This window comes from Colius striatus, chromosome 1 (genome assembly GCF_028858725.1).
Source record: "Colius striatus isolate bColStr4 chromosome 1, bColStr4.1.hap1, whole genome shotgun sequence".
NCBI classification, from domain to species: Eukaryota; Metazoa; Chordata; class Aves; order Coliiformes; family Coliidae; genus Colius; species Colius striatus.
In genome coordinates, this window is record NC_084759.1 from 25,848,264 (window position 1) to 26,089,426 (window position 241,163).

A 241,163-nucleotide genomic window follows, 5' to 3' on the forward strand; every position below is an offset into this window, starting at 1 on the left:
GTAACCATTGCTTAACAGGTTGTCAGAGTCTTGCCATGTGTTGTCATTTAGGTTCTGTATCTTTCACAACATTTTAAGGTAAGATCTAAAGTTAGTTACAATTCCTTGGGCAGGTTGCTGGCCTCCCTGATTATGACTCTACAATGATCAAAGACATCAGTATGTGGATGTGAGTTAGAAGACATTTGTAAATTGTGATTTTAAGTGCTTACTGTGAAGTACTGAAGAAGATTTTTAATCTTCCACAGAAATTATCTTCGAGGAAAAGTTTGGTCAAGTAATTAAATTTTTGGTTTGAGGTGTAAGAGACCCAAGTTCAAGGTTGTTTTGTCCTTAAGGATGCCTGCTTGATTTGTTCAAGTCACATTTTACAAATGTACTACTTCATTACTGTGAAGTGTTTTGACTCCAAAGTATGGAAGCTGACAAGGAATTCAGTGTTTCTTACAAATAACTGCTCACATGTACTGCAAAGAGAGACTTGAGGTATTTGGAATGAGTTCTTTAGTGAGTATACTTCTATGTGCAGTAAATTCAATATGAATCATGTAATCTTTTGGGTTGGAAGGGACCTTTAAAAGTCATCTAGTCCAACCCCCTGAAATGAGCAGGGACATCTTCAACTAGACCAGGTTGCTCAGAGCCCTATCCAACCTGACTCTGAGTGTTTCTAGGGCTGGGGCATCTACCATCTCTCTGGGCTACTTGCTCCAGTGTTTCACCAACATCACTGTAAAAAATTTTTTCCTTATCTAGGCTAAATCTACCCTCTTTTAGTTTAAAACCATTACCCCTTATCCTATCACAACAGGCCCTGCTAAAATATCTGTCCACATCTTTCTTATGAGCCATCTTTAAGTGTTGGAAGCACACCAGGAGGTCTCTCTGGAACCTTCTCTTCTCCAAACTAAAACCTAACTCTCTCAGCCTTTCCTCATGGGAGAAGTGCTCCAGCCCTCCAGTTATATCTGTAGCCTTCCTCTGGACTTGTTTGAACAGGTCCATTTCCTTTTCATGTTTGAGGCCCCAGATCTGGATGCAGTACTACAGGTGAGGGTCTTATCACAGCATAGTAAAGTGGTCTCCCTCAACCTGATAGCCACGCTGCTTTTGATACAGCCCAGGATACAGTCAGCTTTCTGGGCTGCAAGTGCACATTGCTGCCTCATGTCCAGCTTTTGAGCCACCAGTATCCCCAAGTCCTTCTCTGCAGAGCTGGTCTCAACTTCTTCATCCCCTAGCCTGAATTGATACAAGTGGTTGCCCCAATGCAGGTGCAGAGTTTTACACTTGACTTTATTGAACCTTAATGAGGTTCATGTGGGCTCACCCTGGGCTTCATTGGGATCTTTGGGCTTCATTGGCTTCAAGTGTTCTTTATCAGAGAATCAATACCCAACTTTACTTCTAGAGATTGGCCCAATCTACCTGTAGGAACAAAAAAAGTGTTTTATTTTAAGTCACGTTAGAACTCACTGTTCTGTAAACAGAACATTACCGAGGTATTCTTTTACGAAGTGCCACGAAGATACTCTCCCTGCATTTTACAAGCCATATTATCTTTATTTCCATAGGTCTGTGAAGTAAAGAAGTGTTTTCTTCACTATTTTTGGAGGTGTATGCAGTGCTGCTATGTAACACAGCAGAGCTTAGGTATTGTTTATGTGTCCTTGCCAGCTGTCTTCAAGACACTCAATGTTCTTACACTCTTCAGTCAACTCCTGCCCTAAATGACATATTTACAACCCTAATGGCTTCAGGGACTGAAGCCATTCAGGGACTGACTCATGGCTGAAACCCTCCTTGCCACTTTTCAAAGAAGTTGCTTTAACCTCCACCTTGGAATTTCAGGCACTTGTACTCCATCCATCAGTTTTAGAAAAAACACTCATCTCTTTTCAAAACATCATCCTTTCCTCAGTGGTTTGGACTAACAGTTACCAGAAGCCAGGGAAACAGAGTGCTTAAAAAAAAATAAGTTGGTAGTTCCCCAAATTGCACTTCTCATTATACTTAAGAAATTAGAACTCCATTACCATGCTAAATATCACAACCACTGAGGTTTCCTAGGGCTGTGCAGAAGAATCAGGAGTTAGGGGAAAGTAGGAGACATTCCTGCCCATTGATGTTTTGCAGGACATTGCCTGCTGTGCCACACAGACTAAGCAACAGGTCAGAGAGAGTAGGTTTTACTCAGAAGATATGGTGTGTCCTCTTTTGAGGAAGATCATAGTAGGTTTAGGAAAAAAAATGTGCAAAAGCAAGGACATTGAGTACGTGTGTAAGAACTGAATAATTGTGATCCCTACAATCATCCCTGTGAAGCATCCATCCTTCCCTTTCCTTTCTCTTGCCTGTCTTTCCACAGGGACTTTACTGATATTTGCCTAAGGCAAGGTTTAGCAGGAGCTGTAATCCTTTAAATATAACACAAAAGGAAAAAAAAGATAAGCTCCCAGGTATGCAAACCCTTCCTTTACTATGTGTGCAAAAGCCTCTGTGTTCTTGTGCTAACTAGAAGGTTTTGTTTAAAGATGTTTCTCCAGCTTGGCAGGGAAAAGATGTGGATCATTAGCAGAAGCAGATGAAAAAGCAGCAGATTTTTACAACCTTGTTTGAGTCTCATTTACATCTTTGTTGTTAATACACATCAGATTTACTAAAATTCTTAGTTAATAGAGGTTTATACCAAGCTGCTAAATAAGAGATACCTGAAGGCCTTGGCAGTGGTTTTGGGGATGTTATTGGCCTGGAATTCATCCGGGCTTTGGGAAATTTTGCTTGAAGTTTGTGAATTTCTATATACCCCCAATTCTTATTTTTTAATGCAACAATTACTTTGGCTAAGATTTGCCAGAAAACCCACAGGACTTGAACCTTCCCATCAACAGTAAGCCTTCTGTGTCCTTTCATGTCATATCCTGAGGTCGCAGTCTCAGACTGCATCTCTCCCTGCTCCTCTTCATTTATCTTATACAATATACAAATAGAGTGTGCCTAAATAACATACTGCTTCCTGCTCCAATGGAAGAAGAACAGAATTTAACTGAAAGGGAGTGTAGATTTTTTAATTAGCTCTCAATCTTAAAATTGAGTCTAAAGAAAAAAACCCATAAAAATTGAACACTGAAGAAAATGATACTTCTCTGCATCATCATACACTGAAGCAAACTTAAAGGCTCATCAGGGAATATTTGGCCTCACTTACTGATTTGTTCCAAGTCCTCTTGTATGGGCTCTTGTACTGGCTTCAGAGCAATTTAATGGTATGCTGTTGCTTTACCAGGTACTTAAACATTCTGTAGAAGCAAGACTCAAGGCCTCAACTTCAGTTGCAGCATCTGCATTTAGTGATGACAAAGCCAGATTCCTTCCTAAATTATACATGTAGGCTCTATATAGATATGCAGTTTTAGCAGTAGAAAGAAAAGAGGATTGGGGGGTGATGGGAAATGTGTTTGTTAAAATAGGACAGAAGTGATCTGTCTAATTCTCATCCCTAAACAAGAAATATGTATTTGACATGTTTAGACAGGAAATTTCAAGTTAAAACATGTTTGGCAAAACCAGTATTTCCCAGACTTCATGGGTATATGAAGCAAGTTCTGCCTTTTACACTATGCTTTACTCTCTGTATTAAAGATGTGTATCAACAGAAAGGAAAAGGTAAGATCTGATTGTTACTAGGTGATGAGGTTGAATTGCTATTATGGGTCTATACAGCAAGCTTTAACAAATTATTACCAAACATCTAAATAAATAAAACTAATAACAAATAACCCACCACTTTAGTGTACTTTTTATTTAACACTTTTGAAAATGATACACTTTCCATTTTTTTTTTTCCAGAATGCTATTTCAGTGCATTGTTCAATTCCTCACACATTTTCCTAAGAGCAACACTTAGCACTACCATAACAGCTTATACTTTCCTGCATGCAAGCAATTACTGATGTGCATCCATATTGACACAAATTAGGACCACATGTAGCTTTATCACACTTATATGATTTTTTCATCAGTTAATCTCAGTCATAAATGATAACTTTGGAATTCTCTGCCTCTCTAAATCTGCATTTCTCATTGAATTTAAATGGATCTCAAATCTATAAATAACTATATCAAGCCTGTATTCAATTACTTTGAATTTGCTGCTGTTCACATGCCATTCATGCTGGTCTTTCATGCTGTCTGCATTAGCAAACCTCTTCCTTCAAAAACAACCTCTTGTATTCACGATTAACAATTCAATCCGAGGCTGAATTATTCAAGCTTTGTCCCTGACTTTCTATAAAGGTATGACTGGTTATCTGTGGCCACAGCTCAACCATTGCTCTTTTAAACAAGACTCGATTTAGTATCACAGAGCTGCATTTGAACGAAAATGGTCTGTTTTGCAGGATACAAACTGAAATGTAGTGCAGAATTATAGCGAGAATGATGGCATCTTATTACAAGCAGACAATATATGTAGGTGCCTAGTAAAAGAACGTCAGGCTGTGAAATGCTCAGTTCAGACAGCTGCTACTCCCCACTGACAGGAAAAATGGAATCACTAACTGTGCTGTTAGAGAGTGGGCTCTGACTAGGGGTGAATTTTATGCTACCTCTGGCTGTAGCAGCAGCCTCAGGACTGGCTCTGGGTAAACACTGCAAGGAAACCTCCAACACAGCACACAGGAAGAGGTGCATCTCATCACCACCACCATAGCCTATTATACATGGCTGTTGGACAAGCAGCTTTTGTCTAGCCCCTGTGGGCTAACAAAATGTCTTGACACTACGGTCCTCACTTTTAACAGTTACAGGAGCAACTGGTATTTAGTCTTGTAAAGAGTTTAGGCTGCTCATAGGGTAGTATAATTGTGCAGAGCTTAGTCTTCCCTGTGGCCTGTGTTTCAGGTCATTAAGGACAGCCTGAGCATCTCTTTTGGGAAAAAATTAAATGCCCCTTAATATGAATATTAGATTTACAGTTCAGATCTTGATAGGCAGTGGAGGAAGACAAGATAAAGAGCAGACAAACTCAGAGGCTAATATGAGTTCACATGAGCATAAACAATTCTATTAAGGAACATAGACATGCTGGAAAGGACCATGAAGACCAGTCCGGATGTACTATCTGATAAAAGCCTGCAACGTTAATTCAGAGCTGACCAACTCTACATAATAAGAGCCTCTGTGCAATACAGGAGTTAATAATATGTGGTTTGCCTGGATATTCAACACATTGCAACTACCTGCAAAGAATATTGATATTTTATTTCAAAATCATATTGAAATTAGGAAAGAGTGAGATATTTGCACTCACTGGAAGATATTATAAAAAGCAAAGGTACAGCTAGAGTGAAATAGAGATTTTAAATAGCTTTGTTTGTTTGCTTTCTTTCTTTACCTGCCAATGCCTCATTTTTGCACAGATTCCCTTCTTGTTAGAGGTGTATGTGTCCACGGTGATCCCTGGTAGCCCATTATGGTTAATGCAAAAAAGCCTACTTTTACTTCAGAGTAGGGGAAATAATAAACTAAAAGCCTATTGTGACTGAGGGAGAAGGCACGAGAGATCTTTGAGCTCTGTTCACTATACAGTGCCTGGTTTGTCTGGGAAGGATTTCACAGTTGTTACTAGATGGCATACCTTGGTTTATTGATGGGGAGAGATATGCACAGACCCATGTATTATCTACGTTCCACTTCAGATTTTTCCCAAGAGCATCAGTGTGAGCCTAGATCTGCCGCTGGCTCACCTTCATTTCAGTGAAACTCATCTCTGTGAAAAGATGGGCAAACATGCCCAACTTTAAAAATTTCCTTTTACTCTAAACCAAAGCCAAAATCAAATAAACGTGCTGTGAGGAAAATGCTTCACAAGGCGCCGTTCCCATAATGATTTATAAACAACTGTCCAATTTAAGCCGTGTGCTATGTGTCTGCTAAAAATATTTAAAAGATACCCTTGCTGTTACAGTAATTAAATATGCATGAGATGGAAATAACAAACACACAAAAATAGCCTTAGTTGCCCAAGATGACTTATAAATATAGTAATGGAAGAGTTACATTTAATAAGTAAACTGGAATAGTGTGGTGACAGTGGGGCGAGGGCATAAGCCCCACAGATCATATTAGGCTACTCTAAAGTGTAACAAACAGCTTTAAGTCTAAAAGGCAGAAAATAATGATGAGTAATAATGAAAGAGAAGATAAAATGTTGGTGAGTGAGAGACTTCAAATGTTCAAGGCTGCATAAGCAGCATGATTATCCATACTGATTACTGAATTCTGTTATAAATCTTCACAATGCCAGCAGCATTTCATTTCTTCTTAAGACCAGCAGAACACTACACAGGAAGAGTGATCAGCCAACTCTTGAGCCAGAGTAAAGGGGAGGAGGAGTTCTGTACCACTTTCAGATACTTCCTCTGCAGGAAATGCATCATATGTATAATTAAGCTGTGCAGGATTTTGTCTCCAGTACAGCCTTTAAAGGATAATAGGAAGGAATCTCTAAAACACTCTCAAAAATCATGTCTTTCCACAACATTAGATTTGTTTTTAAAAGTCTCTTTACAGATTCTTTTATGAAGTGCTATTTCTTGATAAATATTTAATTTTTTTTACTAGGAAAAAAACCCCACCTACATCCTGTTCCCAAATGCAATGTAATTGTTTCCTTCCTCTTAGCATGCAGTATGAAAAACCAGAGAATGTTTTTTTTACGCAGAATGTTTTATGTGACCCGTGGATCAGCAGGCCAAACTTCTGATGAACTGAGATAGTTAAATACTGAGGAAAAGGAAACTTGGTAAGGTCTCATGGAGTTTTCCACTTATGCTACATAGTTGTAAATAATATTATGTATTCTTCTTATACTGATGGACTTGTTCCAATTTACACAATCACAATCTAAAATGACTGGTGCAAGAAGCATTTGTACCTCACAATGGATTCCACCTGCTTTATTTCTTTTTGTTACTCTCCCTTTAACAAGTGTGTGTAAGATCTTTTAGGTCAGAGAAATAATGTCAGAGAAAAGACAAACAATTGGTTCTCATATTGTTTCACTATCTTTCCTTGAGCGTTCTAAATGTTTCTACTGACACAGCTTTTAACGAGTACTCCAGGGACAGAGCTACATAGATTATGTGTAAACTGTTGTAACATTCTGAATATCACCAATATCTATTTACATCATGGGAGAGGTTTTTTTTCCATATTTCAAGTCTTTAGTTCCTTAATTTCACCAGTGCTTGTAGGTAAATTAGGACTGGGATCCATCCAGCTTTCAAGTTGGAAGCACACAAAAAAAAAATTCATGAAATTTCTCAGCTTCCAGACTGAGAATAACCTCTCATTTCTGTCTTTGTGCATGTGCGTGTGCCCAGTACTGTGCCTTGGTTTAGCAAAAGTGAATACCTGTCCAAATACCCTATTCAATTTTACATAGCAGAAAGTTTATGGAAAAGAAAATCCATTGAAAATGTGAAAACTTTGGTTCTCCAGAGATTGATGCTGCTGAATGCCTGGAGTTAGATGTGACAGTTCTGCATTTCACTGTCAATTGGAACAAACCCAAAACTTAAGTGGAGTTCATTCCTCTCATCTTCCTACTGACTTCATTTCAAATAGCTTTGGCATTTCTTTTTGCTTCAGAGAGGGAGAGGCTTTTGATCTGCTGATGGTTAGAGAACTATTTTCCAACCTATGGGTCACATTCTGATAAGGAGTCACGCCTGTAATAAGGAGCAAAGCTGAGCTTTTCCCACTTTATCAGGCTCCTTAATTCTGCTTACAACTAAAGCTAAGGTTCCTGAGAGAAGGCAGTACTGGTGGCCCACAGTGTGGCCCAGGGAGAAGTAAAAGCGGCAGAGGTCAGAGGAGTGTGAGGAGGCAGCACTGAGGGGAAACAGCTTGAGATTTGGGGATGTCAGCCCAAGAAGGCAGTGCCACAGCTTGAGCAAGGCATGGCATCAGGCTTGCCAGAGAGGACAGAGAGCTCAGCATAGGACAAATGAGTTTGACAGGTGCTAGAAAAAAGTAGGAGCACTGAGACCTCTCTAACTGTGGTTGTTGACTACTAAGACCTCTTATTCATATGGAATATGGAAGTGAAAAGGTTAAACCTTACTCCAAATTCAAGTAAGGGGAGATTTTACCTTGGATCTGTAACTTCCTGTCACAGTGTCCCACTAGACCAATCTAGTGCAGAATAGTTATCCTCCACTGTGATGGTTACATCCCTGGGACAAATTGTCTTTTCCACAGTTTTGCATTTCAAGTTTCCCAGCCAGCTCCAGTATATGGTTGCAGAGTCGGTTTCAGTAAATAAGCACCATCTGCTCAGGTTTTCCTAGGACTGGTTCCAGCTTTGTATGAAATTTTATAAGCTTTTTTTAACTGGCCTGGTTCAAATACAGATTCTGTAAGTTTTGTTCTGTGCTGCTTATGCCAGAGTTGGATGGTCATGTTATTTTATTAGTTCAGTAAGTGTTGTATAAAATAAAAAGAAAACATAAATAAGAAAAAAAGATATGATGTTTCAAACACTATCCCATGGATTTAAAACAATCGTATGAAAAGCCACAGCTTATCAGCAAAGTTAGCTTCCCCAAAAGACTGACCCCTGAAAGACACAGGATTGCCCCGGTCCCAAGTCAGCTTGTACATGAAGTGGAAAGAATCCAGATATGGCAAAATAGGTTGATTTAACAAACTGAAATAAATACGATATTTTAAGACAGATAATAGGTGCAGTGTTACAAAGAAACTCTCCAGATAACCGTATTTCATCAAATTTTGAAAAGAGTGCATTAAAATTATGCAGTATATTCCATGTATATGTTACGCACCAACTCAAACTACATATATGCAATTGTGTTTTAACTTACCCCAACTGAGTGAGGAAGAATGAGATAGATGCTTTAGATAGATGCTTTTTTCTTCTAGAAAACGGTTAGGAAAAAAAAAAAAATCCTTTTCTTGCATTCAGTAAACAGAATAAACTTGGAATATTCAGATTTCACTCAAAACTTGCAAAAGTAAAATTAACGAGTCATTGTAATTTACAATCTAACATTGAATTAAAATGTAGGTCCTGACACCAATGCTCATTTATAAGACAAAAGATCTAATAAAATACTTTTGAGTTCAGACCAGTTCTATAGGAACACTCAGACTCTGTTTGTGTTCTCTGAGCATCAGGACCCTCATTTTCACAGAATCACGGAATCTTAAGGGTTGGAAGGGACCTCAAAAGATCATCCAGTCCAACTCCCCTGCCAGAGCAGGGCCACTTAGAGTAGGTCACACAGGAACTCATCCAGGTGGGTTTTGAATGTCTCCAGAGAAGGAGACTCAACAACTCATCTGGGCAGCCTGTTCCAGTACTCCCTCACCCCCACAGTGAAGAAATTTTTCCCTGTATTTCTTTGGAACTTCTTATGTTCCAGCTTGTACCCACTGCCCCTTGTCCTATCATTGAACGTCATTGAGAAGAGCCTGGCTCCATCCTCCTGACCTAGAATCACAGAATCATAGAATGGTAGGGGTTGGAAGGGACCTTTAGAGATCATCTAGTCCAACCCGCTTGCAGAAGCAGGGTCACCTAGATCAGGTCGCCCTTTACATATTTGTAAATATTACTGAGGTCACCCCTCAGTCACCTCCATGCTAAAGAGCCCCAGCTCCCTCAGCCTTTCATCATAAGAGAGATGCTCCACTCCCTTTATCATCTTGATAGTCATTTTCTCAGTTTCTAGGACTAATTAAAAGCAGATATGTCTGTGTGTGTTGTGTATGTGTGTGTGTATGAAAGTTGAGCTGAGAGATGAAGTCAGAACTGTAAAGTGTTATTTGGACTACATCTTATGTGTATCTATCATCCATAGCCTTTACACGTGCTCCTGTAGTGTTCACAATATTAAACAAAGTCCAAAAGAGGAGCAACTGGCCTAGAAGGCAAAAATAGCCAAATCAGTGAAATGAATTGACAAAGATCATGTCATAGAGGTTTCGATCTGGTATAAAGCAACATGTAAAAATAACACTCTGACTTCAGAGCTGGGAGGCAAGACAGAAACTGTGAGAGCGTTGGCAAGGAGAACCTTAGGAAGGCTGAATTTATAATCAGTGCTTCAAAGGGGGGAAAGTGGGAATCAAGGGAGATTTGGACTCTACTTTTCAAAATGCAAAGTGTGATGAAGACAAAGACTGAGCTGGAATAAAAAAAAATAATCCCTTCATAAGCCTAGGAAAAAGATAAGGACCAGAAGAGAGGTTACTGTATCTAAATGTCCCAAAACACACCTGGTCTGTAATACATGGGCTGCACTGTAAACCTTCCTACCCTTGGGGAAATATTGATTGACACAATTACTAATTTTGACAAGTCTTGCATTTGCTGCGAAGCTGAGAGAAAAGGTAGAAATCAATTAATTTCCAAGCAATATTTTTTCAATGTTTTTAAACTGAAAAAAACCCAAAACCTGCAAAATTAGAACATTACAAAAGAAGAAAAAAATGTTCCCATGTAAAAATATTTTTGTTAATTGCAGTACTTCTGACTAACTACAGATGTCAATCAACTGCAGTAAAAAAATAGTCCTGAAAATTCAAAGCTCTTTGTTTGAGGATAAAGTGAGTCCCAAAACTGCACATGAGATATTTGGAGCCTCATGCAACAGGCTTCAATGAATGAGTTTCTTCTCATTATTGTGATTTTTCCTTGTTTTATAAGCTGGTTATATTCTTACTTTTGTTGCATTAAACAGCTGGCTTCAGCCTGGCTTGACATTTTGCTGCCCTTATCATCTTTTCTCTGAAACTTCTGATCTACTGTATTTTTTTTTCTTCTTCCTCTGTCTTGCTTGCATCATTCTTCTCTGTTTCCAGTACAGGATATTTATTATTGCCCTTTTACTTTTGAGCAATCCCATATTAGATGCTTTCTGATCCTCACATTTTCTTTCTGCAGAGAGATCATTTTCTCTTCAGGCACTTGCCACTGTCAGACAGATCCTTAGCAGATATAAATCTGCAGAAATCCACTGCCTTCACTGGTATCATTCTGCTTTATATCAGCAAAGGATCTGCTTTAAAATCTAAAGATGCTTCTTGCCTTATACCTCAAGAGCAGCATCGGTACTTTCTTCAGTTTAAAATCTTGTCTTTAATGAAAAGGAGCCACTGACTCCCTGCATTAATATAATATCTTTTAACAAGCTATTTGTAATTTTTAAATGAAAATTGGATGTTACAAAGTCTTTTTGGTTACACTTACTTAGGTTGGCACATTTATATTTGGGAAGTTCTGTGTTGACTTTTGGTAGAAGATGAAAACGTACTATAACTGAAACAGTCCTTGTAGCTTGTTAAATAGATTGAAAGATTTGTCAGATCACAGGAATATAGTTCAGGAGACAGTCAAATTTCTGCTGCTCTCTACCTTCACACTGTTAATATTACTGTAAGAATATAAAACATAGACTAGAACACGCAGAAAAAGCTCATTACAAGTGAGCTGAAATGTACTTTTGAGCCTTGTGTAAAGGGTGACATTTGAGAGTATTGCTGTAATACAGATCAGGGTTTCAATGACTGCACTAGCACTTCCTAACTTATCTTGGGGTGGAAAACCACTTTCAGGAACTATATTCACTGTTGCTTCAAACATAAAAGCTTCTCTAGTGAATATAATAACTCTTTCCAAAGCACAAACAGATCTGTGTAGCTTTGTATCATGCCATGACAAGACTAAGGTTCTCATTTGCTGTCATTCGGTGGACATGAGCACTAGTATTGAAAAAAAAAGTCTTTGAAAATCTGTCTAACCTTTTCCCATTAGAAGAGAGAGGACAGAAAATGTTAGATCAGCTCTGAACTAGAGGAGTAAAGTGATTTCAAACATGCCAGAGAAAGGAGGAGGAAGGATTGCAGTATTCTGCTGATAAATAAGAGAGTAGTTCACTGTGACCAAAATCTCCCTGCCCTCTTGGAAGATATCTTCATGGCATCTCTGTTGAGGAAAGCATCTGAGCCTCACATTTGGCTTTCCCAAAGATGATGTGAAGCTTTGCTGTCTCGTGTTTTTGTAAGACAAAAGGGACCAGGGTTATTTTTCTCTCTAGGCCTTGACCCAGTAAGACTCTCATTGCTCAAATTAGCTGTAGGTAAGCCCTTACCCACTATCATTGGAAACGATATCACCCCAATGTAGCCTTCTGTAAACCATAGCTCTTGTTTCTGGTGGACTGGCCAATGCTCAGTTCCTTGGTGAGCCTGGAAACACTCCTATAGAGACCACAAAGAGTTCTCTCACTTTTCATCATTAAGTTTTAAGTAATTCGTGTTTATAAAATTCTGATGATGATGATCAAAGACAGTATAAATCTGAATTAATAAATATTTTCCTGAATATCTATTTTTTTCTGTCCTGAAGCTGAGAAAATATAATTAAAAAATACATGTTTCCTGTTTCTCACAGGGCTGCCTATTTTGAGTACCTTCATTTGCCAGCCAAGCTAAATTGTGTTTGCTTGTGTTCCTTCATCAGCACTGTGTACCAGCAAGGGTCACCTGAAAAGCTTTGTGATACTATAATTCAGATGTTAGTTGCACTCAAAGTCCTCATTTTTAGTTTTGCCTGTAGTACTAGCAGGGTTGCTTTTCACCTTTCCAGGAGACTAGCATAGCACTCTCATGATAGCACACACTGCTTCTGATAGCACATACTGCTTCTGCAGGGGGGTTGGACTACATGATCTCTAAAAGTCCCTTCCAACCCCTACCATTCTATGATTCTATGATCACAAGAATAATTTTTTTCTTTGCTAGTTGTTACATTTGCATCAACAGCAATATACACAATATGATATTAGCAAATCAAAACTGGATTTGACCAACATCATATTACAATCACACAGAATCACAGAATGGTAGGGGTTGGAAGGGACCTTTAGAAGGTCAGCATCTAGTCCAACTCCCTGCTAAAGAAGGTCCACCTATATCAGGTTGCACAGGAACATGTCCAGGCGGGTCTTGAAGACCTTCAAGGAAGGAGACTCCACAACCCCCCTGGGCAGCCTGTGCCAGGGCTCCCTCACCTGAACAGTCAAATAGTTTTTTCTTATGTTTAAATGGAACTTTTTGTGTTCCAGCTTCATCCCATTACCCCTTGTCCCAGGTTCTAGATACAACTGAACAAAGGGATGCCCTAACTTCCTGACACCCACCATTTAGATATTTGCAAATATTAATGAGATCTCCCCTCAGTCTCCTCTTCTCCAGACTAAACAGCCCCAGTTCCCACAGCCTTTCCTCGTATGAAAGATGTTCCAGTCCCTTGATCATCTTGGTGGCCCTGTGCTGGACTGTCTCCACAAGTTCTCTGTCCCACTTGAGCTGAAGAGCCCAAAACTGGACACAATAGTCCAGATGAGGCCTCACCAGGGCAGAGTAGAGGTGGCAATAGTAATGGAATACAGCAGTGGCTCCATCTAACCTTCGACAGGAACTGTTTACATCATAATTCTTTGAAAAATCTATTTCATGAGCATATCACCAAAACCTGATTTCTCACTTCACAATTCCTCCATTAGGTATTTTATGCAGGCTGAGGAACAAATTGAAAAAAAGAACAACACACATTTTATTCAACATATCTTAATGTGCATGACCATTCTGTGACACTTCAGTTGTCTGTCACAGATAAAACTTTTAATCTCCTGGACATCCTTAGTACCATGTCTAGCAACTGGACAATGACAGCAGTGCAGTATAGTACAGTAGCAAAAACACTGATCACGGGACTTAGCAATGAAAGCTGGTGAGCACCTAGATCTTTTCATAATGTAATCATATCCATCTTAGGTTTTAAAAAATATTTTAGTAGTAGCATAGTTTTTTAGTAATAGGTCTATACCTTGTACTGATGGTTAATAAATTTGTTTCCTTAAACCAGTGCTCTTGGAAAATATTTTATACATATTTCCTATGTCACGGCACAGAAAATGCACGAGATACTTGGGGCAGCTGCATCATTTCAGATAACAGTAAAAGACTGAATTCTGCAAAACTGATAGAATTTTTCCTGAATGTGCTGTGAACAAAGACTTTCAGTTCCATCTGTTTGGCATTCTTTGTGGTTTCCATAAAGGTTTAAGAACCCTTTTATTACTTAATTCAAACAAGTATAGGCTTTTGCCCAAACTGAAATACATCATGACTGGTCTGTGGACATGTGTTTGGGCATATATTATGCATTATATAATCTCACACCAATAAAGTTTCTTTCATGCCAAAGGGCATTAGTATCTGTTAGCCATAATGGGTTTTGGCCTATCTGGGTGGTATTTGCTGGGAATGAACTCCTTCCAGATTTTGCAGCTGCATTCCTCGAGTGCCAGATTGGAGGCTGGCTGGGTAGCAATCTAATCAGTGCTTTGTCAGCAAAAGGACAGTGGCCAGATAAATTACAAAAAGGCAAGACCTCATCTGCCACTATCTCATGTCATGTCATAACTGTTAGGTCTGATGTAGGCTCTTTCATCTTGGAAGCAAAAGTATTACACTGTCTTTCTATATAGGGAAAATCATCTGTATCCTGTCATCTCTTTCCTGTGGACTGCCATAACCAGGACAAATCAAACACATTAATACACACACATGTTCCTCACAGACCACTGTTTTCCACTGGCAACGTAAATGTTCAGTGTGTTCTCTGATGCTCTGATCTTATATGTGTCAAGTTTTGTTTAAGTGGGAGAACCACAGCAAATAAAACTACACTAACTTATTTTCTAATCTGAGGAAAAAACAACAAAATGTTCTGTACTATAGAGTCCATGAAAAAAAGGAAGACAAAATTTGAGACTTTGAGGGAGAAGAGGAGAGTACTTACACTTTGGGATAAGGCTGGAAAAAGCTGCCCATTCTCACAACCTTTCCTAGCACATCAAAAAAAAAGGTATGAGATGAGTGTCTATCTGTCTTCTATCACTCACACCTTGGGGATAGCACATTCACCTTTGTCTTCAGTGCTAAGGTTGTAGCATCCCAGCACAAACACTATCCACTCACCAGATGGCTGTCTGACATCAAGACTGTTGATCTAAAAGCCAAATCGTCTGGAACCATGCAAGAAACAGTCTGGGCTCTGTCACACACAGTGCTACTCCAGTACTACTCACAAACCTGGTCATTTTGTTGCAGCTTTTGCTCCAAATAAGTGAAGAACCAAGACAATCTATATGGATATGGATCTATTTGCATTTGATAAAGCCAGTGACATTTTAGTTGAAGCCTTTTTTTTTAAGATAAGAGTCTTACATATGGCCCATATAGCTGAGTTGCCTAAGAATACATATACAATCTGTTAGACTAAATTCATCAAGCTTTTGAAAGAAAACATGTTAAAGTGTGTGTGGAAGTGCATTGAAATAAAACAGTAGGATTTCAATTATGAGAGTCAGTTTTCATAAAGACAAAGAGATTTAGTTATCATAGATATTTTTCTATATCAAGTTAAGAGATTTCACAAGTAGATTTTCTTTCTAACAGCTCTATAGACGAGTGTTTTAAATTGTTGGCATATGGGATGAGTTCTTGACCTCAGTATGTGGTTTGCCCTTGACTTCATGGGAGATAGGACAGCATTCACAGAACCTGGAAGAACAAGGAATCTCTTAAGTAAAATGTGCCTTGTAGCATCAATATTTTCTTAATAGTAGACTTTCTAATATCATTAGATATTAGATATTAGATATTAGATATTAGACATTAGATATTAGATATATCATGTTCCTATGCGACCTGATCTAGGTGACCTTGCTTCTGCAGGGGGTTGGACTAGATGATCTCTAAAGGTGCCTTCCAACCCCTACCATTCTATGATTCTATGATTATTTATCAAATTAATTTTAAAACCATGAGGTGAAAAGATATCATAGAATCATAGAATGGTAGGGGTTGGAAGGCACCTTTAGAGATCATCTAGTCCAACCCCCATATCTATTGACTGTTTTCCATATCCTTCAAGATCTGACAGGTTATTTTTCCTATATTTTTTTAAACTGTATTTCAGGATTTTTCTTTTTTCTCTTGGTTGCAGCAGCATGCAAGGAAGGCACTTCTTTTCCTTTTCATAAATGCACTTCAAATATTTATTCTGTAGCTACTGTTTATCCTAGCTATCTGTACTTGACACTTTGTTTTCTCCATCACTGCTTGAAATCCCAGTACCTTGTCAATACTGTGAATGAAAACAACTGCTCAGAACTCCAATTGACATTAATTAACTTTTTTCCCAGGACAAATATATGCTTTTTTTAATGCTGATGAATCATAATGTCTCAGTTTTCAACAAACTTACAAATTACAATTACATCCCAAAATAAATTAGGGACAAAACTCTTGCATATTTCACTTAAAATTGTATTGGGGTGGGAGAATACTTTGAAGTGAAACGTTATGTTATATTATATTATATGCATTAAAAAAATATTTGGAAATGAGTATCATTTGTGATCATATATAAAGTCATGTCTGATCTACTGGACCTCCAGATCCTTTTTCTTATTACAGATATTTACATTTGTTTTGTTTTATTTTTTTTAATTAAAATGATGTTTATTTTAAAACTGAACTAGAATTACATTATTGTCTTTACAAAAATACTGCTGATTTTAAAAAACACAAAAACATTTACCCTGTCTCTCTTGGCAAATATTTAATATCTTCTAGTTGAAATTCCACATTATGTGTGATTCCAGTGAAAATCACCATGGGAACATTTCATTATTTATGTCTGTGATGGGTTGGGGAAAAGGGGTTTAGCCGTCAAAGTATAACAACGTACTACTAAATCTTAAGCAACGTAAAATTTTCTTCTATTATCTTAGAATATAAAGGTCAAATCTAACTTTGAAATACATGAGAACTTTATTCGTTATTGTAATTTCATGTAAAAAGAAATGTGGTATGGGGACGATAAAAAGAAAACTCATTGAAGATAAGCAAAGTACTTCTAATGTATAAGAACTGTTAGAACAGATTTTATAGAAGTTCCACATATGGATGATTTTTTTCTGACATGCTGTACACCTGTAACATCTAAAGCTATGAAATGCAATCTAATATTTTTATATTCAATATGTTCTGTTAAATTAATGTATACAACAAATGATAATATTCCAAGATGTTATGATGATGCTAAAATGTAGGGGATTTTTTCGTGCCAGATTATTTAATGTTATCAGGTGGATCGAGAGCTGACTGAATGACAGAGCCCAGAGAGTGATGATCAGTGGCACAAGATTGAGTTGGAGGTCTGTGGCCAGTGGAGTTCCACAGGGATGGGTTTTGGGACCAGTCTTGTTCAACATCTTCATCAACGATCTGGATGAGGGGACAGAGTGTACTCTCAGCAGGTTCCCTGATGACACCAAACTGGGAGGACTGGCTGATTCCCCAGAAGGCTGTGCTGCCATTCAGCAGGATCTCAACCAGCTTGAGAGTTGGGCAGAGAGGAACCTCATGAGGTTCAACAAGGACAAGTGCAGAGTCCTGCATCTGGGGAGGAACAGTCCCATGCACCAGTACAGGGTGAGAATTGACCTGCTGCAGAGCAGCTCTGCAGAGCAGCAGACCTGGGAGTCCTGATTGATAATAAACTAACCATGAGCCAGCAATGTGCCCTCGTGGCCAAGAAGGCCAATGGCATCCTGGAATGCATCAGGAAGAGTGTGGCCAGCAGGTCAAAGGAGGTTCTTCTCCCCTTCTACTCTGCCCTGGTGAGGCCTCATCTGGTGTCCTGTGTCCAGTTCTGGGCTCCCCAGCTCAAGAGGGACAAACAACTTTTTTAGAGTCCAGCACAGGGCCACCAAGATGATCAGGGAACTAGAGCATCTTCCTTATGAGGAAAGGCTGCTGGATCTGAGGCTGTGTAGTCTGAAGAAGAGGAGATTGAGGGGGAATCTCATTAATACTAACAAATATCTAAATAGTGGGTGTCAGGAAGTTGGGGCATCCATTTGTCCTATTGTATTTAGCAATGGGACAAGAGGTAATGGGATGAAGCTGGAAAACAAAAAGTTCCAAAGAAAAAACTATTTCACTGTGAGGGTGAAGGAGCCTTCGCACAGGCTGCCCAGGGAGGGTGTGAAGTCCCCTTCCTTGAAGGTCTTCAAGACCTGCCTGGACATGTTCCTATGTGACATGATCTAGATTGACCTGCTTTTGCAAGGGGTTGGACTAGATGATCTCTAAAGTTCCCTTCAACCCCTCCCATTCTGTGATTCTATGATTCTTTCTGATAGATGTTCCATCTATCACACAAATGGAGCTAATTTCTACTTTAACAGGTAACAAAAAGCCCCATGGCTACAGTAAAGTTACAAGAATGTAGAAATTAATCTGACCCATTAGATTTATAAAACACAATCTAGGCCTATTTCTCTTTCAGCTTGCAGCTGCAATAGTAATTTATATATGTTTGAAGTGGCTGTAAAATATTAATAAATTGAGATTATTATTTCCAGTTCCACACATTGGTCTGTACAGTTTACACGCACGTAATTGAGAGCCTGTGATACTAGGCAGTGATGAAGCTGGCATACATATGAAGAGCTGCCTTCTAACAGATATTTTTTCCTAATGCCATACAGAATCTTTAAACAGACTAGTTCAGCATTGCATTTGCTAGGTCTCTTAACATACTTTTTTACATTTTATGTGACTGTGGTTAAAAGCAATTAGAAACTGTTCAAAGAAATATCTTTACAGTATTCCTGTTCTGGATTCAGATAGATTATATCTGAAAACCAATTGCTGACTACAATTGACACTTGCATTACTCAACATTATCTACTTGTCTGTATATCTATTTTCCTATGTGTTGTTTATGGCCAAAGAAATGTAATTGTCAGTTCACTGTACAAAATGTTTCTATATTCCTGCTAGTGAATACAAACATTACAATGAAAACATTTCAGAAATTTGTGAGTTGTTTGCCTGTCCGACAACACCCCAGTGTAACCTGTCCTGGTCATTTGTTACCATTACTGCTATTTACACGTAAGTGTTGCCTGAGATTTCGATCTGCATTGAACACAATCTGAGTAGACTGATATGTAAGCATAGAATCAAGGAACTGTAGAAGCATAGAACAGTTTGGGTTGGAAAGAACCTTTAAAAGTCACTGGTTATATGTTTGATTGGTTTGTTTATTCCTTCTTGGCTTTTTTGTAGAACTGTTTTTTTCCCCCATTTCTCTGAAATGGCTATGTTTAAATTAGACTCTTATATCATCCCATTTTTTATTTTTGTTTTGTTCTTCATTACCAAAAAGTGCACCTGTTCTACTGTGCACCTAGGAGCATCTTCTTCCTATAAGTTAATTGGTTTCTCTGGTCTTGTATCCTGTTCTTCTAAATGCTTTACAATAAAAACCAACATTGGTCTTGACATCTATCCCCTGTGTGGGTAATGATTCACAGTCTCAGGAAATGGGATTCTGACTACATAAGGGGGAAAAAAAGGCTGTCTTTTTTCCCCTCAAGGAACAGTTTTGAAGTAAAATGTTTAGTCTGTAAAGAAATGAGGTTTGAGCACAATAAATGTTGTTTTATGGATTGAAAAAAAACTGCTGGGCTCTAATATTTAATAGGATTAAATGATTGGAAAGCTCATCTGTTGACTATTAGACCCAAACAGTTTTTCAGAGTGTCCAGCTGTGCATAGAAATGGGCTTTAATGTCATTATTGATTAGACTGTGGGCAGAACAATGCTGCTAAACAAAAGGAAGGCCTTTGAATGTGTTGCTGATGCCTGAGTTTCTCTGCAGTGTAGCAGGATTTAATGTTATTAGAGATTTGTGCCTGGCATTGAGCTTGACCACAAAACCACAGGCACAGGTTCAGAGTTCAGAAACTATCAGCACTTAGGGGCGTAGAAAATAGCTATCAGGTCTGGGCTGCAGAATTGAATAATAGCAGAGGAAAGTGACACATCTATTTGGACCACTGCCTGTGTATTGCTCTGGCATAGCTTGTTACAGACCAGCTGAAAAATTATGCCTGACAACAAAATGCAGAGCAGAGTTTCTAAGAAGTATTTAAATCTCAGTTGGGATTTTATTCCTTGTCTGGTGAAGTGCAGCTTGGGCCATGTATCTCCATCTCACATGTTCTTTTTTGCTTTAGGGAGATAAGTTTCTGCAGGCACTGCAGATGAGCTCCTGCCATTTTACCTCCCTCTGACAAATACTTATGGTGGCCAGGGACAGTGATCTCAGTGTGTGCCAGACGACTGCTTGCATAGGAGAGGAGGGCTGTGGTCTGCCCACCTGCTCAATGCAATATCCAAAGCCAAGGGAAGGAGTAAGACACCAGACTTGATGGCTGCATCCATGATGCATTAACTTCATTAATCCACTGTAATCAGTGATTACCAAGCATAAGTGCTGGGGAAGGCTGTGCCACTTCTGGAATAGACAGGCTATGTGCTGGGAGCCTCACTTGGCTTTTACTGTGGGCTAAACCAGCCATCATGGCTACAGGCTGTGCTGCCTCACAGGAGCTGTTCATTATTTTTTTGCTCCTGTAGTTCAGTTTCCTCAGTGTAGCTAGAATGCATTCTGTATACTTTTATGAACTTCTGCTAAAATATTTTGATACAGTTAAAATTTGCTGCGCTGTTGGCCAGGCTATTTTTGCTCACTGTCATCAGAGAGACCTGTACTGAGAGAGGCTGTACTGAAAGAGGGCTGGGCTCACAGGTCTTGCTGTGATTTTGTACTTTCTGTGAACATTTAAAGTCATCTATCAGCCAACTGTGGAAGTCTATCTCAAAGGCTAGTACATCAGTGTTGTATGGCTGAGACTTTAGAGGACAGGGTGGTTGGTGCTTAGTGAAGACCCTAATATGACTTTTTTTCAAGGGCTAGTGGTGAATAAGTGATCCATATCTGGTGGGGACAATTTTTCAGTATCCCTTAAAACTGATGAGGCACATTTCTGTATTCATTATCATAAATAAAGACACATCTGAGTAACTCTGGTAAATTTCCATCATGGACAGAAAGGTTAAGAGTTCTGGCAAGACCTGTTATTAGTCACCTCCTCAAATAGTTGACTTTGCAGGCAGTGATATTAATGACGAGAGCAGCAGTAGCTTATGGTATTTATGCATGCTGAGTCCTAGATACTGAAACTGTGAAATAGGAGGATATATCTTCAATGTATCTTCTATTTATGCAGACCCACAAGTGCATGATACAATCAGAGGGAAGATATGGGCAACAATACTGGGAAAGGTTGTCTTTCATCTGCTTCTTCTAATGCATTTGCCCATCCCGAACATGTGGGTTCTTCTGTGCCTCATTGAACCAAAAGGAAGTGTTTCTTGCTATATTTTTTCTCCCAGTTTTTTTTTTTTTTCCCCACAGAAATGGGGAAGATTTAAAACTGACTGGGGAACAGCTGGCATGAAGATTCCCTCCACAGAAGACAGAAGAGCTTGAAATAAATTGGCCACCAATGACTGAGCAATAGTGAGTAGAGGTTTTTGGCAAGCAGCCTTTACGAAAAGTAAATTGAAATTAAAAAGCTTTTCAGCTTGTCTCATTTTGAGTAGAACTTGCCTGTACAATCCGTGCAGATGAGAACTTCTGCGGTGCTCGGAGAATTGGATAGAATAATTTTTAGTGCAATTAGATAAAAGAAGATACTGTACTTTTACGATTTCCAAAGTCTTGCCGATTACTGACGAGTAACACTGAGATTCTTAATCGATAATTACTACCAATTCAGATGCCCATCTCTCTCAGGGAGTAATTGCTGCCTTTTGATATATTTTGCATGATCTTACAGGCACAAAGATTCTTCCTGCATGTTTGCCACGCTCTCTGCAGACATCATTTCTCTTAGTTCAGTTCAGTTTTATGTGACCTTCAGTGGCAAAATAAGTCTCTCTTGTACTTTTCTGTATCCCGTGTCTTTCAAGAGTCCATTCCTTTTAGCTACAATGTCTTGTAATTATCCTAAAGCTTCATATCACATTTTTCTTTTGATTTGCCTGAAAATTAATTCTGAACATATTTTGGCAGTAATAACATTGGAATATTTTAGTGATAACTGAATTTTCTCACCATTTGAACTAAGAATATCAGAAATGCTGCCAGTATTGAATGAAATATTGAAGAAAGAGCTGATTTTAGACAAAGAAGCACTATTGTGAGTGTCTTAATTTTGGAAACAATTGTCACACATGTCTAAATACGAGCTATCATTTGTGAGACAAATGAAAGCAAATAGCCTCTCCTTCCCTCACATTATTATCATTTCTGATGGGAAACTAGAGAGCTTCATACTTGATTGTTGGTCTAAAGGGCATAATCTGCTCTTTATTTTTCACAATATGGTCAGATTAATATGTCTGACAGGATCCACTCCTGGAGATAGCATCTGCCTCACAAATTAAACAGGTTTGCAGCCTGAATTACAAATTGATCCCTGAGACATAACCTATTGCAGCTGAAGCTGTTCCAGGTTCAGTGGTAGCAGTGACAACAATGTTAACACTCCTACTCACTCCCTGTCTAGTTACAGAACTAAAGATGCTTCCATGTACAAAAAGCTTATGTTTGAATGTTACTGCTACACAGTTGTTTCCTCTCTGCTGCATCTACACAAGCTTAAATATAGAAGCCATAAAGAAGAAAAAAAGACAAGTGAGGAACTGAAACATCAGACCACATGAATGTGGCACTTGCTGAGCTCCTGTTGTTAAGGGAGCCACATGGTAATGCAACCTTAAGATGTGAATCCCAGGAATTTTGTGCTTCATGTGATTTGGTTCTTTTTCTTTCATCCCTAAATATGTGCATAGATATAGGAGACCATTAATTCTTCCAGTAAATCTGTTCCTATGCAGTTTTTAACCCTTCTTTCAAAATATGAAAGGATTTCCTTATCTCAGAGAATGAGACTTCAATGAAAAGCTTGTATCCTCAAAAGCCATAGGGATTCTGCAACGCTTTCATTTTTTGAACTCCTTTGTCCTAGGGGAAACAACAGACAGTTTATAAGTGGCCTGCTTTTCAAAAACCAACTGCTCAGATTCCAAGACCTATTAAATCACTGTTTATTTTAAGCTGAATTTTAATATGTCCCATCCACATTCTTACAATCATACTACAATGGGAAAAATGAGGGATTATCAAAAAAAATTTGATGAAATCTTTTCAGCAATGACAGACTTTTTTTTTAAAGGACGGTTAGGCTGGTGCAGCACCAGATGAGTCTTCTCTGATTTATAGCAAAGAATGTCTAAGAATATTTTATTATAATTCATGAAGAATGACAACATTTACAGCAGGAATTTGGGTTTAGTGCTAATGGATTCCAAAATTAACCATATCAGGTACCAAGATCTTGAGTATCATTTTCAGTTGTCGTAACTTGCTCATTTCTACCAAATAGAAAGGCAGTAAAGTGCCCTAAAGCCTAGAGCTGTGAAGAAAGATTATCACAGGAGAGGCCCTAGTATGCTACAAGCAATTTGCCAGAGAAGTACCCACCTGTAGGGAGGTAGCACGGTATAATCGTATTGCAAGAGAACATTGGCAGAAGTTTGGCACACAACATGCTTTTGCAGGAGCACTTAGATCTAGGTCTTTCAGGATTCTTCAGGTGCAACTGAATGGGTTAAGTGGAGACCTACCAAGATAATGAGGGGACTGGAACATCTTTCCTACGAGGAAAGGCTGTGAGACCTGGGCCTGTTTAACCTGGAGAAGACTGAAACGGGACCTCATCAACACATATAAATACCTATAAAGGGTGTCCAGAAGATGGGGCAACACTTTTTTCTGTAGGGCACAGTGCCAGAACAAGGGGTAATGGACACAAGCTGGAATACAAAAGTTCCACTGGACCATGTGGAGAAACTTTCCTGTGAGGGTAAGGGAGCCCTGGAACAGGCTGCCCAGGGAGGGTGTGGAGTCTCCTTCTCCAGTGGTTTTCCAAGCTGGCCTGGACACATTCCTGTGTGACCTAATCAAGATGAACCTGCTTGAGCAAGGGGCTTGGACTAGATGTTCTCTAGAGATTCTTTCAAATTCCTACCATTCTGTGATTCCATGAGTCTGTCTGTGTTTCAGGCAGAACTGGGCAGCTGCCACCTAATGAGATTTTGGGATTACCTTTTCAAATCTAGATACTGAAATCCTCTCAAATGCGATCTTATTAAACAGTAATGCTGTGGTACTATGAAGCAGATGGCATTCATTTAGGTGACTAAGTAGGTATCATTACAATATTAATGACGAGTAATGACATGACCGACAGTTTTAATCAGTAATTAATTTTACCTATTGACAATCTTCAAGGCAACTGTAATACTCTTATTTTACAGTAAGTGTTTTACTTTGAAACATAGAATAAATTACTTCCCTGAGGTAGCAACAACCCTTCACAACATCATCCCTTTGAGCTCTTTCATTCACTTTGGATTCATATAAGCCCTTTAGCTGCAGGCTAAAGCATCCTACTTTAAAAATATTAACTAACTTGCCATCCAGTTATGTTCTATTTGTTGGTCTGAGTTATCATTTCACACCAGATAACTGCGATAGTGAATACTGTCCAAATTCTGTGACTTCAACATTACAGCATCCCTCTTTTCTGCTGTATAACACTGGCTTTCAAATACCTGTGTCTGCATTTTCCTGTATAAAATATTCAGGCCTTAAGGATCTAGGTGTGTGATGTATCACATCAAAGCATGCCTTATTCCTGCCTATATTGAGCAGGTCTTTATTTTATGATTTTTATTCACAGAACCATTTCAGTGCAAGGATTTTGAAGTGTTTCTGCAAACTGAATGGGATTTTCTAATGATGTGAAACAGCTCAAATTTTGTCAGAAGATTTCTTATGAGGAAGTCTTTACATTTGCACACAGTTCTTGTGCAGTCCTTGATGCTGAATATTGTCTATGGTCTCCAGCCTCATGCCAAATTGCTCTTCTACAAATACAATTCCACACACAAGCTAGCTGTGGGTTTAAACATCAGGGCATAGTTCAATATGTTCATTAACACAGAAAAAGCTTGGTGGGTCCCTGTGTTAGATCCTAGCTGTCTTTATGAATGTTTTATTCCCAGCCTTGTCATTTAGAATTCCCTCTCTTCCTCTGCTTAATTATATAAGATGATGCTTGTTTCTTCTGGGGATATCATTATGGATATGTCATTATAAAACTTGACAAGGAATGGAGCTTTTACAGTTAATTATTTTTAAAGAGGAAGGACAACTTCAGACAAAAAAGGATTTTTTAGCTCTACATAGCTTCAGCTCTCACAGTACGTGAGCACACTCTGTTGGACTGTTCTGATAATAACTGTGCACTGGAAATAGTCATATTGTTTAAAAGACTTGAAACTTCTGTTCACAAAAAAAAGCCAAGCAATCTTCTTCAGACCAGTCTAGACTAGTTCTCAAATTAAATATATAGAACCATTCTATGATTGCATATCCTGAGAGATAAGTTTCTGAATCTAAATGCTTAAAGTATTAAATGCAAGAATTATACATGGATTACTATTTGCAGCAAAGACGTAAAAAATAAGGAGCACTTTCAATGGTAACCAAAAGTCATATTGCCATCAATGTCAAAAGAATAAAAAATATAGTATGAATTAATTGGTTTGTTTCAAATTCTCTGTTAGCTCCTATATAACAACAAATGGTTTTCACAATAGATGCCCTAAGATGATGAAAGAGAAGGTTTGCTGTAACACATATTTCTTTTTTCTGGAAGGCCAAGACTTGTGGAAATATGTATGCTACAGAGGCAGACCACTAATCAAATTCATCCTGGTACCTTCATTATCTTTCCCCAACAGAGGGAAATGGGAACAGGGAATATTCAGATACAAAAGGACAGGCTATGAAATCCCAGGTTGTCGTGGTGAATTTACAAGTGGTCCCAGTGAGCTCATGCCTCACTTTCAGGTTTCACTTGATTTACTTGGATGTATTTCAAGATTGCTTCTGTGGTACTATTCAGACTTCAGAGAGAAGCCCTTCTCAGTCAGCATCTAAAACATTCCAGATACAAATGTTTTGCCAAATAACAGTATGACTAATGTTAACATGTGTACTTACACATTTACAGAGTCTTAATGGAATGATAAGCAACCAGTAACACTTGGAATTGTACTCAATTAGACATTGAAATTGCAATACATGTAGTTTTGGATGTGCATCACACACTATAATTGCAGTTTCTTTGATGATCACAATGTTTACTTGAATCAAGCATAATCTAGTTTCCAACATGCATTTTTCTTAAGCACTTTTGCCTCTGTAATTAACACAGTGAGAAATATTTTTTTCTCTTTTTTTCTTCAAATATTTAGATTAGGATTATTTAACTAATTTAAGGTGAAATCCAATGTATCTTATTAAATTTGGATACTGTATTGATTGTGATATTCTACTGTCAGCTGGGACTGTAATCAACATGCCCCACATCCGCCTTGCTGCAACAGAGCTGTTTATCTCTGCTGAGTTAATTCTTAAATATTTTCAGTATTAGTGGCCAGCTCATATGTTTTTGCAGACCTGGAGTGAGACAATCAAATCCAGCCTGTGTGGGCCAGCTACTCCCTGGTTTTCTTACAGAGGGTAAGAATAAATGTTTACTGCAGTTCATTTCAAACTTCATTTATTCTCTCTTGGTTTATTTGAACTCTCAAACAATATTTTATTTCATACAATTGCCAAGCTATTTGGTATCACATAGAAAGGTCATCCACAGCTTCAAGTACCCCGACCTTGTTCAGCCTTCAGATGATAAACATTTAATGTGATATACCGTGCTCTGTCAAAGAGGGAGTGAACTGTGAGATTTGACCCATAATGAGAGATGGTGTGAGACCCTGCATCTCAAGTGAGTGCATACTTGTGCTCTAGTCAGGACACTAGGGAGGAACCTATCACCCCTCAGGCATCCAAACCTCTTCATTTTCCAGGAAAATCAAATCAGCACAGAAAGCACAGAAAGAAAACTCAAAAGGGCATTTTTGTGTTTTGGTGCATAGATATAGAGGTCAACATGATTCTCAGTAGAGACAGCACATAGCAGAGGGACATCATCCTCTTCTCCCCAAGGTTCAGACAGGATGGTTTTTGCAGAAGAGCGTCCATAGCTTTAAAATAAGAAAGAAAGAGAGAGAGATCAAAAAAAAACCCAAAAACAATAAGAAGATGCAGAAGGAGATACAGAAGAGCACGGTGAAAGATGTGATGACTGGTTAGATTGTGATGTACTTTTAGGCTGGATGAAAGTTATTTAATCTAGTCTAGATATGCTTATTCCTATTCTAGCAGATATTAATGGGAACAATTGCTATGATCACCACTTAAATGTTTTAAACCAGTACTGAATGTACTGTTAATCTAGCTTATCCTTTGCCACTTTTAAAATCCCAACCCTTGAGACATGAACTAGAGCTATCTCTGTGAAATGTGTCTTGACAGAGACCCATAGTATCATTTCTACAAACAGACACTTTTACAAAGTGAGAAATTAGTCTGCCATTCAGGTCTCTTTGCTTTTTCTGAGACTAAGACTTGTTACACAGAGTGGCTGGCAAATTTTACTGTGGGTTCACTTAATTTTGAAACTTTTGCAGAGTCTGTCTCCCTATGATGCTGCTACTCAGAATTAAAAAGATGGGATATACTGTTGTTGCTCTGCCATGGAAGCTTTTGGTTTGTTTTCTTAATCTACAAAAATAGTAAGTTTACCTGAAGAGAAACAGTTCTAGGGAAAAACATGAGAAGGCTGTTTCATTCTGGTTTTATTTTCTATTCAGTTCAAAGAGAAATTAATTTCAATAGATTTTTACTTGAAATGTATTACTGTTGTTCAAAGTCCTAACATATTGCTTGAGAATTATCATTTTCTTTGGAAAATTAATATTTTAATTCATTTTTAATGTGGATTATACATGCACATTCATAATGCTGGTCATTTTCTCATAAATAAAAAAGGAAAAGGTTCATAATTTTCTTCTGAAATTGTTCTGAAAATGACTGTGCTAATTCTGGTAACTTAGGAGAGATGTACAACAGTTCAAACTGTTCCTTAAAAGGCATGGATTAATCTCTCAGCTCAGTAAATGTCTTTACTTTGGTAGAAATTGGACTCAATCCTAAGAGGAAAACACAGAAATCTGAACTCTTATTGTTTTGTGAAGTTTTTTAAAATTTTAAAGAACAAATAACTACATAAATAACTATGTGATTATAACATAAAAGCAATGTTTAAGATATCTGTAATTCCTAATTATGTGCAGCAGCCTCACAATATGTCATTTGACTTCCTTTCTGCAATGATGGTGAATATATCAGCAGTTCTGACAGACTATTTTACTGTGAGGGTGATGGAGCAGTGGCACAGGCTGCCCAGAGGGGTTGTGGAGTCTCCTTCCTTGGAGGTCTTCAAGACCGGCCTGGACACGTTCCTGTGCAACCTGAGCTAGATGACCCTGCTTCTGCAGGAGTTTGGACTAGACAATCTCTAAAGCTCCCTTCCAACCCTACCATTCTGTGATTCTGTGATATCAGTTGTTTCAATCTCAATTGACATTAGTGGAATTAAATTCAGTCATTGTTTTAATGATAAGTACTTCATTATGAGTGCATTTTCTTTTACTAGTCTTTACAAAGCTGTTTTAATTATGCATATTGTTTACTTAATATCCACTACCACAGGCTGATCTTTAATACATATATGTTATATACCAAGGAAGAAGTTTGACTAATCTGTCTTTTTAACAAGTAGACAGGTAAAACTATTGACAAGTATGATTTTCATGACCTTTTTTAAAATAAAAACAATTTGCACCTGAGAGATGGATTAAATACAGTCCATTTTGGAAAAAGAAAGATCAGTAACTTGCATTCTTTTCTCAGCAATGGGAAATATTAATCTGCCAGTAAAAACAGGAAATGATCTTTGGATGTGTCTGATGATAAATTATCAGCAACTTTCAAAAGACCAAAGGAGCAAATTATTTGTTTTAAAGTCAATTGATGTTTTTAGGACAAGAGGGGAATACCCTCAGCATATGGTTACTTTTCATCACATATAGAGGGATTATCAGAAAAACATGGTGTTTTACTAGAACATAAAAACTCAGTGCTCATATTCTGTGGAAAAAAAAGGTATGTTTCCTTAACAAACTGCTTGTCTAGTTTTATCCCCTATCTAAAGTAATTTCTGTCAGTTTGTTATTATATACAGATACTTTGACTTTGTATTTACCAGTGAAGTGCCTTGAAACTTGTCATGTGTAATTAATAGTATAGAAAAAGTGCAGTTCATCATAATTCAATCATGGGTAATCTTCACAAGGGTACCTCCTTTCCCTCATAAGAATGTAATGAAATCCTTGAATTTGTCTCACTTCAAAGCTAACAGATAAGCCTAGGATGGAACTAAGTGGATGTTTGCATGTAAGGATGAAGTCAGATCCTTAATCTTTTTGCTGTTAAAAAACTGACCAACTGCAAGTCATTTCAACTCAAGGAGCAACTTCTATAACAGATAAATTAAATACATTTGCTCAAGTTTCAATTCACACCTGTAAAACTGAGAAATTTCCAGTTTCCTCCAGCAGGAGAAAGCAGGAAGATGTGTTTTTGTTTTCATCCAGCCATGCACGCTCACTTTTATATTTTGTATTACTTATCATCTTCATTTTATATACTTCAGACATCTCAAGTGTATATACCTGTGTCTGAGGAGGTCATCTAAACTCTGCCTATATCAGTGGACAGAAATAAGCATCTCCAGAGCTCCATTCCTTTGCACTGGATCTTATCTAGCACCAGTACCTTAAAGTGACATGTATCTCATTCTTTGACTATAAAGGGATGCTGAGATACCAAGTTAAGATGCATGTATTTAACTGTCAGTGTCTAAAGCTAGATGGCTGAATTATATTCTTAATCCTTGAACCAAGAAGATTTTGTGTTAGATATCTCAGATAGAGAGAAAGTTTGGTGTACTGAGAGAGGCTAGTCCCTCCGTTGGGATCAGAAACATCAGCACACTGAGCAGACAGCTGCCTGTAACTAACCAATAGGAAAGTGATGATGACAAACGTCTTTAAACCTCTTTAAAAAGAGGTATTGTCTCTACTCAGTGGCAAGATTCATATTGTAAAATACTTTGAGGTTTGTAAAAATGATTGAATGACCATAGGCTACATGAAAGCACAGTGACGTGAACATTTTTTAATTCATTTTTATTTATGCAGTATGCTGCTTTGGAAATTCTTAACACACAGGAGAATGTATATCAACTTGGAAATACCTCAAAACACTTTAAAAAAGATATTTTTGAGAACAAAATAGAAGGGTGGGTTAGAAGCAAAAATGTTAGTTAAGGGAAAGGAGCCTTTCCTGGTCATTGGAAACTGTGAGAGTAATGTCACCTTCAAATGAGGCTAAATTTTTGCCTCATAGAGCCTCCTATGCATACAAATACAGAAGTGCCAAGAGGATACTGTTGTGGGCAATGCTTGAAAATCTTTTCTAGGCAATCACCATGACAAGGTATTAATTTAAAGTGTCTATATGCCCATGCACACAGGTCTTCTTTACCTGCACCACTGACAAAAACTTTGCGACTTTGTTCAATGCAGCAAATGTCATTGTGAGAATTCTTCTCATTTTAATAACAGATGCTTTTGTACACCACTTATAACAGTAAGGGCTCTTGCCCAATGCTGTAATAAAATACAATTAATCTAACACATAAACTTGTTCAGGTGGTGTATGGTAAGATGATAAAAGACCATGAAATAAACAAAACTTGATACAGCAAAGAATGGGCAAATTACTGTGGTTTGAAAGCTGACTTAAATTACAGTAGTATGTTAAAAAAATGTCTAATATTCAACTGTAGCACAGTCCAGAGTTTTGAGACTTTGTGGATGAGAGACTTAAGCCTTGGAGGGATGGGCCCCTTAAGAATGTGTGCAGAGTGGAAACAGTTATGTACAGCTTCAGGAAAGGAATAAATAATAAGCAGGATAATTCTGGGAAGCATTTTAAAATTCAGAATAAAACTGGGTGGCTGAGTATTTCTGAATATTAATGAATATATTTGATACAAGTAGAAAGCATATCTGGGACCCAGAAAAGATAATGTGAGAAAATACATTCAGCAGTCAATGATGCGGAAAATCCTGAATTCTGTGGGACTAATCTTTAAAGATATTTTGTTAATATGGAAAGTACAGAGATACTTGATAGTCCCTTTTCAATTCTTTCACAAACTCTCAGACTATGTTTAAGTGATTTTTATTTATTTTCTTAATTTTTAGAAAGCAGTTTTTAAAACGTGCCTACGGTAGCATTCACCTAATGATAAACATTTTATTCTGTTTGTATTTAGAGTCATTCCCATCTGATTCTAGGTTAAATTTACTATGCTAGTACAAGTAAATTTTCATAGTAAGAAAAATTAGAGATAGTCACTGACTGCTGATGCATTTGTCTGTTCAGTTTTAACAAGTCCTCCCTTTTACTTCTCATGTTTACAAGTCTGCCAAGGTTTCTGAAGAATTCTTTCAAAAGGATTTCAGCAGTCTTCCCTCCTCTCCTTTGAAAATCAACTCCCTTTTGATAAACTTTGAATAAAGTCTCTTAAGAAGTAGATTATAAAATTATGATTCATCCTAGAAAATCTTGGCCCTTATAGCTATTTCCTTAATGAAACTGTTGCTGTGTCTTGCTTTAGTAGTACATCATCACCAAGTCTCTATATCCACAGATTAGGAATCTGCATCTGGAATTAACATTAAGTTGAACCCCAAATACAATTTTTTTTTGCTTCTGGGATGAAAACAAGGCTGCTTCCATTCCCAAAGCATTATGCACATTCACACACCATAGAATATATGCATGAATTAATGACTTCTCTAATCAGCAATGCTGTGAAAATGCAACTACATGGGGAGCATGTATCTGCAGATACAATTAGCAGAGGCTGGGTTTGCAGACAGAATGAAGCCTCAAGGGATCAAACATTTCATTTCTGAAGGATACTGCCTACACAGCTATCCAAATTTAGGAGTTCACCTACGTCTTCACAAATGTTTAAAAAATTATGTTGATACTCAACAGGAAGATATTTCCTGTCATGAAATAGTATTAAATCAGTGGAAGATAGAGATTGCCATTCAAAACCAGAATAACTAGAATTGATAAACTGGAAGATAAATCCACAAAGACAATTCTTGTAAGAGCACTAACAGATGAATGCAAAAACTTCTCCCCCAGCTTTTGATGGATGCATTGATGCCAAGTCAGATACTGTTTGGACACTAAGCCAACTTCTTGACCCTACATTCCCTATTTCACTATTTGCTCAGGAGACCTGATTACAGGATTCACAAAAATGGTTTTGTCCAGAGACATACTTTTAACTGGCCTCTGTGAAACACTGAAAGGGATCCCTAGCCCTTAGATAGAGGAAGGCACTAGTTTTTCTTGAGATTCTCAGCCACTCTTAACATTGGACCCTCACCTAGATAGATAGATGATGATGGGATCCGTCTCTTCCAAAAAATGAAGAAGAGGAATATGCCCAGGTTCACCCCCTGATTTAGGACAAGAACTTACGCCTATAGTGCACTATGAGAGAACACTAAGAATAGGACTGTCTTCAGCTGAGAATGTTACTTGAACACATTTGTGGAAGTTCTATTAAATCTGCACCAGCTCAGGGCCTGAGAGTCACTTTTATTCCTTCTGTTATGAAAAGTGCAAACAAGTAGTGTCCTATTGAGACAGAGCTTGATTCTGAGCTATGAAAGTGAATTCAGCCCCTTTTATAAATGGTTAAAATGTGCTTGTGATATGAGGATTTAGGACACTTTTCAGAGCAGCCCCTCAACTGCAGCTTCCTAACAAGGGAATTCAGGACTACTTCTTCAATATTGAGAAATAAAATTCTTTAAAAGCTCTCCTCCATCCACAGTTATTGCTCAGTAGTATTTTTGAAGTGTGAAGTTCCAAATTAATAACAAAATAGAAATTTTAATAATATGAATATTCAATACAAACTTCCAAGCTTCTTACTGTTAACAGCTTAAACCAGAAGAAAAGCAACTACAATTTCTTTTTCATTTGGACTTGTTTAAAGGCACTTTGACCTCTATCATGTTATCAGAGCTCAAATGTTTCCATTACAAAACAGAATCTATGTGGAAATGTACAACATGCTTTAATGATGTGTGACAGGATGTGCTAGTTAATTTGCAAATTTACTTTCCAGAGTTGTTCTTGTCATATGCAATCTTTTTATTTTGAACACTTCCTTTTGTTGACCTGTGATGCTTTTTTCTTCCCTTAACCAAAAAAAAGTTCCTGAAACTGAAATGTCAGAACATTTTTTTAAAGATGGATGTACAAATTTCTTTATTGTGCATTTTAAAGAATTACAAGTAAAACTACTTTCTAGGGAATCACAGACATCAACCTTTTATCCAAAAGATTACAAACAACATGTAAAGTATGAACTTAAGCCTTTTCAAAGGCCAGATTTTATTCTATATGTTAACAATTGATGTAATCTTGAATAACAGGTGGTAAATTACTTTCACTTGCCTTCTGAGATCAAGTAGTTGACAGAGATCATATTAGTCTACTCAGTTTGAATCCAGTGTTATTTTAAAAAATGAAACAAGTTATTATTCAGTGTGTAGAAAAAAAAAGCAATCAATATATATGTGTCTGCTGGGGGATTATTTTTGTTTACTAGTCAAATACAGAGATATTTTTCTTCTCCTGTATCAGAGTTAGAGATATTTTCAGCACAACAGAATTAATTTGAAAAACCTCAGAAAAAATGAACTTTCTACAAGACCTGCAATGTATGTATGTAGTTCTAAGGTGTGGATTTAATTAATTACTGGTGTGAAATCCTGTGAACTTCTGTAGTCACAATTCCTTATTCCTTAATCTGCAGCAGTTTTTCATTTAACACTTATTCCAAACATTACTCCACAAGCTTCTTCTTTCACCTGTTGTGAAGATGCTTTGTGTGAATGGATCTCCTCTTCTAACTAGGCATGTGCTCAGGGGCCACAATTCTCTCCAATAGTTAAAGTATCATATAGCTTTACTCTTCTGATATTCATATCAGAAGATATATGAAGAACATGCAAGAACTGACAAAACAATTTAACTATTCACTCAAGTAGCATTCCAGTAAATAAGACTACTAGTCATCTTATTACTATCTGATGTTCTCATATAACAAGTAAATAAGAATGATTAAGAGTTTATAAACTGAAATAAATTCATAAAGTTATGTCACTTTGATTGTGATTATAAAGAACCAAAGATGGGAAACTCTACTGTTGTTAATAGACAGACACAAAAGAACAAAGTGAATGTTTCAGTGCCCAAAAAAAAGAGGGAACCTGTTTCTTAATGTGACTATGTTAAAGAATTGATATTCATGGACTGAAGCAGTCTGTGGGGAAGAAAACCAACAATGATCTAGCAGAATTGCCGTTCCATCTTTTTAGGAAACTGAGAACCAGTGGTAATATTGAAATGAGCAATAGCTTTCTAAAGAAAGTGAAGATGATGCTTTTTCTGCTTATAGCATGAAACTAAGCCTGAGTTGCAGGCATAACACAAATAAAAGCATATTTTTTTCCTTGGCATTCCTGGATGATATTGTAATAAATGCAAAAAGAATAGAGGTGATAAACAAAGCTGTGCTAGTTTAGGATAGTGCTTTCGTTTTTAAAGCAATGATCATAAATTAATTACCTGGACACAGCAGGAGGATGTTGGGGCATACAACTATCTGGATAATCAGCATCAAATGGGAAGCCTGATTCCCTTCCATTTCCTGAATATTTATTCCATCTGTGAACCATAATATAAATTACTGAAGCATACCATAAACTCAGCTTCTCTACAAAATGTTTAGTATTCATAAAAATATGGATATACCAAAGTCCCTAGTCAGCCTACATAATACAACCTTTAGGAAACAAAACTGACAACATGAAAAAAAAAAGGTAAAAGATATGCATTGACTACAGAGAAGTATAGTGAATCCTAGCCACAAAACTGTTAGACCATCTAAACTATTTGTATATGAACAGCGATGCAAAGTATTCTACTGAAAAATATGCAAAAAATATACACCAGTCTGAAAATTCTTTCAGTTTTTAAGTATTTGCTTGCCTGTCTCTTTGTCTTTCTTCACTGTTTTCCCTTAGCATGGGAATAACTGCCTTTCAAAAAAACTTTCCATATGTAACACCTAACTAAAATGCTGATCTAAGCCTTCTTAACCTACCTGTGAAATGATTGCCTACTGAATATACTGGAGGTCCAGAGAGAACACGTTGGTATAGAGAACACTTGGGTATAGTTACCCAAAAAGGAATTGCAAATAGACCAAAATACAGCCTACCTTATAACCTGATGAAATGTCCCATGGCTCAGTTTCCTAGTACTTCCTTCAATATAATAATATTGAGCACAGAGGATTATGTTTCCAAGTTAAACTTAATATTCCCCCTACCTTTGCAAAGAACAATGTAAGCCAATAAAATTTTTCAGTGATATTTATATGGGCCTGAAACACCTGATGATGCTGAGTACCAGCTGAAGTGTTTGGGAGCTACAAGACAGCTCTTGCACTACTTACATGAAGCAACAAACTACAACAGCTGATGCTAGGGAGTCTGGTTCTTTATACAGCCATTGGAGAAAGGCAGCTGCTTCCAGAGGCACATTGGAACTTCTAATTGTTGACGCACAAAGCTAAATGCTGACACCGTTTTATAAACATGACCGGTAGATGGAAGTATCTCTCTCTGTTTTAAACTCGTTGCCTCATACCAGGCAGGAGTAGCCTGAGCTCACGCAGCTGAAAATAGGAACTGTAATGCTGAAGTGAAATTAACTCTAGAAAACAAGCTGAAAAATCTTCAGTAGTGTATGCCTATGCTCTGCAATGAGCCATTGTGGAGACAAGACATTGTTTATATCATCTTTGGACCACATATGCCATCTTTAAAATGCCACAAAATAGCATAATGAAAATACTTTCTAGAGGGAAAAAAAAGAAGGTTATAAAGTCAAATAATAAAACTGATGGCTCTGTTGTGTTTTGAGCAGCTCACTCAAACAGCTGCATGACACACAGAGAAAAAAAACTAAATGCATCTTGCTTGTGCAGCAGCACATTTCTTTGGACGGGGGAGATGTTGGAAGAAAGTAGCAGAGGGGAAAGCAAAGCTGTTCCCCAGGCTGGGTTGATAAATATTCATGTGTTCGTGTCTTCTCAGCCTGTACGTGACTTTTGCCTTCCTCAGGTGAGTCGGGCATGAGCTTCATGTTGCAGAGTTCACTTAGAAGGAGTGAAAATTTCACCGTGGCCTGGGTTCAGAGGTGCCAAGGCCTTTATTCCTCTCATCACGAGCTTTTCTTGGAACTGCTGCTCCCATACTGGGAACCAGTTAGTTTTCACACTGCAGGGGCATAACAACATCAGTTCTATCAGACAGCTTTCTGTCTTGTCTGTCTTGTGGAGACAGCTCCTTAATAGGCAGATGGGAGTCTACAAACCAGTGCTGATGACAGGAGGTGGTGGAGGCAATCCTTCAGCCTGTTTTCAACATTTCCAGGAGGATCAGAGCGAAAGCAAATTTCAGCAACTGAGATAAAGGAAGGCATTGAAGTATCACTACAGATATAAAGAGCTCCTCCCACTCAAAGTTTGTCATGCCAGCATTTGTATGGTCTTAAGAAAGATGTATGTTGACTTTAATTGGAGCTTTTATCTACCTCTTCTCCCAGCTCTCTGTTCTTGCACCTCCAAACAAAAGGAGAAGTAGCTGGAATTTGGCCAGAGTATTATCTTTAACTTGACTAATGTTTTTCAAGACTCCCAATTGCTATTTTGAATTAACAGCCAAAAAAACTATTAACCACAACTCCAGTTTTACTTTTAATAGTGACTCAGAAGGGATGGTACTGCTTATTGAACATCTATTGAAACCTGCTCTCAAGACTCAGCTATGCTTACTCTGGCTTAGTTCTAGCGTGGCATGTGATTTTAGGCTAGAAAACATTTTAATGACTGGAGTTTACAGAGGAATACTCCTTGTTTGGATACATATAGCAAAATTCCATGATTGGCAGTGAGTTTCCAAAGGCAAACACTAATCACCGAGAAGGAATGGTGAAGAATTTTGGATTCTTCCTATACCTTGACTATAAATTAATCCTTTCTCTGTTTCTGAAGACATAACAAAGAGCACTATTACAGTGCTGCAGCTGCAACCCATAGCCAATGTTTTTTTCAGGGTCAAAATATTTATTTCCAGGAAAGATTCCTACACATTACACAGAGTTTGCACTGGTGACCTTTCCTTATTGCCATGTAATTGCAACGTTATCTTTCTCTATGAGTCACACACTTTCTTGCATCAAAGGAATGGAACCATTTTTTCTGCACTTAACTTGAAGGGGAGTGATATTTTAAAATCTATTCCTACAGGAACAATTAATTAGCAGCTTTTAGGATATGGTCAAGTTATGAACTATGTTTTTGGAGCTTCAGTCCTTCAAAAGGGACCAGAAGCAAACTGAGGCTTAAATTGTCACTCATCAAATAGATAATGACACTTTTTCAAGGCTCTGTCATTTGATCACTATTCCTTGTATTAGTTCTGTTAAGTACTTCTTTGGCCAAGTGTCAGGTTTAGCAAACACTGTAATTTAAGTCTTCCAAGTAGATTGTATGGGAATGCACACCAACTAAGCAGTGCTGGGGAGAATAAGGAGAAAACACCCTTGATAGTGTTGGATTTCAGCTGCATATTACTATCACTAATGCTATCTTTGTTCTGTAGATGAGGGATATTTACACACACTGTATCTGAAAACTGGGTTGTGATGGTTTATCACAGGTAGATCTAACTGTTCCATTTCTTTGGATCAAATGTACACTTTTCCAACCTAAGAGCTGGTTTGCAGCAATTTCAAATGCTTTCCTACATCTCTGATTTATGGAGAGATTTACTAGGTCACAAAGGAAGTAATGTCTCAGGGAAAAGGACCATCAGAGAAGAGGAGATACAAAGATAGGAGATCAGCTGATAAGAGCTTCTGAAGTGGTCCTATCTATGTTAGGTTGGGGTGTCTACCTTGGAGTAACTCCATTCTTCTGCTTGTGACTCAAACAAAGCCTTTTCACAAAACGTGGGCAGATCTACAGGGGTACAAGCACTGCACATACGGGAGGAACAGCAAAATTAGCACGTGTATCTGCACAAAGAGGAATGCCATTGTTCAGGCCACCATAGAAAAAAGTGTAGAACATTTAAGCAGTTAGGGATAATTGGCAGCAAAAGTGTTCTGAGCCACTGGCATTTGTTTGCCTCTGTACAGTCATGGTCCAAAATTTTATTGCCAGTGCAAATAGGAGCACTATACAAAATGATCTCTCCCTGCTGTGTACCTGCACAGCGTGCACACCTTTGTCCTGGACAAAGATTTTAGTCATCAAACTTCAAACAGCCTGCAGTCTTCCTGCCCTTAAGAAACCTCTCTCCTAGGAAGAAAAAGCCATCATCCAATCTCCCCATCAAATTCAGCCAGATACATTAATATAGCACAGATTTCTCCAATGTCTGTAACAAAAAATATTTTACTATTAAAAAACTTTAGCAAATCTTCCATTCATGCTTGAGATTCTACATAATATATTCTGTATTGTCTAGAAGGAGCATATTTGGTAAAGCAAAGTACAGAGTCTGGACAATAACTTTTGTTCTTTTAGTCCATGACAAATGTGAAGCCATAAGTCATATCCCAGCTGGTTGCTGCAAAGATGAAATGTCAGAAATTTTCTTCATGAGAACCCCTGTGACAGTGCAGCTGGTGTGTGTCATCACCAAGAAGCTTAACTTTACACGAGTTATTGGACCTTATCAGAAGAGAAGGAAGAGAAATGTCTTTCATCTGAAGCCAACTTCATGCTAAGAAAAAGCTTACTGATTCTGAAGACACTGTATTGAACATTATTATTTTCTCTTGAGTTCTTTTAAAATTTCCCTGCTGTGAGGGTTACTGGGCAATTACTTGATGGCTCAGTATTATTAAACATATTGCCTAAAGATTGCTTCCTAAGTGCAATTTTTTTTTCCTGAGACCCATAGCTTATCCTTCATTGAACTACTTTGGAGAAGTACATTGTTCCAAAATTGCATTTCAGTTTTGAATTGGAAGTAGTGAATCTGCTCTTTTCAGGGAGAATTGGGGCATTCACATGCAGGAAGAAAGAGACAGTTGAGCTGGTCTGCAGCCCTTGACACTGTGTTATCTGGGACAGGTTTCCACAGCAAGGAAACAGATCAGTCTAATTCTGGAAGTTGAATCAGACAGTCAGACAGCAGCATGACCAGCGTAAAGCACAACGTTACATCCCTTACTGCAGTAGTTAGAGACTGCTACAAGGTGCAATAACTTAGTGTTTTCTGCATCTTACACATTCTGGACTAAAAAAAACCCAAAAACCAAACCAAACCAAACCAAACCAAACCCCAAAAAACCAAAAAAAAACCCAGGAGAATACAAGAAGCCATGTTTCAGATCTTTTCCAGGGTCTAGGAATCAGTCTAGGTACATGAGCCTTAAAATCTGCTCTGTCACATCATATAACAAGGAGAAAGAACTTATTTCATATTAGACTTTCATTCAGTAATCCAGAATATTTCTACTATGGGTGCCTATGCTATAAGTAACTGCTCATCTTTGAAATGAAAGATAATGTTTGTGCTTTACCTTTGTTATAAGTGTATATGTAACTTCTTTCACCGACACTTGTAACAGAAGAGGACAAGTGCCTTTGCAGACTTGGATTTAGTTCTACCTTTGCAAACACTGTACTGAAGATGAGCTCATAGGGTTTGGCTAGGCCACTGGAAGCTGATACGGTATTTTTCAGTCTCAGTCACGCTGGAATACTTGTGTCCATGACAGGCACTGACAGCCAGCAGGGTGGAGAAAGTTCAGCCTAAGTTACATTTTATGCTCTTTCTCTGACATGTAGCCCTCCCCTCTCTGGCATTTCGTGCATGCCTATTCATTGCTATCTGAGTCTTCAGTGGTTTCCTAAGCCTAGATTTTAAGAATTCATTTAAGTTGGGAAATGTCAGACTACGTAAGTTCATTTGTATATCTGAAGATGGAAACAATGCTTTTGTGGCAAGAAGCTGTCCTGCCCTAGACCACACATTCCTGTTGACTTCTTTGTGTTAGCATTAATGATGGTGCTGCCATGTGGTGAGCTGGACTAGATCACTGATCTGGTTAAAAGGACCCAGAGAGGAGAGCGAGGTGATTCACAAGCTTTTCAGCCAGGCACTGCTACGGTTTGGGTGAAGAGGTGCAGAAACACAAAACAGAAGAGGGAGACAATAGATAATCCTTTCAGTTGCCTTGGGCACTTTGACTTGCTTAGATTGGTCATGAACCTGCATCCTAAAGTCTCAACATGTGTGTCTCTAGCCCAGCTCTGAACTGAGTTAGTCTTTTCTCTGAAAACTCCTGCAAAATTATAACACAAGATGGTTCCAGTGAATAAAAGGAAGATCTGCCCTTATTCACCACAATAGACCTATTTGCAAAGAAGATACTGTAAGGCTTTGACAGTTTCTTTACCTCAATATAGGCAGAGCATTGACAATGATGTCTTAATGTCAATTGCAGCAACAAGAAAACCTTCCAAAACCCTGCAGTTATTTTCATAAATGACCACATCATTATCTCCTTCTTAATGCTAGGACACCCACTGACTAAGTCCAAACGTGACATGGGGATTAGAAGTAAGGTCATAATTTTGATGCCAAGAGGATAAAGCTATTGCTGAATAGCCAGATACAACAATTCCTCTTAATCATACATAGGTTCCTTATACTCAGCCTTTTTCAGGACTTGAAGAAAAGCATGGCCTTTTTCAAAAGCACCTTGTTTAATTTAGCATGGCAGTACCAACTCCTCTGAAATAGTTGAGGTGAGATCAGTTCATTCCACTGCAAGGCATACTTAGTCTTTGAATCAGTTCAGCATAATAGCATGTATTGAATTGCTAGTAAAAGCCACTTACAGCGTTTAATGCTTTTCATCTAAATTCACTAAAATGTTTTTTAAAAGGTAGAATTACATAAAGAGATATGTCAAAGATTTCATTGTAAAATGAACAAAACTGTAAAATTAATGCTTTACACAAGTCTGTGTGTCACTTGGAATAAATTAATGTCTTGCCAAGGTGCTGAGATTCTATTTTGGTTTCAGCCTACATTTATTTCAAGGTATACATTGCCTTACACTACATGTGTGCCTTTGTTGCAATTATTCATACTTTACATACACAGTATTGTCAAAGCCATTTACAGTTTCAGAGTTATTGTCAAAATGCATTACTCTTTAATTACTGATGTTTCTAGCGGAATTATTCAGTTACCACATTAACTTGAAAAAAAAGTTCATCATTTGGCAGAAAACAGGAGAGATCCTTTGGCAGAGCTGTCGAGCTCTGCCATAAGCCTTCACTGTAATCCACTCTATTTTTGGGCAAAGACTGTTAGGAGAAAGGGACAATAGTTGCCAGGCTTTCCAGTGTCGTAGAATCCCTTTTCTCTATGTTTAAATTCCTTTTTCTGCCAAAGCATATCCCAGTTTTTAAAAAGTTAGTGCTTCCTTCGAGAAGAATGTAACTTCTGAGACATCATTGCACATTCCTCAGATTTATTGGATGCAGAGAAAGTGTTCCCTTTGTCACCACTGGGTTTGTAGATTGAAATGGGTCTTGCCATGACTCATTGTTAATCTACTAATCCCATATTGAAGCACAAAGTAAAGCCTGTTTGATCCCTGGTAAACCCAGTGAGGAAAAGTCTGTTCCTCTGTAATCATGACTTGCTTCACTTGTTCTAACATTCCACTTCATGTTTGATGTTTCAGAGATGTGGGAGCAGTTCTGACTGGGATCTGAGACTGGGTTTAGGGTTTAGAGTGACTTGTTCTATTTGGCTTGTAAAACTAGTAACTATTCTTGAGATGCCCCCCCACTCTATGCTACCAATATCCACCCCTACAGTGTTATTTCCTCCCTAGTTTATCAGTATGAGCAATACTTTTTCATGGGTTTCAAGGTACTTTCTCATCCATTTGCAATACAGTCATATCTAGAGATGTGCCAAATCAGACTGTAATCCAATGACTTGGGGTTGTCTACGCAGATGAGCAGAGAAGGGAGTTTGTTCTGCCCATGCTCTTAGCTGACTAAACAAAATCCAGTTCTTCTCTCAAAGCCACACATTGTCTTCATTCAGCCCTGGGCCTTCTCTAGTTATCTTAGCAACTCTGCAAGGTTCACTAGCTGGGCACAGCTGTGGCCTTCTCAAAGCTTCAAGTAACATAGGGGAAACACAAATTTTTATTCCTCAAGAATAAAAGTCTGTGGTTTTCCATGGAAAGGAAGAATTAAGGGAAAGGGGAAAGAAGATTTGCAGGAGGAGAAAGGTGGAAGATAGACTGGGGAAAGCTGAGTTTGCTGCTCCTTAGGAGAATAAGGGGAAACAGTAACAGCAGTACCTGAGAGAGCACCTTCCACACTAAACAATATTTGTCCTACAAGTAGAATTTCACTTGTCCCACATATTACAGCTACACACTTAGCAGCATCAGCCCTCAACCCCAGGGCTCTGGCACTTTCAGATGAATCTGGAAAGTGATGACCATAGTTTACTCATAGCAATCAATTGTCTCAGACAGCTTACTTAGTGCTCTTTCTGGGGATCCTACTGCTTCCTAATGTGGACATCAGTATCAAAACTGCCATCCATCTATTATGGAGGATAGAACACAGAATCATAGCATGGTAGGGCTTGGAAGGGACCTTTAGAGATTGTCTAGTCCAACCCCCCTGTCAAAGTAGTTCCACCTAGATCAGATCACACAGGAACACATCCAGGTGGGTTTTGAAAACCTCCACAGAAGGAAACTCCACACCCTCTCTGGGCAGTCTGTGTCAGGGCTCTCTTACCTGAACAGTAAAATAGTTTTTTCTTATGTTTAAATGGAACTTTTTGTGTTCTTGCTTTTGTCCGTTACCCCTTGTCCTGTCACTGGACACTACAGAAAAAAGTGATGCCCCAACCTCCTGACCTCCACCATTTAGATATTTGTAAATATTACTGATCCCCCCTCGGTCTCCTCTCCTCTAGGCTAAACTGATGATAGAGTCATCATGATGATCTACCCACGCCACAGCCTCCAAGCTTCACAGCCAAACTTGAGATTTTTACTACAGTGGTAGAAGGGTTAAAGTGTTGAGGTTTAATCTTGCAAAGACACTTTTAAAATGCAAAGTAAACTGCAGTTTCATATACTACTGTGACAGGAGACCAACTAGATCATGTTCAATCTGTGTTGTGCCATAATCTGGTACAAGCCCTGTGCTGAGTGATGATTCTGAAGCAGAGCAGCAGCAGCAGCTACGGCAGGGAGTTAAAGCACTACCAACAGCATCTTACTTCCTGTATCCACATTGCTGCTCTTTAACAAATCTGATGGATCTCTCTCGTATCTCTCTAGCTGACTGGAGAAATGCTACCCAGTTATTAATGCTGAAAGATGGTCAAACCCCACTGGTTCCAAGAGTGTTTTTGACTCTTCAAAAGTACAGAACTTAGATCATGAAATTAGTATTCAAATTTTGTCTCATAGGTTTTTGTCAAGGTATCCTTATTCTTACTAACCCCTTAAGGAAGCTGGTGTGCATAGTGCAGGTATTTTTAAAATAACTGTATACAAAATAAAGCAATTTAAACAGATATACATTTCATGGTAGGCCTGTCTCAAAAATTGAGTAAAGCAATATAAACAAAAATTTCAGCTAATGGCACTGCTGTGAGATTAAAGAAATAATTTTTTATATGAGTTACCATGTGGTTTTTTGAAGTAACATGTTAAGTCCTTCTGTAAACTGTTAGATTCTTTGATCTCTGTTTTATTTTGCTGGGTAAGAGTATATTATATTTTATCTCTAGATTTTAAAACCCCAAAACTTTTTTGGTGCAAATTAATGAAAAACTGACACTAACAATTCACATTTCTATTATCATGGTCTGACTTCTCTTCACCCACATTCAGCCAAGAATTCAGCCTTCTGGACATACTCCCCTGCTCTCCCACAGCATGCCAGGAGAAATCAAAGTGTCTGAGAGCCAGATATGTAGCTAGTGACTCCCATAACATCGCAGTGTCTTTGGTATTTGGTTATTAAGCAGGTGCTTTTGAAGAAGGATATAGCACCAGCTGTGAAATTCTGGTTTGGGTTGGGTTGGGTTGGGTTTTTTTAGCTTTATTTCTTACAATTCCTCCTGTGTCTTATGCTCAGGAATGTCAGAAAATATATTCTCAGGCAAATACCTTTGAGGAACATCACAAGATTTAAAATGAGAAAAAGTCTCCCATGTAAAGACATCTCATATTACTCTGCACACTTCTACATGATGTATAGCACTAAATGAATTGTACATTTCATTTTGTAGATGTCAGCAGTACACCTCTGCATGTCTGCTCTTTAGGACAACATTTCCAGAACCTGTTTCTCTGGCCACCTGGTTCTTGCATTTGCTTAGGGAAAACTATTTACCGTCAAGTAGCCTTTTACACTCTCTCTTTTCTTCAAAAGGTGAGAAACACGCTAGAACGATACCCTTAAGGATATATGTTTTCCAAAAATCATGTAGCATTGCTTTGTTCCTTTTGAACAAGTTAGAAACTGACTTATCTAGGATATCACAGAGAATGGATAAGCAATTTGCTTAAACTGGAGTAATTATTTAATTAGAAAGTCGGAGAAAAAATTATGGGGAAAAAAGTTTTCTTTTCAAACAGAGAAATGTTTTTACAGCTTTTCATTTCAACCTTCTTATCTCCAAATAATGGACATAAAGTCATGTCTTGCTAACAAAAATACCAATGCTAGCAAATAATTTCAAAGTCTTAGGCCACATTCCATATCTGCTATGGCAAGATTGCAAAAGTTCATCTCATTCTTTCTTTGCTCCAACCACAAACACATTGACTTACTTCCCTTCACCCAAAAGACTGACATGGAAACTTATTTGTGCTCCAAAGGAGAGCGAAAAAACAGTTCTGCAACCAAACCAGATTGTCAGCCTCTGTCTGTGTTAATGAAAATTCTCCAGCTGTGGAAATTCTCCATCTGAAACATACTTTTAGGAGAGTCTCAAGAAGTCAGCTGAATGGTGCGTCTGGCTAGTGAAACAATGAGCCATCTATTTCCTCTTTACCATCCTTATTTCTTTTCTTTTAATCACTCTCCTCGTAGGTAGAGGTGCTCGTATTCATGGCCACTCACAATGAGTTTCTTCCAGTTCAGTGTACTCAGATATTAAGTTCCCAGACAAGAATTTCCTGAGATGCTGCTGTCTGGATTTCCAGCTCTCATTTCTCTTGAGGGTAATCAGCATCATCGGTCATAACGCAAGTCATCTAACAACAGCACACATATAAAGTATTATACTGCATGACAGCTGTGTGGCTTTGTTTTTTGACTCATGATGTTAGAAAAAGGGCATTCTGTAATCAAGAAAGAACAACATAAGCCCTAGACAGCTCTCAAAGTGCTCTCCTCTCAAGGGTTAGGGTGTGGTATACAAAAAAGATAAACTCAGTTTGACAGTCCTGCAAAAAGTATGCAGAAACAATCACAAGGAGGTCTCTGTTACTTGAAGCTTCTTAGTAATGTGATAGGTGTTTTTAATAGGACATGACTGAACATAAAGAAGGGCAATTTAAGCACAGTTGCTGTACAGATTTCTCTGATGACTTTGGAAAGTTACATAGTGCCTTTTTTCTTCTGAAACAGAAATATCTGATGCAGACAGAGGATCAAATAAACTATAGCTTTCCAAATGTAAGTTTTGGAAAGCCATGGAATGCAAGGAACTATTTGCAGAAGTAGTGTGTTATAAGTTTCTTTCCTTCGTCTAGTTCTGTACTCTAGTGAATACCACAGACCAAGTCTGGGCAGAATTAAGAGTCAGTGCGTGGCTTCTTCAGTGACACTTTTTCTTCCCCATCTGGATGATATTTGAGGACTTTTTCTTAGTCTTCCTTTCAAACTGCAAGCCAGTCAAAATTTCAGTTCAGACCGGTCAGGCAGTCAGCCTGATGTTCTGGACACATCTGCGATTCACAGTCACATTATCTCCATGAGGCTTGTGTAGTGAAAACTAAATTGTCTGGAAGTAACACAGGGATGTTCTGTCCATGAGCGATAAAACCAACGGCAATATGAATATCCTGCAGCCAGGTACCCCATCAATGGAACCACAACCCAACAATACAAATATTGGAGTTACTGCTTGTACAGGACACAGGACAGCACGGTGATATTTGGGAGATCGGAGATGTTGGGTAGAAATATGGCTATATCAGTAATGAAGGAAGGCAAAAAACCCCTCCTATAGGACTGGAGTAATAAAACAGAGGCCCCTTACTGCAGGATAGCACTACTTGGCAGGAAAGCTGTGGCCATGTTACTTTTTCTGTGACTGCCTGTCTTCATGTTTATGACTGATGCACTGTACCTGAGCGTAGCTTCTAACATGAAAGAGAGGAAATTAATTACATGATTTTTCTTTTCTAAATTATGAATAAAAAGTGCTGTGTGGGAACAAAATCATTTAAAATTTCTAATCTAATCCTCAAGATATTAGGAATGAATGTCTTTATTAGGAATACAAAGAGATCAAGGACTGAGGCTGAAGCAGAGGCAGACACACATCTGATGGGTGTAGGACTATGGCTTTATTCTGACTTGCCTAGAGTGTGTTTTCTCACAACATGTAAGGAAACTGAAAATATAAATAAATACACCGACCTGTAGCAACAATATAAGGTATAGTCTTGAGAGAGAAAGTAAGGTATATTCTCCATCAAAACTTAAAGTTTTTATAGTTAAACGGTACCTAGTAAAGAAATCTTTATTTATAAAGAAGTAATATCAGCCCTTAAATGAAAAATAGAATAAATTGCAACATATGTTCTATATCCTCTTCCTCTAGCCATAGAAAAGCTGTATGTCTAGTGTAGGCTTGCTTTATAGGCTTCTGCACCAGCTTGTTGACATAAACATGTGGGATACCTTGTTCTCTGAACATGTATTTTAGGATGAAGTAAACTGCCTTCTGGAGACATCTATCTCACACTGAACTAAAGACTGGTCATTCAACCTTGACCAGATAACTAACTTTAAGATGGTTGTGGCTAGATGAGATAAACTCCATTCTAAGTATACATAAATTCCAGGGAAATGTAAGAATTTTAAAACTCTGATCTATCTTGTTTTGTAGTTCCATATTATGTTTGTTGAATCCCACACCCTTATCTCTAAGAAATAGATACTTTCATTCATACTGTGCGAGACATGGAGAATTTGTTCTGTATTTATACTGTTCTGAAAAGCATAAAAACCAGCAAAAAAACCCCCAATTGTTTAAAGGTAATGTACTGTAGTGTATTAACACTGAAGACTTCATATCATTTCTAATACTTGAAAGCGTTAGCTGTACTGTTCAGAGAAAGCCCAGGTCTACAACAGCAGCAGCAGCTTGCTTTGTAGTCTGCCTGGTGAATTTTACAGCAGCCCTTCTCTGGACTGTGGAAACACTCTAGTGACTAACTGGCAGAACAGTTACAACCAACAACAATACACCATTCAAGGATTCAAGCCTGGGTTGTGTTGTAGCAATTGATAGATTTGGCATAACGTCACATCCACATAGTGCAGGGCTGCTTCCAGTCCTCCAGAAGCACACCATCAGCCGGAGAATCAGGATCAGGAGCCTAGGTTTCAAATACTTGGTTGGAGGACATGTATTTCTGCAGAAATCAGGGACAATTTCAATTAGGAAACACATCATTTGTTAGTGCAAAAATATATTCTTCAGCTAGGAACAGAAGAACCAGGGTTTTTTACTAGAAATTAGTATTTTGTCATACAGCAAAGAAAGAGCAGTTGAAACAAATAAACAAAACTTTAAAATCCATGTGCTACATACTACATTTATATGCTACATGCCAGATTTATTCATGTATGAGGAATTACAGATGTAGTAACTGACTAATGTCCAGATCAGTGAATTGCAGATTTCTGATATGCCCCTGTAGTATATTCTTTCCCACCTTCATGTTACAGTTAGAGGTGACTATCTCTGGGAGTTACAGCTGATTAAATGCATTTTTAGCTTATCTGTTTAAACATTATCTTCAAAATAAACCCCATATTAAGAAAACCTTGCTTACATACAGATATGCCAAAGGAGCACATTTTTTTTTGTTTTAATACGTGCAGATTCTTGTCTGCAAGAACACCTCCATTTTTGTCATGCAAATGTATTTCAGAGCTTAGTTGGTAAAGATTAAACTCCTCATCTATTCTGTTTTGAGTTGACTGCTAAGATTTAAAATCATGGAGGTTTTTTTTCTCTAGTTATCTGTGTTTGCTATGTGAAAAATACACTTTCTATCCTGGTGACAAGTGATGACAAAAACAAAGGCAACAGTTAGAAACCTACTGCTGCATTATGCACACAAAAACACGGAAATTTGGTAAGATTTGTGTAGATGTCAGCTTGATGCCTACAGTGTGTAGATCAGCTCATGTGGAGCTACACATATTTATTAAAACCAGAAGGTGGCGTCAAAGACTGTCAAATATTTGAAAGAAAAACGCCTGCAAGCACACAATTGAAAACCTTTATTTTTTGCTAACAGATAAAAAAACCCGTAAGCGTGGGGAGTCACTGCCCTTTTTTGGTTTTAGGAATTTGGGTTAGGCAGCTTTCTAGAAATCTCTCCAGACACAGGACGTAAAGTATTATATGACTCACACATCCCAGACAAATTATTTTTTAACAAATCATTAGGAATAAATCAGCTTTTTTGGGTTTAGTAAATGCATAATCCTGTCCTAATATCAGTAAACGTAAATCCAGAAGAGTTCAGTTAGTCATTTTGGCAAACATAACAATGTATACGTTATCTCTGCACATTATGTTGAACTGGTGCTGTCCATCTTTGTTCTCAGTCACCTAATCTGGGTTTTATCACTCCTCAGCTGGATTTTCTTCTCTGTCTCACTCCTCCGTAGTACTGAAGGGCAAAGTGCTTTCTCTGTAGTAGCACCTAGTCAACCTAACCTTGCTTATGATGGGCCATAGTAGAAGCAAAATTAATGGACTGGGTTTGTGGAAAGCAGTGATGATCTTTCTCATGCTGCCAAAGTTCAGAGAACTGAGAAGGAAAAGAAAAGCACATGGGGTGATGAGTACTTTTGGAATGAATTTCTTACACATGCCACAGAGTGAGGACAGAGGTGAAGGGGCAGCTTTGTGAGTGTGCTGTCAGAAGGTATAGTTAACACAGTTGCATATTATCAACATATCTACTAAAATTCATACAATGATTGGGGCTTAAAACACTTTTTATATAAAAAATTTACATTCCCAAATGGTCTACATAGTAAACTGATTTATGTTCTTTTTTTAATAAGAAATTAGCAGTTTGAAGTTTTAATATTCATTTGTCTTCTACATTCAGATGTTTTATTCATGTCAAGTAGTGAAATAGTGTTTTTGACCAGAATTCTTTAGTGCAGTGCTGGCAAAAGGTGATGCTTTGTTCAAAGTATTTATACTGCCAGCTTTTCTTCTCTAGCAGACCAGATGATTTTCTACTAGCCAGCAGAGGTACTCAAATATGTTCAGCAAAATTAGTTAAACTACTGTTTAAACTCTTTCTCTGATTCTTCTTTGAGGTACAGTAGTCTATTCATTTCCTCAGCACCATGACACTCGTCTTAATGAATCCTAAATCTGCCTTTCTGGATGAAACTTCCCTCTCATCTTCATAATCTTATGCATACTTGTGTTGTCATCTCACTAAAATAAAACGTAGATTACTTTTAACCTACATCAGGTGTATCACCTTAAATAATCCAGTTTTAGTTTCTTATTTCATAGAATCACAGAATCATAGAATGGTAGGGGTTGGAAGGGACTTTTAGAGATCATCTAGTCCAACTCCCCTGCAGAAGCAGGTTCACCTAGATCAGGTTGCATAGGAACACGTCCAGGCGGGTCTTGAAGACCTCCAAGGAAGGAGACTCCACAACCCCTCTGGGCAGCCTGTGCCAGGGCTCCCTCACCTGAACAGTGAAATAGTTTTTTCTTATGTTTAAGTGGAACTTTTTGTGTTCCAGCTTCATCCCATTACCCCTTGTCCTGTTGCTAGCTACAATAGAAAAAAGGGATGTCCCAACCTCCTGACACCCACCCTTCAGATATTTATAAATGTTAATAAGATCTCCCCTCAATCTCCTCCAGACTAAACAGCCCCAGTTCCTGCAGCCTTTCCTCATATGAAAGATCTACTTCCTCTTTTGGCCACGGTGGACTTCAAAAATACAGAGTTTGCTTCTTCCGTCTTTACACAAACTCAGAAGATAAATAACATAATTAATCTATGACAATTCTGAAGCATTATCCATCTCATTATATGTTCTCTGAAGTTCAAATCTTATTTCCTGCCCTCATATCTATCCCATGTCTCCATCCTGTGTTCATCTGCTGCCTAACTTACGATCTTGGATTTTTAGGATTATAATAACGTCACTTCGTAAAACATAAATGGAAAGTTGGGTGGTAATAATTTGTAAAGTGTATATTTAAGTTTTAGAGTTTTCAAATGTATTTTATTTTCATTCTCAGGGGAATCTTAGCAGGTAAAGAATTGACAAACAAAACAATTTTCTGAAGTGTGTTTTTCACTCTGTTTTGTGGCTTTTGAAGATTGAGTCACGCTGGAGGGAAACTTCCTGACAGAAATACTGGCTGCCTACCTGCTCCTTTCTCTAAGTTTATCCTTTTACTCTCAGCTATTGTTCCATGCTAGTTCTTCTACCTTTTTTTGTATTAGCAACATGTAGATATTTTGAGTTGTCGTGTCCTTCTCTAGCTCATTCCTTAGTCAAACTATTCAGATTTCTTCTAGTGTTCCACCATAAAACAGCTCTCTTCCTCATATAATTCTAGGATTTTCTGGCATTAAGTGCATAGTTACTCAGAGTAGTGTATTTTGCCTGCTCTGACACATGTGCATCCACGTTAAGAGCTGAAATGCAAGGATTAGAGAGAGCTGCAGCCTGTCACAGAGGAAGAAAAGGGCCATCTGCATTCCATTCTTCATCAGGCACGTGGAGGAAGCTCGTTCAGGCAAGTACCTGCTTACCCTGCATTAGGCACCACACTTGCGTGTCAGTTATTAAGTATATCATCAGATAATAATATATGGTAAAGCATGCTTTCTTGCAAGTATTTCAGAACAAGCATGAAATGATGAGATAGTGAAACATAATATTGGCTATGAAGTAATTATTTGGAAGCCTTTCAAGAAAAACTGAAGGAGCAGTATTGTCAATTTTAATGGTAAAAGTCTAAGTTTGCTGATATGGTCTAGAAGAAACATTCAGTTCAGCTCTTTTATAACAGATCTCTTGGATTAACAGCTTTCTCCAACTGTATTGTAATTTTCTGAAATCACTTGTCAGCAAAAATGCAACTCATTGACTTTACTGGATGTTTTTGAGTTCCCCCTAGATTTCACAAATTCTTTAGAAGTATCATCTATAAAGAACAAATATTTTCCTCATTTGCACTCTACATCAGACTATCTAAAAGCACATTTCTTTGCATACATGAAGTTGTCCCTCTGAGATCAGATACAAATGTGTGGATATGAAAAATGAATCATTTATGATGGCCAATGTCAAGGGAAGGAGCTGAGATACTATGGCTCTTGGCCTTCGCTAGTCACCAGTTGCCCATGAAACTCCTCTATCACTCCCCCTCCATCAACAGTGCAGGAGAGAAAATATGATGAAAAACTTGTGGGTTGAAATAAGGTCAGGAAGATTACAGGGCAATTACTGTCATGGTCAAAACAGACCATTAATTTAGTTTAATGCCAATTAGTAAGAGTCGGATAGTGAGAAATAGGAAGAAGTCTAAAAGCCACCTTCCCAGCAGCCTCTCCTTCTTCCCAGGCTCAATTTCAGTCCTGCAAGTGGCACAGGGAGACAGAGAAAGGAGATTGTGATTAGTGTGTCACACTGTCTCTGATGCTTCTTTCTCCCTTTGCTCTTGTCCTGCTCCAGTGTGAGGTCCCTCCTAGGGGCTACACTCCTTCACAAACTGCTCCAGTGTAGATCTTTTCCACAGAGTACTGTCCTTCAAGAACAAACTACTCCAGCATGGCAATCTCATGGAGTCACAAGTCCTGACAGCAAAACTGCTCCAGCATGGGCTTCTGTCTCCGTGGGTTCTCAGGTCCTGCCAGGAACTTGCTCCAGCACAGACTTCCCACAAAGTCACAGCCTCCTTAGGGCATCCACCTGCTGTGGTGTGGGATCCTCCCTGGGCTGCAGGTGGGTCTCTGCTCCCCAATGGCCTCCATGGCTGCAGGAGCAGTGCCTCACCATGGGCTGCACCACAGACTGCAAGGGAACTTCTGCTCTGGGCCTGAAGCACCTCCTCCCCTCCTTTTCTGCTGACCTTGGTGTCTGAGGGGATGTTGCTCTCATGTATTCTCACTCCTCTCTTCTGGCTGCTGTTGCGTAGCAGTTTTTTCTCCTTAGACGTATTATCCCAGAGGGGCTACCACTATTGCTGTTTGGCTCGGCCTTGCCCAGTAACAAATCCATCTTGGAGATAGTCAGAATTGTCTCTATCAGACATAGGAGAATCTTCTGATGTCGTCTCACAGAAGCCATCCCTGCAAAGCCCAGGCTTACCAAAACTTTGTTGTGTAAAGCCAATACAGCTTTGCAAAAGTTTTTTTTCTCTGAAAATACCATGGTGAATTCTAACAATGCAGTCAAGTGTGCAGGGGGCAGGAGACAGGGAGATGTGCAGGGAGATATTCTGTTATTTCTCTGAACTTCAACAGATGAAATTAGCCATTTAGTCTAAACTACTCATTAAGTTAGCGTCTGCAGTTAACAGAAGCTTATATCTCTATAGAGCCATTTATCCTAAGATAAACATCTAAGATTAGTAGGATAACTCTTTGCAGCTGGTCTATATCTCTGTTGACTTTTGGACACTTAGTTTAGACTAAGAACTTGACCTCTAGACAGACAAATTCAAGTAATTTGAATTCCATCTGTAAATATTTGAGTCTTTTTAACTTTAAAAGAGTAGAAAAAGAAAATATCTTTTAATTCTATTACAAAGAACAGAAACAGAGTAAAGGTGGAGGCCCTCGAATTGCTGATAGTCTAGGAAGTAACCATCACTTAATTCTTCAGAAAAGTAAAATCATCTTCTTTGAGGTTGATTAACTCATTAAAGTAGATTACTTTTATCAGTATTATTGAAACAAGTAGGAGCTCCAGTTATGTGCTAGAAACATGTACTGTTGAGACCCATGCAAAAAAAACCCTGACATCCCTGCAAACAAACCAAGAGCCATGGGAAATAAGTGGAGAGAAGGAGGAATTAGCAGAGCAAGAAAAAAAAAAAAGATAAACAAGAAGACTAAGAAATTAATGTTGCATTCTGAGCATGACGTTATGAATCAGTGTATATCTTGCAGAAACAGGTCTACATTTCTTTTGCAGTGTTTATGCTTTGAAACAACCACATTAAACATTACAGGAACCTTTTACTAGATGAATCACTTCTGTTCAGTGTTTGTTGATGTGATAATTTTATCTTGAAAGTGAAGAGATGGCACCCTATTACAAGATGAACTGAGACATCAAGAGCCATGCTCAGAGAAGAAAGGTTGAAACATGGATCATACAGCAATCCTGGTTTCTACTGAGATAGAGTTAATTTTCTTCCTAGTAGTTGGTACAGGTCTGTGTCTTGGATTTAGGTTAATAATGCACTGATGTTTGAGCTGTTGCTAAGTAGTGTTTATCATAAGTCAAGGATTTTTCAGTTTCCCAGACTCTGACAGCAAGCAGATGCACAAGAAGCTGGGAGGGAGCTTGGCCAGGACAGCTGACACCAGCTAGCCAAAGGGCTATTCCATACCATAGGAAGTCATGCCCAGTATAGAAACTGGGAGAAGGTGGTGGAGACCAGTGGATCACTGCTCAAGTCCTGGCTGGGCATTGGTGAACAACTGGTGAGCAATTGCATTGTGCGTTACTTGTTTTTTCTTGGGTTTCATTTCTTTCTCTTTTCTGTTTATCTTCCTTTTTATTACAGTTCTTGTTGTGATTATGATAATAATCATATTTTAAAAATTTAAATTATGAAACTTTCTTATCTCAACCCATGAGTTTTACTTTTCTTAATTCTCCCTCCCATCTGACTGTGATGGGAGTGGAGGAATGAGCAAGTGGCTGTGTGGTGCTTAACTGCCAACTGGTGTTAAACCACAACAACAGCACGTTAATTTCTAGGGGTGAAAAACTGTGATGGAGTTGGAAGTGCAAATAATTGATTGTAACAACGCTGTTGATATACATCCACTTGCTTTCTTCCAGGCCTTGATATTCCATTCTTTCAAATTTGCACATCCCAAGGGAAAAGAACACTTTTTCTTGGAACTAGGGGACTTTTTTCAAACATTTCAAGGATGCTGAGATGAACCCTCTTGGCATCTGTGAATCATGATGGTATTTTTCTGAGCCATATATAAATGCAGGGGTCTAATTCTGGAGTAATGATGAATAGCTGATATCATCTGGCATTTTTAGGACAGTTATATCAGCAACTTGGTCTGCTAAGATATACAAAATAATCTCATATTTTTGGAAAGTCCTTTAAATAAAGCCCCAAACCCTACAGTAGCATTAAATCAAGCTTTGCATTGGGTTGACAAATTCAGTAGAATTGGTGTGATTTTATCTGTTAATCAATCCTTCAATCCTGCAACAAATATTGCTGTTCTCCCTTCATCTGTCTGTCATGAAAGGTTTTAGAAGAGATATCCATCTGCTAGTCACCTGTATGTCTGCTCCCTTTGAGCAAACATGCAGAACATTACTGCTGAAGGATCAGGCAAAGGAACTTTTGTCTTTATAACACAGTCCTAGGAAAGATGCCTTTAAACCGGCCTTTTTAGTTGTTAAAAATATCTAAGTTAGTATCAATATTTTCTTCCTGGTACTCTACTGTGACAAGCATTCTTTTGAATAAAAAATGTCATTCATGTATCACTTTACCGATTGCATATTTTGGCTATCAAACATTCAATAGTTCCTGTAAGTACATGTAAGAAGAAATTGCAGATACTTGCATACTCTGAGATTGGTTATCTGGAGTTCAGGCAAGATCAAAACATACATATCCCATGGGATGATTTTCCTTGGCCAAAAGAACAAAGGCTCCTCATTTCACATGGGCTCCACAGATTAATTTTGTGAGTGAAATACCATTGTGTTTTCAAGACGAATAAGGAGAAAAACAATACACATTTCTAAGCATTTGTGTAAGAGTTTATAACCATATCATGTAAGTCTCCTATTTTGCATTATACAAGATCACAGAAACTGTTTCTTTGGGAAGTAGGGCATCCTTCTGTCTGCTCACATGCCAGAGGTGTTTTGGGAGTTGGGAGAAGCATGGCAAACTCTGGTGGCATCTTCATCTGTGTGTGGAGTGAGAGGAGATTGTGCAACTGTGCCTGCTCACAGCCCTGGTCCCTTGGGTGTCCAGACCAGATATCCGGACAAAACATTCTGCCATTTGTCCAGAGAGCCCTGTTTTTAGGGGTTTTTTTGAGACTGTGTTTATACAAAGACTTGTATCTGATGCTATTCAGATGTGGCAGAATTACATGTCAAATAAATATATTTCTTTAAAGCCTTAAAAAATTTATATAGACAAGAGTAGTATCAAACAATAATTACTTCTGCAATGTCTTGGGGTTTGATTTTTACAGAACTGAGAAAAAATCATAAACAATATGGTAAAAATCCTTAAAAACCAAGAATTAAGCTCACTTTTCCCTAGAAACTTCCTGAGAAATAAGAAAATACAAAATTAGGATACCATTACATTCCATAAATTGATGAAAGTGTAAATTAACCAAGTTTCAACTGGAAAATAAAATCAATTATGTGAAGATCTGAAGTGATGCACTGATGTAATGAGTGCATCTTAATTTGCACAGGAATGAATGATTTTCATTTCTTTTCAACTGCTTCTTTCTCCAGGCACTTCAGCGAATGTTAGCTGGTGCTCTGTTTTACAGGCGTTGCTTGTGCTCTAGCATAAAAATCTTGGGCTATGACGCTCAGCTGTCATCCTAAAGAAATGTAAAAATTTTTAGTAGCCACAGATTTTTCCATATTACAAGGGACTTGTCCATTTCTTTAGTGTTTGAGACAATGGAACATACAAGACTGCTTCTTCCTACCTATATGCCTGGCACAAGTGGAGTGAGACATAGACTGAGCATGTTATTTCTTAGAGGACTGTCCATTTGATAACTGATATAAAAGAGCATCTAAATTTGAGCCTGTTACTTTTTTGCCTTGCTCCACCAGAATTAAGCATATTTAACATGAAATATTGTCTTAAAATCTCTATTAAAAACTAAGGCAGCAAGAATCAGAGGAAGAAATAGTTGCAACACTCTAATGAGGAAGACAAATAAGTATTTGTTAGGAAATTTCCTTATTTCAACAAATCATAAACTTTGTTTCATGTGCTCAGAATATTTTTGCATTGCTAAATAAATTCTGCTTTGTTTCTAGGTGATGTAAATAAATAATTGTTGTGGTTACCTAGTGCATTAATATACTTGCAGATTCAAAGACAGTAAGATTCAGAGATAAAGCACAGCACAAGGATGGTGGACTCCAGAAGTATTGATAACATTTCTATTAGCAGAAATGTGCTAAATAAAAAAGGCATTAACTTTATGGGAGGAAGGAGTTGTGGCAACATTTGAGGTTGATCAGCAAGGAAATTCTATGCAGTTCTATTCTTTCCCAGTGTATGGTAACTGTAACCCAGATATGGTCTCAGTTTGAGAAAATGTTTCTATATGTATATTCATTTCTATGCTAGCCTCTACTGTTACAAGGTGGTAGTAGCCACTGATGCTCACCATACATGGGAGAGGTGGGAGAGGATGAGGGGCAAGACCTGTGTGAATAATAGACTCAGTACTGAAAGTCTGCTTTCAAAAGTTTTCACAAGTCTAAAGAGCTAATATGTAAAATATGCTGCATTTGATTCAGGGGAATGCAGCAGTGGAAAGCGTGACAACCAGACCTGGGTTTGCAGCACACACAGACATTCTTCAGGTTGCTTTCCTTCAGCTCCTCTGCTAAATTAATGAAAATCTGGAATCACATAGATTTCAACTTTGACTAAGCATATGAGGGAGGATCCAGGACACTGAGTTGGATTTTTACAAACTATGCCACTGTGCATGTTAGCTTGAAGTAAATCTCTTATGGTTACGATGCACTCCGACCATCGGCAGTATAGTGTATTTGATGATTCCCTGAGAGTTTTTACTTATGTAAGGCTATTACATTTATCTTGCTCGAGTGTTTCTAGTAATAGAGACCAAGAGGTACCTAAGCCACACAGAACCTGGTATGTACAGCTCTTGCCTACAGTACCCACAAGTACAGTACCATACGCCATCCTGTTTCCCACAGCTCAGTGCACAATCTATGCCATTAGATTCTGTTTTTCAATAATACAGCTCAATGATCTCTGTTCAAAACACACTCTGATAACTGACAGTTTGTGAAGCAGAAAAAAATATTTTTCTAAAATTTAATCTTCAAATAAAGTGTCTGAAAATAGCCCTAATCCAGTGTTTACCACCTTCCTCGTCTCAGTGGCTCTGTGAAGTCATAGCCAAATACAAAGTTTTGCCAGAACCAGAAGGATTGTATCATGTGTACTTCAGAGACTGTGATGCCTGCATAATCATAGACAGCTTGAATGGACAAGGGAAAAAATAAGTGTGTGAATAGATTTCTAGAGACAGGGAAACTTTTCTTTCTTTCTGTGGATGCTGGAAAAGTAATATTTCTTAAAATCCTCTTTTTTTTAATGAAACACTAAAATTTTACTTGAGAAAAAAACATGCAAAAGTCTGTCAACAAATAAATGCATCAGTGAATGTGCTTCAACATATATCTTCTCATTTATTGTCTCCACTTTAAACATGCTCTTTTCTTGCAGAATAATTTTCTTCAGGAGAGATTTATCTGCAGACACAGCCCAGATACATGAAGGATGTGATTAAAACTACTGATAGGTTTTGTTTGTGACTTTGTCTGTGATTCTACGGTATTTTACTGAATAAGGCTAATTGTAATGTTTAGGTGCCAACTCTCTGTAATGCAATGAAAAGCTTTTCAATGGCAAACTGTAACTGAGCTGTCAGATGATAATAAAAGTGTGAAAGTATGTTGAAAATTGGGGAGGAAATGTCTCTCTCACTTGACATGTTCTGAAATGTGGTTGTGGAAGTCATTCAGGTCTGAGCATTCATGCATGCACACTGAGCTCAAGATTCACTATTAATTCCCATTTCCACCTCCCCCACAGCCTGGGCTATCCGTTGTGTTTGTGCAGCTCGACATTAGTTTGTAGTCACAATATTGCTTCGTGCCTCCAGGCTGCAGCTCCAGCAGCGTGGCAGATTACTTGATTTACTCAGCAGTCCTGTCTGACACGGTGAAGGGGAAAGGAGTTTCAGTGCTATACTAGAGACAGCAGCTCTGAGATGTTTTTTAGCCCTGTGTTCAGAGGACTCCACCACTTAAGGGTCTTTTGCTTTTCAAAAATGGCTCCCAACTCACAGGCATGAATGACAACCACAAACACAGAATGAAGCTGATTGAAAGGCCTTAATGAGAGATTTGTGTCTTTCTCTAGTCAAATCTTGTTTCACAGCAACTCTAAACAATCTATTTTATCTTTATTTTCTGCAGCCTGTTGCTATCTCTACTCAATCAGGAAAAATCCCTGAAGTGCCCTGTGTATTCTTGACCCACAAATTTGTTGTTGCTTATCAGAAAGAATCTGACTCAGCATCTGACTCATATGCTCTGGCTGCTTAGGTCTTTGGGAACCAATAAATGTGTTGAAACACATTGGCACAATCCATACAATGTTAAAGACAATAAAACTATAGCAAACATTTTAAACCAGTTTAGAGATACAAAATACACATTTACTTTAGCCCTTAGCAATTTAAAGAAGTATACATTGACTTCAAATCATAAGTTTTTTCAGTAAAAACAGATCTTAATTTCCTGTGATAGTAGATCTCTCCGGGGAGAGCCAACCATGGAACAGAGAAGTATGTGCAAAGAGGCCATAAATAAAGCAACTTTATTTCCACTCTGAGATGAGGAAAGTGCTCAGAGCTATGTTATACATGCTCAGAATGCCCAAAGACAGAGATGAAGTTAACATAGCTGCACCCATACCCTACGCTGTAGAATTCCACCTTCAAGATATGCACAGAAATATCAGTAAAAACTGCCCCCACAAATAAGTCCCTAGCTTTGTGGTAGATGGGAAACTGCCTGATTGTGGTAATTACAGTGGTAATTGTAGCATGTCTTCATTCCCTTTAAAGAGAGAGATTCATCAAGAAAGCAATCATGTTTCATGAAAGACAGAAAAAATCCTTTTCATGTTTTATGTCCTTCTTGTTGTTTTATGGCCAAAGGTCCACTGGGACAGGGATTTTTCATCCAGAAAAATAAAGCTGATGCAAGATAATTTGTCCTTCAGATAGACACCCTCCTTCAGTTCTCTCAGAAACTTATCTGAGTTGCTGAGGTGACAAGCACTTTGGTTTGCCATAGGTCAGATGTACAAACTGGGAATTTCATCCACAGTTGTTTGAAGTCAATAGGATTTCTTCTCCATTGGATGTTTGCTCAGGCCATGTTATAGACAACACAGGGTTTCCATGAGGGGAAGTTATTTCAGACTAGGGAAAGCTAACTGGCCTTGCTGTTTCTCATTCTGAGTATCAAGAACACCATCCTCTGACCAGGCAAGCATGGCACACTCCCAAGCATGTAATGACAGAAAAACTTCATAACTTATTAATTCCACTTGAATGAATCAGAGTAATTTCACTCAAAGCAATGAATGTGTATGAGGAGATGGAAAATTTCTGTATTTCTCTTCATATCCTTTGATTTGTACAACATAAATATCTGAGATTCATGTTATATGACTTGGATCATCCGCAAGTTAAAGCCGCTATGCTGGTCATGAGCTCACAGAATAGGCTAGCTAAGTGCCTGCAAGACGTTAGTGTGTTCTAGATCCCCTTACAGGTACCAGAGACCTACTTGTTTCCAATCTAGAGAGTGACTCAGCTGAGCAGTCACTACTTCAAGGTGAATTTACACGTTTCCAAAGCTTCAATGACTGTATTGACTATAATGTCCTTGATTATGACGGAACCTTAGCTTCCTGGCACAAGAGGGCAATGATATATAGACAGTAAAACACACACATTTTGGCCTGTGAGCTGGTCCCACTTATAAGTTCTCTTCTCGGCTTTTTCTCTAGTAAATAGAGAAGTTTCTCTTGATGTTAACTTATTTTTTTCTTAAAACCAGAGGGTTTAAAAACAAAACAAAGCATAAAACAAAATAAGAGATACATCTACTGTTTACAAAAGAAACATATGCATGCCTTATCCTGGACAACAGATTTTTGAAAAGCTACTTTTAGGTGAACCAAATCCTAACCCCAAATATCTGTGTAAGTTTTTAAAATCAGATGCTTGGGAGCATGTAGAACTACGAAAGCAGTGCCCTAATGACAGCAGCTCAATAACTCTATGGGACAGCATAACATCCACTGTCAACTTGTCTGCTCATATGAAGCCAAGTTTACTACAGCTCTGATCCCTCCTGTCAGCAATGTCACAGAGCAACAGCAAATGCTCTGGTGTGAGTCTGGCCAGTATGCGAGACAGCTGCCACACTGCCTCACCCCACAGCCCAGCAAGGCACTTCTAAGATTTTCTCACTTTGAAAGGGCCTGGTCTCTGTTGCCTCCCACATATCCCCTGCCAGCCGTCTTCTTCCGTGCTGCTTTTAGCAGCAGCTGTGATGAGTGTTGTGTGGTCAGCCAAATACAGCACAGATGAGTAGGGATCACCCAGGCAAAGCTGGCAGCCTGTGGCATACAGGAGGTGCCACGTGGTTTTTGTCACCGATTTCTTTGCTTTCTCTCTCTCAGAGCCTTTATCTAACGTTTATCTGGAGTTTTTATCATGTAACACAGGAAAAAAAAATAAATGCATTTGCAATTATAGTGAAGCTTTCCTCTCTTCTGCTGCATGCTATAAAATAATGCACCTGATTCACAACATTGCTATGCTGTGCTATTTCCGGTACTTTAGGCTAAGTTTGGACTAAGTTACACGTGATCTACAAGCAATAAAGGCAAGAAATAACTTCTGGTTTATATTTGGTTTCATCACTAAATAATATAGCAAAGATTTTATGGGAATATATGAACAACATGTTAATATTTTTGATGGCAAAGGATTGTCTGGGATTTTAAGCACTGACAGCAGCACAGGTGAATGTTAGGAATGAGTGTTATGCTTGCTCTCAAAGTCATTTTGCAGATTGTTAAAAACAGTAAAGTGACTTTGAAGGCAAGTACAAAAGCCAGTCCTGATAGTCATCTGCTAGATATCCTTGTTATGCCAACATTGTTTAAAAACATAGTTCTCAAACTGTGCCCATCAAAAGTGGTGAAGAGAAAACAGGATTTTGGCTTGCTAAATGTCACTTATCTTGGGGAGATTCTCAGTCTTTCTTATGATAAAAAGATTTACTCATTTCCTTTGATAACCCATGTCAAAGGATGCCTAATAACAAATATCTAAAAACCTTTCCTTTTCACAGCATGATGGGACATTACTAAACTTACTTTTCATAGCTGCATGTGAAAGGGCTGACATTACACTGGTGAAAATGAAAAACTTGAGCAAAGGAATTTCATTGTCTCTTAAGATTACTTGAGCAATGGTTCATCTGTTTAAAAGATAATCTTTTGTCATGAAATGTAAAAATCTTTCTTTTTGTCTTCTGAGTCACCCATAACTTGCAAGCTATCCACAGTTCTTTTGTGTGGATCTTGTTAGATGCTGCTTTTTGAATATTAATAATGGGACAACTTTAAATAAGAAAACAAATTCATACTATTCCCTCTCTGTACAGTCAGGTTTGGATACTTCTGTCTGTTTCATGCCTTTACTTTCACGCCTTCCTCTCCATATCTGATAGTAACAGTAGGAGGACAATCATGGTCTGGGCTCCCTCAGACATGTACTATTGTGTCTGAGCAGGGGATAAGAAGCTCCTATTGCCTTGTCTTTGCAAATTATTTTACCTTTGCTGCCACCTGTGGAGCATGAACTGTCCTCTTGGGTAAATACCAAAACTAAGCATTAGCTGAACATGGAAGGCCTGGTGACTAGCAGGACTGGTGATAGTCACCACACACTACAATGGGTATTGTACTTGAGCACACCAATACATACCATGGCATACAGAAATACAAACAGTGAAGTGAATCACTTTTAAATGATGGTTTGGAAACATCCAGACAAGTAGTAAATGGAGTTTATCCCTTTCCCCAAGATAGGCTTAATGTTATGCTTCTGCACCTTCTGTCTCTCTAGGTGGAGGATAGTTGTCCAGATTTACCAGTATGTCTTCTGCCCTTCCTGTGATCTGCCATGCCTACTTCTGCTCCAGTAACAGGAATAAAAAACCCCATGGAAGTGGGTTTTGTGATGTGTGGCCAGGTCATGCTCTGTTGGTAAGCCCAAAGATCCTCACCCTTCCTAGCCTCAATAATACTCTTTTTCTCCTGGTACTTCCAAGAGCACAAGTATGATCCAACACATCCTACTCTGAGTACAGAAGAGCCTGTGGAATATTCCTTGGTGTTGTATTCCAGGGGGATATAATGCAGATGTGAACAAATGTCATCTCACTGCTGTGTGAAAACTACTCTTCCAGGACTTGCCAGGAATTTACCTCTTATTGCCAAGTTCTTGTTTACACTTTTCAGGGGCAGAATATATAAATGCTACTACCCTTCACTAGGCAACTTGCAGTTGAGCTGTTAGTAGGAGAATTTAGTGAAAGCTTGTATTTTTCTTCATCTCTTTTAAACAGGATGAAGGCCTGGAGTACAGGGAAAAGCAGCTTCCTATTGATGATGGTAATGATGAAGCTGTTATTGCTGATGAGCTCAGTGTGGAGCTGGAGCAAAAGGGCCTGGCTGCTCATCAGACTGAAGGGGCAAGGCATTAAAGGGGATTAAACCAGCACAGTCTCTGCCAGCCTAATCCACTTGGCACCAATGAGCTGTAGGGAGGCCTGGGTGCTTTGTGCTTCTGGCATTTATAAGCAGGATTAAAAGAAAAGAAATAGTCAGTTTAGTTGCTATGGAGGCTTTTGGTGGCAATTGACTTTTGTGATCCTTCCTTTCCCCATCCCCCTGCTCTTTTTGTAATTGTTGATTAGAAACTGTGCTCCACTCCACTTTAGTGGCAATGAAATGCTGGAAACCTTTATTTCCTAGTGAAAAATCGGAGCTTTAGGGAAGTACAGAGCTTTTGGATATGTTGTGTATAGTCAGAGCACTGCTGCAACACTAGCTTTGTCCTGAGTCTTGCTAAAGCAAGTCCGGGTTTGTTAGGAAATGGAAACAGTCCATGAAACTACCTGAGATTGGATGTGTAACTTTTTCCAGTATCCTGAATGCAGGATACTATAACTCTGGAAGGCAGCTTTCAGTGGTGGTACATGTCCTATAAAGGAGGAGGGAAAGCAAGAGAAAACCACGTCTTCTACAGTGAACTAGTTACTGATGGAGACAATTTCTATTCTGAATGTGGCTGATACACTTCATGTGTCTCCTGATCCCAGTCACATGCTGCAGATAATAACGAAAATCTGCTTGAATCTGAAAAGAAAAAGAAAACATTATTCTTTATAATCTATGGATGGAGACAATCTCCTCCCACAAAAGGTCAGAGGAAGAGGCTAACTTTAAGTGTTCTTACTTACCCTGGGAAGGACTATCCCTGTCCACTGACTGTGAAATGAGTGTGGGCAATTTACCTTGCAGCCACCAGTAAGGATAAATCCAGCACTGGCTCCAGGGGCAAATGTAAAAGCAGATTTTTTTTTTTAAATCTGCAATCAGCAGTGAAAAATATGTAACGCTCTATCTGTTGAACAACACTTTTCTGTAATCAAAAAGGTTTGGTTTTTTTTTCTTGGGTGGTTGGGGGGTTTTTGGGCACTGGATATTTGATTGGCCATTTTCTTCTGTATTGCTTCAGTGCATAAACCCAAAGGGTAACATCATTCAGACCGACTCCAGCACATGCAACATGTGTGTTATTCCCTTGATTAAGCTGTTTCAAATAACTGAAATTGCAGTGTCAGTAGGGTCGGGCCTGGAGCAGAGCAGTATTTGCTAAAAGGTAACTTTTAGGGATTAATGTAACAATGATACTGAAAACCTTTCCTCTTTTCATTTTTACTTCTGACCTTTTCTGACTGAATAGAGTTTTCTGCTTAAGTTTTTGAAGGGTGTAACACAAAACCAGTGCATTATTCCCTTGGAACAAGAAACCTGTTAAAATAAAGCACTGGACATATTTGTTTGTAAGCTGAAGAGAAAAGAGACTAAGAGAAAACCCACTAAGCAAACAAAAACCTAAAGTTGTTTTTTTTTAGAAGCAAAGCTGTTTGAAAGGCTTTCATTTTTCTTTGCTTTGGAGTAACCACTGTGGATGTGAAGATAAGAGATCATTAGACCTACATCAGTACGTGGCATAAGGACTGCTCTTCTGTAGCACATCAAGCATGCAATAACCTAACTGAAATTCCCACAGAGGTAAAACAATAGACTCCTGTTTGTAGCTGCCTCCGGTTCATTAGTAGAAAATGTATAACCTAAGTTTTATCAGATTCAGCTATACTCAGCTATAAAGACGAGGTGCTCAATATTTCCTGTGCTAAGTGGAGTTCTTTGATCCATTATCCTGCTAATTACCAATGGGGTTGACCTCTTCCTGGATTTAACTACTCTTGCCCATTTTTTTTCTGTCTCCCTGTATTTGCTTAATTAGACACAGCCATGAATGCTCCCATAGTTCAAGCCATCATGAAGCACTTTGGCTTGTTTGTGTGAATCCTGCACCCTCTGAGTAGAGAGTCAGATTTGTTGAAGGACTGGATTCAAAGGCTAGGGAAGTAAAGGGGAAACTCCAAGTCAAATGGACAGACCCTAATACAGTAAACAAAACCTAGCATGAGTCCATGGATTGTAACTGAAGCCAGGCCAATTTGTACAAGCAAAGAATTGGTCTCAAAAGTTTACTTTCTAATATTCAGTTAAGAGTAGTACAATTTACGCAATGGACATGAGAAAGAGTGAATAAAGTCTTGTGTGAGCACTGTACGGATGACATGCCAAAGCACAAAATGTTTCATTGGCTTTGAAAATGTGTGAGACTTTGTAAGAGAGATTATTTTCCAGAATATTTATTGCTGGTTTTTAATTATTTGTTGACTTGTGGACAGATGATCTAGAAGAGACACTGAAAAGTGTTTTAGTCCCAGCCCCCATCCCAAGGAACACACCTTTGCATTTCTGACATATATTTATCTACCCTATACTTATAACTATAATAGAGGCCCCCTTCTCCTTCAAAATCTATTTCTGTGCTTCCCTGTGTTAACAGTTAGGGGTCTTTTTTTCCCCTTATGTCCATGTCTGCACACAAGTCCACTAACTGTTATCTTCCCATTGGATGAAGGGAATGATTTATTCCTTTCCCTTTTTTTGTGATATCCTGTTATATGTTTGAAAATAGTTATCATGTCTTCCTATATTCTTCTCTTCCTAGACTAAACAAACCTCACAAAGTCATCTTTGTTTTTATCTGTCCTGGCAGTGTGGAGAATGAATTTATAGGATCTTAGTGGAACTTGGGTTAGACTTTAAGCTAATGTGAAGTCCTTGTCATCAATGGGAAGCAGAAGGAGCTGCTCCTCATCTTGAATGTCAGCGAAAACCTGTAGCTTGTCTGAACAGGCCACTGCCTGGCCAGATGAATTTGCTTGTAGTTCATGAAGGAGCCACACTACTTTCCCTTCCTAATTTCATTAGGATCTTGAGGATCCCAAGGGGTGTAGAAAGGCAGAATCTCTTGTAGAAACACTGTCAGTTTGCATATTTTTAAACAAGAGGCATTAATGGGGTGAGTTATACAGGCAGTGACCCTTTTAATGCTCCCCTTAATAAGAATCAGACAGAGATACAATCAGGATCTTTCTTCCATGAAGAATGCACCCATGAAGGTCAGTCCTGTGATCAGGAATTGGACAGATTGTGTCATGTTTCACTTTAAAGACAGACCATGAGAAATTCTTCCTTAATTACATTCTGGAAAACAAAGATCAGAGATAAACTTGTTATGGCTAAATCTAAATTTTACAGGTGAAGAGGAGGGAAGCAGGAGGCACAGAATGGGAAAGGAGGGTAGAAAATGCAGAATGCCTCTTATGAAATTTTATTTTCTGCATGGTTATGTCCTGTGCATTTGAACACAGTTTAGTATTTTCCTTTGGGAATCACAGAATCATTATGGTTGGAAAAGACCTTTAAGATCATTGAATCCAACCACTAGTCTCACACTGACAAGTCCATTACTAAACTATACCATGTCCCTCAACACCTCGTCTATGTATCTTTTAAATATCTCCAGGATGGCATCTCTGCCACCTCCCTGGGCAGCCTGTTTCAATGCTTAATAACCTGCTTCGTAAAAAAGTTCTTCTGAATGTCCAATCTAAACCTCCCCTGGTACAACTTGAGCTCATTTCCTTGTGTCCTATCATTCATTACTAGAGAGAAGAGACCGACCCTCGTCTTGCTACAACCTCCCTTCAGGTAGCTGTAGAGAGTGATCACGTCTTCTCTCAGCCTCTTCTTCCTCAGGCTAAACATCCCCCATCAGCCACTCCTCATAAGATTTGTTCTCTAGAATCTTCACTATCTTTATTGCCTGTCTCTGTGCACACTCCAGTACCTCAATGTTCTTCTTGTAGTCAGAGGCCCAGAACTGGACATAGTATTCTAGGTGCAGCCTCACCACTGCTGAGTACAGCAAGCACTTCCCTGGTCCTGCTGGTCACACTATTTGTGATACAAGCCAGGATGCCACTGGCCTTCTTGGCCACCTAGGCACATTGCTGGATGGGACACAGATTACATGTGGTCTTTCTTTCATTCGGGATGTTATTGTTTCATTATCAGACTTTCTCGGTCCTTGTAAAATTAGGTGTTACTTAGTCCACTTACAGTTTTGTATGCAAGCTTATTCTGGAGCAGAACTTTTCTCAAAGCTTGGGATACATCAAAGGCATGTTTGAGATAGCCACATTGCTGAGGGTTAAAAATTGGGTGTTTTAGTATCTTCAAAGTACTCCTCTGGTTGTCTCAGTAATTTCTTAAACTGGAAGTGTGGAAAGTTAATAGCTGATCTCAGCCAGGATTTGGATCTTTTTCCTCTGGCTACAGTGCAGAGATTATTTCAAATGTGTCATTCAATTTATTAATATTTCAGGGAATCCATGTGGTTTCTCACATTATGTGGTAGCTGTTTCACTAGAAAACTATACCTCCTTTTGTGAGCTTTCCAGAATCTGTAAAGAACTGATGGAAAACAAAAAGCATGTGTATGATTTTACTGTGTGACAACAAAATGCCCTGAAAGACATGCTGAGGATTCAGGGGATGGCTCACTTCCACAAGCAACTCCTACATACACATCTCTTTTTATCCACAGATTCCAGTGCTTATAGACATTACCTTACAGTTCTTCAATTTTTTTTCTTAATTTCCACTTCAGAAATGGAGTGTGTGTCATCATCCACGTATTCCTGTTAGACAGTCAAATACTGGGCAAATTCCAAAGCTACACAGCACAAATGTAGGTACAGCCTCTATATTTTTCTGTCTCCAGAAACTTTCCTGTCCTGGGGAATTTTGAATCTCAGACATTGACAACCCTCAGAGGGTTTCAGAGAATGTAGCATATGCTTATTATCAAATGCTTCATTAAGACGTGCTATGGCTCATGGAACAACTACAGACATCTTATTGTGGCTCTGCAGGTCACAAGCATCCCATGAAATCACTGAGCCAGATGCCATTTTCCTCTGCTAGTCATGAGTTGGTGAAAATTGTTTGCTTTTACTTCTTCTTAATAAAAAGAAAAAGAAAGCTGTTTTGCACTGTCAAAACACAGTTCACTAGACTGTATCATCAATGCTTCATACAACTTTAGGGAAGAGGTAGTTCTTAGTAACTGGATTCAGGCTGCTCAGAGAAATAATGGCACGGCCAAACTGGAATTAGGACTTCTGGTACCATAACTCATACTTGACCAGTATGCAGCAGAGACTGTCTACTGCCCCACATTGCATTACCTTACCTGTGTGAAACAACTATCAATGCTTACATTGTGCACCTTGCTTTACTGTCACTGTGGACAATCTATAAGTAAAAACATCCTGCAATTAAAATCTGCTATTCCTAGGAGTATTATTGAACATGCTAAAGCACATCAAACTCTACACTAACAGTTTCCAATGAGAGAAAAAGATATTATCTGACTGTAAAATTTCTTTTCCTCTCTCCCTCCCTCCCTCCCTTCTCTTCCTTCCTTTCTATTCTCCTCACAAATCAAGCTTATCATAAGCTTGAGCTAAAGGCTCTTTGCATTTCTATCACTAAAACAAAAGTAATGTTACAATATTGGTAAGTATATAAATGTTTTTGTTTCCCAGTGATAGCATTTTTTTTTTTATGTGATAAATCATAGTTAACTGCTACAGGACTTCATGGAGAAAGATAACAATAATTACAGACATCTTCTCATTTACTCTACATTGTAATTCTTAGAATAGCACATGACAAAAAAACACTCATCACTTTCCCTATTGAGCTGAGAGCATTACGGCAGATGGCTCACTTTTTCTTTCCCAGATAGCATAGTTACTATTCTGTAGAGTTCATATGGAGAGTTGGCATCCAGATGAAGAATTTAAATATAACTAACTATTCTTGTCCTACACATGCAAATGCTTTGAAATTGACTATATTCAGATGCATTGAAGTGCATCTCATTGCTTTAGTAAAGATATATAAGCAAAAGGTGATTGATCATGCAGTTCTGATAGCAAAGACCACATGATCTATCCAAGATTTGGAAGATATACTGAGGTAATATAATTCTCTAATACTGGAAAAAAAACTATTACAAATATAAGCATAAAATAGAAACAAGATTCTCTTTTCTGCTTGCTGGGGAATGTAGATGATGAAAAACAGAAACCAAAGTAACTGAGCATTGAAAAATATTTCACCTTCTCAGTAATACCAGAACATAGCAAGCTTTTCTATTTATTATAATGTTACAGTCAGTGTCCAGGATCTGTTTAGAAAAAAGATGCAATGATTAGAATCACAGAATCTTAAGGGTTGGAAGGGACCTCAAAACATCATCTGATCCAACCCCCTGCCAGAGCAGGACCACCTACAGTAGGTCACACAGGAACTTGTCCAGGTGGGTTTTGAACGTCCCTAGAGAAAGAGATTCCACAACCCATTTGGGCAGCCTATTCCAGTGCTCCATCACCCATACAGTGAAGAAGCTTTTCCTTATGCTTGTTTGGAACCTTTGTGTTCCAGTTTATACCCATTGGCCCTTGTCCCATCATTAGACATCACTGAGAACAGCCTGGCTCCATCTGACACCCACCCTTTACATATTTGTAAACATTAATGAGGTCACCCCTCAACCTCCTCTTCTTCAAGCTAAAGAGCCCTGGCTCCCTCAGCCTTTCATCATAAGGGACATGGTCCACTCCATTATCTTTGTGGCCCTGCACTGAACTCTCTCAAGCTCATGATGTAAAGTAGAATAACCTTTCCATAAGAAAAGATAACTGAGAACCATGTTACCCCAGATCTTTACAGACCACTGTTCTAAAAAACGCACAGATGTCTGTAGTCTCTTCAGAGCAGATAAGGAGGCACTGAGCTAACAGTCAGACAGTGAAAGTGATAATTGCTTGGTTATTTTCAGCTGTGAAAAGAGTAAGGCCACAATGATTAATGCTACTTAAACAATTAAGAATGATCATGAACCAAATGAATGAGGTGTGAGAAAAAAATAGTACTTAGAAAAAAATGTTTACTTTTAGTTTTCTATTCTAAAACCAAGATTTGGAAAAGGAAGGTTCAAAAGGACAAGAAAGAGATAATCTTATTCTTTTAGAAAAGAAAAAAACAACAGCGAACCTCAGGGAAAAAAATGGAACACAGTTAAGAAAGAAAAATGGAAATATAAAAATGGAAGGAAAAAGGAAATTTGATAAGCATAAACATAAATTAGAATCTAGTCATTGTGAGAATGTGCCAAGAGAAGCAAAATCAGGTGACTATAAAGAGTTTGTCAGTGTACTTATGAACAATAAGAAGGCTTTGGATTATTTCTAATTATGTCTAGAATAAAAGTAGCTCTAATAGTAGCAGGGGTGAGGGAGTGAGGGGGAGAGGTATCTACAGTGGAAAGGGTGAAATTATCAGTAAGACAGAAAGAGCAGTTTAGCTCAGAATGCATATGGTTTTCTCATTTAAATAAAGCAATCTTGGACAGGCTTAGAGATTTCCCTGGCCCTGAGAAGAAAGAGCATTAAAATGGATGGATCCTAATTCATCTAAGTAGCAGGAATCATATTAGCTTAGGAATTTTACCATCTGAAAAGTGATATTTTGGACATATGAATTATTCTACACGATAAATCAGCTTATCTATATTTGCATGATCATAGTTTGCAGGATGTCACCATTATTCTCACATAAAATAGAGGTCTACAATTAATATAAAAATAGTTCAAACAAAATAGATGGTGCAAATAAGCCAAGTTTTAAATTTCATTTTTTCACTAAAATAAGAATTTTCCATCTCACTCTAATACTTGAATAAAGCAGTGACACTTTCTCGGAACTGAGCAGTTAAGTAAAAAGACCTTCCCAGCTTTGATGGCTAATGACTGAGCATTTAAGAGATAGGAAATAAAGGCAGTTATGTAATGCTGCAAATCCACACCACATAAATCAAAGGAAAATCTTTGTTGTCTACATTCTTTCTGCAGGACTGCAGAGCTACTTTGTTCATTCTACTATTGGCACTGCACTTTTAGTTCATGCTTGTCTTAAGTGTTATAAAGAAGACTACATACCTGTATATGATGCCAAATAGACTCGGTAGCTCCCATGGAGCATATTACTGTGAAGTAGTTGCACTCCATTTAAGAAATGGTTGTTGTAGTTAATGTCATATTAAAATGAGAAGAGCTCTAATTGCATTTAATCTCACAATGTTGCTCACAGTAAATATCAAAATAAAATTGTTAACTTTTATATTTATTTTCTTATTTTAGTAAAGGATCTTATGTTGCAGAATGAGACAACATCCTTTCTAAAAAGTGGCAAAACCATAGCAAAGTTTTATCTGATGTGCTTTGGTTCATTATTATACCTGTTATGTCTGGAATGTTAACTTATTTGCTCAGAATCAGTAGGAACAGTAGCTACAGTGCACTACTTAAAGAATTTGCCTAGGGCATTGCTCTGGCCTGGTAAATACAGTAGTTCAGAGGACATGGTCTGCAATACCAGTAGCATGTCTGTCCTTTCATCTGAGTACCACACATCCGGAAACAAAGTTCTCACTAGAGCATAGAGCTCAGATGACTGAATCCATCCTTGGTTTTCATTCCCTACCAGCTAGCACTGCCTGCACAAATCTGTATCTTTGGTGTCTGTTTTGGGTAGTGGTCATTGTGTGCAGGCTGAGTGGTGTTGGTGTCTCATATCTGCACCTCTAAGGGCTAAACCCCTCTACAACAGATTATCCTGGAATGTGCTACACAACCAGTTTCCTGTATGGCCCCAAGACATCCACACTCAAATGCACAAAGTCATTGCAATTTTTCTGTTTGAAGCTCCTGCAATAACAGTGCTACCCTGCCTGCAGTACGGCTGAAGGGCTTGCAAAGGTGTTCACTGACAGGGTTCCTGGTTCTGAAAAGCTGTGCCTTGGAGACATCTATTCTGAGTTGTCAAACACAGAACCAGAGAGTGACAACAACTATGTAGAAGACAAGGCACAACAGCATGTGAGTTTGTGGACTCTTTTATTTTACTTAGAAGCATAAACTTAAACTAGATTGTTCTCATGCATACATTCACTGGAAGAGTTCCTCTCCCTCCATTCAGTTCATTTTCTCTCACTTGCACTTGTACTGCTTAATATTGCTCAGTATTTGTTGTACTGCACATATTCCTTTTGGATCATGTTAAACAGCAATGGATATTATTTATGAAGCTGAATCTCTGTAGATAGCAAAAAGATGCTCCAAAGGTTTACAGCAAAATTCAGATGGATACGTATACTTAAGTTCACACATTTGAGAGTATGGTTGCAAACAAAGAGTAATTGAACAAAGGAAGTATTAAGAAGGGATTTGAGAGACAATATGATAGGAATGAAACTAAAAACTGCAGTGGAGACTAGAATAATTGCAAAACCTCTACAGGAGGTGCACAGGTCACATGCAAATAGGTGATAAAAACACTGTCACATGCAAATAGGTGATAGAACATGATTTGTGACTGACACGTGTCACAATCTTGATTATCTAGGAATTGTATGTGCAATCTTGGCAGGTTGCCTAGACTCAGCTTATCCTAGCACAAATGTTAAAGGAGGAAGGAAAAATTACCATCTGTGTCTTTCCAATGAAGGGGGCAAGGTTTTTAATATTGCCTAGGTGCTAATCTCCAGACAGCTAAAAAAGGGCCTGCCTTCTGTCTAAAGATGCACCTAAACGTAATGGGAAGCTTCCAAATTTCTCTTCCACCAATTATGTGTATGTTTGCATATCTATGATTCACCAATGTCTTTTGAGAAAGAGAAAGCCCTGAGATACCACTTCTTATGTAGGACCATGTTTTGAAGACAGCAAGTATGGGATACATTTCAGTTATTATAATCTGGTATACTTCAGTTCCTAATGCAGTCAGTGGAGTTCTAAACATTGAAATAAGGTTCGTTTACCCAAATGTAGGCTTCTGCTTTAAGAGGAGATAAATCTCACCCTCAGCTTCATTAATTGACTTCATTTCACCAATTAACTGTTTCCAGATTCCCAGGTAATTCCCAGGTAATTTGCTGGTGAGATCAGGGAAGAAAAGAAAAAACCCAAACTTCTGGGAACAGATGGTTTCATTAGGAGATTAGAATAAGGAAGTATACAAAAGTAGTCTATAAGAATAATTTATAGTTTTATTGAAAGACAAAGATCCAATCCCTTGATGTGTTAACTCCCACTTCCCACTGTCTGTTCAGTGAAGATTGTACACGCTCAATCTTCCTCAGAAGATGTTTCACTTATATGCTCTCAGCCTAGACTGAAAGCATTTAGCTGCCCAAACCAAATTTGCCTCAGTGACTTGGAAACTTCGAATAGCAGTAACATCCTTCTGCCCAGCAAACAGCCTCCCAAATTGTGATGTTATAAACTATTTAGTCACAAATTAACAGCACGTAATGCCACACTAAAACATTATGGTTTAGATCAGAGATCTGAAAGTTTATTTGAACTTGCAGTCCTGCTTGACAAGATTTGTAGCATACATTTATAAAGCCCGTTGGTATATTCACAAAGGTACAGATGTTTGCCCTCACACACAGATATGGATCCTATCCACCTTATGATGCAGTTTAACTCTGCTCTTTTCAGAAATACATAACCTCATGCCAAAACATGCTTAACATGATCTTCTACAAAACCACACATGAAGAAATTAAAAAGGAAGATATTTTGTTTGCCTTCACTTTCAGAGAGTTACTTTGGAAAGTCTGACGTGTATATTTAAAGTATTGAAACACACTCATCAAACAGTGTGGTAGTATCCTTTGAAACTACTAGATTAATCCAAGGACAATTCTGAGTAAAATGGAAGGAATAGAGCTGAAATGGAGAGATCACTCAGGCTATAAGTATTTTACTTATTTCCCCATGGATCTTGAATGAATCTGTGATTGGCCTGTATGCAAGAACATTCTGTGAGCGTAAGGGAGTCTTCCATATAGGCCACGTAGTAGCTGTCTACAGCTGTTTCCCATTGGTTAGGGGAACAAGCTGTCTGCCTTTGAGTATGTGGGCAGGTGACAAGATCAACAGAAGTTTCTTCTCCTCTCTTGCTAAAGTAACCTTCATTTTGGCATTTACTTACTTGTGAATGTTTGACTTTGCAGATTTATTCACCTATTAATCTAATAGGAGAAGGAGTAAAGGGAGGAGAGAGGGAATGTTAATGGAAAATCTTTGGGTTTTTAAAAAGGAAACTGACCCCTTTCATGAAATGCATTAATGTAGCATTGTAGTGACCCATACAATTCATCACTAGAGTTTAGCTCTTTGAATCCTGTTGAGTTAATAGCAGTACATTTGTCAATCTCTGCATAAATCAAGCGGGAGGAGGAGAAACATTTTGCCAGCAGTGTTTAAAACTGACAGTAGAGAAGCCTCAGGAATTCTGAATCAATTCCATTCTCCATTTGCTAGAGACTCTTTTGACCATGTCCATAATTTGTTCAATTTCCTCCCTTGCTTGGAGGAGAGAAATCTCTACCCTGTTCCACATTGTGATTTCATTCTATCATCTTCAGGCAATACATGCCCTCTCAATCCTCAGTGCTTTCTGCTTTATCCATTTTTCTGCTTTTGAACTTCCATTCCTGCACATTCTGCCTACTGTCCAGAACTTCAACAGAGGCTCAGGCCTGCCATGTTGGAGGTGTGTCTGTCTCTATACTTCATTCATGGATCAACCATATACCTGTTCTACAGGTAGCTTGTCTCCTGGATCAACTCATGTGCATTTTGTAGTTTGTGTCTTATCTTGACTTCTGCTGCCCCAAACTGAGCTCTCTAGATAGGATCTGCCGCTGGTTCGTCATTTACTTCATACTTACAGGTATACCAACTTGCTCATCTTAGAAGTAAAAACATTCAGATTGAAAAAAAACCTTTGAAATCGTCAAGTCCATTGGCCTAACACTGTCATGTCCACCACTAAACTATGTCCTACATCTAAACTTCTTTTGAATACCTCCAGGGATGGTGACTATACCCCTTCCCTGAGCAGGCTCTTTCCAATGCTTGACAACATTTTCAGTTACAAAGTTTTTCCTTATAGCTAATCTAAATGTACTCTGGCGCAAATTGAGGCCATCTCTTCTCATCTCATAGCTTGTAATTTGTGAGAAGAGACTGACTCCTCACCTCATTACAACCTCCCTTCAGGTAATTGTAGAGAGTGATCACATCTCCCTTCAACCTCCTCCAGACTAAACAACCTCAATTACCTCAGCTGCTCCTCATAAGACTTGTTCTCCAGACCCTTCACCAGCTTCACTGCTCATCTCTGCACGTTCCAGCACCTCAATATCCTTCTTGTAGTCAGTGGCCCAGAACTGGATACAGTATTCTATCTGTGGCCTCACCAGTGCCAAGTACAGGGAGCCAATGGTCCTGCTGGCCACTCTGATACACGCCAGGATGCCATTAGCCTTCTTGGCCATCTGGACACACTGCTGGCTTATATTCAGCCAGCTGTCAATTAACACCCCCAGGTCCTTTTTCTCTGGACAGCTTTTCAGCCACACATCCCCAAGTCTGTAGCACAGAATCTATGATTCTATGGTTACATGGGGGTTTTGTGGCTCAAGTGCAGGACCCAGCACTTGGCCTTGTTGAACCTCACACAATTGGCCCCAGCCCATTAATCCAGCCTGTCCAGGTCCCTCTGGAGCCTTTCTACCTTCAAGCAGATCGACATCCCCCCCAGCAAGTTGTCCACAAATATACTGAGGGTGCACTGAATCCCCTCATCTAGATCACTGATAAAGATGTTAACAGGCCCCAACACTAGGCCCTGGGGAATACCATTGAATTTAACTCCATTATCCACCACTCTCTGAGCCCGGCCACCCAGCCAAGTTTTTACTCAGTGAATAGTGCCCAGTGTACAGATATTGTGATTGTGTCACAGCAGGCAGGACATTGCCAGTGCAGTAACCAGCTGAGCAAGGACAGGGAGGTGAGGGCATGAGAGCACAGGCTGCTCATGGTGATGGAGGGTGGCTGGGAAGCAACCATACTGCAATACACTCCTGCCCTTTCTTGTCTCTGTGAATGAGCTGGAGATTTGCCAACAGTCTATGGGACAGATAATATAGCACCAACTCCCATCCCACAGTGGTTAGAGCCCCATGCCTTTTTTCACTGAGTACCTTGAGGCTGAGGTCCTGGCACTAGTGCCAGTGATGTAATGGTCATTTCACAGTGGGCAGAATGCTGGTGGTGGCCAGTATGGTTGGCCCGGGATGGATATCTCCTGGCCACCAAGGAAGTATGGAATAGACAGCCATGGTGTGAGGCTGAAAGAGCCCATGGCAGGGAGGTAGGAGCTGCCTGTCACTGCAGAGTATAGCTGCTTCAGTTGGTTATTCTGCTGTCTTTGGTGCAGCCCCATACAGGGACATAAGCAGATCACGGCACACTTCTGTCCGTTTCTTCATCTATCACTCAGCCAAGGAGCACTGCAAATTTCTACAAGGATGTTGACCTAAGGATAAAGAAAGACCTTTTCCTGTACCTCTACACCTTATGACATACCCTACGATGGATAGCATTATGGCAGCTGGAAGGTCCCCATAGCCATAGACAAAAGGAATTTTGCAGCACCCACCTTCTTTGTGTGAGACTTATCATGGAATGAAAAAGAGTTTATAAATGAATACATTGGCTGGTTGTTCTTGTTTGTGTTGTCTTTTTGGGGAAACGTTTTGAGACTTCTCCTTGCTGTAGTTATTTTGTTCTTAAATTCAATGTATATATCTTTGTGTGTGTGTGAATTCAGTATATACACGTACATAAATATACATATTTAAGGTGTGTCTGTGTATAAGTCAGAGAGCTGTACAGACCCACTCAGTCAGGTAGAGGACAGCACAGCTGGGCTTGTACAGTTCCCCAAAAGCCAGCTGCACGTACCAACAATCAAGCCACATAATTTATATTGACCCAACTCTTATTTTCCCTATTCGCAGCAGTATTTCTATCTCACAGCACTGCTGGAATAACAGAATGGTGCTGGTATGGCTGAGAAGAAAGGTAATATCTGAGGGAGGATATGGCACACATCACTAGACAGGACAGAGGTCCTTGATGTAGCACTGTGGTTTGCATTGATATTTCTAAATTTAAGGAACTCAACACAGACACCTAAACTAGGAGAATAAAGTTTGAAAGTAGCTTATTAAAAAACCCTTTACTAACATGAAAACACGTGGCAAATTATAAAAGATTAATATTTTTGTCTAAAATAACAAGCTTCTCAAGTGCTGAAGCTGTATTTCCTGAGAATAATCAATGGAAGTATTTCAGAGATTATAAAAAGGCTTGTAATACCTTTTTAATGCCGATAGGATTACAATTACATGGGTTTCTGAAGGCTGTCCCCTTTCCAAATGTAATGAAAAACTCCAAAAGCCTATCTCGGTTTACTGCTATTGCTGCATATTTGTGTGTGTGCACACGAAAACATCAACATATTTAGGGCTGACTGCAGGCCAACATGTGTGTGCATATGAGAAAGTGCAAAGTTTCATTCTGCTGTAAAGGCACCGCTAAGGTTATCAGTCCTTCCACTTGTTCTTACACACTTGTTCTCATAGTCCATAAATGGATTGTAACTTTTAGTTACCATACAATCCTAACTATTAAAGAATTTTTGAAGAGGAAAGTAAAGAGTAAGTGTGGGCAGGAACAGACAAACCATTTTGCCACATTGGTTTAAAGCACTAAACCACAACATTATTAATTCTCACTGTCAAATTACATGTAAAAATTGAGCTCTGCTATCTTTGTTTGGCCTGTAAATGCAAAAGAAAGTGCAAGCTCTCAGCTTTAGTGACAAACTATAATAGCTGTGGTCAACCTTGCATTTAAAAAATCACACCCCCCCCTTGTTAAGCAGGCACAGTGAGTTACTTTCACATGTAACTCAGTTTTGAGCCCTCTGCTGACAAGAGTTTTTCTATGGACATATTTAACACAAAAAATGTGCAGTAGAAACAATCTAAGTGTACGAAAGGTTATTTATGATTCAAATTGGAGTCTCTGCCTACCCTGCCTACCTTTTCCAGGAAGAAGTTTATTTTCTATTAGTTTCCTCGGCCATTTGTAAAGCTGTTAGGTTTTTTTTTTTCCCCTCTCTCTCCTTTTTCCCCCTAATTCAAAAAATCATAGAATCGTTTCAACTGGAAGTGACTTCTAAGATCATCAATTCCAGCCTTTCATGGATGGGGCTAAGAGATCCATGAGATGTTAACATTTGGAGTGCCCAACTCTGACTTCCATCCTGCCCATCCACTTACCCTGCCGTTTATCCCTCCACCTCCTCCCATTCACTCTGCTCACACAGAACTCTTGTTCCTTGAGAGAAGCAGCAGAAGGCAGGACATGCTTGTCCCTACTGAGTAGGCTCTCCTCACTTCATGCTTGCCTTGCTGCAGGTCTGATGAAACTATTTTCTTCAGGCAATGCCTGGATTTATATTTTAAAGTCCTTGTTTGGCAGCCTTCAGAAGTCTCATACATCTCTAATGAGGACACATCTGTATGATTTATCAGAAGACCATGATATGGTCAAATCTAAATAAGATATTTCAACTCTCTCCATCTGTTTCTAACAAAGTGTCAGGCATTTTTAGTCATTCCTGGCAGTGCAAAATCCAAGACCCTACTGAAATTTTCCACCATTTATCATTTTTCTAACATTTCTCTGACTTTCAGCAGGATCAAGCAGGTTTATCCTAAAAAAGAAGACTGAATTCTGTATTATATCCTCAAAACTGCTATCCTTGTGAGAAAGACTCTTTTGTGTCCTCCTGGCATTAGAGCTCAGGTGTCTGATTCCAAGGGTCGGGCTTGAGCTGGACTGAGGGTGGAAATGCTTGTGCTGCTCACTTCTCTGCTTCTTTTAGTCAGTAGTGCTTTCAGCTCTTATTTCACCATGCTAGAGGCATAGCAGAGTATCTGAAACCCAGAGTGATGTAAGAGGAGTGAACAGCAACATAGAATTTTTTGGTTGGAAAAGACCTTTAAGATCATCAAGCTCAATCACTTACCTAACATTGCCAAGCCCACCACTAAGCTGTGTCACTCAGCACCTCATCTGCATGGCTTTTAAATATTTCCAGAAATGATGACTCCACCACTTCCCTGGGCAGGCTGTTCCAATGCTTGATAACACTTTCAGTGAAGACACTTTTCCTAAGATCCAATATAAAACTCCCCTGGTGTAACTTGAGGTTCTTTGGGAGAAGAGACCAACTCCCGCCTTGTTACAACTTCCCTTCAGGTGACAAGGTCTCCTCTCAGCCTCCTCTTCAGACTAAACATCCCCAGCTCCTTCAGCTGCTCCTCATCAGACTTGTTCTCCAGACCCTTCACCAGCTTCATTGCCCATCTCTGGACACACTCCAGCACCTCAGTGTCCTTCATGTAGTCAGGGGCCCAAAACTAAACACAGTACTTGAGATACTCACCAGTGCCAAGTACAGAGGGACAATCACTTCCCTGGTCCTGCTGGCCACACTATTTCTGATCCAGGACATGATGCCATTGGCCTTCTTGGCCACCTGGGCACACTGCTGTGAAAGAAGAGTAAGACTGCGAGACAAAAAGTACTTGTAGCGAGTCAGACACCAGGGAAAAGAGAAGGAGCTGCAGGACAAGGTGGCAGCTGAGCTGTTTCTTTGCTTCAACAGTAAAGGGAGGAGTCTTTAGAGTGATTTTTTGGGGAGCAGGGGATACACTGAGGTGATATTTCCTGATGTTGCGACTCCTGAATCTCATAGTAGCTAAGAGGGGTTTAATCCCTTTCATGAGCTTTGCTAATGAATGTTCACCACCTGAGAGAGCTGGCATGTATGTGTTTAGGAGGAAGCTGCTAATATTTGATATATATGACACAGAAAAGGAGGATCTGAGATGATATGAAGTGCCTAAACATGCCCAGTAGCATTTTTTTAGATGGCTTTGAGTATTTTATCTTGCCTTTGCATCTCTATAAGCTGTAGCTGTAGCTTCCATAGATCCTATGTCATATTTACTAGCCCTAGCCCAACGTGATGTTTCAGATACCATGTGGTACCTAAGACAGTGCTAGATACCTATCCTTAGCACTTGAATCACTACGAAGGTCTCTAGATTAAGTGCTAAATAGCTGGTTTTCTGCCATTTTTACTTTATTTTTTGAAGAAAACTAGATTTTATATCAATATTTACTGAGAGGCAAAATACTACCAGCATGACACACTACCCAAGTACTATCAACATGCAACAGATACACCCACCCCTGAAAGCTAACTCAGTGGTGGTCTGATCAGCGTTGGATATCAACATTCATTCTGCCTAACTGCTTGTTAGGGCAGAATTTATTGCTTGAAGTAAAAGCAGATAAAATTGGCAGAGTGGGGAATGTTTCTATGTTTCTTCGGATGAAAGGCAAAGAGGAAAGAAGTTCAATCAGTTCTCTCCTAAACACTGTAGTCTACTTGTCATGTTGGCTCTGACTTTTAGTGAATAACAAAAGGCACAGCATGTCCTTTTGCTCAAACTCAAATCAAAAGGAGGACTTGATTACCAAGTTAGGGTTCAGAAAAGAATATATTCTGTTTTAGGTCATCAGCTCTTTCCTGAGCACACTTTTTTTCTTCAATCATGGAGACAAGATGAACTGCGCTGGCAATCCTCTTTTCTAAGACGACTAAAATAATCAGTCTTGTGACATGAACATGTGCATGTTGGGGCTGATGTGAAAACAGGTAAAAGATAATAACCAACCAAACTCAACTGTATGTCTTTTGGACATATATTGAACACTTTTTGACAGGAAAGACCGGAAGTACAGTCTTGGAAGAACCAGGACAATCTTTAACCCGTCCAGCCAAAAAGCAGGATGTCATTGTTTAGTTGGCATGTAATGCAAGAGTTTAGGAAGGATTGCTAAGATATGCATCTAAGAGCTTTAAACAGCACTTTTGGAATACAGCTTGAACCACATATTTGCACTGAAGCTTAGCAAGATTAGGAAACTTTTGTTTACCTTTTTGTGTCTAGTGGTGGGCTTTTTTTGTGGAGGAACGCTGATGCAGATAAATGTATTTAGAATATGAAGGAAACTCTGCCTGATAATGAATCTAACTCCATGTGTGTAGTGGGTCCTACGTAGCTACTGCTTATAAAAGTAATGTTTCATATAAAACAGACTTCATTTCTAATGTGTTGTATTTCTTTTGCATCTTTGAGTCCTACAAAATACAAAAAAAGTATTTTGCCACTTTTTTTCCCACCCCTCTGCTAAAGCTCTTTATTAATTCAAGAAACATGCTTATTTTGGGGTTTTTTCTGAGATTGCTGCTCTTCCTCTTAGTCCTGTGTGGAAACCAATGAGAGTGATCATGAAATGTAGCAAATGGGAAAATGTACCAACACTACAAATGGCAATAAACAAAAGAAAGAAATTTAACTAGTGGTAGCACAGATGTATTAAGGTTTCAGCAAAGTCCAATTAGAGGATGACACTGATCTTTCATGCACACATACAAAGCCAGAATATTATAGAAGGAGCCACTCCCAAGGCAGCACATGTACCATTAACTCTCTTATTTTCAGATGGATTGACTATTTTAAAAGTGAGTGATGGAAAAGAACATTATTTTTGCCTTGGCTTTGCTTCTTATGTACATGTCCTTTAAAAGTTTACAGTAGAAATAGAAGTTTTAGCACAGGCAGCCTTGTGAATTGCTGCAGTGTCTCCTGTGCCATGTCAAGTGCATCTTTTCCCATCAAAGAAAGTTTTAACTAACATCTCAGCCTTTAGACTGTATCATTAAAGATCTTCTGGGATTTAGCTTGTCCTTCCTTGAATGCATCCTGTGTGCATGGTTGCTCGAAGGCAGAGTAAAAGGTTTTGATGTGCACTGTCTCTATTTATGATTGACTAACAGAGATTTCGCAGCTTCCCCAGGCAAACTCCTTTGTTGGATAAGACAAATAGGTATTTGGTCTAGGTTGAGTTAATTCCACCCTGGGGCAGGAAGGTGGACTACTTGACTGCCTGACATCCTTTTTAGTCCTATTTTTTCCTACAGTTTTTTTATTCTTTTCTAATAAGTAGACTGCTGGGCTCTTCACAATGTCAGGCCCTGGAAGAAGTTGAGGACCAAAGACTGAACTTGTAACTGTATTTAGGAACTTAAACTTATTTTTTTCCTGTGGAAGTTGAGATCTTAATTACTTCTGTCGATCACAGATCAAGCCCCAGATCATTATTTTATCCTGGGTAAAATAAAACAGGCATAAAAAGACAAAAAGTAACTTTATGGCAGGATTTCTTAATCACTTATGCAAGATCCATTTCCTAAAGGTGTCTATTGTTTGCCAATTTTATTTATTGATTTATATCCTGTCAGTTCCATCAGTACAGTCTCTACACCATGACTGATCCAGCTTTTATTGAAATTAAAAAAATAATTTACTACTGAAGTATTCATGGTGTCCAAATTACACAAACTGCCTGTTGTAGATGCATACCTTAGCCACTGCTACCACATCTCCTGTCTGGGTGGCCCTGAACAGTGAATAGACTGAGATATTACTCACTTAAACTTAAGTATCATAAATACTTGCATTAAATATCTGTATCTTTCCTACTTATAGCTATTAATTCATCCATACTATTTAATGTCTTTTCCATTCTGTAGGTTCAGAATCTAATTCTTTCAATAACCCAAGTAGAGGTCATCACACCCTATATATTGCTAAGTTACTTCATAGGAAATATGTCATATTTAGGACCTTTTCCTTCAGGTTTTCAAACTATATATATTTTTTTAAAAAACTAATCCTTATTTTTTCCTGATAAACTGTTTACATTCCTCAATGATACTATATTCTGTATGTACTCCCAAAGGTTGTCAAAAGATAAATAACTTGTTCTTCTAGTACTTTCCCATAAATCATTTCATATAATCTATAACTCTAGATGTCACTATTAGAATTCCTTTTGTTTTGTCCTTGTCATTTTGGTAAAATGATGCCATAATTTGCAAAAGAGTGCAGAAAATTCAGTTATCTGAAGTAAAGTTGTACCACAAATTGTTCAGAAGTAGGTAATCTCTCCTTAATAGTACTTTCAGGCTTCAACTTCTGAATATTACAGTGCAGTTTTAGTTGTACGTTATAATCTACAAAGCAGAGTTGTGTCTGGCAGCAAGATACCAAAATGATCATATTTCTACAGGATACTATTAAAGGAGTTACAACCCACTGGGCTTCCTTTGCTGTTGATTCAGAAATAGGGAGTTTCCTGAAGGACTGATTTCAGATTGGACACCATTATATCAATGAATTAGAATACTTTGAACTGCTGCCAATGTTTGGAACTGAGCCCTCCCAAGGTCATTTGACATCCACAGTCCCACTGGCATGGGAAGAGACCTAGATCATAGGTTCTAAGCTCTAAATAAAACCCTTAACAAAGAAGCTATAATGTAAAAAAAAAAAAAAAAAAAAAGTGTTTTTAATACAAAGATCTGACCATTTAGAGGGAGTCATGTAAATGTTCTATTTGACATTTATACTATTGAAATTTGCTGTCAGAAACTGTGTTTGAAGTATTCACAAAACTTAGAGTGCAATTTTACTTTATATTTAAAAATAACTGATAAATAATTTAACAGTGTCCAAAGCTGTCTCATATTGAGATCTTTGTCATCTAATTTCTGAGTATTTTCTCCTGTTCAATATTCATGTGAAATAAGTGTATAAAAAGGCTTCCACTTCTTTATTCAAAGCATACGCTTAGGGGTCAAACTTGATCTTATCTATAGAAGTACAAAGCAGACATATTTCCAAAACAATAGTGGTACTGTAAGGAATCCTAAAATAATTGCAAATTATTGCTTTTTGTGGGCTTAAACACAGTTGCCTTTAGGTGTCTGCAGTGCAGATGCCTACATTCCAGACTTCTCACTGTAACTAATGAAGAAAAGTCTATATTTTAAATTCAAGGATCATTTCACTTGTTTTAAATTCATCTTTGGGGTTAAATTAAGCGAATTCTAGGAATATTTATTGCATTGTTTCTAAAGAGAAACGAGCGACTCTCAAATGCAGACACCTACACTCAGTTAGAGGAATTCTGTTCCTTAATTCACATTCTCAGAGTAAATTATCAGACCACCCGGACACAGGGAGATGAATAAAAGTCTGAAAGAGTAGCAAAAGGACGTTCATGAACTCAGTAACAGAGAGGTTTCAGCATGCTCAGCTTGCTGGGATCTTACAGGTAAAGAATATGTGTGTATGCAGCACAGCTCCTAAGCTGGGATTCAGGAACTGATTAAACAGAAGGGGAGAAGTTTGCTTTAGCATGACATAACAAGTGTGGTATGTTATCGTATATCATAACATGTTATTCTGACTGTATATCTCAGAGCCTTTCCCCTTTAAAATCCTTTTCATTGTCTTTTTAAGAAGACGTGGTTGAAAGTCTCCTAGAGTCAGAGAATGTTGGCTTGACCAGATGAAAATGTTACCTGGAATGAATTACTTCCAGGAAATTCACCTTTCAAAAACTGTCATGATATTTTGTTAGGCCAATATCATTAATGAATTAAAGTATTTTAGCAAAGTGTTATTAACAAATCCATTTTGCTTATAGAATATTTTTATAGAACATTCACAGATAAGAACACATTATAGAATATATTTATTTTCAGTGGAAATCTTGACATTTGGCCAGCTCCTTGGAGAACCAAGGAAGGTACTTTTAAACTCATCTGTTTACAAACCTAAGTAGTTAGTTGGTCGTGATGGAGCTGTACAACCTTGCAATACCTTAGCTAATTTATCTTCATTTTTATTACATTGCAACTAGGATATTAAAAGAAACTTAAGGCCTTTCTTTCTGAGCTAGCACCTTCACAGACCCAGGCTTTTCCTGCAAGTTGTCCAATAATAGCAATAAAAGGGCTGGATCATTTGTTTTATAGGATCTTTCTCTTCAGCAGCTGTTTGTAAGTTAGTCTAAGACATGGTACTTACCACATTCATGATAACTTTTGCTTTTTTATAACTCTATTGACAAAACAAACCAGAGTATGAAGTACACCAGTTTCAATAGCAAATATCAAGATTGTATGGTGCAGTTTTTCATGTGTCCTAGTTAAACTAGATCCCTAGACATGTGTCAGCTTTGGCCTTTCAGTCATTATGCTGTTTTTGTTTATTAAGTCCATTTTTTAGAGTTTGTTACATTTCATTTCAATATGTTGTTGATCTAAGAGAGACACTATTAATCCTGAGATATTTTCTGTTTCTTTCCCAAGAGTTGAATAAATCTGTTAAAGTTGGATGGTTGTGTGAATATCAGAAATGAGGCAACATAATCTGCCCCACCTCCATAGAGTTTAAGATATTTGAGTAAGCTCTAATAAATTGTATTTATGCATGCATATATATACCTCTAAATATTATTCATGCATATATATATCTTGGAAAAGTAATATAAGACCCCTGTTGGTAGGGTAGATGTTCCCATTCCATACTAAAAAGTGTTTATTGGTGGTTGTGCTTTGGTAATGTTTGACAAACGAAATTTTAGATGTGGTAGCATTATCATAAGTGCTGTAGAAAATCTAAATTAAGAACAGTACGAAATGCACTGTATTTCACCAGTTACTCTACAAAACCAGTTTTGCTTCTCTTAAGAAATATTTACTTTGGCTACTGTAGTTTCAAGGCACTTTAGAATTTCAAGCATATTGTCCAACTTCAAAGTGCTATCATTTCCACTTTGAGGCAGATAGTAGAAATGATTATGAATCATAGACATGTAAACATTAGGCATCTGATATGTGGTGTTTTCAGATTGCCTATTGCATACAGCTAAGCACTGATAAAGGTCAATTCAGTCCTCATGTCCTCAATTATCCCATCTTTAGGATGGAAAGGATGCTCTTTTAGAGGTGTCTATTTTCATCCTGTGCTACATCTGACTTACTCACCCAGGTTTTTCTAGTAGTAAATGGAGATAGAGAGGCTTTCAGAGCATTATTTATCTTATTCTAAAGTAGATATCTCACCTAGGTCAGATGAATTGCTTATTAAAGCACCTTTGCTTTCCACTGATAACAAAAAGAGCCTGGAGTGATGAGCACAGAAGTAGGCAGGTAAAGTCAGGTGTAATGAGATGCTTCCATTCACTCCATATTCAGGGCTATTCTGTGGGAGTGCTCTCACTTGAAGAGGATTGATGTTTTTTGTGAACTACACAGTAAGAAAAGCTCTCAAGAGTATTTCTTTTTTCCTTCCTGTTATTTCTCTAATTTCCAGGGCTGAGGTTGAGCAGAATCTTCAGTCATTAAGACTGGGCATTAACAGGTCCTTCCTTTCATTGAGCCCTTTCACTAGGCTAGTCTAGCTTTACCAGGGAGGAAAGAAAGTGTTTCAAAACTGTTCTGTAACTTGGCAGTTCTGGTGAGAGGGAGAAACACTTTGAAAGTCACTTTTGACTGTCAAAAGCCTAAAATCCACTTCCAGTGCTTCATGATAAGGTGTTCTAACTGATAGTTTATTTGCACATATCAACTGGTTTACCCTTTCCTTAAAAGAAACACAAAGACTTATGATCTTTATGTCATATCATTCATTGTTTCTGACACTTTTACATACAGTAACAATAATCAAGCCATAGTGGATGATCTAAGACCTGTGACACTTTATTTTCTACAGAGATCTGTAGGGATTTAATTATCTGTGTATATGCTTTGGGAGATTGTTCACTAGGTATTATATACAAGTGCTTTTTCTTTATTTTCAGGCTGTTCATTTATGTTACTGTTTCCATTGTTTTACTATATTCTGGACTGTCTGGTTTCGGATCTAAGAAATGTATTTCTTTCTCAGCTGGAAACTTCACTGCTGAGGTTGAGAAGTCCTGCTGAAAGAGACTTATAAGAAATTCTCAGAGTTATAGACTTATGAAATATGAGAAGTTACAGTGATAGAAAAAATTTAATTTCAATGAATCAAAAATATTTCATTAGATGAAATAATGTAAACTTTCTGGGGCATTTAAATGGATTCTGAACAAACGAGTGACCACTCGGAGCAACATTATGTTGTGTTTACTGCTAACCTCTTATCAATCTATAGCAAGAGGCAGGAAAGCAAATCTAAACCTAGACACACAACAGAGAGTAACACATTACAGAGATTAAGGTTGTTATATAAATGAACAGCCTGGAATACTACATGTAGAAATAGTGCCTTGGTTTGTGAAGATTTTGTTTAGTTCAAATTATCCCACAGATGAGAGACCCTAAAGGAAGCAATTCTCTAACAAATATAGATGGTGTGTTTACTGCTCATTTGAGCTTTGAACAGATCATTTCAAGAAGAAAAAAGGTATGTAGTTTCTTAAGACATATGAGCACATACAAAAGATTAAACATTTAAACAGTAACAAGGAAATCTGCCACATCTGGAAACAGTGAAAAAGACAGAAAGGTGTTTGCTTGGGTACCGGGCAATCAGAAGCTGTATTTGAAGCAGTCATCTCCTGGATGTCCTAGTATTGTTTATAGAAATACAGTGAGCATAGATGTCTCGATGGTGACCCAGCTCAAAAACCTCTGTGTACTGTGGGTCAAGTATGTATACCAAGCACACATACCTCACCTTCCAGCTGCAAGTCTTCTCTGAATACAGGTGGAAATACCATAAATACTGCAAATACTGAAATTATCTGACTGCAAATACTTATTTAGCTATCTAAGGCAACTGGGAGGATCTCTCTAGATGCTGTTGTGTATCTGCTGATGAAGATCTTCATTTACCTGCTTACTGGCAGATTTTTATGGTGTAACAAGAGTAATCTTTATGGTGGGCCAGATACTTGTGGCCTCTGACCCCGTCCCTCATTATTGGGTGGATGTATGTTTGCTAATTGAGCTGTTAACAGTAAACAGCTTTTTGAAAGGAGAATAAGTTCTATAGCTAACTGCTGTGAAAGTGGGAAAGGTAGCTACACATGTTGCATTTTCTGTCATTAAGCAGGTCCTGAAACTCCTACCACAAAATGCTATTTGTTTTCTCTGTTTTGTGCCCATTTGGCCAAATATATTCCCACTGGAGCGCCTTTGATTTCAGTGGACTTGTCAGGGATGAATTTTACTTTCCAGGTCCCATTATACAGGGACATTACGATGGTGGGCAATGTTTTGAAACTGATAGTTATCTATTATCACCTACTTGTAAACAAGCCACTTCGAAAACTCAAAGGTCCCAGCATCAGCCTTTGAATATGCTGCAACACCTGTGCTTTGGATTCCCTTCTGTATCAGAGCATTAAGGAGAGCTGCATCACATGCAAGCCTGAGGATGTGTAAGAAAAGACTTGGCTGTCAATGGGAGAAGTAAGTTTTAAGTGAGACACCTAAAATAAATGGTCTGAAGAGTTTTTTATGTCTAAAGGGGTGATAGAGCACACAGAAGACTGATTTCATATAAGGTTATTGAACTGATATTTGACTTTTTCCTAGCTGAAGTGCCATAAACTCATTTCACCCCAAAATTTGACTTAAAAAGGGGAATAGATTAAGGAATCTTTCATCTTCTCACTTGAAAGATCAAGTTAGGCACCAGGTACTTACCTATGCCTTCAAAAAATCTTGCCTCTAAAATGAGTTGTCACTTGAAATTGAGATTCTTATTCTTTAACTGCTGGGCTTTGCCTGTGATGAACAGTTTCAACATTACTGGTAAGGTAAAATTGGTTTGATACAGATGTTTTATACTTGTAGCTCCAGAATAGCTCCTATTTCATGGCATATGTTGACACTCATTGATAGTTCTGTGAATGTGAATGAAATTACGGAGAACTGGTTTAAAACAAATTTACAGAAGTGCCTGGGGATCGTCTTGTAACATTACAAATGCCTATTTTTAATGGGTATGCAGGTGAAACAGATGCCTACATCCATATGACTTGCACACTAACAAAATCCTCACCTGTGATATTTTAAGCAGCCTAGTATGATCTTGGCAAACTCACCAAAGACAATATGAGGTTTTTTTGAGTGAAAGTCACAGTATCAGACCCAAAAGGTTAAGATGTCTATGTATTCACCCCAGTTGTGTGCAAAATGGGAGTAAACTTAACATTGGCTAATTTATGGAAATCTCCATCGAGAACGGAATCATAGTAAGTGGCTGACATCAGTACCTGGATATGAAAAGGGAGGGGAAATGCTGGTTCTTGTCCTCTTCACAATCTTAAGGCTTAGCTCTCATTTACTTTCCAGTATGTGGCTGTCTAACATACAGGCCAGTAGTTTACAGTCACAGGAAAATGTGTATTTGGCAGTGATACTGTTTGAATTATAATACGATGAAGCTGCCTGTGTGGAGTGGTTTTGTTATGACAACTGAAGCTACAAAGATTAGGTAAAATTTCTCTTACAAAGCAGGAGAGAGAAAGTTACAGTGAAGGGCATCTTAAGTGCTTAAACAACAGTTTCTTCAGCCTTTGATATACAATTTAAATAATTATTCAAGGTTAACACAGAGATGGCAGGATCGTCCTTCAAAAGAATTTGTTTCATTTTATAGCACATACCATCGTGTCCTGAATCATTAGAAGCATTCAGTTTGTGGATACCTGACAGCTTGTTTGTCTGAAGTTCTGGACTTAGTTTAACAATCCTTGTCATGGAACATGACTGTATAATACATAAAATGTGTGGTATGTCATGTTTACAGTATAGGTGTGTATACAAAATATTTAGGTGATAGAAAAGAGTTCTGTTAATAAGCAAAAATCAACATATGGCTCAGACAAATTAAAATAATTATAAATATTACTACTAAACATAATTTTCTGTTGCCTGCAGGATTATTGCACTGTTATCAACCATTCAACTAACCCACAGACATACCTCCTTCCATAAGTCATCCAAAACACATTAAAAAAGATAGTAACAAACAGCTAGACATTGCTGCACTTGTTTTGAGAAAAACAATACCATGTTCAGGTCCCAAAAGCCTCTTGGCCACTGAGATCACTCCTCTAGCAAAAAAATTGAATTAGCTCTTTGAATGAGCTGCCTTAATATGATGTACTTGGTGCAATAGTGTCTCCCCATCACTGATCATTCAGCTATACACAAAATGTACAAAGAGAATGATTAACCATTGTAAACCTTGACAGAGGAAGATAACAGAATCCCAGAATCTTAAGGGTTGGAAGGGAACCAATTCTGAATGGAATTTCAGCATGCATGGCTTCATTCTACAGAAACTGCCCAATTTCTCTCTCAAGTTACTTCACAGACTTATCACAAGAGAGTTAATTTATGCAAATATTCTTAATTCTCCGTTTCTGTGGCTGGCCAGGAGATGAGATAGGTTTATGTGGTCAATGGCTTCTCTATTTTTTTCCCAGTAATTTCTATTAAATCTATTAAAATACATGTACAAAGTCATCTTTTGCTTATTTAAGGGGTAACACTTAAATCATAATATCCAGAAAGATGCCATTATCAAAGATGTTCAATAGAGTGGAATGGACTCCTCCAAAAAGTTTCACCTCAGTCACCTTTAACATCTGTGCTAGAATGAAATTAATTTGAGCTCCTACTTTTAAAACTTAATATAAAAATCAAACATGGATTCATAAACAACTCTGTCAGGAAAGCTAGAATTTGATTATCTCTCACTTCTTATCCATTTGAGAACATTGCACCATCAGTTGAATAACCTTAACTCTAGCACCAACCAAGTGATCTCTGCTTTTTCAGACATTAATGTATTCCACAGGCTACACTAGTGTAATGTCTTTATTGCAAATGTCAAAATGCATGCAAGATATGGCACAAAACAGCTTTACTGAGATGCCAGTACCCATCCTTTCTGAAAGTACAAGAACAGAGAGAGAAAGGGAAATTTTTCATTACAACAGGTATGTTTTAGCAGAAAAAAACCCTAACAAGAAAATAGGTATTTGTATGGCATATGTATTGTGGGACAGGAAGAGTTAAAATAACTTAGTCTGGATTTGATCACTTAGAGGATAAGTAGCTGACATTTTGTTTTCTTTTTCAGATAAAGCAGTGTCAGGAATATTTCCCTGCTTATTTCATCAATAAAATATATAAGCATTGGACTGTACCTGAAATTTTGGTGATCTGTAGTTAAAGCACTGCAACATAAATGAGAGTAGATAACCAGAACAGACACAGTTTAAAGCTTTTAGAAAAGAAAATAATTTTTTTTTAATTGGCACTTAAGTTAAATGTATAAAGATGGAAGATTTGGCTGTGTTGACCTCTACCAACTATTAAGTATTTATCTATTAGTAATAAATTTCTCAACAATAGTTCCTTGTTGATACATGGCTTCAGCTATAATTTACATAAACATAGTCTAACACAATATGAACCCATACCAACATGTACCTATCCTGGATTGCAAGTTGAGGTGAACTTGTCATTGGTAACAGCATTTGGCCATTTCCTCTAATTTACAACCACTCAACAATTTAATCCAGGAGAAATCTGAGAGAGGACTCAAAAAGTCTAGGTCTTTAACTATTTTTTTAAAAGAGCTCCATTGTTTATAGTGTCTTTATTGCTGCCTTCATTACTCATCAAATAATCTCTGTGTGTGTCAGTATACATTTAAAAGCAACATTATAAATTCCGTAATCACAGTAAAAAAAACTTCAAATAGTCCAAACGCAAGATGTAAACCATTGGTAAGCAAGCTTGATGGCACTACTTATTTACACCAGTAAATTACCAAGTCTTTTCTCATTGTTAATAGGAGATCAAGAAGTTGTATTTTGACTTGGAAACGAAAAGAGTAAGAGTGATCAAAAGGCAAAGGAGAAAAAAATGTAAACACATTGCTTCCAATGAGATTTAGGGAGCTTGAAGAAGGTTGGCTTGAAGTAGCTTTTCAAAAAGCCAAGGCTGAAGTAAAAATAGTGCTAGAGCTAGAGATAGTGGGAAGGTTGCCAGCACTAAGCAGATGAAAACAATTGCTGCTGCAGAAGCAGAAGCGGTATTGTAAGGTACTAAGACAAAAGTCAAAGACCTTTAGAAACATTGAGGGTGACTTTGGGTAGGGTTTTGAAGTGAATGTTTTCTGGGTCATACGGTTACTGCAGGAACTGGAAATGCAAAAACTGGGATTATGCTCATCCCTGCATCAACAGAAAACAATTTTCAGAATAGACTGTATAAGAGTTTCACTAGTCAGGGAATGAAACCTTATTCTGACAGAAGTTTTTTCATACTACAAGGGAAATATTTACCTGAGGCAAAAGGAAATAAAACTATGGGTGTAAGATCTAATGGTGTTGGACTTTTCAGGAACATCTCTGCCTGCAGGGCAGATATTTGGTCTGAAACAAAAGTCATGCAAGAAATAGAGAATGGGTTCAAGACAATGCCACATTTACAGAGTGTGATGGTACAGAAGACATCTCAGGAAGAGACAGGATTCGTGAGTCAGTTATCTGCCTCTTGACATACTTGGCATAAAGAGGATGACTGCTTCTCACACTGCCCCACCAATGAGCAGGCTGGGGGTGCACAAAAAGCTGGGAGAGTGCACAGCCAGGGCCCGAACTAACCAAAGGGCTATTCTATACCATGGGATGTCATGTCCAATATATAAACTGGGGGAGTTAGCTCAGGGGGTGGATCATTCTTCAGACTCTAGTCAGTGGGTGGTGAGTAATTGCATTATGCATCACTTCTGGGGTTTTCTTATTTATCTTTCTTTTTTGTTACATTCCTTTTAATTACTATAACTATTATAATGTATTTTATTATTGTTAGTTTTATTATATTTAATTTCTTTCTCTTTATTAAACTGTTATTATCTCAACCCACGAGTTTTCTTTTTATCTCCTCTGCAACTCACCAGGGCAGAGGGGCAGTGCTATGTGGTGCCTAGTTGCTGGTTGGGGTTAAACCACACTAACTGGCAAGATAGTTAATCTACATTGGCAAGAGAGGGCACATCTTTTTACACTTGCAAGTTACGAAATGCTCATGCAGGTGAACTATTTGGAAAAATGTTACAAACCACAGACTTTTGTATGTCATATTTAGTCTCCTTTTCCAATATTCAATCATCACAATTATTTCATCTCTGGAATTAATTCTATCATTGATACATTGATACATTGATTCTATCAATGATAATTCTATCATTGTACAAAAAGTAATGTAATAACAAATATCAGGCTTCATTACATTAGGATGTTAAAATTACACTATATCAACAGAGGGCAGTCTTTGATAACTATAAATTTCTACGTAGCTTGGTGAACAATAAACTTCTGTTTGTCCTACACAAGAACTGTGAGTTGTGTAGGTTTTACAAGGAATATAAATCAGCGATCCATCACCAAAAGCAGAAGCTAGATGCCCTCAGAAAGGGCTGCATTTAAAATAAGAGTAGATTTGCATTCATTTTTAAATAAATGAATGTCTTAAAATAGAGATCTATCCTGGCGAACCTCAGAGGTAATTTATTCCAGAATAAATGGAAAAGGATTTTCCCCACAAAGCAAAACAGGCCCTCAGATCACACAGATCTTACCCCAAATCTCTGTGCTGTGTTGTTTGGTTTTGGTTTGTTTTATTTTTCTGGGGTTTTTGTTTGTTTGAATTTATTAATTTGTTTTAAAACAAAACCTGGGACTTGACACTAGATCACTGTATCTGGTCAATTCCAAATACTACATCCTGAATATTGTCATCTCTGACATGAGAAGACACTAATACCACGATTGTGAAACTTTGGGAGATCTTTGGTCCTGAAAATCAACTTTTTTCTACTGAATTATCTTACCACAAGGCTTAGAAATAAGACATTCACTTACTGTAACCCAGGGTGAATACTTCATAAGGGTAGGGAAAGGTTACTAGTCGTACTTAATAGGTATCTAACTACTACAACTACTAGCTCCTGCAGCAGCATGCAAGTCTATAATTCAGCAGTGAGTTAAACTAGTTTTCCACAGGCATGTCAATAGTATAAAAGCATCTTACAAATTACAGCAACCTCACATTGTAGAGCAGATGTACACTGATGTTCCCCTTACTCCAAACCAAGCTGAAGTACTTGTTGGAATGAATACTTGCATGTGAACGTGAATGACTGTATGCATACCTGAAATTCCAAATTCAAGTTTTCCATACAGAAAATGGGACCACATGCCTTAATGCCCTACCAATGAAGGATAATTTAAAAGATTATTTTAAGAGAAGGTATCGCAAGTTTACCCACAGTCATTTCCAAACAGTCTTGGGTCATCTTTGATTCTGTCCCTTCTTAGTGCTTTTCTATTGTTAAAAACCGTTTTTAAAACATGGACTGCAGATCACATTTTATTAACAAGAAATAACTTTAGCAGCAGTGAGAAAAGATGAGGAAAAAGTCCAAGCCTGCCCTGCCATTCATAGTTTTAGAAGGCAATTTAAATCCTGCAAGTTCAGGCTCCGAGGAGAATGTTTTTAACTGTAAACACGAGATGGCAGAAATACTCTAATGCGTTTATTCAACCACTGCTGTTACTGGTCACCTCCGAGGACTGACGGCTCTTAACTAACACGCTTTGCCCCGGTGCCTGTCCGTTTTCTGCTCGGCGCAGAGGCAGTGCGGGAGCGAAACTGACCGCCCCGCGCCCTGCTAGCGCGGCCCGCGCCCATCCCCTCAGGTGCCTCTCTCTCCCGCGCCCCTGGTAACCCGGACCTGCTCCCGGACACCTCCCTACACGCTCCCGCCACCGCCGGTGACCGGGCGGAGCAGCCCTGCCGCCGCTGCCGTCCCGCTCTCACCTGACGCCCCGTACCCTGAGAGGAAAACCTAAGCCCTCCCCGGAGGCGAGCCGCAGGAAATCCCCCTCTAATTCTGCCCCAGGGTGCCAGGATTTAAGGCAGCGCGGAGAAGCTCGGTGCTGTGGAGGCAGAGAGGAGCGCTGCGCTCTCGCTGCCGCCTGGGGCTGGCGGAGGTGCGCTCCTCCGGACGGCCCGCGGCACCTCTCCCACAGTGGTTGCCGGCAGGGCGTCCGGTGCCCCCTGCCTCCCTGTTCCCCCAGAGCCAGAACCCAGCCCGCCACTTCCCCAGCGCCTCCTCAGCAACCTGTTGAGGGGCCAGGAGCGGGGAGGGAGATGCTTTGTCCCTCCCGCCCGTAGCTCGCAAGATTGGCAAACCGCCCTGTCCAATCGCGACGTGCGGCCTCGCCCGTCGCGGCTGTCTATTGGCCGTTCGCAAGTGCAGGGTGGGGCTTGGCCGCTCGCGGGGCTCCCCTCCGGAGCGGGGCGCGTTACTTTCAGAGCGCAGCGTGCGCGGGGGTGAGCGCGTTTGACCGGGCGGCGCCGCGCCGGCGGCAGGAGCGCGGCGGCGGTTTGGAACCCTGCGGACCGCAGACACCGCTACCGAGGCTCCTGGCGCTTCGCTCCGCTCCGCTCGCAAGGACAATGCAGGTTCTCCCCGCCGCGCCGCGGCGGCTGCTGGTCGGCTTGCTTCTGCTGGCCGGCTGCGTCTGGAAAGGGGTGCCGGAGCCGCCGCCAAGCAGCGCCGCGGTCTCCTCGCCGTGGGCGCCGGAGGCGGACCCCGTCGTGGTGGCCAACCGCGGGCTGCGAGTGCCCCTGGGCCGCTCCGTCTGGCTGGACCCCGCGCGAGACTTGGTGTTGCAGGTGCGGCCGGGGGACCGGTGCCACCTCACTGTGCTGGACGAGGACCCGCTGTGGCAGCGCCCGGGCCGCCTGAGCCCCAGGCGCTTCCCTTGCGACTTCGGTGCCCGCGAGGTGCAGTACTCGCACCTGGGCGGCCGCAGCCCCGCGCGGGACCGCGTCCGCCTGCAGCTGCGCTACGACTCGCCAAGCCGCGCCCTGGTGCTGCCCCTGGTGCTGGAGGTGGAGGTGCTCTTCACGCAGCTGGAGATAGTCACCCGCAACCTGCCTCTCGCCGTGGAGCGCCTGCGAGGCACCAGCAACCCGCTGGACGCCCGCAGCCTGGAGTTCGCCTTCGAGCCGGGCCGACAGCGCTGCCGGGTGGGCCTGCTGCCGCCGCTGACCGGGCTGCCGCGCTACGGAGAAGTCCTCAACTACCCCGCGGCGGCGGCCCCGGCGGCTGCGGATGGGGAGCCGGCGGAGGGCGGCCCGGTGCCTGCCTCGATGTGGGACTGCGAGGAGTTCCTGCGCCTGGGGCTGCGCTACCGGCACACGGCAGCCGGCGGCTCCCCCAACCGTGACCTAGTGCCGCTGGTAGCAGAGCTGCGGGAGGCAGCGGGCAATGGGGCGCTGCTGAAGCGTGAGTACTTCCAGGTGCTGGTGCGGATTCGGGCTGGGACTGAGAATGTGGCCCCCAAACCCAGCTTCTTGGCCATGCTCATGATGGAGGTGGACCAGTTTGTCCTCACTGCTCTCACACCTGACATGCTGGCAGCTGAGGATGCTGAGTCGCCACCAGACCTGCTGCTTTTCAACATCACTTCTCTGTTTGGCCCTGGCCAGGGCCACATGGTCAGCACTGATGACCGGAGCTTGCCTGTCTCCTCCTTCAGCCAGCGGGATGTGAGGGAGCTGCGCATCGCCTACCAGCCACCCACGGAGGACTCGGATCGGGAGCGGCTGTTTGAGCTCGAGATGGAGGTGTTGGACCCGGAGGGTGCTGCCTCAGAACCCTTTGCCTTTGTGATTGTGGTGAAGCCCATGAACACTCTGGCACCAGTGGTGACCCGTAACACTGGCCTCGTGCTCTATGAGGGGCAGTCACGGCCTCTCTCGGGCCCTGGTCCCAGCCCCAATCTGGTGATCAGTGATGAGGATGACCTTCATGAGGTGCAGGTGAGTGTGGTGGCGGGACTGAGGCATGGCCACCTCACTCTGCTGGAGGACACTCCAGCACCTGCTGCCCCTCGTAAACACTTCACAGTGGCTGAGCTGGCAGCAGGGCTGGTCATTTACCAGCATGATGGCAGTGAGTCACCACTAAGTGACAACCTAGTGCTGCGACTGGAAGATGGTGGCTCTCGCCACCGTGTTGAGTTCCTTTTCCCCATTACCCTGGTGCCCACTGATGATCAGCCACCCTTACTCAACGCTAACACAGGGCTGGCCATGGCTGAGGGTGAAACAGTGCCCATCACCGCCCGTGCTCTTAGCGCCACTGATATTGACTCGCAGGATGCCATCCTGCTCTTCACAGTGGAGTCTGGCCCCACTGCTGGGCAGCTCCTCCTACGTCAAGCACAACCACCTCCTGGCTGGGAAGAAGAGGAAGAAGATGAGGGCTTTTCTTGGAGGAGGGTGCCCAGTTTAGCAGGGAGCTCCCAAATCTATGAAAAGCCAGTGAGAGAGTGGTTGCAGCAGGACATTGTGGAAGGGCGTCTCTATTACCACCACTTTGGGGCTCACAGCCCTGGCCCCAGGGTTGTGTTGGACCAGTTTGTCTTTAGAGTCCAGGATGATAATGACCCACCCAACCGCTCTGGGCCGCAGACTTTTGTCATTCGGGTACATCCTGTAGACAGATTAGCCCCAGAGCTGCATAGTAGCAGCAGCCTGCACTTAACAGTTTCAGAACAGCAAGTGACCCCACTGCGGAGGAAGCACTTGTGTTACACGGATCAGGATTCAGGGGACCGTGAGCTCCGCTACACAGTAACCCAGCCCCCCACTGACACTGATACTAACCACCCTGCAGAGGTATACGGAGCCCGCCTTGGGTCCCTCGTGCTGACCGAGGATCACTCTGTGGAAGTTACCCACTTCACCCAAGCCCAGATCAATCATCACAAGATCTCGTACCGTCCACCTCAGGAAGAACTGGGAGTTGCTCCTCATTTGATTCAGTTTCAGTATCAAGTGCAAGATGCAGCTGGTAATACAGCTGAAGGGACTTTCACCATCTACCTGCAGCCTGTTGATAACCAGCCTCCTGAAATCACTAATACTGGCTTCACTTTGCCTGAGGGAGGCAGCCATGTTCTTAGTCCAACTGAGCTGGATGCCAGTGACACGGACACAGAACTTGCCCGTCTCAGATTTATCCTGACTCAGGCTCCTCGTTATGGCCAGTTGACGCTTTCTGGGTACAGTTTGATTCCAGGAAGCGTCTTTGGCCTGGAGGATATCAGACAGGGGAGGGTGGTGTACATGCACAGTGGAGCTGAGACCAACAGTGATACTTGCAGGCTTGATGTGAGTGATGGGGTCCATTTTGTGCCCATCATACTAAAAATGAACGTGCACCCTGTTGATGATGAGCTTCCTACGCTAAGGTTTCCCCCAGGCACTCTGGGGTCCTACCTGGATGTGCTGGAGAATGGTGCTGCTGAAATCACTGCTAATGTCATTCAGGGCACAGATGAGGATACAGATGACTTGATGTTAACCTTCATTGTAGAAGATCCTCCTCAGCATGGGAACATCCTGGTCCAAGGGGTGCCTGCAGAGAGATTTTCCCAAAGAGATCTCCTGGATGGTGCTGTGGTATATGCTCACACTGGTGGCGAGATAGGCCTTCTGCCCAAAGAAGATACCTTCAACCTTACATTGTCTGACCTGTCTGAGGAGTGGAGTGTCAGGGGCAATGTTGTTCAAGGAGTTTCAGTCTTGGTGACCATTCTTCCTGTAGACAGTCAAGCCCCAGTGATTTTTGTGGGAGAACAGTTCATGGTAATGGAAGGTGACAAACGGGTCATTACACTTGCTCACCTCAGGGCTGAAGATGCAGATACACCTACTGATGATCTACTTTGCACTATTGTTGCTCAGCCCACATCTGGGTATGTAGAGAACATCTCTCCAGCCCCAGGATCTGAAAAATCCAGAGCAGGTGTAGCTATAAGTGCTTTTACCTTGAAAGACCTCCGTCAAGGTCATATTTTTTATGTCCAAAGTATACATAAGGGTGTAGAGCCTGTTGAAGACAGATTTGCTTTCCGCTGTTCTGATGGCATTAACTTCTCTCAAAGGCACTTTTTCCCCATTGTCATTACACCCATTAATGATGAGGAGCCTGAAATCTTTATGCGAGAGTTTGTTGTGATGGAAGGCATGAGCCTGGTTATTGATACCCCTATCCTCAATGCAGTTGACGCAGACATCCCTGCTGATGAGTTAATGTTCACAATCACCAGGCTTCCTAGGCATGGACACATTGTGAACCAGCTGGCCAATGGAACTGTCCTAGTGGAGAGATTCACCTTGGATCAGATAACAGAGAGCTCCAGCATACTTTATGAACATGATGACTCTGAGACAAAGCAGGACAGTTTTGAGGTGAAACTCACAGATGGTAAACATACTACTAAGAAAACAGTTTTCATCATGGTTATTCCTGTAGATGATGAGACACCTAGAATGGCCATCAATGATGGTCTGGAGATCGAAATAGGGGAAATGAGAACTATTAATAACAGAATACTGAAAGCTACTGACCTGGATTCTGAAGACAAAGCCTTGACGTACATTGTAAGATATGGGCCAGGACAAGGCCTTTTGCAAAGAATAAAGCCTTCAGGTGGAGTTCAGAATATCACCCTGGGGATGAACTTCACCCAAGATGATGTGGATAGAAATTTAATTCGATATATGCATTTTGGCCAACAGGGAGTTCGCGATCTTATCAAGTTTGATGTAACAGATGGAATAAATCCTCTCATTGATCGTTACTTTTATGTGACAATAGGTAGCATTGATATTATCTTTCCAGATGTAATCAGCAAAGGAGTTTCTTTGAAGGAAGGAGGAAAGGTAACTCTTACTACCGATTTGCTTAGCACCAGTGACCTGAATAGTCCAGATGAGAACTTAGTCTTCACTATCACCAGAGCACCTGTTCGTGGCCACCTGGAGTGCACAGATCAGCCTGGGGTACCCATCTCCACTTTTACTCAGCTCCTATTAGCAGGCAATAAAGTCTATTACATTCACACTTCAGAAGATGAGGTGAAAATGGACAGCTTTGAATTTGAGGTGACTGATGGCTATAACCCCGTATTTCGTACTTTCAGGATTTCTATCACTGATGTGGACAATAAGAAACCTGTTGTCACAATTCACAACCTAGTGGTGAGTGAAAATGAATGCAAATTGATAACTCCATTTGAACTGACTGCAGAAGACAGAGATACACCCGATACATTGCTAAAATTTATCATCACTCAAATACCAATTCATGGTCAGATCATGTTCAATAATTCCAAACCAGTCACCACCTTCACTAAACAAGATCTAAATGAAAATCTAATCAGCTACAAACATGATGGCACAGAATCAGTTGAAGATAGCTTCTCTTTCACTGTTACTGATGGTACTCATGCTGATTTCTATGTCTTCCCCAACACTGTGTTTGAAACAAGGAAACCTCAGACCATGAAGATTCGAATAATGGCCGTGGACAACAGCGTACCTCAAGTTGTAATAAATAAGGGTGCTCTGACTCTCCGTGTTCTGGCCACAGGTCACATCGGGTTTCTGATTACCAACAAGGTGCTCAAAGTGGAAGACAGAGACAGTTTGCATGTTACTCTTAAGATCAGAATCACAGAGGGTCCACGACATGGCTTCCTGATCCACCTGGGGAGAGGCAATCACAGCATCAGCCAGTTCACCCAAGGTATTATAATATCCATACTTTCTTTAGATCACTGGAGACATTTTTTTTCATGCTAAACTCTGTAATAATTGATGGGAAGAACCTTTCCATCAGCAGGCTTATTTATAATGGTTTATTACTTTTTAATTCTCTTTGTTATTTATTGCTTCTGCGACAGCTTTAAACAGGAAAGAAAATCTACTGGAGAATCACTCAATAAAAGAGCATCTTTGCTTTGGAGAGCTTACAGTCCAAATACTTGTGATTTGGACTTTATATCAGTGACAGGAGGTTGGATAACAGAGTTGGGCTGCACATAGTTCCAGATCTTTATAGATGCTGAGTGCCTTCTTTAAACAATTTTATTTAGAAAATGCTATGGGAGTGGCCAAGCTATTATTAACTAATGGTCATACCATGGCTAGGGTATCAGTTGCTTTACAGTCTTAAGCACACCCAACTGTAAAAGCAAAATCATTTCCCAGACATGGGGAAGTATTATTATGAATACAGTTGTTGCCTTAATTTCAGAAATCTTAACCACAAAGTGTTTGTGGTAAATTCAAAGGTAATGTAAATGTTTTAAAATTAATTCAGTGGTACTTACTTTTTACATGGAACTAAAATACTAGGTGGTATAAATAGGACGAAAACCACATGTGCTGTATGTTTTGAAATAAGGGCTTAATGTAAGGCTATGAAATAACATTAATTGAAGGAAGAGCATTAGCTGTTCTCCAGACGATTTTCCGTGTTACTTTGCAATGAGTTCATAGCTGGTTAATTAACAGCCAAATGAGGTTTCTTGAAGCCTCCCTGCAGCTGTTCAGTGAACAGACAGCACAGCAGTGTGGAGACCTAAAGTTAAAGGGGCCCAGACAGGCTGGGCTGTGTAGGTGGTAAAGCTAGAGAGGAACACTTGTAGTTGACTGTATTTCATTTCACAGATCCCATTCTGGTATGTATCACCTGCAACAGTCTTGACTGTCGTGTTGTTCCTGTCATATACACCATTAATGTGCAAAACACTGTCAAGTCCAGAGTAGTGAATTTATGCATACTTCATATGTATACTACACTGAGACAAATAATTATGTTCAGGGCAGGAGCAAACAAGACCCTCTTTCGTCATATTCTTCATGATCTTAATGTAAGTGCAGATTTTGCAACCAGCCATGACTAATAGATTTGGCTTGGGATGCCCCTGTACTGACACCTGGACCAGCTGTTACACACTTTCTTTTCATGTATTGATCTCCCCACTTTTTAGGGGTTTTATCCAGCCATGTGGGACAACCTTTTGCAAAATGCTGATTAGTTTGAGTTTCATTAACATGTGTAGGTTCATATATTAGAAGGACTCTCTGGATGTCATTTGGCCCAACTCCTACGCAAAACTGAAGCAACTTTAAAAGTCAGGTAAGACTATTGAGGGTCACATGCAGATGAGTTTTGAAAGTTGTTCAGTAGTTTGTGAAGTCTATCCCAATACTGTACCACCTCACATTCCCTTTCCGTGGATTTGGATCTCTGTTTGTAAAAAACAGGCAGCCTGATTGCTTTGAGTGGGGTAACATCAGTGAAACAAGATTCATTGTGTGCAAGTAGCTTCAGCAGTCTGGCTTTTCAGATTGCCTGGAACTGAAAGAGGGCAGAGTGAGAGTTTAGCAATCAGTATTCTGCCTTATGTTTGAGATTGCTTTTCAGTATCTGCCCATGAATTATCAAGTGCTAGAAAGAAAATTGGCCTAGTTTGCAAGATGAGCTAAAAAGTCTTCAGTTAAAATGCAATTGTATGTCCAGGACACTTGTGTGTTTTATTCAGGAACAATTAGTGTGGGGCTTTCTAATTAGTATACATCAAATACTGCTGCCACAAGTACAGCAGATATTCTTTTGCTGGTGAGGCTCATGATTGCTCAGTGTGGCTATTAGAGTATGGAAGATTTAACTTCTCGATAAAAGGTCCCTAAAATCTGCAAATAGTTGGTGCTTTTTATTCTTCTGTATTTAATTGTTAAAATAATCTAAATGAGAGGGAGATGGACAAGTGACAGTAATGAAGTAAAATATTCTTAAAATACATTAAGCAGTTCTTAAGTTTATTCAAGTACTGTCTATTACTTCATGTTACATCTGAAAGCAGCACTATTTCTTTGTGCTTTATGTTTACAATTTGAAGGTAGCAAATGCAGAGAAAATGTAAAGAAAAATGCTTGCCACACAGTAATTCTTAGTCTAGTGCTGTCCTGGGACAAAAATACATAAAAAGAATATTGTATATTCATGATCATACTGTACTCGTCTCTGCAACTCGGGGCTGAATTTTGTCCATAGCAGATATTTATTAAGGTCAGATAAATTGTTTAAAAGTGGGGAAAGTCTCTTAAGCAACTGACACAGGTCTTTCATATTTAGGAAGTTTAGTGGTGTATAACAAGTAGGTAGCTGATGTTCAGAGAATATTTTGAATGTACAAAGTATGATGGACTTCTCAGCACTGTTTTGAGTGTCCCTGGTCCCCTGTGGGTAAGTTTGTCAGTAAAGGCCAGACCATATCCCATAGCTCTGCAGGTGTGCTAAGGAGCCAGGAAGAAGGGAAAAGAATAGCGGCAAATAAGAATCTGCCTTGGCAATGAAATAGCTTGGTTAAGGTCTCAGCATTCAGTGTAGCCTCCTGGTGCCAAAGATGGACATGGCTACTCCAGCCAAATATACTGCGCTTGGCAGACAATTATTTTATTCCAAATTCACACCTGATAATGCTTTTTATGTTCATTTTCAGAGAGAGACAAGTGAATTACACTGTGAAGTACATTTGTTTCTTAAAGGATATATATATTCACATATATGACCTTTAGTAACCAGTTTTGCAGAATTCTAGATAGGATAGCTGTGTTCTGATCTAGTGGAGCTAATTAGGATTTTTAAAAATAGAAAATTACATTGGATATATTTCAAAATTATGTTGGATAATTCCATTATAACATTAATATTTAGCAGTCTCTGTAGTTATACAACAATGACTGTAAATGTGTGCTTACAACTAGACAAGTTTTAAATAACTAGCATAACCTAATCAACTATGGAAGTAAACCATAGTATTGTTCAAGTGACTCTGAACATGCTCTTAATGAGCAGAAAACAGGTAATTCTTTTGCAATTCTTTTGACAAAACTAAGATGTTTGGATGATAAGTGGCTTTTTTGATGAGGTGATCCTGGTATTGCAAACACTGCTCAAGTGCTTATCTTTATATATGTTAGAACCATGAATTTCTATGAGGCTACCCACATGGGCAGAGCTGCATTCTTGTTTAAGTGTTTGCAGAATGAAAGGTTTATTTGCTCCACTGGCATGAAGAGGCATTTGTTTGCATCCTCTTTACAGCCCCATGAATTTTTGATCTTTAAGTTTCAAATTTTTATGGAGGAGATTCTTTGGTAACATGTATTTGCTGGTAATGTTCTTCTTTGTCATAGATGTCTGGCTCCTTTTGGAAATGAGGATTTTGAGGAGCCTTTACAAAAGTGCTTTTGGCTTTTTTTACTGATGCATATGCCCTGATACAGGACAACTTGAGCAGTACTTGGGCTTCACTTTCTCACTATTAATTTTTAAAACTTTCTGTTAAAAAAAAAGTATCAGACATGGATTTTAACCAACGGCTTTCTTTCAAGGAAAGTGACAAAAATAGTTTTACGTATTACATGTTTCTCATCAGTGCTCAAGGAAACACAATATTAATAAATCTTTGTTTACCTTTTACGTACTTTATTGCAGTTAATGATTCAGAATTGTGCATTCACTGTAAATGTTTGAGCGCTACTTATGACAGTCATATAGATTATATGCCGTATCCTTTGAAAACTCACTGATAGGAAGGGTAGTCTGGTGGAGAGGGCATTTTTGTGGGGGATTAGAGAGACAGAGATCTCTCTACTGCAGAACATGTAGAGATAACCTATCCTTGAGGTACACCACATGCAAGAAGTAATATAGTTCTAGAGATGGGGAGGAATCACGTGGACTAATTTGTCTTGCCTCTCGAGTGGAGGGTAGAACTTAACATAGAAAATGCCATGGGTTTTGCTCCCATTTCAGCCACAGATTTTCTGTGACCTCTACAGTACTTCTCAGGATTAAGATGATAGTATCAACATCTTAGTGCAGATACAGCTCTGTTTAAGAAAATGCACCACTAAAAATATTAAACATTTCTGACTGTTGATCCCATGTTTTTGCCTTTTTTTTTTTTTGTAAATACATCTTAAAAGAAAGAAGGCACTGGGAGGGTGTGTGGGAAGTAAAGGGAAGGAGAATGAATGCTATCTGTAAAACTTCAACAGTGTTAACACTGAAATACCTGAGCGCTGCTGGAGAAACTTAACCTCTGTCTGTTGAATCTAAACTATTTAGTACATGGACAATTTTTCTATAAAAACAGTTTCCTACCTTCAGCATTTAAAAGAAAATCTATTTTTTCTGACTCTTTCCAGCTGATATTGATGATATGAAGATATGCTACGTTTTACGAGGGGGTGACAATGCCACTAGTGACATTTTTCATTTCATGGTTGAAGACAGTGGTGAGTACTCATGAAATTTGTGTTTTTGTTGTTTATGAAAGTGAAAGAGTTCAAGTATACTTAGGGAGTTCAAGATCATTGGAATTAATTGGGAGCAATCCATGTTTCCTCCTGGAATATGGTTTTTGTTATGACTTTCCCATATTGTGGGCTACTTCTGGTGATTACAGAAAGGTGCTGGTAAAATGGTCATGGCTTCTAATGAAAAAACACTCCACCTGCTCTAGAAAGACAGTGAAATTTTCCAAGTCTACTCAGATGTCTGGGCTCTCTGTCATTTTACCTTTGAATTCTCTCTCCAGTTTCTTCACATATAAATTCTTGTAAGCCTTTTATCTTGAGAAACTTTCTGAATTTTTATTTACTGTTACGGTTGCTACCTCTTTAAATGTTACAGCTATAAAATTATTCATATGGATGCATTGTCTCTGATGTAGAGTACAAGTTCTGATTCTACCTACTTAACAGAATTCTCAATGACTTGTCAAAAGTCTTTGACAGGTGACTGATGTGAATTCTCCTTACTAATATTATTTTGTAGGATTATGAGGAGGCAAAAAGGAAGAAAAAAATCAAATTGAAAATACTGACATATACTTGCTTAAGGAAAAAAAAATGTATTGGGGTTTTTTAATTATTTTGAAAGAGCAGTTTAAGAGGTAAACAGAACACATTAGCAGGCCTTTTTTTTTTTTTAAATCCAAAGTCTGTACTTAATGTGGCTATTCCTAAACAAATATATTCTTCTATGTGGAAACAGGTGGCTAGACTATGTTACTTTTGATACCTTTTTTAATGTGTGAGAGATAGCTGTATGAGTAATTGGCAGTGAATTTTATTAGTTGATTTAATAATATACTTCTCAGAACAAATGCTTCAAGTTAGCTTATTTTCAGCTCATGTGTACTCAGCTTGTGTTACTGCTTCACAAGAAGCACAGCCAATTAACGGTATTAAGATCAGTGAACCAAGATTTGTCCTGTCTGTCACAGATTGAACAATTTTGTCGCCATCTACCACTTCTAGGAGTGGGACATTAAAGCATGTTTTCCTGTTCATTGTGCTGGACATATATAGAAGAGACAGTACTTCTAAAGACTTTTGAAAATGTCTTTGCAAATCTTTACTTCATCAGAGAACAAGTAGTAAAATAAGAGTTTGTAATGGTTGGCTTACTTTCCTTAAATGTTTTATTTTAACTGAGAAATTTAGAGAATTATTAGAGAAATTTAAAGCTAAGTAAAGATGATGGAGCACAGGGTGCTATACTTTCTTAGTAATACCATCATTTTCATATGACAGGTGTCACAGCATGGTGACATTATTAATGATTTTAAAGTTTTTCTAGTAAGTAAACAATTACTTGGTCTTGAGATGTTTCAGGCTTTCACGTGATGGTAGCAATTAAAGCTGATGAAAGTTTGCTCTCACCAGTTCTTAAAACTGAGTTGTTCCTTGAGAACTCAGCATTCATGAGACTTCCCTCCATGCTATTTGAACACTCTGTAGTGGCAAATGCATAGTTAAAGCAAATTATACTTAATATATTCCTACTATACCAAGATTTTTTTTTTTCATTGGAAAGCTTACCTACCACATCTGCTTCTGCTTGCCAGAGTTGTAACAGCCTGCCAATTGTAACAGCAGGCCATTTTTCATAATACAAGGAATCATTATGATAACAAAGTGCTTGGTAAATTTTTAGAGCCCTTGGCATTTGCAATGTTATCATCTTGCAGACTACTTACATAGATGGTGAGATGCTCTCCTTCCTTGCATCTATTTGTTGACTGAGTGAAAAATGAGCTGTGTTTCATTTCAGAGTATTTCTGATTTGTTGCTTTACCAAAGATGGTGAAACTGCATTGAAAAGAGATGAAGTTGTGATCAAAACATTTAACATTTGCCTGTCTGATATCTAATTTATTATCAGTGTCTTTAGAATCTGTAGCAGGTGTGAAACGTTCAGCAATCTAATCTAGCTGTATTTCTGCCCTCTTCAGAAAGACATCAAAGCCAGTGTTTTGCAGCTCATCTATACTTTGTCAGAATTTCGGTGGTACTAAGACTATGATTTTAGTGGTTTTGATTTTAAGCCAGATCATTCTAAGAGACTGCACACAAGATCAGATTGAAAGATGCAGCACAGGCTACCAACATCCACAGTAAAATAGCACACATCAGACTTCTGTCTTCATCAGGACTTTTGCAGTAGTATCAAGTTTGTGATGGCTACCACATAGCACCTAATGCTATAAATCTAATAAGCAGGACTTCTCTTCAGCTGAATTGTGCCATAGTCTATAAGTAAGTGATCCAGTTGAAATCAAGAGAGGTTCCAAAATGTGATTCAGTGAAAGAGTATATGTTCATATGTTCATATTATTCAGCTAATGTTATTTCAAATAGGTTAAAAAAAAGGGCAGATCTTGTGACTCAAATATTTTATATCTTCCAGTCTCTGCTTTCTTCACATAACATGAAGTAGAAGTTGATTTTGCCTCATACCTCTAGTGTGGTCTGTAAAATATTTTTCTATTTTTCTTGGAATATTTGTTCATGATCTGTGAACTGCAAATAGGAGTAAAGCGTGACTTTCTCTTGCTTCATCTTTTGATGGTTGATCTGCTCCACTCATTATACCATGACTTATGCGAACAAAGGCAGAAGCTCTTTTGTCAGCCTCTTAAATGATCTTAGTTTGATTGGGGCCCAAGTCTGTTATCTCAGCCAATTGCCTGGAGGCCAAGTCTGCTCTGCTCTGAATTTTGTTGTGGATCTGGAATCTTGTTTATCCTCTCACATGTGGCTAGCATCTAAGGTAAGCAAGTTGGGGCAACAGCAGACTAGGTGGGTAAGTGAGGGGAAAAGAGCCAGGTTAGGGCTCTGCTGGCTCTTGGCCCCTTGTCTGTTCAGGTTCTCACCATGGGAGTAAGACAAGTGCCATGCTGTATGACCTAGGATCTGAAAGCATGAAATATGGTACTGGGACAAAGTTGTTTATTTACTGGCCAAGGAATAAAACTTCAATCTAGACAAATGGAGAGTAGCTCAGAGATTATGACTGTCTCGTGATACCTTTCTGATTATAACTAAAGAGAACAGAAATAGGCTCATTATGAAGACAAAGAAAGGCCATTTAAGAATAAAGGGAAAGAAAGCCCTTAGGACTGTAATTCACAAGTAAGAGCACAGGCCTGCTGTATTCAAACCAAAATGAAAGGTTTCACCAGAAAGAACTGGTTGGGATTTTGCAGTCTGAAAGAGTCTTATTGTCAGCCTAAATTACCTACGGCTGTACTACTTTTCTGGCTTTAAATGGTGTGTTTCGTAAGAGTAATTAGAAAGTTAAATAAATTGAACACAATTCAGCTATTTATCTGCACTAATATTTATCAAAGGTAGAAAAGTTATTTATTCTTCATGTTTAGGGATTTACCCTCAAGATGATCTGCTATAAAGCAGGCGAGTCTTTGCATTTCTGTCAGAACAAGAAGACACTGGAGTATATTGGATGCTGTTAACTGTGATGCTTTGAAAAAAACTACCATAGCTCATATTAACAGAGTGCTTTCTGTTTTGTTTTTAATTTTGCTATTTAAATGATCATGTGGAGACCTGTTGATACTGAAAAAGTTATGAGGCCATTTAAGCAAAACCTGGAAGAAAATGTGGAATTTTATTATGGAATAGTCTCAGTTGAATCTCTCTTCAGAAGTGACCTAAACGTTCCATTAACAAGGTGGAGAGAAAAACTTTTCTTAGCCAGTGGAAGCTGATAGTTGAACTCCTGGTTGCATTTGCAGCATGTAAATTTAAATACTTGAGAGACTTACTGGAGTGGAGGAAAAGATCCTGCAGCAAAAGACCTGGTGATTTTAATCAACAGCTGGCTGAATATGAGCCAGCAAGCATACCTGGGTGGCCAAAAAGGCCAATGGCATCCTGCTTGTATCAGAAATAGTGTGACCAGCAGGACCAGGGAAGTGGTTGTGCCCCTGTATTTGGCACTGGTGAGGCCACACCTTGAATACTGTTTCTAGTTCTGGGCCCTTCACTACAAGAAGGACATTGAGGTGCTGGAGCATGTCCAGAGATGGCCAACGAAGCTGGTGAAGGGTCTAGAGCAGAAGTCTGATGAGGAGCATCTGAGGGAGCTGGGGATATTTAGTCTGGAGGAGGCTGAGAGGAGACCTTATCACTCTCTACAACTACCTGAAGGGAGGTTGTAGTGCACTGAGGGTTGATCTTTTCTCCCTAATAATGAATGATAGGATACAAGGAAATGGCCTCAAGTTGTGCCAAGAGAGTTTTAGATTAGACTTTAGGAAGAACTTTTTCACTGAGTGGGCTATTAAGCATTGGAATGGACTGCCCAGGGAGGTGATGGAGTCACCATCCCTGGAGATATTTGAAAGATGCATAGATGAGATGCTGAGGGATATAGTTTAGCTTAGTGATGGGCCTGGCAGTGTGAGGTTAGTGGTTGGACTTAATGATCTTAAAGGCCTTTTTCAACCATAACGATTCTGTGAAAACGCTTGAGCCTTTTAACTAGTGAAAAATAGACTCCCCCAGTAACTTAACTCTGTTAATAATAAGCTGCAGTCTCTGCAACAACTCAATTTTTCTGGAAGCTCAGTGGAACAGGATATGTATGGCACTGGCAAATATATACATAGAATTGGTGCTTCAGTTATGCAAAGTGGCACTAATCTGAATGGAATGAAAGTTGACACAGAAATTAGCTCCAGTGTGTTGAATTCATGTATATGTTTCAGAAAACTACATGCTACAATTTCACACGACATCCTTTCTCTGAGTTCTCAGAGGCATTTTTTTCTCTTTACTTGAGAACTCAGCATTGAAAATGCACAGTTAAAACTTGAAGTTCATCATTTACCTTCATCTTATGCTCTGCTTGCCTGAGTTTTTTTAATGTCACTTCAGTAAGTCATAATAATTTAATAGAAATATGGATCTAAATGCCTACCTATCCAATCTGTAGAAGTGAAATGAAATGTGCTGTTCCAAATAATGTGAAACTGGTTGGACTGGTTCAACACGAATTTTTGGCCAGATTCTGTTGTGTAGAGTAAAACAAACATACCCCAAAGCTGTCATTAGAATCAAACCCCTGCACAAACCACATACCTCCAGAGGCATTATTCAAGTCAGATATAGTCATTCCCTTGTCCAGCAGTGAGTTTTGGGACTGGAGTGCTACAGCAGTGTGATGAGTTAAAGAGCAGAGCTTTTCTGTGAAGGACTACCGTTATCTATTTTTCTTCACATAGGAAAAAAATTTTACTGTATTTAGGTGTTGTGGATTACTCTGAAATGTTCAAGTTCAGGCAACATAAAGTCCATGAAGAAACGTACATCTCTTCTAAATAGTGGTCTGGCCCCAAACATTTTTTAAATATGACCTTGTTCTTGACCTGCTCGTTACTTGGCTAGTGCTTTCGTCATGGTAGTCTCGCTTGTTCTTCCTCCATCCCCTTTGTCTTCTGAAGCTTGGGAAACTGTCAACCAGTATTGCAGTGCTCATGGATGGAATTTGTCTTAAGTGCCTCAGTATTTTTTGTTGCAGGAGGCTGATGCCATACTAACAATGTTTTGCATTACAGAATCATTTCTCTTATATTTTTCCATTTTGAGGAAAAAAAATGAGATAATACCGATTTGGGCCTTTTGAACCTGAGGTATTCTTAAAAAAACCCCAAAACGACTATGCAAGAGGGAAACCTGTTCGGCCTTAATTTGAACCCTAATCTCTCCCTCCCTTACCTAACCGCCTTCTCTGCTCAGTGTTTAAGTAAAGTCCTCCAAACTGTTTCTTTAGGACTGCTAAGTGGTATCTTGCAGTACAGTGCCTCAAGGGTAGAATGGTTTCAAAGGGGAAGTAATGACAGATTCTCATGGCTGGTTCAGGAATGTGAGGATCACTGGGGAAGGAAAGAAACAAGTTTGGGGTTTTTTTGTCTTGAGGCTCTTTGGACAGCTTTTCTGACTTAAGGCCAAAGCATTGCAAAGCCAAAGCTCATTGAAACTGGTGATTTACATCATTAGTTAAACCTCATCTAAACTTTTCATTACAGATCCCTAAACACAGTACTGCCTTAACACAGCACTGTATTTTCCTGTACTAAAATTTGGTTAAATCCTCATTGAAGCAAGAATCTTTCAAAAACAGTTCCTCAAAGTTAGCCTTTAAACCTAATTTCTGGGAAAACTTCATAGACTTTTCCCAAATATGTTTATGCAATAACTTATGTTAATTAAAGAAGCACTGTTCCACTACTCAGAGAAAACTCCAGTTAAGTTTGTGAAATATAATTATTTAATCAATCATCCTTTATTTTGATAAATAAAAATATGTATTTTCCAGAATTCCACCATTCTGGTATGCTTTATTGATTTGTGAGAGGATATCATTACACTCCTGAGTATAATTATTAAATTAAAACAGTTGTCATTGCTGCTTTTCAAGGCCATAACACTGATACGTTTTCCTGGGTAAGCTATAATAATAATATAGGAACAGACATTTTGGACTCAATATCTGACAGTTCTTAAAGAAGTAGACTGGTAAAGTATCATTGGATATTATTTGCAGCACCCTTGCTTGACCTCACATATGGCATTTCGGCACACAAGTCTTGTCAAGAAACATCAACTACATTTATCTTTGGCTTAAAAATGAGGGCATCACATGTTGGCGGTACATTTGCCATCATTTGCCAAGTACTGTCTTGTATTTTGGTCTGTTGCCAGGCTTGCTGCTCTTTTGATACACTCTAGGTTGGTGCCCAAACAATTTTCCATGTGTCACATTTCTTACTGTAAGTATTATCAGCGGATTTAAATCATAGCTTGACACTACAATTTATTTTAAAAAAAGAAAAAAAAAAGCAAACCAAAGGGAAAAAAGCCTAAAAATAAACCTTTCTGTAAATAACAAATTAGTTAATGGGGGCATTATTGTGAATGTGGCTGAAAAGTCAAAGCAAAATTAGTATCTGTTAAAGTGTACAAGAGTAAGAGATGATTATAGAAAATCTAGTACAAACCTTACTGTTAAGCTCACTGGAAAGATTTTCATTGTCTTCTGTATCAGTTCTGTTGATTTCTTTGTACTGGCATTTTAGACTGACTGATAGAAATGATTGAATATTCTGTTTCTAACCTGAAAATCAACTTATCCTCCAAATACATACATAGAAAAGGTCTACTTTGTCCAGCTAAAACAAAATGGATTTTGGAGAAAGTAGTTGTTTGATTTGGCAAGAGAGTCTTTGTTTGGTTTTAATTATTCGGGTTCAAGTGGTGATTTTATCCAAAATAAAAACGTTCCTCTGCTCCCCATCTTGGATTCTTGGCAACTGAAGGAGTGAGTTTAGGTACTGTTCTAGATGAGGAAAGGGGAAGCAATTGTGGTTTTAACTGCCTTTTATACAAAAGATAGGACACGAATGTAGAAGTCTCAGATGAAGTTTCTTCTCTCATTTCAGAGGCTTTGAACCCATACTGACCATAATACGCCTTCACATTCTGTCCAGTTTTGTATTCATTTTCTGTTTGTCACCTGTGTTTATGAGTTCTTAATTACTCTTTGAAATAATAGCCTTGGACTCTGATGTTCTACTTTCCAACTAAGTGCTGTTACCATGAGGCCAAAAAATTCTCTACTTTTATGGGTGTTTATCTTCTTTCCCCTATATTTCTTCTTTTCTGCTAATACTTGTTATGTTCCACAGAATAACATGGCTTGAACAGGCCAATTAGGAGCAGTGCATACCATTAGTGTGGTAGTTAAGATCAGAGTTTAGGGCAGGAAGATTGGTTCCAGTTTTCTTTGAGTCAGGGACAATAGTCTTGTCTTCCATGTAGAATGAACAACCTGACTATTGGACTGGTTGGATAGTAGCAAAATGTCTGTATACTATCACCTGGTGATAGATATTTTCGTAATTTTAAACTGAGATCACTTGGTGAATAATCTCACTGTTAAAGAGCAATGTATTCACAACAAAATTCAGCTCTTGGAGCTGAATCCTGCTTGCTTTACTGAGCTCAATAATGCCATTGATTTCACTTGATCTGGTCAGGGGAGAGGCAAGGAAGATAGTGCTCAAGATAGCCTTATAAGTACTCAGCAGGCTTTTTACTTAAAAATAAACCACAGTAGCTTTTGTATTCTTTTGGTACAGAATAAGGCCCAGCTAGCAGGAAAACCAGCATGACAACGAGCAGTAAAATTAGGTCAAAATGCAAGAATTAAAAGGATTAAGGAGACACACTAGGCTTAAGTGGAAGAATTGAGAACTCTCAGGAGTAACACTGATTGATAATGACATGAGAACTTGTAGAAAGACATTAATTCGTAAAGTGAGCTATAAGAAGCCTGTGGAATTATATTGCTTGTTGGCTGCAAATATTTTTAATTTGGACAGGCTAAAGAGGTCTAAAGAAGAATTAAATGGGAAAAGGGACACTGGCTGCTGTCGAGGAACCTTGCTTATAGCAGCTCAGCTTGTTTGATTTCCCAACCTGTTTTCATGGAGGGTTTTTGAATAACCCTCAGGCTGAGTTTAGCATTTATCACTTCACTTGCCAGTTAACTGTGTAGAGTTCCTAGAGATGCCATAAATGCTCCTCTGGTGAGTAGATGAAATGTATCCAGGAGGTTTCTGGATTTCTTCAAATACTAGATTACTGTTTATACAAGAAGCATAACTACGTCTGAAACAAACTACAGATATGTGACAAACAGTATTCCCACAAGAAAAGTTAGTGATCTTAATCTATGGAAATACACTAATAAATTAAATGAAAAATTGAAAAAATATAATTAATGGTGGCATACATTGTCATCAAATTTTTGTAACTTATGCATCTTAATTTACAACATTCATGCTATTGTAAGATTCTGTTTGCCTTGCTAAATCCTATTATATAAGGACTATTCTTGTCTCATCAATTTTTGTGTGCTTTCTGGAAAAAGGAAGATACTTTTATTTCATAAGCCCAAATTTTATTTGGATAATGTTCAAATTTTCCCTGAAATTAAATGACCTGTTCTTTATAATTGGCACTGAAGTATGTTAGGTAGTGTTTTGATTGTCTAGAGTCTAATAATGGTGACAATAAGATTGAATATTTATGGGTAAGAATCAGGGGAAAAGGCCAACAAGGCATATATGGTGAGAGTCTGTTACAGATCACCCAACCAGGATTAAGAGGCAGAAGAAATATTCTATAAGTAGATGGGAGAAATCTCTCAGTCGCTAGCCCTTGTTCTCCTGGGGCACTTCAAGTTACCAAATGTCCACTTGGAATACAGTACAGCAGAAAGGAAACAGTCCAAGAGGTTCCTGGAATGTGTTGAGAATAACTTCCTGACACAGCTGGCGAGGGAGCCAACTAGGGGAGGCGCCTCAATGGACCTGATGTTTGTGAACACGGAAGAACCTGTGAGTCATGTGGTATTTGGAGGCTGTCTTGGGTGTAGCGATCACAAAACTATAGTTTTCAGTTCTTGGAGAAGTAAGGAAATGGGGTCAGCAAAGCTGCTATCTTAGACTTTCAGAGAAGAGAATTTTGTCTGGTTAGGGAGGCAGATTTGAAGGGCAAAGAAGTCTGGGAAGGCTGGCCTTTCTTCAGGTAGGAAATCCTAAAGGCGCAGAGGCTGGCTGTTCTGTGTGCCAAAAGATGAGCTTATTTCTATAAATACATTAGCAACAAAAGGAAGGCTAAGGGAGAATCTCCATCTGTTACTGAATGGGGTGGGTGCAGGAGTGGGAAAAGTAGTGATAAAGGCTGAGTTTGTTTATAAACATATATATACACACACACACTTTCTTCTTTGCCTCAGTCTTTAATAGTAAGACCAGTTATTCTTCTGGTACCAAGCCCCTTGAGCTGAAAGATAGGGATGGAGAGTAGAATGAAACTCCCATAATCTAAGGGGAAATGATGTGCAACCTGCTACACCACTTAGGCACACACAAGTCTAGAGGGCTGGATGGGATCCACTGGAGGGTACTGAGGGAGCGGGCAGAAACAACCCAGCAACTTTGAATCCTTTATTAGCAGTCCTGGCTCACCAGGGAAATCCCAATGGACTGGAAGTTAGCAAATGTGACACCCATCCCCAAATGGGGCTAGAAGGAGGGTTGGGGAAGCTACATGTCTGTGAGTCTGACCTCAGTGACAGGGACCTGTGTTGATTTTTCTTTGCTTTTGGCCTTGATGGCAATTTCTTAAGTCAGTATATTGTGGCTTGTTTTCTCTGGGGTTTTCTTCAGTAAGGCTTCCATCTACAGATTAGGTGGGTTTTTTTGTTGTATTACTAGAAAGAATTTCACTTAACAGTAGGCCCTTAGGAAGCACTTTGAAAATAGAGAATTTTTTTTCCCCTCTCTGAAGAAGGATTTTGGCTTGTTTCAGTTCAAGTCATTAGTAAAACATTAATTCATTCAGCTTGATACAGCATTGCCCTGAATGTTTGCCAGGATTCCAATCTCAGTAACTTTTAACTTAAGTACCAGCATAGCACTCTGTCATTGCTGTATAATGTGCATTTTCTTCAAGACTGTAGGAATGCTGTTACCACACACCTTGCTACTTCTTTAAAGCTTTGTACTTGGGGTGTAACTTAATAATTAGAGAGGGAAATGTAAGGTTACCTTTAAAGGAACATTTGAAGCCTTATTCAAAGCCTCCAGTGGTGCTCCGTGTGCCTAGAGGTTTTTGGTTTGATCCTGCATTAGTGAAATCTGTGAGACTTATTTTTTCACTTATTACTCTGATATTCAAGATCAGGTTGTAGAAGATAAGATTCTCATAAGTATTAGTATGATATTATTTTATGTCCCTAAAACTGTTTTACCATAAAAGTTTTTTTGAAATTATTTTAGGGCCCTCAAAGTATATGATTTCTTATTCTGATGTCCCATCTTTAGGCAGAGCTTGTGAGCTCAAGAGGCCAGGACACTGTAACCAGTTAAAACCAAAAATCACTAGAGCACTCTGCATGTTATTTTAAGACTTTCCTGGGCTTTGTGCTGAATTCATTCACCGTATACACTGTTTAATCTCAGTAAGACCTTTAAGCTGGCTGATCATTACAGCAGAGGATTTGTAGTACTTTGTGCTCAAACACAACCCTCCTGAGAGAATTGCACTAGAGTCTTTTGGATAGAGATATAAGATCCTAAGGAAGAGGAAACTAGTCATTGCCTGTTAGGTATTTTTTTTTTCATAAAATCATGGAATGGTAGGGGTTGGAAGGGACCTTTAGAGATAATCTAGTCCAAACCCCTGCAGAAGCAGGTTCACCTAGAATAGGTCTCACAGGAATGTGTCCAGATGGGTCTTGAAGATCTTCAGAGGAGACTTCACACCCTCCCTGGGCAGCCTGTGCCAGGGCTCTGTCACCCTCACAGTGAAATAGGTTCTTCTTATGTTTAAATGGAACTTTTTGTGTTCCAGCTTCATCCCATTACCCCTTGTCCTGCTGCTAGACACCATCGAAAAAAGGGATGCCCCAACCTCCTGACACCCACCATTTAGTTATTTGTCAATATTAATGAGATTCTGCCTCAGTCTCCTCTTTTCTAGACTAAACAGCCCCAGTTACCGCAGCCTTACCTCATAAGGACCATGCTCCTGTTCCCAGATCATCTTGGTGGCCCTGCACTGGACTCTCTCCAGAAGTTCTCTGTCCCTCTTGAGCTGAGGAGCCCAGAACTGGACACAGGACTCCAGATGAGGCCTCACCAGAGCAGAGTAGAGGGGGGCAGAACCTCCCTGAAAATAAAGGACATGAGATTGCCAGTGTATTTTTCTTAGTAAGTTGCTGTATGAGATATTCATTGCTGCTACTTGAGACCTCCACTCAATTTTCTTTGCACCCTGAGGAAAGTTAAATAGGTATTTCCTACACAACTGCTGTAGCCTTTAGGCTATAGAAAATGTGAAGTAATACCCTCTCGTTGAAGCAGATTAACTTTATGTGTAATGAGTTAGTGTTCACTGTCAAGCACAGATTATGCTTCCTGTCCCACTACATCAAAACCAGGCCCTTTTGGGCTGTTGCTCAATCTTTGTGATTTCTCTGCTCCATCCAGCATGGTGGAAAATCTTCTTGTTTTGCTCCATACTCTTTCCTTCATGTGAGAGCCTAACTTGCTATTTTCCCTGTCCACTAGGTATTTCCACTTATGCCTGTGGTGTGGGATTGTCCAGTTAAGTTTTCAGCTCTCTGCCCTCCATTTCCACTCCATTTTTCTCCCCTTCACCTGTTCTTTTTCTGCCTCTTGCTTGCTACCATAGCCTGGTTATACCAAGAATCAGTAAGAGTTAATCAGATCGTTATCAAATATTTAGATATGCAAGGGACAGAGGGATTACGTTTCATAGAAGAAACTGTGAAAAGTTGAATCAGTCTATGGTTTTGCAGAGTCCTGTTAATTGTACACCAGTGGCAAACTGGATTGAGACAAAGCAAAATATTGTTTTTGGTACTGTTTTGCAATCAATTAGAAAACACAGGCAAAAAAAAGGATGAAGAACTGTTCTTGATCCTCTTGTATATATTTCAATAGCATTGAATATTTCCCCTTTCAGAATAGCTGGAATAGACAGACCTTAGATGTCAAATTAAATTTATGTGGACTGCAGTGGTTGAAGGGGCTTAAAAATGAAGGATTGTAGTTGTCATTGGGCTCACGGTGGACAGCAGGATAAGCATGAGCCAGCAATGTGCCTTCGTGGCCCAGAAGGCCAATGGCATCCTCGGGTGCATTAGAAGGGCTGTGGGCAGTAGGTTGAGAGAGCTTCTCCTCCTCTCCATTCTGCCCTCATGAGACTGCATCTGGAATATTGTGTCCAGTTCGGGGCCCCTCAGTTCAAGGAGGACTGGGAGCTACTGGAGAGAGTTCAGTGCAGGACCACCAAGATGATGAAGGGAGTGGAGCATCTCCCTTATGATAAAAGGCTGAGGGGGCTGGGGCTCTTCAGCTTGGAGGAAACTCAGCTTGAAGGCTGACCTAATTAACGTTTACAAATACATAAAGGGTGAGTGTCAGGAGGATGGAGCCAGGCTCTTCTCAATGATGTTCAATGGTAGGACAAGGGACAACAAGTACAGCTGGAACATAAGAGGTTCCAAAGAAACATAAGGAAAAACTTCTTCGCTGTGAGGGTGATGGAGCACTGGAACAGGCTGCCCAGATGAGTTGTTGAGTCTCCTTCTCTGGGAACATTCACAACCCACCTGGACAAGTTCCTGTGTGACCCACTCTAGGTGGCCCTGCTCTGGCAGGGGAGTTGAAATGAATCAGCTTTCAACTCTTAAGGTTCTGTGATTCTGTGACCTATTAACTAGCTCATAAGCCCATATATTTTCATATAGTTTGCATTTTTCCCCCCCTGTAAAGATGGGTACATATAGGTCATATAGATATTGTAGCAATAGCATAGTGGGCCCTGTATGCCATTTTAAGATGTACAATTTATATAAACTTTGTGCTTATTTTCAAATATACTGCTTCAGATGCATAGAAGGGTCACAACTGAGCTAGATTCAAATAAGCAGAACAATCTTCACGAGCAGTGGTTCTGCCTCAAATCAAATTATGTCTCCACCACCCAGAATTATGCTGTTATTTTAACACTTTTTCTGAACTGTTAGGTTCATAGCACAAGTAAATTCAAAATTATAAGGTTTATTTTTATCAGTTTGTGAAAATATATCTGTACCATATTCCAGCTATAGACTAGTAAATGTTAACTAACACTTAGAAAAGAAGATGAGAAGGGGAAGGGAAATACATTTTTATGAAGTCACTCTTTTTTTCTTCTTGTTGAGGCTCCTCACTAACTACCCTTAAACAGTCTTCCTTTGGTTTCCACAGCTGAAAGAGAATAAATCCAGATCTTCTTCTTCTGTGGACTTGACTGACGTTTTTAGTAAGAGTGTGTGCAAAAGTATCTTAGCTCTTTGGGACAGAGCTGCATTTCCTTGGTGGGACATACTCCTGCAAATGCAGATATACACTGATTTGGCCACATACGTTTGCTTGATTATCCTCTCATCAATAGACAATGAGACAATGCATTATTTTGGAAAATAAATAGCCTCTATGCTTTTTTTTTTTCCCCAGCAGTACTTCTGCTTTCTTCTTTGCATAGAATAGATGCACATTGGTGCAAAAATATGTTGTAATCCATCTATAGATTCCTTTCCTAACTTCTGAGTACTTCTGAAAAGTATCATTTTAGGGTAGTTTTTTTTCTTCATATTATTAATTTTGACTCGTGAAGTTTTTACACCATGCTGCTCATCTAACTTAATTCTTCAGATTCATTTGATGAACTCAGTTGTATGTACTTACAGCTTAAGTCCACTTCTGGTATTGTGTTGGGGGGTTTTTTGTCTTTTTTTTTAGTTGTTGTTCCTGTTTGATGACTCCAGAATGAATGTAGCTATGGTGGGATTGAATGTTAGATATAAAGATAATCGCAAAGAGGATATAGGCTTTCTTTCACAGCACTTGACATAGCAATGCATGACACGATTCTCTTAAACATTTATTCAACACTGAGTTTTTCATAAAATGACAGTTTGGACAGATTGAAATGTTTTGTTTGAAGGATCATAGATCTTATCAACTTTCACAAAAGCTAGGAAGTGTAATTTCCTGAGAGGCTTTGTTTCATGAGATTTAGTGGTAATTGTGATTTTGTTAAGCAAAGAGTCTAAGCTGCTCCAGACCTTCTGTCAGTTTTTGAATGCTTGATTTCTATATTTCACCCATGGTAGGAAGTGACATAACACGGGTCAGTGGTTGGAAGTTGAATGCATATTCAGATTAGAGATGGAATGTCATTTTTAATAGTGACTGCTCTTAACTGGTAGATTTTCAAGGAAAGTGGTGAATTCTGATGTCTTGAAGAAAGGATATCTTACTGAAAAATACTCCACCTGTCAAACTAGATCCAACGCAAAGTTATTTGATGAAATTTTATGTTCTTGTAATACAAAAGATCAAGCAAAATCATTGTCAATGCTTCTTTTGGCCTTGAAATGTTATTAACATTTATAAATATCTATTAACATTTGGCCTTGGAGATCTTATTAACATTTATAAATATCTAAAGGGTGGGTGTCAGGAGGTTGGGACATCCCTTTTTTCTATAGTAGCTAGCAACAGGACAAGGGGTAATGGGATGAAGCTGGAACACAAAAAGTTCCATTTAAATATAAGAAAAAACTATTTCACTGTTCAGGTGAGTGAGCCCTGGCACAGGCTGCCCAGAGGGGTTGTGGAGTCTCCTTCCTTGGAGGTCTTCAAGACACACCTGGACACGTTCCTATGTGACCTGATCTAGATGAATCTGCCTCTGCAGGGGGTTTGGACTAGATTATCTCTAAAGGTTCATTCCAACCCCCACCATTCTATGATTCTATGATTATGCATGCAAGTAAAGTCAGCAACAAAGTTCAGGGAGGGAAAACTGGAAAGAGAAAATATAATTTCCAGGAAATTATTGTTACTGCCATTCTTCCAAGTTGTGTATTTAAGAAACAAACCTTACTCCGTCCTGTTCCTCCTCCAAGGTCCTTAAGGAAATTTAAAAGTGGTATTGTGAAATTCATAGAAGGACCTTTAAGTCACATTGCTAAGAAGCCAAGAAGGTTTTAGAGAAGGTAAAATGAAAGCTGAATGATACAGCTCTCAAAATCTGTGGATTGTTACATCTTTTCATATAGTCACTAATAACATTATTTGCTTAGTATTTCAACAAACAGTCTTATCCTTCTGCTGCTCACAAACATTCCTGTAAAGTATATCTTCTTAATGTTATCTTAACACTTTTCACTCTAGGGATGTTTTCACAAAATATTCTAGAAGTAATCAGCACTTCAAAAGCCAACCAAAAAGAACACTGAAACCTAAAAAAAAAAAAAATTAACTGTCTTTCTACATTTTAAACCAATCTTTTGCATTTAACAAGTAAAAAGTTGAAATTTGCCAGATTTTATTTTTTATGTTCAAATCCCCATAATGTGCTAACTTCTCTTTAAAATAATATTATCTATAAATGTAGGTGTAATATCTTTTAGATTTTCATAGTTTATCCTGTTCTTCATAGATAAATGAGAGTTATTCTGACATAATAAAGTGAAATAGGCTAGCTGGCTTAAGAACTATATGCAATCCTCTCTCTCTCTCTCTCTAGATATATATACACACATGCATACATATAGAGTCCTGTTGTATTAGATTATAAAGCATTTGGCTTACAGACCATCAGTTCAAGTCATCATAGTTAGCAAAAGTGATGAATTCTATGATTATATGAAATAACTCCATCCTTATGTAAAGACAAAGTAGAACAAGACCAGCCAGCTTTCCAGTCCTCCTCAGAAAAATTAATCCTGCAGAGGTTGTCCAACATATGTCCCATCTGATTAGTATGTTGCTCAGAAGAGTTCTGCAGAGCAGAATGTGATTTCATGTTCATCACACTGTTGACTTCTCTGTGGATGCACTGATTCTGTGATAGGTATATGGATTACTTTCTGCTATGATTAGGTGGTGTAATTACACACTCTTACGTCTCTCCAGTGGCCTATGCATCACTTTTGCTGAACTGTGATTGCTTGAACTGATGGTCTGTAAGCCAAATGCTTTATAATCTAATACAACAGGACTCTATATATATGCATGTGTGTGTATATATATATATACATGTGTATGTATATATATATAGAGAGAGGACTGCATATAGTTCTTAAGCCAGCTAGCCTCTATGAGTTTATATAGAAAGTACATATTCTAATGAGTTATCTTTCTTTCCTGCTTCATTCCTCTTTTTCCCATGTTATAAGGAGTTTGCTTTGGTGAGTAGCACAGTTCACAGTTAAGTCTTGAACTTTGAATTCTTTACATGCCTGAACTGGCTTTCTACCTGGAGAAATGCAAGTATTTCTCTTTCAGTGCTTAGCTTTGCATAAACAGGTCTTTACCCTGACCTTTGCTTATAGATACTGTTATCCAGTCAGCTAGCTACAGTGGAAGAAGCCTGAGCATACTGTTTAAAACAGCAGTCTGTTTTAAAATATAAAAAAAAAATGCATTCTTTGTCTGCATAAGAAAGATAGACTCCAGTTCTGATTAAAAAGGATTATTTGGGGGTAAAGATGACCAGAAGATACTTTCACACTTCAACAGAATACGTTTTAAGTCAGTTTTTAGCTCTCACAGTTCACAGTGTCTGAAACTACAGCTCTCAGACCCAACCCACCTTTCAAGTGTAGAATTGATAAGAGATCCTCAAGAAGCTGATAAACACAAGCTTAAGGATTAAGAGGAAAATGGAATATTTGGGGTGGCCTTTCAGTGCAAAGTGACAGCTGTGAATAAATTCAATTTGGTTTTGTTTTTGAGTTGGTTGGGGTTTTTTTTTGGTTGTTTTGTTTTTTTGTAAGTAGCTCTTTCTCTGGACTTCTTTTAAAAATCTTTAATTACTTCTTGTGTCATTTAGTAGTCCTTGCCTTATTCCTTGCTAAGGTTAAAAAGAATAACTTCTCTTCCCCTCCATAAATACATTCCCTCTGAGAATTCACCTTTGGGCAATGTTCAGCTCCATTCCAAAACACAAAGCTGTGTGCTAAATGGCATTGAATAGGATACACAAGATGAACAAAGCTATGATTAATTGTATGTGTTAAGGAACAAAGGTATGATTAATTGCATGTGCTAACATATTTGTTTTACTTCAAGCTAGCTGCATATCTTAGAGTAGTAGAAGCCATGACATGAATTCTAGCATATGTTAATCCAAGCACAAACTGTCTATACGTTATGGACATACATGCTAAATAAATAACAAGCATTGCTAAAACCCACATTACAGTCCCTATTAATATTTGGGTCCTAGCTAGATCAAGCTAGCACACGTACACCATCATGTATTTGTACTAGTATCTTAATTTTGCTTTGTAGGCATGTTTTCTATTTAGTAAGACTTGCCCAAGTTTTGAGGGGGCTTGTAGCATACTTCCCCGCACAGTTTGGGATTTTTTTTAATAGAAGTTTCAAAGAGGCACTATATTTTATTAGTCTGCAAATTTATTTCATCACAACAAAAAAAAATCTGCTTCTCAATGTACAGACAAATTTTGCTCTTTCAAATTCAGAAAGCAAATTAAAAGGATGGAAATATTTGTTTTAAAAAATATGTCCAAATGTATGGTTCCAAATCTAATGGTAATTTTTGAATGCTTTTATAGTTAATGAAGTTATTAATCTGATTAAGTATGGATGATTCATCTCAGTCTCAGAGATAAGCTAATAGACTAGTTGAATTTTTCTCCTGGGGTGCTCATTTCTTTCTTTACAATAAGGAAAGCCTGGTACAACTAGAAAAAAATTAAGCATCTAAAGATGAAAAAGATGAATGCCACTCTTCATCAATTTTATTTGTAAGGGCAGGTTTTAAAAAAAAACATTCCAAAACAGCTTCTAAAATATACTCTGAATTTGGATTAAAAGATCACAGAAGGATAAGGAGTATATGTGTTTGGAAGCATCTGTTTTTAAATATTTGAAGTAGTTCCTCAAATCAATGTAAGCTCTCTCGGAGCGCAACAGAATCTCCTTAGTAATTTTCCTTTACCAAATATTTGTGTCTGTGCATTCTGTTGTTAGGTATCTGATTACATTGATACCAATGTGCTCTGTTCACTTTTGATAGTATCCTAGCTAGCGTAGCAGTATTTGTCAACTTGCCTGCTGATGCATTAAGGATCGATCAGTCAGTACTCTTTGTCATGGACATGGTGAAAAATTAACTTTATAATTCAATTGTCTGCACCTATAAAGGTATGTTTTCTTGATATGTTCTAGTTTTTACTATTTCATTGAACCTCTCATGAATTAATCCACCATCTTTAACAAATACTCATTTAGGGTTGAGTTCCAGGCGGTTGTTTTTTTTTACTGAAGATATGACTAAATGACCCAGATTGTTTTTCCACCCAAGTTTTTACTTCCTATGTTGCAGTGTTGTGTAGTTCTTTAAAATATGTCCATTTGTAATTAAACAGCTAATTTAATTGGGTTTTTCTCCAACTTGAATATACATTATTCCTGACAGTAACCACAGGAAATGTACTAACTTTGCATGAATTATTCCCTGCTTTAGATGTTCTAGGATCTAGGTGATAGCCTTCAGTTAAATCCTCATTTAGAGTGAGAAACTCAGAAGTGTTAAAAAAAAGATGCAGTAGGCAAAGGTGAAAGAGAAGCACAGTCTGGGTGATCTTTGCTGAGATCATACAAAGGGAACGTCATACTATCAAAAATCAACCAATTATGAGAATTATGGAGTTATTTGGGTTAGGACCTTAAAGATTTTCTAATTCCAACCCCCCTGTCAGGGGCAGAGACACCTTCCACTAGAAAAAAGTACTGAAACAAAAGACTGAATAAGCAAGTCCCATGAATCGTCCTGTGAAATCAAAATTAATATAAAGCAAAAGTAGAAATTAAGAAAACAAATGCTTCACTTATTTAAATCGGGAGAAAACAAGCTAGATGTTGCCAAAAGTGAAAACTTTTGTTTGGTCACAAAAGGCATATTGCTGTTCTTTGTATTCTCTGGAGGACAATGACCACTAAAGTTTGCTGTAATGTGTATTATGGTTGAATCAGTAGTTACAAATAGAGTATTTAAAGCATTGAATGTTTTTATATTGTGTTAATACAAATCAGCAGCCATTCTTTAATCCACTAGAATACTCCTTATATAAGAGTGAATTTGCTAGAAGTCCAAATCAGTAATAAATAAATCAATATTCCTCAAAGCCCTTCCCAAATGGTTGTTACAGTAGTCAAACAGTCATTGTATTTCAGTGAGATCAGATGTTTTGCTTTAGATGTGGGTTAAGCAACAGTAAGGATTAGTAGATATTAACTTTTAATTATCTGTCATTAACAGGATTTTTGTAATGAGGATGCTGCAGTTTCTTTCATGAGGAGTTGGTGGTAATCTATGTGAGTGAGCAGCAAGTAGACATCTTTTCAAATGACAAAACCCAGAGTTGTTAGATCTACAGAAAACCAGGGAACTGCAGGAGGCCCAAAAAAACCCTCCAAGTGAGCAACCATGGTAGATGATACTGTTCATTCACAATCTACCAGGTGCTTTGTGCCTATGTTCTATACCATGTCAGTGTGAGACTTTGTTGAACATATTCTGAATGAGTCCTTGGTCAAGGATAGAGGAGCACTGTGACACCAGTGTCCCCAGAGTAACAAGTTTACAGGATATCTGGATGTGCAGTAGAGTTACTCACCAGAGTTGCTGAGTTCCTTCAAATTATGTAGTTCCTGAACATCATTGTGGACTGTTAGTGACAAATTTGTTTTATAAAAGAGATATCAAAAGATTATGGTGGATGGAAATAACTGATTATTGAGAAGGTTTACTAGGGATCCTCATATACTGTTTTTCTTATCAAAGAACAAAGTAAAAAAATATTTTAAATTGATGAGAACAACACTGTTTTACACATCATGCATTGGAGTCATTAAATGTTTGTAAAAGGCTGAAACTTATAAAGAAGTTAATCTAAAGCTAACGATTTAGGATAACTTGTTTTTGTTAATGAAAAACATTTAAATTGAGAAACTTTCCATGGTGTCATGGTATACATCTTTATTATTGGTGAAATTTGAAAAAAAGTTGCTTGCTAGCTCACAGCTGCATAACTCCCACACAGAGACATGCAGGCTTGTCTGATTTTTGACACTGGATAAATTAAAATTGCATGTGCTATGGTTCCTGTAAAATTTTATCATTTTTCCATAGCTAAGAATACTCTCAAATTCTTTTCACCTTTATATTTTTATCATGGTGTGCTCTGAATTCTAGAGCATATCAGAAGTGTCTGTATATGAAAGTTTATCAAAAGTGGAGAACTATACATTTAATCTAATGTGTCTTGTAAATTACTGCATCCTAAACTGTTTACACAGTAATTTCAGTGCATTTGTTTAAAGTTTAAATATGTGTTATTTCTAAAACCAAAATTCATGTTCTTCATTTTGCCTTTCCTGGTGCTTGGAAAATTGTTCCACTTACCTATAAACTTAATTACTGCAACATATGCAGTAGATACTGAGAAGAGTTTTAACAAGTTGATAGAATTAATTAAAGTAATATTGAGTTATCTTTTATTCACTGTAAATTTGGCAAGCAACTTCCATTTGAAGTGGCTATTCCTTTTATCTAAAAGGTTGAGAAAGAATACAGAGATAATTTTTGGTGGAGTGAAATACCAAGAAGTTGTGGTTCAGATAAAATAAAATTCTTAGAGATGCAAGTAAAATATTAATCTACTGAATATAATCCTTTAATATACCAACTGATTAAAGAAAATAGGGAGTTAAGCACTGAAGATTATGAAGTTGAAACCAAAATAGTGCAAGTGCTTCTTTGTAAATAATTAGGTACATTTTTCTTCATACTTGTGTGAGTATAGAGTGTCCTGACCATGTATGTTTATGTGCATAAAGGAAATGCAATGAAACTATTAGCTGTGAAGTTAAGGAAGGAAAGACATTATGTTTATATTGAATATTCTGAATATTCTCAGTACAATTAAATCATATTATAATAATATTATTAAATAATAATATTAAACATTATTAAATAATATTATTAGAAAATAATCTAGTGCTTTTCCAGTCTTTTTATGTCTCTAAGAGCAGAAAAGATTGAAGTGAAAATGGATTTTATTCCTAATTCTTCACACTTGGTATGTGATTCCATGCAAGCCATAAAATCACAGAATAACAGTGGTTGGAAGGTGCTTCTGGAGATCATATAGACCTATACCCCTGTGCAGAGCACCATCAACTAGAGCAGGTTGTCCAGGGAGGAGCCTGGTCAGGTTTTGAGTATCTCCAATAATGAAGACTTCACAACCTCTTTGTAACATCTGATTCTGTGTTTGAACACTAAAGATTTTTCTTCTGTTTGAATGCATCTTTTGATTCAATTTGTCACTGGGCACCTCAGAGAAGAGTCTGTCTTCCTACCATTACACTCACCCATCAGGTATTAATATGCACTGGTAAGTTTCCCACCTCAGCCTTCTCTGCTCCAGGCTGAACAATCCCAGCTGTCAGCCTCTCCTTACACATCAGATTCTCCTTTTCTTTCATCATCTTTGTGGCCCTTCACTGGACTTGCTCCAGGATGTCCATGTCTCTCTTGTATTGGAGAGCTGAGAATTGAGCCCAGCACTCTGTAGTGTGTCTTGCCAGTTCTGAGTAGAAGGGAAAGATCACCTACTTCAGCCTTCTGGCAATTCATCCTAATGCATCCCAGGATGTTGCTGATGTTTATACTATCATGTATCAATCTAGATAAACCCAAGGCTTGTTTTATGGCAGTAAGAAAAACTCAATGCTCTGTTACTTAATTCAGCTGTGAAGAAGCAAGACTAATATTTCAAGTGTACAAACTATCAGGAACTTGAGCTGCTTACAAATTTTATCTGCAAGAAGCATTTCCAAATTAGCATGAATCACTGATGGCCGAGTTAGGGCTAGAAACTGGTTTCCATATTCAACACGAAGACGGAGCATTGTTAGTAACCACCATCTGTAGGAAGAAAGTACATCTCATAGTAGGATTGTGTGGAAATCGCATAAAAGTCTGCGTCAGCAACTCACAGGATTTGCTACCATTTAATATCTTGTCTCATGGTGAAGCAGATACAAGCTGTCATTTTCTCCCTCCCCTCTTTGTATGAGATGAGTATTATATGCTGGAGCACGGACATTGCTATCCACATTGACTGAGGAAGAATCACAGAGTTGTGAGGCAAGCTTGAAAGTGTTATTTTTTTCTCTCAGTGTAACTATCTAAAATTGGGGGATGTCTAAATAATCATGTAAGGTTATGAAAGTATATTCTGAAACTGTATGAACTATGATAAAAGTGTACAGCTGGAATGAATTCCAGCCCTAATATTTAATTTAGATTAATAAATCAGATGCTGTTTGACTGAGGGGAGTAGAGGAGGAGAAGGAATCCATACATAATCCATGCCATCTAGCTCTTAATACTTCAGAGCTTTTTTTAGGAAATGTAGGAACCTCTAGAGGGCATTTCAGATCTTATGTAGGCCAAGTAGCCCTCTTCATCAGCTATACACACAGTTTAGATCAGTTAGGTTCCTCTTGCAAAATGGAGTTCATCCTTTCCTATCTCATCATACTGCAGTTTATAGCACGCCAAGTTGATTCAACTAACTGTCCTGGCAGAAGGCCAATAGCTCTTTTAGCTGAGAGGTAAGGCACTGAATTGGTTTATCAGGCAGGCAAGGATGAGCAGCAAGAAGACCACACTGCTAGGAATGGGGGGACCAGAGGAGGTAAGACAGAAATAGATTTTCCTCAATTGAGGACTTTGAGCTATTGGATTGGTTCTGCTGTGTTGTCTAGCTATACTGCTTCACGTCCAGTTCAGGTGGGGCTTTACAGGCTGCTTGAGGCAACCTGAAACTGTGCTGCCTACCAAAGGGGAAGTCCCACCTCTTCTTTGCACCTGTCTCTTATCTGTTCTCGCTGTGCTGACACTAGCAATAGCACAGCCACACAGAAAGGCATGAATTCCCCCTATCTACATCATTCCATAATTAATCAGTTTCAGACCCTATTGCAATCAGACTCCTGGGCTCCTCGAGCTGAGAAGATGTAATACTTAAATGAATAAACAGCTCTCTAGCTACTGTTATAAACGGTTTTTTACAGATTTTACTGCCCGGTGGCTTAACAGCAGAAAAAAGACAATTTATAGACTGTTAAGAGTCCATTTAGTTTGCAAATGACATTTTACATGACATCTTAACTGGCACCTACAAGTTTTTTTCTGGAGGTTTAGACAGACCAGCAAAGACTATATCTTTTAGAATAACCATATAAAAAGAGAAAGAATAAAAATAATTAATAAAATGGGGGAAAATGGAAAATTACACACATCTGTGATATTTATGAGCAAAAATATGAATCTATACAGAAGGAAAGGTATGTTAGGTATAGCACTACACATAAAATAGAGTAAGGCTTTTTTTCTAATTTCATCATATTCTAATAATTTTTATTAAATGTTTAAGTTGTTCAATAAAGGACACTGATTTTCTTAAGAATATTGCATCAATGTTGTTGATGGACTTAGTTTAGAATTGAGATAACAAATTGTGAAAATATAACTTAATTGCTCTCATGGAAGGAACGTTGTGCTGCAAATTGATCATCACTTGACCAAAAGTGGATTAAACATCTTAAGTACATTACACAAAATGGTGGTTTGTATGTTGTAGGAGACATGCTGTTTGATTATTGAAGCAATGGGTCATGCACCTATATGTTCTGGCATTATGACCCTATAAAACTGATGTGATAGAAAGACCGAGGTAGCCATATCTTATGTTTTACCATATTAAATTACTTCCCTTACATCAACTATTTGATTAACAGATTGAATGTAGCACACCTGTAATGAATATGTCATTGGAACAATGTCTCCTTTGAAGACATCAATAAATAGGAGTGATGTTCAAGTCATCAAGCAAACACTTTGGTGTTTGATTGGATAAAGGCTAGTGGAAAACTGCAATATCATAGGATTTTTCAAAAGTTACTTTACTGTTTTTTATTTCTTCTTTGTACCTCTTCTTCATTTAAAGAGTAAAGGTTTTGTGAATTCCAGAAATCATACATGTTCCCTATAGCTTTGAAACAGTATGTATTATTGGTATTGTGTGTGTCAAGATAGTCTCCCATCTAGTACTAAGTCAGTAGCTTTCTGGTGCTAGGGATTAAGCCAGGAGGCCATGCTTATTGACCTGTGAACAGGAAAGAAGGGTTTCTTCTTCAGAAGGCAACTGAGAGTACTTCTGCCCTGATTTTGGGCTGAAGAAGTCTTTCTCTGCTAGCAGAGACTTCAAGAGAAGCTAGGAAGATGGATCTTCTAACCAAAGCATACTGATGCCCAAGCTGTGCAAATTGTCCCAGGGGATGTGGGGGGATGGGTAGTGGTGTTCATAGAATCATATAATCATAGAATGGTAGGGGTTGGAAGGGATCTTTAGAGAACATGTAGTCCAACTCCCCTGCAGAAGCAGGTTCACCTAGATTAGGTCGCATAGGAACATGCCCAGGTGGGTCTTGAAGACCTCCAAGGAAGGAGACTCCACAACCCCTCTGGGCAGCCTGTGCCAGGGCTCCCTCACCTGAACAGTGAAATAGTTTTTTCTTATGTTTAAGTGGAACTTTTTGTGTTCCAGCTTCATCCCATTACCCCTTGTCCTGTTGCTAGCTACTATAGAAAAAAGGGATGTCCCAACCTCCTGACACCCACCCTAAAGTATTAGTGCTGTCCCAGAAATCCAGGCAAACTGAATTAAGGGAATCAATGTTACTCATTGGTCAAAAAATATATTTTATCTTAAAGCGAAGAGTTCAATAAGCAAGGAAAATGGTTGATAGAGAAGCTCTAAGAAGTCTCATTTTGCAGAAACTTGGTTCTTGAGTGACCTCCTTTTTAGTCAGTAACTGTCCATTGCTGTTTCTGACACTACTGGGGAAAATCCAGAGATATTGCTACAATAAAAGTCTTCAATCACAGCATGTTTGTTCAGATATGTGGTGTCTGTGGAGATGCCAACATACTCTTGACATTTTACTCTCTCTTTTGCGTAAGAAAGAAAATATTGCCTCCGGAGACTTCTTTCTGAAGATGTCTCTGTTTAGAGGCAGTACATGCAGTGCCTGCCAAATTTCTTGTTTATGTTTGCACTTGGTGTCGTAATTTTTTAAATCTACCATAATCTCATACTATACATCAAATCACTGGACTGTACATTTTTACATGCAACAGTGATGAGGTTTCTAATTTCCCCAGTAGTTTAGTAATGAGCTATTTTATGGCTTAATTGAGATGATTTTGGTGAACAGAATATCTGAAAACATTATGTCAGTGTTGCAGTTAACCAGATTACTTTTTCATTGACAGAAATGTAGTCTTTTTGCACTTTTAGAGAAAGTGATACTATAAGCTGACTTCCACAAGTGTTTTGATACAGCTCTGCATCAAAGGACACCTAAATCACAGCAAGCTAATTGTAAGGTGTAATAATGACTGTAGACTGGTACCTAAAATGACTTTACCATCTGGACTAGGTACTAATAACACTATAGCCACAATAGCTTGGGGTTTTCAGCTTGATCTGCAAAAGAAGTCTGCAGTCCTAGAGCAGTAGTTCATGCTGAGTTCTGCATTGCCACTACCATATACATTTTTTAACTAACTGGTTTAAAGCTAGGTGCCATAGATCTGTACATGCTGTGTTGCTTGTTTGGATTGCAGTGCAGGATGCCAATGCATGGTAGAATTGATTGGGAACTATTAGTGGATAGGGCCACCTTCACTTTCTCATTGCTCAGGACAGGGTGTGATGTAGACCTCTATTCCTCTGCAATATGGGAGCGTTCTGCTCCAGCAGACTGACAAGGCAAAGAAACCTTTGTGAGGGCAAGAATCTGGACATTATTTTGTTAGGTTAACCTCTTTTCTGGTTAAAAGCTAACATTTTTGCCTTTAATCAAATGTATCTAAGCTTGCTAATGCTACTTGTCCCTAAGCTCTCTTGAAGGTAGTGGGAGGATTGCCAGAGTATTGGCCAGATTTGAAAAAAAAACAAGTTTTGACTGTCAGTTACTGAGGAAACAGGTGTGGTGGTTTAATATGTTACTAAATCCCCTTCTGCCAGAGGTAGCTGCCTTTTTACAGAGTCAGCAGGGTGGTATGCATATGTTAGAAACTGCAGTATTAGTGCAGCTCTATAGCAGTGCAAGCTAAGGGGCTGAACTGTGAATGGGCATTTTAGGGACTGGCACATGCACTCTGCTACACTAACGCTGGGTAGAGGTCTCTCATTAATGTAGGAAAAGAGTGAACATATGTCGGGCTTGGTGTCTTAAAGTTGATACGGCAAGATTTGCCAGGGCTTGCATGTCAAATATGGTCCTGAGGTCAAAATTTGAAACAGAATGTACAGTTTCACGCAATTCATTAATAACCTTTATCCATCATTCATTTGAAGTATATTTTGGTGTGTCAAGTTAGCATCTACTGCATAGAAAGCTATCTTGATTGCACACAGATTTGAAAACTATCATTGAATCCACCACCCTCTTAATTGTAGTATTTCTGGTTTTTTCACTGCAATTATGGACATTTGCGTGTTAGTACAATACAGATCATGAAAAATACGTTATAAAAAGCAATCCTGTGCTTTAATAAGCATACAAGGATTTTTTTTTATTTTAAAAACCCTGTATTTAAAGAATATGTAGTTGTAACAAAGTAAAATTAATTCAGGTTCACCTATGAATGGATTGTTCTCTAATCTGCCTTCTGTGATCTCAGGGCTTGATGTAAGTGCAGTCAGACTTTCATAATTTAAAGAAATATTACTTTAAAGGATAATATTATAAGCATGAAAATTATATAAATTATTGTTATAACAAATATTTGTATTATCTGTATCTGTCATCAAATAATGACTATATGAAAATGTATTTATGTCTCATGCTAACATGTAAGCAATCTTTGAATGCTTTGTTGAGAGAAAATTGAAATTTGGACACTGATTGCTAGAAAAAATTGTGCAGATGAAGGAGTACAAGAGGGACTAACATGCAACATGAAATAAGAAATACATGAGTCAATGATTTGGACAAAATGTGGGAAGCTGTAATGGTGTAGATGCAACTGTACATGCAGAAAAGCTTGACTTTCAGTTTTGAGCAGATGTAGAGAATGAATAAAGACAAAGAAGGATATTAATAGAGAAACAAAGAGAAACAGAAGTAAAGGTGCTACACATCCAGAAACCAATTAGGAAAAAAAGGAGGGGAGGGGGGGAAATTGTTACAAAATTAGAGAACAGGAAGAATTTTCCCTGGAGCAACCTGAAATTGCAGTGCTTTCTGTGGCACTGTAGAAAAAGAGTGATGATACAGGGAGTGTACAGAAGAACAGTAATCAAAATGGGAAGTTAATCAGATGTGAGGATTTCTATGTAATTTGTCTTTTTGTGCTGTTCTTTCTCTGCCAGCTGGAGCTTTAAATTGTATATACACATATCTCTCCTGTAATTTACGTTGCATGTTAAACTAAGCAGTCTCTTTTCTTTAAAAATAGGGGCTTAGAATATCAGGGTGAAATGACACTCTTTATGATTTGGTTGCTTTTTATATATGTTTTTTGTTTCTCCTTATGTGTTTTAATGAGAGATTAATGAGCTCAGGCAGAAATATCTTCTTGACAGTTTTACTTCAAAAGGAAAAATATCTTTCTGTGGGGTCTTTGAAGCAAATCTATCCAACATATAACTGAGAATATCCTTTGCCTCTATTTTCATCATCAGAGATGTCAGATATTGTAAGAATCTAGGAAGACCTTAATCCTTTCTATTATGTGTTGGTTTGGTATATCAAGAAGTCCTTCATTAGATGAAACTAGTGAGGTTTCCATGAAGTTTATTGGGAGGTTTGCTAAAGTGCAGTCTGGCCATTGGAAGTTCCTGAAGACATGTTACTGCTGCAGCTGTGAGCTGGGTCCAGATTACCTGATCTCAGTTTACAAAGGATTCAGATCTGCTTGTGAATGTTCCTATTGCAGAGCTGCAGCCAAACCACGGCGTATAGCCATCCATGCTGAGACTGACAGCGCTAGTTTGCAGATGGCTTTTCTGAAGTACAGATACAGGTTCTTAAGGCCTCACTGAGTTGAGCTGCTCTGGGATGGTGTTTCTTCCAAAGCTCCACGAGTCTCTGAACAAACTGGTGTTGAAGTGGGGTTCTTGGCTTACGCAGGAGCATACTACTCTCTCTGTATTCCAGCTGTGTCAGTAACTACCACACTGCAATGATTCCTTGAGCCAGCAAGATACAGAAACTCAGTGGTACTAAGAAGGTTCAGTAAGCTTTAACAAGGTGACTTCATAGTTTGGGTGCAGGTGCAGCAAAGTGGAGTCAGATGTGCATGAAGCAATGACTGCAGGTTCCCTACATGCAGAGCTGAGCTTTTAAAGCCGATTGTAATGCTTATATTCTGACCAGTCTCATACTGCCTCTATTCTTGCCTGTTCCTCTTCAACCACATACCTCTTTCTGAAGAGATTTAAACTTTGTATGTATTAAGATGAATGGTTGCCTAACCACATCCATCCTTTTGTTTGTGCTCTACCAGTGTCTACAGTATTAGACATCCCTGGAACAAATAAACCATGATAATCAGAATTTGTAGGTAAGGAAGTAGCTCTAACTGGAGCTTTCTGAGAATCTGCTGTGAATGCTAGTTTGCAGTAGTCTGCCAAGAACTGTGGCTGATCAGATTGTTAAATATGGAATTGGGGCTTGGGAGATGCTTGGTTTTTTGGGTGTTATGTTCTTTGGTCTATGCTGTAGTCACTGAGCATGGGGCCTAGCAGGTTTTTGTTAGGCAATTTTGTTTGCAAATGCAATTCCAGTTAGGTTGGGAAAGTACTGTTGTCATCATATAGGATGCTTACAAGAAAGCAAAGAGAGTAAAGAATGCTTTATGCTTCCACATCGTTGTGTCACAGAGGAAGAGAAGCTGCTGCAATGGCGGTATGTGATGCTGTTAAACACTTGGCCAATTAAATGCTTTTGGTTTTATGGGATTAGAAGAAATTATAGTAATTCATGAAAATCTAGAGTATAATCTTGTTGCTTTTCCAATCTCATGTCCATGTAATGAATAAGTCAAGAGAAGAAAAAAAGCTCAGAAAGTTTTGCTAGCAGAAAATATATTGTTGAAATTAGAAGTGCTACACTGAAATTATGAAATCAAGTGGAGGTTAAATTAAATGTGAAAATAGACATAAAACCTGGGAACAGTGCAAGCCCTTGCAAGACAAGCAGAGTTCCTCATTATCCTATAAAGATAATTTTTTTTTTTTGTTCATGTTGCTTGAATTCTGCCACTGAAGCAGTAATCTCTGGTGGGCTTGTCACCTCTATGCCTCATAAAGTGGAATTGACACCTTGCCATACAACTGAAGATCTTGGTGCTGTTCTCCTAGACTCATTGTACTGGAGATGCAGGTGAAGTTTTCACCAAAAAGAACTGGCTCCTGAGTCTTTCGGATATTTTTGAAAATGTTATCTGGTAAGAGAGAACTTCAGAGACAAATTCAGGATTTATTATACAAGCAAACTCACAGTTATTTGTGGGCTGAACTAATTGCTTCCACCCTGTGCTAAACTTGACCTGATGCCCTACAGAGTTGCTTGCCTTTCTGCACATCATCCTCCCCAGCATGTCTCATAATTCCCTTGTTATTATTTTTCCATTTTCTGGGTTTTCCCAGGCCCCTTAACCTTAACCTCGGGTAATATAGTGTTAAGTATAATAATATATTGCTAGAACTGCTCTTCAAAATTTACAAGAGAGAATGCAGTGCTGATTATACCCAATCCTAAATCTTAAAACTTTACACCATCTGATTTTTCTCCTGGTGAGAGAAACGTCAGCAGATTGGTCTTTTGTCAAGAGAGTGTATAGGGTTGCATGTGTTCTTTGTAGGACAGGATTTTAATCAGTGACCTGATTAAGGAGGCATTAGAAGTGCATCTCTCATTTTAGTAAAAAAGTAAAGTAAAAATCCTACTTTTAAAAAAATTGAAATCAAAGTAACTTACTTGGGAAAATTATTTTTTTCCTCACATATCTCCAGTGTGGTCACAGAGACAGATATATAAATATTTTATTGTAAACCTCACTTCTCATCACCCTGTCTTCACTTCAGAAGATCTTTATCAATTATGCTTGAGGAGAAAATAGTGTGTTGGAGTAAGACAGTCTACCCGTCTGAGATTGAAATCTCTATTCAGTTTTTCATTCATGTCTCAGCTGGCTGGTAATCTTGATTATAACCCTTAATCGCTGTGTTGCAGTTCAGTTTGGTAGGCGAAAGACCCTTTGTCTCCTTTTTGTTGTCCTTTTTTAGTCTACAACATCTTTAAATCATCTTTCAAGGAGGGGACTGATTTAATCTAACTTAAACTTATTTTAGATATCTGGTTTGGGATGAGATGAATCCTACCCTTTCTTGCTTTTGACTAAATATAGACCTTCAAGGAACTGAAACATGATATTTGTACTTCAGATTTCTGCCTTTGTTCTCACCCTTAATATATCTAGAACCTCCTGATATATCTGAGAATAAAATTACTCAGGTTTTAGTATATGACTAATAAATTCATTACAGATAGAGACTGATAGCAAACCATATTTACTTGGACAAAGATTAGTCTTTTGAGATTTTCTTCAACCGTCTGATTGTGTGGAATTGATTATTCAATCCAGTGTAATCCAGGGAGGAAAAAACCAAAACCACACCAAAATCAATGATTGTAAAATTTAGCATAATATTCCTCAAACTGCTTTCAGTGCCATGCCTTACATCCTGACTAGATTGCTGTACCGTGTCTTCAGTGCTTTGGACATCTATTATAAATTTACACACATAAAAATCGTGGAGTTGCCAATACTGATATGGACTACAGAAGGAAAGCCAGATGAGATCTGATATGATGGACTGCAGACTGTAAAGCTGCAATGTATTAGCTAACATGGGAAACTGAGGTGCCCATGACAAACAGGTGAACTACACTGAGGGGTTCAGGAAAGATGACCAAAATGGAGTGAGCTGTGTAGGAGTTCTGTGTAGGAGCAGTGCTTTACTGAATTCCAGAGGGGAGCACACATGGCACTGAGCCAGGGAAACCTCACCTTTGTACTCCTGCATAGGACAGCCCTGAGGAACCGTGTTGGGAATATGTGTTTGATTTGTTTAGTGGAATTCTTAAGGGCTGTGATGAACACGTTTGCGTCGTTTATTACTGGCAGGCCTCGCAAAGGAATTCTCATTGTATTTGGAATTCAGGAGTGGTTTGGGGAACTGGCAGAGAGTTAATACCTGCAAAGCTCCAAGGTATGTGAAGCGCTGACATTGCCTCCTCATGGCCTAATACACTGTTTGCCAAGGGGCTGTGTTGTGTCACTTGATGGGACATGCCAATTCCTATGATAAAAGTTGGGCTGTGATACTAAGCTGTTGCTGGAGAACATACATTTTAGCAAGGCTCTGTTGACCATGGCTTGCTTGTAGGTTGTATCCTTGTGGCAGTGTAACATTACGGCCTCTCTCTTGCTCTGACAAAGCCAAATTCAGTCCTTGATTGCAACTTGCCTTTGGAACATTGTGTTGTGAAGCAGGAAAAGAGCCAGGTCGTGGTACTGCAGGTGTTCAGGGTATAGGCTCAGCCGTAGGGATCATAGAATGAGATTTATGTGTATTTATTTTCTGCTTCCTTGACAAGAGCTGTGCTTACAATGAACCGACATTTCTCTAAATAGCTAAGAGGCTTCCAACAGCCTCCTAAAGTGAGTCTGCAGGATAAGAGATTTTGGTGATCTTGCTGTGGCAGGGGGATTGGACTAGATGGTCTTTTAAGGTCCCTTACAGCCCTTGAAATTCCATGTTTCTGTGATTCTTTAGAGGTTTTGCACCAGATCTGTCACATGACCAATCTTGTGTATCATCTCTCTCTCTCTCTCTCTCTCTCTCTCCATATTTTGTTTTACTTGATCTGTATGGCTATGGCCGCTGGACAAAACAAGCTTAAACTTACAGCACTGTGCTGGGTTCAGAATCTCATGTGGGATGTTTGGTACACTTGGGCTAGATTTTTAGGCAGCTAGGTAAAATGAAGGAGGTAATTACCTGATTTTTAAAAACGTCAGCATTGACACATTTTTTTCTTAAAGTCAGAAATATGGAATTAATCTTGTAAAGCACTGAAACAGAAATTATATGGAAGCTTTTAGGATCTGTATTAAAAATGCAAATTATTTTTTCTGTCATCTTAAGAGCTGCATTAACACTTTTTTTTCCTAGATGATGGTATTAGCATAAACATAAAAATATTTGTTAGCAAACTGACAGATATTTTGTAATCACCACCATTTCATACATTTATTGTGGTGAATATAGGTTAAACATATAACAATTGATTTAAATTCACTCTTTTTTTTTTTTTTGTGTTTTTTTTTCCCCCTGCCCTTTCTGGCACAAAGTACATAAACCCTGAAAGATAATTTTTAACCTAGGAGTTACCCATTCATTAACAAAGTTGAAAGCAGGATACATTAAATAGATGTTTCCTGACCTCAGAGAGCTGCCTCTGTGCTTTCAGATCTGTGTCCAATAATTGGTCCTACCTAGGGGGAAGAAAAAAAGAAACTACACAAACTGCCTGAATGACCACTGAAGAGTGCTTCCAGAGTAATAGCTGGCTTCTGGCAATGCTCCTATTCATGTGACATAGTTTGAAATACCTTTCATGTTACCCAGGGATGTATCCTACCTTAAACCTTTAAAAGGTCATTGTTGAAAAGCAGGAACATTGATTAGTTAGAGGGCCATATCTTTAATCTTAGTGTTTATATTGTGATCAAAAACATGTTAAAGGACTTTCAATAAATTAAAATGTGTAGGTGAGAGAAATTTAACTTTCTAAACTTTATTATCTACAGGTATATAAGACTGCTAATGCCAAACTTTGCACTTGAGTTAAATTACTTAAATACTTTTCCTGCAAGTTAGAGCTCTAGAGTTGTCGTTACTTTGAGTCTCATCTATGTACAAAATCTGCTAAATCTGGCACGTTAGTGCTTTTACTTTGAGCTGCCTGCCACAGCAAGGGGGCTAATTCTGACTCAATTTAGTGCAGCCTGTCAGCTAGTAAACACAATGCCTTTTTCCTGGAGAGTCATTCTAGAGCGTCTTTGATTTTGGACATTTTCACTAAGCCTAAAGTGACTTGAATAGAGTGAATTCAATTATAATATGTATTCTGTGTCAAGTGAGAAAATAATCTTACAGGTAGAAGGAATTATGGTTTTGGAAAGTTTAAAGTGTGCATTTTAAAGAGTGGAAAATGTTGATTGATCCTGTGAATGGCATTAGTATTTTGCTCCTCTGAAGTTATTATATTCAGATAAGTAGAAATTAGAGCATTTGAAAATTCTTAGCTTTTCTCCTTTATATACTTTGTATGTTGAACTTTGTAGCTCAATTGGCAAGACAAGACTTGTTTATTTCACATCCTTGGTATTATTTCTGAATTCTTTCTGCTGTAGTGAAAATGCTAGGATGAAGGCTATGAATAACCTCTTCAGCTCACGCTACAGATAGTGAACTTAAGGAAAAGTATTGAGAATCTCCATTTCACTTCCTTTGCAGTGTATCATTTCTGATGACTTGACAGAGAACAGGAGTGAAAAGGAACTGTTATCTTATGCTCCAGCACACTCTTCAAGGGTAGTCAGCCATACAGAGGGGTACTGTCTCATCCTTGTAGAGATGAGACTGAAGTGGGCCAGGGATTGCACCATGTCTCTACCAAGACTGAGAGCAAGCTATGCCCATTCAGTGCTGGACAGGTAAAGGAGAAGAGCAGGTTCACTGCAAGGCACAAAGCTGTGAGGAACTGGGCTGTGGTGCCAAGAAGCAGTTTTTGTGCCAGAGTTGCACAAGGACCAGGTACACTGATGACACTTTGAACTTATCAGCTTTATGGGCCCTTTAGCTCACAGTGCTGATAGGAAATGGGTGCTATCAAACACATGCTAGGTACTAAGATGAAAACTGTCATGAAAGAGAACAGTTTGGTTTGTATGTATTTGGCATATTAGAGATGGAAATTAATACAAAACCATTCATGTAGAAAAGCTACCACAGACATTTCAGAAAGAGTTCATGCTTGCACAAGAGAAGTAGGTAGGACTGAAAAAAAAAACCAAAGCTGGAAAATCACTACAGTAGGGAAATCTTTGCCTGCAATACATTCCAAATACAGCTCAGGACATGTATCTATTTTGCACTTCTCTTTTATGGGAGAATGCAAGCTACATAGAATAAGCAGCAGTAGAGCTTCACAATGGGCCCTTATTTTCTGTGCTGTTTTAACCTTCTCTTCCTGAGGTTAGATGCATCATGTACCTAAAATGTTCAGGAATGGAAAATGTTGGAATGAGCTTCCCTATAGGTGGGCTGGTGCCTTTCTGGTTAGCCAGTAGATGTCATCACAAGACTAAGCCTCTTTGTCCAGGAGCTGTGTGGCACCCTTCCCTAATCCTTCACACCCTTGCCAGCTCATGGCTGGCAGAAACTATGTTACAGCACTTGAGTGCATATTTTCTGGCTGGCAGCACATGTAGGCTAACAAAGTAGTTCCAAGTATAAGTTATTGTGTGGTGGAAGTGCCACTTGCTGAGACACCTTTCCGATGAAATGATTCTCCTTGAGCTCTACTGGCTCTACTGGCAGCACCTAAGAAGCTTTTGAAAGATTATTTTCAACAGAGGAAAGTAACAATGCTTGTAGGAATTAGGAAATAGCAATGACGATGTGTTCAGTAACGTAACGGTGCATTAGTGACTTATAGGCAAGGCTGCAGATGTTCCATACACCTACAGCTGCAAAATCCAGCCTGTATTATTGTGTTCCAGAATGGAAGGGTTTGATCTGCAAAAGCATCCAGTGATAACCTGCTTGTGTCCTTGCTGAATAGCAATAGGAAATTTACAATTGATCTTACCTTCCCATGATTTTTAATTTCAGACCTTCCCAGTCCTTATAATCAAGAAAAGTGTTTTAGGAATGAGTTGCCATAATGTACCTGACTTGCAGTAGTGCAAGTAGGGTAGCAGTAGCCTTCTGTCCTTTAGCTGAACCTTCACAACAGTGCAGTTTTTCCATAGGTCCCAAGTTATACCTGCCAGCCTGCACTGACATCTTCTTTCCGTACCATCTTATATTGCAGTAGATGCCAGCGCTTAGGCATCTGAGTCACATCAATACAGTATTTTTTTTCTTTTGAAATCTATGAGCTTGCTGTAGCAGTTAGCATATGTATGACCTTTCCCATGTGCGCATCTTAGTAAGTTAACACTGAGGCACTCAGACAATCATCACAGAAGCAGCTGTGGTGGTTTAAGATATCATTGTCTGTCAGCTGTTCATTACTAAACCTCTACTAAAGGCTGCAACCTCACAAAATAGACCAGAGAACTCTACCTTTCTCTGCTTCAGGGTAAGGCTATGTGAGTTAGCTCAACTTGCTGATAAAAGGGGTTTTAACTGAACTGGTTAACTTGTGCTGGAGTAGATGAGAGAGGCTCATGAGATCTATTCAGTTGCATTCCTAGAGGGATGACAGATTCCAGCAGAGAAGCAGAAACAAGCAGACAAGGTTTATTATCTCCTAATACCATCTCATTCATTTCTTTGTGAATTTCTGTCTGCAGCCTAAAACTAAATATAACAATTTAAATAAGTGCAGTGATACAGCTAGTCTCTTACATATGCTCACTGCAGTATTTTACACTATTGCCTTCATTCAAGACTAGTTGGACATAAAAATCTCTAGCTTGCCATTTGCTTATCTCTCAGGATTCCCAGCTGCCTCTGTCTCATAAATATATGTATACTGGAGTGTTACTTTGGTGTCCTGAAACCATAAAAGCAGATGTGAGATTAAATACTCTGCATTTTGCATCATTGCCTTATAAAACAGGAATTGTATTGGTTCTCACGAGAGTTTACTTGAACTCAACGCTTTTGACATCAAGCTGCATCTGCTGTGGAAGTTCCACCTGTCTGTAGTAATCTGGGTCCTGGCTACAGCAACTGAGTTCAGTTTCCTTTGGAGTGTGCAGTATTTTGCTTATTTTGTCCATGATGAGTTCCATGGAAAGCTGCAGGGCTCGTGGAGAGCTGCCAGAGAGATTCTGGCTCAGTGAAAGAGAGAAACCCCTCCATAGGCTTCTGGCATGAATGCTTGTCTGGACAGCTTTGCCAGCACTGGGAAAGGCAGACAGGAGCCACTCCATCTCCATATTCATTTCGTACTCCTCTGCAGTGCCAGTCATTCACTTTGTGAGAAGGCAAGGACTCAAAGGGTATCCAGTCCACAGTACTGAGATACCTGCTTATCTTTTGTTATCTGAGCCAATTTGAGAATGGGTTAAGACTGTATTGTACTAAGGACAATTTAGCAAAAGGACGCAAAGTGTCCTGGTAGGAGGAAAGTATCAGATGCAAAGGATAACTCAGTATAGTAGCAGAGAGTACTGCTTGTATTATAAATGCTGCAATAAAGCATAAACTTTAGTAGTGCTCTTTCTTCCATACCTTGCTTGTTAATACTCTACTGGTGATAATTCTTTCTCATGTGTAAAAATAAATGAGTTTTGTCCTAATCTCTCTGTAAGTTTTTTTTATGGACTTCATTTTCATTACTTGAGACAAATTTTGACTTAGTTACTGAAGTTTTGCAAAGTCCACATTGATTTCAATGCTTGAGTTGAGTTTCCTCCTGAATGTACAAATATTACCAACAAATCTCTTTAAAATGCAGGTTATAGCTGTTGAAACTGTAACTTTAAGAAATGTGATAAGATACAAGGTCAGTCATGACAGATGCTTTGTTAAATGAGAACATTTGTGACACAGTAAAACATCCAGCATAAAATTTTATTGTCAGTTTGTTCAGTATGTAAAACTGCCTCATGACCATTTTGCAAGACACATAGCATTTGGATGTTATTTAGTTTTACTCATCAATCACATCAAGTCAAGTGGTATTTTTCCCTCGCATATTTTATGCTTGCACTTGCATAAGGAGTACACAGATGTTCATAGAACCATAGAATGTTAGGGGTTGGAAGGGACTTTTAAAGATCATCTAGTTCAACCCCCCTGCAGAAGCAAGTTCACCTAGATTAGGTCACATAGGAACGTGTCCAGGTGGGTCTTGAAGACCTCCAAGGAGAAGGAGATTCCACACCCTCCCTGGGCAGCCTGTGCCACTACTCCCTCACCTTCACAGTGAAATATTTTTTTCTAATGTTTAAATGGAACTTTTTGTGTTCCAGCTTCATCCCATTACCCCTTGTCCTGCTGCTAGACACCACCGAGAAAAGGGATGCCCCAACCTCCTGACAACCGCCCTTTAGATATTTGTAAATATTAATAAGATCCCCCTCCAAAACAAAGGGATGAAGGGGGGACACCTGCCTAGCTAGCCAGATCAGCCGAATCAAACCTGGCGATCAATGGGGTGACAGATGTCGCAGCCAGATCACCCTCACATCCAAGTTGTTGCTTGTGGTAAAATCATGCAACTGTCAGCAGAAGCTGAGTTAGAGTGGAGAACGCAGACTGCATTTTATGATCAGTTTTCTGACTGTGCTTTAATGCAAAAATCTACTATTAAATAGAGATAAGTATCTGAAAGTTTTACAGATTAAAAGACTTTGAAAACCCATCAAGAGCATTAAGAGGATTTACATCTGAACAGATGTCCAATACGTTATTCAGCTGACTTGAAAGAAATGTATTTTGGACTAGGAAACAGCTTGAAAACTACAGATGTCTAATAGAAGGCACATGCAGAAATTTGTGGAACTTCATGTTTAAGATTGGAATTACTGATGGCTCTCTGTGCTATCTCAGTATTATTTTACATTCAATTTTTTTGTTTATTGACAATCAAAGCTAACATTTACAGAGGTTTTTGTTATGTTATTAGGCTTAAAAAGCTGGCATTAACTTCATTTACTTAAGATATAAGTTTGTGGAGATGGCAAATTGAATACGTTCTTCATAAAGCACAGGGCACCGCACTGGAACAAGGAATCAGTCCTACAGAACATGTCAGGGCGTGAGTGATGATGTGGGTATTCTCTTCTGTGTTGGTTCTTACCCCACTTATTGCACTCCCTTCCTATAGTATCTCCAAACACCTTTCAGTAGCACATGAACAAACATGACTAGCGTCTGTCACAAAATGTTCTTTCTTTCATCCTCTCCTTGGGGCAGAATTGCATGTGCAATGTAACCTAGCAGTTAAAAAAAAAAACAAATTAGAAAAGAGAAGACTATATTACATGTTTGATAAAGAGAAATCAAAGGTGTATACTCTAACTCAAATTGGAAGATTTGTGATGGTTCTTCATTCCTGAGGGAGTTTGTTTCGCAAACTCAGACTAGCTTCCAAGTAAGCTGTGTTTCCTGCAGAGACAGGCTTTACCTTCAGGAGCAAAAAAATCTATTACGCCTGAGGAGTATTGACTAGACAGTTGAACTAGAGCTTTAAATAGTGTTTTAAATACACTCAGTCCAGAATAATGAGCCCCTTGAAGGAATGTTTTTTTGGTTTAAACTTAAGTCAAAGTTCAATGTAAAGTCATCTAAAAAAAGTGTTTAATGGAAAGACTGGACAGACCCTTTAAAATCTGTCATGGTCAGGTTAATGGGAGTGTTTGATATCATTTGGTATTCCCTGAGGTCTGAAGGCCACATGTTAATGATGGATTGCATCACTGTGACTGTAAGAGAAGGGTTGGAAACAAGTGTTAAGCGTTTCTTCTGTAATTGCTGGTAAAAGCAATGCCTTGCTCAGTGACATAATCCTTCCTTCTGTGCCCAAGTTAACATCATCACAATCAAAAGAAGGCCAAGTGCACATTAATTTTTCAAAGTTAGTGTCTTAGACGATGAAATTTAGATTTAATAGTGGGCAACAATAAAACTTGATTTAAAGATGGCACTCCTAATACAGCGACATGTGCTTCCTACCACTTTTTTCAGAGATGCCAATTCTTGTGCAATGATATCTGCAAACAGTGTTTCCTGACATGTGCTTTCTCATAAGACTTTCCTCTTCCAGTCCTTTAGCATGATATATTATTTCCTGATAAAGAGGAAGGTTTAAGATGGGTATGTCATGTCACATACTAGATACACCCATCTCTATAGAGCTGGTTAGTGTAGAGATTTTCAGTCTGAATTAGGTGTGGAGGTTCCCATTTGTGATTTCATAGTCATAAGGTAAACTTTATCTTTGCAAAGGGACAAATCTTCAGTCTTGACTGTTGTCTGTAAAGGTTGATATCCTTTAAATTAAAAAGGAAGACATTAGATTGGTTTCTACTTATTAAGCATGCAAGGATAGCTATTTTACATATGCAATGTTCTTAAAAAGCAGATGTTCATGAACATAAATGAAATTTAAAAGTATGCCCAAGAGCACTTCAACTACAAAGCTTCTTAATTCTATTAGCCAATTACAGTCTATTGTATTGTGTAGAGGTGGAGTCTGCTATAGTGGTGCCAATTTCTCTAGGAAAAAAAAACAAATGGAAAAAAAAAATAAGACTTTTGTGTTGTCCTTTGTTGATACCTAGAAGCCAAAGGGATGTTACTGGAGAGAAAATGTCATCTATCCTAAGTGTAAAAGCACAAAATTTTGGCTGACTGTTTACCCTACTCCCAGAACTGGCATATCACCTACCATGCTTTCACATGTTCGTGTTTCTTTTCCATTAGTCAGTCAATGGTTAGAAAAAAAAAAAACTATTAGACCTGTTTTGCAGTTGCTTACTTGACTAAATTATAAGAACCACAATTAACCTTTCTTCTCTCATTTTTCAAAATATCACTTGATACCAATATTTGGAAGTATAAAATTGTTGTTAATACTTTGCTCCAAATAGTAGTATTTAGATTTGTAACTGAGAATGACATTTCCCTCACTTTCTAGACTGAAATAAAGACAGGATAGTACTTCTGGTTTTTAATGAAAACTATAACTACCTAAATGTGTTTTCAAACTACTACAGGAATAGACTGCCATCATTTTTTTTACTGTTGAATTTAACCTTAGTATATATGTATAGGTCAAAATCCTAGTGACTGGGTAACTTTATACTTAAAATTCTACTTAATGGAAAACGAAACAGGGGTGTTTGGGTTTTTTTTAAAAGATATTGTGCTTCTGTGAAAAAAGATTTGACAGGAAATTGTGAAGTTTGCATGTTTGGCTTTATACTTTAGGAAAGGATTTATATTTTTTGTTTGCAATAATGTGTATTATATGTATAGATAGCATGATATGTATTTTTCATGAAAAAAAGTAAGCATTTCCAGAGCTTGTATCTGGCCTTAAGGAAAAAAATCATAATTACTTACACCAGTCAATTTTAATCAGCTAATGTTTACTATATGTTTGCTATATACGCAAATATACAATTTAATTGGAATTACTCTATTATTTTAACCTTAAAAAAAATCATCATAGGTCCAGTAAAAAATAGGAAAATTATGTCTGGGAGACATTACAGTTTGGGTTAACCTTATTCAGTTCAGTTACTGAAAGTTAGTTGTCTCACCTACACTAACCACCTGATCATCTTCAGTGTAGGTGTCTGCAGAGACCAAGACAGTGTTCAAAAGAGGAATAGCAATCTAGTTTTGGAGATATTTTTCTCTCAGTTGACTGCATGAGGATTTTTTTAAGTTTAGATATGTAGTTTTTGTGAAACCAGACTTCTGAATCTCACTATTTTTCAGCTTGTATTCTTTTACCTATAAAACCGCTATGGATGGTGGGCAACCTTGATTCTTTTGGTTTTCTTGTTTGTAACTCTAAGGGAGTCAGATGTCTCATCTTTTGATGATGTCTGTGTATCCTGTTACTCTAGTCAATTCCACTCCATTTCTCAAGGTGACATCAATATATTTTACAAGATTGAATTTTCATAAATAGTTAGGATTAAAGTGGGAGGAACCACTCACCTTTTTATAGCTTTCAAAAACCTGATTCATTAGAATTAGATCAAATGACTAAGAGTCACAGAATGATTTGTTTTGGAAAGAATCTTTAAAGATCTCCCAAGGATGAAGATTATGTAATTCTTTGGGGCAACCTGATACAGAGGTTGAACACTCTTCCAGTAAAGAAGAGTCTTCTTGTGTTTGAATGCATCTTTTAATTAAACTTGTCCCTTTTGTTTCTTATCCTTTCACTGGGCACCTCTGAGAAGAGTCTCTCTCTCTCTCATTATACCTGCACATCAGGTATTTATATGCACTGGTAAGTTTCCCACCTTAACCTTCTCTTCTCCAAGCTGAACAATCCCACCTGTCAATTTCCCCTTGTATATCAGATGCTCCAGTTCCTTCATCATCTTTGTGGCTCTTCACTGGATTTGCTCCAGTAAGTCCATGTCTCACCAGTACCGAGGAATCCACACTTCACATGTATCTCACCAGTACTGAGAATTATCTTTCCTCTTTATCTGCTGGCAATACTCTTCCTAGTGCTGCCTATGATGTTGTTCTTTTTTGGTGCAAGAGTACACAGGCAGCTTGTTGCCTCATAGCTCTTTTTCTGAAAACTGCTTTCCTGTTCCAAACCTTTACTTTTGCATGGGATTATTCCTCCTGAGGGGCAGCATTTGATTGAATTTTATTTGCTTTCTGTCATCACATTTTTCTAGCCTGTCAAAAGTCCCTCTGACTGGTAGCATGCCCATCTGATATATCAGCCACTCCTCTCAGTTTCGCATTATTTTGCAAATTTTCTGCAGATACACACTGTCCCAGCATCCAGGTCTTTAATCATCAAGGTCAAAGAGTACTGGTCCCAGTATTAGTGTAGTCTTGGGAGTACACTCTTAGTGACTGGCCTCCAGTCAGCTAATCACAACTGAACCCAGTCATTCACTGAAGTTTTCAATCCAGCACACTGCCCACTTATCTAAGTCTGTAATTAATCAGGCATGATTTCATCTTCATAACTCCACAATGACTCTGTCATCTTCTCATCCTTCATGTATTTGGAAATGGTTTTCAGAATTATTTATTCCATCGTCTTCCCCATGCTCAAAGAGAGTCTGACTTACCTGTAGTTGCCTTCCTTCTTACCCTTCTTGCAAATAGGCATGACTTTGTAATGTAGACTGTGAAATTCTGCTTCGAAATATTAAACAAATTAGAAAGTGCTGACGAGAGAGCTAACTTCAAGCCATATTACTCAGTACTGCTAATCCCTGAAAGCACGTAATGTCACTATGGCAAAAAAAACCTCACAACTTTGCACCTTCAAGTTAACACTCATGTTATTGAAGCTGATTTTGAAAGTTATACTTTGCATATAGTTTTATATTGACATCCAACCGCTTGACAAATATTATGATAATTACATGAGACTGCAGCATCTGAGCCGCTGGAAGCAAGGTTTCTCATTCTCTCTCTATCTTTGTTTGAGGGTCATCTGAAATTCATACAGTTCTACTCCTTATCACAAGGCTGTTGTACAAAACAAGGCCCATTTCTGTGGTCTGATATTTGCCAAAAACAAGTAGAAAGTTTCCTATTAAAGTAGAAAGGGAACAATAAGAAACCTTTTTTTTAGAGTGATTGGCCTCATTATCTAGTTGTATTTTGTGTTTATTACTTGGATTTTTAAATTTAAATCAGAAATCATTTTACAGGGTCCATTGTATTTAAAAATACATACTATTTTTGTATGTATGAAAGATGGCAAAAAATGATACTGAAAGCTACTATGCAGATTTGATAAAATCTATCTATGATTAGTAAATAGAGAAAATGATAAATGCCTGATAAAGTTCTTGCTATTAAAACAGCCAGTAAGATGATAAAACAATAAAGTCTATTGATCTAGGTGTTGATTATTACGTTTCTTATAGTGAGGCATTGAAATGCCATAATGGCCATAAGGGGCCCCTTATGTAGTGCATGAATAAATCTCCTTCAGGTTTTGTTGATGTTTTTTCATTCATGGACCTATTTTTCTATGTGTCTGGAATGATTACCATCACCTTTTGTGTGCAGACTGTACATATTTTAAAGATGGATTTTTCTGTACCCCTACTGTTACTGCATAAGTAGGAAGCAAGCCTTGCTTTATTGTAAGCTTAGATTAATCTAAAAAACAATTAAATTGAATCAGATCTGAGGTTCTTTCTATACCCTTTATAACCTTCATGCAAGAGAGTATGGTGATTTTCATGCATGCACTGTCACGTATCATTAAAGCATCAGTGCATTTAAAACAAACTTGAACAAACATGAAATGCTGAGATAGCTTAATTGGTGCCAGAGGTTAATGTGAAGTTTATTTTGTGTATGTGTGTCTTATTTACATTTACTGTAACACGACCAAGACGAACAAAGGAAACTAAAGAACACGTTGTTCAGATTCATCTTACTCAGAGTTTGTTTTCTTCACTGCTTTTGCCCTGGTGTCTGTCCCAGTCAGGCAGAGTTGTTTATTCTCTAATATGTAAGTTAACAATGAAAAAAGAATTTTAAACAAAAATATCTGTTATTGGCCCAATTATTCACATACCTATATGAATAGCTTTAACATCTGTAAGAGGACTAGACTGAAAAATGTCACTCGTGTAAGTATTTGCAGGGCTAGTATATATGGACACTTGAAGTATTGTGGAAGGGAGCATCTAATACATAGACCCATAGTCTTCATCTTTTAGTCTCTTGTGAGCTCAAGGTATTGAATTTTTTATAATAGAATGCAATTGTGGGTACATAACACATTTCTCAAGCTAATGAGATCTGCAAAACCAGAGTATATTTTTTATTTCCTAATATTTACCTAGATATTTGTATTTAGGACATTTTTATAGATGATAGCCTATCAATTAGATAGATTCCTTTTTTAAATTTTTTTGGTCTTCTGATGAGCAAACAAACCAGGTTTCCATCCATCATTTAGTTTCTTTTTCAATTCAATTTAGAATTCATTCTTGCGGGTCCTTTACATGCTACATGCTTGTGTCTTGTAGGTTGGTATTTGTGGGTATGTATGTAAAGCGTGAGTTTAAGGGAATTAATTTTTAGAAGGTTAGATTTCTGTGTCTGTGCTTTTCCCATTAGGACATTAAATCATCATTTTGTGGAATGACCTTTATAGTAGGTGGCTGTTTGGCAATTAGATGTAAGGTAGTGCTTCAGAAGCGATCAAAAGGAGCAAGTTACACAATTTCAGAAAGCTTTGTCCTTTTGTCTCGTTGGTGTCCAGGCCAATGAATGTGATGGAAAGGAGCCGTAACAGAGAGCTTTGGTGTCTGTAGGCCTTCGTTTTTCTTAGGAAGCATTGTAAGGCTGAAACCTTTACGACATCTTTAAATGGTTGCCACAACAACTTCTGTCTTCTATCAGGAATCATTTTCATGTTGTTAAAAGTCATGTGATTTATATCAGCATCAAAATGTGTGTTCCTTGGTTTATACTCAGGGATGAAGTTGCCCTTTAGTGAAATGAACATGGAAAACTTGTCTTTCAGAGTAACAGACAGATTTACCCTCTAACACATAGATTCATACCAGCTAGGAATGATAGCATAAGTGTATAATTTCAGCATTAAGAGGAAGCCTTGCTGCCAAGCACAGCAGTCCTGCTCCCTCTCCATCTCTGGTTTTTGACACTGTGCTGTGCTGTTCCCTTACATTGGCATGAGCATTCTTACTGCTGTTGCCATCAACTCTGGGTTGGAGAAATCACCCAAATTAAAATGAAATGTTTTCTTTCCACTTTAGTTCTACTACAGATCAGTTCACTAGAGCAGTTCCATAAATCACCACACAACTGTTTGTGCCAGCTCCAGGGAGGGGACAGAGAAGAAGCTGGGAGTGAGAGCCTGTGGGAAACAGGGAGTTTCTAATTCCTTAGGCAGGAGTGCTTAGTCTATACTCGCCAAATGCATACATGAAGCTCAGGGATGCATTTTCAGTCAGTTTAAGCCAATGAGAGCAGCGCCGAAATGGATAATACCTCCTTCTCTTCCCTGCTGTGTGACATGTTCCTGTCCTACCCTGCTTGCCTATTGCTTCAGGCTGCCTGTTTGACACAGGCAAACATCCACACATTCATCTTAAAGATGTAGTGCCAAGAAGTAGGGCTTGCAAATCTCTCTTTTAACAATAGAGTCAGCTGCCGTGTAACATGAGATTTGTTTTTCAGTCTGCATACTCCCCTCCCTGAAAAAAAGAAGGTTTAAGTGTTATGTGTGAGAGTTTGTGGTAGATTGAACAGAATTTTTCAGTGCGTCTGAGGTCCCACTGTGGTCCGTGAAGATTTAGATGGTACAGTCAGGAATTACAAAACAATTCAGTTGATGCAAGTATCTTCTTTAGGATGAGCTGAATAGCCCTCAAGACATCACTGGGCAGGACTCAGTTCCCTTAGCAGAGTGCAGTATGAGGGTACTTCAGTCAACCTGCCTGACCTCTATCCAACCCTGCAGAAGGGCATGGATTTCCTGTCAATCCTGTGTTATATCTACCATCTCTCTGCAGATGTCCCAGATGCCTTAAACAATCTGAAATGGCTTTGAATACCTATCTTTAGGCAACAGAATCCTAATCCGCTGACTAGACTTTCACTGGGTATAATGGATGCGTAGAGTATCTATTGTAGGATACAGACATATACAGTGTCCAAAGTTAGTTGAAACAAATCCTAATAAATGCTTTTCAAAAAGACTAAACTCGTGTAGCACGAGTGTAATTCATTACAGTAATGTCTCTCTACACATTGTCCTGCAGAGAAAATAAAAGAAAGCATCCAGCTGCTGCTGGCCAGAACAATAAAAGAACTGCACTTGATAGAACCAGAAGGTCTATAGCCTATATCATTTGTAAAAGGGCACGGGTTTGAGCTGTGGTTACAACAGTGATTTACATATATTCACTCAGCCTCCACAGTGAGGCATAAGTGTTGTCATTCCAGTCACAGCTTACATGAGTATATAAGTTCAGTGGAGAAAATAGAAAAAGGAATGCCAGAGGTACCAAAAAGAGTTTTCTGCTTGGGATAACCATCCCATTTTTTTGCCAGAACAGTGCTCTCCATAATCACTTTATTTATTGGGATGTTTCTAGTGAGTCAAGCTGTGTGGAAGCAGCATGGGCTTAACAGTGTGCAGCCCAAAGGCATGATATTCTCCAGGTGAAAGTCTGAGTAATGTGAGATGACAGCTCAGTGTGTTATACCAACTTAAACTGCATTATTGAAGTAGGAGAGACTGCCTGACATTACTGTGTTGGGAAAGGAATAGTATACATTTTTCACTCAAGAACAGGGTGCTAATTTTGGATTAACTGGTTGAATTAGAAGATTTAATTGTGTCTTGGGAAACTGCATGAACTGATTTCTCTTGTGTGTGCTGTGGGAGTCTACTGCAGTCCTGGGTAAGCTTCATGGGGAATGGATCTTGGATTTGCTCCCTGTAGAGACTGTAGTGAGGAGCAGGTAGAATGAAATTATTAAAACATAAAACATGGTTCTGGAGATCTGCAGCATATTTCACTTTGCGTCATACGGTGAAATATTGTTATTATTCATGTTTTTATTTCAGACAGACAAAAAATATTAGCCTGTTACGTAGGTTCTTCCAGCTCTGAATAAAGACTTTACTGTTCTGTAAGATTAAAAATAAATCCCAATGCATAATGTGAATTAAAGTACTTTAAATTTATGAGAGTGTGGTACCGTTTGCATATTTATTTACATATTCTCACTGATAAGCATCTGGTGTAGATATCCATGCTCATGGATATCTATACCAGATACAGATATCTACTGTGCAAAGCAGCACAAAAAAATACAGACCAGGTCTTCATCTTAATCTTAATGAACACTCCATTTGCTTCAGCTGAGGTATGGAGCGAGACTGATTTTGAATACAGAATAAATGCAATGTATTCAGTGAACTGTTAAATTGAGTGTTCAGGCCTTCTGCATTCCTACATAAGACTTTGTGCAAGTGTGTGTATATATCTATAGAGACTTAACATATTCATATGTAATTCTCTTATTTAAAATACATACAGATAGAAAGAAAAAGAGAGAGTGTAGGAAAATATTTATGTCCCATGTCTGTTGGATCTGATATGAAAGAGTTTTTCATTAATGTGATGTGTCTCAATTTTCTTCACAAGTCTGACAACACACAAAGAAACATGGCTTAAGTTCATCAGGTGAAATGCATGTGGCTTCTTAAAAATACAAGATACATAGTTGTTGGGAAGAAACCTAGATTCTTCCTAGAACTTATGAAAAATTTGAATCTCTGTGGTCAAAAAATCATTTTTTGTGTATGAGGTGTACATTTCTTTAGCATTAATATTGTCCACATTCCATCCTTAATACATCAGTGTTAACATTAGTAGTCGTACTACATTGTTTGCTGATAATTGCACTTACTAGTGCCTGTTGAGCCAATTCAGACCATAGAATGAATGCTTAACTTCAGTTCACTACTGATGTTTGAAATATTGTGCTGAAATGCTTGGAATGGAGGGAACTGTAGAAATCATATTATCTAAAGCATAAGTGTTTACAATTCTTCTTCTCATGTTAATAATAATATTCTGACAAAGGTTAAAGCAGATAAATATTATACTTACTACTTGAAGAGATTTATACATTGTTGAGTATGTTTCTGAAAGAGCTATAAGCACTGTAAGCAGTTTGATTGATACACCATTTCAGTTTGTAGGGAGATAAAGTTTTCACATTCTATACTCTTATTGACCCAAAGACTCTAAGTTTCTTGACTATTAAATATCAAAACTTTTTCTGTCTTAACTCAAATATAACTTTCCTAACTTTTTCTGTGATCAAATTCTTCAGCAATACTCAAGCAGAATCCCCTAAACAGTATGTCTCCTTCTACACGTCACTTATGTTGTGTCTTTATAATAGAGAGAGAGATTGAGATATAAAGGGATGCAAAATATTTTTCCCATTATGAGAAGCAGGTCAACCTAGATAGGTCACATAGGAACATGTCCAGGCGGGTCCTGAAGACCTCCAAGGAAGGAGAATCAACACCCTTCCTGGGCAACCTGTTCAACTGCTCGCTCACCCTCACAGTGAAATAGTTTTTACTTATGTTTAAATTGAACTGTTTGTGTTCCAGCTTCATCCCATTACCCCTTGTCCTGTTTCTAGATACAATAGAAAACAGGATGTCCCAACCTCCTGACACCCACCATTTAGATATTTGTAAATATTAATGAGATCCTCCCTCAGTCTCCTCTTCTTCAGACTAAACAGCCCCAGTTCCTGCAGCCTTTCCTCATAATGAAGATGCTCCAGTCCCCCAGTCATCTTGGTGGCCTTGCACTGGACTCCCTCCATGAGTTCTCTGTCCCTCTTGACCTGGGGAGCCCAGAACTGGACACAGGGCTACAGATGAGGCCTCACCAGGGTGGAGTAGAGGGGAGCAGAACTTCCCTTGACCTTCTGACCACACTCTTCTTGATGCATTCCAGGATGCAATTGGGCTTCTTGGCCATGAGGGCACATTGCTGGCTCATGATTAGTTTATTATTAACCAGTACACGCAGGTCTCTCTCTGCAGAGCTATTCTCCAGCAGGTCAATCCCGAGCCTGTACTGGTGCATGGGGTTGTTCCTCCCCAGATTCAGGACTCTGCACTTGCTCTTTTTGAACCTCATGAGGCTCCTCTCTGCCCAGCTCTCAAGCCAATCGAGATCCCACTGAATGGTGAATCATCCAGTCCTTCCAGTTTGGTGTCATCAGGGAACTTGCTGAGGGTATCCTTTGTCCCATCATCCAGATCATTGATGAAGATGTTGAACAAGACTGGCCCCAGAACTAATCCCTGCGAAACTCCACTGGCCACAGGCCACCAACTCGATTCTGTGCCATTGATCACCACCCTCTGGGCTCTGTCATTCAGCCAGTTCTCGATCCACCTCACCGTCCACTCATCCAAGCCATACTATCTCACATGTCACATTCCTCTTAATTTCCAACCTGAACCTCCCCTGACATGACTTGAGGCCATTTCCTTTTGTTCTGTTGCTTATTACTAGAGAGAACAGACCAACCCCTGTCTCCCTACAACTTCCCTTCAGGTAGTTGTAGAGAGCTATAAGGTCTCTAGCCTCCTTTTCTCCAGGCTAAACAGCCCCAGATCCCTCAGCTGTTCCTTTTAAGAGACATGCTCCAAATCCTTTACTAGCTTGGTAACCCACCTCTAGATCCTCTCCAGCACCTGAATGTCCTTCGTGTAAAAAGGAGCTCAAAACTCAGTATTCAAGGTAGAGCCTTACCAAAGCGAAGTACAGGGGAATGATCACCTCCCTCCTCCTGCTGACAACACTGTTCCTGATTCAGGCCAGGATACCATTGGCCTTCTTGGCCATCTGGGCACAAGACTGGCTCCTGTTCAGCTGCTGTCAGTCAACACTCCCAGGTCCCTCTCTGCCTGGCAGCTTTTCAGCCACTCCTCCCCAAGCCTGTAGCGCTGCTGGGGGTTGTTGTGACCCAAGTGCAGGATCTGGCACTTGGCCTTATTGAAACTTGTTGAACTGGCCTTGGCCCAGCCACCCAGCCTATCTAGATCTCTGTAAAGTTTCCCTACCCTCAAGCAGATCAACACTTCTATCCAGATTGGTGTAATCTACAAACTTATTAAAGGTTCACTCTATGCCCTTATTCAGATCATTAATAAAGATGTTAAACAGGAGTGGCCCCAGTACTGAGCCCTAGGGGACACCACTCATGACCAGCTGCCAACTGGATTTAACTCCATTGACCACAACTCATTGGACCTGACCATCTAACCAGTTTTTCACCCAGGAAATTGTATGCCCATTCAAGTGCATGCCCAGTTTCTCTAAGGGAACGCTGTGGGAAAGAGTGTCAAATGCCTTACTGAAGTCAAGGTAGACAACATCCACAGCCTTTCCTTCATTCAACAACCACGTCACCCTGTCATACGAGATGAAGTTTGTTAAACAGGACCTGCCCTTCATAAACCCATGGTGACTGGGCCTGATCACCTGGTTGTCCTGCCTGTGCTGCATAATAGAATTTAGGATGATCTGCTCCATCAGCTTCCCAGGCACTGAAGTCCAACTGTCAGGCTTGTGATTTCCTAAGTGATACTTCTGTCTGTTCTTATATATGAATGTTATATTGGCTGACTTCCAATCAATGTGCATCACATCAGACCTAGGTCTCTTTCCATCATGCTACGGTTTTTACGAAATTTCCGCAGGATACTTGGGTACTGCTGACTTTCACAGAATCACAGAATTGTTAGTTGGAAAAGACTTTTGAGATCATTGAGTCCAACCACTAACCTCACACTACCAGGCCCATCACTAAACTAAACTATATGCCTCAGTATTTCATCTGCGCATCTTTTGAATATATCTAGGTGACTCCACCACCCTGGGGAGCCTGTTCCAGTGTCTAACAGCCCTCTCAGGGAAAAAGTTTTTCCTGATGTCCAATCAAAATGCCCCTTGGTGCAACTTGAACCCATTTCCTCGTGTCCTGTCATTCATTACTGTAGAGAAGGGAGTGACCCCTACCTCTCTACAGCTTCCCTTCAGATAATAGTAGAGAGTGAGATAGTTGAAGACAGTGATAGGTGATTTATAGGTGATTGTAAGAGTTCACTTGTGTGACAAACATAGACAAAATTTCTCATCCAAAATATTAAGTATTAGGTTGCAGAGAGCATTTCCGTATTCACAAGAGTAATTCACAGTCAGTTTTGTACTATTTCTATTAATATCAGTTGGGGTTTTTGAATTTTGCAAATAGTGGGTTTACTAGAACACTAAGTGAAAGGGCATATTTTATTAAATTTGATGTGGTTTAAGCAGAAGTTTAGATTTGGCAAAAGTGTATTAGTTTCTCCTTCATTTCTTTTGACAGCAAAACTGATACAGGAAACCACTATTTTAACTCCCGTTCAAACGTATTCTGTTTTTTCAAATGGTTTTCTTTTCACCCCAACACTCCTTTCTTGTGTCACATTATAATGTGATATACTGCTCTGAAAAGCTTTTCTTCTGGCATACTGTTTAAAGCCACTAAATTTTAAATCAAGTCCAAAGCAATTCAACAGATCAACACTAAGACAGAATTATGGAGGAAAGTAAAGTTTAGAGTCAGTCTGAAAAACAGTCAAATATGTGTCAATTAAAAAAATTCTAATTAGAGTATTGAAACTGTTAGTGTGGTACAGTATGTACACACAAGTGTTTAGTGATATTAATAGTTCCTTGCAGAGCAGCAGTTATATTTTGTAAAGTGGCAGGTAGGACCATCAGTGAGATTGAATTATTTTCACTGTAATGTCAAACTTTGCCATCTTTTGGAAACATGGAGCAGAGAAAACATGTGTTTGAGGGTTTGGTTAGATCTGAAATGTTCAGTGATTTTCCTGTACTAAAATGAAGTCAACCTGCCTGCTTGTTAGATGATGAATATTAAATAGCTAGCTAGTTGGAATAAACAAGCAAACAAATCTATTTTAGAACTCATGAAAAATGTTTGATATGCCGAATCAGTATTACTAATGATATTCCTTTGGTATTTTGTCACTGCTCCCTGATTTCACAATAGCTTCTTTTAGCCATCTGTTTTAGCCTAAATGACTGCATAGATGGCAGAATCACCCAAGGTATAAGGACTATAAGGATAGATTTAGGCTAAGTTTTAGGAAGAAGTTCTTCCCTATGAGGGGGTGAGGTACTGCCCAAAGAAACCTCATCTGTTAAAGTGTTCAAGGCCAGATTAGATGGGGCTTGGAGCAACCTGGTCTAATGGAAGGTGTTCATGCCCATGGCAGGGGGATTGGAACTAGCTGATCTTTAAAGTCCCTTCTAACCCAAACCATTCTGTGATTCTATTAATTCCCTGCTAATATGTTCGAATCTGCTGCTTGGGAGTTGCCCAAGCCAAGTCTGGCTTCAGATACTTTTCTCTAGATATTCTAGGTTCAAATATATTTGGAGATTCTATGTCCAAATCTTGTTTTCCAGCAATTTTTGAGTGGCTCTACTTCAAGATCTCTTTGGAGGAAAAAGTTTAACCTCAGTCTTCAGACTCACTTTCATGCCAATGATGTTTGCCACCCTGTTCTCCAGTACATTTAAATAACTGCTGTTTTTCTGCTTATCAAAAAGTGACTCCAAGAAACCGATGCCCTGTAAGGACACTGCCATGAAAACTGGCTGTGAAATGTGTCTGACGTTGTCAGAACTCCTTCTTGTCTCTAGTTCTTGAGTAACATTAAAGAAAACCTTCAAAATAAAGATTGGAGGACTTGGCCTGTATTTTATCTATGTATAAGCAGTTACTATATTTACCACAAGAAGGGCATGTGATGACAGACCAGAGAGAAGATGGTTTCTGTGGCCACACATGGGTAGGAAAGAGAGACAAATGTATCCAACAACCTGCAGAGCACACTGTGGAAAAAATACTGAGAGAATCTAAGATAAAATCTACTCTTCCCATTGATTTGTTGCTAGCCAGAAGTAAACTTTTTCCATCTACAGAGCAACACTGTCCCTTACTGAGCTGCTCACGAGAAAGCTTAACAGACCATCTCAGGAATTAGCAATCAGCTGGGCTATGTAGGCTAAGCAGAGCATCAGACTAGTAAAGCTTTCATTCTGGTAGGGCTGCATCTTGTGGCGTTGACCTTTGTGCCATGGAGCTGTACCAACTCAACTGGCGCCTATTTGTGTGGCTCTAGCAGAATGTACATGCTGTGTCTTTTCTCCATGTTAATGTGCCAAGACACATTAAGGTATCTTGGTGATTGTTGATTGAAAAATCTGTCAAAAAAAGAACAAGAAGACTACAATACAGGCTTCTTAAATATAAGCACAGAATAGAGAAAACTGAACAAGTACCCTTTGAGACAATACTCTGAAGTTTCATTTCACTGCTCCCTCTCTAGTTCTTTAATGTAAGGACTTTTATCAAAATTATTCTGAAAGTTGCACATTAACTAGGAAGTTAAAAGAAAGCACTTTCCCTTGTTTCTGTTAGACTGTATTAGGCTCACTAACCTTCCAACAAACTACTCAGTGAATATGTGAAGAGGTGAAGAACAGAGCTATTAGTCATATTTTAGTAGCTAATGAATTTATAACATATATGAATTTAATAACAGAGATCATAATCATGTCCAGAGGATTAGAAATATGTCTGGACAAACTTTTCAATGTGACAATATGTTCTCCTGAAATGTTTAAGTGCTTGAAGAATTATTGTGAGACTTACTCTGAACTGCAGTGTCCAGTTCTATGCAACAATTTTTGAAGGGCTTCACCAGAGGAGACGGAGAGAAGGGCAAGACAACTCTGCTTTATGGCCGAAGATTAAAGGGTTTTTGACATACAATAGCAATAAGGCTTTCTGTTGCAATTAGGGGACAGGAGGGAGCAATCTGTAAGATCTCTTTCAGTCAGATTTTCTACAGAATAAACAGTGGAAGAGAGATCCTAAATCATTCCTGCTGTAAAACTTGCTGGAAAAGACTGAGTTTGAAACTTAAAAGGAAGGTGAAAATAAGCTTACTCTACAACTGTATTGCCCTCTCTTCTGATATGAAAGATACCTAAAGAATAGCTGGAATAGTTGAAAGATAAATGGTTATACAGCAGTAAGTGGAACTACTTCTGGCAATATCCTGAACTGATGAGCAGTTTTAGCTGATGTGACTGCACTTGCTAGCTTGAGGCAGAGAGAGAGACAGAGTGGCAAGTTAAAAATATAGGCCAGGTTTTATATATTGAGATTTAATACCATTTTTATCCATTAGATTTTTCAAACAAGATTAGTAATATTTTTTTTCTTTGAAAAGGAAGGAGAATGAGGCCTAGAGAAACAAATTATTTTCTGAAATAGGTAACATAGTAGGTACTTCTTTGGAAAGCTTAAGTCCAGAGCCCACAGTTCTAAGTGGCAAGATGGAACTGATCAACAGACTAAGATTAAATCAGGAATGTTTCTCAAACACGGGGGGCTATAGAAACAGCCTTCAACTACTTATAGCAGGTAGTTGAGGATCTGACTTATCCAAGGGTGTGGGCATTTGCATGACTAAAGTTACACGTGCATATGTTAGACTAATGAAACATTGTTATGTATCACGTAACTTTTCAGATCAAGATCAGTCTAGACGGGAATCACTGCCATATTTTTCTTCAACATGTATGCATTTATGTGTCATAGATTGTTTTGCACAGGGGGATCAGCAATGAATTGCTTTCAGCCTGACCTGTTGGTCACTCAGCTTTCATAGATGGGCTCAAATGTTCATATTCTCAGAAGTGGCAAACAGTGGTCCAGCAATCAGTGACATTTTCTATAATGCATAGTTGTCCATGTAAGGATGAATACATCTGTAATTCCATCTTCTATTTTAGATGAACTGACATCCACACCTGTTTAGTTCTATGGAATAGGGAACAAAAATACAGTGAGTGTAATTTATGCATCTCTCTCTTATACACCTCTCATAAACCAATCCTGCTAAATAAGTCCTTAATTTTCTTCTATAGGTAAGTTAAGAAGGGAGGAAAATATCCTTGAAAGACATTCAGGGGAGAGCTCATCTTTCTAAACAGTGAGGCTTTCACAACAGCCATTTGTACTTACCTAGCAGAAGGGCTGCCCAAGCTGGTTTGCTCTGGATGTCCTATTAATCTCACTGAGCAAATGGTAAGCTTTGTCATCTTGCTGCCTCCACCATATATTCCCATTGTTATTTACAGCCTTAAGGTCCCTAGGGCTTCTCTGACGTTCCTGGAATGGGCCTCCTGAACTGACAGGCCTTAGTCTCCAGCATGTCACTGCATCCTACAAGGAGCAGGGATCCTAATAGGTATCAAGGGCATTGTCAGGTTTAGTGGGGAGAAGAATATAAATATTTTGAACAGCCATGAAATCAGTTAAAAATAACAAGTTTAGCACCCCCAGCCAAAAGGAGGAGGTAGGCGATGACAGCTCAGCACTGTGTCTTCAACACCACTCAGATTGCTGCAGGCTGAGGGCAGAGGAGCTTTCGCAGTGACTTCCCCAGTCACTGCAGCCCAGGGAGCTGCTCTGGTTTGTGTGTCAGTGATGTTATTAGCTGCAGCAAGCCACATGTGGGAGGCTGAGGTGTGTCCTAACAGGCAAGTGCTATGCAGCTACCTTTCCAGAATGAGTGGGAAACACCTTTCTTTGAAACTGAGAAACTTTTGTGCTAGCTGGCATGTTGAAACTGCTGTGGTCACACTTCCACGCATTTCTGTATAAATTCGGAGGCAAAAAAAATATGTAAACTTAACACCACAAATACCCAGGCCTTCACCTGCCTGTATGCAATAGCCAGCAAATCTGGTTGGAGGTCAGCTCAAAAACAAAAACATTGCCTCCCTGGCCCTTGAGAAAAAGCTAAAGGATTTTAATTCGTGAATACATGTGGGTAAATGGTCATGGAAATCTTGATCAAGGATTTTTCAAAAGTGTGAGTGATGCCAAATGAACTTCAACTTGGCATGTCATAAAAGACACCGTGGTATTTGAAGGTCAATATGTAATTTTTGAAAAGAATCTTGCCAAATCTATTATAAATAAAGAGACTTTTATGTAAATATACCTCTTCATTTATCAAGACATTGCAGTCAGGATACCCTCTGATTTAGCACTATGATTAGGGTTTAAATGACAGTAGTTTTCACATGGGCTAATATTTATGTAGTCCTGCTTTAAAGGTGTAAACCAAAAGAAAGTCCAAGATGGGAAAGTAGCTAGGCTAGTGGAGCTAAACCCGTTATTCTGTGAAACAAGGAAATGAACCTTGTTTCAAGTCATCTGGAGCCTGTTTTTTGGGAGAAGTTGTCTGGCGCCATAAAACAAATTAGTAAGCAGAGACCTGAAGACTATTAAGTTTATTTTAAGAATGTATTGCCAGAGATCTAATAAATTTACTTACTGCTGCAGGCCATGCATGCATGAAGCCTTACTAATCCAGGTGGTGGTTTTTACCTTCAGAGGGAGGTGCAGGGTGTGGATCCTTAGGAAAAAAAGGTATGCTGCTTTAGGTGATATGGGCATTGTTTAATGATAGACATGACAGCTTGAATGGTATGTTTGGATTTTCTCTCTTACAATTTACTAAAAAGTTGAAATTATTTTTCTCATGTAAAGTTAGTTTGTGAATACACAAAATGCTAATTAAACAGCAACATGGAAATAACTTTATAACAGTAGAATGATTCTTCCAAGGCAAATAGATGTTGTTGTTATTGGTTTCAAGTATTCCAAAGATTATTTTTAAAGTGTTTAAATGTACAAGTTTTCCATATTACAATTCAGGACTAGTTGTATCTTCAGGTTTTCTAAAGACTCTTCTTTGTGCAAGTATGAAAATCACATTATTGGACTTTAATTAGATATCTAGACAGGTGAATTAAATACTCTTCTGTTATATTGAATGGAGTGGGTGAAATCTTTCCAGAGGGTAGTCCAGCTGTTCACATCAGACATACCTGCAGTTCCTGAAGACATGGTTCTTTCCATTCATTGTACCTAGACAGCTAAATTAAATTAAACATGTCTTTTATGTTATAAAATCAGATTATATGGATCCTACCTATTAGTGGTAAATCTCTTATCTTCACCTTTTGCGGAACAAGAGACAGTTGGTTATGTTCTTGTGCACTGAAACCTTAGCAATAGCATACTGTGATTTGCCAGTAGTAGTTATCCACTGGCACTATTGAATTTGGCTACTCTGATTTTATTTTTTTCTGCTGAGAAGCAGTGGTCATTACTTATCCAGTATTAAAGTATCAAAGTAAGGACTTAACTCTACAATAAGAACACAAGCTTCTGAAGCAAAGGACTCCTAATAGAGCAGTCTACAGACAACACTACCTCCTGATACCTTCCCTTTTCTGAGTCTAGCGGGACATTATGTTGAATAGCTGACAATTGTCCTCTTTCAAACACTTCCTCACCTGTCCATCCCCTTGCTTTTGCTTTTGTCTTGCTTCTCTTGAATCTGTTTATGTGAGTTAGTTCTCCAGGAAGGAGGGTAAGCTCTCAGACATCTTACTGTCTTCCTTGTCCTTTACTACTTTCAAATAAAGGCTATCAGCAGTGATTGCTATCTGCTCATTTCTTTAAAATAATCCCTGATAAGTGCCTAGCAAATAAGGCAATTCCAACTAAGAGACAGGTGGCACACTTTTTTTTAACCTTAGAAACAGTGCCAGGACAAAATAAAGTGCTTCTTTATCTGTCACCTCATAAATTCAGTATAACACCAACTTTTGCATGTGCCAGTCACCAATAGTCGCCAGCCTATTGGTGACTGCTTGACCTCAAATGCTGGCCAATATCAGATGCCTTCAGTGTTGCTTCAGGTTATTATTTGTAACCTTTACCATATGCACTTTCATCATTTTTAGATGCCTTTTGGTTTTGTTGGTTTTTTTTCCCCAGTAGGGCATGCAGACTGAGAAGATAAAAGTCAGTCTAGGCATTGCTTTGAGCAGATTCTGTGATGAGTGACTCACTCCTGTTGACATTGAGTGAGATAAATTACGTCTGGAAAGAAAATGTTATCAGTTCTGATTTGTAATTAGAACAAGCCTGTATAAATTAGAAAATATACTTTCTGTGGAAATGATACTTCTGAGACTTCAGTTTCTAAAGAAATCTTTCCAGGTAAGAAATATGATGATCCGAAGTATCAGTGGGATTTAGATCAGACCTCTTGGTCATTGTCATCCCAGTAGCCTATCTGGCTGCACTGTAAATGTTGTAAGTTTTTTAAGCGTTATAATATGTTTTTGTTGGTTTGTACATAGAATAAGTATTTTTATGTATTCTTTTCTGATATGTTCATATAGAAATAGCTATGATAAATATATTTTTCTAATGAATCATCATTAATTTATGTTTGTCCTACCTTTAGTTTCATTTAAACTGGAAGAAAATTTAGGCTGCATCTGACATATTTTAACTTCCTAATTTAAAATGAGACTCTAAAATGTGATTGTCAGGAGAAAATATTAGTGAAAGTGATTCTGTGAATCCTATTCTAGATATATTTTTCACTGATAAATATTGAACGGTTGCTGAAGCAGAGCAGTAAGAAATTTTCTTATCCTGTGAAAATGTGTTGAGGTATTTTATTACTCAGCCAAAAAGTCAAATTTTTATAAAGCTTTGCAGAATAATTGAGCATAGGCTTTTCAATTTGAAAAAAAAAACTAATAGTTTAAAATATTTAAATTATCTTTATTAGTTCAAATTTGTTACAGTATTAATATGAGAAATTATATATACCTGAAAGACTTAAGGCAGACTGTGGAAATATATGTAAATTTCACATTTATTCTCTACAAATATTTTCAGTAGAGAGATTAATCAAAGCCAGTCTTTTTGTGAACAACTTTGATTTTGATGGATTAGTATTTTGAGGAAGAAGAGAAATAAGGTGAATATTTTTGGCCTAATTATACTTTGGTTAGTCCTCCAAAGAACTTTTTGGGTAGCCCAATGTCTTTCTTTTCTGTTACAGTATCATGCATTGCTATGTGCTTAAGCATTTTGATTAGTAACACTTCAGCAGTACTCTGAATCCATGAAATTATTTACATATTCAGCATTGGAACTGCATAAGTGGGAAGCATTCAGCTCCTGCAGTTAGTCCATTGCTTACAGCACAGAATCCTAAACTAGGAAGTGGGTCTTTTGGATTCCCTTTAAATCAGTTACCATTTAATGCCTATAAACACAGTGCTCCAGCATCTTTTTTCTGATGATTCAAACCAAGTTTCTGTTTATCCACTTGTTTCTTTCTTTTAAAAGCTCACAGCTTCTTGATGCAGCAGATGGAGTGAAGGTATCCTGACTCTCGGTGAACTAATTGGTACTGAGATTATTGAAATAGAAATTAATTTAAAGCTATGAAATGCAGTGGCTGAGGAAACAGTGTCTGTTTGTTTACATGGTTTCTGTAAATGAAAATGTGTTTACTCTCTTAATCAGAATCTGGTTAATCTCCTGCAGAAGAACTGAGCATAGTCTTGAATTGGGAATTCCTTAAATTAACCCAGTGTGAATCTCCAGACTCTGCTTGGAGTTATGCTTAGTTGAATTTTACTCACTTCAAAATTTAATATACACTAGCTAACATTTACATCGTGTCTCTCACTTCCCCTTTTTGTAACAAGGCAGCTACACAGTATTCTTCAGATATTTTTTCTGCTAAGTGATTTCAAGCGTTTACTTAGTTTGGCAAATGTGGCCCTTCCAACTTATTTCTTGGTGGTAGGCATAAAACAGAAGCAAAAAGGAGTTACGGAAATTACTGAAAGATGGAAACTGTCTGCAGTTCATTGGATACCAGCAATTACACTTCAGGCAAGCCAGGTCCATAATGCTGGGAAGTGTGTGTTTTCTCATGAGAAGTCAGAGACAGCATTGTTTTAGTCCCTAATCACAAGGGCCTAGTTTAGGGGGTTGGTTTTGGTTGTTCTGCAAATATATTGAGTGACATTGGCAGACAGAGTGCAGAAGGGTGCAGAGTTCAGCAAGTTTTTTAGTGATTGGAGTCCATCATAGTACGTTTTTAAAAGACATTTAGAAAGGTGAAGGAGTTTAATGGGTTTCTAATTGCATAAAATTATTATATTGGTTTATGCACTGCTGAAGCACATTTTAAATATTAGGTTTACTTATGGGTTCCACTCTGTAAATAGTTTTTCTTTTTGAAATGAAGTTTTACAGTTTTACAGTGTGCGCATTTTCTGATGGTCACAACAGAAAGTATAGCATATGATCATACAGTTACAGACTCATAGGATAGTTTGTGTTTGAAGAGACCTTTAAAGGTCGTCCAGTCCGATGATGTGCTGCCTCAGTGCATTGAATAAAAAATATTTATTATCTATTTTATAGGTAGTGGTTTTTCATAGTTTGACAGACAGAAGATTTACTTGAGACCTTTGCCTTTTTTAACTGGAGCTACAATGTACTGAGATTATGACACAGTATGGCCAGTCAGAGTTGTTGATACTATATGTCTTGAGCTGAACATACAGTATCTTTATATTTATTCTGACCAGCAGAATCACCTAAGATTGTATGTTCCTCCTCTAGCAGTCTGAGCTAGTCCTCATAGCAAACACCACGGTTATTGAAAACACAAATAATTACTAGCAAATAGTGTAGGGGATAAAAAACTTGAGAAGTGCTGAAGTTGCTTCCTGACCTGAATGGGTAATCATGATGATGTGGAGTAAGTTTTCTACATTTCACAACAGATTTTACTTGTAATAAAACTCTTGAGGTAATTTTATCCTGGTATATAATTAACTTAGTTGACTAGGCACAAAAGGAGGCTAATCAGAAGGTGAAAAAATGGAACAGGTTTCTAAAAATGAATTATTCCCTTTTCTTTCCTCTCTCTATATCTATTTTCTCTGCAGATTTAACTCTAATTCAGGAGTTGGTTTCCTTTTTCAGATACTTCATATACCTGTTGCAATGAGAAGATCCATAGCAAGGAGAAATACAGAGTAGTGCAGACTTGAGTAACCCTCTCTGGATGAGGCTCCCAGTAGGGTCAAATAAACAAAGGGGACAAACTGCAGCTCTTGCAAGTATGCAAATGAACAGGGAGTAGCAAATCCTGAAAAGAGGAAGGGAACATGTGGCAGACTGTTAATGCCACAGTTACTCGGGTTCTCCTTATTAACATCTTTTCTGCAGTCTATTTAGAAAGCAAAAGAAGAAAGAGAAGGAGAAAAATCCAATAATAAAACATTTAAAGAAATTCATCTTTCTTAGTGCTTTACTGTTTGGGGTTTTTTTTCCTCTTTCTTGTGTTTGATATATATTCTTTGCCCTAGAAGAATGTATAGGTTGGGATTTTTTTCCCCATTAACCAACCTCACCTAATGACTAAAGAGAGCAGATATATTGCATGATAAAGCTCTACAAGTACCAGACAACTGTGTTTGTACAGATACATTATATGGCCATGGGTCTGTGTGGCTATAGTTACAAAGGTTAGGCACTCTTTAGCTGATTCATTGCTGATTATGCCATGAATACCATGTAAGTAAACCAGTATCTGTGTCAAGTGAATACTGTAGTGTAGTTGGATGCTTTTGATTATGAATTAGGGTTCTGGAGTACCACCTAGGGACAGCAAAGCTGCAATTATACATTCTTTATGGAATGCCCTTATGTCAGTGCTGCTCAAGAGGCACATTTAGTGATAGAGCTATATTTTATACTGTGTTCACACAGCTCAGTAACAGAACTGTGGAGAGAACTGGAACTGATTCTTTCCTCCTTTCAGCTCTTTGCATCATAATAGAAAATTCTGCCAACCAAATTTAGTTTACATTTAAGGTTGACTTATTTAAGACATTTGAAAGGAGATGTCAGAGACCTGTGTGTAAGTAAGCTTTATATTGTGTGCCCATGTCTACAACATGCTTAAACCTTTAGTGCTTTGAACAGTAGAACAAATAATGCTGGATTTCCAATTGCTTTCCATCCTGTCGCTTGAATCTCTTCTGTTTAAAAAGATGCAAACTCTGCTAGAAGCTTTTCCTTCGACTGGTGGGTTTCCAATGTCTGACATTCTCAATTCTAATAACTCACGCAGCAGTATTTTTCCCTAGTAGTGATACTAATAGGTTTTCTCTCCTCTAGTTGGCAGTAAATTTTCCTTTTCTATCTTAGAAACTTTTATCCCTCTGTCAAATTATGATTAAATTGGTCAATGTGTTCAAGGGTGGCACAAAAATGGCTTTTCTTACTAAAGAACAAGACGTATTGTATTTGTCCCAAGAATCTAATAGGACATTAGTTTAGGCTAAGCTAATGTAAGTGCTGGTATAGATAACACTACAGTTACCGGTTTTCTTCATTTTTGTTTTGTGTGTGTGTGTTTGTAGCCTTTTCTTTTGTCAGTAACAATGGAGATTAAAAGAGCAGAAAGAAGCAGGTCTCCAGTAACCATTTCCCTAGTTTTACTTAGTTTCTGTGTGAGATTACACTAGTATTTTTCTAGTAGACAGATAATAAAGAAAGAGGCTTATTTTTTAAGCAGAGTGGAAGCATATGGAACGGCTGCCTAATTTTCAACTAATAGAATGGAAGAAACTGGAGCGGAAAAACAACCTCCATTTGTCTCTTTCTCCAGTAGTTAAGCCATGAGTGAACTGAAATACTTAGACGTGTTTCTCTGCTGATCAGAGGAATTACTTTATTTGCTGGCTTGCATACAGAAATGTTAGCTTGTAAAGGGAATTCCTGGCACATTTCAGTTGTTACCTGAGCAAACCTTGTTCTGTAGCAGCACCTTGTGGGAGGGAAACTAGACTACAGCCTCACACAAGCCAGTGTTCCTAGAAGACAGTTGCTGAGTCAGCATCTGCCTTCAGTGAGATGAAGGTTATTTTATACTTGCTATGCAAATTAGAGAATTCTTCTGAGTAACAATAAATATACCCAATAGCATGAGAGATAGGATTTATTTTGTCATGCACTTACATCTGCGGCATCTAGAATCCCTACACTAACAAGAATTGCTTTATTACTGTGAAAAATCAATGAACAGATGGAAGTAAACTGTACATGAGAAAGTAAAGCTATGCTATATTTTATGAAAATTTATTAATCTAATTGAAGATATTCAGTCTACTATACAAATACTTTGTTTATAGCCAGTGAAATGAGTGTTAGCTCTTTTCAGCTATTGCCTTTCAAAATGAAAAATAAGGAGGAGCATTTTTAACTGGACCTTAGAGTGTCATCTTTTTGCATTTGTTGCTTTTGGATTGCTTTTTCAAACTAAGAGCTCCATGAAGCCTATCGTTTCAATAAACAATTCCTGTTGTTTTAGAGTTTTACAGTCCCATTAATTGTAGATACAATAGTTTCATTTCTGCTGGGAGATCAGGCTGCGACATGCTCAGATTTTAGGTTGGTGCTTGGTGTTTCCCAGATGGAGTTAAATGACTTCCATATCATGCCCTTGAAAACTTTGAGGGATGCTTAGTCCCTCTTAGGATCTCCGGAGTCTACTTTCTTCACCAAGACCTTATTGCCACAGTTGTGTCTATGTAAAAAGAGCTGTGATTTTTTGATCTATTGAAAACTGTCTCTCAGAACACATCTCAGCAGCTTGCTCACTTGGAAGCATTCATCATTACATGAAGATAGGTGATTGCAAAATAGCTTGAGAGAAGTACCCCTCTAAGTCTTCTTAGGTGACAGAGGCAATCATACTTAGCCCAATAGTTAAAAGCGTGTACGACTGGGAGGTCATCAGCATAGCTATAAACTGTGACATGTATTGTGGATATTTAATCTTGTTGAAACCATTTCCTAGTAAGATGTGAAAGCTGCTCCTAAAGTCATACAATGATGACACATAAATTCTAAACCAGTAAGAGCAGAAATTGTCAGATTTAGTGAACAGAATACTGAGCAGGCTGCATGCAGAAATGCAGTCTAAAAGGTGGTAGGTATCATCTCTGTTCTCTCTGGATACTAAGGGTCTTCCTGCACTTCTGACAGCCTGATTATATCATGGAAGCTCTGTGTGATGTCCTACAATGTGTGTTATTTTGAAATACAAGAACAGTTCTGCAGACACTTGGATCATTCACAGTTTCTGTAAAATATGTACCAAATGTATCATGGTTGAGTTCTTTACCCTGTTAGTTCCTAGGTTTAAACACTTTTGGAGTGTAATGTCCAGCTACGATACAGTCTTATCCAGGTTACAGGTTACATTAACTACAAAAGACAAACAAAAAAAGAAAAAAAAGAAAAATTAATATATATAACTTTATCATTTTGTTTTGCAGGAGGCAATAAGCTGAAGAATCAACACTTTCGCCTAAACTGGGCATGGATCTCCTTAGAAAAGGAGTATTATTTAATAAATGAAGACTCTAAATATCTTGATGTTGTTCTTAAACGGAGAGGTTACCTGGGAGAAACGTCTTTCATAAGTAAGTTCAATTTTAACCTTATCAATCACTTCTATAAAACACTTTCCAGCTAGTTGATAAAATGTATCCATAGAGCCGTATCCTTTTGCTAAGCAAGCTGTTTATATATTTAAACAACTATCTTTTTTATTTTTTTCTGAGTTTCTTTAGTGATATGATGAAATTTTCACTTTTCTGGGGGGGGGGGGGGGGGGCGGGAAGGGCTGTCTGCAGTTAATTTTCAATTTAACAGTCCAAAACCCAGTTCTTCTTTCTTTGATTTAATTGATACCACTGTCATATTTGTTTCACAGCCTACAGTTCATGTCCAGAATTTACTTTTCCTGCAGTGAGAAAATACAGTTGTAGCAATTGGAAAGACAACATAGATCATTTTTCCAGGAGGGCTATTGCAAGCTGTCTTGATTAACAGCTACAAGCGTCAGGCTTGTTTGCTTCAGTCATTGTTAGCAGTCAACTGAGGCTGATACGGGAAGTGTTGAAAGCTGTTTACAGTGTCTAGGGAGTGGAAAAGTGAAAAAAAATATTGTGTTATCACGTTCTGCAACCTCAAACTTGTCTCTAGCCCCTGGATCTGTTCCCTCTTCCTAGTGAGGCATTTGAACCAGAAAGCATTATCCTTGTACAGTTTCATGTTGAAATCTATGGTAAGCTTATGCTGCTTAGAAAAGGCACTCAATTTAAAGCTGGTTTTGCAGGGGTATGTAAGCATTTACTTGGCAGCGAGCACATGCTCATTCTTAGAAATCCGATTTCTGTTCACGTTTCCTTCTGAATAAGAATCTCTGTTTCAGGTATTGAGATACACATATTTTGGCATGAGATTTAAAGGACATAGTCACTGATGAACTGGATCTAACTTAAAAGGCTCTGTTTTAAACAGTGAACTGTCTTCAATTACTCATTTCAAATAAAGTAAAAGAGTAAAAGAGATTAATGAAATAAAAATTTAAGGGTGTATAGTTTAAATTAATTACTGGTAGTGATTATCAGACACTGTTGACTTCTGATGCTTTAAACAGAATTTTTACAAAATTTTCTACCTATGTATTATAGTTCAGTTTCTGAATTGAGCTGACTCAAAATCCATCAAAAGCAGTTTGGATAACCCAGTCTCTGACTACCTTAATACTGCAAAATGGAATTACAGATTTGGAAAGAACATAAAAGATATTGGTTAAGATGCTTACTGGCTTTTCTGGTCCATGTGCAGTGTCAAAGAGGCTGAAGCCTTACAGGATGTGTAAAATACTGACTATGACTTACAAGAAGACACAAGCAGGAAGCAGGAAAGGAAAAGTTTGTGGGGAAAGGTGACATGTTTGCACACAGTAAACAATATAGTTGGAAGAAACAGGAAGAGAAGGGAGAAGTTTCAAGATTTTCTGAAAATCTGAGAAACCGTCAAGATTTGAATGGTACTGTAGGGCTCAGAGGCCAAATGCAGGAGTTGGCGATAATTATGAAAGACTGTCTAAGGGCTTCTCAGCCTTTGCCTGAGAGGGAAATGTCAATGAAAAACTATTTTAGAGCAGCATGGATTGAGGCTGTAAGGTCTGTGCTGTCTTGATGGGATGAGCTATATTGGATTTTATCCTTGGCTTTGTAGTTTCAACTTGACTTCAGTTTAATGATTGTCATTATTCAAACACTGTAATAAGATGATAATTTTTTTTTTAAATGCTTATTGTAGTAGGAATGACCACAATGGTTCAGCTTTGATGTCTTCTTTCATCTTTGTTCTGTATGTTTTACCCCTTTGTGTCTTTGTGTTTTCCTTAGCTTTCCCCTTGAAGGCTGAACTTTCCAGGTGTGTTTTTATTTTTTCTAAGAGAAATAAATATTTTTGAGGGTTTCAGGCAGCACTTTATTTGGATGTTCTAGAACAGAAGAGATCCCAGAATGTTAAAGGCAGCAGCGGGGTGGAGTGTGGTGGGGAAATCTGTTGAATCTTTTGGACATCTCTAGTTGAATTACAGAGAAATGAAAACTTGACTGTAACCTCAGAGAACGTAGGTTTTCTAGTAGTTAGTTTTACTTTGATTAATTCTGTCCAACGGGCTTTCATAATGTTAATTGATGTGTTTCCACCTTTATGTGTAACACCAATATAAAATTGATGAAAAGTAATGGAGTTGGCTTGAACACTCTCAGGTTGTGAAAAATATATTTTTCTAAAACTTCTTATTTTAAACATGACATAATGGGACACATATTATAAGTGATGTTTTCAATGACTTGAATTTCTGATTTGGGCAGGTATTAGCACGAAAGATGGTACTGCCAAGAAGGATAAAGACTTCAGAGGAAAAGCCCAGAAGCAGGTGCAGTTTAATCCTGGCCAAACCTTAGCTACGTGGCGAGTACGCATTTTGAGTGATGGTGAACATGAACAGTCTGAGTCCTTTCAAATTGTTCTTTCTGATCCTGTCATGGCAGTTCTGGAATTTCCCTATGTATCCACAGTGGAAATTATTGACCCAGGAGATGGTAAGAACCCTTCCAGAACTGTACTGCCCATATTTACCAAAAGATAAACTAAAGGACAAATGCTATGAGTAACTGGATAAAAAGTTTACCTTTCCTCAGAATATTTCTGAAGACAGACCTGAGCATTGGGTAGCCCTTTTTAGTCTATCATGTTAAGTGATTCATGAATATGTAACTGAGGTAGCATGCTTTGATGAAATATTTGCTTTTTTGCTATAATATATTGTTTCTAATTTTTTTATTTTCATTAGTTTTGTTTTCATTCGGGGTATAATAGGGTTTTGGTTCAGTGTGTTTGCAAACAGAGTGTGTCTGCACAAGTGACTGACTAGATTAACTCTATCATGAAAATTCATTTGGGAGAGAATGGTACAGGAAGCTCCAAACTGGTTGATCCCAGCAAGTTTAGGTCTTGGAACAGTCTAGTTACATCAATCAGGCTTTAATATCAAGCTGAGAAGCTCAGTAAGGGTAAGGTTCACTAGACTAAATACAGCCCAAGCTGTGTCAAGAATAAATAAAATTATGGTTAAACATAAATAAAGAAACAAGCTGATTTTTTAAAAAATAAACAAAACTAAACAAGTAGGATGTGCTCTGGTTGCTGTGCTTTTCAGCTGCATCCAGACACTTGAACCTCTGGGGCATGATCACACAAAATTTTCTTTAAGGAATCTCTCAAGTATTGGACAACAGATGGTTTTTTACATAGTTTTCCCTAAGTAACATTTAAAGAGGACTGGGCAGGAAAACTCTGTGAACTTTCTTAGTTCTTAGTTACAATTGCAAGTTAAACCAGAAGTTATCTGATATTTAGTCACAGAAAAACTGCTTAACTTGAGAAGCAATATGTATGAGACATAAATATTTCAGTCCTTTCTATGATCAATAATATAGCCCAACTCAAGATAATCATCAGAGTCTTAATGGTAGCTTTTTAAAAAATGTCTTATATTAAGATATTTTTTTTACCGTCACGGAAAATTTTACATAATTATACATAAAGTGAAGTTGCATGGGAGAAAATGAAATGCACAGCTGCAAATCAAAGAATATCTACAAGAAAAATATAGACAGAACTTTGAGAGGAAGGGCTGAGTTTTTTAATAATCTTTTGCAGCACAGAGTACAAGAAGTTCAAATGCTAACTAAATAGGAACCATCAAAAGTTTTGTTCTTCCTTAAGAGAAAAGGATTTTAAATTCATTGCTTTAAGTGGTGTAGTCATAGTACCAAAATAGGGAGCTTATTTGGAAATCTGTACCAGCCTCTTGATGTATGGGACATTAGTTAATGTTTTATTCCAAAAAGAGCTTGCATAAGGATGTGTTTTCTCATACTAGCTGAGATAGTGTAGATCATTCTCCTCTGAGCTTTTACATTATTCATAAGGTCTGTTAAACTTTTATAGTCTCATTTTACTCCTGATTAGATAATTATGAGACAGGAAACAGAACAAATCAGATTTCTGCATTTTTTCTGAATGATAGAGTTTTTGCTTTTGTCAATTTTAAAGGGAAAACTAAAAGGACCAAAATGGGATATTTTTTTTTGTGTTATCTTTTAGTTTACTTTGAAACAAAAAAGGTAGGGATTTGGTGATTTCCACGTTGAATTTTTGACTTGCTGAAGAAGTGAAAGTGTTAAGATCTTATCAAACTTGAATTGCAGCATTTTTAAGGTAGCCTTTTGACTTTCATGCTAGTAGCATTTTCCAGTTGAAGAAATAAAACCTGGAACATGTTTTCAAAGAAGTCACATGACAATTTGCAGAACACTCTTTGCCAAAGTAATTTAAAATAATGAAAATATTTGCTTTGTGCAGTCAGCTGATGCCACTTGATTTGATCTTATACAGAATCATATTCTGTTTGGATTGCAGTTGTACTAACAAAAATGTAAAGGTGCTTTATAATTGTATGCATAACCACCTTTTCTTCTTGAGATTTTGAGAGGAGAAGAACAAAATTGTTCCTGAATCGCAGTAACAACATAAAACTCAGCAAACTGCCTATATGAGTATAAAATAATGAAGTTTTAAATGCATTTTAGGTTTGGAGTTTTTTTCTCTGAAAAACAGATTTAGCATTTTTTTGTCCAATAAATTTTAAACATTGCTCTCCAGATTTCACTGACTGTGTTGGCTAGATATCTTTTGAATAAAACAGGAGTGTAGACATCTAGCCTACTCAATGCAAATATTCAAGTCAGAGTAAGACAGCAAGAGCTCAATCTGGCATCCTCAATGCCAAATGATTTTTGTGGTTATCTTGATGCAGTTAAAGAATGGCCTTGCAGAGCCACTGTCTGTGTGTGAGCTATGCTATCAGTATATCTGTTATTAACAGTTAATAATGAAATACCATGAACACAGTAAAAATATAGACCTTGTGGAAAAACTCTCAAAACACTGTCTAGCATCATAAACCCTAGGTAAGTTAATTAATCACATTAGAGACTGCTTGGAAGAGACTTGTGAATTCAGATGTAATGATCAGATTTTCTTTACATTTCTGAAAGACAAAGAAACTCTACTTCTCATACCTTCCAAGTTTTTCTTACAACTTAGTTCCATTGATGATAAATACAAGATATTTGTTGCACTGAGATTTGCTAAAATACTCCTAGCTATTTTACATGTAAATTCATGGAGCCATGAATCTATATAAACAAATGTGTCTGTTCTTTGTAGAATCAACTGTCTTTATTCCTCAGTCCACATATACTATTGAAGAAGATGTTGGTGAATTATTTATTCCAGTCAGAAGAAGTGGAGATGTGAGCCGGGAACTGATGGTTATCTGCTACACACAACAAGGTAACAGAATCTACTATGGAAAAAGAAAGGCTGAAATGGAAGAGAGACTGAAAAGCAAAAATAATTGTTTATAACTCTAATTACTTTTTCATCTAAATATCATCAATCTCAACTGGACATGTAGACACCTTTGCAATCTTAGAATATTATTAAATACAGCTGAAAAAAATATCCTTTTTTCCCCCTTTTTTAGGAGGTGAAAAGCATCTGTGTTCTTTATTTTTTTAATAGTATTTTTCATTTGGAAATATGATGCTAAATTTTTGGTGAGGTGATATGGAGTTGAACTAATTTGTTTTCATCAAATTCTATCTCTTATAGTTAATTTCTCGTCCACCAGAAATTTCAAGAGATATAATATACTATGGGAGACAACTGGTAATCTTCACAGAATCTCCTTTGTCAGTCTGTGTCTCTTATGATGAGCTACAATATTTCTCCTGACAGAAAAACTGCAAATTAATTTGAGGAGCCAAATGCTTGCAATACATCATATACAGAAGTAGTTTATTCAAGAACGTCAGAAATGTAGCCTGGTCAGATGTTGTAACTCATCACCTAAAAGGAAACAGAAATTAAAAGATAACAAAAATAAAATTTAGCCCTTGTGAGGGGATCATTATAACCATAGTATGTATAATGACTGTTGTAGGCACAAATGTAGCTTGGACCAGCCAGCTTGAATAAAGATGGTAGGGACAAATTAATGCAGCTGGCAAGCTACTTCAGAAACAGGTGCTGCAAGTTAATCAATTGGGCCCTGGGTGATCTCATGGGCAGAAGCAGCATATAAGGAGGTAGCTAGCAAAGGAAGGTGGCTTTGAGTCAACTCTGGTGGTTGTGCTACGTTGCCTATGTAGGTCTCTGCACCTGCATTACCTAGACTCTCTACGTCTTTGAGTGAATATTGCTTGCACCACTACAACAGACTGTTTTCCTCTTGTGCCCCAGGAACAGCATCTGGCACTGCCCCAGCCTCTGTACTTTCTTACTCTGACTACATATCCAGGCCTGAGGATCACACCAGCATCCTACGTTTTGACAAAGATGAACGAGAAAAAATGTGTCGGATTGTCATCATAGATGACTCCTTGTATGAAGAGGCTGAGACCTTTGATGTGTTGCTGAGCATGCCGATGGGTGGAAGAATTGGTGCAGAATTCCCAAGCACTCGAATTACCATTGTACCTGACAAAGATGATGGTAAGAAATCATGTAATAAAGTGATATTCCAGTTCAGGACACCAACTACAAATAGCATCCCACTCAAATGAGCATGTAGAAATTGTGGTTTGATACTTCTTCACAGTGGTTAAAACCTATGCTGCTTCCATCTTGAGATCTGAAATACTATTAGAAAGCTATGTAGGTTTTTAACAATATTTGGCATTGATACTTTATGGTTTGGGAAAATCACATGAGCGATGATTGGGAGAGAGGAGATTCACCTTTCCCTTCTATCACAGTAAGAAGTGTAATCCATAATGTCACCAGGAATAGGCATCCTAGTACATGTGATTCTGAGATTGTTTCCATTGCATTATGCTCCAAGGGGCCATATTAGAGGCCCTGATAGACTTGAAGCCATCTACAACTGCTAAGAAGCAAGCTATATTCCTTCTGATTTGATGCTACATTTAAATTTTGGCATATAAGCGTCCATGTATACTTCCTTTGGTTTTTTGATAAAGCAAATAATCAAAAGACAGTAATGTTACTTTAGAAATGCCTCAGTAAGGAAGTACTGGCAGAATGATGTATTTTTTCAAGTGATATTTTGTTGAAAGAGACTTTTCTGGTGATTAGAGAGAGGCCTGTGATTAAGAAAGATTAGAATCAGCATGGTGTATCACCAACCGCTTTTGAAAAGACATGTAAACATTATTGCTACCTCAAGCCTCTCCTTCAGTGTTTCAAGTATTGCTGTGGCAACTCTCTAGGAGTGGTTACAAAAAGGTTTCCTGGTACAATTGTCCTCATTTATGCTTGGAATTTGGAGGTAGACATCTCAACTGTAAATTCTGTGAAAGGAATACTGATATGCTGTTTTAGTCCTCTCTATGAAGTCATGTAAGATCTAGCGTGACACTGACATCTTTCGTAAAGACTAATGTGAGGAATTATATAGTACAGTACTCTTTGAAATTCTGATGCCAAGATAGACAGTTATTATCAGCACAGTTTTCTTCCTAGTTAAGGATATAAAAGGCAGCTCTTAAAGCCAGGAAGTTACCACCCATCTAATTGCATGGTAAATTATCAGTCTGCCTGAAATTTCTCATGTGTAATCCCGTGACAGAGGTGACTTTGTTTTCTCTATGGAGCATTTGGGTAATCATATAGCATTAGTGAATACAAGAGTTTAAATTAATGGATCATATGTTGAATGCAAGATGAAATAGAAATATATTTGTCTGACTGTGCTGTGATAACAAATGCACGTTTATTTGTGTAGATTTTTACAACAATTTGATTTTTTTTTAATAATTTTGATGAATTCCTTAATAGTTTGTAGATATCAGAGCACAGAATATTGGGAGAGCTGCTCTAAAAAAATAGCTGATAGTCATGGATGAAATTCTGCATAAATAAAGAGAGGATTTTAAGCAGCATTGGTTGTTACGGTTTGCAGTGAGTGCACAAAATGAATTTTAATAAGTTAAAACATTATGTTATGTGAAATAAAAAGCATTTTCTGTAGCTTCTAATATTAAAATTGAACTCATAAAATGCCTAAGATAGAAGGGGATAAAAGCTTTAGCACATATATATTAGTCTGTGAGGCATAGTAATATTATCATACTCAATTCGGTATACTTTAGTCTCTTTACTTCACATCTACTGATATGTTTGTTTAAATTCATCTTCTACTAGACAAAGTTTCTTTGGATGAATGTCACAGTATGTCATTGAGTTGTGATTTCTCCAGGTACTGTGACTGGACTAACATTATCCATTGAGAACTTCTCGTCAAAAGATACAAACAGCAAATGTCAAAGTTTAATCATACTACATGAAGTCTTTCCTATGGATGTTAAGCCAGCACTAGCAACGTTACCTTATCTCCTCTGGCATTCAATACAAGTTAATTAGGAAACATTCACCTTCAGTACCTAACATCAAAGTCTTTTCTTCTTCTTTTATTTCTAGAGAAGGCCCTTAGGGTCTAACTAAAATAGCTGAAATGCTATACAGTCATGACAATAAACAAAAAGTAAAAGAGGTGTGCTCAAGTTTCCAGTGAACCGGAGTATATTCAAGAAATTCCTGGCAACTGAATACATTAATTGGGGATTTTACAGTCATACTGTGCTGCCAAAGCCAAATCTGAAAAAAAAAAAAATCATAGTGTGTAAAACAAGCACAGATATATTTATATATTGTGAAAATGATTTTAAAATTGGTGCTGCTGTTGAAACATTTCTTCATTTGACAGGGACTTTTCCTGATAGGTCATGAAGGTGGAGACATGGAAAAGCAGAAAAGGTTTAAGTTAATTAAGTAAACAGCAAAGTAAGTTGTGGGTGGAAAGTTATATGTGTTACTACAGCTCAAGCACTAAAAAATAAAAACATGGAATCAGAGGTGATAATTACCAACCATGAATCACGGGAAGAAAAGCATTCAGGGGAAAGACCTATGCAAATCATCCACTTTTAGAGTGGCGCTAACCTCACTTGATACTAGCCATCTATGCATTTGGACATCTCATTCAAGCAGGCTATGACAGGATCCTTCTATAGTTAATGAAAAGACAGCAGGAGCCATCCCATCTTAGGAGAAGTATCTAAATTATTGAGATCACCCACTGTGGGTATCTGCTGCATCTGAATACATTGATTTCTGTCAGTAGATATAAATCCTATCCTTAGAAATTTCATTTGCCATTTAGCCCAAAGTCATAAGCACTACTGGGCAAGAAGGAATGATTTTATCTTTTTACTAATTCTGTGTTAAAATAGCTCCTACTCTGAAATGTCATTAAACAACAAAGAGATACATAACTATTCCTGCTTCATAAAATAGCTATAATGTCTAAAGAAATAGCTAAAATAATCTAGCTGAAATGTAGTCATCTAGCTGGCGTGTTTCAATAAGTATTTAAATCTTCAAAATAAACCTCAACCATTTTCCATACAAATGAGAACTTGTGTTACCAAATCTAGCCAGAACTGATGCGCTGAACTGTTTGTCTTCATGCATCTCAATGATTTGGAGTGTGAACAGAAATCCCTGAAAAATTTGAGGTCAGTTGATTGTCTCAGGACATACCTATGCTGCAGGGAGAGCACAGAGTTCAGCATAAAGCTCATTTGGAGGAGGTGCTTTACATACTAGATCAATATTGTGCATCTAGGAAAAGGAAGGTAAGGTTGCTGTTCACTTTTCATTCCTCTTAGAGAGAGGAGTCCTGGAGTTTCATCTAAGACCCCAGTCTTCCATGGAAATGCCTTAATCCCCAGGCACTTAGCAACTAAGAAAGATCTGCTTGTATGTACCCTTATTTTTCCAGCTGAAGCTGTGACTTGGAAAACATTTCACATACATGGAGTCTGTGCTTTGGTTCCAACACTAACAGTGCTGTTCTGTTGTGTGCAACAAGTCTGATATAAAAGGCTTTAGCCCTTGCAATAAGGCTTGCAGTTAAGGCTCTGCTTTCTCACAGTCAAATGTTTTGAATCCCAGGCTGCTGATTTCAACTCTTTTTTACTTACTCTGTACTGTGTTGTTGGCAAAATTTAAACTCTTGATTTGTCATCACATCTGGAAACCAGAAGAGAGGAATGCAGAGCTGAAAGTTTGCAGTTAAGAGGAGAATGTTTGCAATTATTTTGGTTGCTTTAAGTTTTTTGTCATTGACTGTCTTCCCATGTGATTTTAGTTCCATGCTACTGTATTTAGCGTTGCCATGAAAGCACCTACAGCCAGACTGATAAACAGTCATATAGCCTTAGTGGAATTGTTGAAGTCTCTTGCTGTTCACAGCAGGAAGTACATTAAATACATTTGTCCACTTCATTCACGTTAGATGGGCAAGCAGCCATTCAAACTTCTTCTTTGCATTTCTGTGTCAAGGCAGAGAAAGCAAAGGACTCAGGTTTATGTCAGAGGTTTGCTTACCATTTTCTTTATACCGCTCAACAGAACACTCATATCATCCACATGATAAGGGATTTTCCAACTGAGTAAACTGACTGACAATATGATAATGCAGAAAAATGAAGAGAGGCTTTTTATTAGTGCCTGTAGTGACAGAACAAATCTTTTAGGATGAGAGTGGTAACATACTGGAACAGGTTGCCCAGAGAATCTATGAATGCCTACTTACTCGATGTGTTCAAGGTCAGGTTGGATGGGGCTTTGAGCAACCTGGTCTAGTGAAAGATGTCCCTGTCCATGGCAAGGGGATTGTACTAGATATCTTTAAAGATCTCTTCTGACACATACCATTTTGTAATTCTGTGAAAAACTAGTCTCATAAAATGCACAATTTGGATTTATTTTAACCTTTCGAATATTGTTATATCCTTTTTCTCAAGGTCTAATGGCTTTCATTGCATAAGTAACTCACTCATTTTCATCATGCATTTCTTTCCTGAAGCTCCAGGATTTCTGTATTTACTTCTGTATTTACTATTGATTCTCCACAATTTCCTCACCATCTTCCTATCAGCTATCATTACCAAGCAAAAAAAATACTTGTAAGGCTTTTGAATGATAAACAAGTATTTTTTTTAATACTACTTGCCAATGACTGGAAATCTCAGGCCCAGTAGTAAACTAATTAATTAAAAGATGAAGAACATACTTAGAACTGGCTGCATGCTATGTAGCCTGATTTCTGAAATGCTTCTCAGCTTCTTCTACCATTTCAACTTGTAGGAGTCTTCATTTGTTATCTCACATATGAATCACCGATTCTAAGCTCCTTCATGATTGGTCTCTTTGTGAGGTGCCTTCTGTGTGGTATATTTAAACACTGCTACCAAGCCTTCCCATTTATCTGCCTGCCTCGGTTTCATCAGTTCATTGAGAATTTGTTATTGATGCTATTTCCTGGGCCTCTTACATAAAAATAATCTAATTCTCTTTAAAAATAGAACATGTAGAGGGTTCTGAGTTGATTTCATGCTCTGTGGGAGGTCTACCCATTAAGAGAAAGGTATGTGAAAGTCAGATGTTTGCTGCTGGCAATACCATCGCATTTGGGTGTGTCCCCGAATTCCAAAGAGTTTGTTTCTTCAGCATTTAATCTGGATATTTTTATTTACATTGGTAAACGAGACAATTATCTGGATTATGAAAGAGTTTGGGCAAGTGATTGGAGCTTGATGTGTTTGTAGCAGGAAAAACCTTTTGGTCCAGACCTCAGACTGTGAACACAGGAGAAGCTCCTCTGACACCTGTGATAGTTCTAGTGATATCAGGGTCTGTAGGTTATATCCTGAGGGTGCATGCAAGGATCATAATAACACTACTTATAAATATTTTCACATATATGTTAGTTTGAATATATATATATATAAAAATTTGGAATTTTGGAAAGGTAACAATGTGTCTCAGCAAACCAACAAAAGGAAATTAAGGTGACTTACAATAGTCAACCTCACAGGTCAGCCTTTCTCCTGAAATGACAGTTATAGCTGGAAACAACTTCAGACTGCTCATTACTGTCTCACAGCTAATAGTTAACTGATCATTGAAAAATTCATCTTAGTTTAAAGGCACAGATCTATAATGAGTTGAGCTACAGCATGTCTTCGTACACTCATCCCTTTACTCTCCATGGTTTAGGCATACTCTGTAGCTTACCTAGTTATTACTGAACCGTTATGAATTGCAACCTGACATTAAGCAAAATCAGAATTAGCTCGGTTTTTCTGCTGCAAAGTAGAATGCAGGCTGTCCTTGGAGCAGGGTTGGGACTGACAAGAAGGAAAGAAGAGTAGGTGACTAGAGATGAAGCATCACTGTAGCCATCTTACTGCCATCCTCAATCCTGCAGTTAGTACAGTCTTGCTAGTTAGGTCTACTTGCTTTACTGTGCTACGTTGGTTACATTCAAGTTTTATTTGTTCATGTATCAGAGAGGTTAGATTACAGGCCTGCTAGGCAGGTGCTGCTTGTGATGGTACGGTGTGTAGAGAAACTGGCTGCAGTTCAACATAAAGGGTGATTTAAAATGTAAAGGTCTATTCTGAATTTATGTGTCATTAATTAAAAGTGAATCATGTATAATGTTTTTCATAGTAGTTATTGATCTTGATTCACATTGTGCTACTCTGCTGAAATTACAGGGTTAAGTTGCATAAAATGAGAATAAGTCAGCAATGTATGGCATTGCCTTTGCAGATTAAAAAAAAAGTGGTTTTTTTTCTTACAAAATAGAACTAGGTTTGGTGAAGGTTTAATTAATTTAAGTCTGTCCTTTTACATGTTATAATGTTTGCAGTATCCTCTAAAAAAATCATTGTACATTACTAGACAGAAATGAGCTCTTGAGACAAATAGAAATGCAGACATTATTTGCTTGAAATAATATGTGTGGCAACTTGGCTGCAACTAGTAATTTTAATTCAGAGGTGAATTTACTTTTCAGTTGCAAAAGTTATGACAACAGTGCTAAGATGAAAGCTGTTAAAATTACAACATATGAATTTGAAAAGTAATCTGTTTTGACCACATCAAATAAAAAGCTATTGGCATTTGCACAATAGATACGTGCTCCAGAACTGAGCTCTGACTGTAATCTTGACCCCTGCTTCTACAGCATTCAGCAAAAATAAATGACTTGGCAAATTAAATTCATTGTGCTAAATCCAAGCTCAGTTGCTTGCATAGCTTCAAATATGTGTAAATATCTGTCAAATGGTGCTACCTACTTTTAGATGTTAAAGTTATCTTTTATAATGTCATAATATAAACTTTTTGTAATGGACAGTTTTTCTGAGCTTTTCTTTTGCTCCCATTAACATGCGTATATGATATTGCAGAAGATGACCTTTACTGCTTTTAAACAGTAAATGCCCATTCCCGCACAAATTTAATGGAACTCTTGTTCTTAACTGGTCTACCTACAATTCACTCCACATTTGGAGGAGTGGAGTTTCTTGTGTTGTAGCCTCAGCAGCTCACTCAATATAATGCCTTGCCACAATATTGAAATGCAAGTAATCATTGTGTAGGGACATACACATTGCCTGAGTATGAGACAGATCAGGTCCAGAAGAAATCTGGACATGTTTGTCTGTTATTTTGCCTAAGCTAATTAGCTGTATCAACCATCAGGAATGATTACTTTGGACTCAGCATTGTGCTAGTATGTCAAGGCTGTTCTGGAACAGGCTAATGGGCTTACAAAGCACTGTTATGCACCTCCTCTGTTGCCAAAACTAGCTCTGGCAACTCATAATGTTCACATTGTAGCCTTGTTTGTAGTCTGCATGGCAAGAAGAAGGCAAAAGCTTTTAGGAATAAATAACACCGCTAGAAAAGATCAACCATGCATTCAGTTATAATCACTGCTCTAATACCTACATATGTCAGAGTGGCATTATTCCTATTATTTTTCTATTATTTCCTATAATTTCTCTCCTCCTGAGCATTCATTATAGACATGTATGTGTGTGTATACACACACATATGTATATGTACCTATATGTAGATATGTTCATTCTATATGTGTGTGTATATATGTATATTATATACATGTGTATGTATATGCACATATAGATACATCGCTCACTGGAACCATATATCACTGAAAATCAATTTAATGTTAAGGTTTATCAAGATGTCATCACAGAAGTGTTTGTTCTTTTTTATTTGGCCTAACTATACCGCTTTAAGTATTATTTGCACTGGCAGACCAAACTGATTGTGGAACTTTATATGTCTTACAAGCAACCTACTCTTTTGCCATGTCCCCCTCAAGCAGATTGTAAGGATATAATTTTAAAAACCAAAGCCTCCTTGGAAATAAAAGTTTTTGTGCCATGGCATTGATTTTCTGATGTACGTTCAAAGATAGACCTATTCCTAAGAGCGTGAGAAGTGTGTTTGTTTTCCTGCTTGATGATTGACTAGTGCTGTAGTTGATATACACTCCTGACTGTTTAAGTACAAAGGCAAGACAAAGATTTCATTTCTGTGCCAAGAAACCTGGGACTAAAGCTCCTAACCTTTCTCCTCTGATTATTGTAACTTAATGCCAACAAAATCTCTGGGTCTGAACAAAAAAAAACCTTCCTCTTATTTCTGTAAGAGGAACCATTAAATTTGCAGTGGTCTCTCTTCAGAGTGATTACTAGATTAAAGATCTGCTGTAAGTGAGCCCGCAGTCATTGAGCGAAGTGTTTTCCTGCCATGACCTGAGAAAGACAAAGCTTTCCCTGTTAGTAGGTTGGCTTTGCTACTTCCCCCGGGGAGCTACTAACACAACTTACAGGAAATGAACTTACAAAACATTTGTAAGGATTTGTTTCCTAGGATGGGTAACCATGCAGAATGTCTTTCATTGACGATACATGCCTCGGAAAGTGTGAAAAACTCCCTCAGGAATATAAGGTGAACTAACTGAGAGTTTAGGCATTTTTATGTTAGGCTGTGATTGTAGGAATAGTGTGTGAGGATTCTTCTTCAGCAGCAGTAAAGCAAGCATTAGGATAACAGTACAAGAAGAACCACCGTTTTCTTTTATATCTGCCATCTAGTTTAGGGTAGATCGCCCAAGTTCCACGTGTACTTAATGAGTAGAAGGGAATGCTTCCACATCTCCTCAGATTTTTCTCACTGCAGTGACTGAGCCATTCCATCTTTCCTTCTGTGTGCTCGTTATGCTGGGAAATGAATTAGAATGGCCTATCTTCATCAATGCAAAGTGAGAGCATGCAGGCTGTGAATATAAGTACCTCTCACATAAGTGCTTAAAATGAGGTACAGCTGAGTCCAGTTCAAATTCCGGAGCTACCAGGACATCAATAGAAAGCACAGAATTATAAGAACAAGATTAGACTTGGGAAAGTGTACTAAACTTTAAGAAAACCTACTTAAGAAATTACAGATATTAGATTTGAAAATATTTTTAACTGCCTTTATCTAGCTGTTGTCACATTCATAACTATTTGGTCTTAGTAGGTATTCTGTATATTTAACCTGTAGAGGCTGGATGAGTCTTTGTCCATCTTGAGAATTTTACAAGATCACTTTATGTCTGAAATGATACATTTCTTTGCAGATCTAAAATCAGATTCTGCAGTATCCTCATAAATAGAGTTTTCATCAAAATTAATAGTTACACAAAAGGTCCAGAGAGTGAATGCTATTAACCTGTTATAAATGGTCCAGATAAGAGATTCACGGTCCCAAAAGTAAATGCAAATACTGACAACCCAGTCTGTGTAGACAAATAATGTAAGACTGATACGTGTCTGTGCACAGACACACACTGATTTAAATATATATATAATGTTGAATAAAAAGTTTTAATTGCGACTGTAAGCCTTTTTATCTATCAGTTAGACATTTGCCAAGTTTGTCTTTCATCCTCCAAAGGCTGATGACCTTGATAATGCTCAAGCAGGTCTATGAATCGGCACTGTATTTTAGTAAATGCATTCAGTTCTGTCAAGTCGTTACAACTCTTGATTTTAGGTTTAGCAGATAACTAGAGAGTCAGCTGCATTTATTTCACTGATATGGAATATTAAGGGAATTTCTTTGTTTTTTAATAAAACAGTTTTGAAACACAGGAATAATCTTGAAAGCTAAAGAGAAAATTATTTTCTCCAGAACTTCCCATTTCACTCTTTTAATTCTAAAATACTTATTAACTGATGACTTTTCAGGTAAGGCTTTGGCTTAGTAGTTACTTAACTATATTACTTACTATTAATTTTAATTGAATTCCTATTTTACATTGTTCAGTTTTCCATTAAAAAAAATAAACAATCTGCCACAGAGGAGGTTTTTGCCATACACTGTGTAGTCAGTCAGATTGTCCTCAAGTACTTCAGAAAAGCAAGCATTTTGTCTGTTTGTGTATCCTACAAGTCTCTCCAAAACCTTCAAAAGTATAGTTTTACAACATTTGGCTTTGTTGAATTCAGTTGTAGTCTGAAGCAGATTCTTCATTTCCAAAATATTTGTTCCATTGTAATAGAAGTCAAAGGTTTTGTAACAGACATAGAATCTTAAGAAAATTTGACTGAATCATGGAAATGGTGTGCCAAACTTCCACTTGCCGTTGGAAAGGATTTATGTCTCCTTCTCAGCGTATGTTGTACCTTCTCTGTGTGACAGGCATAGCTCTACGGAACCATAAGCTTTCCTGGTAATTTCCTTCAATTTTTTATCCTTTTTTTCTATGCATGATGAAGGAGAAGTATTCATAGTGCCACTGATAGAGCACTGATTACTTGCAATGATTTATGTCAACTTAATTTGAGGTGGCCATAAGCTGTATGATATGTTTATGATATTGTAACCTGGTTATTTAGTGATCATAATAAATTCTCACTAGGCAACATAAGAAAATTGTAATGAAGTACAAAAAAGTCCTGTGTAGGTCTTCAAATTACATGCCAACCATTGGGGAGAGTAGGTATGATTCCTGCTGAACAGTGGGGAAACTGAGACACTGGTGTATGTGCTTACTCTTACATGTTTGAAATGGGAATGGAAGGGATAGAAAAGGATAGCTGATATACATACAGGATATGTATTTTAAGCCTATATACTTTGTGAAACTGCTGTGAGTTTAAAAAATAAAAAAGAGGAAAAAAATTACAATAAACCGTTAAGTCTGTTAAGTGGGGTAACAGTTAACCTCCTTTGCTTTTTACTCTTCTCTTTTATAAACCATGGAACTTTAAGATAAAAGACTATTCACATTTCAGTTTATGTGAACAAAGATTGATTTTTCTTTTTAAATGTTAGATATAGAGGAACTAAAATTAAGTATTTGCCCATTTGGTTAGCTGGAAAACATTTCCAAGACCAGCTCCAGTTATATGTCACGTTCCAGTCCAGTTTTAGCAACAGGAATCCATGAGAGCATTTCAGTTATGGTTTCGTTATCTATATTCACCTTTGTCTATTTGCACCAGTGAAAAATGCAAAGAATCTTCTGGCTTGTGCACAGCATGTGGCTTAAATAAGTTTATAGAGATAATGCATTTGGTTTTGCACAGATTCATACCTGCTGACACACAAAGTTGAAAATGTAGGAGGAAAGAACACAATGCTGATATAAAAATGGCTGTCATAAAATAGGCCAAAAAAACCTAGAAAAACATCTAAACCTTATAAAAAAAGCTTTCTTTCACTTACTGAGGAGAACAAAGTGCTGTTCATTGTCTGATGTGGATTTCATGCTCAATTGTTACCTTCAGCCTAAGGTAAAGAAAGATTTGTGGACATTATTTCTCTTTCACCAGAACCAGCATTCTACTTCGGAAATGATGAATATTATGTTGATGAGAGTGCTGGCTACATTGAGGTACGTGTCTGGAGGACTGGAACTGATCTCTCTAAAGCTGCCTCTGTTACAGTGAGGTCTCGCAAGTCTGAACCAGTAACTGCAGAAGGTGGGTTATTGTTTTGATTCTAGTTTTATAATCTATCTCAACAACAAATGCTACTACATTCAGTTCATACAGATTCTATTCTATAGGTCTATTGATATATTTAACTATATAAGATTTGTGTGTTTCTTCATTTAGCAGATCTTTCTTCTAATTGCATAGTTATAGAATTCCTCTCAAAGCAACAAATGTAGGAGCAACTGTGAAGTAAAGCACCAAGAAAAATGCCTTCAAATTTTCATATCAAACACTGTCCTGCAAAGACAGTTGATTACTGTCTCAATACCATACTCTGGGCACAGAGTTATTAGTGCAGTTTACTCCTCTTATTTTTACTGTAGGCATTGAGAAACTATTATCCAGTATCTGGATCAGCTAAAGGATTGAGTTCACTGATGCTTTGCCAGGGAATTTGCAGAGTCAAGTGATAGTGTACTCTATTTTTTTTTTTTTTTTTGCATAAACCATAATGTTTCAAACTAAGACATTCATGTAGAGACAGCATAAAAGTTATCTTCCTTATATGCCTGAGTATAACTAGACAGTAGAGTTTATCTTCTCAATTTTCAGTGAGGCAAAATTGTGTAACACTTTACCATTATTTCAGGAACATTTCAATGTCATATATATGTATCATGCATGACATATGATAAAAGTCATATTTCTCATGGAAAACAAAATTCTTAAGTCTGAAAAAAGCACATTAGTACTTTGTTTCTGAACTTGCTTTACATTTTCTGGTGTGTTTATCTCATCCTGAGTATTTCTTTCTGGGAAAATAAAATCTTTATGGTAAGAATCTACATTCATTCATTCGTGCACACCTTTAATGTTTTGGTTTTGAGATAGTGTCTTGTTTTAGTCAGTGTCTTGGGTTGTTTGTGTTCTTCTCATTGACTTGTTATGGATTGGCTTACTTTCCTTAAAACAAAACAAAACATCAAAGCAAGCCAAACCCAGATCAGTCTGTCTTTAATGTTAGGATGCCAGACCTCATCTGACATGGTATGAGCAGAATTTTGTTCTTTTGGTTTCCATTCATTCTGTTTTACTCCTCTGAACAGCAGTTCTTCCTTACAGTCAGCTCACTGTCATTTTTCTCCTTCCCTTTTTACGTTAGTCTCAAAACTTCTGTCTTTATTACAGAATAATATGAAATTTCTTTCCAAAAGACTTTGCTTCATCTCCAGAGTCTCTCTCAAAGCCTTTTGCTTACTTTTCTCACTTAAAGCAAGTGTTATTAGCTTTAGTGGAATAACTGCTAGTTTAAAACAAAACAGAATGAACCCTATTTTCTGACCTTAACTAGTTAAAAAAAAAAATAGCTTAATGTTGTCTTTTTTAATTGGATAGTCTAACTTTGATGGTCAAAAGATATTTTTTCTTTGCAGGACTGCCAGAATTTGTCAAATCTTAAAATTATAATTCAAGAAAAAATAAATTTACCTACAATCAACTGATTAATGATATATATTTTTATTTTTCATTATATGCAATGCTATTTATCACTTTTATGTTTTTAATCTCTTTTCCATTGGTAGCTGGAGTAGATTATGTAGGCATCAGTCGGAATTTGGATTTTTCCCCCGGTGTCAATATGCAGACGTTTCGTGTGGTAATCCTGGATGATCTTGGACAGCCAGTATTGGAAGGAACTGAGAAGTTTGAGCTTGTGCTAAGAATGCCTACGAATGCTGCCCTTGGAGAACCCAGCAAGGCTACCATCTTTATTAATGACTCAGTGTCTGACTGTGAGTAATAACGTTTTTACCTTTTCACATTTATACAGAGATGGATGACTGGAGTTCATAAATAGCACTTGTACTTAGGAATCACACTGAAGCCAGTGAATCTATACATATTTTTTTCTACAGAGCACGTGTTAAGTAATTTGCTCTCTAGCTGCTTATGTAATATACCTAGTGCAACATGACATAATGAAATGTGCAATAGTGGAGAGAAGATATGATGACTTTTGTAATTATATTTCACATGTGCTTTTCATGGTTTTTTTCTGCACAGTGCCTAAGATGCAGTTTAAAGAATCTGTATACATAGGCAATGAAAATGATGGACAGATTTCTGCCATGATATATAGGAGTGGGGATATCCAACACACATCCACTGTCAGATGCTATACAAGGCAAGGTTCAGCTCAGGTAATGATGGACTTTGAAGAACGACCCAATACTGACAGTTCCATCATCACATTCCTACCTGGTAAGTTCTTGATCTTACTCTAGAAGTCTTTACCATGCTTTGTTTGGCTTTGCTTTGCTTTTGATGTTTGGTTTGGTTTGATTTAATTGGGTCTTCCCACAGAGTAGTGCCAAAAAGGCCACTATGGGAAAACAATGGCAGAACGCACAGAAACTATGTTGTCTGGTTTTGCTTCATTTCTGACAAAGAGGGCTAATTACTGGGAACCAAAGGGAGATATCTTCATGTAGGTTCAGCCTCAGGATGTTTTTAATAGCAAAAGCAAATTCAGTGTAACACAATCCACTGACACTGAGAGCCAGAGTCTTTGAACATTTAATAAGTCTAGACATATTGATTTGTGAGTTCTCAAATCAAATATTTTGCAACTCCAGAGCATTTTTAAGGTAATATTCATTGTCACTTGGAATCAGCAGGACTTTAAAAGATATGAAAATCAAATGGAATAATAGAATTGAAGGGTTACACAGTTGGAGAGTGTCCAATCAAAAGGGAGTTGAAATAAAAAACTACAGGGCAAAACTACCATTAGGATTAGTGAAAGTAAATGCACACCATAGGAGATGTCACTGAGGAGAAATCTTTTATTCTAAGATAAAACAAAAGGAACAATAGATTTGAAGTGGATTTACCAAATAGAAGTTTGTCTTAGAGAAAGCCACAAATGAGGGATTCCACTTTAATGAGTTTCCATAGAAAGGTAATGATTACTAATTCTACTTTCACTACTGCCTTTATTCATTAATTTAAATGTTGTCAAGGTAGATGCCTTTGCCAGCAGAAGCACCTTGTGGTTCTCTGAGCTTGGAGAGAAGTGCTGTAATACAGCACAGCACAGAACACCTAAGTTTTGCATGATATTACCTTCAGAATTATTTCAGGTGAAACTGAGAAGCCTTGCACACTGGTGCTTACGGATGATACTTTCCATGAAGAAGAGGAAGAACTACGCTTGGTTCTTGGCACTCCAAGAAGTGATTCTTCCTTTGGTGCCTCTATTGGCAAACAAAATGAGACTCTGATAAAGATTCGGGATGATGCAGACAGTAAGAAATTATTTTGTTGTTATTGGCTTTTGGAAGCTTATTTGTGTGCTCTGAAACAATTTTTCTTCCAATTGCAGAGGCTATCATTAAGTTTGGTGAGACAAAATTTAGTGTGAGTGAACCAAAGGACTCAAGGCAAGTAGCAGTTGTAAAAATCCCAGTGCTTCGTCTGGGAGACACTTCCAAGGTTTCTGTCGTAAGAGTTCATACAAAGGATGGATCTGCAGCTTCTGGAGAAGACTATCACCCTATATCAGAAGGTAGGATCATTCAGATGTTTATCACATCTTTCTACTTGTTTTTATTCATAACTGAAACATAATGTTTCAAAACTGAAATAACTTTATAATTGCGATACTTTGCAACCACATCCATTACTACCTTTTCCTGTTCAAATTCAACATGAACATGATCCCATGTGGTATGCAACAGCCAAATTGTTCTTGCAGTGCTAGATATCTTTGAAGATATTTACAAAACTATTGTGACTCCTGTGAAAACATCCACAGCTCAAATATCCGTAGAAGAAATGTGTGAGTGCCACTTTAGTAATATTTTAAAAGCTTAATACCATTACTCTGCAGAAGTATCTACTTATGGGCTACAGTTGCGCAATTGTTTCTCAAGCGATTCATTAGGCTAATAGATTTTGCTCTGTGTAGGAATTAATGTCTACTTCCATTTGTTTTTCTACTTTCATAATAATTCAGCATTCTCTCCATATCTCTGCAATTCACTGCTCCTCACTAGTAATGAATGGGGAGAGAAGTTGTGCAGCAGAATGAGAAATTTCTTTGCTGATAAACTTCTTTCCATTAGTAGCCCACCCACAGGCTTTAGTGAATGACTGAAGAGTTTGTAGCACTGATTTATTTTTTCCTCTAAACCTGTTTCACCATGGGTTGCAGGGAAGACTCTGCTCCAGTACTTAATTTTCTCCTCCCCCTCTTTCTCCTCTGACATTCAATGGGTTGTAGAGTTTCCTTCTCTGGGAACATTCAAAATCCAACTGGACAAGTTCCTGTGTGACCTACTCTAGGTAGTCCTGCTCTGGCAGGGAGATTGGGACTGATGATCTTTTGAAGTCCCTTCCAACACTTAAGATTCTGTGATTCTGTGATTTATATTGGCAGAGCTCTAGCTGTCACATTTTCTCACTCCTCTCTTCTGGCTGCTGTTGCAGAGCAATTTTTTCCCTTTCTTAACTATGTTATCGCAGAGGTACTATCGTTATTGCTGATGGACTCAGCTGGAGGTTCATCTTGGAGTTGATTGGCACTGGCTCTATCAGTCATGTGGGAAGCTTCTGGCATCTTCTGGCATAAGCCTCCCTTCTAACAACCCCACTATCAAAACCATGTCATGCAAAGCCAACACAGTCAGCTAAGATTGCACTTTTCTCTGCCATGACTTCCATAGTTATTTCAGAGACAATCATAGAATGGTAGGGTTGGAAGGGACCTTTAGAGATCATCTAGTCCAACCCCCCTGCAGAAGCAGGTCCAACTAGGACAGGTCACGTAGGAACATGTCCAGGCAGGTCTTGAAGACCTCCAAGGAAGGAGACTCCACAACCTCCTTGGGCAGCCTGTGCCAGGGCTCCCTCACCTGAACATTGAAATAGTTTTTTCTTATGTTTAAATGGAACTTTTTGTGTTCCAGCTTCATCCCATTACCTTTTGTCTTGTTGTCAGATACCATCAAAAAAAGGGATGCTCCAACCTCCTAATACCTATTATTTAGATATTTGTAAATATTAATAAGATCCCTCCTCAGTCTTCTGTTCTCCAGACTAAACAGCCGCAGTTCCCGCAGCCTTTCCTCATATGAAAGATGCTCCACTCCCCTGATCATCTTGATGGCCCTGTGCTGGACTCTTTCCTGAAGTTCTCTGTCCCTCTTGAGCTGAAGAGCCCAGAACTGAACACAGGACTCCAGATGAGGCCTCACCAGGGCAGAGTAGAGGAGAAGAACCTCCCTTGACCTGCTGGCCACACTCTTCTTGACGCATCCCAGGATGCCATTGGCCTTCTTGGCCACAAGGGCACATTGCTGGCTCATGTTTAGTTTATTGTCAGCTATGACTCCCAGGTCTCTCTCTGCAGAGAGGTTTTCTTTTGCATAACTCTGGCTTTGAGCCTTGGTTTTGGTACATATCATTATATTAAATCACATTTTGTTTGATTACAACCTGACGATACTTTTTACTTTGAGTTCTTCAGTCTTATGGTCACATATGTTACCAACATTTATATAATAATTAGTCCTAGATCATTTTCAAAACATTAAGTTCTAGTGGACTAAAACTCGGTCTTTGCAAGTCTCTTTTGATGATGATAATGCCTCATTTTCAATGATTTCCACATGTCCACTCCTGTTCAATATTATTACTTTTAGCATCAAATGGGTTAAACTAAATATATCAATATCTGTAGTCTGAAAAGTGATTATTAACTACCATCTCTCATGGCTGGGCATAGAATTACAGCTTAGAATTACAGAACGGATTTATTAGCAAGTGTCTCATTATGTTTTTAGAAATTGAGTTTAAGGAGGGTGAAACACAGCACTTGGTGGAGATTGAAGTCCTCTTTGATGGAGTGAGGGAGATGAGAGAAGCCTTCACTGTTCACCTGAAGCCTGATGAGAACATGGTGGCAGAAATACAGGTAACAAACTCATGAAAAGTCCTCAAAACAAAATCTTTTAAATGGAGCTTCTTGCTTTCTGACTCATATCTTTACTCTTTTTTTAGGCTTTATACATGCCATCTTGGCTTGTATCTTAAAAGACAAAGAGAATCATCACAGCTGAGATAGTAGCATCTACCCAAAACTGTTTGTTGCCAAAGCAATAAGATTCATGGGGTTGTAGAGACAATGAGAGACAGTCTTTATGATATCATTCCAGACACATTCTCCTTGTAGAACCAGTCGTAAAAACTGATGTCCTCTTGGAAGCACTGTCTGTTAACACAATATAACCTCTATGCTGTAAAAAGAGCAATCAAGTGAAGTATAGCTTCTAATATCAAAATCACATTAATATTATTCTTGTTAGATGAAACAGCCACACATTCTTGTTATTTAGCATTGTGTCGTGCATACTTTTAATTCAAACAGTATCTTCATCTGATTTTGCAGAAAATATTCTTAAGACTCTTTGTCCACTTCATCAGTTGTTCATCACACCATATGTGGTCTGAATTCAGGTAGCCAGACAGCAGAGACACAGTCTCTGCTAATGACAAACACCCTGTTTTCCACCAAGTGTTAAAGCATACAGTGCACAGAATACAGAAGTGATTCAAGAATGCTGGGACACAGAGTTAAAGGATCTGGTGTCTTGAGTGTTCTGAAAAGAAAAAAAAATAATTTCAGTTCTTGCTTTTGTAGTCTGCAATATACTGTCCAGTGCCTCAACTCTTTCTCAATAGGTCATTCCATGGAGGTTTTAAAAATTACTATGGGATAATGTTTCTAAGGCTAGACATATTCTGTTCAAGGTCCAGCTTGAATCTGTTTGTTTATTTAAGTATTTCTGGCTTTTCATTGTCAGACAGCCAAGGCCATTGTTTACATTGAAGAAATGAACAGCATGGCAGATGTCACCTTTCCCTCTGTCCCACAAGTTGCATCCCTTTTGATATATGATGATACTTCTAGAGCCAAAGACAAAACCAGTCCCGTAGCTGGCTATCCTGTCATCTGTATCACAGTGAGTATCTTTGTGGAAAGATGGAACAAACAGTATATGGATTTTGTTCAGTGTCACAGGCTGCCCAGAGCAGGTGTGGAGTCTGCTTCTCTGGAGGTTTCCAAACCCACCTGTACCTATTCCTGTGAGACCTAATGAAGGGGAACCTGCTTCTGCAGGGAGGTTGGACTGGATGATCTCTAGAGGCTCCTTCCAACTCCAACCATTCTGTGATTTTAGGTACTCAGTGTCAATCCATATTGTTGTTGAGTCACACATGAGTTCCAGCTAAAACTGTCCTAAGAGCTAATCAAATCTGTCTGCAATATGAATCAGTTTTCACAAGGACAAAAGGCATGGAAATATGTTTCTCTTGTTCATCACTAAGAACAGTTTGATACTCACACTGTGTTGACGATTGCATGATTTTATGTGCCCTTATGTCCAAGAAGGCCAATGGCATCCTGGGATGCATCAAGAAGAGTGTGGCCAGCAGATCAAGGGAGGTTCTTCTCCCCCTCTACTCTGCCCTGGTGAGGCCTCATCTGGAGTCCTGTGTCCAGTTCTGGGCTCCTCAGCTCAAAAGGGACAGAGAACTTCAGGAAAGAGTCCAGTGCAGGGCCACCAAGATGATCAGGGGACTGGAATATCTTTCCTACGAGGAAAGGCTGTGGGAACTGGGGCTATTTAGTCTGGAGAAGAGGAGACTGAGGGGAGATCTTATTAACATTTATAAATATCTAAATGGTGGGTGTCAGGAGGTTGGGGCATCCCTTTTTTCTATTGTAGTTAGCAACAGGACAAGGTGTAATGGGATGAAGCTGGATCACAAAAAGTTCCACTTAAACATAAGAAAAAACTATTTCACCGTTCAGGTGAGGGAGCCCTGGCACAGGCTGCCCAGAGGGGTTGTGGAGTCTCCTTCCTTGAAGGTCTTCAAGACCCACCTGGACATGTTCCTATGCGACATGATCTAAGTGAACCTGCTTCTGCAGGGGGATTGGACTAGATGATCTCTAAAGGTCCCTTCCAATCCCTACCATTCTATGATTCTGTGATTTCCTACATTATCTTGCCTTAATTTGCAAAATTAAAATCACTGGTGATAACAGACAAGCCATTGTTTCCAGTGAGTGCCACAGACTGAAAAAATGAGTGGTTTTTGTTGAAGTACTACAACATTAGATGAAAGCATTAGATTCAAGTTAAAGTAGTATGTGGGAGTGCAGTTGGTGCCTTCATAATTATGTCAGGTTTTCATCAATAAACCATAATTTAAAATAATATTTTTATTTCAATAAGCATAATTTGACCGGTCTTCTTAGTAGTGCTAAAAGCATCCATGTCAAAATAAAGTGATCTCTTAAGAGATTTACTGAGGTTCTCAGTTCCATATTGCTGAATTGTGTGACTCTTGATAAATCAAAATTCCTTTGCCATGAAGCAATGAAATCGTTAATACATCTTCCATTTTTTTTTCCTGCAGGCTTGTAATCCTAAATATGAAGACTTTGAAAAGACTGGTTCTATATGTGCCAGTGAGAACATCAATAACACTCTGACACAATACCGGTGGCTTGTAAGTGCACCCACTGGTCCTGATGGTGTGACTAGCCCCATGAAGGAGGTTGACTTTGATACCTTCTTCACTTCCTCCAAGATGATAACGCTCGACTCCATTTACTTTCAAGCCGGTTCTCGTGTCCAGTGTGCAGCTCGTGCTGTGAATTCCGATGGGAATGAGGGTCTTGAGCTTATGAGCCCCATTGTAACTATAAGCACATTAGAAGGTAAGGCATCACCTATTGCAAAACTCCCAGACCTCTTGTGGATCCCAAATTCTATCTTAAAAGAATCTGATTGCATTATTGGGTTGTTTTAAAGTTAGAGTCTCAGCTTTTCCTTTGTTTTTCATAGAGATGGTTGTTGTGGTTTAGGCCCATCCAGGGAGAAAAGATCACAATTAGACTTAAGTACAACAGACCCTGGAACTCCCGAAGGACAGAGAGGGCTCAATTTCTTCTTATGGTTCTGGACATAACAGACCAAGCTACTCAGCTTGGGGAAGAAAACGAAACTTAATTTAATCAACCTCAAACTAAAACAAAGCAAACAGAAATATCCAATGGAAAAATAATACAGAGTAAGGCAAATGATGGAAGTGCAACCAGCTTATCATGGAATCACAGAATGGTGGGGTTTTGAAGGGACCTCTAGAGATCACCAAGTCCAACACTCCTACTAAAGCAGTTCCTCTTGATCAGGTCACACAGGAACATGGTCAGGTGGATTGGAAAACCTCCAGAGAAAGAGACTCCACACGCTCCCTGGGCAGCCTGTGCCAGGGCTTCCTCACCTGAACAGTAAAATAGTTTTACCTTAAATTTAAATGGAACTTTTTGTGTTCCAGCTTCTTTCTATTACCCCTTGTCCTGTCATTAGATAAAACAGAAAAAAAAAGCAACACCCCAACCTCCTTTCATCCACCATTTAGATATTTGTAAATGTTAATGAGATCTCCCCTCAGTCTCCTCCAGACTAAACAGCCCCAGTTCCTGCAGCCTTTCTTCAAGTACCCTGATCATCTTGGTGGCCCTGCACTGGACATTCTCCAGAAATTCTCTGTCCTCTTGAATTGACGAGCCCAGAACTGGACACAGGACTGCAGATGAGGCCTCACCAGGGCAGAGGGTCAGCAGAACCTTCCTCCAACCTGCTGACCACACTTCTTGATGCATCCCAGGATACCATTGTCCTTCTTGGCCACATTGTTGGCTCATGTTTAGTTTATTATTAACCAGGACATGCAAGTGTCTCTCTGCAGAGCTGCTCTCCAGCAGATCAATTCCCAGCCTGTACTGGTGCATGGGGTTGTTCCTTCCCAGATGCAGAACTCTGCACTTGTCCTTGTTGAACCTCATGAGGTTCCTCTCTGCCCAACTCTCAAGCTGGTCGATATCCCGCTGAATGGCAGCACAGCCTTCTGGGGAATCAGCCAGTCCTCCCAGTTTGGTGTTGTCAGCCAACTTGCTGAGGGTACACTCTGTGCCCTCATCCAGGTTGTTGATGAAGATGTTGAACAAGACTGGCCCCAGAACCAATCCCTGTGGAACTACACTGGCCTACTCTTCTGCAGCCATCTTGCATTCTTTGTGTGATCTCTGCTGCTTTTTTCACTTCTCATTTTTGTAGGCTCAAATCACCTTTGTTTGCACTGTCAGGAAATTTACACTCAAAAGCAGACTTTGCTTAAGCATATTGTCTACAAGGTGCAGTGTAGTGCTTGTTAAAGGCAGATAACCTTGTGCAGGGTGAGCTAGTTTTGTTATGTGGAAACAGTCTGGCTAAGTTAGTGTTATAATGCGATATATAGATTACACTCAACAAATTAGCAGGGCTGAATTATCGTGCGTATATTACTTCCAGTTCCTCAGCTAACTTGTGGTGGGACAGTTTGACAATACTGAAAATCATGTACAACATAAAAGGAATTGTTAGATGCTACTTTGAAAGAAGTGAAATGATCAAAGCAACCTGCCAAAATCCTGAACATTTTGAACTTTGAGAATGCTGAACCTCCAATGCATAGACTAAAACCTCAAAAGTAAATCAGACTGCAAAAAAAAATATTTATCCTCTTTAGTACAACAAAACCAAAAAGCTATTGTGTGCAGAAGAGATTTGTTTCCTCATGCTAGATGTTTTCAACTTGGAGCCACTGAGACAGATGAGGTCCACCAGAACCAATAAGTTCTCCAAGAGTAGTGTTGACGGATCTGCAATTTCGGAAAAACTTATCTACGCAGGAATGCAGATAAGCCAGGCACTTCTTTATTATGCAGCGCTGGGAAAACACGGGGGATAGCTCCTCCACACGTGCTTCGTTGTTAGTTACCATTTTCAGGATTTTTAAACAGGTCAAATAAAAGAATCACATTTGCCAACACAAGCATGCATAAAATATCCATCTATCAATTTAGCCCTTCACCTTGATTGGTTCCCAACAAACACAAAATTTCCAAAATCACAGCGATTGGTCAAAAAAAGATATCAGTCCCTTTGTTTTAGTACCAACTAAGGTAACAGCCAAGGTAACCTAACGAATACATTTACCAGGGTCTTGTAGTTAAGGTAACAGCTAAGGTAACCTAACAAATACATTTACCAGGGTCTTGTAGCTAAGGTAACAGGTCCCCATCAGGTGTGGTATGTAACTCTTGCAGTTTGATCCTTATGTGATTCAAATAAATACTTACTTAATCAATAGGTGTTTGAGTTATTTGCAAGTGCTTAGCTAATTGATTGAACTATTACTAGGTGATTAACAAGTGCTTGACTACTTATTGTGATGATAAGTTGTTAATTAAAATAATTGTGTATCTGCAACAGTAGAACTGTTACTTTTCCTGTAAACTCTCAGAAATGGGCAGGGAGTGGGACATGGGCAAAGGGAACTATTTTGATTTTCCACTTCTGCTGGTTTCTTTCTTAAGAGTACCTTGTGATCCTTTGGTCATCACATGACAATGTGCTACGATTCTTATGGCCAAAATGCAGACACTTCTGCACTGAAGTATGAAATTAGAAGTTGCATGTATCTGATTACAAACCTAGTCTTCTACAAACCAGGACCAATACCTGAACAGGTTGAAGTAACCCTGGAAAGAATTGCCAAAATAAGTTATAGATCCTTCTTTCTTCTTGCAAAATTCAGCTGAACAAGTCCCTGAGAAACTTGATCTAGCTTTGAAACTAGGTCTACTTTGAGCAGTGTTTCTAGAGATCCTTTGACACAATTATTCTAACTACCTTTTGGTCACTAATGGAACAGGAGTCTCATAGAGTTCTGTGAAGGCATACAGAGATCCACACCCCAATCCAGTGCCAAAACCAATTGAACACTAATCAGGTATCTTCCATAAAGCTATGTATGTGCTTAAGATGGTGGGAGGAATTCAAGCATTTGCCTCTGAGGACCTCTGTATGGCACTTGACACTGACTTTGCAACTGTGGTTGACACAAGCAAGTGAAAATGTACGCATGCAATATCATCACTTGCTTTTGAATGTTGATCAAATAATGATTTCTGTTTGTATCCTCTTTTGCTTAACTTCCTGTTCAAACCTCTGGTAAATGCTGCTCAAACCATTTGCCTGTCATTCAAGAAAATTATCCTTGTTCTGGAAACGTATAGATTATTTCCTCTGGACATAAAGTAATGTTGCTTTCTCTTTTAATTAGGTCTTTGTCAGCCTCGTATATCAGGAGTGGTTGGAGCTGAACCCTTCTCTGCCAAATTGCGCTATACTGGTCCAGAGGATCCTGATTATGCCAACCTCATCAAACTGACAGTCACAATGCCACATATTGATGGTATGATAAAATCAACTGTGGAGTTGAGAGAACTCATACAACAAGCCGTTATTTGAGCTTTTTTATTGGTCATGACATTTGAAAAAGACAGTAAAAAATCTTTTAATGTGTGGGACCAGAGAAAAATGGGATGAATATACAAGTGCAGTTTGCAACGAGATGCTTAAGATATTGTACTGATACATGGTCTTTGATGTGAAGATTAAGTGTTTTCAGATTAATTGCATAGTTTAGATGAGTTGGGCTAGACCTACACTTTTTAAAACTCCATTGAAGTGCATGGAGACATACCAAAGATTAATTTATTTCCTAAAAAAAAATAAAGTCATTCAATTGCTATGTTCTTCTGAAAAAAATCACACAACATCCTGATTGAAAAATGTGTTAGAGGATTAGAAAAAGGTTGTTTGCTGTTTCATAGAATACATAATTATCATGGATAATGTTCTTATACAGACTTAACATACTGACTTTCTTTGAATTCTAAAGCACATTAATTGCTGTAAGTTCAAAATACAGAAGCACTGCATGAGACATGCTTAGTGTTTGACAAACTCATGCTCAATTCAGGAGCTCTGAACACTGGAATTTAAGGGTAATGCTATAAATTAATGTTTTTTAGGCATGCTGCCTGTCATTTCTACAAGAGAGCTCTCCAACTTTGAGCTGACACTTAGCCCTGATGGAACTAGAGTTGGAAACCATAAGTGCTCCAACCTGTTGGATTACACGGAAGTGAAGACCCATCATGGTTTCTTAACTGATGCTACCAAAAATCCAGATGTGATTGGAGAGACAATTCCCTATCAATACAGCCCGATAATTAGAGGCTTCAATACCTTACGCTTCTACCGCAATCTGAATCTGGAAGCCTGTTTGTGGGAGTTTGTTAGCTATTATGACATGTCCGAGCTCCTGACAGATTGTGGAGGCACCATTGGGACAGATGGACAGGTATGACACTGTAACTTCATTTTGTACTGTGTTCTTAAAATGAAATATTTCCCATACAATACATCTGTGCTAGTAGAAATAAGTGGGTTTAGAATTAATTTACTTGAAAAGTGTTCTTTCTTTCTTTCTTAATAAAAAATACACTTCCACTAGGAACAGGTGATTTCTTAAAGCTATTGATACCATAAAATACTGATAGGCAGTATGTAAAATCTTTGATTGAAATTAAGGGAATAATGTAGTTTGAATGAAATTTGCTACAATTTTCTTCTAATACAGTTTGGAAGTATTTTAGGATAAACCAATCTCACCTTTACTGTATAGTTGGCCACCTTAGTCTTTTCTTAGAATGAAAATCTTCTGAAGCATTGCTTTTAGCACATTGATAATACTGGGCTATTTAGTATTGGTCACGGTGTATCTTTAACAAAGAGTTTAAAAAGATTGTAAAGAGCCTTCTTGCTGGTAACAATAGACTGCAGTGACCTACCAGTTACTTGTCTCTGTTGATCCCTTGCTCACTGGGTAACAAGACCCACCAGTGCAGACAACACAGTGGTCTCACATTACCTGGCAGAAAATTCCTTGCTCAGGAAGCAAAGAGAAGTTGATAATATGAAGTGCCTGAAGAACAGAGCTATGAAAGTGTTTGGGTAGTTAAACCAAAGAGATTGGAGAGACCTTCAGGTGTCCTTTGGAACTCTTTTTTCCTAGAAATCCCTAGTAATGTGGAAGCAAAGGGGTGCAGGATTTCTCATGGTGCAGAGAGAGTGAAGTTTATCTCTAGCTCTTCCTAGTGTAATTGCTATATAAGCCTGTCTGATTCCATTCAGGCTCTAGACTACGAAAGCTGCAGCTATGAAGATGAGTCCTTTAGGAAATAATCCTACAGGCTGGAAGAAAGACCGGAAATGCAGTACCTTGTTTCAGAGAAGTCCTTCTGCAGCATGATGGCTGTGTGGCAAAGCTAACCTACTTTCCTGGCTCACTAGCCTTCCTTGCTGAGCCACTGTGGAAAGGCCACTGTGTGAAATGGCCATAATATCTCTGCCTTTAGCAGGTGTTCATTTTGCCAGGGACCCATCTGCTTCTCAGACCTCAGCAGACTTATATCCACAAATTCTTACTTTGTCAGTCCCAAATGACATGAGACTTTAGCAGATGAGAAAGGTGTATTTTTGTCCAAACAAACCTATGGACATGTGCCTCAAGAAATCTGTTTTTCTACTAAAGCATAGGTGCCAGTGGACATATAGATACCTAGTCAGATAAGCTGATTTTTATCTTTTTTTTTTAAATATATTTGCATGCCTAAAGTCCACCTTATTCTGTGAATGTCCACAGGTTATCATACAGTCGGTTTGCTGGACGAGAAATTGCATCAGGCTCTCTTAAACCTTTGGTCAACTTGCTAATGTTCTGCCGCTTTTAACTAGAGACTATGTGCTCTATAAAGTGTAAGACAAGAACAAAAAGGGAATTCGTGCCCCTCTTAGATGTAAAGTCCTTGATGGATATGTCATCACAGTGCTCTGTCATCAGTTCTGGTTCCTTGTCTGTTACAGAGACCAGATCAAGGTCTCTGCTTTGATGTTGGAACCTCACTGTTGGTGCATCTGCTTGGGATTGCCCCTCTGCTATAAGCAGTTCCTCCTACAGGTACATTCCACTGGAACTGTGAACCTATCAGAGGGAAGAGGAAGGCATGCAAGTGTGGGATGTAAACCTTACACATTCCCAGAAGATAAAAATGACAGCAGTCTTCACTGTTCTTGGAATGATTTCGTTTCTTCAACTCATCATTCCTTTGACTATCACCTTGTGCCATGCAATATATTCTTATTTCTCACACAATATAATCATGAACACATAAGCACACACAGCTACCAAGCAGCTCTAACTACAATCCTGTGACCTATGCAAGTCACTTCTCCCACAGTGACAAGGAAGGAAGACCTGGTATGGATTCTTTCCATTTAAACACTTTTGTGTCCTTCAGAGAAAAGGCTGAATAGCTCATTTAGAAAAATGTGTGTCTAAATAAAACTTATATAGGTCTACATGCATATTAATAGAGGAGAAAATAAGCCCCATTCCAATACTTTAGTACATTAAAAGAACTTGTATATCAAGTTGTGGAGGACACTTATAAATGATATTATGGCGATCACTCATAAATGATATTGTGGACACGGATGAGAGCTGTATTTGCTTTAGGCTCCAGAAGCATTATGTGCTTTAGGTAAGATCTCTCATTTAAAAGCAGAGAGGGATGAACATGGGCTATAAGCACCATGAAACTGCAGCTGAAGTCATCATTTAGTGCCTTGTAGGTTATGGCTAAAAGGTTACAGTGTGTTAAGTGAAATATCAAGCTGAATTACTTCTAGCAATGAAACATTGCCCCACAGACAGTATGCGCTTCACTGCCCTCCCTGTTTCCCCCACCTCCATTTAATTCTTCTCCAAGTTTGGTCTTTATCTTCACATGACCCCCTCCAGCTGAGAGGGGAGGCAGTCAGTGCCCTATCTCTGTGGTTGTCACCATTGTTGGTTTTTTCTCCTTCAGTGAACAATTAATAATCCTCCTCTGTGAGAAGAAAGCTGGCAGCTATGGGTTTCACCATGTTTTTTTAGCACACAAAGGAAGCTTAAGTTCTATTATACAGACAGAACAGATAAATAATAATAATAATAACAAAAAATCTTATCACATCCTGTTACTACTGCAAATTTAATAGCTTGACTTTAGCAGTTGGCTAGAATCTTTACGTTCAAAATGTCGTTTCCTGATTCTAGCTCCCCACTCCCTGTATGGCCAAACAAAGCACTATTGATTCAGACAGAGACATTTCACAAAAGCAGCTGACGATATCTTGTGTGATGTGGATCTTCACTTTATGGGAGTTCCTCCTATAGTAGGGGAAGAAGATGAGCTTCAGTCAGCCAGAAGTGAGGTGGGAGACCTGCAGCTGGTGTAGTCCTTCTGGCAGTGCTCCTAGTGTTTGCTGCAGGCTGCAGCTGTCTTAGCCAGTTCCCATGAACTTATGAACTGTCATAATACATACAGAGAAGGTCTTAGTTTTCTTTTTTTTTTTTCTTTGAGGCCTTTTGCTTGTGACCCATTCTCTTTCTCAATTACTCTGTGCATGAGCAAACCCTGCATGAGTTAGATGCAACACTCCTTTCAGTATACAGCTTGATACATTGTTCCTGGGATATGCCTATATTCACCATGTCTGAAAAATCTGGCATTTATATATCTAAATGTGGACTTAAATGTGCAGCTTAAGGAACCTATATTTAAAAATAAAGGTCTACTCTTCTTTAAATTGAACTGGTTCATTTTAGTTATAGTTCTGTTCTGGTTAAACTTAAGGTCAGCTGTGACCATTAGCAGCAACAGTTTGCTTTTGGACAACTGGGCAATTCAATGTCTGTTTTTTGATGTGTATAGGCCTTCAAAAAGTGGTACTCGCCTACCTGAGGGCTGTCTTCCTTTATTTTCAGAAAATTAACAAAGGTTGGGCTTTACCTCTTAGGGACATTGTGAGAGTCTAGTACTACAGACATCTCACATTCTCAGGATAGGTGCTAAAACAGTGACCGATATTCATGAAAGGAAGTTTAAAAATGTGAAAACCAAGCAAGTGGCTGTCCTTTAATAAAGTATATATTGAAGTATTGGTCTTAACTTATTTGATAGAGTGTGAAGTATCATGTGATCTCATTTCCTGCTCTTAAAACTGTTTGCTGTAGCCAGACAGTTTGGCATCTGAAGGCTTCTGTGTGGTTCTGGCCAAGTATTAATATGTGGATGTTGCTTTCCCTAATTCCAGTCCACTGCCGGACTTGGCACAGGGAAGCAAGGAAATTACCATTCAAACAAATTTTATTAACAACAAATAGTTAATCCAGTCTGTGACAGAAACAAGAAAGTGAAGAGCATATATTAAAATGTGTAAATATAACATATAAAAAATATTAAAATACTTAAACATGCAGATTGATGCCTTGAAATTACTGTAATTGAGCAGTTTGTTTTGCTCTCTAACAAAAACAGTTATTTCTAACCAAAACTACAAATGTATTTCTTCTAATATATTCAATTCATATTTACGCTACACATGTTATAGCACTCAGTGTTTGAAAGTCCCATCTGAAAACAGATTTTAAAATCACAAGTGTATTGCTGCAGCTTATATGAGGCACCTTGTAGAGGCTTTTTATAGCACAGAAACAGTATATTTCCAGCTTTACTAGTTCTAGTTTTACCAAAATCATACTTCAAGGGTAAAAGTCAGCTCTTCTGAAAATCTCACTAGATGCCATAAAATGAAGTAGACAGAAATGTCTGTTTTCAGGTTTTCATGTTCAGTTCAGCCACCACAAACAAGTTTAAGAAAACCTTTCAACTTGTATTCCCTTGACATGGAAGCTCACTAACAGTCAAACCTTTTTTTCTGCAGCTGCAAACACATGTAAGCACTGTGAAGAAAAAGCTCTAAAGTTAATGCACCAGCTGTGTAACAAAGAGGTTAAGTTTTTCACGGAGCTGCCATTTCAAAGTTGTATTGCATTCTCCTCTCCATTCATACTTCTTTAAACAAAGCTGCTTTGCATTTCACCTGTGACCTACCTGGCTGCATGCCTTCTTGGGGCTAAATCTTAGCTTTACCTTGCTGGTATTATGTAAACAGTTAATTGATAACATTGTTAAACTTGTGTGACTCAAATTCACAGGCATAGCAAGTAAATGCTTAGGGTAATTTGGAGAAGAAAAAACCCAATTTTTACGAACAGTTTGTTTCATTGGGATATATATTATAAAACATTAACTTGTAGTATTTCTAATTTCTGCTTCTGATTTTATCGGTACTAACAGCACACATACACACACTGCCAAGTTCTGCCCTCTGGGAATGTAAGCCAGCTAAGTAAAACACAGTATAAATGCCCCAAAGCCTTAAATGAATATATTTTAAAAAAAAAAAAAAACCAAAAAATTCTTACTTATAGATGACACATTCTCAACCTAATTATGTTTTTTTACTTAATGAAGTTTGACAGTTTGCATCAGAAAGGAGAACAAAAGAGGAACACCTATAGAAACTCCCATTAATATTTCCTGAGTCTTAAATAGGAATTGTCAATGTTTGAAAATAGACCTTATGCTGAGTGATAATTTATTTTGCAAAGAAAATGTATGAAACTATACTTTTACCAAGGTCCAATATAGATCATGTTCTTCCCTCACACATGTCAATTTTGAGATGCACTATTTGAATGATTTGTGATCTACATTTTTTTCAACTATAAACCACAAGAGTCTGTTCCCTGCTTGGAACAACTTTTGTCTTCTGTCTTCTCAGATTCTCCAGACCCGGCATTGTCACAGAGTCTTAGACAATTACCCCAATTCAGCTGAGATGTAGTCTATATTTCTCTCCTGGTATCGCAAGGCTAACAGTCACACCCAGTTATTGTTTAAAATTAAGGTTAATGAATATAATTCTGTCAGTACAACTGCTAAAATCTCCTGTGCATAGGATGCATAGATACATAATGCACCTGTTCTGTCTCTCCACAGCAGTTAAGCTGATCCTATACTTACATAGCTCCAAGTTACCATTTTGGTTTCATCAATGTCACATTGAGATAAAATATGAACAGCTGGCTACTTTCGGTAGGCTTTGCAGGCAGTGCTGGGAAATAGATAACTCAATGGAAAGAATGTTTTCTCACGTTTGCCTTATTTAAGAGGACTAAAGAAGTAAGACTCCTCCATATGTGAGACACATTCCATCAAATCATTTGTTAGGGAGTCTGCTCACTTACTCTAACACAGTTTTCCTCTGCAGTTAATTTCCCCTTTTAAATTTCATTTTTATTGTATTTAAAAGATCCATTTCATATAACATGTCTTGAGATTTTTTACTCTTCTGCCTACTGAAGCGTAGTTTTCTCCTCGTAGCACTTTCAGCAAGAAATGAGACAGATGTGTACATTTTCATTCCCTGATAGAAAAGAAATAACTACTTATTCAGTAATGTAGTGGCTATCAGTATTGTAGGTTTTCCTCCAGACCTGAAAATCTATGAATGTCCAAAGAAAGGTTTGTATGCATAAAAACCCGATCAACTAGTTTAGCAAAACCTCCTTCCTCTCCCTACATGCCATGAATCACATATGGGGCATCTATACTGATGGAAGCATATAGACATTAATAAGTATGAATGCGCCAGGCTGGGGCAAGCAGTCCTGCTGCCCAGACATCTTAGTGGCTTTGCTAAAAGAGAAGAACCTTCTAAACTCTAGGGTCCTAGAAATGAAGGCAATTCATTGGCACCATGGTTTCAGGTTTTCCCACAGAGCAGTGGTAATGTATGGCAAAGGTGCAGTGTTCCAGGCACATTTGTCTCAGAAGGCATCCTACTGCTAATTTTCCACTAGTACAAGTGAGTTGTGCTCAGTAACACTATCCTGCCACTGAATGGAGGCAAGAAAAAACTAAAATGTGGCTTACAAACATTGTTTTATGTACAGTGTGTTTGAGGAGGTGACGACACCTAGTACTTGACAATCAAGAAAAGCTGGAGTTTTTTTAACATTATTTACTTAAGTTAGTGAAGTAGAAGCATTTTTGTGGCTTACCCTGTCTCGACCACTGCCTTAACTCTCAATACAATATGGTTCCAACACTGGTAAACTTGATCTAGAAACTAATAGGATTTAATGGTCTCACTATTTTTGTTGAATGTCACCACACTGAGGGCTAGAAATTCTTCTGATTTCTAGGCTGTATTTTTCTTGGATATCTTACGCCTGTTCTCATGTCAGCACCATCTTTCATCATCAGTGGTCATTCTTTGCTGTTCATCTCTTCACATGTATAGCCTCTTGTGCTAGGCTCTTCTCCTCATTCCATTCTCTATAGCCTACAATGCAAATTAGGCTTTTTCAAGCATGGATGATCAAAGCTGTTCCAGATAAGCTCTCACTAGTGATCTGTATAATGGCATGCATGCTTCTAATTTCCACTCCATTCCTCAGTTTATCTTAGGATCATATCACATGGAGAGGGTAAGGAGGTCATAGTTATGACGTGATCAACTCACGTACCAAAATGTTTTTCCCTCTGTTGTTTCTAACTGATGTCTTTCATTTCTACCAGTAATCCCTGACACTTGTTTCTATTACCTTATACTTTATGCTGTAAAATTGCATCTTACTTCTGTAATTCTAGTTCTCAAGGTCATTACATTCTCACTGTGCGATATTACAGTCCTTGTCTACATAATCATTAAGCATTATGCTTCTTTTAAGAGGACAATGAACATCCATTAAATCTTCTTTCATACCTTTGTCTCTTCCTGATCTAGGTGAACCTGCTTCTGCACGGGGGTTGGACTAGATGATCTCTAAAGGTCCCTTCCAACCCCTACCATTCTATGATTCCTCATAAGCAAACTGAATTTTGGATCTTTGATGCCAGTGTCTAATTCTTACTGTGCAATATGCTGATGTAGAACAAAAAGACAAAGAAAAAAGCCAACGTAGTTTGTCTTGGATGACTTTTCAATAGTAACACATTTGTTTTACTACCAAATACAGTTTCAGGAAATGACAAATGTTCAAGGTTACTCTGGAATCAAAGGCAAAACATGATATGTTGAAGAGTTGCATCATAATTTTGGGAGGGTTTTTTTGACAGAAGTGAAAATTCTGTGTTGTTATTTGGAACAATTTAGCAAATCCACATCTGAAATAAATGCTCAGATATGTATGCTGGCATTCTAAAGATAAACCTGCAACTTAAGTAGAATTAAAGAACAATATTTTGTCTAACTTCAATTTGTTATCCAATACATAGAGAAGAAAACCCTTTATTTTGTTCCAAGTTCTTGATTGTGTTTATGTAAAACCAACAAAGAAGCATTAACACAAAATAATCTATAACTGTAGCATATCATATTATCTGCTAGTCTGCTCTACTGCATTATACTATGTATTTCCAGACTCTACTGTCTAAATGCATTCCATTTACAGTATACATGCAAACAGTATATGCGGAAAGGCTTTTGGTACCAGAGTGTGTAGAATAAGGAGTGTCACGCATGAAAGTGAGTTGTGGCAACTATGAACATTTGCAATAATGAACTCCTTAATTAGTTCAGAGTATTTAGTCAGTTCAGGCAGTAAATCTGTGGTTTCAAAACTTTTACTCAAAGTTTTGTCTGGCATTTGGAAATATAAAGCAGCTGTAAGGTAATGGACATTCAATCCCCTGACATGCCACAGGGTGAACTTAGAAACAGTTTGATTTTTACACAGCTTGTAAAGTTCCTTGATTTCTGGGGTTTCTTAATAGTGCAAAACACCCTTTAGAAGCTTTAGAAGGTAACCGCTCCAGGGAAACGTTCAGATGTACAAATTTATATATGGAATTTCTGTTAGAAGTAAATGAGAGTTCAACACCATTTATGCCTTTCATAAGTTTCCCAATGGGAGATGATCTCAATGCCTTTCCTTCCGTGTCTTTCTAAGGAAATCTAGAATGTTTTAAGAAGATCTGGCTTGCACATTTCTAATAAGAGATGTCAATGGAAAAGCATTTATAACAAAACATAAATGCAAAGTCTCTTCAGAAAGGTTTGGATCAATGTATCATGTAAGAGTTGTCTTAAAAGGTGACAGTTTATTGACACCTTCTTGCCTTTTTTAATCAAAATAAATTCAAAGAATATGTAATTCTATGATAATAGTTAAATACAGTGCTGTTGTATTGTTCTATGTATGTGTAGAGTCTATTTTTAAATCTATATCAACTTGCATATTATTTTTAGTTCTTCTAGGCAGTGATAAACAGTATGATTGTGTGTTTGCATGCAGTATGTTAGCTACTATCCATATAGAAATGAAGAAATAGTTCCAGAGATAAATAAGGACAGTCCAAGAACTCAGTCTGAGCATTTTCTATATCTTCTAGAAGAGCATCTTAGAGGATAGTAACCTAAGAATGTAAATGAAAAAAAAAGGTTAAGGCACAAGAGCAAATGCAAAAGGATATTTGAAGATTTTCTAAAGCTTTTGTTTGTAGCCATGCTGTTGGTGCACTTAAAAAGGCTAAATGAAAATGCTGAGTCAAAATTGAGCGGTTTATGTTTTATCAGAACACATGTTCAGTGTGATATACAAAAGTGGGACTTGAAGGGATGTAAGGTCATCTGAAATCCACTGAAACGTGGTGTTTTACAGTAAATCTGTAATTTGCAAAATGAGAGAATTTGATGCAGTCACGTCATTTCTTTCAAGTTTTGTCGCCTCTTTCTCTTGCATTTGGATTACCTGCACAACGACCACCAGCCTAAGTAAATATTTCTTCCTGTTTTATAGGTTCTCAACCTGGTGCAGTCCTATGTCACGCTGCGAGTGCCCTTGTACGTCTCATACGTTTTCCACTCCCCGGTGGGTGCGGGGGGCTGGCAGCACTTCGACCTGCAGTCGGAGCTGCGGCTGACGTTCGTGTACGACACTGCCATCCTCTGGAAGGATGGCATCGGCAGCCCGCCGGAGGCAGAGCTCCAAGGTGAGCCTTGCGTTTCCTTCCCTTCCTTCCTTCCTTCCTTCCTTCCTTCCTTCCTTCCTTCCTTCCTTCCTGCCTTCCTTCCTTCCTTCCTTCCTTCCTTCCTTCCTTCCTTCCTACTCCCGTGCCGTGTAAAAACAATTAAACCAATCCAAACCAAACAAAACAAAACCATCGTTTCATATCACTTGCAAACAATCTGTCGATTCCTAGTGTTCACAGTCCTCTGTCAGGGATGTACAAAAGCCATGTGAAGTTGACAAGATAATTGTCTTGTTATGTTTGAATTACACATGCCAAAGTTAACACATTTATTTCTGCTCAAAACCCCAAAATTCACTATACATATCCATATTCACTTACCACACAAAATGGTTGCACTTTAACCAAAAAAAAGCCCCAAAATCGGCACTTTTCTGTGATTTGTTTTTCTGGCCATGAATGTACAGTTTTAGAATTTTTTTGTGTTTATTATGAAACATCCAAAAGAGACAGAAATACATAATGGGTATAATAACCTGTCCAATGTGTTAGAGTAGCAAGCTGTGAAACATTCTTTAAATGTAATACTGACAATAAATGTTTGTGCCTATAATTAGTTAACAAACCAAACTCTCTTGTTACAGAGGGAATTTATTCAGAATTTATTTATTCAGAGAGAATATATCCAGAATTTATTGCTGGAAAAAGTTACTTGTTTTTTAAACTAATCATAGAATGGTAGGGGCTGGAAGGGACCTTTAGAGATCATCTAGTCTAACCCCCCTGCAGAAGCAGGTTCACCTAGATCAGGTCGCATAGGAACATGTCCAGGCGGATCTTGAAGACCTTCAAGGAAGGAGACTCCATCTGTGAAAGACTGAAATACACAGTTACACTTATGCACTGCTTTGTCCTGTTTATGCAAATTTACTCAGTATTTCCCAGCATTAAGCTTCAGGTGTTCCCTATGTGTCTCAACCTAAGGTCAAACACAAGCACCAGCTATAATTATGTATCTACACTTACACTGTGTTAGGACTCCAATGAACCATATACTGCAAATACTGTGTATGAACCACAGTAGTCACTGCTATGCAATTCCTGTCTTCACGTTAAGAGCAGAAAATGAGGAGTGATGGAGGGAACCTACAGTGCATGAAGAAGCATGTGCCATGCCATACCTAAAGAGCAAGCCACATGCCACAAGTCATATGATGTACTAGTTACTGAATAACAATTCTAATCCTCAGTCTCAGCAGTAATGTGGTGCATGCATCTATGCCACCATTTTCCTATCTTTGTTGCTTTTTTTTTTTTTCATTTCTCTGCTTAAGGACCTGATAGCCAGGTCTTTGGAGATGCTGAACATTAACAGTGACATGTGTAAAAGACCCAGCACAAAACACACAATAAACACAGCAGCGGAGGGTAGACCCCTAACCTATCCCAGTCTGAGTTGGGGAATATTTTCTCACTTCATAGTCTCACACAATGAACAGCTGTTTTTCTGAGCAGTGAGGTGTTTAGTGTTCAGTTTATTTCCATACTTCTGGGTACATATAATTGTTATACATAAATTCTAAAACTATCAAGCAGGAAAGGTCTTTTAAAGCCATAATTCATACATATATATATATATATATACACACACATATATTTCTAATGTACCAGTAAATGTGATTGATAGAGGTGATTTTGTGCAGATGGTGTACATTCACATTGGTGAGTATATTAGACTTCCAACACCTACATGGAGAGATGTTCCTGTTTCCCTCTTGCTCCTGGTAAGCAGAATGGTGACGCGTCACTGTCTCTCGGTAAGAGCACTGGAGGAAACACCTAAGCTCTGAAGCTTTGCAGAGCTCTAGAGTAAGAGGGACTTGGCTAAAAGTTACAGAAATAAACTACTTCTGACATATAAACAAGACCTTGTAACCTGAAATTTGAAAATATTAGGCCCGTGTTTTGGGCCAGATTCATGCCAGAAATCACCAGCAATGCAAAACCTGTCAGAATGAGTTTCACAGATTCAAGCACCATCAAGCAGATTGCCAAGGAAGCAACAGCCAACTGCTGCAACTAAATGCTGGTGGGTGCTGTCTTTGGACAACAGGTGCAAAGGCACTGGTAAGAAATATCTCTAAAGCAACTTTCATTGGCAGGAGTCAGCTTGAATGTCTGGTGAAAACAAAAGTATTTCTCCTCTTATAGAACCCTCTGGCATCTGACCGTGATGTTGCCTGAACGCAAGCACAGTGTGCTGTGGATTTTCCTCAGCCTACTAGACAGGCTTGTGAGCCCATGATAACATGAAAAACATGACTTTGCAGGGAAGTATGTGCTTTGGAAAACTGAATCACTGTGAAAACTCCAGGCCCCCTGTATAATTATTTCAGAAGAATCTTGAGTCAATCAAAAAGGTACCAGCAGGCCCGCTCCCAAACGACTGACATGACATGGGGACATGAAAGAGTGGGACTGATGTCTTATGACTTGTCACCTGCAAGTGGAATAAAACTTGCTAATTGGCTTCTGCTGCCAGGTTCCCTGTACCCAACCAGCATGCGGATCAGTGAAGAGGGGCGCTTAGTTGTCAACTTCAAGACTGAAGCCCGGTTTCACGGTCTGTTTGTGATGTCCCATCCTGGTAAGCTTAATCTACACTTTAGCAGCACTATAAAAACAAAGGCATAGCTCCTAAATTTTGTACTGTTTGTTTCTCTTATTTCTGCTACTAATGCCTGAATTTTTTTGGTGTACTTACTTTTCATTGATGACAGATTGTCAAACAAAGAAATATGCATCAATCTGATGAAAAGCAAATAATTCCACTTGATCAAGAGCCTGATCTGTGAAACCTGAAGATCTAGGCCAATCTGTCCACTAGGGATCTATAAGTATATGTTTTTAATCCAAAAGCTGCAATTAGCTATTTACTGATGTTGCCCTAGGAACTTAGCGTTAAAAATTCTTTTTAACTTGAAGCCTTTCTAGGTTATTTAGACTTTTTTCAGAGAGTGAGAAAAGGGTCTTGCATGAGCATTGTATGACTTTGTTAATAAAACCTTCTTACAGCTATTCAATTAGTCATTGCTGAGGATGTGATCTTGCAACTTGATCTGTTTAAACCGGACTACCTTTATTCAGAGTAATCACAGGTGTAATACTCTGGGTACAGACGTAAATCTGAGCATGAATGCCAGCAACGGAAAAGATTATCTAACTAAATTAAATCTGCTGAACAATAATGAGAAGGAAAAGAAAATTATTTTAAGAAATCTCTTTTAGTTTAATTGAGTTTTATTAACCTATGAAACTCCTTAATAGTGCTTCTGCTTTTTCTCAGCTGTCCTCTAGCATGTTAGATTTTGCCTGCAGAGCCAGAAGAGTTACATTTGTAAGGGAAATTATTTTGTGTTCCCTGGGCTGACATTCCAAGTTTAAAACAAGAGGGATTATAGATCTTTGCCATTCCACTCTTTCTGTTTTGCCTGTGTGTTAAATTTAATCTTCATGCAGTTCTGGTTGTGTAGCCCAAAAGCAGCTGTTTAATAGACATTTGAACAAGATTCAAGGGGGCCCAGCTCTGTTGATTGTAATTGATTTTGTTAGTTTCAGTTAATAAAACCCAGTGCCCTGTAAAGGTATTAACATCACCGATGACATTATGGTTTATGAGTTATCAGGAATGTTCTTCACGCTCTGGAATTTGCAGTGAAACACTAAAGGTGACAAATCTGTCTTTTGGCATGTCTCTAGCTTCACCTCTGTCTTCCATGGTTATGTCAACTGATCACCCAGGCCTGACATTTAGCCTCAGCCTCGTCCGAAGTGAACCCACATACAACCAACCAGTGCAGCAGTGGAGCTTTCTGTCAGATTTTGCGGTAAAACCTCACCCTTCACTGTCTTGTCTTACCCCAGCCTATTGGTTAAGATGTTGGTGGCACAACTCTCTCCCAATCTCTCTTTTCAGGTTCGAGACTATTCTGGAATATATACTGTGAAGCTGATAGCTTGTACCACTGCTCCACATCAGGAGTACAGCCTACCAGTGATCTGCAATCCAAGAGAGTCGATCACCTTTGATCTGGATATCCGGTTCCAGCAGGTACCACCCCAATGATATCTTTGTCATGTTTCCTTTTTAGTTTGATTCCCAAATTTCTAATGATACCACTAGAAACTGAATTTACTTGTTTAAAAACTAACCAGTTCCTAAATTGGTGGGACAGTACTAAATCTCTTCTCCTAATATTTAACCATTTTACCAAACCAGGAATGGCTAATGTGGGACCATAAATGGCATTTTTTCCACAATACATGGACAATCTTTGATAGCACTGACATTGGTTACTGTGATATGAAGTAACCTTTGGGGATTTTTTACTTGTCTGTTGGCTTTGGTATGAAACAGCTTTATTAGATATTTAGGAAAATATACAACTATTACCACAAGGTTTTCATCTGACTCAAAGGTCAGAACTGGGTCTCTGGTATTAAAAGTGAGACCTTCCAAGAAAGATTCAGTCCTAAAATAGGACTTCCTTAACTGATTCTAGAGGCAATGGTAGCCAACATTGGTAAAATGCTTAGCTTTAAGACTCAAAAATCCCACCCATACAAATATGAATCATGATAACATGGGAACAGGCAAACAGCATGCCTTTCACAAAGCCCAGCTGTAAAGCTCTGTCTGTAGCTGGGAACAGAATGTGGAGTAATGGACCCTGCTGTAGAAATCATTGACTGAAACAAATCAGGGGGTCACGTTGGATAGTTAACAGAACATAAACTGCCAGTTTACAGTGTTATCAAAAGGGCTAGCGTGATCCTGGGATGTGTGAGGAGGAGGCTGTATCATTTCTGCTATTTGGAGCCAATACAACTAATACTGGAACAGTGTGTCTGTGGTTTCATGCTTGTTAATGGTATAGATATATGCTATTAAATCATCTTACAGCATAAATCCGATCCGGATCAGTCGGGAATACACAATCACTTTTCTGTTGAATTAGCCAAAGTACACAAGGGGATGTATGCAGTCTTTATGCTTTGATTTGGCATTATGCCAGCTATGGGAGAACAGATGATTCCTGATATGACATTAAGCCCTGTGGAGGGAGTGAGATGATACATGATCTGATGTGAAACCTGCCTTTGCAGAGTTAACCAGCAAAACATTTTGAAAAAGTTTGAATGGAGAGGATGAGGGGAATTTATACTAGTTCAGCACCTCAGCTTTCCTCTGGCATTTCTAATCTGCTTCTAGGAACTCTAAAGATACCTTTTTTTTATGGTAGCTAGCAACAGGACAAGGGGTAATGGAATGAAGCTGGAACACAAAATGTTCCATTTAAACATCAGAAAAAACTATTTCACTGTGAGAGTGAGGGAGCCCTGGCACAGGCTGCCCAGGGAGGGTGTGGAGTCTCCTTGGAGGCCTTCAAGACCCGCCTGGACATGTTCCTATGCGACCTGATCTGGCTGAACCTGCTTCTGCAGGGACATTGAACTAGATGATCTCTAAAGGTGCCTTCCAACTCCTACAGTTCTGTGATTCTATGATTCTTCTAAAGCAGTTCACAGCAATGCTAAAACACATCTTGTGTCACAAAGATGTTGATAGTTGAAAGAATATTCAAAAGAGCTGCGAAAATCATTGCAAAATGGGCAAAGTAGCCTGAAGAGAAGCCTAAATCTTACCTGGAATTCTATGATTAAGAACTATGACTGAGACTAGGAACTGCCTTGTAGTAAACAAACGAATACTGTAAAAGTCATTATGTCAGATAAAGCTTTAATAATACATTATGTGGAAGATCAGGTAGATCAATTCAAAACAGGGACAAGATGCAAAAACTGTGTCATAATCACCAAGGATTGTGGCCAGGTTTTCTTCACCTCATCACCAGCAATTTTCAAAGACCAGGTCTTTTTCTTGAGATAGTCATAGTAATAGGAATTCAGGAAATTCTGTGCCTTATGATGCTCACTTTGATCAAAGATTGAAAGACTATGTGGACTTAAAGCAAGTCCCAAAAAAGCAGCAATTGGCAGCAGCACAGTAGCACAAATTCAGTAGACAGTATCTAGCACTTTAAGATTTTCTAGTCATCCTGCAAAACTGAATATGCATTGGTACACATTGTTTTAGAAATAAGAAGCAAAAGACAGAGAAGTGAACATGAAAGATCAGACTGTGACACTCAAGAACTCTTTGCTGTAAGGCACCAAGTAGGCTTTGATCCCAAGGAGGTGGGGATCTGCATTGTCCCCAGATCAGCCATATGCAGAGTATGGACAGGGAAAATGGGCAGAATAAATTGATAGTGCTCTCACCTAGCAGATCCTCGCAAATTGTTTCTTCCGGAACTCTTATTTAAAATGCCTCAAATGCACATGAACATAATTACATTCAGACTACTGCCATCAGTAACAGCTGGCAGCAGGGAGACATGTAAAACAGAAAAAAACTAGGATGCCTGAGAGATGTGTATGCAGAGTATATACCAAGGCCATAGCTCTTACCATTGTAAACTCTGTGACTGAAATCCAGTGCCTTTAGCTGAATAAACACTTCTTGTTTCCTATTCAACGGACAGTTGCTCTGCCCAGGAAGAGCTTGATAAGGCCATGCTTGATTCTCTTTCAGAACCACAGCTGGAAACCAGTTGTGTCAGTCAGGTATTGGGAGCTGTGGGACTGCAATCCAATAGCCGGAATACCATGCATTTGGCAGGAAGCATCCCAAAGAGAATGGAAGTTATTTTTACATCATTATTATTTCTGTGAAAAAGCTATGGGGGTAGAGTTCCTCTTTCTGAAGAGAAGCAGTAGGTTTATAAAAACATTTAAGTGATACATTCTTCTTGACAAATCCTGTTGGTTTTATAGTTTTGGGTCTCTATAGTGAAAAAGGGATTTGGAGAACAATGAATGTGTCAGCTGTATAACTTGCAGCAGTAGTTTCTGTTGATGTTGTATCTCATTCCATTCAACCCCTGTTCATGAGCCAGAAAAAATGTTTTCTTTTCTGTTTTCCTTCCTTCCTTTCTTTCCACACACATATACATACATATACATAAATATACATATGTATGTTATCTTTTTAAGAACTTGTTTAGTGACCTATTGTTAGGGGGTTGTTTTTGATTTGTTTGTTTTGAATGTGTGCATCTTTCACATTGTTTCCTCGGGTACACTGCATCTTTTTGATCTTTGGACTCTCCCCAATTCTTCTGTTCAGTATATTATTTTCCCTGTATAGTTTGTCTTCTAACTGATGTTATACGGTCCAATGAGAACCTGCTAATGATGATATTGATCTATTTTATTCTTGTAATGTAATCAATCAAATCAAGAACCATAGATAACTATGTCGAATATATGAAGATAAACACTTTAGTGAGTCAGACAAGTTACTGAGGGAAATATTTTCTTCATGTTACCCCCACTCATAAGTTACCCTGAGCATCTCCTTGGATGGAATTTGGAAAAATATGGTGGGAAGAAACTCATCCTAGAATCCTGTCAAATATCACAGAAGCAGATAACCCAAAGGTTATTACATAGATATTACATAGATAGTAATATATGTCTAGTACAAAGAAGTCTTTTTGATTAAACTGTAGATATCTGGAACTGATAAATACTTTACAGTGGGAGAAGTTTGCACTGTGTTTTAAGAGTCATTAAAGAATTACTTGAAGGGTCTTATTCTGTTGTGTTTTAGGTCAGTGACCCAGTGGCTGCTGAGTTCAGCTTGAACACTCAGATGTTCCTCCTCTCCAAAAAGACACTGTGGCTGTCTGATGGCTCAATGGGCTTTGGGCAAGAAAGTGATGTTACTTTCTCAGAAGGTATAGTTGTGCATAGGTCATGCAGATTTAATATATGTTCCACACTATCAGGATTCTATTTCTGTGGAAACAAAATAAGAGTAAGGTTTTGGGCTTGCTGGTTGTGTTGTTTTGCATTTGCCTTTCCTACCTGGCAGTTTATATCAGAGCTATTGGCCACTGAAACTGCTTTTTGTCTGAGGGTTACAATACTGCTGCCATTTCTCATAAGCTGAGCTTTTTGTAAACATTGACAAATACTAAGAACATTTCTAGTTGATAAGTAAATATTATATAGTCATTTTGTTGTGGATGAGTGTACTGGGTCTGGCTGGAATGCACAGCATCAAGGGTTTCTCCCTTCCACCTGTGCTCCACTGAAAAGGCTAGGGGCAGGAAGATACAGTCAATTGATAACGTCTGTCAGTTGACCTGACCAGTCACTTCATTCTTCTGCTTTCCTCGTGTGCCTCTTTTGCCCGCTTATTACAGTGCCAGCACCTTGAATGCATGACTGTCTTTTGTGATGTATTTGCACAGACTCAAACAGCAGGTACCTGATCCCTCTCCCTCAAAATCTACAGTTCCTTCAAATTGTTGTAAAAGCAATGCAACATTTCTACTTTCCTGCTCCAGATTGCTGACCTTCCAAACCAATCTATGTCATATGTAACTGACTACTGCACACAATATACTTTTCTTGCCTGCCTAGCCGTGGCCCAGGTTATTTGTACAAGCCTGGCAAGGATGTCTTATCTTCAACATTTTCAGACATAAATGCAATTAAACAGTAGGGATCCAAGTCTCTGGGATTTTTCATAGTGTTTATTTCACTTGTACAGAATGTCAGTCTGACCAAGTATAGCTAAACTATTATGCAGCCTGTTTGGAATTCTACTGGCATAAAATAGTACAACTCTTCAACAAAGTGGAGTGTCAGGAAAACAAAACTACACCCTCATCTGGTGCAGAGGAGTACGTAATGTTTATTTAACTAACATTTTGAGTAAAAATCCCAGTGTAGCCCAAAATTAAAGCAGCCCTTGAACTAGTTCAAGTCATAGCAACAGCAAGTGGCCTCCTGCTGCTATTACGTGGCCCAGAGTGAATGGAAGAGTGTGCACTCTGAAAATGGCCTTGGCAGCGTCCTACAGAGGAGGCTGGGTAGCAAGATGACTTTGGATGTAGTCACATTACACTGCACTAAGCAACTTAAATAAGCTTATTGTCTTAGCCTCAGTGCCATGCTCAATGTTCCAGTGTAATAGGATGTGAACTGTGTGTACTGTTTACAGGTGATATCATCTATGGACGGGTGATGGTGGATCCAGTACAGAATTTGGGTGATTCCTTCTACTGTAGCATCGAGAAGGTCTTCCTGTGCACAGGAGCTGATGGATATGTGCCCAAATATAATCCATCCAACACTGAATATGGGTGCCTTGCTGATTCTCCATCCCTGCTGTACAGGTTTAAGATTGTGGTAAGCATCCTCATTCTGGGACAACACATGTGCTTTACTTTTTTTTCTAACTTCTTTTTCATCCAAACCCAACTTTCTGTAAAATGTTCTCTACAGCACCAAAATTTTGACTCGAGCTCCAGGCTAACATGAACTGATGAATGCAGTATCTTATCTTTCTCTATCCTGGTTCTATTCTTAATCATTCTGGGGATTCTTATCATTTAGAGTTTGATCTAAGCAAAAATCCCAAGATAGGCTTTTTCTCTGCATTGTCTATATCCATTGACCATAGAGGGACTCTTAGAAGACATGCAAGTTAAGGATTGGTGTTCGTTTCATCTTTAGCCATCCAAAATTCAGTGTATAATGTAAAGTTAGTCATCTAGATTGCTTCTGTAGTCAACAGAGAGAAATACCTTTAAAGCTGGCTTAGAGTATCTGAGGTGATTTCTGTTCTGAAAATAATTTTAGAGTGAGCCTTGATGATTGAATACATGAAGCCCAACTTTTAGAGACTTAACTTTAAGTAAAATGATTGTCTAATTATCTGAACTATTTTATACAAATGTCTGCTAATAGAAATGAAAGGTTGTTCCTTTAAACTGGGAAGTAGACTTGCTTTTGTTTCAGACCACATTTGTGTATTTTATTATATTTTTTTACAAATGTAGCTGATTGTTCTCTGTGTTTCCTCTTTTTATTTCAATAAAAAAGTCTTCAGGCAAATAGAAGTTAGTACAAGTCAGATGTGACCGCAACTGTTCCTTATGGGTTTTTTTTCTTCATGTTATATTATATTGCATACAATAGCAGGTGTAAATTACACTATTTATTTCTGACATTTCAAATTGTGTAAATTACACAATTTACAGAATGCATTTAAATATTAGAACTGTTTTCCCTAGAAGAAATTAACCTGCGTTTACAAACTTTTTATTTTTTCCCCTCCTGGATGATGTAGGATAAAGCTCAGCCAGAGACACAAGCCACAAGCTTTGGAAATGTTCGTTTTAATGCAAAACTTGCCATAGATGATCCTGAAGCAATTCCGTTAGTTAAACAGCCAGGCTCGGACGGATTTAAAGTAGACTCAACTCCTCTATTTCAGGTATGATTTCAGTAGCTTATTAGCAAGAGTACTGAACCAAAGAAACACTTGCACATGAAATGTTGTTAACAGTAAGTCATACTGAAACCAACAGAAAGATTTATTCTGGTTCCAGTGTGAGTCAAACAGCATTATAAATGCTTAAAAATTTCTAGGTACAAAATTAGGAGCACTGATTAAAAGATTTCTGTGGAGATATTATGCTTTTTCTCTTGCTCAATTCCACAGTCTAACCAGAAGTTATATAAATTATTCTTACACATTTCCTCTAAGAACTTGGTAAGTTTCTTGCTAGACAGCATTGCTTTATTGCTTTCCATCTCACTTGTGAAACACAAAAAATAGAAGAATCATAAGCATTTATAGTAAAATTCATCAAATTCTGGTTGATACTCAGCATTTTCTTTCCTTGCAAACTTGCACATCGTGAAACACTTGGGCACTGGAAAACCTAGAAACTGGCAACTAAAGGCTGCAACTACTTCTTAATTAAATACAGTCTTTCAACTGTGTGTGTATTCATTCTTTTGATCTATACAAACCCAGGCAGGAGTTGTCTCTTCATTATTCATCTCTCTAGTATCTGCAAAACTATGTGCAAAACTCAAGTTTATAAGTGAGTACAAAAAAATTTGAGGAGACTTCAGTCCTACTCCTTGCCACTTGAGTATTAACAGTTCCATTGTAAGTAGTTGAATATTTAAGAGAACAGCCCGCTTACCAAGGGTTTCATAATATGCCCCTGTGAGAATGAAATCTCATTTGTCTGTGAAGAATCCCATTCCAAAAATGCAGTGATTTTTGGTCCTTATTCTGTCAAAAGAATGAGAATATGAAGAAACAACCATATATCCTGAGAAAGACTTGGAAAAACAAGAGTAAAATTAAAAAAATGTGTTATTTCTCACAATGACGAAACTTGGCTGCAACCACTGTAATTATCAGCCAGCAGCTTTAAGAGAGGATTCAGACAATACTACTAGACCTTGAGAAGGACAAATTTATTATGCATCTAGAAATGACAAGACAAATTCAAGGAAGCATCGGGTCCCCAGACTGCAGGGAATCATGCAGTCACAGAATGGATGAAGTTGACAGGGACCTCTGGAAATTGCCTATTCCAACCTCCTGCTCAAAGCAGGGTCACCTAGAACAGATTGCCCATGACCGTCTCCATTTGGATTTTTGATATCTCAAGGATGAAGATGCCACAGCCTCTGTGTTCCAGTGTTCAGCCATCCTCACAGTAAAAGATTGGTTTCTGTGTTAAGCTGGAAACAGAGCCACAGCCAGGGCCTAGTCAGCTGGCAGGGCCAGCCCGGAAGGTCCTTTTCTGTGGCCTGTCTATGGCTGAGGTTCTTTGTATGGCTATTGGTACAACAGTACCCCAAGCATGGCAAGGCTGTGCTTCTCCAGAGCCATAGGGTCTTTCCATGTAATGGAGACTACCCTCATCTAAAATTTTGGCAGGAAACATGACTACTCTGGTGCACAATGGCACATAGTGGGGGGGCTCATCGGTGCATGTCTTTGCAAATACTTGTCCATGCAATCTGTTCAGAACAGTGATTCATTTCCTCTGTGTGTAGTGCTGTCCAGATTGTGTATGTGTGTGCTTAAATCCCAAAACTTGTGTCTTTCTAGGTATCTTCGGGCAGGGAGTGGTATGTCCATACAATCTACACTGTGCGCTCAAAAGAGAACGCCAACCGCGGCATCGGCAAGAGAAGCGCGGAGCGCCAGTACCACTCACTCTTCAGCAGCGGGAGCCCTGCAGTGCCTGCGCAGAAGCGACAGAGGAGGGGAGCTGGGCAGCACCCCGAACTTGCAAAAGGCATTGGAGCAGAAAACAACCGAGGGACAAACATCCAGCACATAGCACTAGATCGCGCCGGCAAGAAACAGGTTCCTCAGAGGGGCGTAGCGGTCAGTGATGTTCTCCCCAGGGAACTGAATAACCAAAGCACGGAGGTTAGCATAGTCACAATCATTGGTGGAGCTGCTGCCATCTTCCTTGCCATCTGCTTAGTTGCAATCATCGTTTTGCTACTAAAATGGAAACAACATTCTGAGAAGAAGGAAGCCACAAAGGAGTCAGGCAGCAACGAACCAATGATGTCACCATATAATTACACCAGTGACAGCTCAGAGGTTTGATTCCTAAAACAGCAGGATTCACAACGGAGGCTCCAGAGTGCCTCAAAAAAACCCTTGAACTGCACTCAGGTCATGGTGACTCATGAGGAACAGAGTTCATATGCTTCTAGATGTACTTGAAATTTTTTATCCTTGCTGCCATTATCAACCAGAGAAGAAACCATACCGAATCTCCCACTCTGCACGAAGGGTAATCCTGACATCTCTATGTCATGCACTAATCTAAGCAGCAATTCAAGGAACTGCATTGTGAGAGAGATGGTTTTGGTTTGTTTTTGGTTTTTCTAACATTTCAAAAAAGTAGAAAAAGCTATCCAAAGGTGCTATATATCCTGTCTGCAGTAAGAGAGGAAATCTGTTTCTTTGGAAACACAGAATACTTGAGAGGAGGAATCCTTACACTCTTCAGTTAAAGTTTGTACTGTTTCTCACAAAGAACTCGATGTCTAGAATTAGTCTGAAAGGTGATGAAATGCCTTAGGCATGAATGCTTCCTCCTATAACCTTTTGTCTTCAGCTGTACCAGTGTTTTTTTATTATCATTTTTGTTATTGATGCATAACTGAACTTTTTTTTTCAAAAGACAGCTAGGCTAGACAGCATAAGATCACAAACAATTGCGTCTCACAAGATGCAATACATGCTTTTCTCTGCAAATTGTTATTCATCTATTTAATCTGAGATTTTTTTTCCTTATTTATCTTTATATAAAGCCAAAGAATGCAACAAATCCAGAAAGATTTTTTTCACAGAAACTGGATGCTTCTGTCCTCTTAAGTTTATAAATGAATCATGGAAATGTTGTGAGTGAGGTTAAATTATATTTTTCAGTGTATATCCACTGCTGGGAAATGCAGTCATTTGTGTTTCAGCACCTGGAGAAGATGATAGAATTATATTCAAAATGCAGAGGACAAGGTTCTGCCTGAACTGAGCCTAGGAATCATGATACTGAATCCAGCATGTGATTGTCAATTGCCATACTAAATAGCAATAAGGCAAAGCAAAAATTAACATTTGATCGAAACAAGTAGTATTTATTACTGTATAATCAGAGCACATCTTGACAAACCTACTGGGTCATTGGTGGGCATTTTTTTAACAAGTGACTATTTTTGCAAGAGTAATTCTTATTTTCTCTCAATGTTCTCGATTTAGGTAACATGGGAGAATGATATATGGATCAGCAGTGTCCCATGTCAGTTCTTATCCAGACAAGACCTGTTCTGTCAAATGCTTGGCTATGAAAGCTGTGTAACCTTCAGGATAGAATGTCCCATTTGTTACATTAGCATTATATACAAGTAAGTCCTTTCAAGTCAATGGAGTTAGTCTATGGAAGGTACCTAAAATCTCAGTTAGGCTATTGAGACTGTTGCTAAAATACCTGTTCCCTTCCCCCATCTTGTGGAAGCCCCCACACTACCTTCAGCTGAAATACACTTGGTGTTTAGTATTCTGGGGATCATGCTGCAGAAATCTGAGTTAGCTGAGCAGGATCCAACTTGAGAGCAGCCTGGCTGCAAGCACACAGTGCTGCCTCTGAACTAAAATGTCCATCCAAAGGCTTCCTGGTCTGGCTATGGTGCTGACCTAGTAATTCTGCACAATTGTCCTCTGAGCCATAAAGTCTCAGAAATACTGAGGATCTACTAGCCTGGGAATATCTGTGTTGTGATTCATGGTACAGTGTGAATATGCCCACAGAGGGACTCATGCTGACATCACCTGCTGTGGATTTGTATTGTTATCGATTCACTCATTTAAGATTTTGTCAACTTTTTACCGCATGAACCAGGTCAGAATCTGTCCTACCTTTTCTAGGTTTTCTGAAGACTGATTCAGACTGCTTAATTGAAGGATGTTTGCAGCAATCTAAGGGTCAAACTCCATTACTAAAATCATTCAGTCATCTTTGGTTTTTTTAGTTAATCTGAGTTCTAGCCTGAAACAATTATCTGCAAGACGTGCCCAGTGCATTAGACCTTTTTCCAAGTCACCTGATGTTAATTTACTCTTTTAATGAAGTTCCTGGTTTTGTGATCCATGTATTATGTGTGCAAGATTGATCAAAGACTTAAAGATACTTTTTATATTTAGCTTAAGTCACCACTGTGTTGTGAATGTAACCTGAGATCAAATTTGCCTTTGCGCCTTGATGTGAAATCACCAAGGTAACGAGAACTGCAAAACTTATCTCCTAGAACTTGCATGTTTGGATAATTGCAGTCAACAATTCTCCAGTAAAATGGGACACATGTAAATAATAGAACATTTTAATATTTATAAAATGCCTGTTTTGTATAAGCAGAGGAGAACTTGTTTTAAAAGATATAATACAGAAATTGGGTGTTTATCAGTAGAGCTATTTTTTTCTGCTTTGGAATTTTAACTGACTGAAATACCGTAAAAGTTGCTTTTGCAGGCAAAGTCTTTTTTTAATTATTTTTATATATATATAACTGAATCAAAACCCATGTGTTCTTCCAGCCAAATCTTTAGCCCAGTGAGCAACTCGATCACTGCTTTGAATAGCGTCTCATTGCAACTCTGTAAAATGCTTAAGTTGATGCGGATTATCAGACTAATGGGTTTTTAACAATATCTAAAAGTGCAAACTGATGATAGCAAAGACAAACATGAATGAGATTCATGAGTCAGACATCAAAGTCCTTTGCATGGGAAAAAAAAATCCCAGTGTTTTCGGTACAACCTTCCAGATTTGTCCCATTCTTAAGAAACTGGATTTCTTACAATCCAGTGAACTATAAATACATCTGTAGCAGCACACCTTTTTTAGTATGGCTTCAAGGTTTTAGATGTTTTGGAGGCTTATTAACATTTTCCCTTCTGCTTAACAAGTGGCCTTCTTTATACTAACCTAAATGCCTCCTTCCCAGTTATGTGCACAATTATGTTATCCATGCAATAAACTGAGTATATTATATATATATATATCTATATTTAATCTATTTCCAGATTATGTATTCAGTCCTCTTTTCCCTGGAGATGCTTGTTCTACTGGCAGTAATACCATTTGCTAAGCTGTTTATACAATAATTACCACATTTAAATTCATTATCAAGCTGTCAGAAATCTTTCCATGCATATTTATTTGGAATCTTTTTTGTTTTGCCCATGTCTGTGGCTGTGATATTTGGTGTATGTATCAGGAAAAAAAATAAAACTATTTCTGTTTTGGTTACTGATCTAAAATCTGTGTATGAATATCACACTGTGGAGAGGCTCAGTAATGCAGCATTAAGATAAGCTAATTTGTGACATCGTTGGAAGAACGTAAGCTCACTACTGTGTTTGCAATAAATCTCACTGCTTTGTTCCTGAACTGATTGTTTTGTGGTCCTCAACTGTTCAGCACAGAGGGTATTTTTTTTTTAATTGTGGTTGCACTCGTGGCTCAGAGGGAGATTTTTGTTTCAATTCCAGAACATCAGAAATCTCTAGATATCTGCCGGTCCTTTGCAGGGTGGATTGACATGTTCCTTTGTGCTGGCAGGGTCTGTAGTATGAGACACATGGACAAGTGAAGGTGAGTCTGCAGTAAGCAGCTCTTCTGCTCCTGCAGCTCTGATGTTGTTGACAGTTGTTTCTTGTGCCGGCAGGGTTTCTTCTTTTTTAACCCGGTGGCAAATGTATCAGAGTAGAAATAGATGAAAGGTAGACACCTTCTTACGGTGAAACTCTGAGCCTTTCCTCTCTCACCCCATCCTTTGTAAACTCACCAGCAATGGCCTCTGACTTCTGGGTGAACTTAATCAAGCACCTACCTCCTCCACTGCCAGGAAAGCTCTACTTCATGGCTAGTTACATGAGTGACACTATATTTACCAACTGCTATGAGGAAGGATAAACTAGCAGGCAGCAATTCCTGCTTTGCTGTCTGTTCCCTTCTACTACCTAAACTTGCTTGTGTGGATTATACTCTTAGCAGTTACTTAGTCTGAGCTGAACCCTCCAGTGTCTTGTCTGTGAGCTCCATGTTGTGATTTCTGTCAGGGCAAAACAGATGGGAAGTGTTTCCGTTCTGCTCCAATATGAATAGGTATATGTGATGTAAATGAATAAAGAATTTGGTTACAGGACTATTGCACTACCAATAAATCAAAGGGTGGTGACTTCCCACTCCGAGGTCATCCTCTGCAATCAAGTGTCTTCCATGTTTGTTTTGACACCTAGTGGAATTCTGTTACTCCAAGCACATTCCAGCAGGTCCAGGCTGACTTTCTCTTCACAGCCCAAGTATGAGTACATTTCAGCATTTATAAAGTCAGGAATTTTCTAATGCATCCTCACTGTCTTTTGAAACTATGACGCAGCGCTTACCCTGAAAGACTTCAGCTCCTACCACTGAATGCTTTAGCACTGAGAGCTGTTCAGTAAGTTACTCTCAAGTGACTGGCTTTCTGAGTTTTGGTCTTCTTCTCATTTATGTCAAGAGATAATCCATTCAGGATTTAGCTTGCACTGCTGTTGCCTTAGTAAGTAACCATTGACTTCCAGTGAAAATGAACAACTGGAAGATTCTTAAATGATGTGCCTTGTTTCATTTCATGGCCAATGCTCAAGTATGTGCTGGATCCCCGCTATCTCCTGTTCCTTGCCTTTTCACAAGTTTTCTTGATAACATGTAAAGCATGAATCTGTGCCTGCACAAGTTAAATGTGCAGCTGGAAGATCAGCTGTAACGACTGTCATCTTTAGTGTCTTTTTGACCATTTTTGTAGCAAAATCTGTAACTCCATTATCATGGAAGACAAGAGGAGTCATTCTGGATAAGTGTGCAATGTACCCACATTGCACAATGTACCCACATTGTTCTTCAGCTCAAGAGGGACAGGAAAGTGCTGGAGAGAGTCCAGCACAGGGCCACCAAGATGATCAGGGGAATGGAGCATCTTCCTTACGAGAAAAGGCTGCGGGAACTGGGGCTGTTTAGTCTGAAGGAGATTGAGGGGAGATCTTATTAACAATTACAAAAATCTAAAGGGTGGATGTCAGGAGGTTGGGGCATCCCTTTTTTCTATAGTATTTAGCAACATGACAAGGGGTAATGGGATGAAGCTGGAACACAAAATGTTCCACTTGAATATAAGAAAAAACTATGAGTAGGGAAGAATTATTCAGTATTTCTTGTAATATTTTAGAGAGGTTCTACCAAACAGAATTCGCTGGCTACAGGGGTGAGATAAACAAGGCAAAACCTAATCATCCAACCTAAAACTGAAACTTAGACTCAGTACTGAAGGATGGTGTATATGGCAAACTAAAAGAGAAGTGAAATTCGTGGAAGAAAAGTCCATTGCAATCAACTATTTATTTAAACAGCTAGTTCAGAAAGCCCAGACTAGACAAAGCTGGGAGGATTCAGGAGAAGGATCAAGCTGTCCATCTATTCTTTTCTTTCTCTTCCCTACAACTCTGCTACTGGTCACTGCCAGAGGCTGATCACCCCACCCACAAGAAATGGCCTAACAGTTGTACACAGAGACACTAGTCCCAGGCTTGGAATTGATCAACTACAAAACAAAAAAATCACGCATTTGAGGTTTTTTTTTCTTGGGGTAAAAGGGAATGAAAGCTTCCATCTGTCAGCACCCTAGATCTCTAACAGCTGGATTGCCTGCACCTCGCCTCTGCCTATACCTCCTGCTGAACACTGCTTGAAATCGTAGCATGAGTGAATAGCTTTTTCCTGGTGCATATCCTGTGATCTGGGCAGAATGAGGTAAAGCATCTGGAGAGAATAAAGTGAGAGCAGTGGTAAAATACACTGTTGATGATTTTATTTACCTTATAAACGTACTCTGTTTATTCTCTTCTAACAAAAGGTTAAAAGAATATTTCTTGGGCTATCAAGTGTCTTTTTCACTGATCTTTTTTTTTCTTCTGTTTCTAATGGCACCAAAATGATCTTGGCAAGAAAGAAACAACAAAATCTTTAAAAGTAGTAGCTTGGGGGATGTGGCTGGGCTTCTCTTACATTTCTTGGGAAGACACTTGGATTTCAATACAGCAAGCTACACTGGCACACAGGGACTGGTCCCCGGTATTGTCAAATCTGTGACACACAGGCTGGAATATGATCTCAGTAATCATTCCAAACAACAAAAGCCAATAATGTTGGTATGTCAGGAGCTTGGCTTTGTGGGAGGTGTCCTCCTATGCCCTCATGTCATAGCAGCATCATGCAAAAATGCCACGGGCCACCTCATCAACACTATTCCTTACACAGTCTCCTGGGGGCAGGATTCATAACCTCCCATTGTCAAGATCTTAAAATACTCTCTTCCCATTAGGAGGAAAGGAAATATTTGTACCCACCATCAAAGAGCATCGGTTGGAGAGATTTTTTAATGCCTTCATAGGCACCAGCAGCTGCCCATGCATCACAAACACAGCAGCTTTCAGGGAGTAGTACATCATTCCTCCAAAATACCTTGTGTTTGTAAAGCAGTCAGTAAATGCATTGAGAAAAAGAGAAGTTAAATGACAAAAGTTCTCCAAAAGTCCATGTTTCAGCGTCAAGATGCTCCAGATGAAGGATTCCCCCTCCCCAGCACCCATGACCTGGAGGCTGAAAAGCAACAGCCATGACACTAGCCTCTCCTTGTGCCCCTCTCCTGAGCTGCTGGTCTCTCATCTCCCCTTCTCCAACTGCTGTGAGATAGTTTTTGTCACTCATTATCAGAGCAGCCTGGAAATGCCCCGAGATGGGGAAGGCAACAGTCCCAGCTAGTGATCCTGTGCCTCCAAGAGCCAGCGACAGGGGAAGCTGCCAGTGCCTGGGCCACGTGAGGCTTCTCTCCCTACTCCCCAGACATTTTAAGAGACCTTTTTTAATTTGGTGAATATATGAAATTAAAAGCTAATCAGCTCCCCAGGGAATGAGGGAATTTGGCTGGGAAACAAAGAAGAGATGTCTGCTGTCGGATGCAGTCCAAGGTCTCTCAAAGGGGAAAAAAAAGGTCCTGCCTTATTCCCACGTGATTGCCCATTGATGTGGGCCTTTAACTCCTCAGCCAGGGCAGGAGAGGTTGCTTTGGTCTAGCTCAGACTTGCCCTGCCATTCCTCTGGAGCATTCAAATCTGACTTCCAGTCTACTTGCTTCTCATTAAAAGAGAGTAAAGCAAAAAGGAGAGCCCAAGACACAAGGAGCATCCTACCTGGTGAGTCATCAGCACTGACTGCAAATGAGTCTTTTCTTGTGTTGCTGTCACAGTGTCTGAGGTGAACCTGTTGCTTATAATAAATTGATGAGTTAGAAAAAGGAGATGAATGTGTGCTTTAAAGAAGAGTAGGGAACCTGCAGATTAAAAGGCACCTGTTTTTGGTAGCAGTTTCACAAAGCCTGGTTCGATATTCAGAAAGATCTTATTTTAATGGCTTCAGATCAAACAGTTCTGTCATCTTCTCTAAATTATTTCTTTTGCATTTTTGCTTTATAATTTTTTGGCAAAGGTAAATTCATTCTCCTTTTCACCTGGTGTTATCTCCTGTGTACCTGCACTTTAAAGAGAAACTACCAGAGACATATTCATATTCCTGATACAGATCTCGATAAACTGCTCACATTGTGTGAATTTTACCATTTAAAACAGAAACAATGATAAAAGTGAGGAAAATATAGACCTGCACTTAACAGAAAGGGTTTTAGTACTAAAAATTAAATGCATAACAACTGACTAGGCATTTTGCAGAGCAGTAAAACCATCCCATATGACACTAGTGAATTACATTTAAAAAATGAGGAAAATAAATAGCCTTTGGTGTTAGCACAATTGTTAACAGGAGAGATATATCCAATATAGTCTGGGCTTAGATTTCTTCTCTTTCCCTCTGTGTCCTTCTACTTTATCTTCTTGCTTTCCCTTTACTGTAGCTCCATCATGCATTTCCTTTACTGTACTTTTTTTGCTGCCTAAAAATGTTAAAAACATGCCACCTGCTGTTCTTTTCAGCTATTGCACAGTCCCAGGAAAAGTTCTAACCTCTGGAAAGTTCCATCAAATGAGTGTCCATCAGTGAACAGATACATGCAGGCACATGCACATGCATGTAAACCTGCATATGCACACATCTCTTAGATCCCTCTTAACTGTCAAAACCTCTTTATTCACAGGGTTTTCTTTAGTTATACTATTTGCACTCAGCTGCTACAATAAACATGCTCATTAAAGGGTTTCCAAGGAAACCAGAAATTGGGTCAATTCTGGCCACTGTCGCTAGAAAGTTAAAGAGGAAGAGGAAGGTCATCCTTCATCCAGTCACTCTTTAATGACTGACCTGGGTGAAGATCTGTATCTGATTTCTTTCTTTTCTCTAACCACTAATGAGCAGTGTGATTTTCTTCTAAGAACTTAATAACTATGGTGAGGAGTCTCAGCTACTTTTTACAGAGGACTTGGCAGTCGAAGACCACGTAGGCAGGAAATAGTTCTATGTTAGGTGATAGAGGTGAAGAATAACACTGATATCTGAGGGTAGGGGGTGTACAAGGCACAGAAATGGTGTTTGTGGGTCGCCTTTGCAGGCAGATAGGGAGGAGGTCATGGTACATCTCTCAAGGTTGCAGAAAAGGAAGGAATGTCTTTATCTGCATTTGCATGAGGAGTGTTTTTCTAAGCTCATAGCTGCATTCTTCTGTACCTTATATACATTATCTTGCATTTTTAGGGTCTTGGACTGCTCTGTGTAGGGGATCCCACCTGTCTGACTCATTAGAGAGGCCACTTTCAGATATCTGAATTGCAGATAGGTTTATTTATTCCTTAAGAGCACTGTAAATACAGTCAAGGCTATCTTTATTTCTGCTATAACCCCCATGGCAGAAAGGCTATCTACAGAGTGTAAAGAGAAATAAGTAATAAGAGTAAAATAAATTTCTTTGGAAGGTGTATTTTTTTCTCTGTATCCTTTTAACTTAAGGGACATGTTATGACAAAGAAGCCAAAGACCCTCTGTGCCTATTCCTGTGTGCCAGAAAGGTGTTAGCATCGTTAAACATCTGGTCTTATATCACAGTACCTCAAGGTGCTTTAATTCCTATTAGCAGTGAAGCTAGCCCTCTGCCTAGCATGAAATATGGGGAGCTTAAAGATGATTTAATTTTTCGCCCTCCCTTCTAATCATAGGTGGAATTTAGCTCAGAGAATAAGGCCCCCACATTTTCAAGGCATCTGTTTTCCCAGATAAGCTCTTGACTCCCAGGGAGTGGGAAGAGTGTGTTGCAGTAAATCAGAACGTCCATAAGGCATGGAGTGGGGTCAGGCTCCTGACTGCAATAATCACTTCAGAAAGGACACAAATGAGATAAGCCTTGTTCTTGGCAATAAACTGTGGTGGTCAGCACAAAACATTTCATCTTGCCTTCCAGGTTCTAATGCCATTAGGCTGATGTAGCTGGGTAACACAAGCTGTTCATGACTAGCTTTGAACTGTTCTGTTAACCGAGAACACACTGGCTTTATAAAAAATTACCTTTAAAATATGGCTTAAACACATTTTGCTGATGCATTTTCTTGTAAAACAATAGACTAGGCAGTGAGTTAAAAAGATGGATAGAAGCCTGGGCTTGTAGCCTGACAAGCTGGTTTTGGAGACAGGCTGCGATGTCAAGAGGTGACCAACTCTCAGTATCCCAAAGCGAATCCCAGCAGAGGTGTCTGCAAAGATAACTTGTGTTTGATTCTGAACTGCCAGTGGGTCACCTGAGATGTGTTGGAGAGGATATTATTCATTTTTTTCCTCTCTTCTATTTTTTTTATACACACATATTTAAGCACTCCTTAGAGCAGTCTGGGACAGATCCCTCCACTTAGCCCAAATCACTTTTTAAACCCACTAGCTGTATTGACTGTCATGGAGCTCAGACCTGCAGCTGAGGTATGGGCAGCCTGTGCTGCGGATAACCACCTGCATGAATCCAGAGCTGACTCCCCCTTATGCCTGGCACCTATCTGGGATGTAGAAGAGTCTCTCAGAAAGCGGGACTGGCAGTTTTAGAGCTCCTCGTGACAGCTGGTTTCTTTGGTGGAGAGCGCAGCTGCCCACTGGATGGCACCCAGGCTCTGTCCATTGCTGCTTCAGCCTCCCCCGACTGTCCCATCGCCCTGCCAAGCGGTGCTTTGTAAACAGACCCAGCAAGACCCTGGAAGCAAAACATAGATGGAAGTTACAGATATGAAAGCTGTCCCTGAAGCTACAACAGGCTGTCCCAGGTAACAGTTTCAAAGGGGAATGTGCTCTTTCATGCACATGCAGGGGTGTGGTACCCAGATGAGAATATTCTGCAGAGTACTCTGGGTTCCTTTCCACACAGGCTGCTGTCGCTGAACAATCACGTAGAGGATAATCACAGATGCAGAATACACCTTTTCTAACAACAGGATAGAGGGGAAAACTTTTTCTTTTTTTTCTTTTTTTTCCTCTCCAAACTCTGTTGTTCTGGATCTTCCTTGTTGCTGCCTCAAGCTACAGCAGTGTATAGATGCTGGAGGTCTGGCAGATTCTAGCTGCAAGATTCTGTGTCTTAGAGTATGTTAATGTTCCACCTGTGATCCAAGTCAGAGCCATTCATGTTGTCACAGTGAGTCAACACTTTTTGTACCTCAGTGGAGATACATGCAGCAAACCTCTGGCAGATGTTTTTAGAATCACAGAATGGTAGGGGTGGGAAGGGACCTTTAGAGATCATCTAGTACAACCTCCCTGCAGAAGCAGGGTCACCTAGATCAGGTTGCATAGGAACATGTCCAGGCAGATCTTGAAGACCTTCAGGGAAGGAGACTCCACAACCATCCTGGGCAGTCTGTGCCAGGGCTACATCTTATTGAGCTCTGATGACTGTTTCTTTATTTGTCACTGAAATGTAAAAGCCTACAAAATGGGAGCCAGCACCAAATTTACTTAAGAAATTGCTACTGATGGCAGCAAGGAATGAGAAAAAGCCTGTGAAGCAGAACATAGGATCCCAAGACTGAGACACTTGGTAGGGGCCAGCCTTGGCACCCTCATGCTGTGTATAATCTTGAGCAGGAGACAGCCTCAACCTTTGGAGCCAGTGGGCTCCAGGTGAAGGACTGGCAGCGTACAAGCCCAGGAAGAGCAGGGTAACAGAGTAACAGAGAATTAGATCTCACACCTAGGATTCTCTCTCAGGCTTAGTGCCATGGGAACCAGTTCTTTCAAACCTGCTATTTGTGTCCTACCTTACCAAACCAGAGGCAGATATACCAGGCACACACAGTGCATGTAGAGGAAGGAAACCTAAGAGATATGCCCAGACATGGATGGCACCAGCTACCAAAGCTCTCTGCCTCACCACCCTGAAAAGACAAGTCTTGTATTTCACAGCAGAGTTGCAGGCTGGGCTGCAGGTGGCAGCAGGATCACTGCTGGGACCACAGGCTAACACAGACAGTGCAGAGGTGTTTTTAAACCTCATCCTAACATAGCTGAAAATTCACCTTTCTGTTTCAGAAGCCAAGTCAAAATTGAGCATGAATGGCCTGGGTATGTGACTCACACCATAAAAATAGGTATGTCGTGGTTGAACCCCAGCTGGCAGATAAGCACCACACAGCCTCTTTCTCACTCCCTCTGCGTCAGGATGGGGGAGAGAATCAGAAGACTAAAAGTGAGAAAACTCATGAGTTGAGATAAAGGCAGTTTAAAGGTAAAGCAAAAGCTGTGCATGCAAGCAAAACAAGGAATTTACTCCCCCCTTCCCATGGGCAGGCAGGTGTTCAGCCATCCCCAGCACAGCCAGGCTCCATCATGTATAACAGTGACTTGGGAAGACAAACACCATCACTCTGAATGTCCCCCTCTTTCTTCTTCCCCCAGCTCTCTATACTGAACGTGACATCCTGGCATATCCCTTGGGTCAGTTGGGGTCAGCTGTCGCAGCTGTGTCCCTTCCCATCTTCTTGTGCATCCCCAGCCCTCTTGCTGGTGGGTGGGGTGAGAAGCAGAAAAGATCTTGACTTTCTGTAAGCATTGCTCAGCAATAACAAGAACATCTCTGTATGATCAACATAAAACCATATTTCACAGTCTACAAATCCAAATTTCAGCACAAATCCAGTAGCTGATGACTATAAAGGGTCAGAGCTCCATAGCTAAGTTTCTGCAGAAAGAAGAGATCAGCAGACATCCCTGGAGGCATTTAAAAGACATGTAGATGTGTTGCTTAGACAGGATTTAGTGGTAGACGTGGCAGTGCTGAGTGAACAGTTTGACTCAATGATCTTAAAGGTCTTTCCTAACTTAAGCCATTCTATAATTAACTGAAAAAATATCCCACTGAGCTGCTACAAAAGTCATCCAGATTTTACTCCTCTGTAGGAGGACAGCAGATGCTCTGACTGCCACCTGGAGAGGTGCTGCACCTCCTGACACTGAAACGTGGTGTAACTGACACTGATATCCTGTCTCCTTTCGCCCGTTCACTTTTAATTTTGTCCTTCAGCATTAAAACCAAGGCATCAAAAAAAGTAGGACATCTGTCAATGGACCTGACCTAAACTTGCATGAGTGTGATGGAGGTCAGAGCAAAGCCTTCTCCCAGGCTTATTCTCCCAGAATAGAAGCTTTCTTGTGACTCACATTTCTCTGAGTTACTGAGTGAAGTGGATGTTTTAGATTTAATTTGCAGATCAGGAAAAGGAAAGCAGCCAGTGGCAGATTGGCCCACGGCTACATGTAGTTGTATGTAGCATGGGATTTTATTTCTTCTTTTGTTTCTGAAACATTTCTTAGTATAATTGTACAATCATCTGAAATGTTATTTTAATTTAACAGGTGAGGAAATGCAATGAGGGTCTGTAAGAGTTACAAACTGTCCACATTTTGCCTGCATAAAAAGATGGTTGCCCTTGATTTCATTATATGCTCCCAAATCCACAGAAATGGATGTGCAACCTTTACTCTTCTAAGCTTTTGCCACTGATATGTTCAACATGCCTGTTGGGTTCTTTTTTTTAACTTACTCTTACTTTTTGCTCCCTTGAAAAGGAGACGAATGGCCTAAAGATGCAATTATATTCTTTACAGTGCAGAAGAATGGAGAAGCTTGGAAAGACTGAAATACTTGAAATATGTTATTTTTTTATTGGTAACGTGGATTTGTTGAAATTGAAAGATAACCACACACGATGGATTTGAGAACAAGACTGTAGATAATGTCAGGATTTTTGGGTACAATGGCTGTACCACTGGTACCCTCCATGATTTAGGACAAGTTCTTTTCTTCCTCATTTCCAGCAGTTCTTTGCTTTCACCTGGAGTGAGCCACCTGCATGCTCAGACATCCGCTCACCTCCTGGTCATGACCTGTGTAACGACTTTATCTCTCAGTGAGGCTGTAGTAGGTACATATGGTTAAATTTGGCCTACAGTTCTTAAAAGTACTAAAAGTTCTTAAATTCTGAAAAAGGTCATTGATCATTGGCCTCATCTGTAGCCCTGTGTCCAGTTCTGGGCTCCCCAGCTCAAGAGGCACAGAGAACTTCTGGAGCGAGTCCAGCACACGGCCACAGAGATGATCAGGGGACTGGAACATCTTTCATATGAGGAAAGGCTGCAGGAACTGGGGCTGTTTAGTCTGGAGAAGAGGAGATTGAGGGGGGATCTTATCAACATTTACAAATATCTAAATGGTGGGTGTCAGGAGGTTGGGACATCCCTTTTTTCTATAGTAGCTAGCAACAGGACAAGGGGTAATGGGATGAAGCTGGATCACAAAAAGTTCCACTTAAATATAAGAAAGAACTATTTCACTGTTCAGGTGAGGGAGCCCTGGCACAGGCTGCCCAGAGGGGTTGTGGAGTCTCCTTCCTTGGAGGTCTTCAAGACCGACCTGGACATGTTCCTATGTGACCTGATCTAGATGACCCTGCTTCTGCAGGAGGGTTGGACTAGATGATCTCTAAAGGTCCCTTCCAACCCCTACCATTCTGTGATTCATTCTATGATGACCAAAAAAACCAGGATGCACCTTTATAGTAGAGTGGAACATTTTGTCAGTAGTATAATGCAATTATTGCTTGACCTAAGAAAACCATACTGTCTTATATAGGTCAGTTTTGAAACATATTAAATTCCCAGAAGCAGGTTTTTTTGCTGGTTTTGTAAATTTTTCACAAATCCTAAATTTTTTTTTTTTTTACACAGTGTAAGGAAAATCACAGAATTGACCCTATCCATTGGGAAAATGAGGGAGGAATATGGGAGAAGAAAACTAAAGCTGGTAGCTTAATCCTTCCAAAACCCAGGCTTCTCAGTGAGAGCAGAAAAAATCTATAGATAGGTTTTCCTCTTTTGAATAGATTTTTTTTCCGAATAGATACACTTAAGATCTCTAAATGAAGAACATTTAAAGAAAATACTGACAAAAAGTACAATTTTTCATGGCAAAAGCAACTAGAGCCTAGATTAACTTTTTAATTCTTGACAGATTACAGTAGAGAAAAAAATACAGTTTGAATTTAGATTTTCCATTTACATTGATGCTAAAGAGAAAGTATCCTGTTGTCAAGAGGAACTTTTCAAATTAGATCCACACTTCATGGTCTGCTGTTGAAAAGGGATTTAAAAATCTAATTTTCTGAGATGTCAGAAGTGAAATATTGCCTTTTATGTTTGTCACAGTTCCCTGTAACTCTGCAAAGAGGATATCACCACGGTGCTTATTTGTAAAATGTGCTTTGTGAAGCTGTCCTTTGTACCCTTCTGCCAGGCAGAGGTGAGAGAGTGCAGAGGAAAGTGAAAGCAGTTTTGTCTTGTTCGTGGTTAGGCAGATTAAGGGGAGAAAAGCCTTTTGGAAGTACTTCAAGCCAAAGAACAAAAACTACTTGTGGTTCTCAAAACGCTGTGAAAGCCTACAAAGTTCAAATGAAGCTACTCAAAGAAGAGATAGCATATATATAAAATAAAGCAAGTCTGTCTCCCTCAGTTCAGGGTTCACTGGTTCATTCTTACACGTACATCAGTCCCAGACTGTGCTTTCCACATGCTATACTGGACCATGGGTCAGCTGAAAGATCAATAGCCTACCTGGTGAAAAGTAGCTGATGAGTAAATAGGAAAGGACTTTGCCTTTAGAAAAACAGCAGGCACATAAGTTATTTTAGGGTGACCTTTCTGTGTTCTCTTTCACGTAAGTGCTGGAGATCTTCAAGTGGGGTTTTATTTTTTTAAACATAATTTATTTTATTTTAATGTCATATTTTAATGTGGCTTTGGACAGGAGTATTTTGCACTATATTAGAAATCACAATCCCAGTCAATCTGAAGAATCTGTGATACTAGAGAATCCATACAATGATCTTTTTATACAAACTCAGAGACAGGCAAATAAATCATAAGGAATTTTAAGCCTAGATATAAAGATGGTTATGTATCCACTTTCTCTTTTCTGTTTGGGAGAGATAGTGAGAAAAATCCAAATTGAATTACAGTTACCGATTTACATTTTGGAGGAAAAAATGTTTTTATTAAGTGTCAAGTCACTTTTAAAAATTCAACTATAAAATTATTATGGATAGCCATTAGGTACACATATATTCATACTTTAAAAGTAAGCAAAAGTGTTTAAATCCAATTAAAAACAATTGAAAGTAAAAAAAAAATGGCTTTTTCAAGATCCCCTTTAAAAAGCAATCTGTGAAAAGGTCCTACTGTGAGTTCATATGTGGCTGTTTGTATAGCTGTACAAACAGACCTCTATCCCCTGACAAACAAGCCAGCCCAGACAATGGCAAGACCCAGTCCTCCCCTCTGATCAAACTGGTACAATGGTGAGATTTTGGTGTGACCCCAGTGCAAAGTTGCCTTTCCTATGACTTCAGGAGAGGGAAATCCACGCAGGATATGTTGCAGTCTTCTGCAAATTGTTGACTTTTCAGTTGAGACGACTCTGTACGTGTTACTCAAGGAAAGGGCATTGACTTTGCTGATGTTGTTTAGGCTTTTTCTTATTTTTTACTTGTCTGGAGCAAAAATCAAGTACCTATTCATATCAGTTTCTTGTTTTGTTTTAGGGACTGTGATTGCTCAGTGATTGCTTAAGAGGGACAGGGAACTTCTGGAGAGAGTCTAGAGCAGGGCCACCAAGATGATCAGGGGACTGGAACATCTTTCATATGAGGAAAGGCTGTGGGAACTGGAGCCATTTAGTCTGGAGAAGAGGAGATTGAGGGGGAATCTTATTAACATTTATAAATATCTAAAGGGTGGGTATCAGGAGGTTGGGACATCCCTTTTTTCTATAGTAGCTAGCAACAGGACAAGGGGTAATGGGATGAAGCTGGAACCAAAAAATTCCACTTAAATATAAGAAAAAACTATTTCACCATGAGAGTGACAGAGCAGTGGCACAGGCTGCCCAGGGGGGTTGTGGAGTCGCCAGGAGAGCTGTCACGTTCCACAGCTCTTAATTACTTCCTCCATTTTTATCCCCCTGCAAGTTTGACAAACCTCTTCTGCTGTCAGGAGAGAGTAGGAGTTTCAAGAAAACTTCTTCCACAAACCTTTGTCTTTTCCCTGAGCATGGATAGCTTTATGGTGGAAGGCTTTACTCTTCCTCACCACCTAGCCTGGCCTTGGAACACTCATGGTCCTGAAAAAAATGATGTGATTTTGGCATAAAAATAAATCAATTTTTTTCAATGCAGAGGGGATGAAAGGGGTGAGGAGCGAGGTCAGAGTGAAAATAACTTTGGTCTTAACAGTTCGCGTTTGTTATCTACTGTAAATATCTCCATTGTTTTGGACTCTGAAGGCCCACAGGTGCCTTTGCGCATCTTCTCCTTCTTGTCTGACAGCGGAATCACAGAATGGTGGGGGTTGAAAGGGACCTTTAAAGATTATCTAGTCCAACCCTGCTGCTAAAATAGTTCCATCTAGATCAAGTCACACAGGAACACATCCAGGCTTGTTCTGAAAACCTCCAGAGAAGGACACTCCACAACCTCTCTAAAAGCTGCAGTGAGAGTGGAGGCCAGAAGAGGAAGGGTGAAGGCAACTGACTGAATCTCTCTTGGAAAAAAAATCTATGCCCAAGGCAGATAAAACTTACTCTTCACTGATGTGAATCTGAAGCCAGAAACACTCTTGTTACTACTGCTGCTGGTACTTTTTGTGGCCACCAATGGAAAGAGCATACTTGCCATCCATCTGTTTTTGTCTCAGC

At 38.7% G+C, this 241,163-nt stretch overlaps 1 protein-coding gene across 1 annotated transcript; it reads left to right on the top strand.

Annotated features, from left to right (window-relative positions):
* The first annotated feature begins 96,001 nt into the window (after positions 1-96,001).
* FREM2 (FRAS1 related extracellular matrix 2) lies at positions 96,002-224,671 on the top strand. The gene is made up of 24 exons (XM_061994040.1): positions 96,002-101,150; positions 105,629-105,718; positions 170,483-170,629; positions 172,889-173,119; positions 175,812-175,937; positions 176,889-177,140; positions 188,375-188,524; positions 190,063-190,272; positions 190,544-190,741; positions 191,623-191,787; positions 191,865-192,047; positions 194,326-194,456; positions 195,346-195,504; positions 196,970-197,273; positions 200,726-200,857; positions 201,480-201,811; positions 211,208-211,400; positions 213,922-214,026; positions 215,139-215,266; positions 215,356-215,490; positions 219,115-219,241; positions 220,516-220,703; positions 221,647-221,793; positions 223,438-224,671. Exons 1-24 carry the CDS (start codon positions 96,002-96,004, stop codon positions 223,948-223,950), a joined length of 9,495 nt encoding a protein of 3,164 aa, XP_061850024.1. The 3' UTR covers positions 223,951-224,671.
* The last annotated feature ends 16,492 nt before the right edge of the window (positions 224,672-241,163 follow it).

Excerpts from the sequence above, each read along its gene's own strand:
- FREM2 (XM_061994040.1), top strand. The coding sequence starts at position 96,002 with ATGCAGGTTCTCCCCGCCGCGCCGCGGCGGCTGCTGGTCGGCTTGCTT. Across the intron at positions 188,525-190,062 it reads TGAACCAGTAACTGCAGAAG|CTGGAGTAGATTATGTAGGC; the intron begins GTGGGTTATTGT and ends TTCCATTGGTAG. Across the intron at positions 215,491-219,114 it reads TGGATATCCGGTTCCAGCAG|GTCAGTGACCCAGTGGCTGC; the intron begins GTACCACCCCAA and ends GTTGTGTTTTAG.